Source organism: Pan troglodytes, chromosome 3 (assembly GCF_028858775.2).
Source record: "Pan troglodytes isolate AG18354 chromosome 3, NHGRI_mPanTro3-v2.0_pri, whole genome shotgun sequence".
Lineage (NCBI taxonomy): Eukaryota > Metazoa > Chordata > Mammalia > Primates > Hominidae > Pan > Pan troglodytes.
The window spans coordinates 104,932,739-105,221,096 of NC_072401.2; the positions used below are offsets into that span (position 1 = coordinate 104,932,739).

A 288,358-nucleotide genomic window follows, 5' to 3' on the forward strand; every position below is an offset into this window, starting at 1 on the left:
CAGATGCTGGATAGGATGTGAAGATATAGGAACGCTTTTACACTGTTGGTGGGAATGTAAATTAGTTCAACTATTGTGGAAGACAGTGTAGTAATTCCTCAAGGATCTAGAACCAGCAATACCATTTAACTCAGCAATCCCATTACTGAGTATATACCCAAATGGTTATACATCATTCTATTAAGACACATGCGCACATATGTTTACTGCAGCACTATTCACAATAGCAAAGAATTGGAACCAACCCAAATGCCCCTCAATGATAGACTGGATAAAGGAAATGTGGCACATATACACCATGGAATACTATGCAGCCATAACAAAGACGAGTTCATGTCCTTTGCAGGGACATGAATGAACCTGGAAACCATCATTCTCAGCAAACTAACACAGGAACAGAAAACCAAATATCACATGTTCTCACTCATAAGTGGGAGTTGAACAATGAGAACACATGGACACAGGGAGGGGAACATCACACACCAGGGCCTGTCTAGGGGTGTGGGGCTAGGGGAGGGATAGAATTAGGAGAAATACCTAATATAGATAATGTGTTGATGTTGATGGGTGCAGCAAACCACCATGGCACATGTATACCTATGTAACAAACCTGCACATTCTGCACATGTATCCCAAAACAAAGTATAATAATAATAATAATAATAATAATAAGCTCCTAGGGTGGGAGTTTCCATAGTTAATAAGAGGCTTCAATGTCAATAAATTCACAAATACATCAGACTTAATACATTTATCAACAGACTTTTATTTCCAGACGAGCTCCCTTACCTTTTCCAGGACTGAGTCTGGACTACAAAGACCTTTAGTTGTCCATTAGCTTCAATTAGGAGACCTGCAGAAAGTAACAACAATATTAAATGCAATATATAAAAGAGCTACAAAGCTACAGTTGTTAAAAACTATCATTATCAAAGATTCTGTAAAATAACATCACAAAAAGACAAATCACTGTTATGAAACAACTCTGGCAACAACTAGGAGGATACCCAGTCTTAGGAGAAGGATTGAAGCTGTGGTTACTCCTAGTGGCCAAATGGTATAGGTTACTTGGAAATGGTGTGACTTATAGAGTCAGTGTGATCATTTAAAATCAAGATATTAATAAAAGAAAAAATTCTTACAATAGAATGTTGAATAAAATGTAGCATATATTTAACACAGAGAGTATTAGGCAAACATTAAAAAGGAATCTTATCAGAATTGTCAGTCTCACCCTGCTACCACATGAAAGCCAGTGAAAACCTTTTGTTCTCTTCCTATTCTCAGTAAAATGTCAGTTTCCAGGAGCAGGGGACTGACTGTCCCATTCCAAAAGGAAGTCCCAGAGGCTGTCTGGAAGTGCGTGTTTAGGGCACACACATGACAGCTTGAAGTTCAAGAGTGTGCATATGTGCAACACACTCAAACACCCAAAGTCAACTGTGTAAGACCATTTACCTTGGGCAGTGGGACTGTGAGGCAGGTATGGAGTATATTAATTTGAGTATAAAAGTAAACAAACCAAATACATTCAAGTACACTCTTACATAGAAGAAACTGGGGTAACAAATTCTGACCTCATGATGTGACCCCAAATGGAAGTCAGGGGTCAGGAAGAGTGAGGGACATGATTACAAGTCATGTGGTCAAAACTCAAAGCCCAACGAGGCCACTGGGGAAATTTCATGGTCTTCCAAACTTCACTTTTCTACAGAAGATGAAGAAAGTGAGAGCTTCCCATGAGCTCCTGAACCATGAGAGAATCATATCCAGGTTGGCTTAGAAAGACCACCAGTGAGAGATCTAACATGTTCAAACCATTGCGGACAACCTTCGCCAAGCCTTGCTGTGCTGCAGGCCTTTTTCCAGCCTGACAAGAAGGGTGTGAAGGTGCCTTCATAATGACCATTTAGTCCACCTGTTACACAAAGCAAAGGCCAGCCAGCATGCCAGGCCATGGAGGAAAGCAAGGTGCTTGCATGAGGGCCCTGCAGTTTTCAGGTTTGGGCTTTGAGAGATCAGGTCTAGGTGCTTCCTGGGAAGTCTCTATCACACTGGCCTCAGCAGGATTATAGGAACACAGGCTCTGCAATGCCCAGGAGCCTGTCATTTCACACTTGGGCCACACTTGGAAGGCACTCTTAATGTCACCACACCTGACGTAGAACTAGCATGGAGAGCTGATAAAAGTATGCTTTGGGCCAGGCGCAGCGGCTCATGCCTGTAATCACAGCACTTTGGGAGGCCGAGGTGGGCAGATCACGAGGTCAGGAGTTGAGACCATCCTGGCTATCATGGTGAAACCTCGTCTCTACTAAAAATACAAAAAAATTAGCTGGGTGTGGTGGTGGGCACCTGTAGTCCCAGCTACTCTGGAGGGTGAGGCAGGAGAATGGTGTGAACCTGGGAGGCGGAGCTTGCAGTGAACTGAGATTGCACCACTGCACTCCAGCCTGGGCGATGGAGAAAGACTCCATCTCAAAATAAATAAATAAATAAAATAAAATAAAAAGAAAAGTATGCTTTGGTGCAAAGATAACCATGGTGGGAACCTATGTGACCAGTCACCAGCCATGGCCCAGAGGCCAAGAAGTAAAATTCTGTGCTGGGACCCATTAGTGTGTTCTAGATATGATGAGATCCAAGAGTTATTCATTACCAGAAGAGGATGCAAGATCCAAGCCAGTTGTGTAAGACCAGGAGGGTAAGGCCAGGGAGGTTAGGCCTGATGGGTAAGGCCAGGGAAGATGAGAAGGCCAGAAGGGTAAGGTGAGATAGATAAGGAAAAGTGAGTAGGACCAAGTGAGTAAGGTCAGTTGGGTAAGGCCAAGAGGTTAGGCCATGTGTTCAAAAGCAGGTGAACAAGGGCAGGTAGATAAGGCTAGGTGGGTAAGGCATGTATGTAAAGCCAGGTGGGTGTGGCCATAAGGGCAATGCTGGGTGGAGGATAATGCCATCAGAATAAGGACAAAAGGAGAAGGCAAATAAGTTAACTACAAGAAGCTAGGTTCAGTGAGGAAAGCCAGGAGGGAAAGGCCAGGAAGTTAGAGCTAGGTAGGTAAAGTGATTGAATAATGCCAGGAGGCCCAGTTGGTAAAGGCAAGTGGTTAACATTAGGTAGGTAAGACCAAGTGAATAAGCCAGGTATGTAAAGCCTCACAGATAGGACCAGGTTCCTGCATAAGGCCAGGAAGTTAATAAGGCCAGGAGATTACAGATAGGAGGTGAGGGGCAGATGGATAAGGTCAAGGGGAATTGCAAAGGGAGGTAAGGCCAGAAGGCTAAAAAAAGTGGTTAAGGGCAGCACCTAACAGCAATAAGTTAGCTTAAGCACACCCTGGGAATGACCCTGTGGTCTAAGAAGAATATGTGTCCAGAGTTTCGAGCTAAGGAATCTGGGAGTGGCCAACATGCAGATTCATTCCTTATCTATGAGGGATATCGAAATCCCTGGCCTATTCCATGGAATGCAGGCCTTACAGAGGACTGAGACCCTTTGTTCTAGGTTAAATGAAAGTTGCCAGAAAATGCTATATAAACCATGTGCTTTTTACAAATGGTAATGGTTCTCCTGTTCAGCCCACCGCCATTAGATTGTCCTGCATGTAAGTCCTTTCAATAAACCCTATGTCTCATTCACTGGCTCCAGGTCTTTTCTTTGGCCTTTGAAACATGATGCCATTCCTTTTGAAGTCAATATGGGTCCAGCATGATGAGTGGGTAAACTTGTCCAGTTTGGTAAACCAGGTAATGAAGTTCAGAATGTCAAGGCAAGGATTTAAAGTGAGGAGTTTAAGGCTACAACTTTAAGGCCAAGTGTGTATGACCATGTGGGTAAGACAGGTACAACTAAGCCCAAGAGTTTATGAGCAGTGGGTGAATGCTAGGTGGTCTAAGTCTACTGAAAACTTAATGGTTAACATCAGATGGGTCAGGGGAATAAAGCAGGTAGGTAAGTACAAGAGGTTAACACTGGGAGGTTATGGCCAGGAGGCTGAGGCCAGGTGAATGAAGCTAGGTGATTAACACCAGATAGGTAAGAGCATGGCATTAAAGCCAGGTAGTAAGGTAAAGACATTAATTGTAGATAGTATTAAAGCTAGTTTAGTAAGGTAAAGAAGTTAATTGTAGATATGTAAGACCAGGTAAGTAAGGTCAGATGGGTGAGGTCAAGATGTTAAAGCTAGGAGGTCAAAGTTAGATGAATCAGGCTAGGTTGTTAACACCAGATTGGTAACAGCAGAAGTTAAAGCCAGGCAGGTAAGGCCAATTGCCTGAGGCCAGGTGGGTAAGAGCAGGAAGTTAAGATTGGGTGTTTGAGGCCTGGTGGTTAATAAAACCATTAAGTAAGGCAGGAGGATAGGTCCAGCAGTTAAATGCCAGTTTGCTAAGATCAGCAGGGTAAGGATCAGTGTGTAAGGCCAGGTAGGTATTCCTAGTTGAATACAGTTAGGTGGTTAACATCAAGTTGCTAAGTCCAGGAGGTTAAGGCCAGGATGGTGATATGGCTTGGCTCAGTGTCCCCACCCAGATCTCACCTTGAATTGTAATAATCCCCACGTGCTGTGGGAGAGACACTGTGGAAGGTAATTGAATCATGGGGGGGGGTTTTTCCCATGCTGTTCTCGCGATAGTGAATAATTCTCATGAGATCTGCTGATTATATAAAGGGGAGTTCCCCTGCATACGCTCTCTTGCCTGCTGTCATGTAAGATGTGGCTTTGCTCTTCCTTCACCTTCTGCCATGATTGTGAGGCCTCCCAAGCCATGTGGAACTGTGAGTCTACTAAACCTCTTTCCTTTATAAATTACCCAGTCTCGGGTATGTCTTTATTAGCAGCATGAGAACAGACTAATACATATGGTAAGACCAAGTAGGTAACCTGGTGGGCAAACACAGGTTAAGGCTCGCATGGCAAGACCAGTAGGTAACCTGGCATTAATATCACAGTCATAACCTTGGAGGTTAAGGATAGAATGTTCAGACTGATGGTTATGACTGTGATATTAATGCCAGGTGCGTGACTTGGTATTTAAGGACAAGCGGGTAAGGCTAAGAGGTTGCAAAGAGAGATTATGGCCATAAGATTAAGACCAGGTGGGAAGGCCAGGTGGTGAGGTTTTGTGGGTAAGGCAAGGGGGCTGGGATGAGGCGTATAAGGTCAGGGGGGCACAGTCAGGAGTATAATCCTCATGTATAAACCAGGTTGGCAAGGCTAGAAGGTTAATGGCAGATGTGTAAGGCCAGGTGGGTATAGCCAGGGGTGAAGGCCTGGGGATTACAGCTAGGAGCATAATGTCAGCATGATATAGACAGGGGTATGTGGCATGGGAAGTATGATTAAAGGGGGACTTCCAGGGGGGTATGGCCAGGACAGAATGGCCAAGGGGGTGTCCTGGACAAGGGTGTCTAACCAGGTGGGTAGGTACAAGAGGTTAAGCCTAAGAGTTTAAAGCCTGGAAGTCCAGGCCAGCTGAATAATGCTAGGTGGTTTACACCTGGTGGGAGAGGCCGTGAGGTTAAGTTCAGAAGGCTAAAGCTTACAGGGTAAGGCCAAGTAGGTGAAGCCAGGAGCTTAAGACTGAGAGAGGCCACAAGGTTAATAAGATCATGTGGATAAATCTAGGTTCATACATCTAGATTAATGCCAGTTATGTAATGCTACTTGAGTTAGGACAGGTGGTTAAGGCCAAGTATGTGTGGCCAGGTGGTTAAGGCCAGGAAGTTAAGACTGAGTGATACGGCCAGGTGGTTAATGTGGCCAAGGGGTAAGGTAATGGTCTACCGAATAAAGCTATGTGATTCATACAAGGTGGCCAGGGCCTCACGGGTAGGTCCAGGAGATTGAGGCCAGGTGGGTAAAACCAGCTAAGTATGATTCCCAGGTCAAGGCTGGGTAGGGAGGACCCAGAGGCTATGGTTAGGAGGGTACTACCAGGAAGGTAAGGTCAGATGGATAGACATGGGGTTAAAGACCTTGGCCAGGTCCTGGCTGAGCCTAAGTCTCAGTTTTAGCAGTTACACCTGTGAGAATATAATGTTCCTCATACATCACTTTATTCATAGGAGATGATAATAATCTCTGGGTCGTTGGTCTTGGGAAGCACTATGTGAAATACAGGCAAAGCATGGCATACCACTACTTCAAGTTAGTTCCTCTCTTGTGTCATCACCATCACGATTTAATAGACTAAATGGGACAAACTCATCCTTGCACTGGACAAACACCTACTGGAGGATGGCCACCTTCTCACTTGCTCATTTGCCCCATGTCAAGTCTATGCCAGCTCCTAGGGCCCCTGCAGATCATCTATGCACCCCGTCCTTCCCTATGGCAAATCCTGTTTATTAACTTCGTAGAAGGGTCACTCACAGAAGTTATTTTGCTACTGGCTTCCCTATTTATTAATCCTTCTTCACTACTACAACTAAGAAATGTAGAGATGTGTAAAATGCACAGGGTCAAGGACTGAAGGCGGGAGGTGGTGGCATTTGCTGCCTTTGGTAGGGAAATGGATTGCTGTTGATGGGTGCAGCCAGCTGGGACTGTTTCACTCCTGGCAGCAGTAGAGCATATATAAGACACCACAAGAGGGAGCTCTGTTTACTGCCCACTGAGGACTCCTGCCTTGAGGGCAAGTCAGGCTCCATCATAAAGGGAAAACACCTGGGGATGCGGCACTCTCAAACACAGCCTACTGCAGCAATGGTGGTGATACCAACTGTTGTGCTTGTGTTTATAAATCGCATTATGCTTCTGCTCACAGAGATCAATTTCTAATCTACACCAACACAGGCACTGCAAGAGCAATGCAAATCCCCTCCTGCCTGGTCGGAATCTCTGGCAGCAGTGCAGAGGCTGCAGCCTTTCCTTATCCCTAAAACTCATGCTTGCTCTATCCAGCTACAGCCTCAACTGTGATGGCCACACCTGCTGCAGCCTTTTCTTATCCTCAATGCCTGTGCTAGCACTGTCCAGCTGTAGGGCCAGGTTGCCTCAGATGCAGCTCTGCCTCTACATCTCAGTAGTCTGCCCCAGCTATGACATGAACCCTGTATCCCACAGCAATCCACTCCTAGGAAAACCAAAGTCCCGGAGAACAACCCCCACAACCCCCTCCCCCACCACAAATCACTGTAGGAGGGGAGACATACAGATGTACTGACTCATGGCAGTAGTACATGACTCATGGCAGTAGTACATGACTCATTTTGGGATACCAGGCTTGTTCCCTGGTACAGCCCCTTCTTCTGAAAAGTGCTTCTTTCTTCTTATTTCAGCCATGTTGCTCTAGAGCAGCTGTTCTCTTGCAGCAGAGAGTTAGCTGGCCAAAAGTGGACCAGCAAGACCCTTACTAGAAGGGTAAAGTAAGACCATGACATTGAGGCCAGGTAGGTAAGTCAGTTTAGTAAGGCAAGGAAGTAATTAACAATTGTATTAAATAGATAAGGCCTATCTGAGATCGGATGAAGGGGCCAGGCTTTCTCCACAAGCCTCAAATTTATGACATAAAACTGGAGTAACTGGAAGGTACACAGACCAAGAAATAAAGGCAGCCAGTTCTGATAACAAGAGAAGAGAATGATGCAAACCTATAACGTGCCAGACTATTGACAGAAGTTTTAACATATATGGTTCCAGCTACATCTGCAAACAATCATTTTGTTACAGAAAAATGCTTAAAGTAAATTCCTTTACTTGTGCTCACTAAAATTGTTTGTCTCTTGTGCTCCAAAAAGAAGCTAAGAAGGAAAAGTTTCTGGCTTTTTTAAAACCTACTGCCTTGATCTGCCAATTCCATTGACCATATGTCCAGCAGTCAGGCTGGTTACCTGATAAGCACTTGTACCTCATGCGCCCTCATCCTTCCTTTAGCTTTCTCCAGAGAGAACTAGAGAGCGAATGGGTAACAGAAGAGAGGGTAAAATCAACATCCAGAGCAGGCTTTCTGAGCCACAGCACTACTGACATTTGGGCTTAGATAACTCTTTGTTGGGGATCTTTCCTTCACTGCAGAGTGCTTAGCAGCATCCTTGGCCTCCACCCACTAGAGGCCAGTAGCACTCTCCAGTCCTGACAACCAACACCAACATTACAAAATCACCCTCAGTTGAGAAACACTGACTTAAATGCATGATATCTGGGGCTATGCTGACTCTAAAACAGATCTCTTCAAAGATGATAGTTAAATAAATATACAGTTGGCTATATTTTCAACTCTAATTTTCAGTTAGGAGCATTACACCTAGAAGACAGAAAATCTGACATAAAAGGAGCCAAGCAGTGGGTTCCTGTGGCTGCTTGTAAACACCCACCATGGCAGTACTAGTTTACCCTGTAGTGAGTTTTACAAGCACAGAAAATAACTATTACATAACACATTGTGGGTCAAAATCTCAAAAAGAAACGCAAGTTCTTTACTATAAAGGAAATTGGAAAACAAAAATACCACTTATAATTTTGTTTATCAATAATGTGAAGAACAATAATACAAAATTTTCTATAAACCAATACTGGAGCTTGGTGACTTTCTTACTGAGATATAACCTTGAATGGTAGACTTCTGTTATACCTGAACTGACACACACACATACTTGACAGCTGAAGATGTGGCTGACAGGGTTGCCAGTCTCCAGGAGGGCAATTTGATGGTCTGAATGTTTTTGTGCCCCCCTCAAATTTACAGGTTGAAATCCTACTCCCCAATATGATGGTATCAGGAAGTGGGGCCTCAGGAGGTATTTAGGTCCTGAGGGTGGAGCTCTCATAAATGAGTTTAGTGCCAGATAAAAGGAACCCCAGATATCTTTTTGCCCCTTCTGCCACATAAGGACACAGTAAGAAGGTGCTGTCTATGATTCGGAAAGGAGGCCTTTACCAGATGCTGACTCTACCAGTGCTTTGATCTTGAACTTCCAGCCTCCAGAAATGGGAGAACTGAATTTCTGTTGTCTATGAGCCACAGAGTTTGTGATGTTTTTGTTATAGCAGCCCAAATGGGCTAAGGCAGGGTCCCACCTTTTGATATTCATGCCTATGTCATCTTCTTCTCACGGAATTTGCTTCTATAACCTATAGGAGATTGGAAATGACAGAATGTAATTCTGAAGCTAGACGATTCCCTGTTCTCTTGGATCACTTGCTCTGGTGAAAGCTGGTGGCCATCTTGTGAGGACACTCAAGCAGCCCTCTGGAGAGACCCTCTTGGTGATGAGCCAAAGCCTCCTACCCGCAGCTGTGTGGGTGAGACGTCTTGCAAGCAGTCTCTCTAGTCCCTGACAAGCCTTCCCATGGCTGTAGATAAGGACAACATCTCAACTTCAACAATGTGACAGACCTTGGAACAGAAGTGCCCAACAAAGCCACTTCCAAATTCCTGATCCACAGAAACTGTGAGGGATAATTTTTTATTTCCATTTGAAGTCACTAAATTTGGGGGTTATTTGACAGTAATAGATACCTAACACAGTGGTGAAAGAGTTTTCTCTAGAACATAAAAAAAAATGTGTTTCTTTTCGTCAACTGGGTAAGTCATTGAATATATTTTTGGAGGGATCTTGAACCCTCCATAAACTTAGTTCCATATGAAAAGGTTATTGGGATAGTCACCTAAAAGAACTAGATTCCACCCTCCATACCCCAAACAGTGCAGCTTAAACCTTCTCATCACTGTGTTTGATTTCCTGAAAGTCTGCTCCCTTTCTGGAAACTGATGCTGAAGAAAAATTGAATAACCTAATAAAGACCTTGTTTGTTGACAATGGTGAAGTACAGCAAGAACCAACTAAGCAGGGAATTACTTTAGTCTTCCCTGAAAAAGAAAATCACAATGTTGCTGGTTCAATTCTATTGTGGTCAACGACAACACCACAATGAAGTTGCAAAGTCGAAATGCAGGTGATATTCAAGTGCAGAAGAAAGAGAACATGAAGTTAAAGGGCCAAATAAAAGGAAGAAAGAGAAGAGATTTAAAAATGATAATGACACATAAACTTGAAAATGATGCCACAGAACAAGAATGCTACACAAATCTCACTTGTAGATGTTTACCAGGCACACTGAAAGAGTCCACAATGACCAACCGGAGACAAAGCCACAAATATAAATATAAGGAATCTGCATATATTATTGACCTCACTGCCTGATATGGTTTGGCTGTGTCCTCATTCAAATCTCAATTTGAATTGTATCTCCCAGAATGCCTACGTGTTGTGGGAGGGACCCAGGAGGAGGTAATCGAATCGTGGGGGCTGGTCTTTTCATGCTATTCTCGTGATAGTGAATAAGTCTCACAAGATCTGATGGGTTTATTAGCGATTTCCACTTTTGCTTCCTCCTCATTTTTCTCTTGCCACCACCATGTAAGAAGTGCCTTTTACCTCCCACCATGATTTGGAGGCCTCCCCAGCCATGTGGAACTGTAAGTCCAATTAAACCTCTTTTTCTTCCCAGTCTCAGGTATGTCTTTATCAGCAGCATGAAAAGAGTAAAGTGGGGTGTTGCTGAAAAGATACCTGAAAATGTGGAAGTGACTTTGGAACTGGGTAACAGGCAGAGGTTGGAACAGTTTGGAGGGCTCAGAAGAAGACAGGAAAATGTGGGAAAGTTTCGAACTTTCTAGAGATTTGTTGAATGGCCTTGCCCAAAATGCTGATAGCCATATGGACAATAAGATCCAGGCTGAGGTGGTCTCAGGTGGAGATGAGGAACTTGTTGGGAACTGGAGCAAAGGTGACTCCTGTTATGTTTTAGTAAAGAGACTGGTGGCATTTTACCCCTGCCCTAGAGATTTGTGGAACTTTGAACTTGAGAAAGATGACTTGGGGTATCTGGTGGAAGAAATTTCTAAGCAGCAAAGCATTTGAGAGGTGACTCGAGTACTGTTAAAAGCATTCAGTTTTAAAAGGGAAACAGAGCATAAGAGTTCAGAAAATTTGCAGCCTGACAATGCAATAGAAAGGAAAAACCAATTTTCTGGGGAGAAATTCAAGCTGGCTACAGAAATTTGCATAAGTAGCAAGGAGCCTAATGTTAATGCCCAAGACCATAAGGAAAATGTCTCCAGGGCATGTCAGAGGTCTTCACAGCAGCCCCTCCCATCACAGGCCCAGAGGCCCAGGAAAAAAAGTGGTTTCCTGGGCCAAGCCCCAGTCCCTGTGCTGTGTGCAGCCTAGGGACTTGTGCCCTGTGTCCCAGCTGCTCCAGCCATGGCTGAAAGGGGCCAATGTAGAGCTTGGGCTCTGGCTTCAGAGGGTGGAAGCCCGAAACCTTGGCAGCTTTAACCGGGTGTTGAGTCTGCGGGTGCACAGAAGTCAAGAATTGAGGTTTGGCAACCTCTGCCTAGATTTCAGAGTATGTATGGAAATGCCTGGATGCCCAGGCAAAAGTTTGCTGCAGGGGCAGGGCTCTCACGGAGAGCCTCCACTAGGGCAGTGAAGAAGGGAAATGTGGGGTCAGAGCCCCCATACAGAGTTCCTACTGGGGCACTGCCAATGGAGCTATGAGAAGAGGGCCACCGTCCTCCAGACCCCAGAATGGTAGATCCACCAACAGCTTGCACCGCGTGCCTGTAAAAGCCACAGACACTCAACACCAGCCTGTGAAAGCAGCTGGGAGGGAGGCTGTATCCTGCAAAGCTGCAGGGACGGAGCTGCCCAAGACCATAGGAGCTCACCTCTTGCATCAGCGTGACCTGGATGTGAGATCTGGAGTCAAAGGAGATCATTTTGGAGCTTTAAAATTTGACTGCCCCGCTGCATTTCGTACTTGCATGGTACCTGTAACCCCTTTGTTTTGGCCAGTTTCTCCCATTTGGAAGAGCTGTATTTACCCAATACCTGTACCACCATTGTATCTAGGAAGTAACTAGCTTGCTTTTGATTTCACAGGCTCATAAGCAGAAGGGACTTACCTTATCTCAAATAAAACTTTGGACTGTGGACTTTTGGGTTAATGCTGAAATGAGTTAAGACTTTGGGGGACTGTTGGGAAGGCATGATTAGTTTTGAAATATGAGGACATGATATTTGGAGGGGCCAGGGATGGAATTATATGGTTTGGCTATGTCCCCTTTCAAATCTCATATTGAATTACATCTCCCACAATTCTCACATGTTGTCGGAGGGACCCAGGGGGAGATAATTGAATCATATGGGCCGGTCTTTCCCGTGCTATTCTCCTGATAGTGAATAAGTCTCACGGTATCTGATGGGTTTATCAGGGCTTTCTACTTTTGCTTCCTCCTTATTTTTCTCTTGCTGCTGCCATCTGAGAAGTGCCTTTCGCCTCCTGCCATGATTCTGAGGCCTCCCCAGCCATGTGGAACTGTAAGTCCAATTAAGCCTCTTTTTCTTCCCAGTCTTGGGTATGTCTTTATCAGCAGTGTGAAAACAGACTAATGCACTGCCTTAGGAACACACATAATATGGTCAATGTCCATTTTGACTGAACAAGAGTTTACACACGGTACACTTCAACTCCACAGCCAGCATCATGATTACTAGCTAAAGATCAGAAGCACTCCTGTCTTATCCATGTTTCCTGATAGTGCCTGTACCAATTAGAAAAGGTAAAAAATTATCATTATTTGCCTTCATGAAAATCATTAGAAAAACTATTATAACAATAGCTTTCCTTTATATTAGCAATAAACTAGTAGAAAATATAAAAATTAAGCCTCTTTCACAATAGCCATAAAAACTTAGAATACCCAGGAGCAATCAATATAAAACATATTCAGAACCAAGAAGAAAGCTACCTAACTTCCCTGAGGAATACAGATAATGACTGGAATAAATATATAACATGTTATAGGGCCAAAATATTAATATTACAAATCAAACTGCATGATAAATGCAATTTAAATCAATATCGCAAGTTTTGAGCATGATCTTAAAGAGTTGCAAAACAGATTTTTGAAGAGGGCTGGAGAGGAGTCCAACTCTACAAACAGCCCCAATCAATGGGAACCTGGTCCAAATGGCTTGATTGTCTGGAACCCAATCCAGTCTGGAATCCATGGCCCTCCTGGAAACAGCCCTTAGATTCTCCTCCTGAGATTTCCCTGTCTACTTCACCAGGGCTTGTGGCTCCTGGGTACCCCTCTGTCAGACTCCAAAATGGACAAGGACCATAACTGAATGACACCTTTCTTTCACCTGGCCTTGAGATAAGTTCTGCACCCAGCCAGGTCCAGCAAGTCACATTTGGGGGATGAGCTTGTTCTGGATGCTGGGCTGTGGAACTGTAGCCTGGAGTTGCCAGTAGTCCTCTTGGCACTTTAAGGGAGAACATGCCTAGAAATGAATCCAATCCCTAGAGGTAAGGTAACCTCCAGGATGGCTTCAACCATCCTGATTTTCAGAGCTTATAGCCTTGTCTGATCCCCTCCTCTTATGTGACTGACCTGCTGACTTGCTTCTAACCTCCAGAATCAAAGGTGAGATTAAGTCTCAAGAGACTGTGACTTTCTCTTTCTCTTTTTCTCTTTCTCTTTCCCTCTCTCTCCCTTTCTTCTTTCTCCGCTGCTGCTGCTTCTGCTCCTTCTCCTCCTCCCCCCACCTCTCTAACTTGCTTTGAGGAAGCCAGCCATCATTATGTGAGCTGCCCCATGGAGTGGTCTATGTGACAAGAAACTGAGAGCCACCTGAACCAGGCAAGTGAGCTCAAAGTGGGTCCTGCCTAGTGGCACTCAGGGCAACCACAAACTGGCTGAGATCATTTCTGTAGCCCCTCAGGCTCTGGGCTCAGGACCTAAGCTCTTATCTGACAGAAACTGAGGTGATAAATGTTGTTTCAAGTCACTAAGTTGTGGGAGTAGAGAGATATTAGGTGACCCCCCAACCTCTGTCCTTCTCACAGCCCCCACTTTAGGGAAGACTTCACAGTGCTATTACAAAGAATAGGATATGGCTGGATTATAAAAAAATGAATTTATGCCAGGAGATTTGAGGTAGAGCTAAGGTTCATTGATAAATATATTCTAAGTGGATAAAGGAATGAAGTAGAAAAGATAAAGCTAACAGTGCTATATCTGAGAATGGTAGGGTAAGGAGCTTCAGGTCAAGCCTGCTGCTGAAAACAATGACAAAATATTAATAAATTAAGAAATGTGTATACATTTAAATCTGTTTAATAAAATCAGAGCACTCCTTAGGCAGGGAGAAGTAAAGGGCCAGGATCCACACCCAGGAGGGAATGGAAACCCAGGGAAATGAGTCAGGACCACTTTTCCAGCCCTGGAGCCACCCCTATTCCAGTCCAGCAAGAGAGGGACTGATGAACTGAAACTCATAGAGCTTGGAAACCAAACCTAGAGCTGCCCACCGGCCCCCCAAGAAGCAAGGCTTCAGGCAAATATCTAACTCTGGGGCTGGGGGCCCCAACAGCCACACCTTGAGAAGAGAAACCTAGACACTGGAAAGAAACTTGGCTTTCACTGAGAACAAAGCCCAGACTCAGATTCCATGACCTCAGGATTCAGGAGTAGACTCCATCCATCACCACCATTCACAGACTAGCCACTGAGAAAAGCAAAATATTCCCCTCTGAAGGAGGGCATCATTCATAGGCTCAGATTTTCTCTATAGCTTTTGAATAAAAAAAAGTCTAACAATGAAAAAATGCCAAAGCAGACAAGAAGACAAGTCATGACCAAAAGACCAGATCACAGAATTAGGATAATGAAATCACTGGAAGTAAACTTTAAAATAACTATGATTAATACATTGAAGAAATTAAAACTCAAGAGTTAGAATTTCAGCACAGAATGAAAGACTATAAAAATGGAATTCTAGAACCGAAAAATACAATAACTGTACATCAGACACAACTAGACACAGGTCAAACAATGCCCTATGATGCTGGAAAAAGCAGAGACACCACCATACATGAGCCAACAATGCTAAACAGCCTGGTATCATTTGACATGTCAAAGAAACGAACCTTTACATGAATGATTCCTTATCTATTTATTTCCATCCTCCAAACTAAGATTTGGGCTTGCAGCTCCCTTTCCATTTGTTAAAGAAGTTAAATCCATGTGATGAAATTGTCCCAAGTAGATCTTAATGCCAGTCTGAAAGAGCTCTGCTAATGCTGAAGTCTACAGACTAGGATTTCAAAGCTATTTGGAGTTGCAAAACCCCATGAGATTGTTTAATTTTGTGACTTCCCTCCTATTCAAGCCTCCTGTGTGTTGAGAGGGGGGGCACATCCGAGTTATCACAAAATGAGGATGAAACTACCCCTGGTAATCTACAGCCACATCAACTTTTGTGCTACTTATTTGGACAATATTAAACATTTTAATTTTATGTTGCATACTATTTCAAACAAGATATCTACATTAAAAAAGATTTTCAAAGGAAGCTCTACAATAATAACTTCTAAGAATGAATAACTGGATTAATAAGTATCTGGATTAATCTAAAAGTACACCAGACCAAAGATAGGTATGTCTTTATAACTGAGCCTCAAACTCAACCATGAAGACAAAGTTAGAGGTTGACTTCACCATAACTATCTCCCTTTCATCCTTCTCTGCAAAATACGATTTAGGTTCTATCGATAGAGATGTCATTAGAATCTCTGTCATTAGAACATTTTAATTCAAACCGTAATTTTTCTGAGAGGCAAAAGAAATAGTCTAAAAATAAGACCCACACAAAGTACTCTAGTCATTAATTAACAAGCGAAGTAAACTGTTATGCAATAGGTGAAAAGATCTGATGGGCTATTCCTTATGCTGTTATCATTTACCTGAGAAGTTCTAAGAATATACAAACTACGGTTTTGAACTTAGGCCTCAAAGAATCTTGGTAATCACAGTAAATAATGATGAACAAACACATACTAATGAACGAAATGAAGAAAAAAAATTTAACCTATCCAAAAATTCACTTTATTTAATGTTAAAATTCAAGATACGTTCTCTTAAGTTTATATTCAAATGAGCTTATATTTCCAACTCTTGCTGAATGACAGAAGCACACATAATGTTCACATTTTGCTGTAAATGATGGACAAAGCTTTAATGTCCTTCATTGATAAAGGGTGGGTACAAATCAACAGAAAAATAGAGAAACATCTGAAAAGAAAAATGAGCACAGGATATGTTCATCTATTCACAAATAAATATAATGTTTTAAAAGAAAAATACCAAATTAAAAATGCAAACTAAAAAATGCAATTAAAAATCTTACCCATCAAATTGAGCAAGTTTTGTGAGTTTTTAAATGTAAGAAGTGGGCTGCATTCCAGGCTATAACAAGCTGTAGGGGAGGCACTACTGTCACTGAGTAAGGGTAGACCAGGTATCTTGATGGACAGTCCCCTTGGCAAGAAAATTCTTGTCCAAGATGCCAATAGCAGGAGTTAATTGTATTAAATTTCTGGAAGTAACCCAAAAAGCTGTTGCTAGGGGTTACTTTGGGGTGTGATCAGACATGAGGTTTCTATTACTTGGCCTGTATGAGCTTCTGTGTTGATTGACACTTGTTCTCTGCTTTCTGTCCACACAGTATATGAATGGAAGTGTTCCATTTGAATTTTTTTTTACCTTGATTATTTACCAATTTAATTCAGATAAATGAATTTTAAAGGTAAAAACCAAGCTCTGATTGCAGGGGTCAGGGACTGAATCTCTCCCATCTGTGCTTTCCCAGCTAGGGCTGCACCAAAAGGGTTCTGTAGGCTGCTTCAAGTTCTTTCTCCTCCTCTGTCTCCTCTTCCGTCCATCTCCCCACTCAATCTGTGACAAGAAGCACATTCCTAGTATCCTGCTAGAGTTTTAAATGTACTCTGACATGACTACAGCTAAAGAGAGAGAAGCATTTTCGAAATGAAATGTTAGCTATTAATCACCAAGGAATTAAGATATTATCACACATTTCATACATGGCTGGAAAACATGTTGTTGTTGTTTAAATAAAAGAGTTACAATGTCATATGAAATCAACCTAGGTGCCCACCAATGTTGGGTTGGATACAAAAGTGTGGTACATATACACTGTGAAATACTACACAGCCATAAAAAAGAATAATGTCTTTTGCACCAACATGGATGCAGTTGGGAGGCTGTTATCCTAAGCAAGTGAACACAGGAACAGAAAAGCAAGTAACCCATGTTCTCACCTATAAGTAGCAGGTAAACTCATGGACATGAAGATGGCAACAATAGAAACTAGGGACTCTAGCAGGGAGGGAGAGGGGCAAGAATTGAAAAATTGACTATTAGGTACTGCACTCAGTGCTTGATTGACAGGATCAATCGTACCTTAAACCTCAGCATCACACTATATACCCAGGTAATAAACCAGCTCATGTACCCCCTGAATCTAAACTAAAAGTTGAAATAAAAAATAGTTACGTGTTTTGTCTAGATATCTTTTAAAAATACACAAATATCTAATTTATTTGTGTTTTAGAAACAAAAAAACCATCGGATTTATAGTTGATGCCAGGGCTCACACACACTCCAGCAGACATCAAGGCATCCTGAAAGTCACCCAATTGTCCCATAGCAATGATATTTATGGGTTTTTGAATAAACATGGAAATTGAAACTTCCAGTCTTAAAACTTGAAATTTACTTTTGTCTCATCTGAGTTCCACCTTCAGGAAACTCTCTGTCAGGCAAGGGACCGAAACTCACTAGATCATTGTATACAGACAATGAGATATCAGAGCCTTCATTCCTTCTGATTGCTTCTCAGATAGAAGATAAGAAGTCCCAGAATTTGTAGTTGGCAAGCTGGAGACCAAGGAGAACTGATGGTATAAGTTCTAGCTCAGGTCTGAAGGCTAGTGACCCAGGAGAGCTGGTGGTGTAATTTCCAGTCTGAGTGTAAGTCCTAAGGAAAAGAAGACTGATGTCCCAGCTTGAAGATAGTCAAGCACACAAAATGAATTCTCATTCCAGCATTTTTGTTCTATTCAGACCTTCAATGAAGTGGATGAGGCCCACTCATATTGGGGAGAACAATCTGCTTTGCTCAGTCTACTGATTCAAGCATTAATCTCATCCAGAAACACCCTCACAGGCATATCCAGAATAATGCTTAACCAAGTATCTGGGCACCATGGCCAAATCAAGTTAACGCACATCCACATTGCTGCTAAGGACATGGTTTTATTCCTTTTATGGCTGCTTAGTATTCCCTGGTGTATATGTGTCACATTTTCTTTATCTGGTCCACCATTTGTGGGTAGTTAGGTTGATTTTATGTCTTTGCTATTGTGAATAGTGCTGCAATGAACATGTATGGGCATTTGCCTTTATGGTGGAAGGATTTATATTCCTTTGGGTATATACCCAGTAATGTGATTGCTGGGCTGATTGGTAGACCTGTTTTAAGTTCTCTGAGAAATCTCCAAACTGCTTTCCACAGTGGCTGAACTAATTTACATTCCCACCAACAGTGTATAAACATAACCTTTCTCCATAACCTCACCAGCATCTTGTTATTTTTTGACTAAATAAGTAGACATTCTGACTAGTATGAGATAGTATCTCATCGTGGTTCTGATTTGTATTTCTCTAATGATTAGTGATGTTGAACATTTTTTTCATATGCTTGTTGGCTGTGTTTATGTCTTCTTTTAAGAAGTGTCTGTTCATGTCCTGTGCCCACTTTTTAACGGGGTTGCTTTTTGCTTGTTAATTTATTTAAATTTCTTATAGGTTCTGGATATTAGACATTTGTCAGATGCATAGTTTGCAATTTTTTTTTCTCATTCTGTAGGGTGTCTGTTTTGCCTGTTGATGGTTTCTTTTGCTGTGCATAAGCTCTTTAGTTTGATTCAGTCCCATGTGTGAATTTCTGGTTTTGTTGCGATTGCTTTTGGTGCTTTTGTCATGAAATCTTTGCCAGAGCCTGTGTCCAGAATGGTATTTCCTAAGTTATCTTCAGAATTTTTATACTTGTAGATTTTATATTTAAGTCTGTAATCCATCTGCAGTTGATTTATGTATATGGTGTAAGGAAGGGGTCTAGTTTGAATCTTTTGCATATGGCCAGCCAGTTATCTCAGCACCATTTGTTGACTAGGGAATTCTTTCCTTATTGCTTGTTTTCATCCACTTTGTTGAAGATCAGATGGTTGTAGGTGAGTGGGATTATTTCTAGGCTTTCTATTTTGTTCCGTTGTCTGCTTTTGTACCAGTACCATGATGTTATGGTTACTGTAGCCTTATAGTATAGTTCAAAGTTGGGTAGTAGGATGCCTCTGACTTTGCTATTTTTGCTTAGGATTGTTTTGACTATTCTTCCTCTTTTTTGGTTCCATATGAATTTTAGAATAGCTTTTTTAGTTCTGTAAAGAATGTCACTGGTATTTTGGTAGAAATAGCATTGAATCTGTAAATTGCTTTGGGCAGTATGGCCATTTTTACCATATTGATTCTTTCAATCCATGACTATGGAGTGTTTTGCCATTTATTGTGTCTCCGTTAATTTCTTTCAGAAGTATTTTGTTATTCTTATTGTAGGGATCTTTCACCTCTCTGAGTAGCTGTATTCCTAGGTATTTTATCCTTTTTGGTTATTGTGAGTGGGATTGCATTCTTGATTTGGCTCTCAGCTTGGATGTTATTGGAGCATAGAAATGCTACTGATTTGTGTAATTTGATTTTGTATCTTGAAAATTTACTGAAAGTATCAGTTATAGGAACCTTTGGGCAGAGACTATGAGGTTTTCTAGGTATATCATCTGCAAAGAGAGACAGTTTCACTTCTTCTCTTCCTATTTGGATGCCATTTCTTTCTTTGTCTTTCTTAATTGCTCTGGCTAGGATTTCCAGTAATATGTTTAAAAGGAGTGGTGAGAGTGGGCATCCTTGTCTTGTTCCAGTTTTCAAGGGGAATGTTTTTTGCCCATTCAGTATGTTGTTGACTGTGGTTTTGTAATAGATGGCTCTTAATATTTTGAGGTATGTTTCTTCAATGCCTAGTTCATTGAGGGTTTTTAACATGAAGGGATGTTGAATTTTATTGAAAGCCTTTTCTGCCTCTTTAAGATGATCATGTGGTTTTTGTTTCTACTTATGTTTATGTAATGGATCACATTTATTGATTTGTGTTTGTTGAGCCAACCTTGCATCCCAGGAATAAAGCCTACATGATCATCGTGGATTAGCTTTTCGATGTGATGCTGGATTCAATTTGCTAGTATTTTGTTGAGAATTTTTATGTCTATGTTCATCAGCGATATTGGTCTGAATTTTTTTTTGTTGTTGTGTCTCTGCCAGATTTTGGTATCAGGATGATGCTGACCTCTTAGAATGAGTTAGAGAGGAGTTCCTCCTCTGCATTTTTCTGGAATAATTTCAGTAGGATTGGTACCAGTTCTTTTTTACACATCTAGTAGAGTTTGTATGTCAATCACTCTGGTCCAGGGCTTAATCTGATTGGTAAGTATTTTTATTACTCTTTCAATTTTGGAACTTGTTATTGGTCTGTTCAGGCATGCAATTTCTTTCTGGTTTAATCTTGAGAGGTTGTAGGTTTCCAGAAATTTATGCATTTCTTTTAGATTTTCTAGTTTGTATGAATAGAGAGGTTCATAGTAGTATCTCAGGATTTTTTGTATTTGTTTGAGGTTAGAGGTAAAGTCACCTTTGTCATTCCTGATTGTGTTTATTTGGATCTTCTTTTTTTCTTCATTAGTCTAGCTAGTGCTCTATCAATCTTATTAATTGCTTCTAGAAACAATCTGGTTTCGTTGATGTTTTGTGTGGATTTTTACTTATCAAATTCATTCAGCTCAGTTCTGATTTTTGTTATTTCTTTTATCCCTGTAATCTTAAAGTTGTTTTCCTCTTCATTTTCTAGTTCCTTTAGGTGGGATGTTTGGTTGTTAATTTGACATCTTTGTGACGTTTTTAGCACTATGGTTTTCCTCTTAACACTGCTTTAACAGTGTCCCAGAAATTTTGGTATATTGTATTTTTGTTTTTATTTGTTTCAAATAATTTGTTGATTTCTTCCTTAATTTCTTCAGGAGCAGGTTGTTTAATTTCCATGTAATTGTGTGGTATTGAGAGATCTTGGTATTTATTTCTACTTTTATTGTACTGTGGTCTGGTTGGTATAATTTTTTTTAATTTGTTGAAAATTGCTTTATGGCCAAGGCTGTGGTTGATCACAGATTATGTGCTATATGCAGATAAAAAGATTGTATATCCTGTTGTTTTTGGGTAGAGTGTTCTGTAGATGTCTGTTACACATTTTGTTAGGTGTCAAATTTGAGTCCCAAATCTTTGTTAGTTTTGTGCCTCAGTGATCTAACACTGTCAGTGGGCTGTTGAAGTCTCCCGCTATTATTATGTGTCATTTAAGTCTCTTTGTAGGTTTCAAATAACTTATTTTATGAATCTGGTGCTCCTGTGTTGGGTGCATTTATATTTAGGGTAGTTAAGTCTTCTTGTTGAATTGGATACTTTATCATTATGTAATGCCCTTCTTTGTCCTTATTTATTATTGTTGATTTAAAGTCTGTTTGGTCTGAAATTAGGATAGAGACTTCTGCTGTCGTTTGTTTTCTGTTTGCTTTTTAGATTATTCTGCATGCCTTTACTTTGAGCCTATGGGTGCCATCACGTGTGAAATGGATCTCTTGAAGACAGCATACATCACTCCTGTTTCTTTATTCAGATTTTCACTCTCTGCCTTTTAAGTGGGGCATTTAGCCCCTTTACATTCAAGGTTAATATGGATATGTGCAAATTTCATACTGTCATCATATTGTTAATTGGTTTCTAGGTAGACTTGATGGTCTAGTTGCTTTATAGTGTCAGTAGGCTACGTACTTAAATAGGTTTTTTTCATGGCAGGTAACAGCCTTTTGTTTCCATGTTTAGTATTCCCTTAGAGACCTTTTATAAGGAAGATCTGGTAGTAATAAATTCCCTTAGTATTTGCTTGGATGAAAAGCATTTTATTTCTCCTCCACTTATGAAGCTTACTTTGGCTGGATATGAAATTCTTACTTGGAATTTCTTTTCTTTAAGGATGCTGAATATATTCCCCCAATCTCTCCTGGCTTGTAGGGTTTCTGCTGAAAGTTCTGCTGTTAGCCTGATGGAGTTCCTTTTTATGTGAGCTGCCCCTTCTCTTCAGCTGCCTTTAATATTTTTTCTTTCATGTTGACCTTGGAGAATCTGATGCTATGTGTTTTGGGCATATTCATCTCATATGGTATCTCACTAGTGATCTCTGAATTTCCTGAACTGGCATGTTCACCTCTCGTGAGCTTGAGGAAATTTTTATGGAAAATATCTACAAATATGTTTTCCAGTTGCTTGCTCTCTTTTCCTCTCTGGGATGCCAGTGAGTTGTAGGTTTGGTCTCTTTACATAATTTCATACTTTTCAGCTGTTTTGCTCACTTTAAAAAATTCTCTTTATTCTTTTTTTTTTTTTTTGAGATGGAGTCTCACTCTGTCACTCAGGCTGGAGTGCAGTGGCATGATCTTGGCTCACTGTAACCTTCACCTCCTGGGTTCAAGTGATTTTCCTGCCTCAGCCTCCCAAATAGCTAGGACTACAGGCATGCACCAATATGCCTGGCTATTTTTTTTTTTTCTGTATTTTATGTAGAGACGGGGTTTCATTATGTTTGCCAGGCTGGTCTCGAACTTCTGACCTCTGGTGATCTGCCCACCTCAGCCTCCCAAAGTGCTGGGATTACAAGCATGAGTCACCATGCCCAGTCTTCTTTATACTTTTCTGACTGAGTCGATTCAAAGAACTGGTCTTCAAGCACTGAAAATCTCTCAGCTTGGTCTATTCTGGTGTTAATACTTCTGATTATATTATGAAATTCTTGTAGTGAGTTTTTCATCTCTAGAAGGTCAGTTTGGTTCTCAAAATGGCTATTTCATCTTTCAGCTCTTGTATCATTTTGTTGGATTCTTTAGATTCCTTGTATTGGGTTTCAACTTTCTCCTGAATCTTGATAATCTTTGTTGCTACCTGGATTCTTAATTGTACATTTGTCATTTCAACCATTTCAGACCAACTTAAAGAACCATTGGTGGGGAGCTAATGCAGTCATTCGGAGGTAAGAAGACTTCCTGACGTTTAGAGTTGCTAGAGTGCTTGTGCTGGTTCTTTCTCATCTGTGTGGCCTGATGTTCCTTCCTTAAATCTTTAAAGTTGCTGTCCTTTGGATGGCACTTTTTGCTTTCATATTCTTTGATGACCTTGAAGGGTTTGTTCATGTTATGAGTTGGGTTTTATTGATTGGTTTCATTTCTGGATTATTTCAGGGTGCTGAGGTTCAGAAGGGCAGAGGTGTTCCTGGTTGGCTGGCAACAAAACTCTGATGACGAGTACTGGCAAAACTGTTTCACCAGGGAGGTGGTGGGCTGCAGTGGTTCCCATATGTGTGCTTGCACCAGTGGTGGTGGGCAGTGATGGGTCCTGCATGTGCACATGAGCCATGAAAGCAGTGGAAGGAGGCTATGGGTGAGTGCAGACTGGAAGGGGAAGGCTGTACGTGCGTGCATGCCCAAAGGGACCTATGTGCAGAAGCTCTCTGACTGTTAGGTGGGTTTTGCTGGCCAAAGGCCTGTGGCATTAGCTGCTGGTAAGCCCTGCAGATGGGCAGCTGAGGCTGCACTGTAAGAGGTGGCAGACAGGCTGGGACCCTGGGATAGGCCAGCAGGCATGGGGGACACCCAGATCATACTATCCCTGTCCCATGGGCAAGATAGCCCTATTCTGTCCCAGTCTGGCAGATAACAAAGGCTAAAGCCACCTAGATGAGTACAGAGAGCTTTGGGGGATGGGCACCCTTTACTGTGCCCCACTGCAGCCATTCACATACCAAAATCTTTTGGATTCATGAAGGCTGAAATTCTGTCATTGCCAACTCTCTGGGACATTCCCCCTGCCATGTCAAATGTTCATGATGGTCATGGGGTCTCCTGCAACTAGGATTCTGGGGATCTGTGGTGAGAGTGGGCCACTCTATGCCTATTTCACTCACCCCTCTCCCAAGATCCCCTTGGGGCCAGGAATGAGTCCTAGTGCTAGGCAACCATGTGCATGGGGTCCCAGCTTTCTCCCTTTTCAGGCCAGGATTGAATCCTCCCTTTGTCCAGTCTCAGTGCCTTGTTTTCAAAAATCTGTTTGGACTATCTGAGCCTACTTGATGATCTGGCCTCTCTTGGTGGGAGAAGTTCTTCCTGGCTGCATCTAGTTGGTCATCTTGGCTCCAATAAATGCTTAAGATTATTTTCTGTGGGCGAATACCTGAAAGTTTTGGGAAGATTGGGAAGATGTACTGAAGATCTCAATTTCAGGAAAAGTAACATCATGCTAATGGAATTTTGTCAAGTGGCCTTTGTTATCCAGATTAAAAAAAAATTGGATGATGGGATAGAAATATAATGCCAGGATATATAATAATATATTGTTTCTGAATACCTTATGGAAAAATGCCTAATTTTAGGATTTCTTTGTATTATTTAATTTTATTTTAATCATTTTTTAAATACAGGTTTCTCAAAAATAAGTAGTGCTGAGTAATTTCATTTGACTTAAAGTCTAAATGATCAAGGAATATTCACTATTGTTTATAAATTTTTCTATATGGATGCTATCATGAAGTCTGTAACAATGAAAGAATCCAATTTATGAAATAATCTTATTTCCAAATATTCTCTATACAAGATAAATTAATGTGTCTAAACAATGTGTTTGGTCATTTTGATAAAACTTGGTCAACTTGGCAACTTTTACTACATCAGTAACTGAAATGGTATCTCTGAGCATTAGTGTTTTCATTTTTTGAATCTCTTTATTGACTGGTACTTCCAGAAAGTGATGGATAAATATTTTTGCAGAAAAATCCTGCCATTTTCTTGAGAGATCACTTTGATTAAGCAAGATATTAAAAAATTCAAGAAATTTATAATCTCTTCTTAGCCTTTTGGCTAAGATTATGTGAATAAATTTGTATATTATTTTATTTTGTAAAAGAAAGAAATACTCTTTATTCAAATGTCAATGTGTTGTAAGCATCAATAGAATATAATAAAACCAATGTAAAGAAAGACTTTTAAATATTTTTCCCTTTAGAGGCCAGGTATGGTGGCTCAAGCCTGTAACCCTAGCACTTTGGAGAAAAAACTTTACAGTTAGCCTAGAACATTTATAAAGAACATGGACATTGTTGTCAAACAAACCTGGATTCTAATTTGGTGCTTTTATTTACCTCTTGCCTTTACTTGGGCAGGGTATTCTAAACTATCACATATTCAGACACGCCATTATTCAATAATGAAGGGCTACTGTTGTAGCACCTTCTTTCCCATTAATCTTCATGCCTTTTCCCTCCTCCCTCAATTTTTTTTTGATGAGGGATTTATTTCTACATGACATTTGGTGAATATATGTATGTATGTGTATATCTTTACACCCACACATATATATATGTACACTTACACATAAACATACATGCACACACAAACAATATGCCCAGAATATGTAACAATGCCTGACGCATAGTATGTAATCAGTAAATATTTGTTCAATCAATACATTGTAAATTTAATTTAATTCACTCATAAATTATACTGTTTCATGCCTTTGCACTACAATATATTTGATAAAGAATATTATAAATTATTGGCCACAATTCCAGTCTCAGAGGTTATGGGTAGCATCAACACCCACATATTGGGACCCTAAAGAAAAGATGGCCAAAGCAGCATCCTACCCACAAAAATTATCTAACAAGTCCACTCGCTAAGTATACCTTCACTATTCTTTTTTTCTCTATGCTCCTGCTTGATTATATGGTGTTTGTTTTTTAATAATTATTACAGAATGTTTATTTAGATCATTAGGAGAAGTATAAGAATAAAAGTAAAAACACACTGAAAACTCCATCACTATACACCTGCTTTTATAATTTAGTGTGGACTGTATTTCCTTCTATTTTTTTTTTTTTCTTTAAGACGGAGTCTCGCTCCATCACCCAGGCTGAAGAGCAGTGGCGTGATCTCGGCTCACTGCAACCTCTGCTTCCTGGGTTCAAGCAATTCTCCTGCCTCAGCCACCCGAGCAGCTGGGATTGCAGGCACGTGCCACCACACCAGCTCATTTTTGTATTTTTAGTAGATACGGGGTTTTACCATATTGGCCAGGCTAGTCTTGAACTCCTGACTTGAGGTGATCCACCCACTCGGCCTCCCAAAGTTCTGGGATTACAGGTGTGAGCCACCATGCCCAGCCTCTTTCTAATATTTTTAAATATACATTTCCTGCCTCCCTCCCTCTCCTCCCTTCTTTTCCCTTCCCCTGCCCCTCCCCGTTCCCTCCCTTCCCCTCCCCTCCCCTCCCCCCAACCTCCTTCCCTCCTCTCCTGCCTTCTCTGGTTTCTCTTTATTCCTTCCCATAATTGATATCATGTTATATACTTTTATATTGTGTATATGCACTTTTACCTTTAAAATAAATTTCCAGAAAAGTTTTCTCTTCTTTATTTCCATCATAAGATTCCCATTTATCCAATCTCTATCTTACAGCAATATCATTTAAAAATGGTTGTTAATTCTTGCTAATGTGATAGATGAAAATAGAATATTAATATTGTTACTCAAAAACATATTTAAGCATTTCAAAAATCTGTGAAATTATTTAGTTTTTATTTTTCTGTTTTTACCGCTTTTAAGTTTTTACAGCTTTCTGCTGTAGATTCCTTAGAGTATTCTTTCTATGCACACCCATGACTTCTACAAATAATTATATTCTTTTTAATCTTTATAACTATTTGTGTCCTATTTCACTGGCTAGGACCTTCAGAATAATGTCGAATTGAAGGTGACAGAGCAGATATTATTGTCTTACTCCTACAATAGATAGAAAGGGCTATCAACATCGAGCAGGATTCTAGCTATAGGTTTTTTTAGGTCACCTTATCATGTTGAAGAAGCTTCTTTGTATTTCTGCTTGCTGAGAGTTGTTATTTTGAATGATTGTTGAACTTTATAAAAACAATTAATGCTCCTGTTAAAATTATCATATAGCTCTTTTTCTGTATTCTAGTAATATAATAAAATCTATTATTTGATACATGGTTGCTAACAATCTTCATTCCCCAGTAAACTGCACTTAGTCATTATGTATTATCCCTTATATATATTGTTGGATTTGATTTGCTAAAATTCTTTTCAAGATTTTAGATCTATGTTTATGAGAGATACTTATCTGCAGTTCTCTGCTTTTATAATGTCTTTGTCTGATTTTGATAGCAAGGTCATGCTGACCACATAAAATAAAATGGAAACTTCCTCTTCTATTTACTGAAAGAGTTTTTTGTGTGAAATTAGTAGTATTTCTTCCTAAAATTTTTGATAGAATTTGAAGTGAAGCCATCTGGACCTGAAGTTTTCTTCGATGGAAGGTTTTAAGTGATAATATCAATATTTAAGATTGATATAAGAGTATTCATTGTTTTTTTCTTCTTGAATTAGTTTTGGTTCATCTATGTCTTCCAAGAAATATGTATATTTTATCTAGGTTGTAAAGTTTATTTGCATTAAGTTGGTAAAATTATTTCCTTATTATACTTTTTGTGTGTGAAGAGTCTGCAATTATGTCCCCTCTTTCATTTCTAATATTATTAATTTGTATCTTCTCTTTTTTATTCATGATTATTCTGGGTAGAGGTATATCAGTTTTATCAATATCTTAAATGAACCAATTTTAGCTTTATTGATGTTTCACTACTGTTCATTTGTATTTCATTGATTTTTATTGTTGTCACTGTTTCCTTTATTTTAGTGAATATGGATTTATTTTGCCCTTCTTGACAAATTTCTTGGTGCTCAGATTATTGGTTTCATTTCTTTGCTTTTTTTCAGTATTAGCATTTAGTGCTGTTAATTTCCCTCTAGGAACTGCTTTAGTTGCATTTTTAAAATTTTGGTATGTTAGATTTTATTACATTTAGTTAAAAATAATTTTTATTTCCCTTGTGATTTCTTCTTTGATTTGTGAATTGCTTAAATATGTCTTGTTTAATTTGCAGTATTTGGTGGTTTCCTATTCCAACGTAGTGAAATCTTTTTAATTTATTAATTCCTGTTTTATGTTCTATCCTAGTAATGTACCATGTACATTGGAAAGAAATGTGAACTCTACTATTTTTAGGCATAATTTTTTATAATTTTCATCAGGACAGTTGATAATACTGTTCAATTTTTCTACATATTTGCTAATTTGTATATCTAGTTGTTCTAATAATTGTTGAGAAAGAGGTGTCAGCATGTTCAACTATGACCATGGTGTTACCTCTCTCTCCCTATAATTATGTCAATTTTTGGTCTGTCTTTAGATGCATACACATTAGTGATTTTTATTCCTCATAAATTGACATTTTATTATAATTAAATATTCCTCTCTCTGCTTATACATTTGTCTTATATTTTATGTGATATAAATATAGCCACTTCAGCCCTTTTATGCTTATTGTTTGCATGTCATATTCTTTTCCATCCATTTACTTTTAGCATATCTGTGTCTTTAAAGAATACTTTTTTTTACACCATGTAATTGTGTTTTAAAAAAATTCATTCCAAAAATTTCACTCTTTTTTAGTTATTAGTTTTTGTTTGATTAGTCTATAGTATTTAATGTAATTATATATATGACTGGATTTTGTCTGTCTTCATAATTGTTTTTTCTACTTTCCTCTTCTGATTTTTTTTTTCTGTTGGTTCTACACTCTTGACTTTTTTGGATTATTTAAGTGTGTTAAATTTTTTAAAATTGTTTTGGTTATTTTAGGTTGTACTTCTTCATTTTAATTAATTATTTTTTTAAAAAGTTTGCTCTAGGGATTATAATAAACATTGTTAACATTTGTAGCCCAGTCAGTGTTAAACTTGTACAGATCCATGTAAAATACAGGAACCTTACAAATGTATAGATCATTTCCTAACTGATTATGTATATTATAGTTGTTATATGTACTACATGTCCAAAATTTATATGGTAATATGATTATTCAATAGTCATTTGGTCGTTATTTCTTTTTTTTTTTTCACTTGTCTTTGAAGTTTATTGAGAATTTTAAGCAGATAAATGTTTTTTTTTTGTTTCTTTCTTGACTTTTTATTTTTTTATTTTTATTTTTTATTATACTTTAAGTTTTAGGGTACATGTGCACATTGTGCAGGTTAGTTACATATGTATACATGTGCCATATTTTTTCTGTCTCATTCTTCCTCATCCTTCTTCTGACATTGCCATTACCTGTATGTTAGGCCATTTGATATCTAACAGATCCCCAAGGCTCTGTTTCCTTCTTTCAACATTCTTTAGTCTGTATTTTAGTTTTGGATAATTTCTATTGAGCTGTCTTCAAGTTTACCTACTTTTTTATTGTGCTCTCTATAGGCTGTTCAAACCACAGCCACAGAAATTTTTAATGTCAGATCTAGCATTTTTTAGAACTACCTTTTTCTGTTCTAGAGTTTACATTTGTTCTTTTTTATTGGCTCTAGTCTGCTGAAATTTCCCATTTTCCATTCATGAAACTATATTGCATTTCCTGAGGATAATTACAATAGCCATTTAAAAATCCTTGCCTGTTAGTTTTAGTACTGACTTCATCTTATGTTTGGATTTAGCTGATTTTCTTTCTCTTAAGAAGTTGCTTATTTTCTTGATTCTTTATATATTAGATCATATTGGATTAAATTCTAGACAATATAAATATTAAATTATGGAAATTCTGTATTCTTTTATTTTTTTACAGTGGGCAGTGTTTTGTTGGTTTTAGCAAGTAATTATCTTGACTGAGGTTGTATTACAAACTTCTTTTTTGGGATGGCATCTCCAGTCTAATGTTAGACACTTTGTCTTTGACTTAGTCGTTTTGAGTTTATTCAGGACACCCATGGCTCAGAAGTCAGCAAAGATGTAACTGATAGAATTTGTGTCACCCCATTCTAAATTTTCTTTTCTTAATTCTTCCATTCTCTTCTGAAACTATGGTTTCTCCATCTAAAGAGGCTAGATTTTTTTCTAGCATTGCTTTTGACACCAGTGTGCGCTTAAAAAAATAAAAAAGGATAAAAGTTATGAAAACGGGGAAAGTATATTGTACAGCTCTCCTCCTCCTCTCTTTAAGCCTAAATTGTCACCAGAATCTGTTTGCTTTTGTTCACTCTCTAGTTCTTTCAGGGACTTGCTTTTTGAATTCTTATTTTCTGTGATACAGTCATCTAATATGATCTTATTTTGTTGTAAACGAAATGGAAACAAATGGTATTATTTTAAAACTATATTGTCTATTTGTGTTTTCTTTTTTCCTGATATATACATGTAAAGAGAGAGAGACACAGAAAGTAGAATGGTGGTTGTTAGAGTGTGGGGCAGTTATATAGAAGCATTATAAACATGCATATATATATGCATTATAAACATGCATATATATGCATTATAAACATGCATATATATATGCATTATAAATATGCATATGCATATTGGTCTTTGTAAGTCCTCTTATTGATTTCTATATATATAATTTCATTATACATATAATTTTCATTTATATATATTTACTGAATATGTATATTGAAATTATACATATAAATGCATGTTGACCTTTGTAAATCCTCTTATTGATTTCAGAAGTTTTCTTGTAGTTTCTTTTGGAGTTTCCATTTTACACTATCTCTAATACAATGTTGACTAGAGTCAGTGATAGTGAACATTCTTGATTTATTCTCAGTGTTAGCACAAAAATATGCAATAACTGACCATTTAATATTTCTTTTGAAATACTTTTTATCAGATAAGGAGGTTTCTATTTATTGCTTGTAAAGTGTTTTATATAAATAGCTATTGAATTTTTATCATATTCCTTTCCACATTTATTGAGGTGACTGAAAAATCATATAATTTTTCTTTTTTCTGTAAATATAATGAATTACATTGATTTTTTTTAAAAAATCACATTTGCATTCTTAGATAAAGACTAATGATTGCAATATACTATCCTTTTTATAAATTGTTGCCTTCAAATTACTAACATTTTATTTAGGAGGTTTGTATGTATGTTCATGAGTTGGATAGGTATTTAATTTTTTTCTTTTCATATTATCATCCAGTGTTAGAATCAAATTTATTTTTGTTCTCATAAAAATAGGTGTTGAGAAATACTTTCATTTTGCTATTCTCTGGAAGTTTGTATAAGATTCATTTTATGTAGATCTTAATAATTTAGAGTAATTTATTGGTTAAATCTCCTAGGCCTCAACTTTTTCTTACAGAATAGTTTAAATAATCCAGTTAAAAATCGGTGGCTCACGCCTGTAATCCCAGCACTTTGGGAGGCCAAGGCGGGCGGATCATGAAGTCAGGAGATCGAGACCATCCTGGCTAACACGGTGAAACCCCGTCTCTACTAAAAAAATACACAAAATTAGCCGGGCGTGGTGGTGGGAGCCTGTAGTCCCAGCTACTCGGGAGGCTGAGGCAGGAGAATGGCGTGAACCAGGGAGGCGGAACTTGCAGCGAGCCTAGATCGCGCCGCTGCACTCCAGCCTGGGCAACAGAGTGAGACTCCGTCTCATAAAAAAACAACAAACAAACAAACAAACAAAAAACCATATAGGACTATAATATTTAAATACCTCTTTTTTAGGGGGAGGACAGTTTTTCCCCCATTTTAATCATTTGTAAACGTACAGTTCAGTGACATTAAGTACGTTCACATTGTCATGCAACCATCAACATCACACATCCACAGAACGCTTTTCATTTTGCAAAACTGAAAGTTTGTATCTCTTAAACAATAATTCTCCTTTTCTGCTGTCCCACACTCTAACAGCCACCATTCTACTTTCTGTCTCTGTCAATTCGACTACTGTAAGCGTACCTTATGTAAACTTACGTGGAATCAAACTGTATTTGTCCTTTAGGGACTGGCTTATTTCACTTAGCATTATGACTTCAGATTCATTCATGTTACATATCTGAATTTTCTTCCTTTTTAAAGGTGAATAATATTTTGTTGTGTGTGTGTGTATATATATATATATATATGTTTTGTTCCTCCTCTTACCTGTCAATGAACATATAGGTTGGAATTCTTTCAACTTTTGGCAACTACAAATAATGCTGCTTTGAATATAGGTGCACAAATATCTGTTCAAGTCCCTGCTTTCAATTCTTTTGGTATATACTCAGAAGTAGAATTACTTAATCACACGGTAATTCTAATTTTAGTTCTTTTTAGGAGTTGCCATACTTTTTTCCGTAGTGGCTGCACCATTTTACATTCCCATCAACAGTGTATAAGAGTCACAATTTCTCCACATCCTCAACAACACTTAATTTTCTTTCTTTCTTTTCTTCTTTCTTTCTCTTCCTTCTTTCTTTCTCTTTCTTTCTTTCTTTCTTTCTTTTCTTTCTTTCTTTCTCTCTCTCTCCTTCCTTCCTTCCCTCCTTCCTTCCCTCCTTCTTCTTTCTCTTTCTTTTTTCTCCTTCTTCCTTCCTTCCCTCCTTCCTTCCTTCCCTCCTTCCTCTTTCTGTCTTTCTCCTTCCTTCCTTCCTTCCTGTTCGTCTTGCTTTGCTTGTTTTTTTCTATCTCTCTTTTTCTTTCTTTTTAAATAGACATGATAATGGATGTGAGGCGGTGTCTTACTGTGGTTTTGACTGTGCATTTAAGTGGTACCTTATTTTACATTTCCTTAATGACTAGTGATGTGAAGCATCCTTTTATGTCCTCATTGGCATTTGCATATCTTCTCTGGAGAAATGTCTATTCAAGTTGTTTGCCCATTTTAAAGTCAGGGTTTGTTGTTGCTGAGCTGTAGGAATTCTTTAATATTTTGAATATTACTTCCTTATCAGATATGTGATTTGTAAATATTTTCTCTCATTTTGCGGGTTGCCTTCTTATTCTGTTGATAATGTCATTTGATGCACAAGTTTTTAATTTTGATGCAGTTCAATTTGTCTACTTTTTCTGTTGTTGCCTGTGTCTTCGGTGTTTTAGCCAATAAATCATTGCCAATTCCAATCTTATGAAGCTTTTCCTTTATGTTTTCTTCTAAGAGTTTTGTAGTTTTAGCCTTTATGTGTAGACCTCTGATTTGTTTTAATTTTTGTATATGGTATGAGGGCTCAATTTCATTCTTTTGCATGGATATCCAGTTTTCCTAACTTCATTTGTTGAAAAGATAGTTTCTTCCCTGTTAAGTAGTCTTTACACACTTGTGAAAAATCATTTGTCCCTTTAAGTCAGAATTTATTTATGGGCTATTCTATTCTATTGGTCTGTTTATCCTTATGCCAGTACTATATTTTGACAAGTTGTGGTTCTAAGAATTTTCTATATTATGTAAATTGTCAAAATTAATGGGATAATATCTGATTATTTTTTAATGTCTAATGGATCTGTGATTATTCCCCATTTTTACTTTTTATGATTGATAATTTGAGTTTTTGCTGTTTTTCAGCAATCTTTTTAGGAACTTATCAAATTCATTAACTTTTGAAAAATCATCTTTTGGTTTTATTAAAGTTCACTTTTGTATGTTTGCTTTCTATTTCTGTGATATCTATTTTTAATTGCTCTCATGTCTTCTCAATTCACTGTTACAAAATATTCTTCTATTTTCTATGGAAAGTTATTTTATGAGGTAACTACAATTTTCAAATTTCATTACTTGTAATTTTGGTCCTTGAATTTCTAAAATAACTATATAATTCTTATAGAAACAGGTATGTTCCTGAAAAAGAAGTGTATAATAATTGACTTGAGTTGTGCAAATTATAAAGCAGTAAAGTATGTATTAATGACTAACACTAATTACACCAGGTCTATTTTCTACATATTTTTCATGCTTCAAATTTCTTCGTCAGCACTCAGTGCAGAACCATCCTTTGTTTACTGATTGCACATTCAGAGCTGTGGCATGAAGGCTGACTGTGTTGAAAATATAAGAAAGAAAACACAAAAAAGACCTATTAACCATAATCGAAGGCACATTTATGCCATACAATAGATTAGGTACTAAATTAGGTTAAATGTTGAATTTCAAAGGTGAGAAATGTGTGCTGCTGCTTACTATCTTTTCCAAAAAGGTGGCTAGGCCATTACACAGAAGGAGTAATTTCTTCTGAGACAGTGGAATTCTATTTACACTCTATTAAAATATAAATTTTACATCAGTCCAACTCTTGTATCCAGAAATTAAATTACTAGCCATTGTGCTCTGGGAGGTAATTACTTGAAAATCTGATTAATTCTGAATTAATTTTTAATGCAGGTAGAATATTAAATGATCTATAAAGAGCAAAAAAATTATCAAGACAGCCGTAAACTGTCTTAGTTTAGACTCAAGACACTCTTTACTTTCTACAAAGTATTTCAGAGAGAAAAAATAGATAACCCTGGCATTTATTTCATTATTTGATTTTATCAGTGACTCCAGGCATTCAACTTAGCTAAGATAAAATTCTAATCTAAAGATGTGTTTAGATTCTTTTCTCCTTGAAAGTCTGCTTAATAGGAACTAAAGAAGACTTTAGGTAAGTGAATGTCCTATAATTTGTCACCTTCTTAAAAAATCCATCTATTATGGAAAATATAATGTATGATTTCAAACTCAGGATTACAAAAAAGGTAAAATCATTGATAGAAAATTCCAAAACTATTTAACTTTTTATGTATAATTTCAAGTTTAAGGAACTTCAGAAATGTTTATCATGTCAGGGTGTATCAGTCCATTTGCATTGTTAATAAGGAATACCTAAGACTGGGTAATTTATAAAGAAAAGAGGTTTATTTTGGCTCAAGTTTCTGCAGGCCATATTGGAAATGTGGTGCCAGCATTTGCTTCTGGTGAGGGCCTCAGGAAGCTTACAGTCATGGCAGCTGTTATGGGGGACAAGGCATATCACATGGCAAAAAAAAAGCAAGAGAAAGCGGGGAGGTGCCACACTTTTTAAACAACCAGCTCTTGTCAACTGCCAGAATGAGAACTTACCATGGAGATGACATCAAGCCATTCATGAAGGATCTGCACCCATGGTCCAAACATCTCTTATGAGGTCCCACCTTTGATATTGGGAATTACATTTCAACATGAGGTTCGGAGAGGACACACATACAAATTATATTATGTGCACCATTGCCTTTTATTATTTTTTAATTTAGCAAATTCAGATTCATACTTTTTTTTGATGCTCAAAATTTGATGGTCATAATTTTCCTTCAAAATGCTCAATCCTTATGTTTTGTTATGGCTTTTAGTTGTAAACTTTCTAAAATTAACCCTATTCTTTCAGGTGGGTTTACTCTGGTAACCAAATAATCCACACACTTTTTCATTGCATGAGCATGCAGATGCATTGATAGGCAGATCCATATACTACTGTTAATGACAATCTTTTGTCTTGGTTGTCCAAAGTTGCCAAATTACTATTTTAGCAATAGTTTTGCTCTTAGCAAAGAATGTTACTCTTGGGAAAAAAAGAGTGAGGTTAAAATTTTTCCTACTGTTTCATTTAATATAATTTTTATGTAACATTTATCTTTCCTTGCACCTTTATTGGCCATTGACCTTTTCTTTTGGCCGATCTCTTCCTGAGTTGTTCAAGCTCCTACCTTAGTTCTCCACATATACTTGTCTTTATCAAGGAAAACTGAGGTCCTGAATTTTTCTGCTTTTCTAACCATTAAAATATTAACTTAAACTGTGTTCCATCATTTTAGATTCCTTTTGAAGGTACTGATAATCTGTATTAACAGTTCTATGAAATTTATACTTCTCCAAAGGGGACAAATTTTTAGTCCAAGTCTTAGATGTTGTTTTTTAGTTCATTCTAGAATCATTATTTCACCTCTTACTGAGGTGACTAATAGCACTTGATTTGAATACTACAATATTTAGATTTATGTATTGGGTCAAAAAGTGAGAAATATGAGTCATCCATTTTAAATTAATATTGTGTGTTCGTGTATGTATAGACATAGATAATACATACATATGCATGTATATATGTACATATATGACAATATGCATTGTTTGAATTTATATTTTCCAGTTATATTCTAGTTAGAACAAACAGAAAATGTACTAATTTCAGCAATATTTTAATAAAATCATAGTAAATTCATACTTTTATGGGATTTTGTGTGTGTCATATAAAATTTTTTCACTTATTTGATGTAATGTGTTATGCAGCAATTCTGTAGAACCAGTCTGGTTGTGAGAGGGCTGGTGAGGAAACTTTAGTGGAAAAAAAAAGTTCTTTGGAGATCAAACATTTGTCTTGCATGGATTGCTGCACCATTTGGACAACATTATTCTAGTTTCTTGTTTATATATAACCTGAGATTTTGTTCACTACAGTTAAGAAACTGAGGTGCAGACGCAAAGAAATTGGCTGATTGGTTGGTAAGCTATTAATTATTGCCTCAATTTCAGAGCCTCTTATTGGTCTACTCAGAGATTCAACTTCTTCCTGGTTTAGTCTTGGGAGGGTGTATGTGTCGAGGAATTTATCCATTTCTTCGAGATTTTCTAGTTTATTTGCGTAGAGGTATTTATAGTATTCTCTGATGGTAGTTTGTATTTCTGTGGGATCAGTGGTGATAACCCCTTTATCATTTTTTATTGCATCTATTTGATTCTTCTCTCTTTTCTTCTTTATTAGTCTTGCTAGCGGTCTATCAATTTTGTTGATCTTTTCAAAAAACCAGCTCCTGGATTCATTGATTTTTTGAAGGGTTTTTTTGTGTGTCTCTATTTCCTTCAGTTCTGCTCTGATCTTAGTTATTTCTTGCCTTCTGCTAGCTTTTGAATGTGTTTGCTCTTGTTTCTCTAGTTCTTTTAATTGTGATGTTAAGGTGTCAATTTTAGACCTTTCCTGCTTTCTCTTGTGGGCATTTAGTGCCATAAATTTCCCTCTACACACTGCTTTGAATGTGTCCCAGAGATTCTGGTATGTTGTGTCTTTGTTCTCGTTGGTTTCAAAGAACATCTTGATTTCTGCCTTCATTTCGTTATGTACCCAGTAGTCATTCAGGAGGAGGTTATTCAGTTTCCATGTAGTTGAACGGTTTTGATTGAGTTTCTTAATCCTGAGTTCTAGTTTGATTGCACTGTGGTCTGAGAGACAGTTTCTTATAGTTTCTGTTCTTTTACATTTGCTGAGGAGTGCTTTACTTCCAACTATGTGGTCAATTTTGGAATAGGTGTGGTGTGGCGCTGAGAAGAATGTATATTCTGTTGATTTGGGGTGGAGAGTTCTGTAGATGGCTATTAGGTCCGTTTGGTGCAGAGCTGAGTTCAATTCCTGGATATCCTTGTTAATTTTCTGTCTCATTGATCTGTCTCATGTTGACAGTGGGGTGTTAAAGTCTCCCATTATTATTGTGTGGGAGCTTACCAACCAAAAAAAGTCCAGGACCAGATGGATTTACAGCCAAATTCTACCAGAGGTACAAGGAGGAGCTGGTACCATTCCTTCTGAAACTATTCCAATTAATAGAAAAAGAGGGAATCCTCCCTAACTCATTTTATGAGGCCAGCATCATCCTGATACCAAAGCCTGGCAGAGACAGAGCAAAAAAAGAGAATTTTAGACCAATATCCCTGATGAACATCGGTGCAAAAATCCTCAATAAAATACTGGCAAACCGAATCCAGCAGCATATCAAGAAGCTTATCCACCATGATCAAGTGGGCTTCATCCTTGGGATGCAAGGCTGGTTCAACATACACAAATCAATAAATGTAATCCAGCACATAAACAGAACCAACGACAAAAACCACCTGATTATCTCAATAGATGCAGAAAAGGCCTTTGACAAAATTCAACAACCCTTCATGCTAAAAACTCTCAATAAATTAGGTATTGATGGGACATAACTCAAAATAATAAGAGCTATCTATAACAAACCCACAGCCAGTATCATACTGCATGGGCAAAAACTGGAAGCATTCCCTTTGAAAACTGGCACAAGACAGGGATGCCCTCTCTCACCACTCCTATACAACACAGTGTTGGAAGTTCTGGCCAGGGCAATCAGGCAGGAGAAGGAAATAAAGGGTATTCAATTAGGAAAAGAGGAAGTCAAATTGTCTCTGTTTGCAGAAGACATGATTGTATATCTAGAAAACCCCATCGTCTCAGCCCAAAATCTCCTTAAGCTGATAGGCAACTTCGGCAAAGTCTCAGGATACAAAATCAATGAGCAAAAATCACAAGCATTCTTATACACCAATAACAGACAAACAGAGAGCCAAATCATGAGTGAACTCCCATTCACAATTGCTTCAAAGAGAATAAAATACCTAGGAATCCAACTTACAAGGGATGTGAAGGAACTCCAAGGAGAACTACAAACCACTGCTCAAGGAAATAAATGAGGATACAAACAAATGGAAGAACATTCCATGCTCATGGATAGGAAGAATCAATATTGTGAAAATGGCCATACTGCCCAAGGTAATTTACAGATTCAATGCCATCCCCATCAAGCTACCAAGGACTTTCTTCACAGAATTGGAAAAAACTACTTTCAAGTTCATATGGAACCAAAAAAGAGCCTGCATCACCAAGTCAGTCCCAAGCCAAAAGAACAAAGCTGAAGGCATCATGCTACCTGACTTCAAACTATACTACAAGGCTACAGTAACCAAAACAGCATGGTACTGGTACCAAAACAGAGATATAGACCAATGAAACAGAATAGAGCCCTCGGAAATAATGTCGCATATCTACAACTATCTGATCTTTGACAAACCTGACAAAAACAAGAAATGGGGAAAGGATTCCCTATTTAATCAATGGTGCTGGGAAAACTGGCTAGCCATATGTAGAAAGCTGAAACTGGATCCCTTCCTTACACTTTATACAAAAATTAATTCAAGACGGAGTAAAGACTTAAATGTTAGACCTAAAACCATCAAAACCCTAGAAGAAAACTAGGCATTACCATTCAGGACATAGGCATGGGCAAGGAGTTCATGTCTAAGACACCAAAAGCAATGGTAACAAAAGACAAAATTGACAAATGGGATCTAATTAAACTAAAGAGCTTCTGCACAGCAAAAGAAACTACCATCAGAGTGAACAGGCAACCTACAGAATGGGAGAAAATTTTTGCCATCTACTCATCTGACAAAGGGCTAATATTCAGAATCTACAATGAACTCAAACAAATTTACAAGAAAAAAATAAACAACCCCATCAAAAAGTGGGCGAAGGATATGAACAGACACTTCTTAAAAGAAGACATTTATGCAGCCAAAAGACACATGAAAAAATGCTCATCATCACTGGCCATCAGAGAAATGCAAACCAAAACCACAATGAGATACCATCTCACACCAGTTAGAATGGTGATCATTAAAAAGTCAGGAAACAACAGGTGCTGGAGAGGATGTGGAGAAATAGGAACACTTTTACACTGTTGGTGGGACTGTAAACTAGTTCAACCATTGTGGAAGTCAGTGTGGCGATTCCTCAGGGATCTAGAACTAGAAATACCATTTGACCCAGCTGTCCCATTACTGGGTATATACCCAAAGGATTATAAAACATGCTGCAATAAAGACACATGCACGCAAATGTTTATTGTGGCATTATTCACAATAGCAAAGACTTGGAACCAACCCAAATGTCCAACAACAATAGACTGGATTAAGAAAATGTGGCACATATACACCATGGAATACTATGCAGCCATAAAAAATGATGAGTTCATGTCCTTTGTAGGGACATGGATGAAGCTGGAAACCATTATTCTCAGCAAACTATTGCAAGGACAAAAAACCAAACACCGCATGTTCTCACTCAAGGTGGGAACTGAACAATGAGAACACATGGACACAGGAAGGGGAACATCACACACTGGGGACTCTTGTGGGGTGGGGCGATGGGGGAGGGATAGCATTAGGAGATATACCTAACGTTAAATGATGAGTTACTGGGTGCAGCACACCAACATGGCACATGTATACATATGTAACATACCTGCACGTTGTGCACATGTACCCTAAATCTTAAAGTAGAATAATAAAAAAAAAGAAATTGGCTGATTGGCCTTTGATTATTATAGTCATTTATTCATTCATTTAATTTTTTTTAACTGACAGTTACAATCTAATGGGAAAAAGAATCTAGCAGCATACCTAATTGAAAATCCTGCCATGAATTTGTACTCTAGCAAGAGCATGAAACCTGGTTTTTATTTTGAGGTACTTAAAATTAGAGTAAATGAAAACATTTTAGCAACTACTTATAATTCCTCAAAATATCAGCATTTGTAAACTTTTGCATCTAGCTTACTTAAATTCTTTATGCAAATTAGCATCCAGTTATAATTATCAATATTACAGTAATTGAATATAGTGATGGTGTGCATAGCAGAACTAACATTTTAATCCTTTATGTAGTTTCTTGAGTCTGTTGAACAGTACACATATAAAATGTCTTTAACCTACCTGGTGTCGAGCATACTGTGCTGCCCACAGCAGTTCACAGTAACCACAACCCCTGACTTAAAAATATGGAGAAAACGCTCTTGACAGACCTCTGTTGTTGTACTTTGTCAATGTAGTTTGTGATAGTCTTGGCTAATGTGTTACACCTTGATTTACTTCCTATCCTATTAAATTATTCATATCATGCCATATATGAACATGCCAATCTTTAATAAAATGAGCTGAAAATTAGCATTTAGAGAAAAACAAGTTCAAGAACAAATACTCCCTGGAAACATAGTCTTGAGAGAGTCAAAATGAAATCCATTATTTTCCTTTTCATTGAAGGTAAAAATGTGGGTTGTGGGTTGTCCATCTGATAATGCCCCTCACACACATATGAGATCCACGGTTTTCTATACCACTAGGTTTCCTGGGAGGTCTACATTAGCCCCAAGGCAGCTGGCCAGCGTGAGTTGTACCTGCATTGTGAGAAGATCATCTTTATTATGTGTTTACAGTTGCCTGACTCAGTATCTGTTCCTAAGCAGACAGTGGACTGCCCACTTGTAGGCTCACCTAACTAAAGTTGTCTCTTACATATCTGGCTATGGAAAATTTAAATGATGATGTCCCTTACATGGCCTAAAGCATGTAAGATACCTAAAGCGTATATGATGTGTAGAAGATGCCTAAAGCACATGCCTAACATGCTTGGGTGAAAATCCAAGCTGTTACAACTTACTTAGAAAAGAGATTTACTCATTTTTGTGATCAATTAAGTCAATCACAATAGGAATATTAAATACGTATTATATGCTGAACATGACAGTCATTGCTAGTATGAATTTAGCCATTATTGACTTCTCTGATAATCTCAAAACAAGATTAAAATATGTATAAACAATGATTTGTTCTCTTAGATGAAAAATATTTACAATAAGCAGAAAAAAGCACCATTCTTGAACTATGATTTGGTTAATTTGTAACCTATCATATGTAGTGTTTTTCTTTTTTAATAGAAGAACTTTGGCCCCGTTGCTTGCAAGTAGTGCATATTGTTGCTAATACTTTTGTTGTTAACTTACAATTTTGAAATTAATTAATTTAACCACAGGGTGATATGAGATAAGATGATCTATAAATGTTCTAATTTTGACAAATTATTGAAATTTTATTTGTGGTATTTTTATGATTGTTATGAATACTTATAACTGAGAAGATGATATGTTTTATATTCGAAGGGTATATATTTTTGCATATATATGAATTTATTTAAATCAGTCTCATTATTTAAAGTAATCTATGTCTTGTTAATTGGCCATTTCACAGGTCATAGATAGATAGAGATATGGGAACAATTTGTACTCTGATTGTTGCTATCAGTTTCTTTTTTTTTTCCTGAAAGACTTTGCTTATGTATGTGATGCCCTTTCATTTGATGCACAAAGTTAATACTAGTATCAACTTTTACACCTACATTATGGACTAGAATTTTGAATTAACCCAACAATTGACTGAGTCTACACTGATACTTTTTAAACATTAAAATTAAGTTAAAATTACGATGTTAACATTACAAGCTCATTTTTATCATTTCTTGCACAACTCACTCTGGAAGAAACTAACATTAACCTCACACTCACCCCTTATTCTATTCTCAGTGCCCTCCTTGGACCCTATGACTCCTTCCCAAGGTCAGAACTGATTAAACACTAGTGCTACTAAGAGTTTTAGCTGAGAGATAGACTGATTTGTTATTTGCTAGGTACTTTGAACAGAAAGGTATTGCAACGCTGGAGCTTAAGTGACTATGTTTGAATTTTGAGTGGGTGAAGCAAGAAAATATGGTGTTCAGAGAGAATGAAGTTTGGAGTAGACATGCAGAGAGAAGCAGGGACCAAAGACCATACAATCCAGAGAGCGTAGAGGGCAGTGTTTGCCTGGTGCTAAAAATGTTTTGGTTGTTGGTTCCAGTCTTTTTAGATACTTAGCTGTTCTTTCTCCTCAGTTTATTTCCTATCAATTCCCTTGAGCGTCTTAAGCAGCTTCTATTCTTTCAACTAAATAACTATTAGGATACTCATCCTCGCTTTATTTGGTTAGCATTTGCTAAATGTATCTACTCCTATTCTTTAACTTTTAACGCTTATCTCTCAAGATTTTTCTGGATTCTAAACAAACTTGTTTAGATAATTCATTAGGAATTTCTGAGTAGGATGTGAGTTTCAATAGTCGTACAAGATAATGAATAACAAATTTGGTTAAAGTAAAAGAAAGTAAAAGACAGAAATTGTAATAGATGTTGCCCATACCTGATACAGATTTAAAAAACTAGATGAAGGCATCATGAACCATTAACTAACAACTGTGAAGTATTGAGCAAATAACCTACCGTTTTTGAATCTCTCTCTCACTTTTTAATTTGTAATAGAGGAATTGTATTAGCTGTCTAAACTATTTCACAGGGAACTTGTGAGGATCAAATGAAATAATATATATGAATGTGCTTTCAAGAACCCTATTACTGTTTTGTAATGCAAAAGGGTGTAAACCTACAGATACTTCAGATTCAAAAAGAACTAAGTACTTATAGATCTTTAGTCTATACAGATTTCAGATTTGTTGGCTGTGTCACCACTTCAGTATATCTGGATAATTCTGAGTATGGTTCTTCCAGGCAGAAGTTAGGGTATGGGGTAAACTTTCTAAAACACTCAGCAACCTAAGCACTTGGTGTAATTTCATGCAGTAAATATGGAATGGGAAATTTTAAAGTGGAGCAGATTCTTTGAATCATGGATTGCTCTAGAATCTCTAAAGTCACTTTAAAATACTGAGGTTTGGCAATAGAAGCATTTGGCTGCTCTAAACATGGTTGCTAGGCAAATAGCTATCCTGTGGGGATCCCCTGGGAAGTGAATTGCCCTTAAACCATGAGATTGGTGTACTTTTTCAGTGGCTCTTGCATTGTCAATGTACAGAGGAGTTGTGAAAAGTTGCCATTCCTTATCTGTAGCATCACACTGAATATTTTACACATTGCATAAACTTTAGTGGTGAGCAAAGTACCTCTTTATTTTGACAGAGAAAATTTTATATTTGCGTATAATTACATATAAAAATTATATCCAAGAAGGCCAGGTGCAGTGGCTCATGCCTGTAATCCCAGCACTTTGGGAGGCCGAGGCGGGCAGATCACGAAGTCAGGAGATCGAGACCATCCTGGCTAACATGGTGAAACCCTGTGTCTGCTAAAAATACAAAAAAATTAGCCGGGCTTTGTGGTGGTGGGCACCTGTAGTCCCAGCTACTCGGGAGGCTGAAGCCAGAGAATGGCGTGAATCCAGAAGGCAGAGCTTGCAGTGAGCCGAGATTGCACCACTGCACTCCAGCCTCGGCGACAGAGTGAGACTCCGTCTCAGAAAAAAAAAAAAAAAAAATTATATCCATGAAGTTGTCAAAGGACATGAGATATATTTTTGTAAGGTAAAAAAGCATAATAATGAAAAATGTGAGTTTTATAGTTACTTTACTTAGGTTCAAATTCTGGCTTTTTGTTTAATTAACTGACTGCATGGTTTGCTTGCATTGTTTGGCCTTACTGAATCTCATTTCCCTCCTCTGTAAAATGATGTAGTAATAATACCATTATCATAGAATATTTGTAAAACTTAGAGAGAAAATGCAGATGAAGCAAATATTGCAGTATTTGGACCCAGGTGCTCAGTAAATATTAGCTAATGCTATAATTTAATAACAAATACTTTAAAATAAGACAAAATTTTTGTTTGAAATGAAAAGCAATGAAACTGCTGGTGTTGCTATAACATCATTCACTAACATCACTGTTTTGTAATGAAAGGTACAAAGAATTAATCCAGGCATCCAAATTTATTACAAATATAACCTTAAAGCTATGTGAAAAACTTCAATATAAACATTTTTCAACACTATCAATCTCTTCCAATTTTATGAAATGTTGACACTGGCACAAAGATTTTGATGGTTATGTGATTCTTTGCCATGACAAACAACGTTTTTGTCTGTTTATAATGCGCTTTAATTAGAAGTATAAAATCAGAGTTAAGAGGATTTTTGAAGAAATTAGTAGCTTCCTAAGCCCAACTGTATGAACAAGCTTCTAACGGAAACCAAGGACAGGATTATTTTCAGGCTTTTAGTCTTAATAAAAATGTGCAGAGAATTTCAATTCTAATTTATATAAGTAAGTCAGATAAATCAATTTATTTACCAAGATTTTGGCCTGTCACTTTCTATTTGAAAATGAAAAGAATTAATTTTCATATTCTATGCATATTTATTAATCAGTATTTTTTACATTTATTGTTACTACCTTGCCATTTATTATTACCAATTAAATAAGTCCAATCATTTTTTAAACTTTTTATTTTGAAATAATTTTATATGTGTAGAAGACTTAGAAAAATAGCATAGAGTGTTCTCATATACGCTTCAGCCAGTTTTTGTTAATGTTAACATTTTATGTTACCATGGTACATTTATCAAAATCAAGAAATTAATATAGATACAATACTATTAACTGAACTACAGACTTCATTTATAATTTCACTGGTTTTCATTCATGTCTTTTGTTTGTTCTAGGAGCCAATCCAAGATGGCGCCAGTTATATCTTCTTGGTTTCCTCCAGTCTGTGACAGTTTATCAGCTTTCCTTCTTTATTATGACCTTGACACTTTTGAAGAGTATTGACCAGGTATTTTGTATAATGTTCCTCAGTTTAGGTTGGTCTGATTTTTTTTTTTTTCATGACCAGACTGAGATTGATTATACATTTTGGGGAAGAATAACACAGCAGCGAAGTGCTCTCCTCATATCAAATCAGTAATACATTTGTTCAACAACTTCTTACTGATGATGTTGATCTTGATCACTTGGTTAAAAGTTAATATTTTTCCTGTCATATAATCTATTTCCTAGAATTAAGTAACTAGACTCAGCCCATATTCAAGGGGTTTGGGAATGATTAAGCTCCACCTTCTGGAAGGAGGAGTATAAAAAGTTTGCGAGTGTAGGCTAATATCACCATAATAATTAATAAATATTTCAGAGAAGTACCAATACAATAGTTAAACAGTACTTTTGGAGAGATATGTAAATATTCATTTTTCCTAAAAGTTTCTTCCACTAATCTTAGCATCTGTCAGAGGATTTTGCTTGCAGCAATTATTGTGTGTTCTAATGGTTCCTTCATTTCTCCACATTTATTATTTGAAATTGTTTTGTAAAGAATAGTTCTCCATTTCCCCAGTTGTTTGCTTATTTATTTATTTATGTAATTATTTATATATATCAGCATGGGCTCATGAATGATTATTTCAATCTTTGGAATATAATTTAATACTGTCATTATTTTGTTGCTCAAAGTGTTTCATCTTTGGCAATTGGGAACTCTTTTAGGTTGGCTCCTGTATCTTTTCTGGAATGACAGTTCCTCCAAGCTCATCTTGAATTTTCCCTGCCCTCATCCCTATCATTAACCATTTCTCCGAGGGTACCTGGTTCACTTCATTAAAGCATGGTATTTGGGAAAGACTATCTGGGCACAGAGCATGCTCACTGCTACGGGAGTGTCACTGGCTCTAAAGCCTCTAATCCTGTCTGATAGGCGATTTAGTCAGGAAATATTTGTATGTAAAAAATCCAAAAAACTTTGCCTGTGCCTATATAGATACATCTATATTTGTTTGTCTATTTATTAAAATGTTTGAATATATACTGGTATATCCAACTCAAATTCAGCACCACAGAGTTTATTCTAACCTTCTTTATTATTTATTGTAATTTTTTTTTTCTGAAAGTAGGAACTCTGACTCCCATTATCTACAATTCATGTAACTAATGAATCATTTATTTATTTATATGCATACCCCAGTATACATCTAAAATAGTTTCTGAATAACTAAACTATACTCTTGTGAGAATCAAATTTGCCATTGGGTACAGTGTTTGTGTCTAATTTTATTTTATTTTATTTTTTATCTTTATTACACTTTTATTCTCAAAGAATATTTCACCGGATATAGATTTCTGGCTTGATTGGTGTTGGTTGCGGTGGTTGTTTTTCTTTCTTTTTTTTTATTATACTTTAAGTTTTAGGGTACATGTGCACAATGTGCAGGTTTGTTATATATGCATACATGTGCCATGTTGGTGTGCAGCACCCATTAACTTGTCATTTAACATCAGGTATATCTCCTAATGCTATCCCTCCCCCCTCCCCCCACTCCACAACAGGCCCCGGTGTGTGATGTTCCCCTTCCGGTGTCCATGTGTTCTCATTGTTCAATATCCCACCTATGAGTGAGAACATGTGGTGTTTGGTTTTTTGTCCTTGCGATAGTTTGCCGAGAATGATGGTTTCCAGCTTCATCCATGTCCCTACAAAGGACATGAACTCATCATAATTTATGGCTACATAGTATTCCATGGTGTATATGTGCCACATTTACTTAATCCACTCTATCATTGTTGGACATTTGGGTTGGTTCCAAGTCTTTGCTATTGTGAATAGTGCCACAATAAACATATGTGTGCATGTGTCTTTATTGCAGCATGATTTGTAATCCTTTGGGTATATACCCAGTAATGGGACGGCTGGGTCAAATGGTATTTCTAGTTCTAGATCCCTGAGGAATCGCCACACTGACTTCCACAATGGTTGAACTAGTTTACAGTCCCACCAACAGTGTCAAAGTGTTCCTATTTCTCCACATCCTCTCCAGCACCTGTTGTTTCCTGACTTTTTAATGATCACCATTCTAACTGGTGTGAGATGGTATCTCATTGTGGTTTTGATTTGCATTTCTCTGATGGCCAGTGATGATGAGCATTTTTTCATGTGTCTTTTGGCTGCATAAATGTCTTCTTTTGAGAAGTGTCTGTTCATATCCTTCGCCCACTTTTTGATGGGGTTGTTGGTTTTTTTCTTGTAAATTTGTTTGAGTTCATTCTAGATTCTGAATATTAGCCCTTTGTCAGATGAGTAGATGGCAAAAATTTTCTCCCATTCTGTAGGTTGCCTGTTCACTCTGATGGTAGTTTCTTTTGCTGTGCAGAAGCTCTTTAGTTTAATTAGATCCCATTTGTCAATTTTGGCTTTTGTTGCCATTGCTTTTGGTGTTTTAGACGTGAAGTCCTCGCCCATGCCTATGTCCTGAATGGCATTGCCTAGGTTTTCTTCTAGGGTTTTTATGGTTTTAGGTCTAACATTTAAGTCTTCAATCCATCTTGAATTAATTTTTGTGTAAGGTGTAAGGAAGGGATCCAGTTTCATCTTTCTACATATGGCTAGCTAGTTTTCCCAGCACCATTGATTAAATAGGGAATCGTTTCCCCGTTTCTTGTTTTTATCAGGTTTGTCAAAGATCAGATAGTTGTAGACATGCAACATTATTTCTGAGGGCTCTGTTCTGTTCCATTGGTCTATATCTCTGTTTTGGTACCAGTACCATGCTGTTTTGGTTACTGTAGCCTTGTAGTATAGTTTGAAGTCAGGTAGTGTGATGCCTCCAGCTTTGTTCTTTTGGCTTAGGATTGACTTGGCAATGCGGGCTCTTTTTTGGTTCCATATGAACTTGAAAGTAGTTTTTTCTAATTCTGTGAAGAAAGTCCTTGGTAGCTTGATGGGGATGGCATTGAATCTGTAAATTACCTTGGGCAGTATGGCCATTTTCACAATATTTATTCTTCCTACCCATGAGCATGGAATGTTCTTCCATTTGTTTGTATCCTCTTTTATTTCGTTGAGCAGTGGTTTGTAGTTCTCCTTGAAGAGTTCCTTCACACCCCTTGTAAGTTGGATTCCTAGGTATTTTATTCTCTTTGAAGCAATTGTGAATGGGAGCTCACTCATGATTTGGCTCTCTGTTTGTCTGTTATTGGTGTATAAGAATGCTTGTGATTTTTGCACATTGGTTTTGTATCCTGAGACTTTGCTGAAGTTGCCTATCAGCTTAAGGAGATTTTGGGCTGACGTGATGGGGTTTTCTAGATATATAATCATGTCATCTGCAAACAGGGACAATTTGACTTCCTCTTTTCCTAATTGAATACCCTTTATTTCCTTCTCCTGCCTGATTGCCCTGGCCAGAACTTCCAACACTATGTTGAATAGGAGTGGTGAGAGAGGGCATCCCTGTCTTGTGCCAGTTTTCTAATTAAAAAAAAAACAAACTTTAGTCTTAAAATACCCAGTTAATACACTGTTTCCCAAAGTTACATAGATCAGATTATTTTCCCTCACCCTCTTCAGTGAGATTTTACACAATACATTTGTAATACAGTTAGATTCATTTTTTCATAGTCTGCTTTCAAAACTAGGAACAAATGGGTTTGGATCCCCAAAATCTAGTTAATTGTTAAATGTTGGCATATAGTGACGTTTACTCTATGTGGTAAACAGTTCTTTGGTTTTGACAGATGCATAAAGAAATGTATCCATCACCACAGTAACATGCAGAACAATTCTATCACCCTAAAACTTCCCTCATACAGTCTTTTTATAGTAGGAATCTTCCCGCAAGCCATGACAATCACTAATTTGTTTCGCGTTCCTATAGTTTTTGTGCCTTTTCCAAAATGTTACATAAATGGGATTGTATAATACATAAGGTTTGGTTATGGTTTCTTCTATTTGAAAGGTGTATTTAAAATTTATCCATGTTGGATAAATAAATTTATCCAATTTATTCATAGTTCATTCTGTTTTATTGCTGAGTAGTGAATTCCATTGCATGGATGTATCACAGGGTTTTTAGTTAGTCACCTATTAAAGGACATCTTGGTTATTTCCAGTTTGGGACAAGTATGAAAAAACTGCTACAAATATTTATGTAGAGCTTTTTGTGTCAATATAAATTTTCAATTCATTTGGGTAACTGTTTAGTAATGAAATTGTAAGTTGTATGATAACGGTTTGTTTACCTCTCTAAGAAACTGTCAAATGGTTTTCCAGTGTGGTCAAACCAGTTTGCATTCCTATCAGGAATGAATGAGAATTCTTGTTGCTCCGTATCTTTGTCAGCACTTAATATATTGGCCTTTAAATGGTTCTAAATTTCTTTTAAACTGTTAATAGTCTCAAAATGACACTGAAGCATAACTGGTATAATATTATTTGAAAATATTCTGTTGCATGATACTACATAATACATAGCAAGGTAAATTATTAGTATGTTTAAAGTTAAGGGAAAGGTAACTTTCATATTGTTGTGTATCATTTACAGTTTTGCCCAGTTTTTAAATTTTTTTGGAGTGCATTCCTCTCTTTTGAAGTCAATGAATGATTCATAAGAAAAAATGTAAGATCCTATTTGCAATTTTTTTGCTTTTGTTGCAATTGCTTTCAGTGTTTTTGTCATGAAATCTTTGCCTGTGCCTATGTCCTGAATGGTATTGTCTAGATTTTCTTCTAGGGTTTTTATAGTTTTGGGTTTTACATTTAAGTCTTTAATCCATCTTGAGTTAATTTTTGTATATGATGTAAGGAAGGGGTCCAGTTTCAATTTTCTGCATATGGGTAGCCAGTTCTCCCAGCACCATTTATTAAATAGGGAATTGATTCCTCATTACTTGTTTTTGTCAGGTTTGTGAAAGATCAGATGGTTCTAGGTGTGTGGTCTTACTTTTGAGTTCTCTATTCTGTTCCACTGATCTATGTGTCTGTTTTTGTACCAGTACCATGCTGTTTTGGTTACTGTAGACTTGTAGTATAGTTTGAAGGTGGGTAGTATGATGTCTCCAGCTTTGTTCCTTTTGCTTAGGATTGTCTTGGATATACTGGCCCTTTTTTTTGTTTCATATAAATTTTACAATAGTTTTTTCTAATTTTGTGAAGACTGTCAATGGTATTTTAATGGTAATAGCATTGAATTACTTTGGGCAGTGTGGCCATTTTCACAATATTTATTCTTCGTATCTATGAGCATGGAATATTTTTTCATTTGTTTGTGTCGTTTCTGATTTCCTTGAGCAGTAGTTTGTAGTTCTCCTTGAAGAGGTCCTTCACATCCCTTGTTAGCTGTATTCCTAGATATTTTATTCTTTTTGTAGCAATTGTGAGTGGGAGTTCATTCATGATTTGGCTCTCTGTGTGCCTGTTGGTGTACAGCAATGTTAGTGATTTTTGCACATTGATTTTTTTTTTATGCTGAGATTTTGCTGAAGTTGCTTATCAGCTTAAGAAGGTTTTGGGCTTAGATGATGGGATTTTCTAGATATAGGATCAGGTCACCTGCAAACAAAGATAATTTGTCTTCCTGTCTTCCTACTTGAATACATTTTTTTCTTTCTGTTGCCTGATTGCCCTGGCCAGAACTTCCAATACTATGTTGAATAGGAGTGGTGAGAGAGGACATCATGGTCTTGGGCTTGTATTCAAGAGGAATGCTTACAGCTTTTGCCCATTCAGTATGATATTGAATATGGGTTTGTCATAAATAGCTCCTATTATTTTGAGGTATGTTCCTTCAATACATGGTTTATTGAGAGTTTTTAACATGAAGGGATGTTTAATTTTATTGATGGTCTTTTCTGGATCTATTGAGATTATCATGCAATGTTCGTCTTTAGTTCTGTTTATGTGACGAATTACATGTATTGACTTGCATATGTCGAACCAACCTTGCATTGTGGGGATGAACTGAACTTGATTGTGGTGGATAAGCTTTTTGATGTGCTTCTGGATTTGGTTTGCCAGTATTTTTCACATTCATTTTCATCAGGGATATTGACCTGAAGGGTTTTTTTGCTGTTGTTGTATCAAAGTGAACAGAAAACCTACAGAAAGGGAGAAAATTTTTGCAATCTATCCATCTGACAAAGGTCTAATATCAGTGTCTACAAGGAACTTAAACAAATTTACAAGAAAAAAGCAAACAACCACATTAAAAAGTGGGCAAAGGACATGAACAGACACTTCTCAAAAGAAGACATTCATGCAGCCAACAAACACATGAAGTAAAGCTCAACATCACTGATCATTAGAGAAATGCCAATCAAAACCACAATGAGATACAATCTCATACCAATCAGAATAGCAATTATTAAAAAGTAAAGAAACAACAGATGCTGGTGAGGTTGTGGAGAAACAGGAACACTTATACACTGTTGCTGGGAATGTAAATTAGTTCAACCATTGTGGAAGAGTGTGGCAATTCCTCAAAGATCTAGAAATATGGTTATAAGATAGAAATACCTTAATATACAGGTGATACAAGATAAAATATGGTTGTAAGATAGAAATACCATTTGACCCAGCAATCCCATTACAGGGTATAAATCATTCTATTATAAAGATACAGTACATGCATATGTATGTTCAATGCAGCACTATTCACAATAGCAAAGAGATGGAATCAACCCATATTGCCCATCAATGATAGACTGGATAAAGAAAATGTGGTACATATTCACCATAGAATACTATACAGCCATAAAAAGAAATGAGATTATGTCCTTTGTGGGGACATGGATGAAGCTGGAAGCCGTCATCCTCAGCAAAGTAATGCAGGAACAGAAAACCAAACACTACATGTTTTCACTTATAAGTGGGAGCTGAATGATGAGAACATATGGGACACATGGCAGGGAACAACACATACTGGGACCTGTTGGGGGGTGGTGGTGGAGGGAGAGAGACCATCAGGAAGAATAGATAATGGATGCTGGGCTTAATACCTAGGTGATGGGTTGATCCTTGCAGCAAATCACTATGGCACATGTTTACCTGTGTAGTGTAACAAAACTGCACATCCTGCACATGTACCCCGGAGCTTAAAATAAAATTGATGGAAAAAAAATAAATATGCATTTTAAATTTTGGAATTACATATGATAAAATGCTAAGATAATAACAGCTCCACATAAAAATTAAAATATAGAAAACTTTCACCAAATTTACAAACATTTTTGAAAAACAAGATTACTATTTGTTTTTGTGTAGGCATAAAGAAATCATTGGGATTTTAAAATATTGATTTATTGTATGACAATAAGTTTATACAGATTATGGCAAATATAAGAAAAGGTACTTAGTAAAAACACAATAGAAGTACTGAGAAAAAATTGAGTTAATCTCTGAACATGCCCCCTTTTATAACCTAAACCTAAACCTCAGAAACTCCTGGAACATTACAGAATATACAATCATACTTTCCATTAGCTATCAGAGTGATGATATCATCACACATCATGTAACCTCTGGAAAACTGTACCAGACACTCATTAGAGAATAAGAGTGAAAAAGACAAACAGCATTTTAGTTTATTTTAAAAATAGTCGTGTACACACTGACAGAGTGTTGATGACCCCTAATACTGTGAGAACTGCTCTATTAGGCTGTGAACAGACACTGACAAACTGGATTGAAAAAGAAGTATAGGGAAGCATAATGAAAAGTTCAGATACTTGAGAGTTTTAGTAATGGAACTTTACCAAAGTGAGGTATTTACTTGAGAGAGCATCTTAGTCTTTTAGTAAATAATTGAGTGGCAAGGTCAAAACCACCTTATATACATTTAGTAATTTTTTGCTGATATAGTACATGAACATCTTGATAAATATTTAATATTAAAATATGGTTATAAGATAGAATCTTGTAATCAATGACCCAGAAAGCCATTTAATCCATCATCTAAAAAAGAGCATATCAATAGTGAAAGGGCACTACTAATTATAATGCTGAGTCAATCAGTGTAACACAGGTTTGTCCCAGGGGATAAAAGTTCACCTTATCTTGCAAATACATATTCTGAGAGCTTAGTAGATTTCTAAATTTGTGAATACTTCTGTGGCTTGTGCATTTCTCACATAAGTCAGTAAAGTTTAGATTCCTGAGAGTTACTAAAGGTTTGAATGATAAATAGCAACAGTTGATGAGATATGAATGCTGAAATTTTGGCTAGTTCATTCAGTAACTAAGTAACTCATTTCTGTACATCATCTTCAACATAATTAAATCTATTTTATACACAATGAAGTTGAAAAAGCATCATCTAGTCCTAAATTATGTATGGTTAGTATGAGTATGTTCTCCTGACTCTATATTGGTTTCACACCAATGATCACTGACATGAAAAACAGCCACACACCCTTTATAAAAACAAAAGGCTAATTGAGAATGAATCTTTAGCTCATCACTTGTTATTCATGTTAGTTTCTTGCTTGTATATACATGTGTTGTATTCAACACAAATATTATGGATAGCGTTGTACTATGAACAAATTTTAAGGCTATATCTGTGTAAGAATGTATTTGGTGACAGAGATGGCCAAGTTAAAAAAGAAAACTTGATAGTAAAAAAAAAACCTTGATACTTTTTATCTCTCTTTTTTTTTACTAGTGGCTAAGAGGGCAGGAATCCTCATCATACACACAAAAGGCTGGTAAATTAAGAAACACAAAGCAATAGTCTCAAACCTGCCACTGCCTTGTTATGGAACTTCTGAGCTATCTCATTCACCTTTCCTTCAGGTGACAAAGAATGGATTATGGGAATATTGAACTACTCCACAAAATGTATTGAAAGGAATAATCAATATAAATTATTACAAAGTAGTTTCTCTTTTATACCCTCCCTGGGTCTCCATTATCCAATTTCCAGGTTGTCTGGCATCTTCCCTTTGTCTACTTTGTCATGCTGCTTATCTTTTTAGGAATTTCTCACTGAAATCACATTTTAAATGGAGAAAGAGAGAATTGATTACTCTCTTATTGCTTTTATTCTTCAGTCCTCTTAATACCCAACATTTATTTAAAAATATTTAACTGTTTAAAAAAGACAATAGCCCTTTTTTCTTATCTTCCTGAAATACTGCATTTTCTAGCAATGCTTCTCCAAAGCTCCACTCACAAACCTGCAACAACCTTCCATAACACAAGTTTACCTACATAACAAATCCGCACATGTACCCCAAACTTAAAATAAAAATCATAAAAAAGGCAAAACAAAACAAAACGAAAACAAAAACGCACTTTGTTTAATTAAGCTTTATATCAGGGAGCGGTGAGCTCAAAAGGCACGTTAAATCATGACCTGTCATATCTGAATTATTTTGAGTGTCACATTTAAAGCCTTTAAAAAAAGGCTCTAGCTTTTTCTGTGCGTGATTGTAAAAAAGTAATCATCTGTGATAGATGACTATTTGCATCAATATGTGGCCCTTAAATCTTTCCTGTAAAGTTCCATTAAGTTAGCTTAATCTCTACAGCTTGATTGAATCTTTGGAGCTTCAGTCTTCTTATGTAGTGTTATTCCATTCATTTTTGTTATTGCTTTTCCTCTAACCTTCTAAAGGTGTGATCTTTGGGAGACATTATCTTTACAATGAGGAAAGGTACCTCGATGGTTAGCATGTGAACTCTGGATCCAGACTGCCTATATTCAAATTAAACCTTGTCAGGTTCTAACCTGAGCTGGTGTCTGAGAGGAATTGGGGGATGGGTGGCAGGTAGCCGAAAGAACTCTTGAGGGATTGTAGAAAGTTGGGACATGGCTTTATTCTCTCTCTCCTACAGAGTCAGCAGTGCAGTTATATTATTCACAGGCAATAGTAGCTCAAAGCCAGGTAAGAGCTCAAACAGGTTACATTAAATGGTTACATAATGCACAGGGTTGTGCACCTGTGCTCCAAACCTGCTGTGTCATATTGTACCAGATGTCTACCTCAGCCCACTCCTGACTGAAGCACAGCCATTTTCTTACACTCCACCCCCTACGCTGAGGGAGTTCTCGTAGTGGGGAAACATGCCCGCAGGGCAGAACCCTGGACCCAGAGGCCACAGCAGCAATACAGGAAGCAACACCCATGACTAATATTCCCGCTATGCTGCCCATTATTATTAGGATCCAGCATGGGCCAGAGCCCAGAGACCCACCATATCTGTAGGGATTCATGAGTAAGGCTCTCAACTGCTTTGATTTCCTTGAAAAGCTGCTGTTATGTTTTGTTGATTGTCAGGGATGAAGGTACAACATGTGGTCCCAAAAGAGCAAAGGTGCCACCTTGGGCAACAGTTAATATGTCTAGGGCCATACGGGTCTGCAGTACCACCTTCCTGGTTTGATCAACCTCATCTGTTAATAGAACGAAGGCAACTCAGGTGTTATTCAAGGCTTGAGCATTGTGCTCTGCAAGGGCCGTAACTTACATTTCTACAGTTATGACACCTGCTCCAGGGATGGTTAATGCTAACGGGTAGAGCCACCAGGGGGCTTGCTGGATTTGCAAAAACCAGGAACATTGTCCCTTCCAGTTATGTGAGTGTCTAGGCAATGTGGGGATAACAGTGGCAGGCACATAAGGGCACTAGGTAATGCATGGGGTTGTGTTCCTGGGCTCCAAACCTGCTGTGTCATACTGTACTGGATGTCTACCTTGGCCTACTCCTGACTGAAGAACAGCCATTTTCCTTATAGACCTCTTTCACAGGGAAATTATGAGTATTAAATAAGTTAATTCATGTAAAATGCTTAAAATTATGACTGATATGAAATAAAGATTTAATACTGTTAGTAGTGGCAGAGATCTAAGTTACCCCAAGTTACCAGTAGGAAATCTGTATACGTCTGCAAGCAACGTTAGCCCTTGTCTAATCAAAAGAAAGAATTTGACCGAGGGACATGAAGCAGAAAACAAGACTGAGGCAAGTTTCAGAGCATGAGTGGAAGTTTATTTAAAAAGGCCTTAGAACAGGAAAGAAAGGAAGGTGCAGTTGGAAGAGACCCAAGCGGGCACATGAAGGTTTAAGAGAGAAGGTCAAATGTCCCGTTCAACCATGATTCTTGGCCTTTTATAGGTTCACCTCTTTCCCAAGATTCTTCCCGTATGTGCAGAGCCCTCTCTACACTTGGGAAGTGAGCATGCGCAGTGTGTTTAGGAAGAGTACATATGCCCACCTGAAGCTTTCTTCCTTTTTTCCAGTTGTGGGTACGTGGAAGATAATATTTTGCCGTTTTTATCTCTTAATGTGCATGCCCAGTAAGTTTCTTCTTTCTGGGGTCTGCCTTTAATAACACTTTAATGTTAACAGGTGTGGACCATCAGAAGATTGCCTCTCCCCGGTTGCTGAATTATCATTTTCTGAGAGGCAGTGTGACAATTTTTAAAACATCACTTGACATTTCTAGTGGGTGGAGGGAGAGCCCTCTCCTGCCCTACTCATGCCTATCTATCTACCTATAACAATAAAATGTATTGAGGGCCTACCATAGTTTAGGGTCTGATAGACACTAGGTGTATAGCTATAAAGATACTATATGCTTAAGAACTGAGTTTAGAAGGAGAGGTACACATTGAAACAAATATAGCTGTCCCTTGGTATCCATGGGCAATTGGTTTCAGCACCCCTCATTGATACCAAAATCTGTGATGTTCAAGTGCTTTATATAAAATGGCACAGTACTTGCATATAACCTATATACATCTTTCCATATACTTAAATCATCTTTAATTACTTATAATGCCCAATGTAATGTAAATACTATGTAAATAGTTGTTATACTGTATTGTTTAGGGAACAGTGACAAGAAAAAGTCTACATGTTCAATACAGACTCAAACATTAATTTTTTCCCCAAATATTTTCATTTTACTGTGGGTTGAATCCATGTATGTGGAACCCACAGATAAGGAGGGCTGACTGTAAGTGAAATAGAACATAATATGCATTGTAATAATATTACACAGGTTATAGAGGTGGCATAAATCTGGAGGTTCTGCAAAGTCTTCCCAGAGGTGAAGTATTCAGGCTGATCTGGAACTCTGGCTGGATAATGGAGAAGAGCAATCTGGGCACTGTTACCACTGGGCAGGTGAGTTCTGTAATGCTGTTCCTGGAGTCATTTCTCCAGGCCTACCCAGGCACTAGTTCTCAAGGTGTTTCAATAATTTGGAAAACCCAATTTATTAGATTAGTTTTTGCTTAAATTATCTAGAGTAGTTTTATATCTTTGCAATGAAACCCTCTATTATCTTTCTTTCCCACAAGACTTACAAAAATCAGAACTCTTGCTTGACAACTGTTTGCTTCTAATCTTAGAAAACTGTCCACTCCTAATATACATGTAAGATAGATACCATGCTTATATTTCTTAAATGCCACCTATTTTTCTGGGTCATATTTTTAAAAATGTATTTTAAATATTCACTACTATCTATTTGTACATTTCAAGTAATTCAACCTTACGAACTCCAACTTGCTTAAATGCAAAATATACACATTAATATCTATGATATATAGTTACTGTAAATAAACAAAATACTTTTTATAAAAATGTTTTGAAAACTGTAATATACTATGTAAAGTTAGACATTAAAAGTTACTCTACGATCAAATCATAGGGATTTGTTTTACAATAAATGAAGCCCATAAGTGAGTGTTCTGAGGTCAGATAATTAGCATTTAGAAACAGATGCAAATGCAAGTAATTAACCTGTGGTAGGGCTAATAAATGTCTAGTGACCTAAATAGGGATTAAATTTACATCTCTATTATAGTTTCATTTTTCTCTGTATGCTAATTTGAGAGTGCATATTAAGAAAAGCATCATGGTGCAGTGTTTTTTTTAATGATGTGAACTTAGGTTAAATGCCATCTTAACTCTGCCAAGTGATGAGGAAATTATACAGCCATTTAAAGTCATTAAAATATTTTGCATTTGTTTTTTGGTCACTTTTAACATTTTATTTTGAGTTGCTAAAGTAATTGCCTTGAATTAGGATGACTTTTTTGCTTTTGTTTCTGATATGTCATTTGGCTATTTTGTGATGTGAATTTTAGAAACATTTTTATGGCCTGAGTGATATCTTAAACCTATTTGGGTAGTTCCTTTAAGGTCCTAATTGTTTTTGGCATTTTGTGATGGAGTAATCAGGACTGTATTTAAGTCCCTTGCTACTGAATATTGCAAATAATTTTAGGGCTGTAAGTACCTTAAAGAACTTTCTTAGTAAATCTAATAAGCAGTAAATACAACTAATAATTGAATTCAGTCTTAGATTCAGAAACATCAGTGAGATCAATATCTTTTTATCTCATTTCCAAAATTTTTATTTTTTCTCTTCCTTTCTCTAATCTAGGTAAAGACATATGCATCATTATTATCTGTGTTCATTGTAATAGAAAATTACATGCACCAAGAATCAACTTTTGATGAAACTACTATTGTTTCAGCTCCCTGTCAAAACTCTCGTGTTTAATCCCAAACTAACTCAAAATACTTAACTGGTTAAATGATGAGTTCTATTGAGGAAAAGAGTCAAACTACATAAAATATTTGAAGAGATTTGTTTTGAGCCAAATATGAAAGACCATGGCCTGTGACACAGCCTTCAGGAGACCCTCAGAACATGTACCCAAGGTAGTCAGAGCACAGTTTGGTTTTATACATTTTAGGGAGACATGAGACATCAATCAAGTACATTTAAGATATACCTTGGTTCTGTCAAAAAAGGTGAAACAATTTGAAGTATTGCAGGGTGGGAGTTGTGCCGCAAATTTAAGGAGACAACTTCAGGCTAAACCTGATTTAACGTGACAAAGACCAGATATTTCCTTTTAATAGAAACAATTTCCTTAAAACATCAATAAAACAGAGATAAATAATCACCATTTTATCTGCTAGTAAATGTTAGCTGCACAAAAATACACTTCCAAATAGCTCTAAAAGTAGCTTAAGGTAACAATTTATTTAGTTTTTATTGCTGCTGAGCAGTTCTATTCTAGGCTGGTCTTGGCTGGTCTCAGTTAGGCTTACTCATGCATCTGTGATCAGCTTGTGTGTTGTGTGTTGGCTAGGGCTGGCTGGTCATGGATGGCCTCAGTCCCGTGTCTGGTTATTGCCTGAGATGAAAGAGGAGCAATTGGGCACACATGTCTCCACGTGAGTTCTAAATGCAGAAATATGGCATACACCATTCTTCTTCTAAGCATTAGAAACAAACCAAGTTCTTGGCAAGCCTCTGCTTGTGTTGTGCTTATTAATGTTACATTGGGTGAAGCAAGTCACATGAATAATCAAGATTCAAAGGCTGGATAAATGGACTCTCTCCTTTGATGGGAAGGGAAGAATTGATAGTCATGTTACAATCTATCTTAACATTATTCAAAGCTCTTTTTGAAAAATATAATTGCTCTTCAAGTTTCTATCAAGTGGCATGCCCAAACTCCATGATCAAAGTATCAGTAATCAAGTAGATGCTGTTAGTGGTAGGAAGTGTTTTCCCATGAGGTTAAGTTAGGAGACTCGTAGAGAGGCTGCTGTTAAAATAAGCACATTAACACGCACATCCTGAGTCATAAAACTTCTTTGCAGAATTTTGGTCATAAGCTGAGTTTTTGAAAGTTAGTGTAAGCTAGCCCACCCAACCCACTGAAAAAGAAATCATGAATTTGCCTCTTGCATTGCATTTTCTTCTAGGAGAGAGGTATGCCTAAATCACATGTTATAGTGGAATATAGAGCTCTTTCTCTAATATATAATATAATTAAATTATAGAGCTCTTTCTCATATATATTTATTCAGTCTTTCTGTAACAATTCTTGAGATATTACATTACAGGTTTAAGTTGAAAATTAATACCATTCCAAATTGTTCTAGTGCATGTTTGAACAAAGTGGTGATAAAAGCTTCAACAGTTGGTCATTTTCTCTGCTTGCTTTCTTCCAACTGCCTCTGTTACTACCACAAAGGCAAGTTTTTTGTACATATGTTATCTGTGATCTGGTACTAGTCACAGTTGTAAAATGAATCATTTTTCCCTCTCAAACTTGGCAATATCTTTTTAAAAAATAAATAAAATGACTTTTTGGGCTGGGCATGGTGGCTTATGCCTGTAATCCCAGCACACTGGGAGGCCGAGGTAGGCGGATTGCCTGAGGTCAAGAGTTCGTGACCAGCCTGGCTAACATGGTGAAATCCCGTTTCTACTAAAAATACAAAAAATAGCTGGGCGTGGTGGTGCATGCCTGTAGTCCCAGCTACTCGGGAGGCTGAGGCAGGAGAATCACTTGAACCTAAGAGGTGGAGGTTGAAGTGAGCCGAGATCACACCACTGCCCTCCACTCCAGCCTGGGTTACAGAGCAAGACTCTGTCTCCAAAAAGAAAAAAAAAAAAAAAAAAAAAAAAAAAAAAGGACTTTTTGCTGTATGACGAAGTTGTTGCCCATGTCAATATTTCTCTGTAGTTAAAAACTTTTTTAGTTGCCCAGAATTAAAAAAATCCCATTTCTTGGGATGATAATCATCTGTTCACCATTCATCTATTAATTAATTAATCAATAATAAGCTCTGATTATTTCCTCTAAGCTAAGTGCATTGAAGGATAGCAAAATGAAATAGAACATTCACTGGACCCAAGCTGCTTATAATCCTGTTGTACATAAAAGGCGTAAATATAAAAGGTAAGTGAAAAACCAAAAATAGACAATATATAGCAGGCGACTGCGCTTTACCCATCACCTTCTTTGTTTTACTCTGTCTCTCTCCAGAATGACATGGCGGCCATGCCCTCTTCATAATCTCTTGTGATCTATCACTGGGACAGAAGGAAGGTAATCAATACTTTCTTTATAAATAACATATCATTGAATTCTCACAACACCTTTGTGAGGTAGATGTGTATTACAACATTTACCTCACAAGTAAGGAAAAATAAACCTGGAGTAATTAAGTAAACTTCTGTAGAATACATGAATTTAGATACAGATCTTTTAGGATCTCAAGCCTACAACTTATACAGATTATCAAGTCTTCCTAAAATTTTCCATCAAAATACTCCAGAGGACAATACCTTACTTTTTTTTGAGAGATTATGGAAGTATAGCCCAAAGCAGTCAACCATGAGCCCTTTTTTATTCTAAATTTACATCTGAGTTTTGTTGTCAGCATTACTGCTTCCCCTGTTCACAGGGAATTTCTGCACTTGTTAGTGAGAAATGTCCGTTCAGAAAGAAAACTAACTTAGCCGGAGACCCTTCCAATAGTGTATTGCATACTTAAAAATTGCTAAAAGAGTAGATTTTATATCTACTCACCACAAATAAATGATAAGAATGTGAGGCATTTCATATGTTAATTAGCTCACTATAGCTATTAAAGTATACATATTTCAAAATATCATGTACACCATTACGATATACCAACATTCCTTGACTTACGATGGCTTGACCTATATTTTTCCACTTTACGATGATGTGAAAGCAATAAACATTAAGTAGAAACCATATTTTGATTTTTGAATAAAAATCCTTTCTAATAACTTTATTAGAAAGTAGGCTATGTATTAGATGATTTTGCCTAACTGTAGACTAATGTAAGTGTCCCACGAATGTTTAACCTAGGCTAGGTTAAGCTATGATGTTTGGTAAGCTAGGTTTACTAAGTGCATTTTTGACTTACATTATTTTCAACTTACAGTAGGTTTCTTGGGATGTATCCCCATTATAAATCAGGAAGCATATGTGTATACAGTTTTTATTTGTCGATTAAAAAAACACAAATAATTTTTTAAAAAACACATAAAACACGAATGAAAAACCCCAAAAACTTTGTACTTCAAGTCAGGAAGGTCAGACTCTGATTCTGTTTTCATCATAAATACCTGTATGACAGTGAAAACAACAAGAAAAACAACAGCAAAAAAGAAATACCATGCATGACCACAATAGCACAAAAGCAGGAGTGGGGTAAATGTCCATTTGTGTGTGTGTGTGTGTGTGTGTGTATTTTCACTCGAGTCCATGTGAAGAGACCAGCAAACAGGATTTGTGTGAGCAACATGGCTGTCTATTTCACCTGGGTGCAGGTGGGCTGAGTCGGAAAAGAGAGTCAGCAAAGGGAGATAGGGGTGGGGCCGTTTTATAGGATTTGGGAAGGTAATGGAAAATTACAGTCAAAGGGGTTTTTTCTCTGGTGGGCAGGGCCAGGAGAAGGAAATTCGCAGGGTTAATCACTCAGCTAAGGTGGGGCAGGAACAAATCACAATGGTGGAATGTCATCTGTTAAGGCGGGGCAGGGTGTTTTCACTTCTTTTGTGATTCTTCAGTTACTTCAGGCCATCTGGGCGTATACGTGCAAGTCACAGGGGATGCGATGGCTTGGCTTGGGCTCAGAGGCCTGACATTCCTGCCTCCTTATATTAATAAGAAAAATAAAACAAAATAGTGTTGAAGTGTTGGGGCGGCGAAAATTTTTGGGGGTGGTATGGAGAGAGAATGGGCAATGTTTCTCAGGGCTGCTTCAAGCAGCATTAGGGGCGCTGTGGGAACCTAGAGTGGGAGAGATTAAGCTGAAGGAAGATTTTGTGGTAAGGGGTGATATTGTGGGGTTGTTAGAAGAAAGATTTGTCATATAGAATGATTAGTGATGGCCTGGATACGGTTTTGTATGAATTGAAAAACTAAATGGAATAAGAGAAGGAGAAAAACAGGTATAAAAGGTCTAAGAATTGGGAGGACCTAGGATATCTGATTAGAGAGTGCCTAAGGAGGTTCAGCATAGCCTTGCCAGCAAAGATTATTTATTTACTTCAAGAGTTTAGAGTGGCAGTTTGGGGATAGCACCAGAAGATATCAGCTGTGATGGCTTGGAGAAACAGTGTAAACCGGCAGTGTAAACAAGAGCAGGGCATGTATGAGTAGTTGAGAACGGTGAATAGGAGTATGACTAGACAGAAGATAGTAGGGATGACAAGTTTTTTTGGGGCACAGTCTAAGTTGGTCTGGTGTCGAATGAGACTGGGGCCTAATAAAAAGGAGCGTCTATACAGGAGCTTAAATGGGCTGTATCCTGTAACATTCTGAGGACAGGCCTGAATTCTGAGAAGCGAAAGTGGTAAAAGTATTGTCCAGTCCTTTCTAAGTTGGTGGCTGAGCTTGGTGAGGTGTGTTTTTAAAAGACCTTTAGTCCGTTCTGCTTTTCTTGAAGACGGAGGACCGTAAAGGATATAAAGGTCTCACTGAATACTAAGGGCCTGAAAAACTGCTTGGCTGATTTGACTAATAAAGGCTGGTCTGTTATCAGACTATATAGAGGTGGGAAGGCTAAACTGAGGAATTATGTCTGACAGAAGGGAAGAAATGACTGCGGTGGCCTTCTCAGACCCTGTAGGAAAAGCCTTTACTTATTCAGTGAAAGTGTCTATTTAGCCTGAGAGGTATTTTAGTTTCCTGACTCGGGCATGTTGAGTAAAGCTAATTTGCCAGTCCTGGGTGGGGGCAAATCCTCAAGCTTGATGTGTAGGGAAGGGAGGGGGCCTGAATATTCCCTGAGGAGTAGTAGAATAGCAGATGAAACACTGAGAAGTTATTTCCTTGAGGATAGATTTCCAGGATGGAAAGGAAATGAGAGGTTCTGAGAGGCGGGCTAGTGGCTTGTACTACAGCATAGCCTGCCTTTGCTTGTGTGTGGCGATTAGGCCTGGTGGAACTGCCATCAATAAATCAAGCATGATCAGGGTGAGGAACAGGAAAGAAGGAAATATGGGGAAATGGTGAATATCAGGTGGATCAGAGAGATACAGTCATGGGGGTCAGGTGTGGTATCAGGAATAATGTGAGAGGCCTTATTGAAGTCCGGGCCAGGAACAGTGGTAATTGTGGGACTTAAAGAGTGAGTACAGCTGAAGGAGCCAGGGAGCAGAAAGTATATGCGTCAGGTATGAGGAAGAAAATAGATTTTGGAATTTACGAGAAATGTAGAGAGTGAGTTGAGCATAGTTTGTGATTTTTAGGGCCTCTAACAGTATTAAAGCAGCGCAGCCGCTGCACGCAGACATGAGGGCTAGGCTAAAACAGTAAGGTCAAGTTGTTTGGACAGAAAGGCTACAGGGTGCGGTCCTGGCTCTTGTGTAAGAATTCTGACTGCACTAACTATGCCTAGGAAGGAAAGGAGTTGTTGTTTTGTAAAAGGTGCTGGGGTTTGAGAGATCAGTCGGACACGATTGGCAGGGAGAGCATGTGTGTTTTTATGAGAATTATGCCAAGATAGGTAACAGATGAGGAAGAAATTTGGGCTTGATTGAAGTAATGGGGGCTGTCTGTGAAGCTTTGCGGCAGTACAGCCTAGGTAATTTGCTGAGCTTGCTGGGTGTCAGGGTCAGTCCAAGTGAAAGCGAAGAGAGGCTGGGATTAAGGGTGCAAAGGAATAGTTAAGAAAGCATGTTTGAGATCTAGAACAGAATAATGGGTTGTAGAGGCAGGGATTGAGGATAGGAGAGTATATGGGTTTGGCACCATGGGGTGGATAGGCAAAACAATTTGGTTGATAAGGCATAGATCCTGAACTAACTTGTAAGGCTTGTCTGGTTTTAGGACAGGTAAAATGGGGGAATTGTAAGGAGAGTTTATAGGCTTTAAAAGGCCATGCTGTAGCAGGCCAGTGATAACAGGCTTTAATCTTTTTAAAGCGTGCTGCGGGATGGGATATTGGCATTGAGTGGGGTAAGGGTGATTAGGTTTTAATGAGATGGTAAGGGGTACATGATCGGTCACCAAGGAGGGAGTAGAGGTATCTTATACTTGTGGGTTAAGTTGGGGAGATACAAGAGGAGGACGCAGAGGAGGCTTTGGATTGGGAAGAAGGGAGGCAATGAGATATAGCTGTAGTCCAGGAATAGTCAGGGAAGCAGATAATTTAGTTAGTGTCTCAGCCTAATAAGGGAACTGGGCAGGTGGGGATAATTAAAAGGAATGCTTAAAAGAGTATTGTCTAAGTTGGCACCAGAGTTGGGGAGTTTTAAGAGGTTTAGAAGCCTGGCTGTCAATACCCACAACAGTTATGGAGGCAAGGCAAACAGGCCCTTGAAAAGAAGGTAATGTGGAGTGGGTAGCCTCCATATTGATTAAGAAGGGGACGGGCTTACCTTCCACTGTGAGAGTTACCTGAAGCTCGGCGTCCGTGATGGTCTAGGGGGCTTCCGAGGCGATCGGGCAGTGTCAGTCTTCAGCCGCTAAGCTGAGAAGATCTGGGAAGGAGTCAGTCAGCCTTGGGCCAGATTTCCAGGGGCTCTGGGAGTGGCTGCCAGGTGAGTTGAACAGTCCGATTTTCAGTGGGGTCCCACACAGATGGGACGTGGCTTAGGAGGAATCCTGGGCTGCCGGCAGTCCTTGGCCTGGTGGTCAGATTTCTGGCACTTGTAGCAAGCTCCTGGGGGAGGAGGTTCTGGAGGAATGCCTGACTGCTGCGGTTCAGGGGTTTGGAAGTTCTTGTGTGCTGGAGATGTGGCTGGGGTTTGTCTCACAGTGGAGGCAAGGAATTGCAACTTTTTTTTATTATTGTACACCTTGAAGGTGAGGTTAATTAAGTCCTGTTGTGGGGTTTGAGGGCCAGATTCCAATTTTTGGGGTTTTATTTAATGTCAAGAGCAGATTGGGTAATAAAATGTATATTGAGAATAAGATGGCCTTTTGACCTTTTAGGGTCTAGGGCTGTGAAGCGTCTCAGGGTTGCTGCCGAATGAGCCATGAACTGGTCTGGGTTTTTATATTTGATGAAAAAGAGCCTAAACGCTTCTGATTTGGCATAAAGAAAAAGGAGTATTAACCTTGACTATGCCTTTGGCTCCAGCCACTTTTTTAAGAGTAAATTGCTGGGCAGGTGGGGGAAGGCTAGTCACAGAATGAAACTGTAAGCCGGACCAGGTGTGAGGAGGGGAGACGATAAAAAGATTGCAGGGTGGAGGAGCGGAGGCTGAGGAAGAATTGGGATGTAGCTTGGCCTGGCAAGGAGGGGAGAGGTCAGATGGGTCTGTAGAAAAGGAAGATTAGAAAGACTCAGTGATGCTTGGGGTTGGGACTGAGGGGACAGGCGGGAGGGAAAGAAGGAAGATTTGGGACAAGTTGCACTGGGCACAGAGACTAAGAAGATACTGTTGTGTAAAAGAATGCCTGGACATCAGGCACCTCAGACCATTTGCCCATTTTACGATAAGAATTATTTAGATCTTGTAGGATGGAGAAATTGGAAGTGCCATTTTCTGGCTATTTGGAACTACTGTTGAGTTTGTATTGGGGTCAAGCGGCATTGCAGAAGAAAATAAGGCGCTTAGATTTTAGGTCAGGTGAGAGTTGAAGAGGTTTTAAATTCTTAAGAATATAGGCTAAGGGAGAAGAAGGAGGAATGGAAGGTGGAAGGTTGCCCATAGTGAAGGAGGCAAACCCAGAGAAAAGAGAGCATAGAGACATGGAGGGAAGGGGTTCGGGGGTTCTTACCCTCCAGAAAAGTGGGAAGAGGGGTCGGGGCACAGAAATAAGGGATTGGGGCACAGAGATAAGAGGTTGGGGTGTGGAAATAAGGGATTGGGGCACAGAGATAAGAGGTCAGGGTGTGGAAATAAGGGATTAGGGGTTCTTGCCTCCTAGAAAAGCAGGACTTGCCGCTAAGGGTGAAGGAGAAGGGGTTGAGGGGTACTTGCCCCTCCCCCAGAAAAGCAGAGAAGGGGTAGAGACATGGAGAGAAGGGGTTGGGGTACTTGCCCCTTCCCCAGAAAAGCGGGACTTGCCGCTAAGGGTGAAGGACCAAGGCAGGCGTCCCTGCGTGGTCTGACACCTTTGAAACGTGGGTGAATAATCAGAGAGGCGTCCCTGCAGTGATTAAACACCAAGGGAAGGCTGCCTTCCCAGTCCGTGACCGGCGCTGGAGTTTTGGGTCCATGGATAAAACATGTCTCCTTTGTCTCTACCAGAAAATGAAAGGAATTGAAATTAAGAGAAGGGAGAGATTGAAGTGTGGCACCAAGATTGAAAGGAGAAAGAGGTTGAGGGACAGTGAGGGAAGCTGGAGAAAAGAGTAAAAAGAGGCCGCTTACCGGATTTGAAATTGGTGAGATGTTTCTTGGGCTGGTTGGTCTGAGGACCTGAGGTTGTAGGTGGATCTTTCTCACGGAGCAAAGTGCAGGAGGACAGGGGATTGATCTCCCAAGGGAGGTCCCCCGATCCTAGTCATGGCACCAAATTTCACTCGAGTCTGTGTGAAGAGACCAGCAAACAGGATTTGTGTGAGCAACATGGCTGTCTATTTCACCTGGGTGCAGGTGGGCTGAGTCTGAAAAGAGAGTCAGCAAAGGGAGATAGGGGTGGGGCCATTTTATAGGATTTGGGAAGGTAATGGAAAATTACAGTCAAAGGGGGTTGTTCTCTGGTGGGCAGGGGCGGGGGTCACAAGGTGCTCAGTGGGGGAGCTTCTGAGCCAGGAGAAGGAAATTCACAGGGTTAATCACTCAGCTAAGGTGGGGCAGGAACAAATCACAATGGTGGAATGTCATCTGTTAAGGCGGGGCAGGGCGTTTTCACTTCTTTTGTGATTCTTCAGTTACTTCAGGCCATCTGGGCGTATACGTGCAAGTCACAGGGGATGCGATGGCTTGGCTTGGGTTCAGAGGCCTGACATGTATGTGTATGTGTGTGTATGTGTGCTTTAAAATATAAGGCTTTATTAAGGGTTTAAACTGTCAATTTGAGACAGGATTGAAATTTTACCATGAAGGTCTTAGGGTGGCTTGTGCAAGCCCACAGAGCAAATAAAAACCACATACATCATATAAAACACCTGAATGGGGCACCAGAAAAGTCACAGTTCGGAGTGTTAGTGATTTGTAACTCCTGGGTGCAGAGTAGTGTACCTAAGGGCCCCAATCCCTGTCCTTTGCAGGTGTTCAAGTCAGGGAGTTCAGGTTCCTTGCAATCAGATTTTTGCCTCAGTGGTTGTATCTGCTTCAGCAGTCATCTGTGATTGTCAAGTTGAAATTTTGCTCTTCCTCAGCCATCAGAAGTGCCTGGTTTCATCACCAAATTCAGCTTTGGGGTAAATGAAATTAAGATAAGATCTCTGTGTTCTCTAGAAATACTACATTAATAAGTCAAGGATGAATATTGTAATTTTTAGGCTAACTATTAAAAGAACTGATGATAACCATATATATTACAAGCTAATGGACAATTAACTTAGTGGGTGAAATGTAATTGCAAGGGTCCTGTACAGTATGTTCAATGATGATTATAACCCTCTCTTCTGGAATGGGAGCAAAACAATAATTCACTATCATTATAGTTGACTCTTGAACAATGTGGAGGTTGGGGTACCAACCCCTTGCACAGTTAAAAATTGATATATGACTTTTGGCTCCCCAAAAACATAATCGCTAATAGCCTACTGTTGACTAGAGCTTTATTGGTAACATAAACAAGCAATTAACACATATTTTGTATATTGTACGTACTGTAGATCTATTGAGCATTTGCTAGAATTCTTAGTAAAAAATAGTAAAAAAAATGTTTATTCTAAAAGGTTTTTTAGGTGGAGCTTTTAGGATTTTCTGTATATAAGATTATGTCATCTGCAAACAGGGCAATTTAAATTCTTCCTTTCCAATTTGGTCACCTTTTGTTTCTTTTTCTTGTCTAATTGCTCTAGGCAGGTCCTTCAGCATTGTGCTGAATAGAAATGGTGAGAGTGGGAACCCTTGTTTTGTTCTTGATCTTAGAGGAAAAGCTTTCAGCTTTTCTTCATTGAGTATGATATTAGCCGAGGGCTTGTCAAAAATGGCATTTATTATTTTGTGGCCCATTCCTTCTGTACCTAATTTATTGAGAGTTTTTTAAAATCATAAAATAATGTTGAAGTTTGTCAAATAATTTTTTTCTGCATTTATTGAGATGATCATATGTTTTTTGTCTTTCATTCTGTCAATTGGTTTACCACATTTATTTGTGATGCTGAACCATCCTTCCATACCACTTAATCATGGTGTATGATCATTTAAGTATGCTGTTGAATTTGCTTTGATAATATTTTGTTGAGAGTCTTTCGCATTTATGTTCATTAGGGATTTTGGCCTGTAATTTCTTTTATTGCAGCATCTTAATCTGGTTTTGATATTCAGGATACAAAATTAATATAAAAAATCAGTTGCATAGCTATACACTAACAAAGAACCGTTTGAAAAAGAAGTTAAGAAAATGATCTCATTTACAAACACATGAAAAAGATAAAATACTTAAAAGTAAATTTGGTGAAGGAGCTGAAAGGTCTGTACACTAAAAGCTATAAGATATTGATACAAGAAATTGAAGAAGACACAAATCAATGGAAATATATTTAATCTTCATGAATAAGAATAGTTAATATTATTAAAATGTCCACATTACCCAAGGTGATCTACAAATCAATACAATTCTTATCAATATTCCAATGGCATTTTTCATAGAAATAGAAATACAATCCTTAAATCCACATGGAACCACAAAAGATTCCAAATAGCCAAAGCAATCTTGTAAAAGAAGAGCAAAGCTGGAGGCATTACACTCCCAAATTTCAAACTATATTACTAAGCTATAGTAATCAAAACAGTATCGTTCTGGCTTAAAAGCAGATGCATAAACTAATGGAACAGAAAGGGCAGCTCAGAAATAACCCCATACATATATGGTCTACTAATCTTTAACAAGGGTGCCAAAAGTCCACAACAAAGAAAGGAAACTCTCTTAAATAAAGGACACAGAAAAAATCTGAATTATCAACATGCAAAATAATAAAATTGAGCCTTTATCTTATAGCATATATAAAAATAAACTCAAAATAGATAAAAGATCTAAATATAAGACCTGAAACCAAAAAACTTCTGAATATGGGAAAAAAGTCTTCTGATATTGGTCTTATTAATGATTCTTTTAATATAATACCCAAAATACAGTTATCAAAAGCAAAAGTAAACTAGTGAGACTACATCAAAATAACAAGCTTCTGCATGACAAAGAAAACAATAAAATAAAAAGGCAACTTATAGAATGGGAGAAAATATTTGCAAACCATGTATCTTATAAGGGATTAATCTCCAAAATGTATAAGGAACTCACACAACTCAAGAAAACAAACAACCTTATAAAAAATCAGCATAGGATAAATGAACAGACATTTTTCCAAAGCATACAAATGGCCAACAGGTATACAAAAAGATGCTCAACATAATTAATCATCAGAAAAATTAAAATGAGAAATACAATTAGATATCATCTTACACCTGTTGGATGGCTAATATAAAAATGTCAGGAGATAACAACTGTTGGCAAAGGTGTGGAGAAAAGGGAAGCTTCATATATTTGAGTGGGAGTGCAAATTAGTACAGCTATTATGGAAAGCAGTATGGAGGTTCCTTAAAAAATTAAAAATAGAACTACTATATGATTTAGAAATCCCGCTTCTGTGTTTATATTTAAAATAAATTAAATCAGTATCTGGAAGATATATCTACACCCTCATGTTTCTTACAGCCCTATCTACAATAGCTAATATATGGAAACAATCAAAGTGTTAATCATTGAATGTATGGATAAAGAAAATGTGGTATATACCATGGGATATTATTCAGCCATAAAAAGGAAGAAAATTCTGCTATTTGTGACAATATAGATGAACCTGCAAGACACTGTGTTAAGTGAAATTAGCCAGGCATAGAAAGGCAAATTTTGAATGATTTCACTTATACTTGGAATCTCTGAAAGTCTGACTTGTAGAAGGAGAGAGTGGCATGGTAGTTGTCTGGGCCTGGCAAGTGGGGAAAAAGGGGAGAAGTTTATTAAAGGTACAAGCTTTTCATTATAAGATAATTAAGTTTTAGGGATCTCTTGTACAACATGAGTACTGATGGATGCATTAATTTGATTGGGACAATCAGTGCATAATGTATATGTATATGAAATCATCATGTTGTACAACTTCAATATATACAATCTTTATTTGCCAATTAGATATTTTAAGATAAATAAATAAGACATGGAGAAAGAAAAAAAGCAAGAGAAAAATGAAATGTTAAAGAATTGGAAAGGAAGAAATGAAATTGTCACAATTTGCAGATGACTGATGCTGTTTGTAGAATACCCTAAAGAATCTATGGACATATTTTCAGAACATATGAGTGAAGAAGCAAGTCATCAAGATTCAAGATGAACATACACATATCAATTGTGTTTCTATATACCAGAGGAGATAGGATAAAATTAAAAATTCATATCATCAATATAGCATCTGAAATGGAGTATTATGAATAATTTAATTACTTCTACACAGAAAACATATCAGTCATTATTGGGGAGAATAGAAAACCTAAGTAAATGGACATATATATAGTGGTTGTGAATTAAAAACTCAATATTGTTCCGATGTCAACTTTGCTCAAATTTATTCTTAACATTCAATGCAATCTCATTCAAAGTTGATCAGATTTTCTTGTTGAGAATGCAAAGCTAATTCAAAACTTTGTAGAACTCAGAATAGCCAAGACAGTCTTTACAAGGTAAAAGAAGAGTTGGAAGAGTTTCACTAACACATTAGTACTTTACTATACAGTTACAGTAATCAAGACATTGTGATAATGAAACACAAACAAACAGACCAATGTAATAAAATAGCATCCAGAAAAACACCTGCACATCTTCATACTGCCACCTGATTTAAAACAAAATGCCACTTCAATTCAGTGGGAGAAAAGCTGGTCTTTTAAATAAATTATGTTTGAGCAATTAAATATGTGCGAAAAATGAATTTTGATACCTATCTCACATTATACACAGAGATTATTTTGTACAGAATGTAGATCTACATGTCAAAAGTAAAACAATGACTTCTAAAAGAAATCGAAGAAGAATATCCTCATGGGTTTTGGGTAGGCAATTGTTTATTTGGAGGACACTGTACTAACCATAAAGGAAAAGATTGGTAAATTGTAGTACATTAAAATTGAGAACTATTGTTCATCAAAAGATATCACTCAAATGTCAGAAAATTCAGGTGACATAGTGGAAGACTGTACTTAAATGTATATAACTGATAAAGCATTCATACTTAAATATATATATAAATATTCTACATATCAATTAGAAGAAACAAGTAATCCAATTTTAAAAAAATGAGCAAAAATGTTAAGTGCTCACAAAAGAATAGCTCCAAATGGCCAATAAATATTTAAAAGGTGCTCAACTTTGATCATCAAATGCCATTGGTGTAGTAAGTGTTTTAAAAAGTGAGTAACCTTGTACAATAAGTGTTTTAAAAGGTGATCCACCTTAAGCTGCAATACTTGTTTTAAAAGGTGAGCAACTTTAAAAGGTGCTTAGCTTTGGTCATCCGTAAAACACAAATTTAAACAACAATGTAATTTTTTACACATCTGATAAGATGACTAACATAGAAAATTACAGCAATACAAAGGTAATTGAAGATGTGGAGCCATTGGAATTTCATATGGTGTTAGTGGAAGTGTAAATTATTGCAACCACTTTTGAAAACTGGCAATACCTACTAAAGCTGAACATGCATATTTCCTACAACTCTATGACCTATGCATCTAAAACCTAGTATAAGACTATTTCATAGCATCACTGTTGGTAATAGTCCACATTAAAAACACCTCAATTCCCATCAACCATAGATAAAAGTATGGCATACACATACAGTGGAGTACTATATAGCATTAAACTAACGTAAAAATTTCAAATCTCACACAGAAAAGGAAGTTCAAAGCAGTTACTTTTAAATGTTAAAGTCTTGAGTCCAATGTTGAATTTTATTTTTGATGAAAAGTTGGACTTGACATACTCTTATAACCTAAAATCATCAAGCACTTTCTATTGTCATATATGTTATACACTGGGGATAGTGTAGAGGGGAATAATTTTGGAGAAAAATGCTCAATACCTATTTCTGATAAATGTTTTGTTTAAGTGTTATACACAAGTCCATGGAGAAAATCATGTTTCATAATAAAATTATCTTCTTCTTGTTAACAAAAGTTTATTAGACACATGTTATTGATGTAAATGGGCTAAATGCCACAATTAAAGGGCACAGAGTAGCAAGCTGGATAAAAAACCAATACCCAATTGTATGCTGTCTTCCAAAGACCCATATCACATGCAATGACACCCATAGGCTTAAAATAAAGAGATGAAGGAAAATCTCCAAACAAATGGAAAACAGAAAAAAGCAGGGGTCACAATCCTAATTTCAGAAAAAACAGGCTTTAAGCCAACGGAGATCAAAAAGGATACAAAAGGGCATTACATAATGGTAAAGGGTTCAATTCAACAGGAAGATCTAACTATCCTAAATATATGTGCACCCAACATAGGAACATCCAGATTCATAAAGCAATTTCTTAGAGACCTTCAAAGAGACTTAGACTCCCACGCAATACTAGTGGGAGACTTCAACACCCCACTGACTAGACAGATCATCAAGGCAGAAAATTAAGAAAGACATTCAGGACCTTAACTCAGCACTGGATCAAATGGACCTGATAGACACCTATAAAACTCTCCACTCCAAAACAACAGAATATACATTCTTCATTCATCAATATATATTCATCACCACATGGCACATACTCTAAAACTGACCACACAACCGGACATAGAACAATCCTCAGCAAATAAAAAAGAACTAATATACCAACCATTCTTTTGGACCACAGTGCAATAATATTAGAAATCAAGACTAAGAAAATTGCTCAAAACCATACAATTACATGGAAATTAAAAACCTGCTCCTGAATGACTTTTGGATAAATAATGAAATTAAGGCAGAAATTAAGAAGTTCCCTGAATCTAATGAGAACAAAGATAAAACATACCAGAATCTCTGGGACACAGCTAAGACAGTGGTAAGAGGGAAATTTGTAGCACTAAATGCCCACACCTGAAAGTTAGAAAGATCTCAATTTAACAACCTAACATCACAAATAAAAGAACTAGAGAACCAAGAGCAAACCAATCCCAAAGTTAGCAGGAGACAAGAAATAACCAAAATCAGAGCTGAACTGAAGGAGATTGAGATGCGAAAAACCATTCAAAAGATCAATAAATTCAGGAGTTGGTGTTTGAAAAAAATAATAAAATAGGCCACTAGCTAGACTAATAAAAAAGAAAAGAGTTAAAATCCAAATAAACACGATTAGAAATGACAAAGGGTATATTATCACTGACCACACAGAAATATAAGTAACTGTCAGAGACTACTATTTTCCAAAAATGTAAAATGTATAGCATTTGTATAACAGCTCAAAAGTGTAAGGCAAGTTAAATTCTGTTTCAGCTTTTTAAAATTGCATATTAAGTTGCTTTACTGTGATTCCAAGCACCTTGACATGAGAAATGGTACTATGACTTTCGTATATTTCTACACACTTGTAGTGAGCCTTAAGCCTAGTTTGAGAGATATGCTTTAAAATAGCCAATAAGATTACAACTTAGTCAAATAAATTGTGAAGACTTTATCTCTTAAATGCTTCTTATTTATAGATTTTTTTGCTATTATTTAACAAATAGATTTTGAACTAGATGCTGAAAAGGAAGTTATGCAATTTCTGTTCAATCTTTTTTTTTAAATGTCTAGCAATTAAGTGATCTGAGTGAATTGGAGTTTATGATTCTAATTTTACTTTTCTCTTCTGTGTTGTCTCCTGATTTTTTTGAGAAGCCAACTGAACGGTTTGATAGTAGTTTATATTATTATGTAGGTAGTATATTCTAGAAGATGTTTAGAAATTTAAAACTCATTATATCTAGTTTAATTCCTAATATCTCCACAAAATAGCTAATGGGATTTGAATAATGGCCTGTATAAATCATACATTTATGCTTTAATTATTGCATTACTTTGTTTAATTCATTCATTTGTTCTTTTAGCCATTATATATTATTTTCCCATTATGTGTCTATCATGGCTGTAGATACTGAGATTGCAGTGGTGAATAAGCCAATCAAGGCATTGACTCTCCCCAGTTTCCAGCCTGGTAGAGGGCAAAAATATCAAGTAAATGAGTAAGTAAGTAAACAGATAACAGATGGCAATAAATGTATGAAGAAGATTAAAAGGTGATATGATATAGATAAGGACATATAGCTAAGAGGAGCTCTTGTTTTAACTGAGATCTGAATGATAATAATTAACTAGCCATAACAAGATAAGAAGAAGCCCCTTTTCAGGCAGAAAACACAGCTAGTGTAAAAAGCCAAAGAGGAGAATCAGTTTATCCTGTTCCAGGGAAACAAGAAGTTGAATGTGCTTGAAATGAGTGGGTGATGTGAAGCATAAGGCAAGATAAGTTAAGGAGGCAGGCAGAATTAAATGATTTAAGACTTTATAAGCTAGGGAAAGAATTCATATCTTAAGCGTAATGGAAAACTACTAGGGTTTTTAAAAATGTCTTTTATGTAAACAGTGAATTGTTCACGGTAAAAGTAAAGGCTGAGAATTCAGCTATGGTGTCCCTGTAGCGATTCTGATGAGAGATAACATTAGGTAAACATAGAAGGTAATGCAGATGGAGAGAAGCAGATAGTTTGGGATTATGTTTTTGAGGCAGAGTTGAAAAGGCTTTCAGACTGATTAGATGTGGGTAAGAGAGAAAGATAAGAAAGAGAATTTATCTGCTTAAACAGCTTATTGAATGATAGCACCATGTATTAAGATGCAGATCAGAGGAAAAATTAGTTTTGGGGTGTTATGACCACTTCCTATTCATCCCATTGGTGAAGGAGGAGTCTCGTGCCCAAAATTGTAGGAGATGTTCAAGCACACAACCCCTGACACTGGACAGATGAGATCATCCAGCCACAACACACTGCATGCTGTAAAGGGCCACAGAGGTGTTGCACTCAGGAGCTGAGTGAACTGGGCTGTGGGAGGCAGGCTTTGTTAGTAATGGGAGGGTGAGATGTCCCCTGGTTCCTGCAGAAGGATTGGATTGCTTTGCTTGAGTAATTGTATGGGTTGGCCGGGAGATTAAACCTGTTAGGTTGAGGACAGGGTAGGATGCAACAGCTGACAGAAGAACTAGCTGGGCAGAGAACATTTCCTACTGAGTAGGGGCATATCTGGCGACAGCAAGAGAACTCACAGATAGGCCTTTCGGGCCCTGTAAAGCTAAAAAATGTCAAGGCAGCACTTGAAATTTTAGGTCTTACCCTACGTTGGGGAAATTAAGGTCCCTTTGGCCATGTTACATTTGAGATGACTGTGTAAAGACTGCATCGAAGTGGAGACATCATGTTGTATATGTAAGTCTGAAACTGTGAGACATCAGAATTGGAGGTAAAGATTTAGGCGATAAGGACATTTAACATCATGGGACTGAGTAGAAGAATGTGTAGATAGAGAAGAGAAAAGGTTGAGCTTTAGATGCATTTCAACATTGAGAGTTGGAGCAGAGGAAAGGGAGCATCAAGGAGACTTGGAAGAGTAGCTATTGAGGTAGGAAGAAAACCAGGATGGTGAAGTGTTATGAGTCGAGAGAAGCATTCCAAGAAGGAAGTGATTATTTCTGACAAATGCTGCTGAGTTGTCATAGAAGGTAAGTAATCATCAGACCTACAGCATGATAACCTTGACAAGATAGTCTCTGTAGAGTTGTGGGAAATTGGATGTTCTTGGTAGGTACTTATTTATAGTTAGTTGAAACTAGTGGCGTCTGCTGGTCTGTAGCCTCTAGTTACTGTTTCCTGTTAATTGCTCTATGTAAAAAATAATCTCCTATGGAATCAAAGGCAAATTGATAAGCTCAGAATTCCATAGAAAATTGGCCTCATCTCCCTTTCACAGGTCAATGTAAGATTTTGTGAGCTGTTTTCTATCCAATAGTGCAATTGCTTATGGTCATAGGCAGAAGTATAACAAGCACCCCATGGCCCTGCCTTTCTGTCATGGTATACTCCATGATTGGTTATACTGGGGCCCTGCTAACCTACTTTATTTTCACAAACAAGACAAGCTCCCATCTCAGAGCACTGGCACATACTTTTCTCTCTGTCTAGAAACATAATCTCTTTTCTTCTGGATAATCTCAACTTTAGGATCACCTTAGGTTTCTTCTTAAATGTCCCTTTCTTAGGAAAGTCTCCCTGGTCTCATAAATTGGCTTATGGTTCCCTGCAATGCACTCTTATCCTGATTTTTCCCTTTACAACTCTTGAACGCATCTGCATTCCGTGTTCATGTAATTATCTGAGTACTATCTCCTTTACTCGACTATAAATTCTGTGAAGTCATCTTCTCAGTATATTTTATTCTTCACGGTATTTCTGGTGCTTGGCACAAGCCCTGGTGTAAAGGGAGTGAACAATACATTATAAAAATAAAATAATAATAAATACCAGAGGGTTTTTTTTTAAGGGAGGTGGCAGACAGTTTATTAATTCTTTTTTTTTCTTCTTTTTTATTTTTATTTTTGTTACAGATGAAAACATTTACTTCGGACTGTTTACTACTGTTTGATTCTATTTTTCCTTTGATTTTCTCTTCTCAGTTATAAGCGAAAATGGAAGGGATTCATTCAAAGGTAGGGATAAGGACAAAATCCATTTCAATTAAAAAATTACCTTATGTATAGGATAAGATTATTGAAATGGAAATTATTCTGTTTAAAGTATTAGTATTGCTTAACTTATTTGCTTCTGTGCTCAACTTCACTGTTTAAAAAACCTCATCGAACATCAAACTGTAATATCTACATAAAAATAGTTTTATTTCAGGAAAGCTACACTAGTTTATATATAGTTTCATAGCAAAATTTTATCTACTTTTGTTGTTATTTTTGCACTGTGTATACTTTAAAATATTAATGACTAACAAACATGGGAAGATATTTTGTTAATGGAAAAATGCTTCAGAGTTCTTTTTGTCATTCCGTGGTCAGTAATTACTTACCAGCAGTAGACAGTGTTCTGAGACAGGGGATTGTCTACACTCCATACATAATCTTCATTTCAACTTTGCCCCTCACTCTGAACTTGGTGTCACTCAGTTCTTGATCTTTATATCTCCCCTCCCTGTACCTCAAGCCCTTTATCTCTCCACTCATACTTGACCCTTATTGTTTCCCACATTTCCCTCTCTGAACTGAAGTGGTAAGTCTCAGACATGAACTGAGCACATTGCTTTAAAAATTGTGGTAATAAAACAAAGCTGAATATTTCATCAAAAGCCTTCCTGAAATAAAAATGACTGCATTAGTATTGCTGGGCCAAAATATTATGTACTAGCTTGTGTATATAGTAGAAATTAAAAAAAAATTTTTTTCATTGCTAATAATGATTCAGGAAACACACTGCACACCAAGTTTGATCTGATGTGTTACAGTTAGGAAAGGCTTTGATCATTTGTAATCAGATTAGTGTCCAGTCAAATGACTTTGATGGCTGGCTGAGAGAACCTGAGAAGAATGCGAGGAAGACATGAGAATGTCTTTATTTGTGTGTATCTAAATTGATATTATAAAAGGTAACTGGCTCTGCCTTGCAGAAGAAATTTTTCAGTTGGCATTGTCAAATCTCAAGATAATTTTATTGGTGCCTAATGATATACCATTAGCTTTCTTAACTTCGAAAGTTATTTAGCAGTTAGTGGAAAAAAAAATTATGTATTACTTAGGCTTCCTTGTTCCTGCATACTCTGTTCTCGGTGCTTGCCTTTTTTCTTCTCTTCAGATAATTTGTATTTATTCTTTAGGATTTAGCTCAAGCATCTCTTTGTGAAAATTATTCCCTGTTTATCTCTTCCTTCCTACCAATTCTTTGAGATAAGCAGAGGTCCTCTCCCCAACCTGCTCTCATGGCACTCCCTCTCTATATATATATTCTTTGATAATTTATTATACTGTAGTGAAATTATTTGTTCACAAATGTAACTGGAGGTTAACTTGCATTTTGATGGTTCAACAAGATAGATTCATCAAGGATAGATGCAATATTAATCAAGTCTGTCAGGCATAGATTAGAATTTTTATCCAAGGAACAATATATAAAAAATAAATAAATGAAAATGACTATATAATAATACTTATTCTTTCATAAGTTCTCAAATTTGTCTTTCCATGTAGGAAGACAATATACTAGTTAGTCAGTATTCTGATATTTTCTCCAGTTTCTTGGGAACTTTGTTAATATTGCTTAACTATCTTAATTTGGAATCAATACTGGGACACCCTAAGGCTTAGAATAAGAACCAGAACTGGGGTTAATTGATCATGGTAACCAGGCTTCGTATAATGTCTAAGCATTCATCTGATCAGCCTCTTCTCTGAAAACACTATGTGCTTTAAAACACATAGAGGTGGGCCAGGTAGTGGCTCACGCTTGTAATCCCAGCACTTTGGGAGGCCGAGGCAGGTGGATCACGAGGTCAGGAGATCGAGACTATCCTGGCTAACATGGTGAAACCCCGTCTCTACTAAAAATACAAAAAATTAGCTGGACATGGTGGTGGGTGCCTTGTAGTCCCAGCTACTCAGGACGCTGAGGAAGGAGAATGGCATGAACCTGGAAGGCAGAGCTTGCAGTGAGCCAAGATCACGCCACTGCACTTCAGCCTGGGTAACAGAGCAAGACTCCATCTCAAAAACAAAACAAAACAAAACAAAACAACAACAACAAAAAAACACTTATAGGTGGTAGTTCATCTACTTCAAAACTACTACACGAAATGCATAATATCTATGCTTTAAAGATTAAAACATCAGAACGCAAAACACTTGTTTGTTTCCTAGGGTTATTATTGATAGTCATAGGTGGATAAACATAGCATTTACTTCAAGTTCATGTGGCTGCATCTCAGAAACTACTAGTTAAAGCCATGGGTAGGTTCTAGAGTCAAACTACCTGGATGCAAAGCTTAGTTTCATGAGTAGCAAACTGTAGTTTGGGCAAGATGCTTAAAATTTCTGTTCCAATTTCTTCATTTATAAGATTGGGATAATACTCTAATTCATTAAGTTGTGTTTAATAAGCCATGTATGACTTTCAAAATACTGACTAAATGCTTAAGTTGGTAATATGAGGTGTGAGGCTGATTAAAGATAATAAATTATATTTGACAAAATAAATGTTAACTTTTAACAACTCTTACTAAACTGAACATAGTTGTTTTGCCTTCTTACTCATATTTTCTGTTAAAGACAGATAAAATAGAGCTACAGTTCTTTCATGAGAGGGCCTTCACGGTGAAACAAACATATTAGCTCAGCAGTGGAAGACTCCTGGGTACTCTTCAGGGATGAGTCATGTGGTGATTGAAAATGTGCTTGGGTTGGACCAGCAGTTTGCTGGCCTAGACCTGGCCTATTCAGATAATCAGAGTGGGGGAAGTACAGCCAGCAAAGGGCACTATATCCCTTTTCGTTGAGGAACAGAGCAGCTACTAAGGATTCTACCATAAAGACAGTTTAGGGTGGCGTTCTAGCAAAGATAAGGATGCCTACAGCAGTTTTGAATCTCCTAATGATTCAAGCACTAAGTCTAGCTTCTTCAGAGATCATGGAAGTGGATCAAGGGGAGGGTTTGATAATCGTGGATGGAGTGATTATGATGGCACTGGCAGCCATGGTGACAGAAGTGCCTTTGGCAAATCAGCATGTGGTGAAAACAGTCACTGGTGTGACAAATAAGATGAAGATGATTGGTCAAAACCACTCCCACCAAGTGAATGCTTGGAACAGGAACTCTTTTCTGGAGGCAACACTGGGATTAATTTTGAGAAATACGATGACATTCTAGTTGAGGCAACAGACAGCAATTGTCCTCCACATATTGAAAGTTTCAGTGATGTTGAGATGGGAGAAACTATCATGGGAAACATGGAGGTTATTATACTAGCCTGACTCCAGTGCAAAAGCATGCTGTTACTATTAGAAAAGAGAAAAGAGACTTGATGGCTTGTGCCCAAACAGGGTCTGGAAAACTGCAGCATTTCTCTTGCCCATGTTGAGTCAGATGTATTCAGATGGTCCAAAGGAGGCTTTGAGGGCCATGAAGGAAAATTAAAGGTGAGGGCGCAGCAAACAATACCCAATCTTCTTGGTATTAGCCCCAAGAAGAGAATTGGCAATACAGATCAATGAGAAAGCAAGAAAATTTTCGTACTGATCTAGAGTTCCTCCTTGCGTGATTTATGGTGGTGCTGTTATTGTTCAGCAGATTTGAGTCTTAGAAGGTGGATGGCACTTGCTACTAGCCACTCCAGGATATCTAGTGGATATGATGGAAAGAGGAAAGATTGGATTAAACTTTTATGAATACTTGGTGTTAGAAGAAGCTGATCAGATGTTGGATATGGGGTTTGAGCCTCAGATACATAGAAAAGTTGAACAAGATACCATGCCTCCAAAGGGTGTCCACCAAACTATGATGTTTAGTGCTACTTGGCCTAAGGACATACAGATGCTCGCTCATGATTTCTTCAATGAATATATTAATATCTTATTGGCTGTATGGAGGATTTGGCTCTACCTCTGAGAACATCACAAAGAAAGTTGTTTGGGTGGAAGAATCAGACAAAGTTGTTTCTGCTTGACCTCCTAAGACATCCACTTGATCCCAGGCAAGTATGCACTAACCTTAGGTTTATGGAGACCAAAAAGGGTTTTTATTCTCTAGAGGATATCTTATACCATGAAGGATAGTCATGTACCAGTATCTATGGACATCATTCTCAGAGGGATAGGGAAGAAGCCCTTCACCAGTTACCCTCAGGAAAAAGCCCAATGCTAGTGGCTACAGCAGTAGCAGCAAGAGGACTGGACATTTCAAATGTGGAACATGTTATCAATTTTGATTTGCCAAGTGATATTGAAGAATATGTATATGGCATTGGCCATACAAGATGTGTAGAAAACCTTGGCCTGGCCACCTCGTTCTTTAATGAGAGGAACATAAATATCACTAAGGATTTGTTGCATCTTCTTGTTGAAGCTAAACAAGAAGTGCCATCTTGGTTAGAAAATATGGCTTATGAACACCACTACCAGGGTAGTAATTGTGGACGTTCTAAGAGTGGCAGATTTAGTGGAGGATTTGGTGCCAGAGGCTACTGACAAAATAGTGGTGCCAGCCATTCCAGTTTCAGCAGCAGCCATGCAAGCAGCAGACACAGTGGTGGAGGTGGCCACGGCAGCAGCAGAAGATTTGGCGGAGGTGGCTATGGAGGCTTTTGCAACACTAATAGATATGGAGGAAATTATAACTCCCAGAGAGTTGACTGGTGGGTAACTGAGGCTGCTTTGCAGTAGGTCACCCTGCCAAACAAGCTAATATGGAAACCATATGTAACTTAGCTGGATGATACCTTGTGTAGCTTGAAGAACTCGCAGTATATTACCAGCTGTGATTCTCCACTAATTTTTTCTTTTTTAAGGGAGCTCAAGGTTCCACAAGAAGAAATGAAAAGAACAATTAACAACTTTGTTCGGAAGGTGGTTTGAAGACTTCATTGCCATTGTTTGGATTAATTCCCCTCCTGCCTACCTCCAACCCAAACTGCATTTATAATTTTGTGACTGAGGATCGTTTGTTTGTTAATGTTAACTTTAGATAACTTTTTATTTTGATGTCCTGTTGGCTCAATACATCAATTGTTTTGACAAAATTACTGAACTTGGGCTGAAGTCAAACCTTGGGACACAGGTGTGATACAACTTAAAAGGAACCATCGATTCATCCATAAATATTTTAAGGATAAACCTATTTGGTAGCCTCCATTAGGGCTTTTTGATACTTGAAAATTGGGGGAAAACAAACAACAAATCTTGTAAAGTATATTAATGGAATTAGTTTCTACTGCTGCAAACTGTATTAAGTTAAAGTTCTGATTTTCTCACTCTGTCCTGGATAGGTATTTGTAACCTCACAGCCTTTAAACAAGCCATTCCAGTCACGATGAGGTGATGTATGAATACATGCATACATTCAAACACTGTCTTCAAAGTTAACTCAAGTAAATACAGCAACTCCTCTTTCAGTGTTTAGGCAGATTATTAACTATGAGCTAGCCAAATGTGGGCATACTATTACAGGGAATGCTTAAAGGTCTGGTAACTTGAAATAGGTTTTTAGGAGAACTCATCTGCTTAGACTTTTTAAATGCCTGCCATAAATGAAATTGAAATGGTAGATGGGGACCACAGCAATGACCAACCCTCGTTAGGGCCCTGGATGATTTTTGGTCTAATAACACATGCTAGTGTTGATGTTTTCTGGTCAAGAGGGTATGAACAGGAAGAATTATGCAGCCGGCTTTGCTTTAAATGCTGATTCACATGATTGTTCAAGCTGAGTTGAGATGCTAAACTGGCTTACTATAGACTTTGTAAAAATGGCTCCAGAAGAGTAACTAACTGAAATCTTTAAGCTCACACAGGTTGGAAATATGTACATAATTGCACAAGGTGTCAATTTACTCTACAGCGCAGTTTTAGTTGCATAGGTTTCCATTGTATTTATAGTCAAGTTAAATCTGGCCAAAGATGAGCATTGTTCACCACTAAAATGCCTCTGCCACTTTGAATTCTGTTCTAATTTTGTGGCCAGAATGTGGTGATTAAAGCGCTCAGTCTTTTTACAGTGGCATAGGAAAATGGCAAAAATTTCCTAAAGTGCAGTAGATTTTCAAGTGTATTGTGCCTTGTTCTAGAACTTTTATTAAGTAGGTACACTTGACAGTATTGAGGTCATTTGTCATGGTGCTATTTCAATTAGTCTAGGTTTAGGCCCTTATACTTATTGTCCATAATTTGTACAAAGTACTTCTTTTATTGCACATTCAGATATATATGTATATAGGTCTTCTCTTGTCTTGTGTGCATGTCCTTAAACTTCCAATCTTATTTTGTCTCTTGGAGATTGTTGAACACAGCTTGTCTGGGAAGGGGATGGGACTAGATTTCTAAAATTTATTTGGGACCATTGGGAAGAAAACTATTTGCACATGACAGATTTCTAGATACTTTTTGCTGATAGTTTTATGTAATATTTATTGAACATTTTGACAAATATTTATTTGTAAGCCTAAAAGTGATTCTTTGAAAGTTTAAAGAAACTTGACTAAAAGACAGTACAAACACAATGGCACTTGAATGTTGAATGTCACCATATTCATGAAATTATATATTTCAGGGTACTATGAGCTTTTAATGTTAAGTCATATTAAACTCAAGTCAAATTAAGCAGACCTGGCATTGGCAGTATAGCTATAATTTTCTGATATTAGTAAAAACAAAATTGATGACTTGAAATTAAATCATGCCAAGGTATTGATACACTTGTCTTAAGATATTAATGAAACACTTCACCACACTGATACGAAGTGTCCAGATTTTCAGATGTTTGTTGTGTGAGTTTTGTTGAATTTTATGTATTTTTTTCAGTGAATGTCTGGCACATTGCAATCCTCAAATGTGATTGATTATCTTTAGTTGGCAATTTAGTTGGCATAATCAGTGACTTGTACATTCAGTAATAGCGTTTGAGCAAGTTTTATCAGCAGGCAGTATTTTCAGTTAATAAATAAGATTTCAAAATCATGTAAGGTTTTAAACTTGCTGAATGTAAAGATTGCACCTCAAGTCACTGTACCTTTAGTAATTGCTTATTATATTAGTTCAGATGCTAGCAATGCATGTGCTGTGAATATTCTGATTTTATTAAAATAAAGTTGAACTACAAAAAATAGATAAGATGCATAAATTGAACAATCTCTAAGACTACATGGAAAGGAAACTCTTTTGTTCTTGGTATAATATTATGGACCACTGTGAATGTTCTATGGACTTTGTATTCTATATATACTCATATTCTCTGAGGACGATCATAATGGTAGATTGAAATATCACAATGATCTCAACCCCATTCTTAGCAATGCAATTTCATGTGATCATTTAAGAGTATTAGCAATGCACTTATATAGTGCTTAGATATTTTTAGTTGCTTTCACTCTTATCTATAAGGGGTTGTCCTTAATAATCATAGTTTACAAGGTTATCATGTGAGGTAGGTTGCTATCATACAAGGTAGATGAACTACATTGTGTATTGAACCATGAATTCCATGGATTTTGACAGGCATAAAAGATAAATGGCTGATTTGTGTTTGTGGAAGTTCATTCAATTCCTGAGAAAAATCAGAAGGTGAAATCTAAGAAATATTAAGCCATCGAGAGGAGGCAGCTATCTTTTTGAAATTAAGATGGGATGACAGGTCTTTCAGCCTGAGAACAGCTAGCATGTGTACTTTAGTTGTCATGCTCAAGGTCAAAAGAACTTTCAAAGTAGTTAAAGTAGTTGCTTGATTGCCGGCCCGCTGTTCATTCGTTCTTTCTCTTTCTTTCTTTTTCTTCCTTCCTTCCTTCCTTCCTTCCTTCCTTCCTTCCTTCTTTCCTTCCTTCCTTCCTTTCTTTCTTCTTTCTTTCTTTCCTTCCTTTCTTTCTCCTTCCTTCCTTTCTTTCCTTCTTTCTTTCTTTCCTTCCTTCCCCCTCCCTCCCTCCCTCCCTCCCTCCCTCCCTCCCTCTCTCTCTCTCTCTCTCTTTCTTTCTTTCTTTCTTTCTTTCTTTCTTTCTTCTTTTTGGAGTTTCACTCTTGTTGCCCAGGCTGGAGTGCAGTGGTGTCATCTCGGCTCACCACAACCTCTGCCTCCTGGGTTCAAGTGATTCTCCTGCTTCAGCCTCCCAGGTAGCTGGGATTACAGGTATGCGCCACCACACCTGGCTAATTTTGTACTTTTACTAGAGATGGGATTTCTTCATGTTGGTCAGGCTGGTCTCGAACTCCCAGCCTCAGGTGATCCACCCGCCTCGGCCTCCAAAAGTGCTGGGATTACAGGGGTGAGCCACTGCGCCCGGTCTGATTTTATTTCACTCTAAATAAATTTGGAGCTCTAAGCCTAAAAGAAGATTTCTCATAATTCATGGAAAAAGGAGGAAACTTTCTCTAAAATATTTCTTGTGGGCATATTTATAAAACCTAAACATAGATTTTTTTTTCGGAAATATTTAAATATGCTATTTTAAAGAGTTTCATTTTTTCCATGTTTATATAAGGCATGTTAAAATAGTTGTACACCTAAGATAATAGAGCAGCTTTCAGCATTTAAGTATAAGTGATTGAATGTTGATTTATGAACATTACAGACCAGAAGATTAACAAAAATTTTTGCATAGTGAAAAATAATTAGGATTTGACCTCATTTTTATGCTTATATCCATATAAGGAATATTTTCACTTATTTTATGTTTAAATATCCATTATCAGTAAGGGAAGCTAATGATATACATTTTTGCATCTACATATATCTTTGTGATGCACAGCCATTTAAATTCAGATATTGAAATACACCACTGCCAGGAGAGGAAATGCACACAATACTTAACCTCTAGAACTTTGTCATTGCTATAGACCAGTGCCTGCTGTGTGCTTTCCATTGTTCCCTTTTCTGAATTTGAGTTTGTAATTATGTTTATGTTATTTATGTCACCCTTTCTCCACCACTGTATATTAGATGTAGAGCAGGACAGATGCCTTGGCATTTTAGATCGTAGATTATAGAACTACGAGTAGCCCCATTAAGGTCAGATGGAGAAGACCACACGCCAGCTGGATATCTGAACTTTGAATAGGATGAAGTAACTGGAAGCTATTTGAGAATGTCAAAAATGGGATGTGACAGGGTATGTTCTGTGTTGGGCACTAATGGTGCTCATAGATATTTGGTAGCCAGGTAGGTAATCTGTAGCATAAGGCTAGATTTTCACCGGTTATGCTGCCTCCCCCACAGTGCTAAGTTGTTGCTGGGAAGTAGCTGCCTAGTCAGGGTCTGTATTTCTCTGGATCCCTTGCAATTAGGTGGTATCATATATCCAGTATTGCCAGTGGAAGGCAGTTAGGAATTAGATGTATCTTTTCTAAGACTTTTCTTTTCTCATGCCTTGATGCAAGAAAACACATTGAGTGTTGGATTTTGGCAGTACCAAAACCACAAGAGGGAAAGAGTTCAATTCATTGACTCATATCTTGGAGAAGAACCACATCCTCCAAAAGCAAAAATCTTATTTTGGAGCTTAGTGTGAAAAATAAACCACTTAAGGTGTTATACATTTTTAGTATCATACATTTAAATGATTATTACTATAACTATTGAAAAATATATGTTTGGCATTTAAAAGTCAATTTCTTAAAAGTAACTTTCATTTTTTGGTGGCTTTGAATTGGCAGTGTAGTTTTTGTCTTTAAATGAATGGTGCATTTGATTTTAAAATTATTTTTCATTTTTTATTGAGGTACTTAAACTGTCAACTTTAGCATTTTCCTCACAGATCTGTGTTTTCTGTACTATCACCTTGATCTTTAAATTGCAGAGGACTAAGAAATTATTTGTCCCTCATGTTCTTTTTAAAGCTTTTAATGAGCTTGCAGACAACTATCTCTTTGCTGTTCCTACTATTAATATTGCAGATGCAACCCTGGGATAGTGTAAAGGTAGGGTAAAGGCAGAGCACTCACTTGACAAGGGGTAGTATGGGATGGATAGGATGGGATGGATTAGATGCAACACAAAGCAATGAGGTAAGGTGAGATGGAATAACTGTGTAGTAGTAACTCAAAAGTATCAAATTTTTGGACCACGTTAGCCTGGATGACTATTCTTAAGTAAAGAAACAATGTTGGGAGGCTGAGGCAGGCGAATCACGAGATCAGGAGATCGAGACCATCCTGGCTAACACAGTGAGACCCTGTCTCTACTGAAAATACAAAAAAATTAGCCAGGCACGGTGGCGGGCACCTGTAGTCCCAGCTATTCGGGAGTCTGAGGCAGAAGAATGGCATGAACCTGGGAGGCGGAGCTTGCAGTGAGTGCAGATTGCGCCACTGCACTCCAGCCTGGGCGACAGAGAAAACTCCATCTCATTAAAAACAAAAACAAAAAAACAATGTTATTCTGGCTTGGCTTTGGATTAAAAGGCTTTGGCTAGGGAATTTACACTCTTTGTTTTCTCTCTTGTCTTTATTGTGTAGGCAGAGAGAGTTTAATTTTAGCCAAATTCTTTTATTCTTTAATAATGAGCCATATTAGTCAAGATTTGCATTCTAGCACCCATTCTTTCAATATGTAAACAACTTTTAAGTATGCAAAATTTTCTTTGAGACGCCTGGGTTCTGCCACTAGGACCTAACATTTTGAGTTAATTTTTCTTGCCTAAAGCCCACATACTTGCCTAAAGTCCAGCATCCTCACTGAACCACCATTGGGCTGTTCCACCTTGTTTCTCCTTCCCTATTTCAGGTTCTCAGTTACTTCTTGGGTGCTCAGAATTTGCTGTTACCATGATTGCATATGCTGAAATCAATGAATTCAGTCATGCATCCTGCCAACTCTCTCCGCTCATTACACTTGCATATATGAGAATTCATGGTGCTCTGCTAAATAAAGGGTTATGTTTGGGGGTCACTGCCTTTTAAGAGCACAATACTGAAGCTTTAAATGTTTTAGTGCTTTCCACAGCTTAGTGTTTAAACACGTGCTCAGAGATGAATTCATTAAAATGCACTCATCCTCTCAGGCCACTTAGGATTGCCCACATGCATCCATTCTCAGGCTATTTGAAAAAAGGAGGAAGAGGAAACTCAACAATTGATATTTCTAGTACAGAAAGGATTTATGATTCAGAATGTATAACAATATTCTGGTGACTTTGCATTCATGCACTACTATCCTTTTCTATAATCTTTCCAGTACATTTTAGAATAAACTGTGGGCTTCTTGCTACAAACTGAGAAGAACAAGATCAATGAAAATAAAAGATATAGGTAATCAAAAGAGGTCTTCAATTTTCCTCCTGAAAACTCAGACAAGGTGGAGGCTCAATTCAGTTAGGGGAAGATTGGGCTGTTCATAATTGCCTATGTGACTTGTCAGTTCCTTTTTAATTCGTACAAAACCTTTGTGAGTGTGACATTATATCTAGACAATAGTTATGTTAATTTCCCTAATTGTGATATTATCTGCCTATCAATAGCCACCTATTCTAAACTTTAAAACATGTAGCAATTATTTTTCATGCTCGAAACTCAAAGTGACAATAACGTTGGAAAAAAATAAAGACATTTCCTGTGAATTCAGTTAAAATAGAATGCTCACTTTTTCCACAGAATAATGCTTTTTAAAATTTTTATTGCTTATGCAGTACATGCTTATTAAGGAAAATATGGTTAACACAGGAAAATAAAAGGAAAATTGTAAACTGTAATTTTACTAAAGACGTCTACATAACATTTAGGTACAGTTTCTTTTCTCAAGGCATCTATAAAAGATATTTGCCATTCTTGTTGAATTCTCAGCATGTGTGTTTGAGGAATTTCCAGCTTATGAAGCAGATCTTGCCTCCCATTTTAGAAGCAGAAAACCCAAGGCTTATTTTCAGTTGGTCCCATAGCTAAGTGCAAGCACATTAACTTCGGCTATCCCAATTTGATATGCACACTCTGGGCTTTGGATTGAGAATTCTTGAGGCAAAGCAGCAGACACACAGGAGAATGTATTCCCATTGGGGTGGAGAGGCAGTAGCATCAATATCCAATTTCCAGAGGGAGAAGAAGCAACAATTTCAGTGTTAGCATCATTTACATGGTTTTGGTGATAAAACATTTTTGAGTGACAGTGACTATGCCCTGCAGTTCTGGTGGCAGTGTAGCTACTTTAATGGTTCTGAGGTGTGATTTATGTATTGACAGTGACTACCAGGCCCCACACTTGTTCTTCTAGCTCTCAAAGTTTACAAGTTTCCTAACATAGTATCATGCCTATAATCTTAGAACTCTGGGAGGCTGAGGCAGGAGGATCACTTGAGGCTAGGAGTTTGAGACTAGCCTGGGAAACATAACAAGACCCTGTCTCTACAAAAAAATTAAAAAAATGTATCCAGGTGTGGTGGCGTATGCTTGTAGTCCCAGCTATTTGGGAGGCTGAGGTGGGAGGATCACTCAAGCCCAGGAATTTGAGGCTGCAGTGAGCTATGATCACATCACTACACTCAAGCCTAGGCAAGAGAGTAAACCCTCTTGTAAACAAACACACAAACACAAATAAATAAATTAAAATTTATTTTTACTAAGATTATCTGAGTTAGTTTATACTGCTCACAACTAAAAACACTGAATCAGTGGATTATTTTTTATTATGTGGTTGGAATCCTATTTATCATGTTTCTTAGTCTGGGGTGAATTCTACCTAGGGACCGGAATTTTCTGAAGGAAATTTTTATGTATGGTTTCAGAGTTATGTTCATAATTAAAGGAAATATTAATAAAAAATTCCAGTTCCATTTGCAAAGACAGAAACTGATTCATTATTTTGTAAGTTACTTTTTAAGGTTTCTTCAACTATTTTGCTTGCTGATTTGATAATTTTCTTCCTTAGAGTTCCTTTAAAAGACGTAGGTCATTGACTTTTGCTTAATAAAACTCCTATTTTTTTTAAAAAAATAGGTTTATTGATATATAATGTACACGTTTAAATGTTCAATCCAGTAGTTTTTAGTATATTTACAGAGTTGTGCAGCCAACCCAATAATCTAATTTTAAAATATTCTCATCATTCCAAAAAGAAATTGTGTGCCTCTTCACAGTCATTATCCTTTTACACTCCTTCCTCTCTCCTTTAGCACTAGGCAACCAGGCAACTACAAAGCTAATTTCTTTCTCTTTAGATTTACCTACTCTTTTTATTTCATAGAATTGGAAGTACACAGTATATCGTCTTTTGTGGCTGGCTTCTTTCACTTAGCATAATGGTTTTGAGATTAGTCTATGTCATAATACATATCAGTATTTAATTTCTTATTATGGATTGCCAAATAAAATTTCATTTTATTGCAATTCCATGTTTTATTTATCCATTCATGAGTTGATAGGTAGTTAGGTTGCTTTCACTTTTTTGCTATTATAAATAATGTTGCTATGAACGTCTGTGTATAAGTTGTGTGTGAATTTATGCTTTCATTTCTCTTGGGTAGATACCTAGGAGTAGAACATCTGGGGTCCTATGGTAACTCTGTGTTTAACATATTGAGAAACTGATGAAGTGTTTGCCATGGTGGCTGCACCATTTTACACTCAATTCAATTTAATGTATCCACATTCAATGCATTCAGTTTCTCCACATTCTTGCCTCAGTATGTTATTGCCTGTCTTTTTGATTATAGCTATCCTAGTAGGCATGAAGTGGTATTTCATTGTGGTTTTGATTTCGAATTCCCTAATTGCGCAAATAATTATGGAGGCTGAAAAGTCTCATAATCTGCTATCCACAAGCTGGGGAACCAGATAAGACAGTGGTGTACAGTAGTCCCCTCTTATTTGTGATTTCACTTTCCATGGTTTCTATATGTGTATGTTATGACTAGTTGGTTCATAGTATTGCGTATGTTCTCTATTTTCTTATTAACTATCTCTGTAGATATTCTGTCCATCATTGAAAGGGGAGGGTATTGGAGTCTTCAAGTATTATATTACTATAGAGCTATTGTTCTCTTTATTTCTGTCAATATATGTTTTATACATTTTGGAGCTCTGTTGTTAGGTGCTTTTACATTTACAATCATTATATCTTCTTGATGGGTTGAGCCTTTTAGAGTTGTATAATATCCTTCTTTGTCCCTTGAAATAGTTTTTCACTTGAGGTCTAATTTGTCTGTTGGTATAGCTAACTCAGTTCTTGTTTAGTTACTGTATTACATGAAATATATTTTATCCTATTTGTAGCTCTAGATCTAAAGGGAGTTTCTTGTAGAAAGTGTTAGTTGGATCACTGTTTTTTTTCATTATGCCAGTTTTTGCCTTTTTAATCTGCTTACATTTAAAGCAGTTACTGAGAAGAAAGGGTTATTTCAATCATTTTGCAATTGTTTTCTGTAAGCATTAGGCCATTTTTGTTTCTAATTTCCTCTTTTATTGACTCCTTTTGTATTCAATATATTTTTTGTAGTTAAACCATTTTGTGTCCCCTTTCATTTCCTTTTTTGTATTATTTTTTAAAGATATTTTATTTGCAGTTGCATGGAAATACTTTAACATCTTAAGTTTATGACAATCTAGTTTTAATTGATATCAATTTAACTTCAATAGCATAGAAAATTCTCTGCTCCAGGACAGTTCTGTCCCCACTTGTATGTTGTTATCATCAATTATATATTTATACATCATGTTCTTAACAACAGATCATAATTATTTTTATGCATTTGTCTTTTAAATTGTGTTGTAAATTAAAAGTGAAATTATGAATCAAAAATGCAACTACAATACAATAACACTGGATTTTACATTTGCACAGGTAGTCACCAGAGAGCTTTATTTCTTCAATGACACTGAGTTACTGCCTAGTGTGCTTCAATATCAACCTTAAAAACATCCTTTAGCATTTTGTATAGGGCAGGCCTACTGATATAGGACTCTGTTGGTTTTTGTTTATTTGAGAACATCTTAATTTCTTCCTCATTTTTTGAAGGATAGTTATGATGGATTAGAATATTTTTTTCCAGCACCTTAAATAATATCATCCCATTGCCTTCTGGCCTTCATAATTTCTGATAAGAAATCAATTCTTTTTTTATTTTATTTTATTTTATTATTATTATACTTTAAGTTTTAGGGTACGTGTGCACAATGTGCAGGTTTGTTACATATGTATACATGTGCCATGTTGGTGTACTGCACCCATTAACTCGTCATTTAGCATTAGGTATATCTCCTAATGCTATCCCTCCCCCCTCCCCCGACCCCACAACAGTCCCCGGAGTGTGATGTTCCCCTTCCTGTGTCCAAGTGTTCTCATTGTTCAATTCCCACCTATGAGTGAGAACATGCAGTGTTTGGTTTTTTGTCCTTGCGATAGTTTGCTGAGAAGTGTAAGCTCTATTAGGGTCTGGACTCATTAATAGTTATTGAATGAATGAATGAGTTTTTAAAAATAATAAAATAAGCTGAAAATAAATTTTTTATTTTCATATTCTCATAAAATCATCATTCTCAGAAATCAATTCTTTTAAAATTTATTTTCAGATTATTATTTTTAAAAACTCATTCATTCATTCAATAACTATTAATGAGTCCAGACCCTAATAGAGCTTACACTTTAATTGGGGAAATATATAATAAATATAATGAATTATTAAATTATGTAGTATTCTGGAAGGTGATAAATGCTATGAAACAATAAACATCAAGATGGAGGATAGGGAAAAATTGTGCATGTTGCTGAGGGGGAGAAGATATGCAATTTTAAATTAGGTAATCAGGATTGGCCTTATTGGGGAAAGATTTGGTGAAATGAAGAAGTTTGTCATGCCACTATCTTGGTGGCCAGCATTCTATAGAGAAGGAATAGTCAGTGTGGGTCCTGAGGTTGTAGCATGCTTGGCAAAGATACAGAACAATAAGGAAGCTAATGTAGATGGATCCGTGAATGCTGATGAGCACAGGAAAGAATAGGTGAAAGGAGGAAAGTTAGAAAAGGCTACATCATAAAAGTGCTTCTAGGCCATTGTAAAAATTTTGGCTTTTCCTTTGAGTTAAATGGGAAGGCAGTAGAGGGTTTTGAGTAGAGGGGCAAGATGGTGTGATGCAGTTTTAAAATAATCATTCTGGTTACTTTATTGAGAATCAACTGTATAAAGGAAACTGTGGACACTATTGTAATAATGGTTTTGAACATTTATTTTTTTTGTTTGGCTCTGCCCTACTTATGCTTTAGCTCATTTAATTCTCATATCAGCACTTTGAAGAAATTGTTATTTTTCCCTTCTTCACTGATGAGTTAAGTGAAGCTCAGAGCAGAGAATCCCTTGCTTGAAGTCCTCTGGTAAACTGTTGGTGAAGATTGGATGTAACCCAAGTCTGTTGGTTGGACGATCCCGGTTGTCACAACTCAAAAATTCTATGCTTCATTACTCAGCTACATGCACTTTTGGCCCTCCCTTCCAATTCACCAGCTCTCTAAGCATAATTTTTTTTATATTTTGAGAATTTTGTCCCCATAAATTTTTTTTCTGAATCAATAACAGGAAAATTAGACATTTCTATGAGGAAAAAATCAACAAGGAAGCACAATGTAGTTTTTGAGGAATGGCTGGGTGAGTGTGTTTAGAAAAGAGAGAACCCTCCATGACATATATTTTACTAGCCAATAGGAAAGTAGTAAGACTTCTTTTACTTTTAATATTAGTTTTAATGTTTTTAAAGAAAAAATAGAAATTAAATCTGTCACATTATCACATATGCAAAGGGTGTAAATACATTAAACATATTCAATATAATTACCACAACTTGAAAATACTTTATTCACTACAAACTTTATATACATTTACTTCTTATATAAACAGATTTTTCATATATATATATATATATATATATATATATATATATATATATGTATGAAAACACAAAACTAATGACCTTGTACAGCCCTACTGAACTTTATTCTCTATTCCTGCTTGGCCCTAAGGGAAATTATGCCAACCTTATTGTTCTACATGGTCCATGTCATTCTGGATTTCCTTAGCTTTTGACATATTATCAATGATAAGTAGGAAATTGTTACTGTTAGAAGTGTGAGAAATGTAAGTCTCCTGCTTTTCTATTTGATGAAATCGTTTACCAGGTACTAATCATAAATTTTTAGAGGAAATTTTGCATTTGCAAAAACTAAATTCAAATGTTGAGCTGGCCAGCATTTATTTTTCACATTTATTTTGTATTTCATAGGCTTGATACCAAGCTTCTTCGTATTCTTTATGTGCTTTGTAAGGGCGGGGTTCACTCTGAAATTGCTCACTGTTTCTAAGACATTGGCAGGATTTGGAAAAGGACATGAATTCAGCTGCTGGGTCAGAAATGTCACCATCATGAAGTTAGAAGATGGAATAATGCAACAGTGTGCTGTACTTGGTAAAAAATAAAAAAGTGTGAGAGTGGATTCTGTAACAATTATGTCCGCTTTAATATTTTCCCATACAGGTAATTTCAATATCTTGTACTTTGTCCAGATGCAAAATAGTAAGCAATGTTTATTTTTGATTTAATGTATTTTGTTTAAAAGAGAATACTTACAATGATGTAAGCCTTTTTGATTCTTTCATATTTGTTTAAAAATATTTTGAATTTTTCTGATACTGATCTAAGTAAAAAAACCTGGGCTGTTTTAACCATCTGCCTAGTAGTCTGAGCCAGTGTTTGCCTTCAAACAATGGAAAGATTCATACTGAACTTTAGGAACAGAGGGTAGAGTAAATTTTGAAGGCAGATTATTTCCAAGCTTAGCAAATATGAAAACACTGGGATGACTTTATTTAAAAATGAATCTCACTGAATTTGATTTTGTGCATTATTCTGTAATTCTTATTGTCAAAATGCAGACAAAAGAGTGAAAAATCTTCTCTTTTATATTTCACTCTTGTTTTATTATTGTCGTTTAAATTTTTGAACTTAAAAAATTCTGCCTATAGGTCTCAGTTTAAGGGCCATGAGTAGTGAGTGAATGATGCCAGTTTTTTTCTGGAAAGCATTGAAAAAATACTGTCTGGGTATTTCTGTCACACTAGAAGGGAGGTGCTCGGTAAGCAACACAACAATATGTATGTTCACAGAAGCCAAAGCAAACCAACAATCCAACTGACGAGGCCAGTATTTTTCCTTAGACATAAATGTCTTAGAAAATTCTACTGAATTTCTCTAATATGTGAGGGCCAGGAGTTATATTTTTCAAATGTATGACACTTTGGTAGTGGCTGATGACATTAAATTTGAGGGCTAAACTTCATATTCATATTTTACAGCTGAATATGGTTCCATATGTCTAAAACATTAATTAATGCTAGTACCATATCATTCATAAATTTAAGATAATAATAACTGTTTTTACATATTAGGCTTTTTCTTGACACTTTAACATTGTATGATAAATATTCATATGTTTTAAGAATGAACATTCAAAAACATTATATTCAAACAATTAGATACTATATATTAAATTTGCTTATTTAAAACATGCACACAAGCTTCACAGACTTTATTGAGCATATGGCAATGCTGTAATGACCACTTATCATTTCAGTATTTGATTTTAATTCTTTGAAGTTGTTGCATTCATTAAATGATTGAATGTGTAGGCACATTTGTATGTGTGTGTGTGTGTCTCTTTGTTTATTGGTATCATCAGAAGAAATTCAGCTGGAACACATATGTTTAGCTTGTTTAGACTCCGAACATTTTGTAACAATTGGATATTTCTGGTTTTGGCTTCAAAATAGGGAAGAGATTTGAGAAATAGATCATGATTTGCCATTGAATATTTGCTTTTATTCTGTTCTTCAAAAATATTTTGTTTTAATATTGGTGGAGGCACAACAATAAAGTGTTAGAGAGTATTATTTTAGACAAATATCTTTAAAAATCAAACTGAAGAGTTTAAAGGAGAAGTTCATACTACACATTCACATTCTCAAAAAGTTTCTGCTTTCTTGAGCAGGATTAACAGTATCCCTAATTCAAGGAAAGATGATCTGTAAGCACTGAGGCCTGGATGTTACTTTTTACACTTAAAAGTATTTCTTGTTATGTTATGAGTCTCAGAAATGTGCTAGTATATATCTTCTTGTAGTAAATGTGATGCTTTCTTAGGACTATTATCTCATTTCTTTCTGGTAAGACTTCTGAATAATCTAAGCAAATGAAAGAAAAGGTCTTTCTGTGGAAGGATGTGTGTTAAACTCACCCTCTTGCTCAGCTGGTATTAGTTTACATGTATCCAAACTATTGTGCAGATTTGTTTTCTAAGAGGTAATTCACTTGTCTACACCTTGCCTAGTTTACTCATATGTAACATATATTGGTATTTTTCAACCATATATTCTTTTGTCACACTTGTGACTTTTTTTCCCTAAGGAGTTGCCTTTGAAGATATTTTCTCCTAGTCCTTATTCTATTTTCAGTGAGGGGAGAGGAAGAGAACATAAATAGTATTCTTCCTCTATTTATTGGAATGTACCTTTACTGTTTTATAATCTAGCTATTTAAAAAAATCTGTGAAAAATAAAAAATGATAGGAATTTTCTATATATTTTTGGGGTCTTAACTGACTACATTTTAGCTTGGTATTCAAAAATAAGTAATGGTCAAAAAGTATATAATTTTTTAAAATTTCACTTTCTCAGAAAAAAAATCAAGAGAATGAAATATACATTTGCCTAATGATTTAACTAGATTTCCTTTTCAGTTAAATGCCATGGAAGAAATCTTTAAATCTTTAAATCTTTACATTCTACAAAATGAGTTTTCTTGAGCAAAGATTTTCAGTTCCTACTTCTTGAGGTTAATTTTCCATTACTCTAGTGGGAAAATGAATCATTTAACTTTTTTTCCCATTTTATATCTCTAGGCAAAAAAGCCTATTTTATACAGATTTTATACAGATTTTGTTTCCCTTCACTTACAATATTATATTTTAAAGATTCTTTAATCTCTTGGAAAAACTATATATCATTTTAATGTCACAAATGTATATTGCAATTTGTAAATGAGATAGACTGGCGAGTTTACAAGTATTTTTCTGACATATTTTTGTTCATTGCATATAATAATTTAGAGTTTTCAAAGAATAAATTTAAAGCCCATTTTATTTTGGGTGGAGGCTAACATGTTACTAGTGTCTTTGTCACATTTATACGCTACCTTTCTCAATTTGACCATAGCTGCCTAAAAATTGCTTTCTGTTTCTAGAGGGTATATAGGACAGGACCGATAAATAGGAGAATGGGGTCCTAGACTGGCACCATGATGGCCTCACACTAATCTTTTACCTCAGGAAATGGAATTAAGAATATTCATCCACAGAGGTATAGGGTGAGCTTATGAAACTTGAAGTGGCGGAGGCAGATTTGGAATTCCTGCGAGAGCAGCCATTGAAACTTGGGTCTCTTGGCGTTGCTCTTTTCTTCCGACTGGACCTGGTGGTGTCTGCATCGTTGGGGTCAAACACGACTGTCATGGACTCCATTCTGGTCACGGTGTACATACTGCTTTGCCGGGTTGGATGAAACCTGGTGGTCTTGAGCTCTAGCTCATCATAGCTGGAAACTTTGATGAAAGGACACCAGCGAAATGCTCTCTTGAAGCCAGCTCGAAATCTGAGGAAAAGCAGGCCGCAGAAAGAAAAAGTTATTTTTTTCAAGCAGATATGTCTTTCAGCTGCCACAGAAAATTCTACGTAAGGCAGTTATAACAACTCAGTTTTTGAGTTTGGTTTTTAGCCAGACTCTTAGAATTTATGTCACAGTACTGTTGTTAGTCGTTTAGTTCTTGTTTGAATTGAATCTTAATTTCCCATTAATGAGAAGCATTGATTCCCAGCAATGAAAAGCATCTCATTCCCATCAGTGAGAAGTCATCAATAACAAACGCATAGCATCAGGTAATCAATATGTTAAAGAAACAGTACATTTTTCTAAAATAATTGTATACATTTACATAAATATAATTGAATTAGGCTGGCCAGTTAAGGCACTTAAAAATGATATATTTCAAAATAGTTTCTTTCAGAAATGATTACACATTTATAAATTAAAGTCTCATTTAATGTTAGAATTGCTAATCTTGATGATTTTTATCTAATTATATATGAAAGTGCAAAATCCTTATCTTTGTAAACCATTAAATGAAGTTGATTAAAAGTGGATGTAATGCTTGTGGGGTGGCGGGAATTGAGATATGGCTTATGCAATTAGTGAAAAAAAAAAGCAAGAGTTAATTATTTAACAAACTTAAGGCACAGTGTGGTAGAACCCCAACTGGGAAGAGAGCTTAGGATTTAATTCATGCAGTTATTTACATAAAGTCCCAATTCTACTTGTGAAAAAAACACATTGGTTTATTACAGGACTTACCAGCCCTATGAAATTTAACCCTATCCCTTCATGTGCTGACCAATACAACCAAGGTGTTTTTATCTGGAAAGCAGATTTTATCTTTTTTTTTCTAGTCTTACATTTGACTACAAATATTCTCACTTTTCATTTTTTAACTTTATAAACATCTTTCCCTTGACCACTGTGATTTCTTCACAAGCCATCTCCATAGAGGCTGCATGCTCTGTTACTCACCCCACCTCACAATGAAGGAAGGAGGATTGGAGTTCCCATTGTTTTTACAAAACCTTCTACTTCAAAGTTTATTTATTTACAACATATCCTTTTTAATAAAGTCCGCTCACATATGCCATCATCTCTCCATCTTATAGAAATTATTCAAGAATTTCTAGGAAGTATCTTCATTTCTTTGAGGATTTGAGCATATTTTCAATTCTCCTTCAATCATGAGGGCACTTCTTTTTCTTTGGCAGGTAAAATTCTGAGGTTTTGGAGGAAGAAGTTGGCCCATAGAAGAATCATCCAGTTAGAACCCCAAGATCATTATTTGGGGCATCTAATTATTAATGTGGGATGCTTTATAAAGTGTGTATGGGGGTCTTGAAAGATAAAGCCTGTGCCTCTCTCAGTGAATTCTTAAATTTTCCCTTCCTTCTGCATTTTGAATTTGCACCAAGAAAATGGAACAACATTGTATGTTTCTAGCGAAGGTGGGTGTGACAAGCAACTTGCATTTCGTAGTTTTGTCTTTACCTTTTATTCAGACAGCAGTAGATGATGGGATTGTACATGGTTGAGCTCATTGCCAGCCAAAAGCTAGCCAGGTAGACCTGCTGGATGTATTTCCATCTATTTAGTTGTTGATAGATTGCAGTGAGAATGAAGTAAATATGATAGGGCAGCCAGCAGATAGCAAATGTCATGACAACAATAATCATCATTTTGACAACCTATAAAGAAAAAAAGTCATTTTTGACAAATATAATACTCATTAAATATAATAGTTCCAATAGCTTATTGCAAATCATGCTTTTCTGCCAATACAGTTAAATACACATCATGCCTAGGGAATAATCAATATATTAAGAAATGGTGAAGCAATATATGGACAGTTGCCTAAGGTAAGTCTCAAGAAATTATGCTATGTCACTATTCATTTCTACCTATCTAAGTGAATGGGTAGTGCTAACTCAAACACGGACAAATATATTTTGATTGGCCTGAAGAAAATCGGTGTTTACAAAAACCCAGAGAGCCTGGAACAGAGAGAGATAGGAACTAGGATGTGGCTGTGTAGCCTGCATTGTACGATAGTGGAGATGTTATCTCCAGGAAATCAACTGTTAAGTCACTATGGAGGTTTACTAGGCTGCTAGGGCTGGGTTTGTTCAAGTCAGTACTCTTCTATAGCCTGACTATAGCTTAAGACTATTTAGATTTCTTTAATAGCCTGCTCACTACGTAACCTTATGAATATTAATTTGGTTTCTCTTATAATCTGATATTGGGAAAGATTTCCCCAAATAGTGATTATGTGTAAATATTCACATTAGTGTGAGGAAAATAGTAACTTTAGATTTGCAAATAGATTATTGGTTTATGCAAGTGTTTTATGCATTAGCTTTTATGACTTTGGTAAGCATAGGCCATTTCCTTTGATTGTATACTTGTGAATGATAATATCCTGGACAGCTCTAATCAAAGTAGAATGTCTGTCAGCTATTATTTCTCTTCCACTAGGCCTAAAATTCCTGAAGACAGAATGTCTTAATTATCTTTTTACTCCCAGCATCTATCACAGTCCTTGATATATAGCTGGAGATAAATAGATATAGAATGAATGAATAATAAATAGCAATGTACAATGAACAATGTTCATATCTCTTTTGGGAATTTGGAAATAGTAAAAAGTTTAAAATAAGATACTTTAAGCTAAACAATTTTGAAGCTTACCTGCAGTCAGATTAAAACAAATCAGGGAAAGCTCTGATGTAAAGGGCCTATGAGGCACCTCAGAACTAGGAAGATACAGTATTTATGAAATGGACTTGTCATTTGACTGCAAATTAGGGATTCAGATGAAGGTTGGCAAGGTTTAGTCAGGAGAGACATGATTTTAGAAATAGGCAAAACATGGAATGGATCAATGTGGAAGGTAACTCTTCCCTAAGGGCCAAATCACCGTACCATCCAGGTGACCAGCATTGAGCAGATGGAATTTGGCCATCAGAGTTGAAAATCCAGGTCAACAGCTCACAAAATGTCATCACTGGCCACATCACATAACATCTTTTGATTTTCCCAGTGTTCTTTAAATTACATTGCTTTCTTCTGAAGAACTGCTTTTGTATTTCTGCATTTTATTTTTCAGATTTCCTATTCATAATTCATATATTTGTGAAAAACAAATGATTTAATTTACATATATGCAATATTTTATGTATTTAACAATTAATTGTCTTTCAATTGCACATTAGGAAATTGAGGCAAAAATCCAAAGATCTGACCACTGTGATTCATGTAACTAAGGTCTTTCTTGTCTTTTTACCCTCTATTTACAGATAAAAACATCTGTTGAATATCTTGAGTCTAGAAAATAACATTGAGAATACATTGGTTGAGGACCAATTCCTCATCCTGAAGTTTACAATATAATGAAAAAAAGGAAATGTATAATTTTAATAAAAATGCATGCATTGAAATGTGAGTATGAACATGTGCAGATAAAATTTAAAATAATATTTATGAGAATGTACTAGTTTATTGTAATAAAGAATGACTCAATACATGCCTACTAACTGTAGGCTCAGAGGATATTAGATGAAATGAAATGAGTCTACTGATGTTTTCATTGTTGAATTTGTGAGCATTCTACTATTCCTTGAACAGGGTAGTTAAGCTCTGGCCATAGATTATTTTCCCTGGCTCCTCCCTCTACCTAGAACAGTCTTCTAACCACGATTCCCAGGGTTTAAGTACCTCATCTCCTTCAAGCACAATTGTCATTTTTTCTTTGAGTGCTATTCTGACCAACTAATTTAAAATCACAATCTGCCCTTCCAGCCTTCCCAGAACCTCTTAGCTTGCTCTTTCTCTTCAGTTTGTTATGTTTTTTCTTTATTTTGTGTCTCCTGATGCTGGACTACAAAAGAACAAGGATTTTCTGTTTGTTTTGTTCATTTGTATATTTCAGGCACCTAGACTGGACTTCATACATAAAGGGTACTCAGAAATTTTTTAAATGAACAAGTGAAAGTGACTATAAAACAAAAGAAACTGAAAGACACAGACAGTTAAGTAATGTCTAAGATTTTACTCAGTTATCAATTACTAGTATCATTTGGTTTTCATTTAAGATGGACATGTGTATGTAAAATAAGCATGGAATTTACTGCTATTTCTGCTTTCAAGGCAAACAAATTTAAAAAGAGAATGAGTCCAAAAATAATATAACTTTTTTTTTTTTGAGACAGAGTCTCACTCTTGTCACCCAGGCTGGAGTGCAGTGGTGCGATCTTGGCTCACTGCAACCTCTGCCTCCCGGGTTCAAGTAATTCTTCTGCCTCAGCCTCCCAAGTAGCTGGGATTACAGGAGCGTGCCACCACACCTGGCTAATTTTTGTATTTTTAGTAGAGACAAGGTGTTACCATAGTGGCCAGGCTGGTCTCAAACTCCTGACCTTGTGATCCACCCACCTCGGCCTCCCAAAATTCTGGGATTACAGATGTGAGACACTGCACCTGGCCTAATATAATTATTTTCATGGGGCACATGAAAGCATTAGATTTCATTCTAAGCAAATGTTAAGAGCAAGTAAAATATCTTTGAGAATGTTAACATAAATTGTATTTGAATCCTTTTATACAGACTGACTACAAACTCCCTATGCACAAAACTGTTTTCCGACAATTGCTGAAAACCTACTAAGGCTATCAGTCCTTTTAGATAAATTTCAATTTTCATAGTGCAAAAAGTTCAGAAAAGCATGCAAAAATTAAAATGCATGTGGAAAATGGAACAGAGACTTCAGATAGCTTTTAACTCACATACAGAGGGCCTTTAGGACTTCTTGCGAAAGATTTATAAACATATTTTAAAAATTTTAAGAAAAGCTTAAAATACTCTACAGAAATGTTAATAAGTGAAACAGCTGCTATAATATATTTTCTGTACTTATTTCTATATAATACTGTTACCTTGGCACTCTGCTTACAAAATCTCGTAGTGTTATTTCAGATGATGAACTCTCTGGACTCTAGTTTTGATGTGAATGCAAACGTAGGCCCTCGGGTGGGAGAAATTGTCTTGCTTTGTGAAATGCTGAAATCACAAGACTGAAATCACCCTCCTGATAAAATGCCAAAGAAAAGAGCTCTTTGAAGCATGAAGCTTGAGCAATGATAGATGTGCAGGTGCTATGAGCAGTTACCACTGTATTGCATGGCTGACAATGGTACTAGTGCAGACAGGCTATAAACTGTTAAGGAGAAAAAAGAATCAGGTGGTAAACTTTCAGAAATTCTTGATATTTTTAGGCAAGATGACAATCTGGGACAGAGAAGGTACAAATCTCTCATCATGTCTTAATAATATTATTAAGTGGGTAGCCACCCATTACCCTTGGAAACTTACAAGCAGGATAAAGGAGTAAAGTGGGGACATGTAATGTAGCCCTTACAAAGTTATAGTGCCTTTTTTTTAGCAGTTAAGAATCTAACTACGTAGACAGGATGGAACTGCATGTCCTCATATATTAGTGAGAATAAACTTTGGATACCATTCCTTCATGTATCGAAGGGGAAAGATCTTAGATTTTTATATACCGTACAGATTAGAACTGAAATGCCTACAGTTGTTCTTATTCATCACATTAAATTAGTGTAGGATGGATGATTTTGAGGTTTGGGTTGTAAAAGCAAAAATTAGTTTAGGAAATTAACTAAAATGCTGACAAATATTTAGAAAACTCTAGGGGTCATATTCTTTTTTTTTTTTTTAAATTTTGGCAATATTCTAATTATTTTATTTTATTTTATTTTATTTTTATTATTATACTTTAAGTTTTAGGGTACGTGTGCACAATGTGCAGGTTAGTTACATATGTATACATGTGCCATGCTGGTGCGCTGCACCCACTAACTCATCATCTAGCATTAGGTATATCTCCCAATGCTATCCCTCCCCCGTCCCCCCACCTCACAACAGTCCCCAGAGTGTGATGTTCCCCTTCCTATGTCCATATGTTCTCATTGTTCAATTCCCACCTATGAATGAGAATATGCGGTGTTTGGTTTACTGAGTGTTAGTTTACTGAGAATGATGATTTCCAATTTCATCCATGTCCCTACAAAGGACATGAACTCATCATTTTTTCTGGCTGCATAGTATCCCATGGTGTATATGTGCCACATTTTCTTAATCCAGTCTATCACTGTTGGACATTTGGGTTGGTTCCAAGTCTTTGCTATTGTGAATAGTGCCGCAATAAACATATGTGTGCATGTGTCTTTATAGCAGCATGATTTATAATCCTTTGGGTATATACCCAGTAATGGGATGGCTGGGTCAAATGGTATTTCTAGTTCTAGATCCCTGAGGAATTGCCACACTGACTTCCACAATGGTTGAACTAGTTTACAGTCCCACCAACAGTGTAAAAGTGTTCCTATTTCTCCACATCCTCTCCAGCACCTGTTGTTTCCTGACTTTTTAAAGATTGCCATTCTAACTGGTGTGAGATGATATCTCATTGTGGTTTTGGTTTGCATTTCTCTGTTGGTACAGGATTGATTCTTTCTAAATGCTTGGAATAAAAATGGTCAGCTTGGTGTGACAAAAAAACAAAACAAAGCAAAACTTGTTTTGATTAGAATCCCTTTTTTAAAAATTTTATTATTATTATACTTTAAGTATTAGGGTACATGTGCACAACGTGCAGGTTTGTTACATATGTATACATGTGCCACGTTGGTGTGCTGCACCCATTAACTCATCATTTACATTAGGTATATCTCCTAATTCTATCCCTCCCCCCTCCCCCCACCCCACAAGAGTCCCCGGTGTGTGATGTTCCCCTTCCTGTGTCCATGTGTTCTCATTGTTCAGTTCCCACCTGTGAGTGAGAACATGCAGTGTTTGGTTTTTTGTCCTTGTGATAGTTTGCTGAGAATGATGGTTTCCAGTTTCATCCATGTCCCTACAAAGGACATGAACTCATCATAATTTATGGCTGCATAGTATTCCATGGTGTATATGTGCCACATTTTCTTAATCCAGTCTATCGTTTTTGGACATTTAAGTTGGTTCCAAGTCTTTGCTATTGTGAATAGTGCCACCATAAACATACGTGTGCATGTGTCTTTATAGCAGCATGATTTATAATCCTTTGGGTATACACCCAGTAATGGGATGGCTGGGTCAAATGGTATTTCTAGTTCTAGATCCCTGAGGAATTGCCACACTGACTTCCACAGTGGTTGAACTAGTTTACAGTCCCACCAACAGTGTAAAAGTGTTCCTATTTCTCCACATCCTCTCCAGCACCTGTTGTTTCCTGACTTTTTAATGATCACCATTCTAACTGGTGTGAGATGGTATCTCATTGTGGTTTTGATTTGCATTTCTCTGATGGCCAGTGATGGTGAGCATTTTTTCATGTGTTTTTTGGCTGCATAAATGTCTTCTTTTGAGAAGTGTCGGTTCATATCCTTCACCCACTTTTTGATGGGGTTGTTTGTTTTTTTCTTGTAAATTTGTTTGAGTTCATTCTAGATTCTGGATATTAGCCCTTTGTCAGATAAGTAGGTTGCAAAAACTTTCTCCCATTCTGTAGGTTGCCTGTTCACTCTGATGGTAGTTTCTTTTGCTGTACAGAAGCTCTTTAGTTTAATTAGATCCCATTTGTCAATTTTGGGTTTTGTTGCCATTGCTTTTGGTGTTTTAGACATGAAGTCCTTGCCCATGCCTATGTCCTGAATGGTATTGCCTAGGTTTTCTTCTAGGGTTTCTATGGTTTTAAGTCTAACATTTAAGTCTTTAATCCATCTTGAATTAATTTTTATATAAGGTGTAAGGAAGGGATCCAGTTTCAGCTTTCTACATATGGCTAGCCAGTTTTCCCAGCACCATTGATTAAATAGGGAATCCTTTTCCCATTTCTTGTTTTTGTCAGGTTTGTCAAAGATCAGATATTTGTAGATAAGCGGCATTATTTCTGAGGGCTCTGTTCTGTTCCATTGGTCTATATATCTGTTTTGGCACCAGTACCATGCTGTTTTGGTTACTGTAGCCTTGTAGTATAGTTTGAAGTCAGGTAGCATGATGCCTCCAGCTTTGTTCTTTTGGCTTAGGACTGACTTGGTGATGTGGGCTCTTTTTTGGTTCCATATGAACTTTAAAGTAGTTTTTTCCAATTCTGTGAAGAAAGTCATTGGTAGCTTGATGGGGATGGCAGTGAATCTATAAATTACCTTGGGCAGTGTGGCCATTTTCACAATATTGATTCTTCCTACCCATGAGCATGGAATGTTCGTCCATTTGTTTGTATCCTCTTTTATTTCATTGAGCAGTGGTTTGTAGTTCTCCTTGAAGAGCTCCTTCATATCCCTTGTAAGTTGGGTTCCTAGGTATTTTATTCTCTTTGAAGCAATTGTGAATGGGAGTTCACTCATGATTTGGCTCTCTGTTTGTCTGTTATTGGTGTATAAGAATGCTTGTGGTTTTTGTACATTGATTTTGTATGCTGAGACTTTGCTGAAGTTGCTTATCAGCTTAAGGAGATTTTGGGCTGAGACAATGGGGTTTTCTAGATACACAATCATGTCATCTGCAAACAGGGACAATTTGACTTCCTCTTTTCCTAATTGAATACACTTTATTTCCTTCTCCTTCCTGATTGCCCTGGCCAGAACTTCCAACACTATGTTGAATAGGAGTGGTGAGAGAGGGCATCCCTGTCTTGTGCCAGTTTTCAAAGGGAATGCTTCCAGTTTTTGCCCATTCAGTATGATATTGGCTGTGGGTTTGTCATAGATAGCTCTTATTATTTTGAGATACGTCCCATCAATACCTAATTTATTGAGAGTTTTTAGCATGAAGGGCTGTTGAATTTTGTCAAAGGCCTTTTCTGCATCTATTGAGATAATCATGTGGTTTTTGTCATTGGTTCTGTTTATATGCTGGATTACATTTATTGATTTGCATATGTTGAACCAGCCTTGCATCCCAGGGATGAAGCCCACTTGATCATGGTGGATAAGCTTTTTGATGTGCTGCTGGATTCGGTTTGCCAGTATTTTATTGAGGGTTTTTGCATCAATATTCATCAAGGATATTGGTCTAAAATTCTCTTTTTTGGCTGTGTCTCTGCCAGGCTTTGGTATCAGGATGATGCTGGCCTCATAAAATGAGTTAGGGAGGATTCCCTCTTTTTCTATTGATTGGAATAGTTTCAGAAGGAATGGTACCAGCTCCTCTTTGTAACTCTGGTAGAATTCAACTGTGAATCCATCTGGTCCTGGACTTTTTTTGGTTGGTAAGCTATTGATTATTGCCTCAATTTCACAGCCTGTTATTGGTGTATGCAGAGATTCAACTTCTTCCTGGTTTAGTCTTGGGAGGGTGTATGTGTCCAGGAATTTATCCATTTCTTCTAGATTTTCTAGTTTATTTGCGTAGAGGTATTTATAGTATTCTCTGATGGTAGTTTGTATTTCTGTGGGATCAGTGGTGATATCCCCTTTATCATTTTTTATTGCATCTATTTGATTCTTCTCTTTTCTTCTTTATTAGTCTTGCTAGCAGTCTATCAATTTTGTTGATCTTTTCAAAAAACCAGCTCCTGGATTCATTAATCTTTTGAAGGGTTTTTTGTGTCTCTATTTCCTTCAGTTCTGCTCTGATCTTCGTTATTGCTTGCCTTCTGCTAGCTTTTGAATGTGTTTGATCTTGCTTTTCTAGTTCTTTTAATTGTGATGTTAGGGTGTCAATTTTAGATCTTTCCTGTTTTCTCTTGTGGGCATTTAGTGCTATAAATTTCCCTCTACACACTGCTTTGAATGTGTCCCAGAGATTCTGGTATATTGTGTCTTTGTTCTCATTGGTTTCAAAGAACATCTTTATTTCTGCCTTCATTTCATTATTTACCCAGTAGTCATTCAGGAGCAGGTTGTTCATTTTCCATGTAGTTGAGCGGTTTTGAGTGAGTTTCTTAATCCTGAGTTCTAGTTTGATTGCACTGTGGTCTGAGAGACAGTTTGTTATAATTTCTTTTCTTTTACATTTGCTGAGGAGTGCTTTACTTCCAACTATGTGGTCAATTTTGGAGTAGGTGTGGTGTGGTGCTGAAAAGAATGCATATTTTGTTGATTTGGGCTGGAGAGTTCTGTAGGTGTCTATTAGGTCAGCTTTGTGCAGAGCTGAGTTCAATTCCTGGGTATCCTTGTTAACTTTCTGTCTCGTTAATCTGTCTAATGTTGACAGTGGGATGTTAAAGTCTCCCATTATTATTGTGTGGGAGTCTAAGTCTCTTTGTTGGTCACTAAGGACTTGCTTTTGGAATCTGGGTGCTCCTGTATTGGGTGTATATATATTTAGGATAGTTAGCTCTTCTTGTTGAATTGATCCCTTTACCATTATGTAATGGCCTTTTTTGTCTCTTTTGATCTTTGTTGGTTTAAAGTCTGTTTTATCAGAGACTAGCATTGCAACCCCTGCCTTTTTTTGTTTTCCATTTGCTTGGTAGATCTTCCTCCATCCCTTTGTTTTGAGCCTATGCGTGTCTCTGCATGTGAGATGGTTTTCCTGAATACAGCACACTGATGGGTCTTGACTCTATCCAATTTGCCAGTCTGTGTCTTTTAATTGGAGAATTTAGCCCATTTACATTTAAAGTTAATATTATTTTGTGTGAATTTGATCCTGTCATTATGATGTTAGCTGGTTATTTTGCTCGTTAGTTGATGCAGTTTCTTCCTAGCCTTGATGGTCTCTGCAATTTGGCATGTTTTTGCAGTGGCTGGTACCAGTTGTTCCTTTCCATGTTTAGTGCTTCCTTCAGGAGCTCTTTTAGGGCAGGCCTGGTGGTGACAAAATGTCTCAGCATTAGCTTGTCTGTAAAGGATATTATTTCTCCTTCACTTATGAAGCTTAGTTTGGCTGGATATGAGATTCTTGGATGAAAATTCTTTTCTTTAAAAATGTTGAATATTGGTCTCCACTCTCTTCTGGCTTGTAGAGTTTCTGCTGAGGGATCAGGTGTTAGTCTGATGGGCTTCCCTTTGTGGGTAACCTGACCTTTCTCTCTAGCTGCCCTTAACATTTTTTCCTTCATTTCCACTTTGGTGAATCTGACAATTATGTGTCTTGTAGTTGCTGTTCTCGAGGAGTATCTTTGTGGTGTTCACTGTATTTCCTGAGTTTGAATGTTGGCCTGCTTTGCTAGATTGGGGAAGTTCTCCTGGATAGTATCCTGCAGAGTGTTTTCCAACTTGGTTCCAATCTCCCCGTCACTTTCAGGTACACCAATCAGACGTAGATTTTGTCCTTTCACATAGTCCCATATTTCTTGGAGGCTTTGTTCATTTCTTTTTATTCTTTTTTCTCTAAACTTCTCTTCTCCCTTCATTTTGTCTTCCATCACTGATACCCTTTCTTCCAGTTGATCGCATCGGCTACTGAGGCTTCTGCATTTGTCACGTAGCTCTCGTGCCTTGGTTTTCAGCTCCATCATGTCCTTTAAGGCTTTCTCTGCATTGGTTATTCTAGTTATCCATTTGTCTAATTTTTTTTTCAAAGCTTTGAACTTCTTTGCCATTGGTTTGAATTTCCTCCTGTAGCTCGGAGTAGTTTGATTGTCCGAAGCCTTCTTCTCTCAACTCCTCTAAGTCATTCTCCATCCAGCTGTGTTCCGTTGCTGGTGAGGAGCTGTGTTCTTTGGAGGAGGAGAGGTACTCTGCTTTTTAGAGTTTCCAGTTTTTCTGCTCTTTTTTTCCCCCATCTTTGTGGTTTTATCTACCTTTGGCCTTTGATGATGGTGACGTACAGATGGGTTTTTGATGTGGATGTCCTTTCTGTTTGTTAGTTTTCCTTCTAACAGACAGGACCCTCAGCTGCAGGTCTGTTGGAGTTTGCTAGAGGTCCACTCCAGACCCTGTTGGCCTGGGTATCAACAGCAGTGGCTGCAGAACAGCGGATATTGGTGAACCGCAGATGCTGCTGCCTGATCGTTCCTGTGGAAGTTTTGTCTCAGAGGAGTACCAGGCCATGCGAGGTGTTAGTCCGGCCCTACTGGGGGGTGCCTCCCATTTAGGCTACTCGGGGTCAGGGACCCACTTAAGGAGGCAGTCTGCCCATTCTCAGATCTCAATCTGCGTGCTGGGAGCACCACTACTCTCTTCAAAGCTGTCAGAGAGGGACATTTAAGTCTGCAGAGGTTACTGCTGGCTTTTTGTTTGTCTGTGCCCTGCCCCCAGAGGTGGAGGCTACAGAAGCAGGCAGGCCTCCTTGAGCTGTGGTGGGCTCTGCCCAGTTCGAGCTTCCTGGCCACTTTGTTTTACCTAATCATACAACTAACTCAGCAATGGCAGGTGCCCCTCCCCCAGCCTCGCTGCCACCTTGCAGTTTGATCTCGGACTGCTGTGCTAGCAATGAGCGAGACTCCATGGGTGTAGGACCCTCCCAGCCATGTGCAGGATATAATCTCCTGGTGTGCCGTTTTTTAAGCCCATTGGAAAAGCGCAATATTAGGGTGGGAGTGACCGGATTTTCCAGGTGCTGTCTGTCACTGCTTTCTTTGACTAGGAAAGGGAATTCCCTTACCCCTTGCACTTCCCGGGTGAGGTTATGCCTCTCCCTGCTTCGGCTCACGCACGGTGCACTGCACCCACTGTCTTGCACCTACTGTCTGGCACTCCCCAGTGAGATGAACGCGGTACCTCAGTTGGAAATGTAGAAATCACCCGTCTTCTGCGTTGCTCATGATGGGCGAACTTATCCTTTTTTCTAGCGGCATAGTATTCCATGGTGTATATGTGCCATATTTTCTTTATCCAGTCTATCATTGATGGGCATTTGGGTTGGTTCCAAGACTTTGCTATTGTGAACAGTGCTGCAATAAACATAAGTGTGCATGTGTCTTTATAGTAGAATGATTTATAATCCTTTGGGTATATACCCAGTAATGGGATTGCTGGGTCAAATGGAATTTCTGGTTCTAGATCTTTGAGGAATTGCCACACTGTCTTCTTCAAAGGTTGAACTAATTTATACTCCCACCAACAGTGTGAAAGCATGCCTATTTCTCCACATCCTCTCCGGCAACTGTTGTTTCCTGACTTTTTAATGATCACCGAACTACAAACCACTGCTCAAGGAAATAAGAGAAGACACAAACGGAAAAACATTCCATGCTGATGGATAGGAAGAATCAATATCTTGAAAATGGCCATACTGCCCAAAGTAATTTATAGATTCAATGCTATCCCCATCAACTACCATTGAATTTCTTCACAGGATTAGAAAAAACTACTTTAAATTTCATATGGAACCAAAAAGGAGCCCATATCTCCAAGACAATCCTGGGCTAAAAGAACAGAGCTGGAGGCATCAGGCTACTTGACTTCAAATTATACTACAAGGCTATAGTAAACAAAACACCATGGTACTGGTACCAAAACAGATATACAAACCAATGCAACAGAACAGAGGCCTCAGAAATAACACCACACATCTACAACCATCGGATCTTTGACAAACCTGACAAAAACAATCAATGGGGAAAGGATTCCTTATTTAATAAATGGTGTTGGGAAAACTGGCTAGCCATATGCAGAAAACTGAAACTGGATCCCTTCCTTACACAAAAATTAATTCAAGATGGATTAAAGAATTAAACATAAGACTGAAAACCATAAAAACCCTAGAAGAAAACCTAGGCAACACCATTCAGGATGTAGACATGAGAAAAGACTTCATGATTAAAACACCAAAAGCAATGGCAACAAAAGCCAAAATTGACAAATGGGATCTAATTAAACTAAAGAGCTTCTGCACAGCAAAAGAAACTACCATGAGTGAACAGGCAACTTACAGAATGGGAGAAATTTTTTGCAATGTATCCATCTGACAAAGGGCTAATATCCAGAATCTACAAAGAATTTAAACAAATTTACAAGAAAAAAAAACACCATCAATAACTGGGCAAAGGATATGAAGAGACACTTCTCAAAAGAAGACAGTTATGTGGCCAACAAACATATGAAAGAAAGCTCATCATCACTGCTCATTAGAGAGATAATAATTCTTTTTTTTCTTTTTTTTTATTATTATACTTTAAGTTTTAGGGTACATGTGCACATTGTGCAGGTTAGTTACATATGTATACATGTGCCATGCTGGTGCGCTGCCCCCACTAATTCGTCATCTAGAATTAGGTATATCTCCCGATGCTATCCCTCCCCCCTCCCCCAACCCCACAACAGTCCCCAGAGTGTGATGTTCCCCTTCCTGTGTCCATGTTAACTCATTGTTCAATTCCCACCTATAAGTGAGAATATGCGGTGTTTGGTTTTTTATTCTTGTGATAGTTTACTGAGAATGATGATTTCCAATTTCATCCAAAGGACATGAACTCATCATTTTTTCTGGCTGCATAGTATTCCATGGTGTATATGTGCCACATTTTCTTAATCCAGTCTATCATTGTTGGACATTTGGGTTGGTTCCAAGTCTTTGCTATTGTGAATAATGCTGCAATAAACATACGTGTGCATGTGTCTTTATAGCAGCATGATTTATAGTCCTTTGGGTATATACCCAGTAATGGGATGGCTGGGTCAAATGGTATTTCTAGTTCTAGATCCCTGAGGAATCGCCACACTGACTTCCACAATGGTTGAACTAGTTTACAGTCCCACCAACAGTGTAAAAGTGTTCCTCTTTCTCCACATCCTCTCCAGCACCTGTTGTTTCTTGACTTTTTAATGATTGCCACTCTAACTGGTGTGAGATGGTATCTCATTGTGGTTTTGATTTGCATTTCTCTAATGGCCAGTGATGATGAACATTTTTTCATGTGTTTTTCGGCTGCATAAATGTCTTCTTTTGAGAAGTGTCTGTTCATGTCCTTCACCCACTTTTCGATGGGGTTGTTTTTTTCTTGTAAATTTGTTTGAGTTCATCGTAGATTCTGGATATTAGCCCTTTGTCAGATGAGTAGGTTGCGAAAATTTTCTCCCATTTTGTGGGTTGCCTGTTCACTCTGATGGTAGTTTCTTTTGCTGTGCAGAAGCTCTTTAGTTTAATTAGATCCCATTTGTCAATTTTGGCTTTGGTTGCCATTGCTTTTGGTGTTTTAGACATGAAGTCCTTGCCCATGCCTATGTCCTGAATGGTAATGCCTAGGTTCTCTTCTAGGGTTTTTATGGTTTTAGGTCATACGTTTAAGTCTTTAATCCATCTTGAATTGATTTTTGTATAAGGTGTAAGGAAGGGATCCAGTTTCAGCTTTCTACATATGGCTAGCCAGTTTTCCCAGCACCATTTATTAAATAGGGAATCCTTTCCCCAATTCTTGTTTTTGTCAGGTTTGTCAAAGATCAGATAGTTGTAGATATGCGGCATTATTTCTGAGGGCTCTGTTCTGTTCCATTGATGTATATCTCTGTTTTGGTACCAGTACCATGCTGTTTTGGTTACTGTAGCCTTGTAGTATAGTTTGAAGTCAGGTAGTGTGATGCCTCCAGCTTTGTTCTTTTGGCTTAGAATTGACTTGGTGATGCGGGCTCTTTTTTGGTTCCATATGAACTTTAAAGTAGTTTTTTCCAATTCTGTGAAGAAAGTCATTGGTAGCTTGATGGGGATGGCATTGAATCTATAAATTACCTTGGGCAGTGTGGCCATTTTCACAATATTGATTCTTCCTACCCATGAGCATGGAATGTTCTTCCATTTGTTTGTATCCTCTTTTATTTCATTGAGCAGTGGTTTGTAGTTCTCCTTGAAGAGGTCCTTCACATCCCTTGTAAGTTGGATTCCTAGGTATTTTATTTTCTTTGAAGCAATTGTGAATGGGAGTTCACTCATGATTTGGCTGTCTGTTTGTCTGTTGTTGGTGTATAAGAATGCTTGTGATTTTTGTACATTGATTTTGTATCCTGAGACTTTGCTGAAGTTGCTTATCAGCTTAAGGAGATTTTGGGCTGAGACAATGGGGTTTTCTAGATATACAATCATGTCATCTGCAAACAGGGACAATTTGACTTCCTCTTTTGCTAATTGAATACCCTTTATTTCCTTCTCCTGCCTAATTGCCGTGGCTAGAACTTCCAACACTATGTTGAATAGGAGTGGTGAGAGAGGGCATCCCTGTCTTGTGCCAGTTTTCAAAGGGAATGCTTCCAGTTTTTGCCCATTCAGTATGATATAGGCTGTGGGTTTGTCATAGATAGCTCTTATTATTTTGAAATACATCCCATCAATACCTAATTTATTGAGAGTTTTTAGCATGAAGGGTTGTCGAATTTTGGCTTCATCCCTGGGATGCAAGGCTGGTTCAATATGCACAAATCAAATAAATGTAATCCAGCATGTAAACAGAGCCAAAGACAAAAACCACATGATTATCTCAAGAGATAATAATTCTTAATTAGACTTAGCAAATCATACTTATCTTTTGTAACACAGATATGCGGTATTGTTAAGCATGTTTTTGTTTCTTTTAGTCCATATCATGTCCTATGCATTATTCATCTTTGTGCCCCTAGAAATTAGCATAGTTCTTGAGTTTTGAATTTTGAAGGTTTCTTTTGACTTTTGAAGGTATCTGATTTTCAGACTCAGTTTATGAACATTTGAATTGCAGGAGGTGTTATGTATTTATTTTTATCTTACCAGTGTTTAGTGTTATTATGCTCATAATAAGAATTCAAAAATATTATTTAAAACAAATAAAACAAAAATACTTTTAAATATTTTACATTTAAATTAAAGTAATCTTTATTGCTCTTAGTTTTTGTCTCTAGCAGGCTGGATGTTTGGAAAGAATAGCTATTTGAGCCATGTGATAATATAGGCTTAAGAAAGAAATACAGTTGTTTTTGTGTACTTAATCTATTGTATACTTAGATTGAACATATAGATAATATACATTTTAGATGATATTTAATGCCATGGGAATGAATGAAATTACTCAGAGAATAGAGAGTGAGAAGTGGTCTAGATTAAGCCCCAAATAAGTCAGACATTTTGAAGTCAGTCAGATAGAGACAAAGGGCTGGAAAGGATATGAGGAACAAGCAGTGTTTGGCAAGAAAACTGCTATAACATGGTCAGAAACATCACTACAGGGTTTTCCTCTCCTTTGGGAGGGAGGATTGCCAGTCCTGTAGAATGTTGCTCAAAGTTTTAGTAAGATAAGAAATGATGGTTTCCATGGAGACTAGTGGTTGAACTGAACCAGAGCACCTGTGGTGGAATTGTGCAGTCAAAATCTAAATGGAAAGGTTTAAAGTGTGAATGAAATATTATTGGATACATACCTAAAAGAAAATAAATCATTCTATCAAAATGACACATGCAATCATATGTTCATTACCACGCTATTCACAATAGCAAAGGCATGGGATTAACCTAGGTGCTCATCGATAATAGATTGGATAAAGAAAATGTGGTTCATATACACCATGGGAAACTACATAGCCATGAAAGTATAAAATCATGTCCTTTGCAGCAACATGGATGCAGCTCGAGGCCATAATCCTAAATAAATTAAAAGCGAAATAGAAAACGAGATACCACTTGTTCTCACTTATAAGTGGAAGCTAAACATTAAGCACGCATGGACATAAAAGTAGGAACAATAGATACTGTAGACTACTAGAGGCAGGAGAAAGGGGAGCATAGGTGGAAAAACTACCTATTGGGTCCTGTGCTCACTACCTGGGTGATAGAATCCAGACCCCAAATCTCAGCATCACACTATATACCCATGAAACAAATTTGCACATGTACCCCATGAATCTAAAATAAAAGTTGAAATAAAAAAAGAAATATGGATGTTTTCATTGGTTATAATGGAGGGACATAGATTGGAAGCTGGGTGGAGGATCAAAAGATAATTTTCTAAAATTAAACATACTGAAAGGTGTTTGAATGCTATTGGAATAAGCCTATAGGTCGTCAAGTACAACCGAAGGCTTATGCTTTCTAACAGAGTATGAGCAAATGGATTCTGCAAACTTTGGGGAGGTGGACATTTCCTCATTGTAATAAAAAGGTATGATTGTAGAGAGTATATCAAATGGATTTGTAAGTAAGTTACATGGTCAGAAATCTAATGTCATCTATTGTCTCCTAGTTTCTTAATAACTAGTGCTCAGTGTGCCTACAAACAAGATAGCACATACAACATTCTGAATAAATATTTGTAAAATCAATAAATTAATAGAGCCTGAGGCAATGTCATTAGCTAAATAGATGAGGAATTAATTTGATTAGAAAACAATGTATTCTTCCCTAAATCATACATATTTCATATAAAATTGAAAGTGCTCAGAAATTGGGCTGCCTCTAGGGTGGCCAAAAATATGAAGTGTATAATAGGGAACTACACAGTGTAATGAATATCATAGCACAGGCTTCATTATGCTGTGGAATTATTAGTGATAAGCTACTAATAGTAAAAGATAGATATTTGTTGGCCTTATTCACTGCATTCTATTTCAACAGTGGCCACAAAATTATTTCCATACACAAATGTTTTTGTAGGATGTAATATTGTGTTAGTGTAGATTTATTTACACCCTAAAGCAAATATAATTCAAAATATGTTATAGAAGCTCATGCTGTCTTCCCTCAATATCAGCAATGCAAAAAGAAAGAAACTGCTTTTTATTGTAAGAAATAACTCAAAAAGGAGCAACATAAAAGTACATTTGGTCTTTTATTTTTATGTTTTATTTTGTTTATAATTAACAGATAATGGTTGTACATATTTGTGGGGTAGTGTGTTTCAATACATATATAATGAAATGATCAAATCAGGGTAATTAGAATACTTGTCTCAAACATTTGTCATTTCTTTGTAGTGAGAACATTCAAAATCCTTTCTTTTAGCTATTTTGAAGTGCACAATACATTATTGTTGACTATAGACAACCTACTGTGTAATAGAACATGATAACTTATTCTTCCTATCGAACTGTAAATTTGTACCTGGTGACCAACCTCTCCCCATCCCCTCTCCTGCCACTCTCCTCAGCCTCTGGTAACCACTATTCTACTAGTGATTAGTGAGAAGTAACCACTCACTTCTTCTATAAGGTAAACTTTGTTAGATTCTACATATGACTGAAATCTTGTGGTGTTTGTTCCTCTGTGGTTGGCTTAACATAATGTCCTCTAGGTTCATGGAAACTGTTACAAATCATAAAAAATAATTTTTTATGACTAATTAGCATTGTATTGCGTATATAACCATATTTTCTTTAACCATGCATCTCTTGGTGGACACTTAGGTTGATTCCACTTCTTGGCTATTGTGATTAGTGCTGCAATAAATATAGGAGTGCAGGTATCTCTTCAACATGCTAATTTCATTGCTTTTGAGTATGTACCTTGTAATGGAATTGCTGGACCATGTGGTAGTTCTGTTTTTAATTTTTTGAGGAACTTCCATGTTATTATCCATAAAGGCTGTACTAGTTTACAGTTTGTCCCTCCAATAGTGTATAAGAGTTCTTTTTCCTGTGCACCTTTGCCAACATTTGTTATTTTTTGTCTTTTTCATAATAGCCATTCTAACTGGGATGATATTATATTTCATTGTGATTCTAATTTGTGTTACTCCAATAATTAGTGATGTTGAGCATTGTTTTTCATATACCTGTTAGTCCTTTGTATGTCTTCTTTTGGGAAATGTCTACTCAGATCCTTTATCCATTTTTAAATTTTATTATTACTATTATTTTTGCTATTGAGTTGTTTGAGTTCCTTATATAGTCTGGATATTAACTACTTGTCAGATGCATAGTTTGCAAATATTTTCTCCAATTCTGTAGATTGTCCCTTCACTCTGTTGATTATTTCCTTTGCTGTACAAAAGCTTTTTAGTTTGACATCATCTTATTTGCCTATTTTTGCTTTTATTTCTCTTGCTTTTGAGGTCTTATTCAAAATATCCTTGCCCAGATCAATGTCATAAAGCATTTCCCCATAAATTTTTCTAGTAGTTTCATAGTTTTGGGTCTTACATTTATATCTTTAATCCATTTTGAGTTGATTTTTGTAAGTGTTGAAAAACAGAGGTCTAGTTCCATCCATCTGCATATGCATAACCAGTTTTCCTAGCCCCATTTAGGGGCTTGTCCTTTCCCCAATGTGTGTTCTTGGTGCATTTGTTAAAAATCAGTCGGGTGTAAAGTGTGGATTTATTTCTGGGTTCTCTAATCTGTTCCATCGGTATATGTGTCTGTTTTTATGCTAGTATCATGCTGCTTTCACTACTTTTGTTTTTAGTATATTTTAATGTCGGGTAGTGTAATGCCTCCAGCTTTGTCCTTTTTGTTCAAGCTTGCTTTAGCTATTCAGGGTCTTTTATAGTTTCATGAAAATTTTAGGATTGTTTTTCCTATTTCTGTGAACACTTTCATTGGTATTCTGATAGGGATTGAATTGAATTTGTAAATTGTTTTGGGTAGTATGGATATTTTAGCAATATTAATTCTTCCAATCCAAGAACATGGGATATTTTTCCACTTATTAGTGTCCTCTTTAGTTGCTTTTGTTAATGTTTCATAGTTTTTATTGTAGAGATCTTCCATCTCCTCAGTTAAGTTTAGTCCTAGTTACTTTATTTTTTTGTAGCTATTGTAAGTGGGATTGATTTCTTAATTTCTTTTTTAGAGAGTTTGCTGTTGGTGATAATTAATAACTAATTAACACCCTAAAGAGCAAAAGTAAGGTACACACAGTTGCCTCCTAAGGCAGAGGGGGAGTAAAATTTGTTGGAGACCTTTTATGTGCAAGGCTCTGTGCCACATGCATTACCTCTTTTGAACTAATGCAATCTGTACATATTGGAGAAGCAGCTAATTATGTTTCAATTATAGTTAAACTGTCTAGTGGACAAGCATTTCCTTTTTTTAACACAGACGTGTCATCAAGAAGTAGAGGAGAATGATTCTGGAGCAAAAGGCCAATAAAAAAGTTTACTTTTTTGCCCCTCTAAAAGCTACATTCTTCTTGTGAACATCCACACCTCAGTAAGTGGCATCATCATCTATCTGACTGCCAGAGACAGACACTTATAAGTCATGGTTGTTTCTTTGGTTTTCCTCACTTTCACTGCCCCATTCAATCACTTGGCAAATCCTATTGACCAAGACATCAAAATAAGTCTTATATCTTTTAATATCTTGTCATCTCTACTACTATAACCTCTGAGAAAGCATTGTTGTCTCTCTCCTAAACAAATGCGATAACCATCTAATTGGCCTCTGCTTCCAAATAGCAGATACAGTAACTTTTAAAAAAAATGTAAAATAGATTACCCTCTACTTAATTTTCTTATTGTATCTGAAATAAAACTGAACATTCAAAGCTTCTGTTATATTTTGCTGCCGTGTTCTCCAGTCTCACCCATTACATACTCCCATTGGTTCTTTATGACCCAACATCCTGACTTCTTTCTGATCCTTAAAAACATCAATCATTTTCCTACTTCAGGCATTGCTTATGTTGTCTTTCTTGCCTGGAGTGCTCTTCTCCTAATTCTTTGTGTGCTTTATTTGTTCTTATTGATAAGAACTCAGCTAGAATATCACTCCAACAGTCATTTCCTACCACCCTAGTTGAAGACAACTCCGATTGCAATTATTCTCTTTCATGGCTTATTTCCTTCAGCTTTTCCAGTGTAATTTGTTACTCTCTTGTTTATTTAGGGGTTATCTTTGCCCTGCTTAAATGCAAATCCCATGAAGTTCTTTTTTTTTTTCTTGTGGTTATTTTTTGAGACAGTCTCGCTCTGTCACCCAGGCTGGAGTGCAGTGGCTTGCTCTTGGCTCACTGCAACCTCCGCCTGGTTCAACTGATTCTTGTGCCTTTGCCTTCTGAGTACCTGGGACTACAGGTGTGCACCACCACACCAGCTAATTTTTGTGTTTTTTAGTAGAGATTGGGATCTCACCATGTTGGCCAGGTTGGTCTCAAACTCCTGACCTCAGGTGATCTGCCCACTTTGGCCTCCCAAAGTGCTGGGATTACAGGCGTGAGCCACAGAGCCCGGCCTGGGAAGTTGTGTTTTGCATTTCTCTCTCTCTCTCCAGTGCTTAGAAGAATACCCAGAGCACATGATAACCCTCTTGTAAATAAATGAATAAATGAATATATAAATAGATGAATGGTACAAAGTGAAAGAATGGTATTCTCATACATGGTTTGGAGTTGTGATGCCCTAGATAAAAAACAGCTTAAACATCATATGGGCTTCTGAGAGAGTGTTATAAAGTTTCCCTTTAGAGTCTCTTTCTATATTGCAAATATAATTAATAATATACGGATAGTTTTGTAATGTGCAAAAATGGTCAATATATTATATTTTAGCAGTCGTATATAGTGCTGGTGAAAATAAGTCTTTGTATAGGCAAAGTGCTTACTTTTTAGTATAATAACATAGGCGTTGTGATTAAAAAGAAGGACTAAGAGCCAGGTGATAAGAATTCTAGTCCCAACCTTGCTAGTAAATATCTGTGATAAAGCCTCAGCTTTCTCACATACCTATAAAATGAGGCTAACCTTATAAGGTTGTGTGAAAATTATTTAAAATAATGCTTTTAAGCATTACTTAGGGAAAACTGCCATCTTGCTCACTGCAACCTCTGCCTTCCAGGTTCAAGCGATTCTCCTGCCTCAACTTCCCGAGTAGCTGGGATTACAGGTGTGCGCTACCACGCCCTGCTAATTTTTTTTTTTTTTTGGTACTATTGGTAAAGACGGGGTTTCACTATATTGGCCAGGCTGGTCTTGAACTCCTGACCTTGTGATCTGCCCACCTTGGCTTCCCCAAGTGCTGGGATTATAGGCGTGAGCCACCGTGCAAGACTAATATTGTATTTTAATAGCTGGTAATAAAATGAAAATTGTCTTAGCTTAGACTGTCATAACAAAATATAGATTGGGTGGCTTAAACAACAGACATTTATTTTCTCACAGTTCTTTAGGCTGAGAGTCTAAGATCAGGGTGCCAGCATGGTCACATTTTGGTGAAGGCTTTCTTCCTGGCTTGTAGGTGGCTACCACCTCACTATGTGCTCACATTACCTCTTTTTTTTTGGTATAGGAGGAGAGGGAGTGGAGAAGGGGAGAAAGAGAGAGAAAGAGTGAGGCAGAGAGAGAGAGAATGAATGAGTGAGAACTCTGGCATCTCCTCTTATAGGGATACTCATTGTATTGTATAAGGATCCCATTTTTATGTCCTTATTTAACTTTACCTCCTTATAGACCTCATTTACACACACAGTTATAATGGGTGTTATGGCTTTAACATATGAATTTTGGTGATGTACAATTTAGTCCTTAGCAAAAATAAATTTAAGATATATTCTCAAATGTTCATTTATGAATGTTTAGTTCTATTACTTTCTAGACTTTCCCTTTGAGTTCTAATTTTCCAGTACAACTAAAACAAATATCAAGAACAAGACATTTAGTCTTTTTCTTTCTCTGGTAATCATCATAATAGTTTTTTAATAGGAAAGCTATTCAAGGAATATCTATCATCTTGTTATTTTGTGGAAATATGCTATGTTGGAGAAGTAGTAAAGCCAAAAAATTGACAGATTTTTTTTTCCTTGATATTCTAAGGTCTAGGTTTTATTAACTTGGTTCCATTTAGTGTTGAGGCAAAGGCTTTAAATGAATCATTAAATGGTTGACCAGTGGTATATGTTTAAGCTCATGCTCTTCATGGAATGGTTAGAGTCAAACCTTGCAGTCTTCATTGCACAGTAGTGTACTGCAGTGCTAAGAGCATTAAAGTTACAAAATTTGATTTAAATCTAGACTACGTTAGTATATTGGATATAGTAAGAATATTGATGTTCAGAAAGATTAAGTAATTTGCCCAAGGACACAATAGTCTTATTAGTGAAGAAGGGATGAGAACACTCATCACGCAGGGGATTATGAAGATTAAATGAAAATGTGAATGCCAAACTCATAACATACTCAGGGCTTGATATTCATTCAATATTCAGTAAGATATTCATTTTTACTTCATTTTCATGATCTTGCTAATTTATAATCATATTTTAAATCATTAGCACTATAACCTAAGTTGATTATGAATGTGTGTGTTTTTTTTTTTTTTTGAGACGGAGTCTTGCTCTGTCACCCAGTCTGGAGTGCAGTGGCGCGATCTCCGCTCACTGCAAGCTCTGCCTCCCAGGTTCACGCCATTCTCCTGCCTCAGCCTCCTGAGTAACTGGGACTACAGGCGCCCGCCATCACGCCCGGCTAATTTTTTTGTATTTTTTAGTAGAGACAGGGTTTCACTGTGTTAGCCAGGATGGTTTCGATCTCCTGACCTCGTGATCCGCCCACCTCGGCCTCCCAAAGTGCTGGGATTACAGGTGTGAGCCACCGCGCCCGTCCTATGAATGTATTTGTAAAGGCAAGAGAAGACCATGGTCGTGAGCTGAGGGACCATGGGTAACATGAAGACCGAGTACTGGAGGGCCAAATACTTCTGTCAAATTTCATAATAGCAAGTATGCAGCTAGTAGGAGTTAAAGCAGTTAAAACAGCTCTTCCTTTTACCATATTTCCTGCTATCGTGTGTGTGTGTGAGAGAGAGAGAGAGAGAGATAAAGAAAAAGAGAAAGGGAAAAAAGGTAGAGAGAGAGGGAAATGGGTTTGTTTTGGCAAGTGGCATCAAATTCATGTTTGTCATTGCAACTTAAAAAATAGCAAGCCTAATTGTTGGATAGTTATAATGGCTTTACTACTTCTCCAACATAGCATATTTCCACAAAATAACAAGATGATAGATATTCCTTGAATAGCTTTCCTATTAAAAAACTATTGTGATGATTACCAGAGAAAGAAAAAGACTAAATGTCTTGTTCTTGATATTTGTTTTAGTTGTACTGGAAAATTAGAAAAATAAAACTTAATAAAATATGTTTCACAATGAAAAGACAATATATGTTCTTAAACAGTAAAAAAGTACACAGACTCTAATGGCAATTTAATTCCTAACTGTAATATGTAGAGTATAAAATTAACCAAGGCATGAAATCTCGGTATATTTTTTTGTTTGTATTTAAGATTTCAATTTGTACTGGCTCATAAATTTCATCTGAGATAAAGGAAAACAGCTTGTCTATATATCTACTCCTTTAGATCATAAATATTTTCTGAGAAAGAGTAATATCCTCTGCTTTGACAATTCCGGAAATACATTTTATAACAGTGCATTCAAATGTTTCCCATAATATGTCAGAAAAACTGCAGATGTTGTGGAAAATTCAATGTTATGGATTCATACAGGTCAGTAATGTCAGAAATTCATGACCTGTGCTAGAGGAAACTCCTAGACAGGATAGTGAAGAATGCAAAGTTTTAAGTGAAACATTAATACAAGTTTGTGGGTTACTACACAGCACAGAACAGACAACCAAAGAAAAAAAGACAGGACATATTATTATAAAGATGTTTCCAATATAAGAATTTTAGGGATTCTGGCTCCCAATAATGGCAGAGTACATACGTGTATGTGTGTGTGTGTATCACAAATGTACAGAGCATATACATAAATAACATATGGAGTATATAGTATATATAGTATTGTACAATGTAAAGAGTAGCTTGTATATTTATCTCTCTATAGACACACTCTATAGACACACACATATACATTATACTTGTGCATATATATGTATGCATGTATTTGTATGTATACATTTGAGTCCCACCAAACTAGAGAAAAATCCTCAGTAAAAACTGTTTTCAGTAGAAACTCTGATTTTCCCAGGTGTATGCTTAAATGCTATGCCTAAAATTAAAAGATTAATCCTAAAACCAAGGGCAAAACTAAGATAGATTTCCCTAACAAAATATAAAACCAAATCTCAGCCAGGCGCAGTGGCTCACGCCTGTAATTCCAGACCTTCGGGAGGTCAAGGCAGATAGGTCTCTTGAGCCTAGGAGTTTGAGACCAGCCTGAGCAACATAGTACAACCCTGTCTCTACCAAAAAATACAAAAATTAGCAGGGCATGGTGGCATATGCTTGTAGTCCCAGCTACTCAGGAGGCTGAGGTGGGCATGTCGATTAAGCCCAGGAGGTCCAGGTTTCAGTGAGCCATGATCAGGCCACTGTACTATCACCTGGTAAACAGAGCAAGACCTTATTTCAAAATAATATTAAATTAAAAAGAATTAAAAAACCCAGACCTCCACAAATCTGAGATGACCCACCAGTAATTTTAACTGACTTACAGGAGAAAGCATAGAATTTTTCAGATGAAGATATGATCCAGACTCTTAATATGCTACTTCACAATGTTCACTAAGCAACAAAAAATTATGAGACATGTGAATAAATAGAAAAATGTAATCCATAGTCAAGAAACAAAATGAGCAAATATATTTCACAATTAGCAGGGAAGACCTTTAAATAAGTACGATAAACATATTAAGGTATCTACAGAAAAAGTTAGTTATAATGAGTTAAAAAATCGAGAATTTTAGGAGAGATATAAAAAGTATTTAAAGAAAGAGAGAAGCAAATGCAAATCTTAGAATAATATCTTAAATCAATACAAAACATTTCATTTTAATCATGATTATGTAAATACTTGATAAAAAGTACTTGATAATACTTGATTCATTTTGTTACTATCTCAAATCTTTTTCCAAGAATATAGCTCTAGAATAAAACATTTCTTTTGTTTTCATCATTACTAGAAGAAAAAAATTAATTTTGGGGGACTTCTAAGCAAAATCTATTGTTAAGTTCCCATTAATTGCTGCTGTTTCTGGTCAGAGTCTATTCTTTTTAGCAACTCATAAACATAAGAACTGGTGTATGCTGCCTCATCAAAAGTGGAAACCAGACTTGGAATATCAAAATGATTCATTATCGTTTAATGTTTATTTGAGTCATAAATATTAGAAGATCATAATTCATTTGAGTCATGGTTTAAGAAAAACAAGCAAGAAAATGTATAGCAAACTGATTTATTTTGAAATATTCTACCCTCCATATTAAATGTAAACTTTCATATATAATGATTATTTTTTTAAGTAATGACTTAAATAGAGGAATGAACGTAACTAGTATCATTTTGAAAGAATATGTGTTTATCAGGCACCCAGGGGAAGGTAATTAGGAGAGAAAAAAATATCACCAGACGTCATGATGCTTGTAGTTAGAGAAAATAAAATTGATGGGAGAAAAATCATAAAATATCCTAAAAATTCAGTGTCTATGAATTTAGGAAAAATATTTTTTCACTGGCTTTTAGTCGTCCTTTGAGGGCATTTGCCATCAGAAAAAATAATTCTATTTTTGTTTTTGTTGCAATTGCTTTTGGGAACTTAGCCATAAATTCTTTGCCAAGGTCGATGTTGAGAAGAGTACTTCCTAGATTGTCTTCCACGATGTTTATAATTTGAGGTCCTACATTGAAAGCTTTAATCCATTTTAAGTTAATTTTTGTATATGGTGAAAGGTAGGAGTCCAGCTTCAATCTTCTGCATATGGCTAGCTAGTTATCCTAGCACCATTTGTTGAATAGGGAATCCTTTCTCTGTGGCTTGTTTTTGTCAGTCTTGACAAAGTTCAGATGGTTGGTTGTAGGTGTGTGGCTTTATTTCTGAGTTTTCTATTCTGTTCCATTGGTCTAGGTGTCTGCTTTTGTACCAGTGCCAAACTGTTTTGGTTACTGTGGCTTTATAGAATAGTTTGAAGTCGGGTGGTATGATGCCTCTGGATTTGTTCTTTTTGCTTAGGATTGCTTTGGTGACTTCGGCTTTTTTTGTTGTTGTTGTTCCATATGAATTTTAGAGTAGTTTTTCTAGTTCTGTGAGGAATGACATGGGTAGTTTGATAGGAATAGCACTGAATCTGTAAATTGCTTTGGGAAGTGTGACCATTTTTACGATATTGATTCCTCCAATCCATGAGCATGAGATGCTTTTTATTTATTTGTGTCCTCTCTGATTTCTTTCAGCAGTGTTTTGTAGTTCTTCTTGTAAAGATCTTCCACCTCCTTGGTCAGTTGTATTTGTAGGCATTTTATTTTTTTGTGGCTATTGTAAGTGAGATGGTGCTTTTGATTTATCTCTCAGCCTGGAATGCTGGTATATAGAAATGCTATTGATTTTTGTACGTTGATTTTGTATCCTGAAATTTTACTAAAGTTGTTTATCAATTCTAGGAGCCTTTTGGCAGAGTCTTTAGGATATTTCACGTATAGAATAATGCCATCTTCAAAGAGAGATAGTTTGACTTCTTTTCCTATTTGGATGCTTTTCATTTCTTTCTCTGAAAGTTGCTGAAAGTGTTTATCAATTTTAGGAGCCTTTGAGCAGAGACTATAGGGTTTTCTAGGTATGCAATCATATCATCTGTGAAGAGAGATAGCGTGACTTCCTATTTTTTTTTTGACGGAGTCTCACTCTGTCACCCAGGCTGGAGTTCAGTGGCACGATCTCAACTCACTGCAAGCTCCGCCTCCAGGGTTCAAGCAATTCTCCTGCCCCAGCCTCCTGAGTAGTTGGGATTGCAGGCACCTGCCACTACGCCTGGCTAATTTTTGTATTTTTAGTAGAGACAGGGTTTCACCATGTTGGCCAGGCTGGTCTTGAACTCCTGATTTCAAATGATCTGCCCACCTCAGCCTCCCAAATTGCTGAGATTACAGGCATGAGCCACTGCACCTGGCCACTATTTAGATGGCTTTTATTTCCTTCTTTTGCCTGACTGCTCTGGCTGAGACTTCCAGTACTATGTTGAATAGGAGTGGTGAGAGTCGGCATCCTTGTCTTGTTTCAGGTCTCAAGGAGAATGGTTTGAGCTTTTGCCCATTCAATATGATGTTGGTTGTGGGTCCGTTACAGATGGCTCTTATTATTTTGAGGTGTATTCCTTTGAAGTCTAGTATGTTGAGGGTTTTTATCATGAAGAAATTTTGGATTTTTATCAAAAGCTTTTTCTGCATTTATTGACATGACAATATGATCTGTGCTATTGATTCTGATTGTGTGGTGAATCACAATTATCAACTTGCAGATATTGAAACAGCCTTGTATTCCAGGAATGTCTCCAAAGTAACAAAAACTTGCTAAGTTGATAAGTGGGACCTAATTAAAATAAAGAGTTTCTGCACAGCAAACAAAAACTATCAACAGAGCAAACAGACAACCTACAGAATGGAGGATATTCACAAACTATGTACCTGACAAATGCCTTATATCTAGAATCTATAGGGAACTTAACAAGCAAAAATAAAAACCTTATTTTAAAAATGGGCAAAGGACATGAAAAGACATTTTTCAAAACAAGACATACAAGTGGCCAACAAACATATAAAAAATGCTCAGCATCACTAGTTGTCAGAGAAATGCAAATTAAAGCCACAATGAGATATCATCTTACACCACTCAGAATGGCTTTTATTAAACAGTCAAAAAACAACAGATGCTGGTGAGATTGTGGAGAAAAGGGAACACTGTTGGTGGGCTTAAACACTATTGGCGGGAACATAAATTAGCATGACCGCTATGGAAATCAGTCCAGAAGTTTCTCAAAGAACTTAAAATAGAGCTGCCATTCAACCCAGCATTCCCATTACTGGGTACACCAAAGAAAACAAATCATTCTACCTAAAAGACACATACATTCATCACTGCATATTCACAATAGAAAAGACATATGATCAACCCTGGTACCCATTAATGATAGAGTACAGTTTAAAAAATGCCCATATACACCTTGAAATACTATGCAGCCATAAAAAAGAGGGAAATCATGTCCTTTGCAGGGACATGGATGATCCCGGAGGTCATTATCCTAAACAAACTAATGCAGGAATAGAAAACCAAATACCACATGTTCTTGCATATAAGTAGGAGCTAAACATTGAGCACACATGGACATAAATACGGGAACAATACACATCGTGGACTACTGGAGGGTGGGGGTGGATTTAAAAAACTACCCATTGAGCACTATGCTCACACCTGGAGGATGTGGATTCATACTCCAGACATCAACATCACACAATATTCCCATACAACAAATCTACACATGTACTTGTCTCTAAAATAAAAGTTAAACTTTAAAAAATAAAAAAGATTCCAAGGAAACAGATTCATTCATTAATCTTATAAGCATTTATACCATTCCTGAATTATGTTATGTACCTTGTGAGTTGTTGACTATCTAATGCTAAGGCATAGACCCTGCTCTTCAGTTTGGTAAAATTTCTTGGAACAGATAGCTAAACAAAAGAACATTACTTATATAATGTTGTATGCCACATGCTAGAGTTTTCCATGTGGTATTGTGGAAGCTCAATGTGAAACACTGAGGAAGTGGAGATATTGAAGAGTCCTTCTAGAAGAATAGCTGTCTGTGATGAGAGCAATTGAAAAGCGGTGGGGGAAAGCAGGGACGAGTCTTCTGATCACAGAAAATAAGGTAACCAAAACTCATGCCTCCTTCTAGTATTACGAATAGTTTCGCTGAGCGGGATGTACCATGTACTACAAGGTATGCTGATGAAGAAGCTGGAAGATAAGGATGGAGGTGAGAATAGAGGGCCAATATGTGTTTACAGGTCAGATAAACCATTAAAGAATTTTAATAAGGGTATTCATAAATTCAGATTTTAGAGAGATACTTTGAAGACAGTTTAGAATAGACTTCATTTGAGTGGAATATAAGATAGGCAGGAGGCTTTTTATAAATCCAGACAAAGAATTAGGTAGTTCTAAACAAGAATGGAGGAAAGGCTTAGGAAAGAAGAAAATAACTATATGAGTACATTTAGAGTTAATTTGAAGGTCCTTGTCATTCATTGAACATTGATTAAGGAAAGGGAGAAGTTATAGATTATTTCCAGATTTTTTGTCTGGACCACTGTATGGATATTAAGAATATTCTATAAAATGGAAACAAGCATTTCAGAGCAAAAATTATTATTTAGTTTTTACCAGCTTACTTTGAAGTGTCTACTACACATGGGTTTGGGGTGAGAGGTGGTTAATAAAATTTTAATCTCAAGCTCAGGGCCTAAACCTAGAGAAATCTAGATATGGGCATAATACCAATGTAGATTTGAAAGTAATTTTTAAGGGTGTTGATATCCTGGGAGATGAGATTATCCAAATAAGATCCTAAATGAAAGTATAAAAATATAAAGAACGGGACTTTGGGTAAAGAGTAGCATTTAAGTGGTTGTTAGAAGAAGAGAAGCCAAAAAAGTCTACTGAAGAGGAATGGTCTGCAGAGAGAAACGACACCAATGCCATGGACAGGGAGACTTCTCAAAGGGGGAGTGATCAAAGGGTGTCTGTTCCTTCAATCTAGCCAAGGACTGAATACATCCAGTGAATTTAGGAACAAAGAAGTCAAAGGTAACTTTGGCAAGGGTAGTTTCAGTGGAATGGTGTGTTGGAAGCCACAGCGAATTAATCAAAGGTGTAAAAGATTGATAAGAGAAGCAGGCAAAGAGATGTGAGCATACTTACATTTTGAGAGAGAACATAGTGAAGTAAAATAGGTCATGGTTCAGAAGACAGATGGTTTCATTGACGGAGGACTACTCTTGAGAAGGAAGTGCCGAGGATACAGAATATTGGTAATGAGTGGATGAAGGACATGAAAAGATAGAAATCAGTGAAAGGCCAGGCACGGTGGCTCATGCCTGCAATCCCAGCAGTTTGGGAGGCTGAGGCGGGCGGATCACAAGGTCAGGAGATCGAGACCATCCTGGCTAACACAGTGAAACCCCGTCTCTACTAAAAACACAAAATTAGCCGGTCGTGGCAGCGTCTGCCTGTAGTCCCAGCTGCTGGGGAGGCTGAGGCAGGAGAGTGGTGTGAACCCGGGAAGCGGAGCTTGCAGTGAGCCGAGAGGCTTGATGAGGTGTTCAGAGTGAGTCTAGCCAAAAATATGTGGCCAATTGAATCTCCAACCCCCACATAAAAAAGAATCCAAAATTCAATACTAGGAATTATTCAGGTACCAGAGAAGAACTGCATTGCTGTGGAGTTATGGAGCTCAGTAGCAAGCAGCTATCAGACCCAGAGGAGACTAATGTCAAGGTGGTTGGATAAGGGCATTCACCCAATTTTAAGAAACTACACTTCCAAAAATAAAATAAAATGCATGTTAAAGTTCTACTCAAAATGAATCAGAGGGCAAAATTTAAAAGATGAAAATGCCACGAGGTCATTTCCTGGATCTACCTGTCCTCCAACTGGAGTATACCTACCTAATGTATTTAAAATAATGTACAAATTTAAATAACAAAATCTTTAAAATATGTATTTATCTTAAATCCTCCTCTTCACAGGAGGATTTAAGATACATTATTTTAAATATTGTATTATTTAAATCCTCCTGTGAAGAAGATTTAAAATAAATACATTAATGCTTTATACATATATTTAAAATTTATACAAATAAAACTATAAACTTTTTTTCCACTCAACTATTGTAATCTGGTACTTTAGTTGGATCAAAATATATTTGCAAAGCTATATATTTCAGAGAGAAGAAAATCTGATTTATGCTGCTAAACCATGCAAAGATAGACACCCTGGGATTTTTCTCTATTTTTTTTTTAAATTAACAACGTCATATGCTGGTAAATAGTTTTCTGCTTATTTTATGGCAAAATTTATTTTGGCTTGTAATCATAGACTATAACAGCCATGTTTGTGCTGTATAAAAATTTGATAACATGACTATAGCAAAACGTATCTGAACTATATGTCCCATTTTAGGTTATGAGACTTAAGAAGGGTGTGGGTTAAATCCTTTATTTTTGAATCACTTGCCCAAGACTGCCTAAATCCTAGGCAGTCTTATAGGAAGACCAGAGAGCAATAGAAACTGAATTTTAAGGCATAGGGTCTCCCATTCAATGTATTACAAGTGATCCCTAAATAAATGTAAGTTGTTTTATTTATTGCCTCACAGTACTGGATTCAGAGGTCTCTATGCATAGTCCTTCTTGCAAAAATTTCTTGCTTGGTAATGAAATTTTCTAGGAGATGCTCCAGGAAATCTCACAGCTAGAAGGTAGACTCGTTTTCGGATGATGGAGACCTGGCTTATATTCTGAATAATGTAAATAAAACAGTGACTTCTAGTTCTCCAGGATATTTTGTTTTAAAGTAAAACACACTACCTTGTTCAATCTAGGTTAACTGTGGCATATCAACCTTTGACTATCACTCATCAGTCTTTAATTTCTAATGAGAAACTTTATATGAAGAGAATTATTTCATACTTGATCGTCTGCCTTTTAATCCACACGGGTAACATTTGAAGGACCCGTTGCTTATTCTAATTAATATTTGAGTTCCTATTCCCTTTAGGTATGCAATTACTGTTTTCTGTGTTGTTCTCATGTCTTTTATGATGCTGTTTTCTTTGCAGATTTAGTATACAAAGCATGTATGTTCCTTTAGGGTGTTAGCAAAAATAATTTTCCTTGTCTGGGCTTAGATGGTACAGCAAGAGGCTTTAGAAATTCCTGTTTCAGAGATTTATATAAGGCTGCCACAACTTTCTGGAGAATGATGAAATAATGAAGCAGAAATAATCTGAAGATAATACCTGAGAATCAAAAGGGATAAAGTAATCACAGTGCATTATTCCACTAGTTCTAAATGTTTTCAAATAAAAAAAAGATTAAAGACAGGCTTGAGAGGCATACAAATGATTTCGACAAAGCCATAAATTTGAAAATATGCTGAGTAAAGTATATAGGTGTATAGAAAATCATAGCACTTTGGAATTTACAACTTAAGCAAAGTAGTAGAAGAAAGTCTCCCCAAAATCTTTGTTGAAATGAAATAAAAATGAAAATAGTATTAGAAAGAAATCTGAAGAGATTTACAGCATGTAATTGGAATTACAGAAATAAAGCATTTGTGTAACATGGTTTGTAAGACAAAACATTATTTTTCTATTTGTAATTCCCTTTTGACTTGAAGGAGAGTGAAATGTGGGTACGTGGAAAATATTTTGTTTTCTGAGTAGGGTAACAGATGTGGGTAGGTATTTGGAAGTTTGGAATCATTTGAATTATAGGAACAGGGCTACAGTTTGAATTGTCAGAACAATTCTAAATTTGTCTTTAAAAAGTGTGGGTGAATGGTCTTTCTGGATCAGAGAAATGGATCAAGGGGGAGCAGCAAGACAGCGAAAGGTAGAGAGGGAGAAGAAAAGAGAGAAGGAGATTAAAAAAGAGAGAAACACGCAATTGCCTCAGAACTGACTTCAGAAGAAATGTTGAAAGGAATTTTATGCCGTGAGAGACAAATTATCCTTTTGGACTAATCTACAAAATCCTCAGTAAATTTACATTTTTCATTAAGGACATATGAAAAAATTAAAAAAGTTATATACATGGAGGCTGCTAAAATCTGGTTTACATAGGTAATGATAAATGAAAACAATATTACTGGGAATTGAATGGTATAAAACGTGTAAGGACTATGAGACATTTACAGAGTGCTCTCTTGGTGGGAAGTAGGTGTCGTGCTAGGCACATTAAAAACTTGGTCCCTTGTTACAAAGATTATGTACAAATGAAAAGGTGAAATAATTTTGAAATGAACTGTTTCCTGTAAGGCAAGGATAGACAAAAGAGAAGTAGAAATGCACGGGAAAGTGGAAAAAAAACTGCCAAGTAGGGATGAACAAAAGGAGTAAAATATTCAAGTCAGGCCAGCAGAAAAATACTTTCCTCAATTTTCTTTCAGCTAAAGAATAAACCAGTTAGAATGATATGGGAGTAGGGGGTGGGGGGGTTGTAATTCTACCTTTATTTAGTAGCACTCTCACTTGCCATGAAACCTGTATCTTCATATTAGAGCAGAATTCATCCTTGGTGCCAGGAAGCTCCCAGAATCTATGAGGTGACTTGGATCAAAGAGATCAATATCTAAAGACTTTAAATAACCTCTGTGTTATCTGCTGAACTATATCCTCCTAAAATTTTTTTGTTGAAGTCCTAACCCCCAGTACCTTACACTGTGACAGAATTTGAAGATAGGGCCTTTAAAGAGGCAATTCAGGTAAAATGACATCATACACCTGGTCTGTAATCCAAAAATAACTGTGCTTTTATCAGAAGAGATTAGGACACAGACCTGAAGGGAAGGCCACATGAAGATCCCAGAGGATGGAGCCTTTTACAAGCCAAGGAGAGAGGCCTCGGGAAAAATCAACCCAGCCTACATTTTGATCTTGGACTTCTAGCCTCCAAGACAGTGGAAAAATAAATGTCTATAGTTTAAGCCACCCAGTCTGTGATACTTTGTTATGGCAGCTCTAACAAACTATCTTTTTTACCTTTCCCTCCCTATCACCCTCTAAATCATATGGGACAGATGTGAACTGACGTTTGTATTGTTATTCAACCTAGGTAGATCCATGTTGAGTCATATACTTGTGTAATTTACATAGGTGCTTCTGTGGCTGAAATTACTAATCTAATCTGGTATCTTTTACCAATTACATCCATCAGAGAGAGCCTGGTCATATGTCACCCCTGGATCTTAGCTGTCAACCAAAAGGACACTAAGACAAAAAAGCCTGTCCTTTATGTGGGATTTTATTATTATTGTTATTTTTTTTTTTTAACGAATTTTTGTGTTTAGGAAAAAGACGTATAGCTGGTGTAACCAGCTAAGGGCCTGGGGCAGAATGGGAGGCTTGCGGGAATGTGTGTCGGTTAGCAAATATGCCATGGAGATTTGCAACACTTAAGCCTGCGTGTACTCCTTGCTATTCATCATTCTGTTAACTGCACCTCTCTAGTAATTATTTTACATGGCCAGGTAGTTTATATTTGATGTTGATAAATATAGTCCTACAAAACATTGAAGTAGTTTTCTCCAGTATGAAAGAAAGCAGGCATTGTGTTTGTTGTTGTTTTCAGTATAGTTTAAGGTTAAGGGAATTTGTAACTTTATAATGAGTAATAAATGCATGGTATAATTTCTTTTTACTGATTAGAATTTTTAGTTTACTGCATACTGTATCAGTAATCTATATAATAAAAAGGTTCCAAAGGTCCCTATGTATTATTTTAATTGTGGTGGGGCCGAGCACGGTAGCTCACACCTGTTATCCCAGCACTTTGGGAGACTGAGGTGGGCGGATCACGAGGCCAGGAGTTCGAGACCAGCCTGGCCAACATAGCAAAACCCCATCTCAACGAAAAATAAATTAAAAAAAATTAGCTGGGCGTGGTGGCAGGCACCTGTAGTCCCAGCTCCTTGGGAGGCTGAGGCAGGAGAACCACTTGAACTCAGGAGGCGGAGGTTGCTGTGAGCCGAGATCACGCCATTGCATTCCAGCCCGAGTGACGGTGCGAGACTCCGTCTCAAAAAAAAAAAAAAAAAGTCTAGGTATTAAAGTTGTGCTAATTCCTCCTTGGTGGTTCACACCTGTAATCGCAGCACTTTGAGAAGCCAGGGTGATGGCTCACCTGAGGTCAGGAGTTTGAGACCAGTCTGGCCAACATGACGAAACTGTGTTTCCATTTAAAAATACAAAAAAAAAAAAAAGCTGGGCGTGGTGGTGTGCACCTATAATCCTAGCTACTCAGAAGGCTGAGGCATGAGAATCACTTGAACCTGGGCGGCAGAGGTAGCAGTGAGCCGAGATTGCTCCACGGCACTCCAGCCTGGGCAATAGAGCAAGACTCGGTCTAAAAAATAAATAAATTAAATAAATAAATAATAAATAAATAAATATTTAAAAAAAGTTTTGGTAAAGGGATCAATTCATCAAGAAGAGCTAACTATCCTAAATATATATGCACCCAATACAGGAGCACCCAGATTCATAAAGCAAGTCCTTAGAGACCTACAAAGAGACTTAGACTGCCACACAATAATAATGGGAAACTTTAACACCCCACTGTCAATATTAGACAGACAGATCAACAAGACAGAAGGTTAACAAGGATATCCAGGAATTGAACTCAGCTCTCCACCAAGTGGACCTAATAGACATCTACATAACTCTCCACCCCCATATCAACAGAATATACATTCTTCTTAGAACCACATCACATTTATTCTAAAACTGACCACGATTGGAAGTAAAGCACTCCTCAGCAAATGTAAAAGAACAGAAATCACAACAAACTGTCTCTCAGACCACAGTGCAATCAAATTAGAACTCATGATCAAGAAACTCACTCAAAACCGCACAACTTCATGGAAACTGAACAACTTGCTCCCGAATGACTACTGGGTAAACAACAAAATGAAGGCAGAAATAAAAATGTTCTTTGAAACTAATGAGAAAAAAGACACAAGGTACCAGAATCTCTGGGACACAGGTGAAGCAGTGTGTAGAGGGAAATTTATAGCACTAAATGCCCACAAGAGAAAGCAGGAAAGACCTAAAATCAACACCCTAACATTACAATGAAAAGAACTAGAGAAGCAAGAGCAAACGCATTCAAAAGCTAGCAGAAGGCAAGAAATCACTAAGATCAGAGCAGACCTAAAGGAGACAGAGACACAAAAAACCCTTCAAAAAAATCAATGAATCCAGGAGCTGGTTTTTTGAAAAGATCAACAAAATTGATAGACTGCTAGCAAGACTAATAAAGAAGAAAAGGGAGAGGAATCAAATATACGCAATAAAAAATGATAAAGGGGATATCACCACCGATCCCACAGAAATACAAACTACCATCACAGAATACTATAAACAACTCTACACAAATAAACTAGAAAATCTAGAAGAAATGGATAAATTCCTGGACACATACACCCTCTCAACACTAAACCAGGAAGAAGTCAAATCTCTGAATAGACTAATAACAGGCTCTGAAATTGAGGCAATAATTAATAGCCCACCAACCAAAAAAATCCAGGACCAGATACATTCACAGCTGAATTCTACCAGAGGTACAAGGAGGAGCTGGTACCATTCCTTGTGAAACTATTCCAATCAATAGAAAAAGAGGGAATCCTCCCTAACTCATTTTATGAGGCAAGCATCATCCTGATACCAAAGCCTGGCAGAGACAAAACAAAAAAAGAGAATTTTAGATCAATATCCCTGATGAACATCGATGCAAAAATCCTCAATAAAATACTGACAAACTGAATCCAGCAGCACATCAAAAAGCTTAACCACCACAATCAAGTCAGCTTCATCCCTGGGATGCAAGGCTGGTTCAACATACACAAATCAATAAATGTAATCCATCATATACACAGAACCAATGACAAAAACCACATGATTATCTCAATAGATGCACAAAAGGCCTTTGACAAAATTCAACAGCCCTTCATGCTAAAAACTCTCAATAAACTAGGTATTGATGGAATGTATCTCAAAATAATCAGAGCTATTTATGACAAACCCACAGCCAATATCATACTGAATGGGCAAAAACTGGAAGCATTCCCTTTGAAAACTGGCACAAGACAAGGATGCCCTCTCTCACCACTCCTATTCAACATAGTGTTGGAAGTTCTGGCCAGGGCAATCAGGCAGGAGAAAGAAATAAAGTGTATTCAATTAGGAAAAGAGGAAGTCAAATTGTCCCTGTTTGCAGATGACATGATTGTATATCTAGAAAACCCCATTGTCTCAGCCCAAAATCTCCTTAAGCTGATAAGCAACTTCAGCAAAGTCTCAGGATACAAAATCAATGTGCAAAAATCACAAGCATTCTTATACACCAATAGCAGACAAACAGAGAGCCAAATCATGAGTGAACTCCCATTCACAATTGCTACAAAGACAATAAAATACCTAGGAATCCAACTTACAAGGGATGTGAAGGACCTCTTCAAGGAGAACTACAAACCACTGCTCAATGAAATAAAAGGGTACACAAACAAATGGAAGAACATTCCATGCTCATGGATAGGAAGAATCAATATTGTGAAAATGGCCATACTGCCCAAGGTAATTCATAGAATCAATGCCATCCCCATCAAGCTACCAATGACTTTCTTCACAGAATTGGAATAAACTACTTTATAGTTCATATGGAACCAAAAAAGAGCCCACATTGCTAAGACAATCCTAAGCAAAAAAAAAACAAAGCTGGAGGCATCACGCTCCTTGACTTCAAACTACACTACAAGGCTACCATAGCCAAAACAGCATGGTACTGGTACCAAAACAGAGATATAGACCAATGTTACAGAATAGAGCCCTCAGAAATAACACCGCACATCTACAACCATCTGATCTTTGACAAACCTGACAAAAACAAGAAATGGAGAAAGGATTCCCTATTTAATAAATGGTGCTGGGAAAACTGGCTGCCATATGCAGAAAGCTGAAACTGGATCCCTTCCTTACACCTTATACAAAAACTAATTCAAGATGGATTAAAGACTTAAATGTTAGACCTAAAACCATAAAAACCCTAGAAGAAAACCTAGGCAATACCATTCAGGACATAGGCATGGGCAAGGACTTCATGAATAAAACACCAAAAGCAATGGCAACAGAAGCCAAAATTGACAAATGGGATCTAATTAAACTAAAGAGATTCTGTACAGCAAAAGAAACTACCATCAGAGTGAATAGGCAACTTACAGAGTGTGAGAAAATCTTTGCAATCTACCTATCTAACAAACGGCTAATATCCAGAATCTACAAAGAACTCAAATTTACAAGAATAAAACAACCCCATCAAAAAGTGGGCAAGGGATATGAACAGACACTTCTCAAAAGAAGACATTTATGCAGCCAACAGACACATGAAAAAATGCTCATCATCACTGGTCATCAGAGAAATGCAAATCACAACCACAATGAGATACCATCTCACGCCAGTTAGAATGGTGATCATTAAAAAGTCAGGAAACAACAGATGCTGGAGGAGATGTGGAGAAATGGGAATGCTTTTACACTGTTGGTGGGAGTGTAAATTAGTTCAACCATTGTGGAAGACAGTGTGGTGATTCCTCAAGTATCTAGAACTAGAAAAACCATTGACCCAGCCTTCCCATTACTGGGTATATACCCAAAGGATTGTAAATCATGCTACTATAAAGACACACACACACGTATGTTTATTGTGGCACTATTCACAATAGCAAAGACTTGGGACCAACCCAAATGTCCATCAATGATAGACTGGATAAAGAAAATGTGGCACATATACACATGGAATACAATGCAGCCATAAAAAGATGAGTTCATGTCCTTTGCAGGGACATGGATGAAGCTGGAAACCATCGTTCTCAGCAAACTATCACAAGGACCAAAAACCAAACACGGCATATTCTCACCCATAGGTGGGAATTGAACGATGAGAACACCAGGACACAGGGCAGGGAACATCACACATGGGGGCCTGTTGGGGTGTGGGTGGCTGGAGGAGGGATAGCACTTGGAGAAATACCTAATGTAAATGACGAGTTGATGAGTGCAGCAAACCAACATGATACATGTATACCTGTGTATCAGCACTGCACATTGCGCACATGTACGCTAGAACTTAAAAGTATAATAAAAAAATGAATAATAAATGCATGGTATAGTTCCTTTTTACTGATTAGAATTTTTAGTTTACTGCATACTATATCAATAATGCATATAATAAAAAGCTTCCTATGTATTATTTTACTTGTGGTAGAACACATAGATATTTACTAAAATATTTAGTGAACTATGGAAACTTTCCAGAAAAGTTTAATTCATTTAGCAGTAAGATAAATAGGCCTTACTTTCAGTCCTAAGGGAATTAATATAGTCCTGAAAACATTAACTTTGTCTGGAAGATTCAGATTATAATCTTTCTTTTGTGTGTTGGGACTGAGCTGAGTACCATGTTGGAAATTAGGAAGCCTAAAGTCCAGAACTGGCTCTCCCTGTTTATAACAATTCTGACCTTAAGCAAGTCACATCACATGACTGTAGATTCTCTCATCTATAACATGAGAAGGTAGTTGATTCACAAAACTCCATCCATCCGGCATTATGCTAGGCACTGAGAAGACAATGGTGAGTAAAGCACTGCTCTTGATCAGTGTTCTTTAATAGAGCCTAGAATTTGCTTGTGATAAAATACTTTCCTTTTTCTAACCAAGTATCATTTCAATTCAACCTATTTTTGATTTATCTTGTTCTTTCCTCTATTTTTTAAGTCTAATAGCTGTGCGAACTTATTTTTACATGGGGTCTAATTGTAAACTAAAGAATCATAAATGGTTATTAGATAATATGTTATTATTTACTAAAGTGAATACTCCAAATATTCACAAATAGCCTAGTTAAAACTATTTAACTGTATATTAAAAACCACTCAATCAAGATAAAATAGGGAAACATGGACAACATTTAGAAATGCGCATTCGTCTTAGGAGAGGGAAAAGACAATAATGTTTGTGTGAATTTAGCTTACCAGATGAGACAGAAAACATTGAAACAAATTCTGATAGAAATCTTGTCATTATACATGGAACCAACCCAAATGCCCATCAATGATAGGCTGAATAAAGAAAATGTGGTACCTATACATCCTGGAATACTATGCAGACACAAAGAGAAATGAGATCATGTCCTTTGCAGGGACATGGATGAAGCTGGAAGCCATCATGCTCAGCAAACTAACACAGGAACAGAAAATCAAACATCACATGTTCTCTTTCACTTATAAGAGACAGTTGAACATTGAGAACACATGGACACAGGAAGGAGAATAACACACAGCAGGGTCTGTTGGTGGGTGGGGGGTGAGGGGAGGGAACTTAGGGGATGGGTCAATAGGTACAGCAAACCACCATGGCACACGTATACCTAGGTAACAAACCTGCACGTTCTGCACATGTATCCTGTTTTTTTTTTGAAGAAATAAAGAAAAAGAAATATTGTCATTTTATAAAGTGCACTGAAAGCTGGATGAAAGCGTATGAAGAAAGAATAAATCAATACATTGAAGAGCAAGGACCAATCTATTTCCAGAAAAGTGAATCTGTACAGAAAGGCAGAAGATCATTTTAGCATTAAATATAAAATCTAACGGTGCCTTGTAAATGTAACCACAATATTCATAATCAAAGGGGGCAAGATAACTCTAAGTGACATGGGCAACAGAACTAGAGGGATATAATTTATAGAAGGAAGAATAAATTTGTTCTCTTAAAACTTACGTATTGAGTACATATTGTAAAAAAAGATTAAAAAGTGTTAGTATGATGATATTATTATATTATTAATTATTTTCCTGACATCTTTTTGTCCCTCTTTTACTGACATTAACTACAATGCAGTTCCTAGACCTTAGTGTTAGACTGGGTTCCAAACTAGATTCCTCTGCTTTCTGGACACACCCTCTAAGCCTTAGTTATATCATCAGATAGCTAACTATAATAATACCTTTTAGTGTTGATGACACTACTAAATGAGATAATGTATGTGACTAACAATGCTTAAATATGTGGTCTTATTATAATTAAAAGTAATTTACTAAATAAAGAAATATTGAGCATCTGAAAGAAATGCATGTAGATTTTGTAATCCTAAGGGCTAAATGAATAAAGTAACAGAGCCCCATGAGGTAGCTTATTTGCTGCAAATTAATTTATTTTATTATTATTTTAAATTTTATTTTTCCATAAGTTATTGGGGTACAGGTGGTATTTGGTTACATGAGTAAATTCTTTAGTGGAGATTTGTGAGACCCTGGTGCACCCATCACCCAAGCAGTATACACTGCACCCTATTTGTTGTCCTGATCCCTCAACCCTCCCACTCTTCCCCACAAGTCCCCAAAGTCCACTGTACCATTCTTATGACTGTGTCCTCGTAGCTTAGCTCCCACAATCAGTGAGAACATAAAATGTTTGGTTTTCCATTCCTGAATTATTTCACTTAGAATAATAGTCTCTAACCTTATCCAGGTCATTGCAATTTAAATGAGCTAATTTCTATTTTCAGTTGAATAGTTTAAAAAATAGCCAGGTGTTTTCCTGATCCCATTGTCTTGGGGTTTAATTCCTCCATAGGTTTGTTGCATTTGTTCTGTTTTATGACCACAGATATTCCTAACTTTAGTTGGTTCTTTTTTTAAAAAAAGCAAGTCTTTCAAAATAGAAGCTGAAGAAAGTACATAAATATGAGTCAGAACCAATCGATCTATCACCATGTGAAATAAGCACCTAGAAATTCATCATCTGCTCACAAAAGGTCAGAAGCTAAAAGATTACACATGGTTATAAATACAAGCTGGTTATACTTCTAATGCAAAACTAAATAGGACTAGAAGGCAGATGGCATTAACCCTTTTACTTTTGGGAGCACAAAAACCACTGCATGAACTGTTAGTCATTCACTTTTTTCCCAAAGGATATTTTATTAATCTGTTATTAACAGTAACCTCTAATGAAGAGGAACAATGATATCAATGGAATTTTCTGCATTGCTTAAAAATCTTTCTTTTACTGAATTAGAAATAAAAACTTCAAATGAGATAAATGTAAACAGAAGCCAATAGTTCTGGCAAAATGATTTTTCTCTTCTCCTCTGACTTGGCCTCCAGGAGGTTGGGGGAATGAGATTGGGAGGAAGAAACATAAACAGTGAGAAGAGAAATGTGTGCTCATGATACCCAGTAGGTGGTGCAGCTATACTAGCTATAATTTTGCTATTTAAAGGGCATGATAGAATGCTGTTCTCTTCATGAACATTTATAATCAGAGTACAGAATGCATTGATATGAATCTCTGTTCATAAATGACCATCAGTTGTCATCTTCATCAGCATAAACTGTAAAGTACCTCTTGCTGCATATGAACTATTTCACCTTGCTGGATTTTCCTAAAGTGAATTCAACTTCTTCAACAATTGCTGGATTTTCGCACAGAAATTGGTTTCTATTTTTGTCAATAGCGTCCTCATTTTCTTAGCAATTAATCTTAAAACAGAACTTTTTCACTTCCAGTCTCTCAGTACCCATAGCTAATAGAGTTACCCAACTCTGGTGATTATTTTAAAAGGTTTTCACATTTATCCCTTTCCATTTCACCTTTAGTTTCTCTAGCTTCAACTTCCTTATTTGCTTATGCATCTCTCAAGTAAGATAACACCTTTTCTATCTAATCCAGAGCATTGTTGGGAGTGTAAGATAAAATAATGTGTAGGCTGTGCTACAAAAGGTTTTAGAGTTGGGAATTTTTTTAATCAAAGATTCTGAGCTAGTTTCAGTCTCCATATAGCTTGCTTGCTTCACCATTTGATGTGCTGGGTCTGCGCATACAAGTATATTACCTACATTATATATGCACACATATATGCATATTTATATGGGTAATAGAGACAAAACTACTACATATAAACATGACATTGTACTATAAGTATGATTTAATACTCTCAGTATCAATGATTTATCTCCCACTAAAACATTTGCCTAAATGTAGATAAAAGTGCATATATTTTTTCTTTCTGACAACTAGATAGGGCTAAGGGTTGAAGAGGAAGGAATGAGGTGGAGCAATGACTGAGATTGAAGAGAAAGAAGTATAGGGACTGGAGTCTTATCAACTGAAAGAAGAACTTTCATTTTTGAGGGGAGAGGTCTCCATGCTAAACTGAACTTAGGTGTGCATCTTCCCACCCCTACCCCTGTGCGAAACATAACTTGCAAACTCAGAGCCTAATCATGAAGGATTCTTCTAAGCCTTCCCGTGCTTAATATAAAGTGGGTTGCTTTGGTGACTTGCTTAACGTCAATGGTGTGATGGAAAACTTTGGCTCTAACCAAAATCAAGTGCACAGAACCCACTAAGAATTTTTTGTGAGCTTAGCCAACTAATATTTATGCTTGAAATATAAACCCTTTTGTAAGATTTAAATAAAATCACTTGTGCACAATGCCTGGTACACATTAGATGTTGAGTAAATATTTGATGAATCTCAATCATTGATGTCTATAATTGGAAGAGAATTTAGAGGTAGCTCTGTCTTATTATTTTATGAATAAGTTAATGAGCCTAGAAAAAAATGATCCTACCAACATATTACTGAATCAGTACCAGTCTAGTAACCAGCAGTCCTGAATTTCAATTCTCTTTCCATTATATTATAAACTTTTCCTTTCTTTTGCTTTGTATCATCACTCTCCTTTCTAACACAGTCTCTCTCTCTTTCTCCCCCTCCCTTGTCCTTCTTCCTCTCTCATAGGCACACACAAAACTTTGTGTTCATTTGGTTTAAGAATCCAGAATTTCTCAAAAATAAACAGCTAAATGTATGTAGGTTTACTAAGATTTAACAATGTATTTATTGTAGAGTTGCTTTCATTGCATTAAAACCATTAATTACTCTCAGTATGCTTTTGGTTAATTAACTAAGGAGAATTTGTTAAGGGAGTTTATGTATTGTTTTAATTTAGTATGTAGCAAAAGGAGTTGTTGAATGCTAGAAAACAAACCCATCGGAACTAAAAAACACAAAATACTATGTATTGAGCAGATTTACAATTTTTAATCAATCAAAACACAGATTTTACCTTAGTGCATCTCACTTTGGTAAGTATGTGCAGTACCAGCTTACTCATGAGTTTTTTCTGAAAATTAATTTTTAAGTTGACTCTGGTACTTACATGAATTTTGATTGCTGATATTGGAAAATATTTTCTTTTCAGAAATGATGTTATACATTTTGGTTGGCTTACCACACAAAAGCCTTTTATCTCAGAATATGTAAATAATACAATAATATAATTCAATGGTACTGGTAACACATTCAAAATCTAGCAGAAGGCAAGAAATAACTAAGATCAGAGCAGAACTGAAGGAAATAGAGACACAAAAATCCCTTCAAAAAATTAATGAATCCAGGAGCTGGTTTTTTGAAAAGATCAACAAAATTGATAGACTGCTAGCAAGACTAATAAAGAAGAAAAGAGAGAAGAATCAAATAGATGCAATAAAAAATGATAAAGGGGATATCATCACCAATCCCACAGAAATACAAACTACCATCAGAGAATACTATAAACACCTGTATGCAAATAAACTGGAAAATCTAGAAGAAATGGATAAATTCCTCAACACATACATTCTCCCAACACTAAACCAGGAAGAAGTTGAATCTCTGAATAGACCAATTACAGGCTCTGAAATTGTGACAATAATCAATAGCTTACCAACCAAAAAAAGTCCAGGACCGGATAGATTCACAGCCGAATTCTACCAGAGGTACAAAGAGGAGTTGGTACCATTCCTTCTGAAACTATTCCGATCAATAGAAAAAGAGGGAATCCTCCCTAACTCATTTTATGAGGTCAGCATTATCCTGATACCAAAGCCAGGCAGAGACACAACCAAAAAACAGAATTTTAGACCAATATCCTTGATGAACATCGATGCAAAAATCCTCAATAAAATACTGGCAAACCGAATCCAGCAGCACATCAAAAATCTTATCCACCGTGATCAAGTGGGCTTCATCTCTGGGATGCAAGGCTGGTTCAGCATATGCAAATCAATAAATGTAATCCAGCATATAAACAGAACCAATGACAAAAACCAAATAATTATCTCAATAGATGCAGAAAAGGCCTTTGACAAAATTCAACAACCCTTCATGCTAAAAACTCTCAATAAATTAGGTATTGATGGGACGTATCTCAAAATAATAAGAGCTGTCTATGACAAACCCACAGCCAATATCATACTGAATGGGCAAAAACTGGAAGCATTCCCTTTGAAAACTGGCACAAGACAAGGATGCCCTCTCTCACCACTCCTATTCAACATACTGTTGGAAGTTCTGGCCAGGGCAATCAGGCAGGAGAAGGAAATAAAGTGTATTCAATTGGGAAAAGAGGAAGTTAAATTGTCCCTGTTTGCAGATGACATGATTGTGTATCCAGAAAACCCCATTGTCTCAGCCCAAAATCTCCTTAAGCTGATAAGCAACTTCAGCAGAGTCTCAGTATATGAAATCAATGTGCAAAAATCACAAGCATTGTTATACACCAATAACAGACAAACAGAGAGCCAAATCATGAGTGAACTCCCATTCACAATTGCTTCAAAGAGAATAAAAAACCTAGGGATCCAACTTACAAGGGATGTGAAGGACCTCTTCAAGGAGAACTACAAACCACTGCTCAATGAAATAAAAGAGGATACAAACAAATGGAAGAACATTCCATGCTCATGGGTAGGAAGAATCAATACCATAAAAAAGGCCATGCTGCCAAAGGTAATTTACAGATTCAATGCCATCCCCATCAAGCTACCAATGACTTTCTTCACAGAATTGGAAAAAACTACTTCAAAGTTCATATGGAACCAAAAGAGAGCCCGCATCGCAAAGTCAATCCTAAGCCAAAAGAACAAAGCTGGAGGCATCACGCTACCTGACTTCAAACTATACTACAAGGCTACAGTAACCAAAACAGCATGGTACTGGTACCAAAACAGAGATATAGACCAATGGAACAGAACAGAGCCCTCAGAAATAACGCCACATATCTACAACTATCTGATCTTTGATAAACCTGACAAAAATAAGAAATGGGGAAAGGATTCCCTATTTAATAAATGGTGCTGGGAAAACTGGCTAGCCATATGTAGAAAGCTGAAACTGGATCCCTTCCTTACACCTTATACAAAAATTAAGTCAAGATGGATTAAAGACTTAAATGTTAGACCTAAAACCATAAAAACCCTAGAATAAAACCTAGGCAATACCATTTAGCACAGAGGCATGGGCAAAGACTTCATGTCTAAAACACCAAAAGCAATGGCAACAAAAGCCAAAATTGACAAATGGGATCTAATTAAACCAGAGAGCTTATACACAGCAAAAGAAACTACCATCAGAGTGAACAGGCAGCCTAAAGAATGGGAGAAAATTTTTGCAACCTACTCATCTGACAAAGGGCTAATATCCAGAATCTACAATGAACTCAAACAAATTTACAAGAAAAAACAACCCCTTCAAAAAGTGGGCGATGGATATGAACAGACACTTCTCAAAAGAAGACATTTATGCAGCCAAAAAACACATGAAGAAATGCTCATCATCACTGGCCATCAGAGAAATGCAAATCAAAACCACAATGAGATACCATCTCACACCAGTTAGAATGGCAATCATTAAAAAGTCAGGAAACAACAGGTGCTGGAGAGGATGTGGAGAAATAGGGACACTTTTACACTGTTGGTGGGACTGTAAACTAGTTCAACCATTGTGGAAGTCAGTGTGGCAATTCCTCAGGGATCTAGAACTAGAAATACCATTTGACCAATCCATCCCATTACTGGGTATATCCCCAAAGGATTATAAATCATGCTGCTATAAAGACACGTGCACACGTATATTTATTGTGGCACTATTCACAATAGCAAAGACTTGGAACCAACCCAAATGTCCAACAACGATAGACTGGATTAAGAAAATGTGGCACATATACACCATGGAATACTATGCAGCCATAAATTATGATGAGTTCCTGTCCTTTGTAGGGACATGGATGAAACTGGAAACCATCATTCTCAGCAAACTATCGCAAGGACAAAAAACCAAACACCGCATGTTCTCACTCATAGGTGGGAATTGAACAATGAGAACACATGGACACCGGAAGGGGAACATCACACACTGGGGACTGTTGTGGGGTGGGGAGAGGGGGAGGGATAGCATTAGAAGATATACCTAGTGCTAAATGACGAGTTAATGGGTGCAGCACACCAACATGGCACATGTATACATATGTAACAAACCTTCACGTTGTGCACATGTACCCTAAAACTTAAAGTATAATAATAATAAAATAAAATAAAAAAAAAGAAATATCAGTTGACCACAAAAAAAAGTAAAGAAATACTTTATCTTATTTATTGTTTCCTTCTTGAGTAAAGTACAGAAATAATCAGTATAATACAGAGAGAAAGAACACATTCTCTAGAATCAGACTTTCTGGGTTCAAATCCTGACTCTATTGTTAAATAAAATAGGCAAGTTACTCAACCCTTCTAATTACTTTATCTGTAAAATGAAAATAACAGTGATGTCTTCCTTAAGCAGTTATAAGGATTCAATGTCTAATGTATCTAAACAACCTAAGTAAGGTGTATGGCACATAATAAGCACCAATCAATGCTAGCTGTGTTTCTAGACCTATCATAAGCATTATCTTTTAATTAATAATCATAATTAGGTTTATATTTGTTTCATGAATAGGGCAAAGTAAGTGAAGATTGGATTTGCATATTTATGAGCATTAGGAACTAGAGACTTTGACATATATATTACCTAGGTTAACCCTCATCAAAACATTACAAGAAAAATATTATTTTAGTATTCTATAAATAAGAAAATGGAGGGTGAGATATCAAGATGTAGTAAACCAGTAACTGGCAATGCAAGAATCAAACCAAACCATGCTGTTTGACTCTGTAGTTTATGTTTGTCCCCATTATAAAATATTGCAAAGATATGTATGTATATGTGCCGTGTTACACACAATGTCAGAAATGCAAGAAATTTAAAAAGGCTTTTTTTGGCAAAGGAAATCTTACTTGTGGCAAAATTCAGTTGAAATAATCCTAACCTTGTAATAAGAATCAAGAATAGAGAAAAAATGCACTTCCCTAATGATTAGCGATGTAGAGGGTTTTTTTTTCACATATTTATTGGCCATTTGTATACTTTCTTTTGAGAAATGTCTGTTTAGTTCTTTTGCCCATTTAAAAATCAAGTTACTTGTTTTCTTGCTCTTGGTTTGTTTGAATTCCTTATGTATTTTGGATACTAACCTCTTATAAGATGTATGGTTTACAAATTTTTTCTCCTAATCCTTCATTTTATCTTTACTCTATTGCAAGCTTGTCCAACCCATGGCCCACAGGCTGCATGTGGCCCAGGATGGCTTTGAATGTGGCCCAACACAAATTCATACATTTTTGTAAAATGTCATGAGATTTTTTTTTTTATGATTTTTTTCTTTTAGCTCATCAGCTATCACTAGTGTTAGTATATTTTATGTGTGGCCCAAGACAATTCTTTTTCTTCCAGTGTGGCACAGGGAAGCCAAAAGATTGGACACCCCTGCTCTATAGATTGTTTTCTTTGCCATGCAGAAGATTTTAGTTTAATGCAATCTTGTTTGTCTATTTTGCTTTTGTTGCCAGTGCTTTGAGGCTAAACCCCCAAAAATAATTATTCAGACAAATGTCATAAAGCTTTCCCCCTATTTTTTCTTCTAGTAGTTTTATAGTTTCAAGGCTTACATTTAAGTATTTAATCCATTTTGAGTTGATTTTTATATACTATGATTTAAGGGTCCAATTTTATTCTTCTGCATGTGTATACCCAAGGTCCCTCAACACCATTTATTGCAGATACTGTTCTTTTTCAATTATGTGTTCTTGGTACCTTTGTTAATATCAATTTATTGTAAATGTGTGGGCTCATTTCTGGGCTCACTGTTCTGTTTCATTGGTCTAGGTGTTTTTTAAAAAAATTCCAGTACCATGCCATTTTGATTACTATAGTTTTGTAATATATTTTAAAATAAGATAGTGTGATGCCTCTAGATTGTTCTTTTGATATATGAAAAAATGTTCAACATTACTAATCATGAGGGAAATTCAAATTAAAACTGCAATGATATATTACCTCATACATGTTAGAATGGCTATTTAAAAAATGGAAGATAAGTGTTGGCAAGAATGTGGAGACAAGGGAACCCTTCCTTGTACACTGTTGTTGGGAATGTAAATTAGTACAGCCATTGTGTAAAACAGTATGAAGGTTACTCAGAAAGCTAAAAATTAAACAAGTATTATATGATTCAGCAATCTCACTTCTGTATACATACCCAAAGGAATTGAAATGAGTATATCAAGAGATATCTGCAATTCCCAGTTTATTGCAACATTATTCACAATAGCCAAGATATGTAATCAACCTATGTATACATCAGTGGATGAATGGATAAAAAACGTGGCATATATACACAATGAAATACTAGTCAGCCTTTAAAAAGAAGGAGATTCTGCCATTTGCAATAACATGGATGAACCTGAAGGACATTATGCTAAGTTATATAAGCCAGGCACAGAAAGGCAAATACTTCCTAATCTCACTTACATGCGTAATCTAAAAATGTTAAACTAATAGAAGTAGAGAGTAGAATGGTGGTTACCAGAGGTGATGTTGGGAGGGAATGGGAGATGTTGATCAAAGGGTACATTTCAGTTAGACAGGTGATATAATAAGTTTTCAAGGTCTACTGAACAGCATGATGACTATAGTTAATAACAATGTATTGTGTATTTTGAAATTGCTAAGAGAATAAATTTCAAATGTTCTCACAAAAAAAAAAGATAAATATGTGAGGTGATGGACATGTTAATTAGCTTGATTCAATCATCCTAAAATATGGATATACATATTTGTATATATATAATCACATTGTATATATATAATGACATCATATATAATCACATTGTACCTCACAAATGTATAAAATTATTATTTGTCAATTTTAAAAAGGAATAGAGAATACAATTATTATTTGTCAATTAAAAAATGAGTAAAAATAGAAAAAATGTTGCTTTTTAAATTGACAAATTATTATTATTTGTCGATTAGAAAAAGAAAACATGAAATACTAAAGAAAACGTGGTATATCCACAAGAGAATATTGTTTCAGCCATTAAAAAAGAATGAAATCCTGTCATTTGCAGCAACATAGATGGAACTGGAGGACATTATGCTAAGTGAAATAAGCCAGGCCCAGAGAGACAAATAATGCATGTACTCACTCATATGTGGGAACTATACGAAAATTGATCTCATGGAAGTACAGAGTAGAACGGTGATTACCAGAGGCTGGGAAGGGTAGGGTGGAGGGGAGTTAAGGAGAGGTTGGTTAATGGATACGTACATACAGGTAGATATAAGGAATAAATTCCAGTGTTTAATAACATTAGGGTGACTAGGATAAAATATGCAACAGTAATTTATTGCATATTTTAAAATAGCTGTAAGAAAGATTTGGAATGCTCCCAACATAAAGGTATAATAATTTTTGAGCTGATGGATATACTAATTACCCTAATTAGATTACTATGTATTGTGTTCGTGTATCAAAATATCACATGTACCCCCAAAATATGTACAATAATTATGTATCAATATGAAATTTCAAAAAGGCAAGTGAATTTCTATGTTTGTTAGAATTAATGGCACTTTCTGATTGTATTCATGTCTTACTACATTATCACAATAAATGAGAGTAAACACAGGTTTTGTAATAACTACTGGATTTGCTTTATTGTTTTTATGCCTTTTTAGAGCAGTGCTGACCAATATGATAGCCACTTCTGCATGTGGCTATTTAAATTTAAACTTACATAACTGGAATAAAATAAAATAAACTTAGTCATTTGTTTGTATTAGCCATACTTCAAGTGTTAAATAGCTACCTGTGGTTAGTGGCTACTGTGTTGGATAGTTCAGATATGGAACATTTCTATCATTGAAAAACTTTTTATTGGACAGCACTGTTCTAGAGTAAATCAGGATGTAGAATGGAATGATAAGCAGGAAATTTCAGTAGTGGGGAGACTGCCAGTCTGGCGACAGAGTGAGACATTGTCTAAAAAAAAAAAAAGAGAGAGAGAGAGATAGAGATACAGATTGCCTAAGGGTAGCTACCAATTCTTTGCAGTTCAAAGTAGTAGAAATAACAGTTGTTTTGCCTTCTGTAGGAATGAACTCTACTTGCACTACCTGTCAGTTTGGGCAACATTCACCTTCCCAGAGCTTCAGTTTCTTGATTTGTTAAATGAGGGATAACAATTTCTACCAGGCCTCACTCCCAGGATTTTTGTGAGGATGAGTACAACGATATATGTCAAAGCTCTATATAATGATTGTATAAAATCTATAACAATTGATATAATTCTCAGTTGTATGTGTGCCTGTGTGTATGTTTCATGAAGTACTGATAATGATGGCAATTGTTATAGATTTCATATGCTGAGCTTCATTTTCCTGCTAGAAATTCATGATGCCTGAACATGATTCCATCTCTCCTGAATTTGTACTTGCAGAATGAGTAGTATTAACAGATAATCCATAGAGAAACTTTTTCAAATGATTGCCAAACACTGAAAGGCTTTAGATATTTCCTCCTAATGTTTATCTTTTCTTACCTTTTAAAAAAGAATAATCATTTCCACTTCTTCAGTACTACTGGAAACCACAAAAAAATAAAATAAAAACTTTTCTAGGCATTTCAAACTGTTTCACATTTACTGCCACACATAGAGAGCAGGAGGAATATTTAATCAAAGGGTTTAAAGCATGTGGTATTGGCAATCAATGTACAACTCAGATATAGAAGGCTCTCCTGATTGCAAGTCGTACCATGAGGTGGGGTAGATAAAGTTACTAGAATTAGCAAAGAGTTATTAGTTTTCTTTAAGCTTCACTGTTTGAATTAGAAACAGTAGTTGAATTGTATATATGGTAATATTATACAAGCCCATCAGAAGTTTCAGATGTTTTCTGACTTTGTTTTGTTTTTAGCTATTTTTCTTTTAAGCAAAAGCTTTTAAAGAATAAATTGCATACATTTTCAGCATACACTGCTGGGTTAAAATATTTATATAATTTCAGAATGATATGAGATAGATATAGTCTACTGATATTCATTGATTCATCAGTCAAAATAAAAAATTTCTCAAAATATCTGAATGAAAAATAATTGGTAAATAATCATGAATTTCTATATAAAATTCTTACAATATTTTTTCTTTTTTGGGAAGATATTTCATAATACATAACAGAAATTTAAAAATTTTTTTCTAGTTCCTGACTTTCATTTCCCTAGAAAACTTACTATTAAAATGTTAGTTTTATACCAAGATGATAACATGCCTTTTTAAAAGAAAGTAGAATACATTAGTTTTTAAAAGGAGATATTATGGTTTTATGATTAATAATAATATGAATAACAATATTATTATGACAAATTATTAAGGAAAGATGCATGGAAATAAGTGGACATGTGTCCTGAAAATGTAGAAATGAGAGAGGGACACAAAAATAGGTAAACCACAATTGCATTATATATGAGCTTGAACATCTCCATGATATATTAACATTGGAAGTCTAAGTCATATGGGTAATTTCAAGGTTTTTTTTAATTACAACAAAGTACATAAAGATAAATAAATTGGTATGGAAAAAGAGTCAGACAAAAGTTCCAGTCTTTTCACAAAGCCAGCATTTTAGCAGTTTCTCAATTACCCTGAACATTTACTACTGCTGATACTGCACAATGAGCTGTCTCTTAGAAAAATGTGAAAATGTGTACATATTGTGTTATATTGATCACTAAGCAGGGTAGTAAAGGAAGACAATTGTTAAGCAGAAGTTCAGATTAATAGTATAAAATATGATGTAAATATTAAAACACAGGGAAGGAAATGTGCTATCAAATTCTTGATTCAGCTTGCTATAATGGATATTCTCCAAGAGTAAGAGATTTAGTTTATAGGCTAAATCTAAGAATGGAAAAATGGAAAATTATTCCATTTCCTCTGTGGCTGTTGCTGCTGTTGTCACTTTGGTGAAATGTATAGCCACAGGAAATTTGACATTTATATTTCTTGTTACAATTAATGCACAAAAAACCATAGAAAACCTTAGGACACTTAGAAACTGATTTTATCTTTAATGTAATTATCTTGACTATAAATCTTGACAAAATCTACAGCCATCTGAACAAATTCTTAATTAAAAGAAAAAAAGAAGAATCAGACATTAATGTCAGGAAATGAGTTCTGCATCCAATTTGAGATTCTTTATTTTGGAAAAGATACACAATGGTAGGAGAAAAGGCAAATATCCATATGAACTAAATGCCTCTTGTGTAAAAGATACAGTGCTAGGCTCTAGAACCACAATTTTAATTCCAAAAGGTCCCTACATACAATCTTATTTAAACCTCCACAATTTTCAGCAAACAGGGCATAATAAAGTTAAATATATGTGACCAAGATTACTCCTAGATAGGGAAGGAACTGGAATACAAGGATCTTTCACATCCAAGACCCTGTTCTTTCTAGTTAGCTGTGGGGCCAAGGCACAGCATGCAAAACCTGTCATGTACATGGCACGGAGCTCTTGGCTTTCCTAGTTCCTAATTCAGTCATTTAATAGTCTGTCTGTATCTATAGAATTACTTTCGTGACCAAGAATTGATATTTTTGTTATTGGTCAAATTTGAACATACTAGTACTGAGGGCAAAGCTTTGCAGCATGTCCTTAGAACCCTTCCTCCAGGTGGAGATAATTCTCTTTATCAACACAAGTGGAGGTTTGACATTGAACCAATATTAACGCAACTTGAAAGCAGTTCATTTTTCTTTACCTGATTCACAAGGCTAACAGAAGACTAGAAAACATCTTTCCTGAATTTAGACAAACTTTCTCTATTCCACTTCCACAGTAGGAATTTTTAATAAATAATCTTTGGCGAATGAAGGTGGATCTGATATAGTATAACATTCACATTGTTTCCATTCTCTATATAGACACCACTTCTTTTTTCTTATTGATGCATTTTATAATTATAATCATTTAAATATTATGTTTTATGTCCAATCATACAGCTGTTGATTAGTATAATTTATTCTCTTTCCATCTTGCTAATTAATCATTGGTCTTGTAGCATTTATGTTGTACAAGGCCAGTGTTGTAGATAGTTACTCCAAGATGCCAGTAGAGATTCATTTGTGTCCCTCACGCATATATTTTGGGATGTATTTTGTCATTGCCAAGGATTTTAAAATTATTTATAGGAGAATATGACTACATTTTCTTCCAACCTGAGATGGAAAGAAGTAGTCCTTATTTATGGAAATACTATGTAGAAGAGATGGATAGCAAATCTTTTCTGTTTCCAAAGTGAATGAGTTCAAATTGTAGTCATATGGATTTAGTGAGCTGTAAATAAGATGCTAACTCTAAGAAGCATTACAAATGACTTTGAGAAGATATCTATAGTTTTCTTACTTAGGGAACAGTATGATATAGGCAAGACTAAGAAAATAAAATAGCATATTTAATTTCTTTTACCAAATATCCTAAATATGAAATCTGTTAGCCCCTCTACTCATTTCCTCCTTACAGTCTTCGATTTTAGTACAGAATAGGAGCAAGGCAAGGGATTCATGAAATTTTAGATTCTTATCAGATCTATCATTCTAGAATAGTTTTTTAAAACTGCAAGTGTATTTTAAGTCAGTTTGTGAGTTGAACACTAAATATTTAAAATTCAACTTTTCATATGCCAACCTATGGTGTATTGAATAAAGACATAAAGTTTCAAATTTTGTTGTATAATTGTTATAATTTTAAACAGATAGTTTCAATAATGATTTTCATACATGGCATTTTAGCCAACGTTTTAATAGGTAGCCAAAATCTTTGACTACTAATAAGTAGACTAAAGTTGACAAGGATCAGTTTCCTTTTCTAGATACTAAATTATTCTCAAATTGGAATGTAAGCATTAATATAACTTGGTCAGCAAACAGGATAATGTTAAGAAAGCATTCTCTCTTAAAATTTAAAGAAGTGTCATAATTTCAATTTCCAACTTGAATATCATAGTAATGAATTGAATAGTACACATTTCTTGAAGGAGAGCTTTGGCAAGATTAGTAACCAATTATCATTGAAAAAATTGAACTAAACTTAGCCTAGGCTTTGAGGATTGTGTGACAATTGTTATTCCATATTTTGAAATTAGTTGAATATACTTTTCTTTAAAGTATAAGGATTTTTAAGTTAAATACTCGGCTACATTTAAGAGGTTCAACACTCTAATTTTAATGGTGAGGAAACATTTTTAAAGCTATCAGCTTATTTCTCAAGGGTAATATTCAGTCTTTTTACCTAGTGCTAGTTAATACCAGTGTTGTTATTTTTAAACTATTGCTACTTAGGCAGGACAAAATAAAAATCTAGTGGGATTAGTTAATCCAAAATTATCTAAAAGTTTCATATTAATTCAAAGTTTAAATATGCTAGGTTCTATATAACATAAAAATGTGAGATATTTCTACTGGCTATACTTCAAAGAATATAATTCACAAGGCTTGAAATTGACCACAGTTTCTAAAAGTAGTGGGAGAAAGAGAAATGGAAGCAATGCTCTTCAATATTTACAAAGGTCTTCTGCTCGTGACTAGCCTAAAATTTTTTCAGCTCTTATATATTCTTGTAGATGAGTAATTGGGAGTTCAATCAGCATCTGCTAGCCTTTCATTATTTATTATTTATTTCTGTGGGTACATAGTAGAGGTATACATTTATGAGTTACATGAGATATTTTGATACAGGATAATGGGGTATCCATCACTTCAAGCATTTATCTTTTGCATTACAAACAATCTAATTATACTTTTTTAGTAATTTTAAATGTACAATTAAATTATTGTTGACGGTAGTCATTCTGTTATGCTATATAATATGGGAACTTATTCATTCTTCGAACTATATTTTTGTACCCAATAACACTCCTCACTTCACCCCTACTTTCCCACTACCCTTCCAACCTCTGGGACCTTCCTTCTACTCTCTATCTCCATGAGCTCAATTATTTTCATTTCTAGCTCCCACACATAAGTGGGACCATACAAACTTCATCTTTCTGTGCCTGGCTTATTTCACTTAACATAATGACCTCTAGTTCCATCCATGTTGTTGCAAGTGAAAGAATCTCATTCTTTTATGTCTGAAAAGTACTCCATTGTGTATATGTACCACATTTTCTTTATCCATTCATCTGTTGATGGACATTTAGGTTGCTTCCAAGTCTTGGCTATTGTGAATAATGTTGCAATAAACATGGGAATGGATATGTCTGTTTGACATGCTGATTTCCTTCCTTTTGGTTATGTACCTAGGAGTGGGATTGCTGGATTATATGGTAGTGCTATTTTTATTTTTATTTGAGAAACTTCCAAACTGTTCTCCATAGTGTTTGTGTTAATTTACATTCCCATCAACTGTATGAGAGTTTCCTTTTCTCCACATCCTTGCCAGGATTTGTGATTGCCTGACTTTTGGATAAAGCCATTTTAGTTGGGGTAAAATGATACCTCATTGTAGTTTGGAATTGCACTTCTTTGATGATCAATAGTGTCGAGCATCTTTTTTATGCTTGTTGGCCATTTGTATGTCTTCTTTTGAGAAATGTCTATTTAGATCCTTTGCCCATTTTTAATTGGATTATTAGATTTTTTTCCTAGAGAGTTGTTTGAGTTACTGATATATTCTGGTTATTAACTCCTTGTCAGATGGGGAGATTGCAAATATTTTCTCCCATTCTGTGGGTTATCTCTTCACTTTACTGATTGCTTCCTTTGCTGCACAGAAGCTTTTTAACTTGATGTGATCTCCTTTTGTCCATTTTGGTTTTGGTTGCCTGTGCTTGTTGGATATTACTCAAGAACTCTTTGCCTAGTTCAATGGCCTGGATCATTGACCCAATGTTTTTGTGTAGTAGTTTCATAGTTTCAGGTCTTAGACTTAAGTTTTTAATCCATTTAGATTTGATTTTTGTATATATTACATAGCCCCTTTGAGGCTGTTTTCTAGATGCTGTAGGTATGCTTCATTGTTTTTATTTGTTTTTCTTTTGTTTCCTCTTACTGTACATTTTCAAATAGTCTGCCTTCAAGCTCACTAATTCTTTCTTCTGTTTGATCAATTCTGCTGTTAAAAGACTAATGCATTCCTCAGTATATAAATTTTATTTTTCAACTCCAGCAATTTTTCTTGATTCTTTTTAATTATTTCAATGTCTTTGCTAAATTTATTTGATAGAATTCTGAATTCCTTGTGTTCTCTTGAATTTCTTTGAGTTTCCTCAAAACTGCAGTTTGGAATTCTCCATCTGAAAGGTCACATATCTTTGTTTCTCCAGAATTGGTCCTTGGTGCCTTATTTAGTTCATTGCATGAGGTCATGTTTTCCTGGGTGATCTTGATGGTCATGGATGTTTGTCTGTGTCTGGGCATTGAAGAGTTTGTCATTTATTGTAGTCTTCACAGTCTAGGCCCATTTGGACTCATCCTTCTTGGGAAGGATTTCTAGATATTCAAAAGGACTTGGGTATTGTGATCTAGGCCACATCTGCATTAGGGGGTACCACATACCTAGTAAGGCTCTGGTTCTTGCAGACTCACAGAGATACTGCCTTGTTGGTCTTGGATAAGATCCAGAGGAATTCTCTGGATTTCCAGACAGAGGCTCTTGTTCTCTTCCTTCACTTTCTTCCAAATATAGTCCCTTTTCCTGTTCTGAGCCACCTGGAGCTGGGTGGGGTGGATGGGGTGACACAAGCAGCCTGTGGCCACCACCACTGGAACTGCATTGAGTCACACATAAAGCAAACACAGCACTGGGGTTCACCCAAAGCCTGTTTTAATCACCACCTGGAGATATACCTGATGTAAATGATGAGTTAATGGGTGCAGCACACCAACATGGCACATGTATACATATGTAACAAACCTGCACGTTGTGCACATGTACCCTAGAACTTAAAGTATAATAATATATTTATATATATATTTATATATAAATATATATAAATAATACATATTTATATATAAATATATATAAATAATACATATTTATATATAAATATATATAAATAATACATATTTATATATAAATATATATAAATAATACATATTTATATATAAATATATATAAATGATACATATTTATATATAAATATATATAAATGATACATATTTATATATAAATATATATAAATGATACATATTTATATATAAATATATATAAATGATACATATTTATATATAAATATATATAAATGATACATATTTATATATAAATATATATAAATGATACATATTTATATATAAATATATATAAATGATACATATTTATATATAAATATATATAAATGATACATATTTATATATAAATATATATAAATGATACATATTTATATATAAATATATATAAATGATACATATTTATATATAAATATATATAAATGATACATATTTATATATAAATATATATAAATGATACATATTTATATATAAATATATATAAATGATACATATTTATATATAAATATATATAAATGATACATATTTATATATAAATATATATAAATGATACATATTTATATATAAATATATATAAATAATACATATTTATATATAAATATATATAAAATAAATTTAATAAAATAAGTATATAAAATAAATTTAATAAAATAAAATTTATATAAAATATATAAATATATTATATATAAATACATAATATATATTTAATACATATATAAATATATATAAATAAATATAAATATAATTATATATATTATATATATATATATAAAAAATAATCACCACTTGGCTACCATCTATGCTTGCAGGCTGGCATACTACAATGAGCAGGTGGCGAAGCCAGCCAGGCTTGTGTCCTTCCCTTCAGGGTGGTAAGTTCTCCCAGGTAGATCCAGAGGTGTTCTGGTGGGTCCAGAGTTCCTCCTAGGTGGGTCCAGAGGTGCTGTCTCGGAGTCAGGGACAAGAGTCAAAAACCTTAGAAGTCTACTTTGTGTTCTATTGTACTGTGGCTGAGCTGCATTCAAACCACAAGAATCAGTTGTTTCCCCTCTTCTGTCTTCATTTCAAAGGCAGAGGACACTTCCTGTGGCCACCACTGCCACAGGCCTACAGGGAGTACTGCCAGACTACCACCTATGTTCACTTAAGGCCCAGAGTGTTTTAAGTCAGCTTGTGGTAAATGCTGCCTGGCCTGGGATTCACCCTTCAGGGCAGTGGGCTCCCGTCTGGTCCAGGTAGGTCCAAAAATGTTGTCCAAGTGTCAAGGTCTGTAATCAGAGACCCTAAGAGCCCACTTTGTGCTCTACCTCCTTGTGGCTGAGCTGGTACTTAACATGGAAGACAAAGTCCCCTTTACTTTTCCCTTAGCTTTTCTCAAGCAGAAGTGTTTTTCCCTGTAGCCCCCACAGCTGGGAATGTGCTGAGTCTCACTTGAAGCTAGCATGTCTCAGGCTCACCCAAGGCCCATGGTGTACTACCTGGGTATTGCCACTGGTTATTCAGGCTCTCAAAGGCTTTTTCGTCAGTCGGTGATGGGTCTTGCTGTGACTGGGTCCTTCCCTTCAAGGCAGTGGGTTCCCTTCTAGTCCAGGTTGTGTCTAGAAATGTCATCCTGCACCTAGAACCTGGAAAGGGAGCCTCATAACTCTGACTGGTGCCCTGTCTTATTGTGGCTGAGCTAGTATCCAAGATGCAAAACAAAGTCTTCTTACTCTTTCCTCTCCTTTCCCAAGTGGAAGGAGCCAGTTCCTTTTGAACCCATGAGCCCTGCTGCCTGGGATTGTGGGGAGGTGATACATGCACCCCCTTAGTCAGCCCCACTGATGTCTCAGTAGGTTGTACACCACCCAAGTCCACTGGTTGTGAGCCCCGCACAGCACTATGACTCACATAGGAGTTGCGGTCTTTGTGGCCTATACTGCATTTAAAGTTTATTTAGAGCCCCAGAGGACTTTAGCCCACTGTGGTGAGGCATGGGGGAACTCAACTTCTGACCCGTGGGATGGGTGACTCCTATCTGGCTAGGGCTGGATTAAATATTCCCTCTATGCACAGGCATCAGCTAGATTTGGATCAGTTTTGCTTTCTCCTGTGACAGGGCAGCACTGAGTTCCATGCAATGTCTAACAATTGCTGTGCTCTCTCTCCCAAGGGCAAAGATTCTCTCTCCATGCCACATGGCTGCTGCTGGGGATGGGATGGGGTGTCACAGGCAATTCAAGACTGTCTTTACTACACTCTTCAGTGCCTCTTTCAGCTATATGAAGTTAAAGTCAGATACCGTGAGAGCTCTCGTGATTTTTGGTTCTTAGGAAATGATTATTTTTGTGTGTAGATAGATGTTACATTGGTGTCCTTCTGAGGTGATGATCAGTGGAGGCTTCTATTTGACCATCCTGCTCCACCCCGTGTAGTCTTTTATTATTAAGAGTCTGGCTCAGAGTAGTGTATAGAATTGTTTTTCCCAATAGTCATGATTAGTTTGCACTCATGTAGCCAATACTTTTTTTTAATGTCTCATGTCCAATCTGTAATATCAAAGATGTATTCTCTAGGAGACAACATATGAATAAATGGTCCATCCAGGGTAGAACTTCTGTGTTTTAAGTAATGATATGAAAAAATCCAAAATAACATGATTATTAGTAATAGCTGTATTCTAAACAACTCCAGAACAATATTTTGACTTTAGATAAAAAGAAAAAAATTAAGAGAAGAGCCAGCTATATTTTAAAATTGTATTATTTTGAACAATATGCATATTAGTGCCTAGATATCAATGCTTATACCAATAACTGACTGTAAAAGAAATCTAAGGACAAACAGATTTATTATGAGAAGTCCATGACATAAAGGGCCATTTCGTATTATTTCAGCCTAGAATAAAAACCAAGAGGAAGACATATAAACTGGAACTTTAAAATGTCTTACTTTTTTGAAATATTCTAGAAGGGTCACACTCCCAGTCTGAATTAGTATTTCTATTTTGAAATTGTGGAGTAATGAAATCAAAAGGTAATGTTTTGCCTTACTCTCACCATTTATTTAGAGACAAAATTAAAAAAAAAATCCCTCTTCCTTTTTGTTCCCTCTGGGACTCTGAATTCAAAAACAAAAGAAACACTCAGATTAAATTTTTATTTCTTTCTAGAAAAACATTACATGCATATGAAGAAAAACTATAATCTACAATTACTGGGTTTATTTTAATTTGTTTAGGCGTACACAGTGAAATGTTTAAAAAAAAGCTGAAACTGGATCCCTTCCTTACACCTTATACAAAAATTAATTCAAGATGGGTTAAAGACTTACATGTTCGACCTAAAACCATAAAAACCCTAGAAGAAAACCTAGGCAATACCATTCAGGACATAGGCATGGGCAAGGACTTCATTTCTAAAACACCAAAAGCAATGGCAACTAAAGCCAAAATTGACAAATGGGATCTAATTAAACTAAAGAGCTTCTGCACAGCAAAAGAAACTACCATAAGAGTGAACAGGCAACCCACAAAATGGGAGAAAATTTTCACAACCTACTCATCTGACAAAGGGCTAATATCCAGAATCGACAATGAACTCAAACAAATTTACAAGAAAAAAACAAACAACCCCATCAAAAAGTGGGCAAAGGATATGAACACACACTTCTCAAAAGAACACATTTATGCAGCCAAAAAACACATGAAAAAATGTTCATCATCACTGGCCATCAGAGAAATGCAAATCAAAACCACAATGAGATACCATCTCACACCAGTTAGAATGGCAATCATTAAAAAGTCAGGAAACAACAGGTGCTGGAGAAGATGTGGGGAAATAGGAACACTTTTACACTGTTGGTGGGACTGTAAACTAGTTCAACCATTGTGGAAGTCAGTGTGGCAATTCCTCAGGGATCTAGAACTAGAAATACCATTTGACCCAGCCTTCCCATTACTGGGTATATACCCAAAGGACTATAAATCATGCTACTATAAAGACACATGCAGACGTATGTTTATTGCGGCATTATTCACAATAGCAAAGACTTGGAACCAACCCAAATGTCCAACAACGATAGACTGGATTAAGAAACTGTGGCACATATACACCATGGAATACTATGCAGCCATAAAAAATGATGAGTTCATGTCCTTTGTAGTGACATGGATGAAACTGGAAACCATCATTCTCAGCAAACTATTGCAAGGACAAAAATCCAAACACCACATGTTCTCACTCATAGGTGGGAATTGAACAATGAGAACACATGGACACAGGAAGGGGAACATCACACTCCAGGGACTGTTGTGGGGTGGGGAGAGGGGGAGGGATAGCATTAGGAGATATACCTAATGCTAAATGACGAGTTAATGGGTGCAGCACACCAACGTGGCACATGTATACATATGTAACAAACCTGCACATTGTGCACATGTAGCCTAAAACTTAAAGTATAATAATAATAAAATTAAAAAAAAGAAATAAATGACAGAAACTAACCAGGTACTATAGAGAAATTATTCTGAAATACACAGAACATAACATCAGTCATTGACTCTGATGATACCTAAGATATAGCTATAAGAAATTATCCCAAGAAAAGAGTATCTTTCAACATGAGCAAGATGTTATATAAGGCGGGTTGAAATTACAAAGGGGAGAGAGATACTGTTCATGTAAGAGGGCCATGTTTTTGAAGCTCTCCTCGCTTTAGGATTCGTTTGTAGGTGCCAGAGGCCATTTGGTTGTTTGTGCACATTATTTTTAAGTAAAGCTTTTTGAAAGAAAAATAAAATTGAATTACATACACAGTAGATATATTTTTGTACATCCTGAAATGAGTAAATTGATCTGGAAAAGCTCATTCTTACTTTTTGTTTTCAAATGCTAGAAATCATGGTAAATGTTAACCAGACATAAATGTGGTCTAGTATTATTTGTCAATATCAGAGAAAAAGCACTATTAAAATGGAATCCATTTTGTACATTGCATTTTTAAAACCTGATTGATCACTGTTAAGTGAGTTTTTGTAGCTAAGTGTTTTTAAAGACTGTTGACTGAATTTTAAAGGAAATGTCCATGTGTTGCTAGTAGTACTGTGTAAATAAGTCATAAATGGAACAAACAATAATGATTGGCATCATCAGTAGGATTCATTCATCTTTGATAAAACCTCTCCAAGATGCATTAGGTACACACCAACTGTGGAGAAAAGGATGGAATGTGTTTCCTTTTAACTCCACAAATTTATGAAAAACATCTCACTTATTTAGTCGCATAATGGTAGTAGAAAAAATCTCAATAAAATAATCCTAGTAAAATATAATATTTTAGAGGTGTTTTTGTTTCATGTAAATTAGAAACAGCCTTTTTCATGTCACTCAATAAATTATAGAATAGTATTAATACAATCCTCATCCTTTAATCATACATACATATAAAATGTCTTATCAGGGGAAAGAACACACAGAGAAAGTGAGAGAGAAATAAAAAGAGACAAGAGGGGATGCAGGAAAGATACATTTATATTAGAAAATTATTGCACTTTCTAGAAGAGATGTCATTCCTGGGATAAAAGAAGCCTTGAGCAGATTATAGAATACATCAGAGGCATTCTTTTCAATAAATGACAAAGAAAGATAGAGTTGCAAAAATACAATCAACTGGAATAGTGAAATTATAGCAATTTCAGCAGAGTAATTAAGAATACTTTACAAAAGGCAATTTTTAAGAAGTCCTTATGTAATGAATTAACTATTATATAACAGACTGATTGTAGTATGTGGACAGCAGCTTATACAAAACCAAAAGAAAAAAGAAAAGAAAAAAATTAAAACAAAGACATTAAAAACAGGAGTAGAGCATCAGATCATATTGTATTAACACGCCATGACTAGATTGCTTTTCTTTCTGATATACCATAACCTATACAAATGCTAGGTAAACAACATGGACCAGTACCTTTCTTTTGGCCTTTAGCTGCTCATGATACTTGTCACAGGTATCTCCTGGGATTTCTCCTCCCCAGAGAGTAATTCCAACAATGGTGTATGTAATACCCATGATGAGCAATGGGAAACAGTACACCAGTATAATGACGATAATATGATAACTACGAAAAATAAGAAAAACACATGCTGAAGATCTTATTGGAATGAAATATTGGGGACTGAATTTGCTCAGCTTTAAATCATAATTAAAACTACCAAGAGTTATTTCTACATTATCTCTATACATTCATCTCAAAATTCCATCAAAATATCATGCTATTGTCACTTATATTTATGTTTCAAATGCTGCCAGTTGATGTTGTCAATCTTTACTTGGTATATGAAAACTATAGCTGGGTTGAAGGGCTCAGTTAAACATAAGTTCTCCTTGCCTAGAGGTTGAGGATGAACGACTTTCCACTGCTATGTACTCTGCTTGGTAATTGTTGAGCTAAACCAATTAAATGTATCATTGGAGGAAAAGGGAAGGGATAGAATAAATGAATCAACCGGCATATGTTTTCTCCTATATAGGACTGTCTTCTCTATTGCTGCAACATCAGACATATATAAACTGTTTTTCATTCAAATGGTGGGAAAAAAGTAAGTAGATACTCTGAGCCATAATTAATCCACAAGTTACTACAATTTTTAAAAATCAGATAAAGACATTTACATGCAATTTTCCAGAGTCTGGGTCCATTTGATTGCATTGTTAACTTGGTAAAAACAAAACAAAACAAAACAAAAAAACATGTCGACATAGTAGTCAAACCAGAAGTATGCTGCTGTGAATTATCAAATTAAATTCTGGTATTTAGTAGCTTTCAATCAAAATTATAAGAATTCAATTAGCGAGGAAAAGGAGAGTAAGCCATACTACAATAGCCCAAATATAATTTATAATTTTACAAACTTTTGTATGGATTTCACTGTCTTGGAAAGCTTTAAAGTAATTAAAAAGTTTGTTAGAACGGTCTTCTCCATACCAGTGATTTTTTTTTTGTTTTTTGTTTTTTGTAAAGTGAATCTTAAATATCCTTGCCTTTCCATTTCTCGGTAGATTACTAAGTATTGATTTAAAGTCAATGAGGAAATAATTCAGTCAACAAATAATTTGAAGATGATAACATTATCATACAATTAAGATGTATTAATAATAATGAATACGGTACTCAGTTTAATATGAGCTGTCTGATTTTCCTTAAATAAGTGCCTCCTAATATTTTTGTTCAAAAATCTGAACTTTGGGTAGAGCAAAGGTAGATAAAATGACTGCTTTAAATGGCAACCATTATTTGCACCATTTGTTATTTTTAAAGGGAAAAATTGGTGAGTAAAATAGAAAAATAAGTACGTTATTAAAATAAAATTTAAGATTATAATTTAAAAATCAAATGCAATAAATTACACAATTACATTATTATTCCTTTTTGCTCTATTTAAGGTGGGTATAAAATATGAACCAAATTTTACCATATATTATAGCATTTGTATTTCCTTTTCAATCTAGTGTTCAGGTTTTTTAATGCTTTTTGCTTGTCTAGAGACAAGCAAAAGAACACAAACCAAATCAAACCAAAATAAAATTAGATAACCTACTAGGGTGCTCCTTCCCTTCAGCTACGCTTCCTAAAAGAGCAATCAGCACATTTGGGCTTTGATTTCTTCCTTCTCACTCATTTCTCAATCAATAACACAATGCTTTTCTTTGCACATTGCTTTTATCTTTTATCACTTCCTTCAGGAAACTCTCCAGTGCCATCCCACATAGACATCCTCATATTTCCAATTAAAAACCTTAGTAACTTACACAACTTATTGACCACACACAAATCATACCATATTACAGTATTTTTATATATTTCCTTTTCCAAATAATGTATGAACCCTGGGGGAAATGTCAGTCTTATTTAATTGTTGCTCCTAATCTGTAGTTTCCTAAATGTTTGATAAACTGAATTGAAAACCATAATAGAGAATTAACTTACGTGAAATGTTGTTTGGGACCTTCTGGCCATTGCACAAAGCAGAGAGTACGGCCTGGCATGACTTTGGTTTTGGAATAAAGACACTGAGGGAAGGCAAGTAGAAATGCTAGAATCCAAATACTTCCAATGACAATCTTGGTTGCTGTAGCAGACAGTCTGGGTTTCAAGGGATCAATAATAGCCATATACCTATATAAAAACAAAAAAAACCATTTCATTGGTTTTCTTTATAACAGAGTTTGAAATGGAGTTTCAAAGGTATTTCAAAGGCATTTCAATAGTTACAGTCATTGCTCTTTTGGGAAACCAGTTGATAAGGACTGCTTGAGTAGAGGCAGCGTAGAATGGTAATCATGGCATAGTCTAGGAATTAGGAAGATCTAGGTTCAAATTCTATTCTGACACTTGTTTAAACTTTTTGAACCTCAGCTGTATTATTTTTAAAATTGAAATAAGAACACCCATCTCTTGGGGTAAGGTGAGGATCAACAGATGTAAGTCAGCGGTGCCCAGCCTTTTGGCACCAAGGATCGGTTTTATGGAAGATAATTTTTTTCCATGGACTGGCAGTGGGTGAGGGAGCGATGGTTTGGGGATGATTCAAGGGCATTACATTTATTGCACACTTTATTTCTGTTGTGATTCCATTGTAATATATAATAAAATAATTATACAACTTGCCATAATGTAGAATCAGTGGAAGCCTTGAGCTTGTTTTCCTGCAACTAGACGGTCCCATCTGGGGTTGATGGGAGACAGCGACAGATCATCAGACATTAAGTTCTCATAAGGAGCACTCAACCTACATTCTTTGCACCTACAGTTCACAATAAGGTTGGCTTTCTATGAGAATCTAATGCTGCTGACCTGACAGGAGGCGGAGCTCAGGCAGTAATGCAGCACTGGGGAATGGCAGTAAAAACAGATGAAGCTTCTTAGCTCACCAGCCACCACTCACCTCCTGCTGTGCAGCCTCGTTCCTAACAGGCCAGGAACTGGTACTGGTCCCTAACACTTAATAAGTGCTTACAAATACTGGTTTCACAGCTCAAAACCTTCATGTCTCCTCTGTATGTTTAACTTTTAAACATATAATTTCTAGAGAAATAATATGGATTATACCACATACTTGACAAAGATGAGAAACTCCTATAAAAGATATGGTCCATAAACCCATTTAAGAGCAGCAGGAGATAAGTTCAGAATTTCCGTGATTAATAAATCAAGTTTGATTGAGGCTATGCCTTCCTGTTATACCTCATATTGAATTCATACTGCCTCATGAACATCTTCATGGTGCCTATCTGTGTAACTATCTGTTGTAATGAAAAAATATATTTGAGTCTCTAAAAAGTATACTTAAAGCATACTTTTAAGTATAGATGTGTGCCTATCTGTTGTAACGGAACTTTTAAGATAGATGTGTGCCTATCTGTTGTAACGGAAAAATATATTTGAGTCTCTAAAAAGTATACTTAAAGCATACTTAAATATGACTTTTGGAGGGCAACTTCTTGGGGAAGTTAGGAATTCTGTAAATATGGTAAATAGAGTCATGCTTTATTAACTTAGTACCAGAGTAACAATATAGCTGAAAGAAGCAACTTCCAATTTTGAACTGGAGATAGCATGGCTAATTGCCAAATTCTAGCTAATGTTCAGAGACAAAAATAATATGTACCAAACAAATTAGCTTCTTGTATTTTAATAAAACATGATCTTTATGTTGTTTCAATTCTACTTTTGGTCATTTTATGTTTATAGAATATCTTTTGATTTATGAAAAATTTTCAGACGTAATACTTTCATCAAAGAATGAATATCGCATAGGCCAAAAAATGTTAACCTTAAGAATAAATATTTCAAAATAAGGATATTTTATCAATATGTTTATAACTCTTTGCTGTTGTAACTACTGGGCAGAATTAAATTTTCAGAAGATATTGTGAAAATTATCTATATAATATTCTTAATATTAACTATAGTCATGATTTACCTAAAGAAAACAGTCTTAATTCATTATGTATAACAGCCATTAGATAAACATGAAACTTAGATTTGAAAAATAATCATATTTGTCCTTTTGTGACTGGCTTAATTCACTACATGATTCCAAATATATGTAGTATCTAAAAGAGTGAAACTTATGAAAGCATAGAACAGATGATGATTGCTCAGGGCTCAATGTATATAAGGTTTTAATAATGCAAGATAAAGAAGTTCTAGACTTCTGCTGTATAACATAGTACCTATAGTTAGCAATAAATTATCATGAATTTTATCACGTTAAAAGGATAGATCCCATGTTAAGTGTTCTTAACACACACACACACACACACAACAAATACACACACATAAGAACACAAGGAAATTTTTTGAGGTGATGGATATGTTTAGTGCCTTGATTGTGGCAATATCACGTTTTTCCAAGCTCATCAAAATGTATACATTAAATATGTGCATTTTTTGTATATCAAGTATACCTCAATAAAGCTTACAGAAAGAGAAAAGAAAAAGTAGTGACAAAAAAATACCTAAGTTTAGGAAAACAGTGTGAACTCTACAAAGAAAAATAATGCGTACGTTTCAAATAGGAGACTTTAAAATTCAACTCTCATGGTTATTTTGGTGAAGATAATAACAAAAAATTATTGATTGTTAATCATAACTAGGGTACATAATGTATGTAATAGGGTTACATACATCATATATACTTAATAGCTATAATAATCCAACCACAGAATAATACTACTATTTTACAGAAAGGAAAACTGAGGCTTAAAAGATTATGGGAATTGTTCATAATGATCCAGATAATAAGAGAAGAGCTAGAATTTTAAGCCAGTTTTGCCAGTCTTCAAAGACAATATAGATACAGATTATATATTTTGAATATAACCATTTATTTTAGGAGAGAAATATATATATTTCCCTTCCACGATATATATGTTAGATACTTATCTATTATATGTGTGTGTGTGTTAGAGATACCCACCAAAGAATCAGAAGTAGAATTTTGCCATTTTGCATTTTTGAATCTAAAAGCCTTTATGTGTAACATTAAAACAAAGGTAAAATATATAAAAGAATTATATGTGGGCATTTCTGTTCCTGCTCCTGTTGATTATAACTCACATAGCATTTATCTCAATATAGAAATTATTTCTGTATTGGTGTTTCAAAGCTAAGCACCTGTCAATAAATTTGTTGTACTGAACTGAATATCCCTCAAATCTCATTATAATCTTTTGCTTTGTTGCTTGCTCTGGCATCTAATGAATGTGATTTAGGTATTTAGACAGTTGATTTTCTGAGAGTAAGGGGAGAAGTGGAATAACACAAGCAAGCTTAAAGCCCTGTACAACTCCTGTAGCACAGATAATTCAAAGTAAATTGCAAATCGCATTGATTCTTCTGGCCAGTCTAATTAGTCTAATGCTAGAGAAAGTATTTTCTGAAATAATTTCTACCTGTTAGAAATTAATTTCTAACAGGTAAAATATCATTTTATTTGAATTACATGGAAATAATCAGTTTATGTTCTCATGAACATGTTAGTGATAGTAGAGATACTGAAACTTCTAGCATACCTTTTTGTCATAGCTGGTCTGATCCATGATTCATTTATTCAATAAAACATTTATTGAATGCCTACTATGGTATTCCAAACACTAGTGATCCAACACTGGGCAAAAATGGTTTTCTGTGAAGTAGAAAAATACTTCCCAAATTGTGAAGTCCATACCATTTGTGAAGCAGACGAATACTAATCAAATAATCTCACCAATAAATGTAAATTACAGATGTGACGGCTGTTACGAAGGTAAGGCCAAGTGTATACATGAACTGAGAAAAATGTATTTAGATTGTACTTCAATTGTCCCTAAGAAAAGTCATTCTAGGTTGAAACTTGGAAGGATAACCAGGCAAGGTGGCAGAAGAGTGAGGGTTGCAAAGATTTCTGGGAGAATGAACAGCATGTGAAAAACTCCTATGTTGATGGTGGTTTTTTTTTCTTTTTTTTGAGACTGAGTCTTGCTCTGTCGCCCAGGCTGTAAGTGCAGTGGCACGATCTTGGCTCACTGCAACCTCCACCTCCCAGGTTAAAGCAATTCTCTTGTCTCAGCCTCCTGAGTAGCTGGGACTACAGATGCCCGCCACCACACCCGACTAATTTTTGCATTTTTAGTAGAGAGGGGGTTTCCCATATTGGTTAGGCTGGTCTCGAATTCCTGACCTCAGGTGATCTGCCTGCCTCAGCCTCCCAAAGTTCTGGGATTACAGGCATGAGCCACCGCCCCAGCCTGATGGTGGGTTTTTACGGTTTGAATTGTGACCCTCCAAAAAAGATATATTGAGGACCCAACACCCAGTATCACAGACCTTATTTGGAAATAGATTCTTTACATAGGTAATTGGGCTTAAATCAGGTCATTAGGGTGGTCTCTAACCCAATATGACTAGTGTCCTTGTTTAAAGGGAAAATTTGGAAACAGATATGTAGGGAGAATGTTATGCGAAGACAGAAGATTGAAATGTGGCATCAACAAGCCAAGAAACAGCAAAGATTGCCAGCAAATCACCAGAAGCTAGGTTAAGACAAGGAAAGAGTCCCCTACAGGTTCTTGAGGGAGCATGTATCATGGAGCATCGATTTCAAACTTCCAGCCACCAGAACAATAAGACTATAAATTACTGTTATTTAAAGGCACTCAAATATGTGGTACATTGTTACAGCAGCCCTAACAAACTAAGACAGTGGGTACAGGTGGAAGAAGCATCATATTCTTTAGTAATTACAGGATACTGCAATTGATACACAGAAAGTAAAGAGGGAAGGTGGTTTAAGATGAAGTTATAGTACAGGTTGTGGATTTTTTTTGCCAGTGGAAAGTAATTGAGGCAATTTTATCAGAGAAGTAGAATAATCAGATTTCCTCCAGAAAAGAGCTTCGAGCTTCAGTCTGGAGACTGGAAGAGGAAAAGAATGGAAGCAAATGTTGGGCACAGTGGCTCACACCTGTAACCCCAGCACTTTGGGAGCCCAAGGTGGGCGGATCACTTGAGGCCAGGAGTTTGAGACCAGCCTGGCCAACATGGAGAAACCTCATCTCTACTAGAAATACAAAAATTAACCTGGTGTGGTGGCACAGGCCTGTAATCCCAGCTACTCAAGAGGTTGAGGTATGAGCATCTCTTGAGCCTGGCAGGTGGAGGTTGCAGTGAGCAGAGATCACATCACTGCCCTCCAGCCTGAGTGACAGAGCAAGACTCTGTCTCATAAAAAATAAAAAACATATATATAAAGAATGGAAGCAGGGAAGTAAGTTATCTAACTTATGTTCTGATTTGGTTCAGAGATAATTGCTGCTTAGATTAGGGCATTACCACTGGAGGTTGAATTAAGTGAATCATTTGAGGAAAGTAAAGAAATACCAAAATACTGTTGTAGAAAGGGACACTTAGTTGGCCAAAGAAATAGGGAGAATTGCCAGGCTCTGATGAAAACTTATTTGAAATTGTTGATTTGGAATTCGTTTGGGCACCAATATCTTCTATTTTGTAACTTTCTTCAGCAACAATAATTTGCATGGAGAGGATGGGTATTTAGGCTCACCTGAACAAACATTCTCTGGACCTTGAGAATAAATAGTCAGATGTGAGATATAATTTCACCCAAATAATTGTCAGTGCTTTATTGCTTTAAAAAATATTTTATGTGATCACATCAGCTTTTCCAAGGATTTTTGCCGAGCTTCTCATCACCATTCTTCCTTCACCAGATTCTTAAAGACATTAGAATCTCCTTAGTAGGATTATTTCATAAGTAACAGCTAAGAGCTGATTCTTTACTCTTCATATTAGCATACCACCTAAACATGTTTTAAAGTCACTTTTTATTATCCTTTATAGAAGCTGAAATTCTCAGAAGCATCTATTGAAAACTAATAGTTTTAAAGCCACCTCTTAAAAGTTTTCCTTTCCACTCTAATACTAGACCGCTTTGCTTTACCACTTACTATTTTTCTGATATAATTGAGGTGGTCTTTTATGTTTACTTATTGTCTTTTGAAAGGCAGATTAGTTTGGATGTAACTTTTGTCTGATGTCAATAAGAAAGCCTTTCCAATTTTGTAATTGTTATTTGTATCTATTATAATTCTTCCTTTTGTTGGCATTTTTATTAAGTTGTTTCTGGATTTTTATGTGCTTTTACATATCTTCAAGTTTTGCAATGAAGACAGAATCCAGCCTTCAGATGTTTATTTGATTGTAGAAACTATGCAAAAAATAATTTGCCTAAAATGATATGAATTTTACTCTCTTCCAATCAATTTGCTCCTGGTCATAGTAGAATATGTTCTAATCTGTTAAGTCCCAAACACAAAATACGGTCTGGCTACTCTCTGTGCAAAATAAAGATTAGTTGCAACAGCTGCTCATGACCCATAAAGTTTCAACTTCTGGCCTTCAGTGCTAGGGTATTTTCTGCTTCTCTGCTTTGACAAATCATTTGAGAGATACATGACCTTTGTCAAAATGCATTTTCTAGATATATTTTATTTTGTGATTTTTTTCATAACTGCCTTTTCTATTCTTTGTTTGTTTGTTTGGTTGATGGGCCTCTTGCTCTGTTGCCAAGGCTGGAGTGCAGAGGTGTGATCACAGCTCACTGAACCTCCAACTCTTGGCTCAAGTGATCTTTCTGCCTCAGCTCTCTGAGTAGCTGAGACTACAGGTGCATGCCTGGCTAGTTTTTTTTTTTTTCCTGTATTTCTTGTAGAGATGAGGATTCACCATGTTGCCCAGGCTGGTCTTGAATTCTTGGGTTCAAGCTTTCTGTCCACCTTGGCCTCCCAAAGTGCTGGGATTACAGGCATGAACCACCAAACCCGGCCCATAACTGTCTTAGACAAACTTAAGAATAAATGAATCATTTAGCTGATTATAAATGTTGTCTTAATAAATTTCAAAGTGAATAAGCTTTTATTAAAATAATCTATATTTGCTGACTCATGTATGACTCATATATGACTATGACTATTCATATATGTATATATGACTGACTATTCATATATGTATATATGACTATGACTATTCATACATTTATATATGAATATATACATATAATAGGATATTATCTGTCAAGAAACAAATCACTTGTTCATCTCAAATTCTTTGATTTTTATAAGTAAAATGTATATACTGATATTTGAGGGAAATTATATTTAAAACAGCTTCAGAATAGTGAAAGTATTTGTTTCTATGTTATAGGCATTCAATTTAGATTTAGAATTAGGTTTATCTACTCATTTATGTATTTATTTTAAACAACTTCTTGAATACCAGCTATCTTCTGGGATTTTGTTATCTTTTTTGGCAATATTGATGAACAAAATAGAAGTAGCTCCTGCCCTTGTGGAGTTCAGAGTCTAATGCAGAAGAAATATATTACTCAAGTAGTCACAAAATAGGTTAGAAATTATCACACAAATGTCCCTTGAAGTAACGTTGCCTCCCGGATATTTGGTTAAATGTTCCTTGGGGCTTTAGTGTGATGGCCTGTGTGCTCAGTACCATACCCCATGATTTTTAAAGTTACCAATCTGACTTTTAAAGTTCCCTCTGTCACTATTCTTGAATCAGTACAAAATATACGTATGATTTCCAAAAGAAATTTAATTATATAAAGCATTTCAGATTTCAAAATTATATTGAACTTAGAGATCTATGAGAGAGGAGAATACACTGCCATTCTTTGTCCTGATGTTTGTCCTTGAGTTTGTTCTTTTTGTAATGTTCACCTAATTTTCTAAAACCCTACATACATCATGGGTGACTCTTCATTTACAACCACTTGTGAAGTTTAACCCAGTCCCTCACTCCCTCATTAAACTGATAGGTCTAGCTCAACCTTTTGGAAATTCTGGTGAATAAAAACTTCCTCATTGTTTACAGTGTGATATTATAAAGATATGCACAAGTAATTATGAAGCATAAAATAGGGAATTTGACCTCGTCTTGGTTATAAGTGGACACAGTGGTAAAGACATCAGGTATAACTTCCACAAGAAAGCAACATTAAGATTAGAAAAATAAGTGGGGGCTTATTTAGGGTGAAGGTGGGAATGAGAGAAGGAAGTTGAACAGCAAAGTCCTGAGGTAGGAGAAAGCAGAGTGCATTTGGGGAACTATGGAAGGCCAGCTCTACAGCATACAGGACAGGGAAAAAACAGGTGGTACTGAATGAAGCTAGAGATTTAGGTATTAAACATGACCTCATTAATATATTGATTATAAATATAAATTTTCTATTTTAACAATAAAAGTAATAATTGCTAATGCATGAATGCTTAGGTACCATACACTCTAAGAACTTTATATATAACTCATTTAATACTAAAATTTTAATTTTTTACCTAAATAGTAATTACAAAATGATTTGTATCAAAATGCTGCATCAGTAAAGAATATTACATGAAACAATGTCTACTCAAAATTTCAGATAACAGATTTAGAAGTAGTAATCTATAGTGGCAATATAAAACTTGCTAAATTTTTTGCTACTTATACTATCTCTGTAATAAGTAGTTTTAAAATCAGGACATATTTGATTATTTCGCCCATGAGATATAAAATTCTAAATCACTCTTTTGAAGTCCAGTTTACTGACATTTTGTGTCACCTCTATATTGTCTCAAAAACCACTTCCATAAGTAACTTCAAAAGAGCTGCTTCATAAAGTCACTTCAGTGTCATCAATTACATATTAAAAACTTTGAGTTCAGGCCAGGCATGGTGACTCATGCCTGTAATCCCAGCACTTCAGGAAGCCAAGGTGGGTGGATCACCTGAGGTCAGAAGTTCAAGACCAGCCTGGCCAACATGTTGAAACCCCTTCTCTACTAAAAATACAAAAATTAGCCAGGCTTGATGGTGCATGCCTGTAATCCCAGCTACTTGGGAGGCTGAGGCAGGAGAATCACTTGAACCCAGGAGGCGGAGGTTGCAGTGAGTCAAGATCGCGCCATTGCATTCCAGCTTGGGCACAGAGTGAGACTTTGTCTCAAAAACAAAACAAAACAAAACAAAAACAAAAAAACTTTGAGCTCAAATATTTTTAGCTCCCACATACAGGTACTGAAGAGGATAGGGTAAAGAAAGTACAGTTAATAAATACAAAAATACAATTAGATAGAAGAAATAAGATCTAGTGTTTAGTATCACAACAGGGCAGCTTATTTAGCTAATACTAATTTATTATATATTTCTAAATAACTAAATAACTAAGAGACTAGAATTAGAATGTTTCTAACACAAAAGTGCTAACTGCTTGAGGTGATGGATACTCCAATAACTCTGATTTGATCATTACACATTATATGCTTTTATCAAACTATTACATGTGCCCCATAAATATGTACACCTATTATGTATTTATAATAATGTAAAAATACTGGTACACTAAAAGACCACACTTTACCACTTATCTTACATGAATGTAAGAAATCTGCACTTATAACCCCCTCAAAGTTGTAAAACATTTAAACAAATGTTTTTTAAACAAATTAAACATTAGATTAAACAAATTTTATTAAAACAACTTTATTGAGAGTTTAATTCCCTATGAAAACACTTTTGAACTCTTAGCAGATTGTTATTATTATTATTTCCTTCTGAGATGGGGTCTCTGTCACCCAGACTGGAGTGCAGTGGTGTGATCTTGGCTCACTGCAACCTCTGCCTCCTGGGCTCAAGTGATCCTCCCACCTCAGTCTCCTGAGTAGCTGGGACCACAGGTGTGCACCAACACTCCCAGCTATTTTTTATATTTTTAGTAGAGACAGTGGGATCTCACCATGTTGTCCAGGCTGGTCTTGAAATCCTGAGTTCAAGTGATGAGCCCACCTCAGTCTCCCAAATTGGTGAATCACCACACCCGGCCAGAAGATTATTTTTTTGAAAACAATTCCTTTACTGACATACAGGAGAACCTTGGATATGTTGTAGGTCTGGTTCCAGACCACCACAATAAAGTAAATATTGCAGTAAAGCAAGTCACAGAAATTATAGGTTTCCCAGCACATTTAAAGCTTATGTTTCCACTGTACTGTAGTCTATCAAGTGTGCAATAGCATTATGTCTAAAAAATGTACACAGCTTAATTAAAAATTACTTACTGATAAAATGCTAATGATCATCTGATCCTTCAGCAAGTCATAATCATTTGCTGGTGGAGATTCTTGCCTCAATATCGGTAGCTGCTGACTGACCAGGGTGGTGGTTGCTGAAAGTTGAGGTGGCTGTTGCAATTTTTGTTGGTATGTAAGAATGCTTACTTTTTAAATTTTATTTCAATCTTTAATTTTTTTTGAGTACATAACAGTTGTTTCGGCCAGGTGTGGTGGCCCACACCTGTAATCCCAGCATTTTGGGAGGCCGAGGCAAGCAGATCACCTGAGGCCAGGAGTTCAAGACCAGCCTGGCCAACATGGTGAAATCCCATCTCTACTAAAAATACAAAAAATTAGCCAGTCATGGTGACGTGCACCTGTAATCCCAGCTACTCAGGAGGCTGAGGCAGGAGAATTGCTTGAACTCGGGAAGTGGAGGGTACAGAGAGCTGAGATTGTACCACTGCACTCCGACCTAGGTGACAGAGTGAGACTCTGTCTCAAAAAAAAAAAAAATAGTCGTATGTATTTATGAAGTATATGTGATATTTTGATAAAATCGTATGATGTGTAATGATCTGATCAAAATAATTAAGATATCCATCAGCTCAAGGATTTATCATTTCTTTGTGTTTGGAACATTCCAAATCCACTCCTCTAGTTATTTTGGAATACACAATATTTTTTTTTAGTTCCAAGTATGAATGAGAATATACAATATCTGTCTTTCTGTGCTTGGCTTATTTCACTTAACATAATGTCCTTCAGTTTTATTCATATCGTTGCAAATGACAAGATTTCATTTTTTCATGGCTGAATAGTATTCTATTATGTATCTATTATTAAAAGTAATGGCAAAAACAGCAATTACTTTTGCACCAATCTAATATACCACATTTTCTCTTTCCATTCATTGATGAAAAGTTGATTCCATATCATGGCTATTGTGAATAGTGCTACAATAAACATGGGATTGCAGATATTCCTTCAGTATACTAGTTTCCTTTTTTAAAAATATATATCTAGCACTGGGCTTGCTGGAATTCCTATTTTAGTTTTTTAAGGAACCTCCATACTGTTTTCTAGCAGCTGTACTAATTTACATTCCAGCAGTTCATGAGTGTTTCCTTTGGTCTGCATCCTCATCAGCATCTATTACTTTTTGTCTTTTTGATAAAAGCTATTTTAACTGAGGTGACATGATATCTCATTGTGGCTTTAATTTACATTGCTTTGATGATTAGTGATTCTGAGCTTTTTTTTTTTAACATACTTGTTGATGATTTGTATGTTTGCCATTGAGAAATGTCTGTTCAGGTCTTTTGCACATTTAAAAATGGTATTATTTGTTTTTCTATTGAGGTATTTGAGTTTCTTATATATTCTGGTTCCTAATTTCTTCTCAGTTGAATATTCTAAAAATATTTCCTCCTATTTTTACCTTTGCTGTGCAGAAGATTTTTTTCATTGGTGTGATCCCATTTATGGATTTTTTTTTCTTTGATTGCCTGTGCTTTTGTGGTCTTATTCCAGAAATCTTTGATAAGACAAAAGTCCTTAAGTTTTTCCACAATGTTTTCTAATGGTAGTTTCATAATTTAGGTCTTACATATAAGTCTTTAATTAATTTTTATTTGATTTTTTATATGGTGAGAGATAGAGGTCTAGTTTCATTCTTCTCCATAATGGATATCCAGTTTCCCTAGAACCATTTGTTATATGGTCATTTCTTGTCAAACTTGTCATTTCCCCAATGTATGTTCCTGGCACCTTTGTTGAAAATGAACTGGTTGCAAACATGTGGATTTATTTCATGGTTCTCTATTCTGTTCCATTCGTCTATGTGTCTGTTTTTATGATAGCACAATACTGTTTTGGTAACTATAAATTTGCAGTATAACTTGAAGTCAGGTAATGTAATTCCTCAAGCTTTGTTCTTTTTGCTCAGAATTACTTTGGCTATTTGGGATCTTCTGTGATTCCGTACAACTTTTAGGACTTAAACAAATTTTCTACGAAGAATATCATTGGTATTTTGATGGGAATTACATTGAATCTGTAGATTGCTTGGGGTAGAATAGACATTTTAACAATATTAATTCTTCCAGGCCATGAACATGAAATATCTTCCCATTTTTGGTGTCCTCTTCAATTTCTTTCACCAATATAGAGATCTTTTGCTTCTTTGGTTAAGTTTATTCCTGGGTATTTTATTTTATTTGTTGCTATTATAAATGGGATTGCTCTCTTGATTTCCTTTTCAGATGTTTACTGTTGGCATATAGGAATGCTATTGATTTTTGTATGTTGATTTTGTATTGTCCAACTTTATTGAACTCATTTATCAGTTTTAACAGTTTTTCATTTTTAGTGGAGTCTTTAGGTTTTCTAAATATAAGATCATATCGTTTGCAAACAAGAATAATTTGACTTCTTTCTTTCTAATTTGGATATGCTTTATTTCTTTCTCTCGTCTAACTACTCTGGCTATGACTTCCAGTACTATATTGAATACAAATGGTGAAAATGGGCATCCTTGTATTGTTCCAGATCTTACAGAAAAGGCTGTCAGTTTTTCCCATTCAGTATGATACTGTAGGTTTGTTACATATTGCCTTTATTGGAGTGAGGTATATTTCTTTTATATCCAGTTTGATAACAGTTTTTAATCATGACATGGCATTGAATTTTACCAAATGCTTTTTTAGCATCTTTTGAAATAGTCATCTATTTTTTGTCTTTCATTCTGTTGATGTAATGTTTCATCTTTATGGATTTGATGCGAATCTCCCCTGATCATGATGAGTGATCTTTTTAATGTGTTGTTGAATTTGGCATGCTAGTATTGAGGATTATTTTCATCTATATTAATCAATATTGGTCTGCAATTTTTAATTTTTTTTCTTGTGGTAGTGTCTCTGCCTGGTTTTGGTATCAGGGTAATGCTGGCCCTAGAGAATGAGTTTGAAAGTATTCCCTCTTCCTAATATTTTCAGAATAGTATGAGTAGGATTGGTGTTAGCTTTTCTTTAAATGTTTGGTAGAATTAAGCATTGAAACCATCAAGTCCTGGGCTCTTCTTTGATGGGAGAGTTTTATTACTGGCTCTATACATTACATAATATTGGGCTATTTAGGTTTTCTATTTCTTTATGGTTCAATATTAGGAGGTTGTATGTATTCAAGAATTTATCCTTTTCTTCTAGGTTTTCCAATTTATTGGCTTATAGTTGCACAATAGTAGTCTCTAATGATCCTTTAAATTTTTGAGCTATCAATTGTAATATCTAATTTTTCAACTCTGATTTTATTTATTTATATTTTCTCTCCTTTCTTCTTTGGCTAAAGGTTTGTCAATTTTGGTTGTCTTTTCAAAAAAGCAACTTTTTATTGTGTTGCTCTTTTGATGTAGGTCTTTATTGTTATAAACTTCCCTCTTAGTCCTGCTTTTGCTGTATCCCACAAAGGTTTTTAAAAATAAGATAATAATGAAGTTTACCACATCAATTAACTCTTCTTTTCACAAAAGATTTCACTGTAGCATGCAATGCTGTTTGATAGCATTTTACCCACAGTAGAATGTCTTTCAAAGTTGAAGTCAATACTCTCAAACCCTGCTGCTGCTTTATCAGCTAAGTTTATATAATATTCTATATTGTTTATTATTATTTCAACAATGTTCACAGTATCTTGCCCAGGAGTAGATTCAATTTAAATAAACCACTTTCTTTGTTCATGCATAAGAAGCAGCTCCTCAACATTAAAGTTTGATTATGAGATTGCAGCAATTCAGTCACATCTTCAGGCTCTACATTCTTGTTCTTTTGCTATTTCCACTACAACTGCAGTTACTTCCTTCACTGAAGTTTTGAACCCCTCAAAGTCATCTATGATGTTCTTAATGCTATCTAAAATGGTGAATCTTTTCCAGAAGATTCTCAATTTACTTTTCCCAGATCCATCAGAGGAATCACTATGGCAGCTATTGCCTTACAAAATAAATTTCTGAAATAATAAGACTTGAAAGTCTAAATTACTCTTTGATCCCTGGGCTGCAGAATGAATGTTGTGTCTTGTATCGGCAGACATGAAAACAACATTAATCTCATATATCTCATATCAGAGCTCTTGGGTTACTAGGTGCATTGCCAATGAGCAGTGATATTTTGAAAGGAATCTTATTTTCTGAACAGTGAGTCTTAACAATGGATTTAAAATATTCATTAAACCATGCCATGAACAAATGTGTCATCATCCATGCTGTGTTGTTCATTTTATAGGGCACTGGCAGAATACACAGCATAATTTTTAAGGGCCCTAAGATTTTTGGAATAACAAATGAGCACTGGCTTAACTTCAAGTCACCAGCTGCACTAACCCTTAGTAACAGAGTCTGCCTGTCATTTGAAGATTTGAAGTCAGGCATTGACTTCTCATTTCTAGCTATGAAAGTCCTAGATGGAATCTTGTTACAATGTAAGACTGTTTTGTCTACATTGAAAATCTGTTCTTTAATATAGCCACCTCATCAATGATCTTAACTAGGTCCTTTAGATAACTTGCTGCAGCTTTTCAACACTTGCTGCTTTGCCTTGCACTTTTATGTTATGGAGATGGCTTCTTTCCTTATACCTCAGGAACCAAACTTTCCTTATACCTCAGGAACCAAAGTTTTCTTCTGCAGCTTCTTCAACTCTTTGAGCTTTTATAGCATTGAAAATAGTTAGATCCTTGATACGTATTAGGCTTTGGCTTAAAGAAATGTTGTGGCTTGTTTGATCTTGTATCCAGACCACTTAAACTCTATATCAGCCATAAGGCTGCTTTGTTTGCTTACCATTTGGTGTTCACTGGAGTAGCACTTTTAATTTCCATTAATAACTCTTACTTTCCATTCAGAACTTGGCTGTTTGGTGCAAGAGGCCTAGCTTTCATCCTGTGTTGGGTTTTGATATGTCTTCCTCACTGAGCTTAATCATTTCTAGCTTAACTCACTCAAATAGCGAGTGACATTGTGACTCTTTCATTTCAACACTTAGGGGACATTGCATGGTTATTAATTGGCTTAATTTCAACATTGTTATATGTTAGGAAATAGGGAGTCTCAAGGAGAGGAAGAGAGTCAGGAGCACATGGAGCAGTCAGAACATATACATTTGCTGATGAACTTCACTTTCTTACATGGGCATGGTTCGTGAAGCTCCAAAACAATTACCAGAGTAACATCAATGATCTCTGATCATAGGTCACCAGAACAGATATAATAATAAATAAAAAGTTAAAAATATTGTGAATATTGCCAAAATGTGACATGAAAACATGAAGCGACACATGCTATCAGCAAAATGGCACCAATAGTTTTGCTCGATGCAGGATTGTCACAAACCTTTAATTTGTAAAAAGCACAATATCTGCAAGGTGTAATAAAGCATAGCGAGATAAAATGATGTATGCCTGTATGTGTTAGGTTGAAATTCACCTATAAATAATATTTCTAGTAGTCAATGCTTTATAGAGATAACACAAAACACTACACATAATTAGCTATACATGATACTCTATTTAGACTGTAAGCTAGATATACTTTTCCAAATGTGTACAACACCATTCAATTTCATTTTATTTCATTTTTTATAAGAGAATGAGGTTTTAGATGAAAAGGGAGTGGCAAATGGTGGCTTAAACGTGGAGGAGTTAGAAAGAATAAGAGTGAAAGAAACTCCCAGGTAGGAGCAATAGACTTATCGCAGAGTAGTTAATAGGTAAAGGAAGTGAAACATTTTAGTCTTGAAAAGAGGCAGAACACTCGGTAGCTTTAGTTAAATATATGAAAGGCTGTAGTGAGCAACAGATTTCAAAAACAGTGTTAGAACACTTTATGAGTAAAAGCTCAGATTACACAGTTTCTATGAGAAAAATGACTCACACCTATCCAGAGCACAATGAATTGTCTCCAGTGCTATTACGTTTTTCTGGGTTTTTTTTCTCTGTTGTTGGAGGTCCTCAGGAAGAGTGAGTAACCATTTATTTCATGAATTAAATAACTATAAGCTACCAGATAAACCGTGGAAATAGATGGAATTAGGCTCCCTCACAACTCTGAGATTCTAGTTTTCATCAGAAGGAGCTTGTCTTAAAGCTGATTAATCATTGTTCCAGGACCTTATGTTCATAATTCAACTGATGAGGACAAGTAAACAAAGCTACATTTTTCTTTTGTTTTGTTTTGAGATGGAGTCTCGCTCTGTCACCAGGCTGGAGTGCAGTGGCACAATCTCAGCTCACTGCAACCTCTGCCTCCCGAGTTCATGCCATTCTCCTGCCTCAGCCTCCCAAGTAGCTGGGACTACAGGAGCGCACCACCATGCCTGGCTAATTTTTGTACTTTTAGTAGAGATGGGGTTTCACCATGTTGGCCAGAATGGTCTTGATCTCTTGACCTCGTGATCTGCCTGCCTCGGCCTTCCAAAGTGCTGGGATTACAGGCGTGAGCCACCGCGCCTTGCCTACATGTTTTAATTGGTACTACAAGGCATTAGTTTTGGCAGGCATTTTTCTTAACCAATTATTGACATTAAAATTCTGTGAAAATAGATGTAAATTATTTTATATCTATCCTCCTAAAGAATGAATGGCTTCAGAAGAAATCTTACTATACTTATATAAAAATATAGGTGTTTTTCACTCATGAAAAATGAACACTTCTTTGAGTATCCTCATTCTAAATATTATTCATATGGACATAAGAGTTATTCTAAAATCCTCCCTTTTTCTTACTTCCTTTGCACTGTTGAAGTCTTATGCATCCAATTTCTGACATCACCAAATCTGTTCTTTCCCTCTTTTCTATCAATGCTTGGATCATTGAAATGTCCTCATAATGAGTTTCCCTGCTGTGGCTCTTTCCTTGCTTTCTTCACAATGTCTCCAAAGTTGTCTTTAAAAATATTTTCCTGCGTCTTCACTTTCTAGAAGATTAACTGCAATTTTGCTCACGTTTTATAACAGTGACTCTAGACATCTTATCTTTCCCCACAAACCTACTATATTGTAGGAAATATATTAGGAAATAAGGAGTCTCAGTCAGAGCTCCAGGGAAAATAGATGACATGCAAGAATGTGCAAACTGAAGAGAGTTTAATGAAGAGGCCATTTACAAAGTTATCGGTAGACTTCAAGGAAATCGATGTGAAATGAATATTATCCAGGACTAGCAATGCCAGGGAGTGGGTACCCCACTTCTCCAGGTGTGAAGGGTGAAAGGATCCTAGAATCTGAAATGAAGATATGAAGCCTTAGGAGATGAACATCCAATAAGAGATATGCTTACAGGTTGGAGGCTTAGCCAATTTGCAGCACTCCTGAAAGGAAGGAGCGGTAGACACGTCCGAAAGCCACTCTCATCATTTCCTCCCATTTCCTCCATGTGTCTCCCATTAGGCAACACCAAGAAAAGGCCAAAGAGCAAGGGACCCTATTGGTGCAATCCACACAGGTAGTTAGCCTGGGTGGAGGGGAGGGGGCAGAGAAAAGAAAGAAATGATAGGGAGTAGATCTGAACTGAAAAATTTAAATTATCCCTCTTGCTCATACCTCTTATTTATATAATTGGCAAATTTCTACCCATGCTTTAATTTCCACTCAGATACAGAATAATCACTCTGAATTATTTCCTTTCTATTCTTCCATAGCTAGTTTTTGCACACTCAGTGCTTCAAAGATATTGTGCTTAGACTTTGATTTCACCTCATTGTTCTAAATGAGCTACTAGAGGAAAAAGATACTGATTTATTCTTCTCTGTGTTCTGTAGCACCCACCTTGCAGCGTCTGGCTCACGAGAGTCAACATAATTGTTAAGCAGTGAATGCAAATGATTGTTTAACATTTGTACAGATAGATGAATAATTGTTCACAAATGAGGACTTCAGCATGTATATAGATTTTAAATTAAGTAGTTTTCTTAACTTTGCTAAATAGAAATAACAAACATAGCACTATCATAACATTAAAATTACACCAAATAACACAATATATTCAAAGAGCTAGATAATGTCAGATGCAGTAGACAGTCAACCTAAGTTATCCTAACCTATATTAAATATAATAGTGAAATTAACACAGGAAGAAAAACAGCTATACAGATAAGATGCAGACAAAGACAAACAAATACAGTGTGTTAAAAGTGGTTCTTCAGAATAAAGAATCCAGAAACAAGACTACACATCTAAGACTATCTGATCTTAGACAAACCTGATAAAAACAAGCAGTGGGGAAAGGATTCTCTATTTCATAAGTGGTGCTGGGATAACTGGTTAGCCATATGCAGAAAATTGAAATTGGACCCCTTCCTTACACCATATACAAAAATTAATCAAGATGGATTAAAGACCTAAATGCAAAACCCCATAAAAACCCTGGAAGACAATCTAGGCAATACCATTCAAGACATAGGCACGGGCAAAGATTTCATGACAAAGTTTCAAAAAGCAATTGCAACGAAAGCAAAAATAGACAAAAGGGATCATATTAAACTAAAGAGATTCTTCACAGCAAAAGAAACTATCAAGAGTAAACAGCCAACCTACAGAATGGGAGAAAATTTTTGCAATCTATGCATCTGACAAATGTCCAGTATCCAGCATCTATAAAGAACTTAACAAATTTACAAGAAAAAAATAAGCAACCCCATTAAAAAGTGGACAAAGGACGAGAACAGACACTTCTCAAAAGAAGACATACATGTGGCCAACAAACATATGAGAAAAACTCAACATCACTGATCATTAGAGAAATGCATATCAAAACCACAATGAGATACCATCTCACACCAGTCAGAATGTCTATTATTAAAAAGTCAAAAAGCAACAGATGCTGGTGAGGTTGTGGAGAAAAAGGAACACTTTAACACTGTTGGTAGGAGTATAAATTATTTCAATCGTTGTGGAAGACAGTGTGGTGATTCCTCAAAGATGTAGAAGTGGAAATACTATTCGACCCAGCAATCCCATTACTGATATATACCCAAAGGAATATAAATCATTCTATTATAAGGACACATGCATGTGTATGTTTATTGCAGCACTATTCACAAAAACAAAGACATATAATCAACCTAATGCCCATCAGCAATAGACTAGATAAAGAAAATGTGGTACATATACCACGGAATACTATGCAGCCCTAAAAGGAATGAGATTATGTCCTTTGCAGGGACATAAATTGAGTTGGAGGCCATTATCCTTAGCAAACTAATGCAGGAACAGAAAACCAAATACTGCATGCTCTTATTTAGAAGTGGGAGCTAAATGATGAGAACACTTGGACACATAAGGGAGAACAACACACACTGGGGCCTTTTGGAGTGTGGAGGGTGGGAGGAAGAAGAGCATCATGAAGGATAACTAATGGATGCTGGGCTTAATACCTAGGTGATGAAACAATCTGTTTGGCAAACCACCATGGTACAAGTTTACCTATGTAACAAACCTGTACATCCTGCACATGTACCCTTGATCATAAAATAAAAGCTGGAAATAAGAAAAAAGAAAAAAGGTGGTTCTTAGGTAGTTGTGAGTGGCATAGAAAGAAAAAAAAAAGCATATGCCAAATTCTGATATGAGGATTAAATAAAACTTTGGATATTGTCCCTAGCTTTTCAACAGAAACCTGTTTCATCAAGGTAATGTAGTATAGGTTATCTTTCTTCTAAATCTCTCCGTTTAAAACAGTTTTGTTGAATGGAGAGTAATGAGATCTTCTGTGCAACTTGAATAATGGCAACTAGTGCTCAGTGATTCAAGGATTAAATGGAAATATACAGTGTGACTCTTGGAGACTTTGTAAATTCGTTGGATGTACTAGGAATTCATTCCTTTCAGTTATGTCTGATGTTGATCTACACTGTATCAATTTTTTTTATCAGTTAAATAGTAGCTTGTGGCAGTGCCAGTGTATTCTCTTTAAATTTGCAAAGATGATGGTGGCCAACAAGCATGAGGATTTCCAAATCTTAAGGGTATGTAAGTTGTGAAGATGGAAATATCTATTTAGTTGTGCAAGTGGAATAAAGCAAGTATTAGATAACTTCAAAATTCAGATAACAAAGATGAGAATCAGAAACTTTTCCATAGTTGGCTTTTCTTTTTAATTGTATTTTCATCTTATTAAAATTGATTTAAGCACAAACTATTAACTTACTTTTTAAAACTTTAAAAATCACCTCCATTCATTTATTCATTCATTTATCCATACAACAAATATGCATTGAGTGCCAAATAAATGAAAGCATTATTCTAGAATGTGTGACTATAAAGGTACACAAAATAGATAGCAGTGGGTACTACGCAGAAAGATAAAACAGATTAAGTGGATAGAAAATGATGTGAGTCTGCTGTTTTAGAGTGGTCAGTTCATGCATGAGATACACTTAGAAAATAAAAGGTGGTTGCTTTTTTTTTTTTAACAGCTGCTTCTCTGTCCTCACACCACATCTATAAGATTATTTTATTTTAATAATCTTTTCTCTTTGAGGGCCATAAGTCTTCTCAGTCTTTCTGAGCTCATGGGAGGCAAATGACTTATTAGTAATATAATCTGACTTCAAAAAGGAAGTATTTTCCAGTTCTGTCATTTTCATGTCTCACCACTGAAGAAAATCAGGGATGCCAGAAAGTTCACACCAAATTATTAATTTTCTGTATGGTGGATTTCAGTTCCATTAATTTAAGAACATTATTATGCTTACTCTATAAATTTCATAAAGTGCTAACTGACATCCTCTATGTTGCATTACTGTGTAAATACAGGAAATTAAAGTTTTTAGTTCTGGAGGCCCTAACTATGCCCATTTGCATTGCTTTCTTATAGGTAAAAGCCAATCATAATCCTGAATTTGTATTCTCTTCCAAAACAGTAAAATGGAAGTCATATTTTTTGAGTAGAACTGTGTGTATTTCTTTGAGATGACAGTGTGGCGTATAAATAATGGCTGTTATGGTTACCTTAATAGCAGCATATTTCAAACCTCAGGACTGGAATTGTTAGGTGGTGAAAGTATTCTGAGGGGGTCATCATATCTGATTCCTATAAACCATAACTCCAAATAAATGTTTGAAGTAGTAGTAGTACTTTTGGTTTTCCTGAAACGGGTGCAAAGAGCTCCCACATCAGATGTCCTTTCATTCTCAGGTTTTATATGCATTGAAAAGACATCTCAATAACAACCCTTTGTGGAGTAATTGCTGACTTTGAAGAAGCTGGGGGAGAGGAGATGGTATGAATCCTTTTAATTGAGCTCTACTTGTTTTATGAGACACCCCCTTTAAAATAACTCCCTTTAAAGTTTTAGTTTGAGGATACAAATTTAAATTTATGTAATAACATTCCATAATATAATGGTGACTATAGATAACTGCAGGGAAAGGTAAGTAGAATGATGGTTTGTAATGAAAGCTCTCCATTGGCAGATAAATAAAAGATTGGATATCAATTATCTCTAACAAAAGGTACACCGGAACTACATAGAATGCAGAAGCTGGGGCAGACTAACAATACAAGCTCTATTATATATATATATTTAAATATGGAGTAGTTTGGTGTGATAAACCCTTAAATCCCATTCAATGAGAAGCTGCATTATTATATTGCTAAGTAATTATGTTTCTTTATAGTACTCTTAAATCCTTTAATTGAAAGCACTTGTTATGCCTCAAATTATACTGTTAGACTGTGCTCAAGCTATGTGCAGTACTTGAAAACAGATAAAAGTAGAGTGCTTTTGAGGGTTTCATCACCCATTTGATGAAACATATGGGATGTTTCATCATATGGGTGATGTTTACATAAACAATAAAAAAAGCCCATATGAGCTTGGGTACTTTTTATTGTTAGCAAGTAGAACTAACCAATTGAAGCAGCAGTCACACCTACAGAACAGAAAGAAAATGGTGCTTAGTCTGTAGAAATTTTTATTCTATTAAGGAGGAATGTTTAAGCTTGTTTGGAGAAAAAAAATCTGAGCAGACCTAGTAAAAATCAAAGAACATGTATTATAATAGAAACCAGTATGGAAATTTGCTCTGGTAACAATCCATTAGAAAGTTTCCAGATTAAGTGATATATATATATATATATATATACACATACACACACACACACACACACATATATACACATATATATATCACTTAATATATATATTTCTCATTATTGTCAAGTGAAAATGCAATAAGAACTATATACAGAATATTTTCTCATTTGTACCCTAACAGATAGCTAAGAATAGAAATCTGTACAGAAGGCTACTTTTTCAGGTCTCATCATCATTTACCTAAGTCATCTATCACCTGAAATTATTGTTGACAACTATAGATTTTCTGGTTTTGTTTTCTCACCATGAGGATCTTTTAAACTCTCTATAATAAGCCATTTCATCTATGTTCTCACTTAATAGGGTAATAGGGCTATTAGGAAATTGAACATTATTCTGATAGCTATGTTTCTACATCTACCTCTTTGATAACAGCATTCACATTTTTTCAAAAGAAAACTCTAATTATAGGAGTAGTTTTATTTCTGTTAAATTATTTTTTCTCTAAGCTTTCTCTTTCTTCCTTATATTTTTTTCTATTTTAATAGGTTTGCTTTCTCTTGCTAAGATAAACTATTTTATTGAAAATAGAGCATAATATTCTTCCTTTTAAAATATTACGCTCAACAGATTTGCTTGTTTTCTTTAAACTGGTAAAATAGGATATTTAAAAAAATATTTACCAAATTCAAGATAAAATGTCACTTTAGTTATTCAGAGGCAGTCAAATCACATACAGTATTCCACACACCCCAACAAATACAAAGTCACATTCCTACACGTTATGAAGGATCTCTCAATTCCACTCACTTTTTGATGCTAAAAATTGTATCTCAAAATATAGTGTCTCGCTCTCACGGCCTAAATATAACATCAGAAATTTATTAGATATATCCTTCTTGTTTTGTCATAACATCTCTCATTTATAATTCATTTGAAATCATAGATCATAAAATTTGTAGCTTAATGGACCTTATATAACGGCATAGGTATATTAAAAGTAAAATGGTAGAAAAAGATCTACCATGTACATCAAGGCAAAGAAAATTACCAGAGATTCTTTATCTTGTTTAATGCTTAAAGGATCAATTTACCAAGAAGACGAAATATCCTAAATGCACATAATAACGGTGCTTCAAAATACATGAATCAAAAATTGACTGAACTAAATGGTCAAATCCACAAATTCACAATTATAATTTTGCATTTCATAATCTTTTTAGAACTTATAAAATTAGTAGATAGAAAATCAGTGAGAACATAGAAAAACTAAATAACTCCACCAATGAACTGCATCTAACTGACAGTTATGGAGCACTGAGTCAAACAAGAGCAGAATATATACTTTTCAAGTACAAATAGGCATTTACCAAGATGACCCATATTCTAGAATAGAAAACAAAATTTTAAAAGTGCAAAAAATTAAAACAAATATATATTCTTAGATAATAATGGAATTAAACTGGAAATCAATAACAGGAAAGAGAAAAATTTCCAAACTTGGAAATTACACAAAACACTCTTAAATAATTCATGTTTATTAGTTTTATTTGGTGTGTAATAACTTGTCATCAACTTAGTAGCTTAATACTTTAAAAATTAATTATTATTATTCACCCACTCTTATTCTGGTCTGTAAAACAACACCTTTTAAATTCTTGTCACTATTATTTTTAGAGATGGAATCTTTCTCTCTTGGCCAGGCTGTAGTGCATTGTGCAGTCATGGCTTATGGCCACCTCAAACTCCTAGGCTCAAGTGATCCTTCCACCTCAGCCTCCCATGTAGCTGGGTGTATTAGTCTGTTCTCACACTGCTATAAAGATACTACCCAAGGGTGGATAATTTAAAAACAAAGTAGGTTTAATTGACTCACAGTTCCACATGGTTGGGGAGGACTCAGGAAACTTACAATTATGGTAGAAGAGAAGCAGGCACATCTTACATGGCAGCAGGCAAGAGAGACTGAGCAAGAGTGGGGAAAACTGCCTTATAAAACCATCAGATCTTGGGAGAACTCACTCACTATCACGAGAACAGCATGGGGGAAACCACCCCCATGATTCAATCACCTCCTACCTGGTCCCTCCCTCGACACATAGGGATTATGGGGATTACAATTTGAGGTGAGATTTGGGTGGGGACACAGAGCCAAACCGTATCACTGGAGCTACAGGTGTGAGCCGTCACATCCTGCAAAAACAGTTAATATCTGACAGTTTCTGAGTCAGTAATGAGGACAACTTAGCTGGGTCCTCTCTTAGGATCTCATAAGGTGCTGTCAAGATGTTGGCTGGGCTGTTTTCTCATCTGGAGGCTGGACTGGAGAAGGATCCATTTCCATCTCTCTAAGGTTATGGGAGATTGTTGTGTGTGTGGCTGTAGAATTCATGTTAACTTGATTTTTTAAAGCCAGCAATGAAGAAAGAGAAAATCTAGAGCTAACTGATAGTGAGATGGAACTTTAGATAACATAATTCAATCACCGAAGTGACATCTCATCACATATGCCACGTTTTATTGGTTAGATGCAAATCATAGGTCCAGTCTTTACTCAATGGGAGGCTAATATAAAGGTAATGAAGATGAGGAGGCAGAAATCCTAAGAATCATCATAAAATTTGTCTACCACACAATGGATCAAGGAAAAAGTCTACGGAAATCTAGAAAATATTTTGAACAGAATGAAAATGTAAATACAAAATTAAAAAACCTGTGGGATTCAACTAAAACAGTACTTGTATGTAAATTTACAGAATTAAATGCTGACATAAAATATTTAAAAGTTCTCAAATAAGTAATCTAAGTTTCCATCTGTGAAAACTAGAAAAAATAAGGACAAAATGCACCCAAAGCAAGAAAAAGAAAGGAAATTAAATAAGAGAGGAAATCAATACAAGTCAAAGTGAAGTGCCAATAGAAAGAAAATCAGTGAATCCAAAAAATAACCTTTTGGAAAGCTTGCTAAAATTGATAACGCACTAGAAAGACTGACCAAAAAAAAAAAAGGAGAGAGAGAAGACAAAAATAAGCAAAATCTTAAAAAATAAGTGATACTATTACAGAGAAACAGGCATTCAAAAAGAGTGTAATACTACACACATATATAAATAGATAAAATAGACCAGTTTCTTAATATGTGCAAACTACAAAACTCTACCCAAAATGAGTTCTATATTTACTAAATTTCCAAAATATGAATCTCTAGTAACTGATGGTTTCACAGGTGAATTATGTCAGATATTTAAAGAAAAATAACACCAGTGCTACAAAATCCTACATAATTGAAAAGTAGAGAACACTTTATAATTCATGACAGGAAGTTGGGGAGGAGAGATGGGAGAAGAGAGAGAAGGAGAGAAAGAGAGAGAGAGAGAAATGAGGAGAGAGAGAGAGGAGAGCCAGACAGAAATACATCATCCAAAAATGGTATTTGTTTACATAATTTGAGACCGGTTTTAATATTAAAAATTCAATCAATTTAACCCAAAAACCAATTTAAATATATTAATTGATAACAGAAAAAAAATTTGATGAAGTTCAACGTCAATTTATTATAAACTCTCAGCACATTCAAATGGAAGACAATGTCCTAAATCTGATACAGAGAAATCTACAAATAACCTAAAACTAACATTCTGTTGAAAGACAAAAAACTGTATATTTTTGCTGTGATCAAAACAATCAAGGATGTCCACTCTTACCACTTCTATTTAACATTGTGCTAAAAGTGCAGTAAGTCATAAAAAAGAATGGATAGGCATACAGATTCAAAAGAAATTTAATAATGTCTCTATTCATACAATAGAAGATTGTCTATGTAGATGATCCCAATAAATCTCCCAAAATCCCCACATAGACCTAATAAATGAGTTTGACAAGGATGCAGAATACAAGTTCAAGTGACAAAATCAATGGTATTTTTATTTATCAGCAATGAACAATTTGAAACTAAATTTTAAAAAGCTACCACTAATACTAGGTCAAAAATAAAATAGGCATGTAGCTATCAAAACATGCAGAATCTACATGATGAAAACTGCAAAATACTGATGAAAAAATAAAGACCGAAATAGGTGATAAAAAGGCATCCTATGTTCACAGTTTGAAGGATTCAGCATAGTAAAGATGTTGATAATATCCTAACTGATCTACATATTTAATGCAATTACATTAAAAACTCCAGTAAGATTTTTTTATAGATACATAAAAGCTCATTCTAAAATATCTATTAAGGCTGGATGTGGTGGCTCATGCATCTGTAATCCCAGCACTTTGGGGGGCTGAGGTGGGAGGATCACTTGAGGCCAGGAGCTCAAGACCAGCCTGGCCAACATAGCAAAAAACCTGTCTCTATGAAAAATATAAAAAAATAGCCTAGTGTGTTGGTGAACACCTGCAGTCCTAGGAGAATTGCTTGAACCTGGGAGATGGAGGTTGCAGTGAACCGAGATTGCACCACTGTACTCCAGCCTGGTGACAGAGCAAGGCTCCGTCTCAAAATTAAATAAATAAATAAATAAATAAATGTATATTAACTAGTTTAAAAGCGGAATAGGAAAAATAACTTTACAAAAGAAGACTGAAGTTGGGGGAATCACTCTATCACATTTAAGAACTTCTGTGCAGCAGTAATCAATACAGTATGGATTTGGTAAAGACATAGATCAATGAAACAGGATTTGGAGTCTAGAAACAGATGTACATAAACGTGGCCCACTGACATTTGTCAATGGTATAAAGGCAGTTAAGTGAATAGTTAATAGTATTTTCAACAAATATTTTAAAACAATTGGATATTTGTATGCCAAAAATATTTTACATTGAGTTCAAGCTAAGACTTAAAAAAATTAACTCAAAATGTATCATACATCTAAAAGTAAAACATTAAAACAACAAAATATTTAGAAGAAAACCTAGGAGGAAATCTTTGTAACCTGGACATAGGCAAATATTTCTGGGACATGACAATAAAAAGTTCATATGAGCAAAAATGTTGATAAATTAATCTTTATCAAAATTTAAAATTTTTGCTCTGCACAATGCCTTGGGAAAAGAGTAGAAAAATAAGCCACAGTCTGGGAGATATTTGCAAATCACATACCTGACAAAGTACTCATATGCAGAATATATAAAGAACTTTAAACACTTCACAATAGAGTATACTCTCAGAAAGATGGTGGGAGGAACTCCAAATATCTTCTCCCCCAAAACCAAAAAAGAAAAAATGATCACAATTAACTATTGAAAGTCTCTGAAAATTAAACAAAGGCCATATAAGTTAACAAGTATTCATTAAGGGTAGTTAATCTCTGTAAGAGCAAGAAGATTCCATGTCTACCTCTCCTTTCCCCAGGTCCACAGTGTGAAAGTTCTGCCCTGTGTGGGTGGGGACATCTATGAGAACTACTAGCTCTGCTGCCGTGTTGGAGGGGGCTGACTTTGTTTAGTGAAAAGAATGGAAAAACTCTTACCTAGGGTATTTGTTGAAAATAATAGAGATCTCATCTCAGTTGTTAAAACAATCAGTGGTTAAAACATAGCAGTGTTAGTTGGAGAAAGCAACAAATCTGCAGTCTAGTTATAAATTTAACAGGATGATTCAGGGGAAGAGACAGTCAAGTAAGGCTCTGTTTGAATCCCTGCTGATCTGCAAGGCTGATGCACGCACAGGGCTGTGCCACTTAGAAAAGACAGGAAAAAGTCTTAAGAGATACTAGACCCTGGATGAATGTGAGGCAGACTTGTAAACCTTCTGAATTTTATAAGCATTCCCATGACACAGATCCAATGGCAAATAGTAGAGTCTTACTAGTTCAAGTTATTTAATCACAACTGCTGACCAGTTACTGGCTGATTGAACAACCACTAACTAAGCTGACTCAGAGGTAAACCTTTAGAAACCAGTTTTTAAAATAAACACAAGAAAAAAACTGAGCAATGGTACCATAGACCACAAACTGTCAAACAAACACTCCATAAAATTAGTACACATAAGTCACTAAATAAATAAACAACAAACAAGAAATGATAACAGTAAACCCCAAGGTGGAGTGGGAAAACTAGAATTCATAGTTGTTACATTCAATTATATAAAATGTCTGATTTTTGATAGAAAATTGTAACACATGAAAAAGAAAAACATGACCCATATGCAGAGATAAATGCAGTCATTAGAAATTATTTTTGAGAGGGCCTAGAAGTTGGACTTAGCAGACAGAGATTTCAATGCAGCCATCATTAATATGTTTAGAGAACTAAAGAAAAGCTTTTTAGAACCAGATGGATTCACAGCCAAATTCTACCAGAGGTACAAGGAGGAACTGGTACCATTCCTTCTGAAACTATTCCAATCAATAGAAAAAGAGGGAATCCTCCCTAACTCATTTTATGAGGCCAGCATCATCCTGATACCAAAGCTGGGCAGAGACACAACCAAAAAAGAGAATTTTAGACCAATAACCTTGATGAACATTGATGCAAAAATCCTCAATAAAATACTGGCAAACCAAATCCAGCAGCACATCAAAAAGCTTATCCATCATGATCAAGTGGGCTTTATCCCTGGGATGCAAGGCTGGTTCAATATATGCAAATCAATAAATGTAATCCAGCATATAAACAGAACCAAAGACAAAAACCACATGATTATCTCAATAGATGCAGAAAAGGCCTTTGACAAAATTCAACAACCCTTCATGCTAAAAACCCTCAATAAATTAGGTATTGATGGGACGTATCTCAAAATAATAAGAGCTATCTATGACAAACCCACAGCCAATATCATACTGAATGGGCAAAAACTCGAAGCATTCCCTTTGAAAACTGGCACAAGACAGGGATGCCCTCTCTCAACACTCCTATTCAACACAGTGTTGGAAGTTCTGGCCAGGGCAATTAGGCAGGAGAAGGAAATAAAGGGTATTCAATTAGGAAAAGAGGAAGTCAAATTGTCCCTGTTTGCAGATGACATGATTGTATATCTAGAAAACCCCATTGTCTCAGCCCAAAATCTCCTTAAGCTAGTAAGCAACTTCAGCAAAGTCTCAGGATACAAAATCAATGTACAAAAATCACAAGCATTCTTATACACCAATAACAGACAGAGAGCCAAATCATGAGTGAACTCCCATTCACAATTGCTTCAAAGAGAATGAAATACCTAGGAATCCAACTTTCAAGGGATGTGAAGGACCTCTTCAAGGAGAACTACAAACTACTGCTCAATGAAATAAAAGAGGATACAAACAAATGGAAGAACATTCCATGCTCATGGGTAGGAAGAATCAATATTGTGAAAATGGCCATACTGCCCAAGGTAATTTATAGATTCAATGCCATCCCCATCAAGCTCCCAATGACTTTCTTCACAGAATTGGAAAAAACTACTTTAAAGTTCATATGGAACCAAAAAAGAGCCTGCATTGCCAAGTCAGTCTGAAGCCAAAAGAACAAAGCTGGAGGCATCACACTACCTGACTTCAAACTATACTAGAAGGCTACAGTAACCAAAACAGCATGGTACTGGTAGCAAAACAGAGATATAGATCAATGGAACAGAACAGAGCCCTCAGAAATAATGCCACATATCTACAACTATCTGATCTTTGACAAACTTGAGAAAAACAAGCAATGGGGAAAGCATTCCCTATTTAATAAATGGTGCTGGGAAAACTGGCTAGCCATATGTAGAAAGCTGAAACTGGATCCCTTCCTTACACCTTATACAAAAATCAATTCAAGATGGATTAAAGACTTAAAGGCTAGATCTAAAACCATAAAAACCCTAGAAGAAAACCTAGGCATTGCCATTCAGGACATAGGCATGGGCAAAGACTTCATGTCTAAAACACCAAAAGCAATGGCAACAAAAGCCAAAATTGACAAATGGGATCTAATTACACTCAAGAGCTTCTGCACAGCAAAAGAAACTACCATCAGAGTGAACAGGCAACCCACAAAATGGGAGAAAATTTTCACAACCTACTCATCTGACAAAGGGCTAATATCCAGAATCTACAATGAACTCCAACAAATTTACAAGAAAAAAACAAACAACCCCATCAAAAAGTGGGCGAAGGACATGAACAGACACTTCTCAAAAGAAGACATTTATGCAGCCAAAAAACACATGAAAAAATGCTCACCATCACTGGCCATCAGAGAAATGCAAATCAAAACCACAATGAGATATCATCTCACACCAGTTAGAATGGCAATCATTAAAAAGTCAGGAAACAACAGGTGCTGGAGAGGATGTGGAGAAATAGGAACACTTTTACACTGTTGGTGGAACTGTAAACTAGTTCAACCATTGTGGAAGGCACTGTGGCGATTCCTCAGGGATCTAGAACTAGAAATACCATTTGACCCAGCCATCCCATTACTGGGTATACACCCAAAGGACTATAAATCATGCTACTATAAAGACACATGCACACATATGTTTATTGCGGCATTATTCACAATAGCAAAGACTTGGAAGCAACCCAAATGTCCAACAATGATAGACTGGATTAAGAAAATGTGGCACATATACACCATGGAATACTATGCAGCCATAAAAAATGATGAGTTCATGTCCTTTGTAGGGACATGGATGAAATTGGAAATCATCATTTTCAGTAAACTATCGCAAGAACAAACAAACCAAACACTGCATATTCTCACTCATAGGTGGGAATTGAATAATGAGAACACATGGACACAGGAAGGGGAACATCACACTCTGGGGACTGTTGTGGGGTGGGGGGACGGGGGAGGGATAGCATCGGGAGATATACCTAATGCTAGATGACGAGTTAGTGGGTGCAGTGCACCAGCATGTCACATGTATACATATGTAACTAACCTGCACATTGTGCACATGTACCCTAAAACTTAAAGTATAATAATTAAAAAAAGAAAAGCTTTTAAAAAATTAATAGTAAACCAATAATGCAATGATTCATCAAATACAGACTATCAAAGATATAGAAATTACAAAAAGAATTACATGGAAATTCTGCAACTGAAAAGTATAACAACAACAACAACAACAACAATAAAACCTCTAAATATATTTAAGTTAGCAGAAGAAAGCATCAAGGAATTTAAAGGTAGAACAATAGAGATTTTTCAATCTGAAAACAGGAAAAAAATTTAACAAGGAAAAATTAAAGTCAAATGAACAAAGCCTAAGAGATTTGTGAGACTCTATTAAATATACAAGCATATGCATGATGGGAGTCCCAGAAGAAGAGGAAAAAGAAGGGAACAAAAATATTTTTAGAAAATAATGAGTGAAAACTCCCTAAATTTATGAAGCACATTAATCCACAAATATCAAAAGCTCAACAAACTCAAATTATGATAAATGCAAAGATCTGCACCTAGGCACATCATAATTGCAGTGCTGAAAGTGAAAGAAAAAGTAAAGAACACAAAACAAAATATCCTTGCAGTTGACAAGAGAAAAGTAATTAATTGCACACAAGGGAGCCATAATGAAATTAAGAGATGGCTTTTCATTGAAAATAATGAAATCCAAAAGAAAAAGGCAACGGGATGGAATATTAAAAGTGTAAAAGAGAAAATTGTCAACATGTCTTTCAAAAACAAGTTGAAATAAATTCCAAGACAAACGAGACAATGCGTTATGATTAAACCTGCCTTAAGTATATACTAAAGGATGTTCTTCAGGCAGAAAGAAAGCAACATCAAATGGTTTCTCAAATCCACATGAAGATATAAATTAAACTCCAAATACACAAGTATGTGGAATGTAAAACAACAGAAAAGCACTGAATGTAAAACATACCATGCAAACATTAAATGAGAGTAAATGAGTAAAAATACAAGAAATGAAGTGGCAACATTAATATCAGACAAAATAGACTTTAAGACAAAAAGTTACTAGAGACAAACTAGGAACTTATTAGAAAGAGATATAGACACAAACATATGTGCATCTAACAAGAGACCTTCAATATCCATCAATATGCATGAAGCAAAAACAGAACAAAAGGGAAATAGATAATTCAATAAGAATAGTTATAGACGTCAATAAACCACTTTTACTAATAGATAGAAGAATTAGAAAATCAGCAAGAGTGTAAGAGGTGTGAACACCATTCACCTATTAGCCCTGTAATTTATAGAACACTCAACCTAATAGCACCAAAATACATATTCTTGTCAAGGGAATATGGAATATTCTCCAGGATAGGCTTGTCTAGGCTATAAAATAAGTCTCAACATTTTTAATAGACAAAGATGTATTTATTCTGAAGAGAAACTACAAAAATAACAACTGTGTGAGGTAATGCATTTGTTGATTAACTATATTTAACCATTCTACAGGGTATATAGAATTATGTTGCACACGATAGGTACATACAATTTTATAATGTCAACTAAAAAATTATGTCACACACAATAGGTAGATACAATTTTATAATGTCAACTAAAAAATAAATTTGAAAATTTGACAGTATCAATTGCTGGTTAGAATTTGGAACAAGTGCAACTCTCACACATTGCTGTTATGAATACAAAATGGTAGTGCAGTTTCTTATAAAGTTAAATATATGTTTTCTATACAACCCAACAATCTCACTCCTATTTTCTTGCCCTAGAGAAATGAAAACTTCTGTTCACACAAAAAACCCATACATGAACACTCATAGCAGTTCTATTCATTGCACAAAACTAGAAACAACCCAAATGTCCTTTGTAAACAAACTGTGGAGCAGCCATACAATGGAATACCCTCAGGGATAGAAAGAAACAAACTCTTGATACACGGATTAACTTGGGTAATCTCAGAGATGTTGTGGTCAGTGAAAGTAGTAGCCAGTCTTAAAGGTTACATGTTGAATAATTATATTAACATGACATTTTCCCAAAAAGATCAGCCTGCAGTGGTAGCAGGTAGATCAGTTATTCCCAGGTTTTAGGTCAGGAAGAGGCTGTGAATACAAATAAGAGCATAAAGGCTTTCCTTTGTGATGATGAAATTGTTCTGTGTCCTGGCTGTGGTGGTTGTTAAATGAACTATCCATGCATTAAAAGTCTTAAATCTGTATGTTGGCAGCAGGCCCCCCAAAATCTGGCCATAAACTGGCCCCCAAACTGGCCATAAACAAAATCTCTGCAGCACTGTAACATATTCATAATGGCTCTAACGCCCAAGCTGGAAGGTTGTGGGTTTACGGGAATGAGGGCAAGGAACACCCGGCCTGCCCAGGGCGGAAAACCGCTTAAAGGCATTCTTAAGCCACAAACAATAGCATGAGCCATCTGTGCCTTAAGGACATGCTCCTGCTACAGTTAACTAGCCCAACCTATTCCTTTAATTTGGTCCATCCCTTCATTTCCCATAAGGGACAGTTTTAATTAATTGAAAATCTATAGAAACAATGCTAATGACAGGCTTGCTGTTAATAAATATGTGCGTAAATCTCTGTTTGGGGCTCTCAGCTCTGAAGGCTGTGAGACCCCTGATTTCCCACTTCACACCTCTGTATTTCTGTGTGTGTGTCTTTAATTCCTCTAGCACCCTGGGTTAGGGTCTCCTGGACCGAGCTGGTCCCAGCATCTGTACATCAATCAAAATAAATTTTACTGTGTGTGAATGTAAAAATGAAATTATGTGATTGGAATACATGATTCATTACTATGAAATCAAATTTGTGATTTCTTATATTAGACATTCTTGATTTTAAAATGTTTATGTAAAAAGGTTTACCATGTAAACACTAATCAGAAGAAAAGATTTGCTATATAAATATCATAAAAATTAGACTTAAAGGCATGTATTATTAAATATAAAGAAGGACGTTTGATAATGATAAAAGGGATCAGTTCACAGGAAGACATAACAATCCTAGATTTTAGTTAACATTGCTTCAAGTAGTACAGTGCAAACTTGACAGAATTAAGATGAGAAATAATCCACAGTCATATTTGCACTATAACATACCACTCTCAGTAGCCAATAAAACAGGAAGGCAAAACAACAATAATAATGAAACTTAGTAAAGATAAAGAAGACTTGAACAACATGATTAACCAACTTGCTGTAATTAAGAGGAGCGTTTCATCACCATCACGTCATATAATGGCAAAAATTCTATTTATTTTGAAATGTTATGTGTACATGTGTTGCTAAAGTGTTTTTCCTTAAACATTAACAAATCCAATTAGTGGAACCACATCCAGATAGCAAATAAATAGAAAATACTGTGTCATTAGATATTGTCTATTATATAACTCCAGTGACTCACAGGAATGAATACATATAGTAAACCTCAGTGTGAGTTCTGAGGGGCCAGGTTACTGCTAAGGGAGAGTCATTGCCCAGGCTTCTATGAGTAAATCACCAATGGAATAACATATTAATGAGAAAGCATGTGAACATTCAGGTCATTGTACAAAATGCAACAGTGGATTACTCTCATCCTGCTTTACAAACAAGTTACATTTCCCTTCTCATTATTAAATGTATACTTTTGAAATACAGAAGAATATACATAAGAAAATACAAATTCTCCTCAATACTGCCACTAAAGGACAGAATTGCTAAACATCCTGGTTCATTTTTCATTTCCTTTCACAATTTTATTATGCATATGCAAATATATATGCATACATTATACCATTATGTTTTTTATCTGTAATCTCTACAACTTGTTAATATTTTACTCTATGTCCTTTTGCATATCAATATCCTGAAAACATTATTTTATATCACTGATTAATGTATATTCTAAAACATAGAAGACTATTTTGAAACTGTATTGTTAAAAATTTGCAAACAATAAAATATTTCATTGCATCTTTATTTTTTATGGGCAGACACACAGATGTGAAGCTGCTGTGTCAAAAGGAATTAGTAATTTCAGTGTACTAATTGCCAAAATAATTTCTCAAATGGTTGTTCTGATTTCTATTTCCTCCAGCAGAAAATTAGAATGCTCCCTTCTCTGACTTTCATCATCATTGCATTACCATAAAATATGGTTGCCTATTTTTAGGTAAATGTGCATTTCTTTAATTATTGTAAAAATGTTTTGTCTATGTAACCATTTTTTTTTTCTAAAATTGTCATCTTTTGCATATTTGTATTGATATTTTCATATTGATTCATAAGAACTAATTTTAAGGTAAAATATTAATTCTGTGTCTTTCATTTAATCATAAACACTTAAAGGTTTGCTTTATCATCTAATTATGCTTAATATAATGCTTTAGTTATATAGTCTTATATAGTCAGATTAATAAATGTTTTTCCCTGTATTCTGATGCTGTTGTGTTTAGAGATTTTTTTTCCTAGGTAAAATGAAGAACTTAATGATAATATTTTTGTTTTTTATGATTTTATTGCTACAGTTTATTCAATGAGATATTTATGTTAGTGCTCAGTGCAAAGTAGGATTCTAACTTTATTTCCAAATAATTAGCTAAATTCCAAATTTCGTATTTTGGGAAATTATACTTTTCTTATTGGTTTGTAGTACTTTCTTTGTAATTATCTCATATTGTAACCAAGTAGTTTAGGTTCAAAACACATTAAAAATTTTTTTCTTTCTTTTTTCTCCTTTCCTCTTAGTCTCAAGACTTGAAGCAAATTTCAGAAACCTTTTTTTCCCTCCTTAGTCTTAAAATATAGCTTGAAGTGTGCTTTTTAAAACTCTACATCCCTCCCTTTCCCACCATACACTTCCTTACACTATGCACATTTATCTAACTGTATGCTCGTGAAGTTTACACCATGCACACTTATCTATGTGCTTACTTGGGAGTTCCAGGGACTAATCTTGAGACACACCAAGCATGGAGACCCAGTTGCAAAATTCTGAAGATTACTTCATGGTAGTTAGTCAACAACCCAGCCATTGTTGAGACAATGCCAGCCTGAGTTCCAGGTGGACTGCAACTCAAGATAGCCACCGGAATAAGACACACAGACTTTGTACCCGGCACAATTCCCACATGTTTCCCGTACCAAGTTCCGTTTTTTAGCCCCTCTCCCCAACCTAAAGTTTGAAATGGTTTCTTTAAGGCACTAACCTTGGCCATTTCCCTATGGCTGACTCTAGATTAAAGTCACTTTCCTTCTGCTGCGCTTCTTCCTTGTTTACCAGCTTTATACATAGCAAGCAGCCAACCTTGCTTTTGATTATAATATATGAAAGAAGTTCATGTGTAATGAACTTGGTATTAAAATGTTTATGTAAAAAGGTGTTTACCTTGTAAACACTAACCAGAAGAAAAGATTTGCTATATAAATATCATAAAAATTAGTCTTTAAGGTATGTATTATTAAATATAGAGAGAGACATTTGATAATGATGAAAGGGATCAATTCACAGGAAGACATAAACCTAGATTTGAACTTCTTACATATTTACATATAATTATTGATATCAACAATCAATTTGACTGCAGATTCTTGCTCAAATTCCAAATGTTTTCATTTATTGTAATGTTATAGTATTTTCCTATCTCATTGGACAATTTTCTTCATTATTACTTTTTATTAGTAGTAAACATTTCTTGGTTAATCTCAGTAGCTTATAATCAGAAAACTTTTAGACAATTAATAATTTAAGTTCCATCAAACTTCTACTATGGTTTTATTGGAATTACAGTGAAACTAAAAATAACTGGTATACTTTTACCGTTTAATCTTTTCAGTATGTGTTTTCTATTTTCTAGTACGTTTGACTTTGAACAACATGAGTTTGAACTACACAGGTCCACTTATACGCGGATTGTTTTCAGTAAAATTACACCAAGTGTGTCGTCTCTCCTGCCTCTCCTTCCCCTCCTCCACTTCACCCTTTGCTACCCGTTAGACAGCAAGATCAACCCCTTTCTTCCTCCTTCTTCTCAGCCCACTCAACAAGATGATGAGTATAATTTCTCTTCCTCCTTCTTCTCAGCCCACTCAACAAGATGATGAGTATATTTTCTCTTCCTTATGATTTTCTTAATAATATGTTCTTTTCTCTAGCTTACTTTATCATAAGAATACAGTATATAATACATATAACATACAAAATATGTGTTGACTGTTTATATTATTGGTAAGGCTTCCAGTGAAGTAAATAGTAAAGTTTCGTGGGGTTCAAAATTATACACAATTATTTTTACTGTGCAGGGCTCAGTGCCTCTAAGTCCTGCATTGCTCAAGGGTCAACAGAATATAGATATGTCTCTAGACATTCTAGATATGTCTCTCTCTCTCTCTCTCTCTCTGTGTGTGTGTGTGTGTAAAGTTTACTTCATATAGTTCTCACTTATTATATTTGCAGATAAATATTGTTTATTATGTTAAGAAATACCGTATATTGTAGTTCGCCAAGAATTCTATCAGGAATGGGAATTGAGTTATCACAAATTATTTCAGAATCCACTTAGATGATCATATGCTTATTTTTGAAATTATGTGTTAGTAGTTTTCAGTATTTAGCCATCCACACTCTTTAGGTTACCTTTTCTGTAGCTGTTTTCTTTCTCCCTTTTTTTCTTTTCTATTCTATTTAGAAACCTATATAATAATATCTCTGACAAAGGTATTTTCAATAAGTTACAATGTTTGGTAAATAGAATGATCTATATCAACGAGCTAAATAGTGTGGAAGTCTGAGAAAAGAGTATCTATTGATTACCAAACTTAGGCAATTAGGATGTGATTTTTTTTTTACATACAGGTAGTCTTTGCTTTGCAAAATGGTACTTGGAAATCAAAATGATCATATAAACTGAGACCATGCAAAGTGATCTAAATAATCACTGGGAAAAATACAATTTTCCTGTAATCTTTAACATTTTTGTTAAAAGATCAGAAACTCCCTTACTCTCAGTTATAAATACATAGAGAAATGAAAAACAGAAAAACATTTTTGTAGAATATAATTTTAAAGCATTAGAAACAATGAGAAATAAAATGTTTTATTTCTTTGTAAAAAAAAGTATCACAAATAGTTTGAACAGAATTTGCCTTCTTCTTGCCATATAAAATTATGCAGAGCAAGCAAGCATCGTTTCTATGCTTTGACAAAGCATTCTCCTTTTTTCTAAATTTGAATTATCTTCCAACATTTTATCCTTTGCACTTTCAAAGTGGTGAACTATCTTGAAGAGTTTCTTTTTTATTTTTTTATGTGAAGATTTTTGCTGATGCCACTTCCTCTATGATGGCTTCACCCTTTTGTCACTACCAGTTTCTTCCTTTAGGTTGATAAGTTCACCTTTCATAATTCCCTCAGGCTGCAAATCTAGAATCTGAAGAGTAAAAGTATCAACATTCCCTCCATCAGTTATTCTTCCATAACTGCATTTACATTGGATTCAAATTTTACTTCCAGCATTATCACTTCTCAATTCTTTTTTAATTTCTTCACTCTACTTTCATCTTTGCTGACCAGCCCCTCTTTCTTTAGCTGTGATTATTATTATTATTGAGACAGGTTCTTGCTCTGTCACCCAGGCTGGCATGCAGTGGTGCAGCCATAGCTCACTGTAACCTTAAACTCCTAGTCTCAGTTGATCCTCCAATTTCTGCCTCCCAAAGCGCTGGGATTACAGGTGTGAGCCACTGCTCCAGGTCTTGATTAGCCATTTTTAAAAATGGCATGTGAGTTTAACACTGGAAAGCACTTGGGCAATACAACTATGTGCTTTTCTGTTTGTGCATGAACTGAATGAACAGATCAGTAACCAATCAGTGGCAGATTTTGAAAGAAGGAATGTGATTGCTCATTGATTATAATGTTAATCTGTTATTTGTAGAGTGGTTCATAGACTGAAAAGCTAGCAGCCAAGTTTGTCCTTTATGCAAACACTCACAGTTAATGTGTGAGTTAATATGACGTGGTAACTGAAATGTGAGCCATGTTGTTGGGGGCACTTGTGTGTGTGTGTTTGTTTGTTTGTTTGTTTGTTTATTTATTTATTTATTTTGAGATGGAGTCTTGTTCTGTTGCCCAGGCTGGAGTGCAGTGGTGCCATCTCGGTTCACTGCAAGCTCCGCCTCCCGGGTTCACGCCATTCTCCTGCCTCAGCCTCTGGAGTAGCTGGGACTACAGGCGCCCGCCACCACGCCCGGCTAATTTTTTGTATTTTTAGTAGAAATGGGGTTTCACCGTGTTAGCCAGGATAGTCTTGATCTCCTGACCTCGTGATCTGCCCACCTCGGCCTCCCAAAGTGCTGGGATTGCAGGCATGAGCCACTGCACCCAGCCGGCACTTGTGTTATTTAACTAAACATTGGTAACTCAAATTTGTGTGCAGTGAGAAGTACATGTTTAGACTTGATAACTTTTAATGCAAATATGTATTTATTCTATCTTTAGTATAAGTATTCTATTTGTGAACTAAAACTTTAAAGCTAGTATCTTTTTGTTTCCAGTGAGTCCTGTTTCACTCCTCCTCTTTAAAGGTTTCATCAGCAATTGCTCTATGAATGGTGAACGGGGATTGCCAGTAACTTCTTATGTAGGAAAGATATTGCATTCTGTTACTTTAAAAGATAATATTGAATTATACTACTATTGTTTGATTCTGAAATACTACTGTCTTCAATATGAAACTAGATTATGTAAACCTTTGTGGAAGATATATTTAACTTATAATTTTAACAAGTAAAACATTTTAAGCTAATGGAATCATAATTAGTAGTTAAAGAAATTTGAATGTATTTTACATCATGTAGTTAGCTATGGGAAAAAAAACTTTTACATATTCATTTATTTTGAAGGTATAAAAGTCAATACACATGGTACTATGACTTTTAAAAATTTACTTCATTTATACACCTGGGATTTGGATTAATAGTACTTATACAATATAAATACTCAATTTCATAAGTGCCTAGCATCTTTTGTTTGATTTCTTCAAAACTGTTATTTATGCTCATTTGAAAAGTCTCAAATCTTTTTCTCCATTGATGGTTCACCTTAATTTGAAGGTGATCATTATCCATGAGATTATATAGAGTATTTATATGATTTTTAAAATTTAATATTAGCAACACAATTTATCAGAGGATATTTTCTTTTCTTTTTTTTCTTTTTTTTTTTTTTTGGTAAAATAAAGAACATTAAAAACACTTCTGGAACTGATGGACTTTATGTTAAGTGAAATAAGCCAGGCACAGAAAAGACAAATTTCACATGTTCTTACTCATAAGTGAGAACTAAAAATCTTTAATAATGAACTCATACAGTCAAATGATAGTTACTAGAAGCTGAAAAACATAACAGTGTGACTATAGTTAGCAATAATCTATTGCATATTTTAAAATAAAATAAAAGAGAGGAATTGAGATGTTCCTAACACAAAGAAATGACAAAGAAATTGAGGTAATGAATACCCCAATTACCCTGATTTGATCATTGCACATTGTATGACTGTATAAAAACATCACATGTACCCCCCATAAATATGTATAATTATTAGGTTCCCATAAAATTAAAAATTAAAAATAAACAAAAACACTTTTGCAACTTCTGTTTTTCTGTTCTAACACAATAAATACACTCTCCCTTGTTATGTGTTCTCATAGTTACCATGCACTCTACTTATTACTCATTCATTTAGTTGATACACAAGTCAAGCCTTGTTTTCATGGAAATTCTAACACTATAGGGGAGAGAGGCAAAAGTTAAGTATTACAGATGGTCCAATTACATAGTATTTTAGGAGGTGATACATGTAATAAAAATAAAGCAATTTTATATAATAGTCAGGGTCCAGAAGCAGTATAGGGAATGAACAACATGGCTGTTTGGAGGAAGAATATTTCCTACAGAGTGCAAGGTCCTGAGGTGGAAACTTGCCTAGTATGCTGATAAAATGAAGGAGAACAGTGATGGCGGAGCACAGTGGGGAAGTGGTAGTAATAGAAAAGATTACAGAGTAACAAAGGACCAGCTAGTCTAAATTCTTGTAAGTCAGTGTAAGGACTTGTTTCTACCCTGAGAGAGCTAAGGAGCCGTTGAATGATTTGTAGAGGAGATATATTGTGATTCCATTGCTAATAGGTTCACTCTGGCTGTTGCATTCAGAACAAACTAAAGGGGAACAGGAGTAAGGGTAAGAAAACCAGTTAGGTGAGTATTGTAGTAATTTAGGTGAAAAATGATATTGGCTCGGACTAAGGTGGCAGCAGTAGGAGTCTTAAGTGATTAGATTCAACATATAATTTGAAAGTAGACATGACTAGATTTGCTGATGGATTGGATATGTATGAAAGATGAGATGAGCCAAGGATGCTTCCTGGTGTTTTGACCTGAGGCTCATATTTTGACCTCAGAAGATGGCAGTAGGAGTACGTTTTAGAGGAACGTCAGGACCCCTGTTTTGGATGTGTAAATCTGAGATGACCCTCAGACACTCAGATGGAGATGTTGAGGAGGTTGTCGTATTTAAAACTCTGGATTACTGACAAGGGTTTTAAACTAGAGGTATTAATTATTATATATAATTTCATGGAATTACGAGCCATATCTACTTTGTTTATTTCAGTGTGCCCCATACCTATACAACATCTAGTACTTACAAGGTACTTGAGAAATATCTGTTGAGTGAATACACAAACAGTGAGTCATGTGCTGGTAAATGATTTTAACCACAGGTACTCCTGGATAAACAATAAAAAACACAACTCCTGATGTGTAGTGTTTCCAGATTTCTGTGGTGTAAATACGTCTCCCATGACTTCAAGCTATCAAAGTAGTATCACCGAATACTACTTTGTATTCCAGTTGGGAAGAAAAGTGCACAACTGGTTCCTTCTAGCTGGTATAAACAGGCTCTAGAACACAACCAGGCCCACTGTTGATTAGTAATATAATCATAGACATACTTTCCCTTACTTACAGGAGTGCATAACAGATAATTTTAAATAGTCTTGATACTTGGGCAGGTGTGAAGGAGAAACATCTTATAGATGATAATACAAGCTCAAAATAATGAACTTAAGCAAATATTAAAATCCTGTGTGACATAGCACACGAAACACTACAAACACTGTGCTAATTTATCCCTGTAGCCTTCAGGCAGGCTTCTATTACTCCAAACAGGTGATGTCTCCTTATACAATTCTGGGGGAAATTATTTTACTGCTTACAACATATTATGATGTTACCAGGACTCCCTTGCCAGAACTGTCTTTACAATTTATGTCAGACATCAAATGTGTATTTAAAATGTTGCTGTACCAAGATCAAGTGGGCTTCATCTCTGGGATGCAAGGCTGGTTCAACATACGCAAATCAATAAACATAATCCAGCGTATAAACAGAACCAATGACAAAAAACATATGATTATCTCAATAGATGCAGAAAAGGCCTTTGACAAAATTCAACAATGCTTCATGCTAAAAACTCAATAAATTAGGTATTGATGGGACGTATCTCAAAATAATAAGAGCTATCTATGACAAACCCACAGCCAATATCATACTGAATGGGCAAAAACTGGAAGCATTCCCTTTGAAAACTGGCACAAGACAGGGATGCCCTCTCTCAACACTCCTATTCAACATAGTGTTGGAAGTTCTGGCCAGGGCAATTAGGCAGGAGAAGGAAATAAAGGATATTCAATTAGGAAAAGAGGAAGTCAAATTGTCCCTGTTTGCAGATGACATGATTGTACATTTAGAAAACCCCATCGTCTCAGCCCAAAATCTCCTTAAGCTGATAAGCAACTTCAGCAAAGTCTCAGGATACAAAATCAATATGCAAAAATCACAAGCATTCTTATACACCAATAACAGACAAACAGAGAGCCAAATCATGAGTGAACTCCCATTCACAATTGCTTCAAAGAGAATGAAATACCTAGGAATCCAACTTTCAAGGGATGTGAAGGACCTCTTCAAGGAGAACTACAAACCACTGCTCAATGAAATAAAAGAGGATACAAACAAATGGAAGAACATTCCATGCTCATGGATAGGAAGAATCAATATTGTGAAAATGGCCATACTGCCCAAGGTAATTTATAGATTCAATGCCATCCCCATCAAGCTCCCAATGACTTTCTTCACAGAATTGGAAAAAAACTGCTTTAAAGTTCGCATGGAACCAAAAAAGAGCCCGCATTGCCAAGACAATCCCAAGCCAAAAGAACAAAGCTGGAGGCATCACGCTACCTGACTTCAAACTATACTACAGGGCTACAGTAGCCAAAACAGCATGGTACTTGTACCAAAACAGAGATATAGATCAATGGAACAGAACAGAGCCCTCAGAAATAATGCCACATATCTACAACCATCTGATCTTTGACAAACCTGACAAAAACAAGAAATGGGGAAAGGATTCCCTATTTAATCAATGGTGCTGGGAAAACTGGCTAGCCATATGTAGAAAGCTGAAACTGGATCCCTTCCTTATACCTTATACAAAAATTAATTCAAGATGGATTAAAGACTTAAATGTTAGACCTAAAACCATAAAAACCCTAGAAGAAAACCTAGGCAATACCATTCAGGACATAGGCATGGGCAAGGACTTCATGTCTAAAACACCAAAAGCAATGGCAACAAAAGCCAAAATTGACAAATGGGATCTAATTAAACTAAAGAGCTTCTGCACAGCAAAAGAAACTACCATCAGAGTGAACAGGCAACCTACAGAATGGGAGAAAATTTTCACCACCTACTCATCTGACAAAGGGCTAATATCCAGAATCTACAATGAACTCAAACAAATTTACAAGAAAAAAACAACCCCATCAAAAAGTGGGCAAAGGATATGAAGAGACACTTCTCAAAAGAAGACATTTATGCAGCCAAAAGACACATGAAAAAATGCTCATCATCATTGACCATCATAGAAATGCAAATCAAAACCACAATGAGATACCATCTCACACCAGTTAGAATGGCGATCATTAAAAAGTCAGGAAACAACAGGTGCTGGAGAGAATATAGAGAAATAGGAACACTTTTACACTGTTGGTGGGACTGTAAACTAGTTCAACCATTGTGGAAGTCAGTGTGGTGATTCCTCAGGGATCTAGAACTAGAAATACCATTTGACCCAGCCATCCCATTACTGGGTATATACCCAAAGGATTATAAATCATGCTGCTATAAACACACATGCACATGTATGTTTATTGCGGCACTATTCACAATAGCAAAGACTTGGAACCAACCCAAATGTCCAACAATGATAGACTGGATTAAGAAAATGTGGCACATATACACCATGGAATACTATGCAGCCATAAATTATGATGAGTTCATGTGTCTTGTAGGGACATGGATGAAGCTGGAAACCATCATTCTCAGCAAAGTATCATAAGGACAAAAAACCAAACATCACATGTTCTCACTCATAGGTGGGAATTGAACAATGAGAACACATGGACACAGGAAGGGGAACATCACACACTGGGATCTGTTGTGGGGTGGGGGGAGGGGAGAGGGATAGCATTAGGAGATATACCTAATGTTAAATGACAAGTTAATGGGTGCAGCACACCAACATGGCACATGTATACATATATAACAAACCTGCACGTTGTGCATATGTACCCTAAAACTTAAAGTATAATGAAAAATAATAAAATAAAATAAAATGTTGCTGTAAAAAATATACCTCATAAGTATTTAAACAAAGTTTAATCAATTTGTCCTATTTTGGAGTCCAAATTGTTTCGCATGTATCTCAGAGTAATCATATTTTAAAAGTGTTCATGTTAATTAATTAATATTGTCTTTAAAATTTATTGTGGTAAAATATATATAACATAAAGTTTGCCATTTTAACCATTTTAAGTGTACAGTTCAATGGCAATAAGTACATTTACACTATTGTACAACCACACCACCACTCATCTCAGAACTTTAATTAATAATTATTTGACATTATTTTGTTTTGTGTGAAAGATTAGCATTTTGTTGTAGATAATTAAAAAAAGAAAACTATAAAAGAAAATAAAATTATCCAAAGTCTCAACATTCAGAGAAAATTCAATCCATATGCACCTCATGGCACACATAAAATTATATCGGACTGTTAAATCCGCGGTCTAAAAATTTCTCATGTGTTAAAAATCCTGCTGAGTCTAGAATTAGATTAAGAATCTGACTGTGTCTAATGAAGTGGTGGAGCTGCAAACCCCAGTTGTCTATTCTGCAGCATTTATTTAATATACCAATGAGGAAACCTCACTAAAAATGATTTATGCTCAGAGTGATGAGGCATAGGAAAGAAAGGGTATGCACAATTTCTCATGCTGGACATTTGATTTAGAACTGAACCCTATGAAGAGAGAACTGCAAGTAGAAGATGAAGGAACTTTGGGTATTAAGAAATTGGTAATACATGGCCGGCCGTGGTGGCTCACGCCTGTAATCCCAGCACTTTGGGAGGCCGAGGTGGGCGGATCACGAGGTCAGGAGATCGGGACCATCCTGGCTAACACAGTGAAACCCCATCTCTACTACAAAATACAAAAAAAATTTAGCAGGGCGTGGTAGCAGGTGCCTGTAGTCCCAGCTACGCGGGAGGCTGAGGCAGGAGAACGGAGTGAACCCGAGAGGCGGAGCTTGCAGTGAGCCGAGATTGCACCCCTGCACTCCAGTCTGGGCAACAGAGTGAAACTATGTCACAAAAAAAAAAAAAAAGAAAAGAAAGAAAGGAAATTGGTAATACATTTAGCAAAATGTAGGGATGAGATATTCTTCCATATTCTGTTTAGAATAAAATAGGCTTCACAAAAATGTCATGCTGAGGGCAAAGTTTGTAACTTGTGAATCTTGCAGATTTGGATGCAATGTGTTAAAAATAGCAATATGGAAAAGGAGATGGCATCCAACACTGCAGTGAAATGGTCATACTCTTTATGGAAGTGTTGACATTGCTGTAGAAGTACTGTGTTAGTTTGTTTTCACAAGGCTATAAAGATACTACCCAAGACTAGGTAATTTATAAACAAAGGTTTAATTGACTCACAGTTCTGCATGGCCAGGGAGACCTCAGGAAACTTACAGTCATGGCATAAGAGGAAACAGGCACATCTTACATGGTGGCAGGTGAGACAGAGCAAGCAAGAGCAGGGAAAACTGTTTTATAAAATCATCAGATCCCATGAGAACTCACTCACTATCGTAAGAACAGCATGGGAGAAACCAGCCCCATAATCCAATCACCTCATACCTGGTTCCTCCCTTGACACATGGGGATTATGGGGGTTACAATTCAAAATGAGATTTGGGTGGGGAAACAGAGCCAAACCATACCAAGTGCTAAAGAAGACTACTGATAAACTCTTAACCACTATCCTCTCCCTGACTATCCTCACTAGGGACTCTGAAATAATTAGGACACTATAGCAAGAAATGGTTTATAAGTAAAAGTTATGAATCAAAGAAATTTAAATATTCATGTTAACGTTAACATATTTATACACAAGGGCATGGAGACTTGGAAGAATTGTGGTTATATTCAAATATGTAATTTTTTATTTCTACATAAAATTTCGTTTTTGGATGCTCTATAATTTGTTAGATCATTTTCTTTTCTTGAGAATTTTAGTTGTTTTCAGTTCTTTGCATTTTGGTTTGAAAACTATCTTTAAATATGAGTTTTTATTAAAAATCTATTATTATTTCTTAAAAATTAAATCCTGAGTAGAATAAATGACTCAAAGGATGTATGAATTGACAATCACCCTCCTAAGAGATTTTTACCAATTTATATCCAAATGTTAGGATAAACTATATAAAATACTAATTGATAATTTTAAACTGTAAAAATTGCAATTTCATAAAAAATATGTGTAAAAATGCCTGTTTCATTGCATGCTTACCAATCTCTTATCATTTTTCTTACATAAAAAGTGGTATTTCATGGCCTTTTCATTCATTTATTTACTTTTATAATTCATTTATTCATCAGTCCAGAGTGCATCCTTACTATGTTCAAACCAGTATGACAGGCATAAGAATGCAAAGGGGACTAAGAACATTCAGCCTGCCTTTATGGTACTTACAAGTCTCTTAGAGCAAATTATCAATCAAATAGTCTTAAACAGAAACATAAAATTTATATTTCATAAATAAATATAAATATGAAAATGTTATGATTGTCATGTGCTATGGGAATCTATAAGGAAACAGCTAATTTATATTGGGAGGATCATGGAAAGTGTCTCTGTAAAAGTGACATTTGAACTGTTATCTAAAAGAGGAGTACATTTAGCTAACGAGGAATTGGAAGAAGAGAATTTGAGGGAGAAGGAAAACTGTGTATTCAAAGATTTTATGGCAAAAAGATAGGATCATACATTTATGAACCTGAAAGAGGATCTGAGTGGTTGAAACAGAGATTAGGCCAGTTGAATTATCTAATGAAATTGTACTGGATTAAGAATATTATTCTTCTCATAAATGCAATGGAAACATTGTAGGATTCTAAATAGGGGTATGGAAAATATTTTCTCATGTATGTTTTGAAAACATAATTCTGTGTTGCAATATGAACACATTAGGGTAGGTTAAGCCTGGATGTGGGGAGACCAATTAGGCTATTTTCGTAGACCAGAAAAGATATGAGGGTGGCTTGGAGTAGGGAAGTGGGAGTAAAGGCAGAAAAAATGTAATAGATTTGTGAGTTATTTGAACAGCTGGATGAATGCTTGTACTTTTTATTGAAACACTGAAAGAGGAAAATATATGGAGGTAAGATGATGGGTTTTGTGGAATTTAAAGGGCCTTTCAGACATCCAAGTAGAAATGTCAAGGAGGTAATTGAGTATGCATGACCATACATCAAAGGAGGGTTACCAATGGAATTTTATATTTGTGAATTATTTGCTTCTTTGAGTTTTAAGCCAAATACATGAATTATCTATTAAAAAATTGAACTAAATTTTATAGAATAAAACAAATCTCTATATCCTGATGCTAAAGTATATCTAAGATCTATAATTCGTCAAATAAATGTTTAATAACAGCATGTTAATTTATATGACATAATGTTATATTGTTTTAATAAAGAAAATATATCTGTGTATATATACACACATATATACACAGATATATATGTATGTATATAATGTACTATACATGAGCGCATAGAGAGAGAAAGAAAGTATATATAATAAAAAACTGGGGGGAGCATTGCAATGTGGATGTGACGGTCATAGGTTGGTGATATTTAGGGGGTAGGATAACAATGGGTAAAAGTTGAATTTAACTTTCTAATACCTATATATTTTTGTTTTTTCACTGTGAATGTGTGGCTCTTACAACGAATAAGAAAAAATATGTTTAAGTATAAGACTGGGAAGGATGATGAATCAGGATCAGCAACTGGGGACTGGGATAAAATCGATTCCAAGAGCTTTTGCCATATATTACAACTTTGAGTTATCTGCTTCCCAAGCTATATCCAAAGTTCAAATGAGAAAAAAAGATACTTCAGTAGAAAATATGCTTTATCCTTTCTTGCAGTTTTATCTTTGTATCAAACCAGACCATCTGGAAACTTTGCTCAGATACATGTTTAGTACTTGAAAATGTCGTTCACCGAGTTCTGCTCTGGTACCATGCCTTTGGCCCACTTGGTGGAATGCTAAATAAAAATCCATAGGAAACCTGCTTTTGCATTTATGACACTGTGCTTGAGGATATTTTCTTCTTTTTACTCATACAAATAATTCCTTGAAACTCAAGTATCAGAAATTCTTTAGCACTTAAGGAATGTGTATGTACTATCTTTACAGAGAGTGTAAACAATATTACTAATTTTATTTCCTTTTTTTGTATAATTATCAAGAGACTCAGAGACATATTTGAAGTTTAACTTTTATAAGAAATTAAGACTGTTTGACCCCAATGTCTACTTTACAAATTTACTTTGGCATGACTTCATATATATAACAACCTGGTCTTGTTTTATATTGATGTATTTTTTTCTCAAATCTTAATTTTTTTATTCATTTATATTTGTCTGTTCATTGTATAGATTCTTAAGTGTCTATAATCCAGAAGAAAATCAATAAGACACGGTTCCAAGATAGCCAAATAGGAACAGCTCCAGTCTACAGCTCCCAGTGTAAGCGACGCAGAAGATGGGTGATTTCTGCATTTCCAACTGAGGTACTGGGTTCATCTCACTGGGGTTTGTCAGACAGTGGGTGCAGGACAGTGGGTGCAGCCCACCGAGCAAGAGCCAAAGCAGGGTGAGGCATCGCCTCACCTGCGAAGCACAAGGGGTCAGGGAATTCCCTTTCCTAGCCAAGGGAAGCTGTGACAGACAGCACATGGAAAATCCAGTCACTCCCACCCTAATACTGCACTTTTCCAATAGTCTTAGCAAACGGCACACCAGGAGATTATATCCCACGCATGGCTCAGAGGGTGCCACGCCCAAGGAGCCTCACTCATTGCTGGCACAGCAGTCAGAGATCGAGCTGCAAGGAGGCAGTGAGGCTGCTGGAGGGTCACCCGCCATTGCTGAGGCTTGAGTAGGTAAACAAAGTGGCCAGGAAGCTTGAACTGGGTGGAGCCCACCGCAGCTCAAGGAGGCCTGCCTGCCTCTGTAGACTCCACCTCTGGGGGCGGGGCATAGCTGAAAGGCAGCAGAATCCTCTGCAGACTTAAATGTCCCTGTCTGACAGCTTTGAAGAGAGTAGTGGTTCTCCCAGCAGGGAGTTTGAGATCTGAGCACGGACAGACTGCCTCCTTAAGTGGGTCCTTGACTCCTGAGTAGCCTAAATGGGAGGTACCCCCCCAGTAGGGGCAAACTGACACCTCAAACAGCCAGGTACCACCCTGAGACGAAGCTTCCAGAGGAATGATCAGGCAGCAACATTTGCTGTTCAACAATATTTTCTGTTCTGCAGCCTCCACTGCTGATACCCTGGCAAACAGGGTCTGGAGTGGACCTCCAGCAAACACCAACAGACCTGCAGCTGAGAGTCCTGACTGTTAGAAGGAAAACTAACAAATAGAAAGGACATCTGCACCAAAACCCCATCTGTATGTCACCATCATCAAAGAGCAAAGGTAGATAAAACCACAAAGATGGGGAAAAAACAGAGCAGAAAAACTGAAAATTCCAAAAATCAGAGCACCTCTCCCCCTCCAAAAGAAAGCAGCTCCTCGCCAGCAATGGAACAAAGCTGGACGGAGAATGACTTTGACAAGTTGAGAGAAGAAGCCTTCAGACGATCAAACTTCTCTGAGCTAAAGGAGGAAGCTTGAACCCATTGCAAAGAAGCTGAAAACCTTGAAAAAAGATTAGACAAATGGCTAACTAGAATAACCAGTGTAGAGAAGTCCTTAAATGACCTGATGGAGCTGAAAACCACGGCACGAGAACTATGTGACAAATGCACAAGCTTCAGTAGCCGATTTGATTAACTGGAAGAAAGGGTATCAGTGATTGAAGATCAAATTAATGAAATGAAGCAAGAAGAGAAGTTTAGAGAAAAAAGAATAAAAAGAAATGAACAAAGCCTCCAAGAAATATGGGACTATGTGAAAAGACCAAATCTACCTCTGATTGGTGTACCTGCAAGTGACGGGGAGAATGGAACCAAGCTGGAAAACACTCTGCAGGCTATTATCCAGTAGAATTTCCCCAACCTACCAACGCAGGCCAACATTCAAATTCAGGAAATACAGAGGATGCCACAAAGATACTCCTCAAGAAGAGCAACTCCAAGACACATAATTGTCAGATTCACCAAAGTTGAAATGAAGGAAAAAATGTTAAGGGCAGCCAGAGAGAAAGGTCAGGTTACCCACAAAGGAAAGCCCATCAGACTAACAGCAGATCTCTTGGCAGAAACTCTACAAGCTAGAAGACAGTGGGGGCCAATATTCAACATTCTTAAAGAAAAGAATTTTCAACCTAGAATTTCATATCCAGCCAAACTAAGCTTCATAAGTGAAGAAGAAATAAAATCCTTTACAGACAAGCAAATGCTGAGAGATTTTGTCACCACTAGGCCTGCCCTAAAAGAGCTCCTGAAGGAAGCACTAAAAATAGAAAGGAGCAACTGGTACCAGCCACTGCAAAAACATGCCAAATTGTAAAGACCATCAATGCCAGGAAGAAACTGCATCAACTATCGAGCAAAATAACCAGCTAACATCATAATGACAGGATCAAATTTGCACATAACAATATTAACATTAAATGTAAATGGGCTAAATACTCCAATTAAAAGACACAGACTGGCAAATTGGATAAGAGTCAAGAACCATCAGTGTGCTGAATTCAGGAGACCCATCTCACATGCAGAGACACACATAGGCTCAAAATAAAGGGATGGAGGAAGATCTACCAAGCAAATGGAAAACAAACAAAAAAAAATGGCAGGGGTTGCAATCCTAGTCTCTGATAAAACAGACTTTAAACCAACAAAGATCAAAAGAGACAAAGAAGGCCATTACATAATGGTAAAGGGATCAATTCAACAAGAAGAGCTAACTATCCTAAATGTATATGCACCCAATATAGGAGGACCCAAATTCATAAAGCAAGTCCTTAGAGAACTACAGAGACTTCGACTCCCACACCATAATAATGCAAGACTTTAACACCCCCCTGTCAACATTAGACAGATCAACAAGACAGAAAGTTAACAAGGATGTCCAGGAATTGAACTCAGCTCTGCACCAAGTGGACCTAATAGACATCTACAGAACTCTCCACCCCAAATCAACAGAATATACATTCTTCTCAGCACCACGTTGCACTTACTCCAAAATTGACCACACTGTTGGAAGTAAAGCACTCCTCAGAGAATATAAAAGAACAGAAATCATAGCAAACTGTCTCTCAGACCAAGTGTAATCAAACTAGAACTCAGGATTAAGAAACTCACTCAAAACTGCTCAAGTAACATGGAAACTGAACAAGCTGCTTCTGAATGACTACTGGGTAAATAACGAAATGAAGGCAGAAATAAAGATGAGAACAAAGACACAACATACCAGAATCTCTGAGACACATTTAAAGCAGTGTGTAGAGAGAAATTTATACCACTAAATGCCCACAAGAGAAAGCAGGAAAGATCCAAAATTGACACCCTAACATCACAATTAAAAGAACTAGAGAAGGAAGAGCAAACACATTTAAAAGCTAGCAGAAGGCAAGAAAAAACTAAGATCAGAGCAGAACTGAAGGATATAGAGACACAAAAAACCCTTCAAAAAAATCAATGAATCCAGGAGCTGGTTTTTTGAAAAGATCAACAGAATTGATAGACTGCTAGCAAGAATAATAAAGAAGAAAAGAGAGAGGAATCAAATAGATGCAATAAAAAATGATAAAGGGAATATCACCACTGATCCCACGGAAATACGAACTACCATCAGAGAACACTATAAACACTTCTACACAAATAAACTAGAAAATCTAGAAGAAATGGATAAATTCCTGGACACATACACCCTTCCAAGACTAAACCAGGAAGAAGTTGAATCCCTGAATATACCAATAACAGGCTCTGAAATTGAGGCAATAATTAATAGACTACCAACCAAAAAAAGTCCAGGGCCAGATGGATTCACAGCCAAATTCTACCAGAGGTACAAGGAGGAGCTGGTACCACTCCTTCTGAAACTATTCCAACCAGTAGAAAAAGAGGGAATGCTCTTTAACTCATTTTATGAGGCCAGCATCATCCTGACACCAAACCCTGGCAGAGACACAACAAAAAAAGAGAATTTTAGACTAATATCCCTGATGAACATCGATGCAAAAATCCTCAATAAAATACTGGCAAACAGAATCCAGCAGCACATCAAAAAGCTTATCCACCATGATCAAGTGGGCTTCATCCCAGGGATGCAAGGCTGGTTCAACATACGCAAATCAATGAACATAATCCAGCATATAAACGGAACCAATGACAAAAAGCACATGGGTTATCTCAATAGATGCAGAAAAGGCCTTTGACAAAATTCAACAGCCCTTCATGCTAAAAACTCTCAATAACTTAGGTATTAATGGGATGTATCTCAAAATAATAAGAGCTATTTATGACAAACCCTCAGCACATATCATACTGAATGGGCAAAAACTGGAAGCATTCCCTTTGAAAACTGGCACAAGACAGGGATGCCCTCTCTCAACACTCCTATTCAACATAGTGTTGGAAGTTCTGGCCAGGGCAATCAGGCAGGAGAAGGAAATAAAGGGTATTCAATTAGGAAAAGAGGAAGTCAAATTGTCTCTGATTGCAGATGACATGATTGTATATTTAGAAAACCCCATCGTCTCAGCCCAAAATCTCCTTAAGCTGATAAGCAACTTCAGCAAAGTCTCAGGATACAAAATCAATGTGCAAAAATCACAAGCATTCTTATACACCAATAAGAGACAAACAGAGAGCCAAATCATGAGTGAACTCCCATTCACAATTGCTTCAAAGCGAATAAAATACCTAGGAATCCAACTTACAAGGGATGTGATGGACCTCTTCAAGGAGAACTACAAACCACTGCTCAATGAAATAAAAGAGGACAGAAAGAAATGGAAGAACATTCCATGCTCATGGGTAGGAAGAATCAATACTGTGAAAATGGCCATACTGCCCAAGGTAATTTATAGATTCAATGCCATCCCCATCAAGCTACCAATGACTTTCTTCACAGAATTGGAAAAAAACTACTGTCAAGTTCATATGGAACCAAAAAAGAGCCCACATTGCCAAGTCAATCCTTAGCCAAAAGAACAAAGCTGGAGGCATCACACTACCTGATTTCAAACTATACTACAAGGCTACAGTAACCAAAACAGAGATATATACCAATGGAACAGAACAGAGCCCTCAGAAATAATATCACACATCTACAACCATCTGATCTTTGACAAACCTGACAAAAACAAGAAATGGGGAAAGGATTCCCTATTTAATAAATGGTTCTGGGAAAATAGGCTAGCCATATGTAGAAAGCCGAAACTGGATCCCTTCCTTACACCTCATACAAAAATTAATTCAAGATGGATTAAAGACTTAAATGTTAGACCTAAAACCACAAAAACTCTAGAAGAAAACCTAGGCAATACCATTCAGGACACAGGCAAGGGCAAGGACTTCATGAGTAAAACACCAAAAGCAATGGCAACTAAAGCCTAAATTGACAAATGGGATCTAATTAAACTAAAGAGCTTCTGCACAGCAAAAGAAACTACCATCAGAGTGAACAGGCAACCCACAGAATGGGAGAAAATTTTTGCAATCTACTCATCTGACAAAGGGCTAATATCCAGAATCTACAATGAACTCAAACAAATTTACAAGAAAAAAACAAACAGCCCTATCAAAAAGTTGGCGAAGTATATGAACAGACACTTCTCAAAAGAAGACATTTATGCAGCAAAAAGACACATGAAAAAATGCTCATCATCACTGGCCATCAGAGAAATGCAAATCAAAACCACAATGAGATACCATCTCACACCAGTTAGAATGGTGATCATTAAAAAGTCAGGAAACAACCAGTGCTGGAGAGAATGTAGAGAAATAGGAACACTTTTACACTGTTGGTGGGACTTTAAACTAGTTCAACCATTGTGGAAGGCAGTGTGGCAATTCCTCAAGGATCTAGAACTAGAAATACCATTTGACCCAGCCATCCCATTACTGGGTGTATACTGAAAGGATTATAAATCATGCTGCTATAAACACACATGCACACGTATGTTTACCACAGCATTACTCACAATAGCAAAGACTCGGAACCAACCCAAATGTCCATCAATGATAGACTGGATTAAGAAAATGTGGCACATATACACCATGGAATACTATGCAGCCATAAAAAATGATGTGTTCATGTCCTTTGTAGGGACATGGATGAAGCTGGAAACCATCATTCTCAGCAAACTATCGCAAGGACAAAAAAACCAAACACCGCATCTTCTCACTCATAGGTGGGAATTGAACAATGAGAACACTTGGACACAGGAAGGGGAACATCACACACTGGGGCCTCTCATGGGGTGGGGGGAAGGGGCAGAGATAGCATTAGGAGATATACCTAATGTAAATGACGAGTTAATGGGTGCAGCACACCAACATGGCACATGTATACATACGTGACAAACCTGCACATTGTGCACATGTACCCTGGAACTTAAAGTATAATAATAATAATAATAATAAAGAAAAAAAGACAGAAAATCAATTAGACAGAAAAAGATAGGAGCTCTTCAATCACAGTGGAAAATAAAGTCATGGTTCTGGATGAGATTGGTTGGGGACAGGAAATAAAGAAGAAGAGAACAGGCCCAGAACTTAGCATAAAGCAACTTCTGCATTTATTCATTATGTACAGGCAGAGATTCAGAAATACAGCCAAAGAAGAGAGGCTAAGGAGGAAGGATATCAGAAAAGTTGGAAGCCGAGAGGTGAGACTTCCAGGCAGTAGCCACCTGTGAGGAATATTGCTCATGGGTCAAAGAAGTCAAGGACTGAAATGTCCACTGGATTTCTCAGTGTGGCTCTTTGGACAGTGTTGGGAAAATAATGAGATTTGAGTGGCTTTAAGAGCAAATAGCACATAAGGAAATGAAAATATGGGATATAAGCAAATGATAGTTTCATGCTTGTTAGACATTTTTCTTTTTTTTGGATTTTGTTTATGTCTTTTGTTCTTTTTACACTGGGGATATACTTTTTCTTTAATAAATAAGAATATGTTATATATTAAGGATTTTTATGCCTGTTAAATATGCCATAAATTCTTGTTTGACATACACTTTTCTGTTGTGGTTAATGTAACCTTGATATCAGCCGGAGTTCAGCTAGTTATAAAAGAGCAACCTCTGATTACATATGATTCTGTGATAATCTTATTACCCATTCAATTAATATATATTTATTGCTTTCACTATATGCTCACAATTTTATAAGAATTGGCACTATAATTTTAACTGAACTTTGACAACTCACTAGAGCAGTAATTTTAGTGGATGCAAATGGGATATTCTAAAATTATTGAATGAGAATTACAAATTTTAGAAAGAGCCAAACAGTTATGATAAGTTTCCTGAAAGTTAATTTTACCATAGTTTTAGTTACTATTTTGTAAATAATTAAAAAATATGTAACAGTTGATCTTAGGCTAAAAAGTTCATCATTTGAGGTAACTAGTGATAGTGAGTCAAGTATAACTATAACACTAATAAAGAGTATTAACTGCATGGAAAGTGACTTTTCCTAGAGTGCAGAGGAAGGATATTGCACTTGGTACTCAAATTAAAGACCGAAAAAGGATTTTTAAAAAATTTAGCAGAGTTTATATCTATAATGTTGGTAATGATGCAAAATTTACCACAATACATTTAGATAATCTGTTACTAGATTAAGGCCTCAGTATTTCTCATGACTCTATATTTTTATTTGTTCAGAATAATTTTCAAAAGCTCTTCCTAGAGGACCTTTGAGTACTTTGCATAAATTAGGTTTATGAAAAAGTGAAATAGAAGATTACCAAATTAATTAAAAACAACAAAGGGTAGCATAGAAGACCAATTTTTATCTACTTGGCCATTACTATTCTTACACAGTTTTGTTGAATGCTCCTTTTAATAATTATTCATGTAAGGTATGCCACTGGATTTACAGAACAACTTTTTTGCTATCTTTCTTAAAGCTTTTGAACAATAGATAAAACAGTAATTACTCTTTGATATGGTTTGGATCTGTGTCTCCACCCAAATCTCATGTTGAATTGTAATCCCCAATGTTGGAAGTGGGGCCTGGAGAGAGGTGATTGGATCATGGGGTGGATCTTTCATGAATGGTGAAGCACCATGCTCTTGGTGCTGTCTCCTGATAGAGTTCTTGTGAGATCTGGTTGTTCAGATGTGTGTGGCACATTCCCTCTCTCACTCTTGGTCCTGTTCCTGCCTGCCATTTAAGACTACTGCTCCTGCTTTGTCTTCTGTCATGATTGTAAGTTTCCTGAGGCCTCCCCAGAAGCAGAAGCCATTATGCTTCCTGTATAGCCTGGGGAACCATGGGCCAATTAAACCTCTTTTCTTTATCAATTACCCAGTCTCAGGTATATCTTTATAGCAATGTGAGAACAGACTAACACACTCCCTTAAGGTTTACAAGAAACAGTGTATGTGGTTTAAAAAAATATTTAATTAAATACTCAGATCAATACTGGATCATATGCCCTGAAATTTTCATTTACTATATGTTATAATAAAACTTCCTATAATTTCTAACCTAATCTCAAAGCATGTGCTTAGAAAATGAAAGAAAATATATAACTATTTTCTAATATGACCATACATCAAGTACTATATGCCGTAAATGAATGGAAATCAAAATATTTGTATTGTAATAACTGTTCTATTAATAATTTTCTACCTTCTACTTTCTCAAGTAAAACATAGAATATATATATATGTAAGATATGTTATATATACATGTAAGATAAACAGTTTAAACAAGTACTAAATTCTAATTTGATTAAAGGTAATGACTTTGTCTAATCAAACCCTGCAGTCATCACAACTTGTTAGGTGTCATAATAGTGTAGAGGTGAAGAGAATCACTGGCCCTGGAGCTAACTGCAGTGATTTGAATCTTGACTGTACTGCATAATCTTGGAAAAGCTTATCATCTTTGAGGCAAGTGTTACATTTATATGTTATTTTTCAAAATGGCAAATTGGGGAAGGATGGTGGAGAGAAAAGCAACTCTTCACTGACAAATAATTTTATCTTTGTGTGTGTGTGTGTGTGTGTGTGTGTGTGTGTGTGTGTGTGTGTGTGTGTTGGAGGTATAGGGGTGAGGAGACAGGTACTGGTAGTGCTAAAGTAGACTTCTAGGCAAGAAGGAAATGTGTAGAACTAGAAGATGGATTTCTGGCAAATTAGAAAATAGTTTCGCAGGACTTTGTAGCAAATCAGAAGTTAATGTGCTTCAGAATAAGACCAGAACTGGTGATCTCACAGTCATATCTAGTAAACTTACTAATATTATTTAAATCGTGAAAACAGAAAGTAAGTATTTTTTCCAGTACAAAATGAGTGCTGAACACTTCAAGGAAAACTCAATGCCTTTTATTATAACAATTGTGTGACCATTAGCTTAAGGTTCTCCATTTGTAAGATACAGGCGTTCATTGAGGGAATATCTGTCATTTCTCAGAGTCATAAGAGGCTGCAACAATTTTGCTACTGCTGAACAAAAGCCATATGTGCCCAAGTCAAAGTTGCAATTATTTTCAAGATCACGGGTCTTTCGATTTTAGGCACAGGAACAAAGCGAATTGAATATATTTTCCATTTAGGCTAGGTTGATATAATTCAGTTTATATTAAGTGGGGATAGAAAACACTCAAAATTAAATAATTGAAGTTTTCACACTTCAATTGTAGTCTAAATTGGGAAATATATACTGTTTACTATATTCTTAGCTAAATGAGTCAGTAAGTCCATGCAGAAGGCACCATGATTCAGTGTCAACCTCAGAAAGGTTTTCTTTAACTTATAAAATATGTCCTATAAAATGATGGAAAATACCACATCATTCAGGTGTCAACCTTAGAAGTGTTTTCTTTAACCTATAAAATGACTGAAAACAGCACAGGGTCAGTTTTTACAGTTCATGTTTGATTAAGACACCAATGCAGAAAGATTGGTAAACTATTGGACTGGTAATCTATTGAGAGTTTTAATAATTGTTGTATTTTGTATACTTTTTGATTCTAAAAACTATTTTAAACAAGCTTTTCTGTATTTCTGTATTTTTTAAATCAACTGTCTGCTCAAATAAGAACATTCTTTTAAATAATAGTTTTAAAAGAGATTTTCAGTACTCGAACTGAGTATGCTTCAGATTTTATAGCATATTGTATACTCTAAATTTGTTAATAGTTTTAATGATTAATGCTTTACACAAAGAAATAGTAAAGATTAATAGTAAAGTATTCATTAATTCAAACCAATGACTGTAATAAGATAGCACTAAATGATTATTTAAAATAACTCCAAGACAATCCCATAAATGTTGGCAGGAAGAAATTGGAAAGAGAAAAATACAACCTTTTTTTCCCCTTCAAATTGAAATACAGATTTCACATGCACTAAAATTTTCTTCAAAGTTCATATTGCATGATTAATCTTTCAAGAAGATTGTAAGAATTTTATAACATTATATGCTAATACCTCTCCCCCTAATCAAAACATCAAAAAACATACACTATAAGAAATAAAAAGAAAAACAAACAAAGCAAAACAAGCAAGGAAGCTGCTCAAACAAAAGGAACACTTAACTTCTATCTTGGTGTAGTAAGATTAGAGGCAATTTCACTTATTTCCCAACTGGAGTCTGATTTTTTTTCATTCTTTGCACTCCTATACATAGTAGAAATGAAGGGGTGCATATGTGTGGATAATCAGAGATAAAGCAGAAAGGGAAGATTGACGATTTTAGAGGCCTTTTAAAAAGTGTGATTTTGTGTTTATTTATTCTAGTTAGTGGCTACTAACCTCTGCTCCTTTAATTTAATCCTTTGAGCCTGGCACATGAAAATATTTTCTAGAGATATATGTTACTAATACCTCAGTGCTCAGTATTTCAAAATAGTAAACACAGAGGATGAACTTACAGAAATAACCTGTTTTTTTCTTATTTTTTTATTATAATGGCAACTGAAATGTCATAAGAATTAATATTTATCTCCATTTTATTTTGATATGTTTGTTAATGTTTAAAAATAATCTTTGCATGAATAAGAACATTGAGACTTCAAGTTAAAGTGAAATCACCCTCATGTATCCCCCATGCAACTGCCTTTCACAAAGCTGAGACTGAAATCAACTGCTATTGATTTTCACCACAAAGTTGAATTAAAGTAAAGCCAGCCTTCAATAACAGGTAGGGATTCACCATTGTATTTCCACGAATACCTATACTTCATAATGTTCAATATGAGAAGGCAAAGGCACATAGAGTTTTTAAAAATTTGGTTACACACTTGCAGACACAGGGTTTACTCAGTTCATAGCCTCTGCAGATTACTGGAAATTAAATCTAATCTGAGATGTGGTGGAAACTGCTAGTTTACAGTAGTTTTTTGGAGAGTGTGTGTGGTCTTTGCTAGTTCTTGGTGACTGGGAGACCAAACCAGTGTTGGCCTTGGGGCAAGACTAGGGAATAGGGAAGGCTGAGGATGAGGAACAGACAGAAGAGGGAAGGGTGGAGGGGCGACTCACTTACCATTACTCTGCCAGAATAGTGACTGACAGAGAGAAGGAAGGCCAAAAAGTGCACTTTACAGATGACATAAATTTTGTTCAAAAGTCATTTGAGAAAGTTTGCTAGTACTTAAACGTTTCTAGCTAAGTTTGCCCTACTTGGAAAGGCATTTTCACCTGTCCCTCATTCACCTTCTTCAGTCCCTCTAGATATCCTTAATAAGGCTCAATGATTTAGGGCTTGAGTGTTGGAGGCCACGGAAGCAGAAACTTGTTCAGCCACTAGAGGGCTACAAATGGGTTAGTGTCCTCCTTTCAGCAAAAATTCTTAGTCTCTTTACTTTTATAGACCCCGTTACGTTACTATTTCCTTTGTAATCTTATCCCACCGCCCAGCTCTTTTCTTTCCCTTCTCCCTCTTTCCTGTCTGTCCTCTCCTCACCTGTCCACCGCAATGGCCGTCATGGAGTAGATGCTGGCGAACACAGCTGTGATAGGAAAGAAGTTCTGGAAGCGGCAGTAGTTGGCGCCAAAGTACCACTCGCTATGAAGCGCGTAGATGAAATTGACCAACGTGTTGAAGGCGGCCATGGAGGCGTCGGAGAAAGCTAGGTTCACAAGGAAGTAGTTGGTGACAGTCCTCATGCGCTTGTGGGCCAGGATGATCCAGATGACGATGAGATTTCCCAAAACTGCCACTGCCACCACCACACCATACGCCAGGGACCAGAGCGCGATGCGCCAGGACGGCTGCACGAACTGGTTGGTGAGGTTGGCCCAGGGCTGGGAGGGCGCGGGGGAAGCCACAGGCAGTCCCAGCGCGGAGGGGGAGGAGGAGAGGTTGCCAGCTTGGTCCAGCAGTTGCAGCCACCCAGTCTCAACTGCCCCCGTGGCCGCCCCGGCAGCTAGCGAGGCGGTCAGGTTCACGGCGTCTGCACCCACGCCTCCACCCCCGTCTATCCAGGTTTCTGCTGCTGGGAGAGTGGCCATCGCCACCGGTCTGCAGTCCCGGACCCTCCCACTCACCCACGGGCAGCCCAAGACGAGACTCCTCTGAAGTTCTTCTCTGCCTCCTGGTCACTTTGGTGCCGGGGTCTTCAGATAAGACTGGAAGCTGAAAGTTACTGCAATTCCTGCTGGTTAGGGGATGCAGCTGGGGCTAAGGGGCAACAGCTGCACTTTCTCAGAGGCGCTTGCGGCTCTGGCAGGCAGAAAGAATGAGATCCGCCCGAGATTAAGGGTTATCGCGTCACATCACACCTAGGGAGGGTGCCAGCTGCCCGGCACAGGCTGGAGAACTGAGCGTCCTGCGCTACAGGCTCTCTTTATACTCATGGGGTCCCACGCTTCGGTGACGTTGCAGGGGCCGCGGAGCTGACTATCCCCTTCGCTGGCTGTGATTGCACTCGCTCCCTCCATCCCGCCCTTCGCATTTCATTCATTCGCTGCAAGCAGCTGGAGCTTGGCAAGCTGACCCGCGCAAGGGAGGGCTGCACTCTCTCAGCTGTAATTAAAATCTTTCCAAGATTGTTTGCCTTCTTTTAACTTCAGGATATCTTGCTGAGGTCCCTGTTCTCAAACATGTATTGGGGACCATTCCTTCCTGCACAAATTAACCATTCACCCATGAGGCAAGGGCAAGATCCTGCTGATTTTTCGGAGAGTGCATGAGTGTAGACTGCTGCAGGCTGTGGGCACAGTCAGCCGCAAACGTTTTTAGGTGTCCCTGGGTTTTGAATTTCATTCAACTTTCTGCTCTGGTGTTTATATTCTCTCATCTCAGATTCCTTTTCCTCTCGCTCCCACTTTCCATATCCACCCATTTTCCCTCTTCCTGTACCTCTATCACTAGAAATCCGTCCCTCTGACCCCATTCCCAGCAGGCAGCTGGAGACTCTGGATTTTCCTGGAGGATTCTGCTCAGGTTGGAATGTCATAGCACACTAAGGGTAAATCGCAAATCCCAAGGAGTACATTTTCTTGAAACACGACAACGAGACAGATCTCTACATTTCCCTGGGTTGAACATAGCCAGTAAGCACTGTGAATACACGCTCTTGGTTACAGGGTTCTGGACATATGGTGCGTTAGTTTTCAGGGCTTGACCATGAGGACACACTAATGAGAATACCGTAACTGAACAAATACTTGGGTTTTCCGGGAAGACAGGCAGGACCTGATTTCTGAGCTTTGCTTGAGAATAAGTGAGCTAAAGTGCTCGGTGGATTGCAAGCTGGAAGGACATAGTCTGTACTTAGACCAATCTCAGGAAATTTATCAAGAGGTTCCAGAGCCGAAACTCCTTTGTTAGCACCCTGGGGGCATGTGTATAAATTTAGGGTTAAATATATATTTAGCAACCTACTGGATATACATGAACTGTTTGAACCTCTCTTGTCATTTAAAAATGAGTTTTTAAAGAAATCTCATTTACAGTATAATTATATGATAGTTTCTACAGACTTCCCTCAACAACAGCAGGCCAGAGGAAACACTCTTCCCTCTAGTTATCATTGTGTATTACATCTAAACATGTTTAGGTGAAAGGGATTTGATCAACAAGTTTAACAAGAGAAGGTAACTTGTGATTTGTACATATTCTGCTTTTTTTTCTTTTTTCTTTTTTTTTTCCTAGTTCTGTCACCCAGGCTGGAATGCAGTGGTGCAATCATAGCTCACTGCAGCCTTCAACTCCTGGCGCAAGCGATCCTTCCCCACCTCAGCTTCCTGAGTAGCTAGTACTACAGGCATGTGCCACCAGTGCCACCACACCCAGCTAATTTAAATTTTTTGTTGTTGTTGTTGCGACATGGTCTGGCGATGTTGTTCAGCCTGGTCTCCAACTCCTGGCCTTAAGCAATCTTCCCAGCTCGGCCTCCCAAAAGGCTGGACCTCCAACAATGCTGGGATTACAGGCATGAGCCACTGTGCCTGGCCCTTCTGCATTCTTTAGTTTTCCAGTTTAAAATATACTCTTCAAAGAACCTGCTGTGATGATTGGACAAGTGGACTTAAGGTGCGTAGTGATAAATAGTGTTTTCCTTCTTACAGTTATTATGACTAAATGGCTAGTGTATAAAAATGATTTTAAGCAACCTGATAGTTATTATCACAGCCTTGACACAATCCTGCTTCAAAGTAAATGCATGCAGACCATGATGATTATCAAATGTTATTTCCCTTTTCTTCTGAGAGGCCTGTGAAAATATGTGATAAATCATAGGCAAAGTCAATAAGATTAGCACTTTCTGCTTACTAATTCCAATGGTTTAATTTAACTATTTTCTTTTGAAAGATTACTTCTTTGTTCTAATTCATCATCTAGAAATTACTTGAGTTACAAATGAAAGCCTCTTCCTTTCCCAATGCAATTTAAAAGACATTAAAAATATATCTCCATATGACACACCTGCTTACTCAAGATTACAAAATAGGTTATGTGGTGGTTTGGTAATTAAGCATGTTTTGATCAGATTTTTGAAGTTGAAAAATTACTTAGTTGTGTAGAAATACACTCATTTTACTGTTGCTTTCTTTGTAATACTTACAACAAACATTTTAATTTTTCAGTTTTGCCTTCATTGGGCTTATACAAAGTAGAGGGGATATGACAAGGAAAAAAAGGATAATGATGGAATTAGAAATAGATATAATGAAAGACGTTTAAAAATTTATTTCTTTCAGAGGAAGGGAGGCATTCAGGGCATGGCTTTCCTTCTCAATCTGCCTTACCTACTGAGAATCTCCCTTGACCCCAAGAGGGATCAGTGATAATTCATTGTCTATCATTTCTTAGCTATGTATTAGCATACTTCTTTCCAGGTGCTATGCCAGATACTGGGAGTATAGCAATGAAGCAGTTATATATGAATTCTATTCTTGAAGCCTAGAGTCTAGCAGTATTTTTTCACATTAAGAAATAGGAAGGAAAAAAAGGATCTGAGAAGTCCTGTAATAAAAGTACTTTAGCCCTCTCCCTCTCCCTCTCCCCACGGTCTCCCTCTCCCTCTCTCTCCACGGTCTCCCTCTGATGCCGAGCCAAAGCTGGACTGTACTGCCACCATCTCGGCTCACTGCAACCTCCCTACCTGATTCTCCTGCCTCAGCCTGCCGAGTGCCTGGGATTGCAGGCGCGCGCCACCACGCCTGACTGGTTTTCGTATTTTTTTGGTGGAGACGGGGTTTCGCTGTGTTGGCCGGGCTGGTCTCCAACTCCTAACTGCGACTGATCTGCCAGCCTCGGCCTTCCGAGGTGCCGGGATTGCAGACGGAGTCTCACTCACTCAGTGCTCAATGTTGCCCAGGCTGGAGTGCAGTGGCGTGATCTCGGCCAGCTACAACCTCCACCTCCCAGCCGCCTGCCTTGGCCTCCCAAAGTGCCGAGAATGTAGCCTCTGCCCGGCCGCCACCCCATCTGGGAAGTGAGGAGCGTCTCTGCCTGGCCGCCCATCGTCTGGGATGTGAGGAGCCCCTCTGCCCGGCAGCCCAGTCTGGGAAGTGAGGAGCGCCTCTTCCCAGCTGCCATCCCGTCTAGGAAGTGAGGAGCGTCTCTGCCCAGCCGCCCATCATCTGAGATGTGGGGAGCGCCTCTGCCCTGCCGCCCCCTCTGGGATGTGAGGAGCGTCTCTGCCTGGCCGCCCCGTCTGAGAAGTGAAGAGTCCCTCCGCCCGGCAGCCACCCCGTCCGGGAGGTGGGGGGCGCCTCCGCCCGACCACCCTGTCTGGGAAGTGAGGAGCCCCTCTGCCCGGCAGCCACCCCGTCTGGGAGGTGTACCCAACAGCTCATTGAGAACGGGCCATGATGACGATGGTGGTTTTGTCGAATAGAAAAGGGGGAAATGTGGGGAAAAGATAGAGAAATCAGATTGTTGCTGTGTCTGTGTAGAGGGAAGTAGACGTAGGAGACTCCATTTTGTTCTGTACTAAGAAAAATTCTTCTGCCTTGGGATGCTGTTAATCTATAACCTTACCCCCAACCCCGTGCTCTCTGAAACATGTGCTGTGTCCACTCAGGGTTAAATGGATTAAGGGCGGTGCAAGATGTGCTTTGTTAAACAGATGCTTGAAGGCAGCATGCCCTATAAGAGTCATCACCACTCCCTAATCTCAAGTACCCAGGGACGCAAACACTGCCGAAGGCCACAGGGTCCTCTGCCTAGGAAAACCAGAGACCCTTGTTCACATGTTTGTCTGCTGACCTTCCCTCCACTATTGTCCTATGACCCTGCCAAATCCCCCTCTCCGAGAAACACCCAAGAATGATCAATAAATACTAAAAAAAAAAAAAAAAAGAAAGAAATGGTAACAATGGACACCTTTACCTTGTTTCCAATCTTAGTGGGAAAGTATTCAGTTTTTCACCATTATGAATGATGTTATCTATAGGTTCTTTGTAGATGGCCCTCATCAATTTGAGGAAGTTCCCTTCTATTCCTAGTTTGCTGACTATATTTATCATGCCCCGAAGGTGAACTTTTTCAAATGCCTTTTCTGTATCTATTGGGACAACCATATGGTTTGTTTTTTAATACACTTATGTGGTGAATTGCATTTATTGATTTTTGAATGTTAGAGTATACTTACATTCCTGGTATAAATTCTACTTTTTCATGATGTATTATCTTTTAAAAATATGATTAAAATATGATTGAATGTAGTTTACTAATAAAAATAAATAAATAAATAAATGTAAAAAAAAAAGAAATAGGAAGGTATGGAGAAAAATGAGAGTGTTTAACTGTGTAAGAGAATGTGGTGCCCACTGATTCTGGATTGTTCCAACTTCTCTTGTAAATGTTTGAGATGGACATGCTAATTACCCTTAACTGATCACTATACATCGTACATATCAAAATATGTACCCCATGAATATGTAAAGTTATTATTTGTTAATAAAAAATAAAATTTTGAAAATATTTTAAATAAATACAAAGTAAAAGTACAGTCATCTCCAGTATCCAATTTTAAAAAAATTGTGTGTGAAAATTAAATGAAATTTCAAAAAGAAAGACTTAGCAAAAGTGTATGCCTTAGAGAATGAGAAGGTTGAGGAGATCATACCTGAAGATGAGATTTTCTGACTAAAACAATTTGGTGGAATATCTGCTTGTTGTAGCCCAGGTTCTGAATCCTGCTCTTATCTGAACCTATTTATTTGATTTCCTAATTCTTCCTCATGCTTTTTCTCTTACTATAAGATATCCAAAAGTCTTAGCCTTAGAGTACTGAGGGAAGGAGCAGAGAGGGCAAAAGAAATGGTAGAACATCAGAAAATGACTGTTAGAGTAGGATCCTACATTCTGGCATTTAAAACTTGGAAGTGGGTATAAGCATGCACTTATGCAAATGTATGAGAACATATGAGTCAAGCACGATAGACAACTTGATAGAAGATGTTAACAGGTTTTAGATAACAGCAAACTAAATTGGTTTGACTACATAAGTATAATACAAATTATGATCATTTTTATGCTTACTATTACTATTTATTCCTAATGCTAACTATTGCTGACTATTTATTCCTAATGACCAATAAGTTTGTCTATTTTATTATGAATTATTATATTTAGAAAATTATATTTCTTCTAAACCTTATTTCCTCCCCATATTTTGCTTAGAATACCTACTGGCAATATGCCCCAGTTATTTGCTAACTATTATAAAGAGAATGGATACTTGTCATGTGTTGATTATTTTTTTCTCTCCTACAACTCCAGGGCACTTAGTGTGGTATATTTCATACTTGAATTTTTATTATAACAGGCCTCCCAAATATAAGCATAATAGGGTAAAATTTCAGGTTGTGTTGATGGCTAGTGGAGGAGTTATTTTGGGGAAGAAGAGCTTGTCAAAATTCCAGATTTCTGACTCTGACACCAATCTTCTACTTGACAGTTCTCTCACATTTTTAGTGTTAGTATGTTGATTGTTTCCTACCACGTTGAGATATTTTTTCTTCCTTGCCAATTTCAGATCATCATAGTCTAGCCCTTTTACCCTTGTATTATACTTCTTTCCTTTGTTATTTCATCACTTTAGTTTTGCAGTTTTATTCAGTCAGTTCACCCTTTGAGTTTTGAGGTCTTACAATCAAGCTACTGAGCATTGCTGACAATCAATCAATCAATGTACCTCCACTTAATTATGCTGACAGGTCCTCCTTAAAAATTCTTGGACTTTACCAGACACTCTTTCCATGTGGAATTGAAATCACTTCCTATTTCCAAAATTCTCATCATGTCTTCAAATCTCTTTCTTCTACACCTTCCTTCTCATACTCAGCAAGTGATGTTGTCTCCAATGTATCTGCAAAATTAAAAACCATCAGCCAAGAATTTTGACATTTCTGTGCATTTTACTCATCTTTTCATGTTTGTTATTGTCTCAATTACAATGGTTTTTCCCATCCTAAAACCCATTCTTTGATCTGTGCTACTTGTTCTTTCAATCATTCCTCTTTTTCCCTGTCTTCAACATCTCATTTTTTCCCCTTTTTCTTTAGTAATGAAACATATCTAAGAATCTACATTAAAGAGCTTTTCTTGGCCACATTATAATTATAATTACTACTTTTATCTCCTATTTCATTCCTAGATGAGCTGCTTTAATGACATATGTAAATTCAATATTTTCTTTCCTTTACTCAAAATGAATTTTTTAGGTATTAAATGTTATACTCTTCAGTTAATGTACTCTCCTATCAATTACCTGCATGCTAAACCAAATAGTCACTTCCCTTCCTTAACTTTCTTGATCTTTCTGTAGCAGTATAATTTGACATTTGCATTACTTTCCCAGATCTATCATAACAAAATACTACAAACCAAGTATTTTGAAACAACAGAAATTTATTTTTCACCATTTGTGAGGCTAGAAGTCTGAAATCAAGTCATGGGCAAGGTTAGTCCTTGTGGAGTCTCTGAGGGACAATATGTTCTATTCCTTTCTCCTAGCTTCTGTTGGTTGCTGGCAATCTTTGGGGTTCCCTGGTTTATAGATGCATCACTCCAATCTCTACCTCCGTTATTACATGGTGTTTTCCCTATGTCCTTCACATTATCATTCCTGTATGTTTCTCTGTGTGTACATTTCTTCTTCTTTTAAGGATGGTAGTCATTTGATTAGGGACAACTCCAAATCTAATTTAAACTTGATTTCTTGTTCAAAATCCTATTTCCAAATACGGTCACATTCACAGGTACTGAGTGCTAGTATTAGAAAATAGTTTTGGGGGTAGAAGGAACACAATTCTTCCCACAACTGTCCACCCTCTTGCTCCTCAAAATTCATGTCTTTCCTATATGCAAAGTATATTCACACCATCCAACATCCCCCAAAATCTTAACCCATTCTCCACTACAAACTCTAGGTCCAAAATTTTATTTAAATATCCACTCAAAAATTCCCCAGTCTCATCACCTAAATGAGATATACATGAGACTCTGGGTATAGTCCATCCTTGGGCAAAATTGTTCTTTATGCACAGGCCTCTGAAACTGGGAAACAAGTTATCTTTTTCCAAAATACAGTGATGGAACAGGCACAAGATAGACATTCCTATTCCAAAAGGGAGATAATGAGAGGAATTAAGGGATCACTGGTCTGAAGCAAGTTTGCAACCCATCAGGAAAAAATTATTAAATATCAGGGCCTGAGAATTATCATTTGTGGCTTGATGCTCTGTCCTCTGGGTCTGTGGAGGTTTCACCCTGGCCTCAATTGCATAATAAATAAATTACTCTTGTGTTTACAGACAGAAAACATAATTTAAAGATATTTAAATTGATATAACATTGATATATATCAGTGTTACCATTGTGTTCATGACTTTGATTTTTTTATCTGTACACATTTCTGTATTTCTACATTTATATTGTTTATAAATCTTTTAAAATGAATTACTAAAAAATGTAAATTGTAAAAAGAAAAATGACCTGGCTTAGGAACTCCTTGATGGTGAGAAAGAAGGGGACAAATTGAAAATGTTTTCTGAGTCTGAACAGCTAGTTGAAAGAAATACCCTTTTTACTATGGTTGAAAAGATGTGCCCTACTAAACAAAAATCACACATGAAGATTTACTTTCATTAATGCTTTGGTATTGTTTCCTAATGGACTGAGTAGCTAATTGAATCTGATGACATGTTAATAATATTACTGTAATAGCTCCAAAAATATAAAAAGACATTTTAACAAAATCAGACATTGCATACTAATTATCAAATTAGTGTTCTACAGTTTGGTAAGTTGTGGCTTTGAGGAAGTGAATCAACCAATAAACATCTCATCTTTTATTATTTATTTTTGACTGTTCCTGGGAAACAGTGAAGAGCACAAGCTTTGGAAACTGATAGATTAAGGTTTGACTGGAAACTCTTGCTCTTTTTAGTTTACTGACCCTACCTTCTCTTAGGCTCCATTTCATCCTCAGTAAAATTGTGATATTTATATTTAAACATATATCTTTTGTATAAAATGTTTACTAAATGGGAACTGAATTTATAATTTCTATATTAGTTTAATTTAGTCCCTAAGTATAGAAAATGATTTTATAAAAATAATAGTTAACATTCATAAAGCACCTTGTGTGTTCTAGACTTCCAAGCGTGTTCTTTACACTAATTAAGCTATTTATATGTCCTAAGTGTCCTGTGCAATGATATTATTCTCATTTTTGGATTAGGAAATGAAGCATAAAGAGATTAAATAAGTTATCTGAAGTTACACGTAATATCTAGAAAATAGTGGAAGGCATGGTTGTACCCAGAATCTGGTACCAGAGTCTAGGATCTTAGTCATACTATCATACCATCTTTCTAAGAAAACAAGCAAACAAACCATGTAAAGGTTGGCAAAAAAAATCACATAAAAAGTTAGAACTACAACTAAATACAATTTAATACATTGTTCTTTTCTCAAATAGCTCTACCAATAATCAGCTCATCTTCAAGAGAAAAACAAAACAAAACAAAAGGAGCAAACAAAAACCATCAAATAATAAAGCATGAACATTGTCTAGTTAAAACTGATGGTTCAAAGATTTCATCACTCTGCTTTTCTGTCTGAAACAAACAAATAAACACAGAACAATAAAAATATGTACAAATACAAAAGAAAACTTCAGTGGAACCTGTGGATAATTTCAACTCCAGATTACAATAAACAGAGCAGCACTGGCTTATCCAATCAAATATTGTATTAATGCCAACGGGGATAACTACCAAGTGGGAATAAATTGGTGGAGTTCATAGTTTTCCTAATAAGTGGGATACTCAAAGGAGTTGGATCAATCATTGTCTGCTAAGTGTCTTAGTCTATTTTATGTTGCCCTAACAGAATGTCCTAGACTAATTTATAAAGAAAAGAGATTTATTTAGCTCACAATTCTACAGGCTAAAAACTTCAAGGGCATAGCCCTGGTTTATAGCAAGTTTGTGCTGTGTCATAACATGGCAGAGAAGGTCAAAGGGGAAGTGGAAACATGCGAAGAAAGAAAATCATAGGGGCTAAATTCCTGGCTTTAGAATAACCACTCTTTGCAGGAATACTCTTATGAGAACTAATCCAGTTTCAGACAGCAAGAACCAACCCACTACCAAGCCATTCATAAGATACACACCCCTTTCACCCAAACACCTCCCACTAGGTCCCATCTCCCAATGTCACTGCATTTGGGATCAAATTTCAATCTGAGTTTTGGTGTGGACAAACTCAAACCATAGCACTTAGACTCCAATTATATGATTGCTCCAAAGGACTGTGTGAACATTCATGAGTCCTATGTAACAACAAAAGGTGGCAAGAGAAGAAAAATTAAACGAAGACATTGGAATTGAAGCCATTTCACCAGAATAGATTCTGTAATGATTTAGAGTAAAGGTTAAATTTAGTTGTCAGTTTTGCAGTTGCTGATTTAGAGAGCCAAATAAATTTGAGACAAATTATTACATAAAAATTAAAATGTGGGAGCTTCATTATAAGGCATGAAAAGTTCATACGCCAGGGTAGACATTCATCAGAAAGTGTTCAGTGGTAACAGAACAACAGAACTCTACCCAAACTCCTATCACCAAGACCAAAACTTAGGCTTTTGTTTTGGGAAATAGCTGGCCAGAAAGAACAACTTCTACCCACACACATTCAAAGATAAACAAAAATCAATTTAAAAATCACTAAAACCTATGTAAAGGTTTTATACAAAAGAAAAAAGAAAAGAGACATGACAAAGAAATGTCAGATAAATAAGTACTTTAAAATGCCAATAAAATTAGTGAGTGAAAACTAAAGAAATTTAAAGAAATAGTCAATTAAATGAAACCCAAAGAATAAAAAATATTATAAAAATAAAATCATATTAGATGCAGAAGTAAAAAGGTTTCTATTACATGAAACAGAGCATGAAGGGTAGGTTTGAAAGGAATCAAACAAAACATGAAATAATTTAACAAGATTATAAAGGAAATTATAGCCATAGAATAAGTGATCCAACACATTCATAGAGTTTCTGAAAAGAATCAAATACATGGGATGAGAAAAATTACACAAAAATACAATATAAGAGAGTCATCAAAAATGGAGTAGGGAATTCCAAAAGTCTGTCCCTTCACAAAAGCAATAAACTGACAAAAATGACCAGAATTAGCTTTCAGAATTCTGGAAACTAACAAAAAGCTTACAGCAACCAGAGCAATACTTAATTTAAAAAAATAGCTGAATCTCAAAAAGAGAGCTTTAATGGCATTTTAATATATTAAAATACCATGGCCCTATCCCCAACTCCCCAGCTCAATGGTGATATATGAATAAAAAGAAACTGTTCCTATAAAAGAAAAACTACATCTAGATTCAGAAAGATTAATCATGTCACAATCAAAATTTACTCAAAAGAATAAAGTTAATATATATTCAAATGAGGTTAGTCGGTCTTTGGATAAGGAAATAATTTTATAAGTAACAGGTTAAAAAATATCAAATTACTCATAAGTTTAATAAATCAATATGGCCTTGAAATTTTGTAAAACAACAATACCCATTGGAAGACAGTTGAGAAATTCTTCAAACTTCTTAGGGAAATAACGTGTTCCAAGAAATTTTTATCCATTGATTAAACTCATGTTCAAATATAAAGATCATAGAAAGACATCTTCAAATATGCAAGGACTCAGGTCTTATAGCAGTGATGAATGTTAACTAGAAGACTATAAAAAAATACTCCAACAAGCAAACAAACAAACAAACGTCAGATAATTTCTTTGGAATTAAAACTCAGCCAACAAAAGGAGGACTAGAGAAGCTATGATTTAAAGATGGAGACCATGAGCCAGAGCTAGGTATGAGCCACTGTGCTGACTCCAAGGTGATTGATTGACATCCTGACCACATTGTTCTAAACAGCAACACACAACATAGTCACAGATTATATGGGGAGTATTTTGTATAGCCTCTGTGCAAGAGCATGTCATATCACAAACGTTCCCCTTGAAAGTCCTTTATATCCACTGTAAAATGTAGTTTGTGCACATGGCATATTTTCTAAAGAATGAAATAGCTGGTCTTAAAACTTTGGAATGTATTGCTGCTTCTGCAGCTCAACTCAAGATAAAGATTACGTTGTATTTTGAGTTCAGCTTGTATAAAAATTCACATTTAAAACACTAGAATCATGCTTATTTATGAAAAATCTTTACACTAGAGAGTTGAGAATGACCAATTGAGAGTCTTGTCTCCAATCTCCTCCTCCTCTCTATGACATATGCTAATTCAAGGTAATGAGAAGGGAAATGAGAAGGGTATTATCTGTACAATGTAAATTATTTATCTCCCTCCTGTCTTCCTTTTCTTTCCATCTCTCAGCTCTTTTCTTTCCTTCTTTGTTTCTCAGGCATATTCACTGAAATTTAAGAAAATTAAATATGTATGTGATGTAGAATCGTAGAATGAGGTTGATGATCATTTTGCCATCTGCATTTTTACCCTCAAAATAATTTGGAGATAATATTGCAAAGAAATAAAAACATGTTTATATGAATTTGCTAAAAATGAAGATAATTCCAGTAACAAGGATTTTTTTTTTTGCTTTCTTCATAAGACATAGTTCTGTTCAAGTAACTATAAGGTGGTAGGAAAGGTGTCTGTTGATTATATGCAAACAATAAGATTTTCCATATTGATTCAATAGGTACAGGTGATGTAACTGAGAGAAAAATTAATTTTTCAAACTCATTAAAGTATATAAACACCAAATGTAAGAACTGCTGGTTTATGTAGGGGGAGATTGGGGAATGGTGGAATTATTCAGTTTGTTTTTATTCCTTGAAATAAGAGCTCCTCAGATGCTAATTGAATCAAGTTAATCCCTAAAATTGTAGAATTCTATGATTGGTATATACTTTCTGTGTTACATATTAATTTGCTATCATTTGAAAGAGGAATTAGAAATTAGTGGGCACTGAAGGTGCTGATATCTTTACTTACATATGACTCATTTATTGTTGGTATATTTTTTCATTCAAATATTATAATCATTGCATAAGCTCTAGAAGAGTAAAGTTATGTTAAATAGAAAATAGATAAAATTTAGGCTGGGCGCAATGGCTCATGCCTGTAATCCCAACACTTTGGGAGGCTGAGGCAGGTGAGTTCAAGACCAACGTGGCCAACATGGTGAAACCCCGTCTCTACTAAAAATACAAATATATATATATAATATATATACGTATATATGCAATATATATACATATATATGCACGTATATATATACATATATACGTCTATATAGTATATATGCACGTATGTATATACGTATATATACGTATATATGCACGTATGTATATACGTATATATGCACGTATATATATACGTATATATGCACGTATATATATACGTATATATGCACGTATATATATACGTATATATGCACGTATATATATATAAATTAGCTGGGCGTGGTGGTGTGTGCCTATAATCCCAGTTACTCAGGAGGCTGAGGTGGGAGAATTGCTTGAGCCCAGGAGGCAGAGGTTGCGGTGAGTTGCACCACTGCAATCTAGCCAGGGCAACAGCACGAGACTCCCTCTCAAAAAAAAAAAAAAAAAAAAGAAAAAGAAGAAAGAAAGGAAAGAAAAAGAAAACAAAATAGATAAAATTTGTTAATAATGATACACAAAATTTTCTGGGTACACATTTATTCCAAAATGTTTTTAGTATTGAAGGGTATTTCTAAAACCATAATCTATAATCAACCTCCATTTTGATTATAGATTATCAGCATGGTTTGGATTAGAAATTCAAACATAGCTAACTCTCCAAAGTATTAACTGCATTTTAATCTTTGTACTATTTTACACTGCCTAGCGTAGTATTCTACAAAGTTATTGACTGACAACTAAAAAAGCATACACTGTCAATATGTACCTTTATATAAAAGTTATATACATGTATGATTGCAGTAATATGTGTATTTAAAATATTCAAACATAGAAGGTAAAGATAAGACCATAGAAAATATTTTTTAAAGCACGTGTAGGATTTTAGCATGTAATCTTCATTTATATAAAATAGCTTTGAAAATGAATATGAAAATTTTTCTTACTTCCATAATTTAAAATTTAATTTAAAATTATATTAATGATATTGCATAAACATTTCTGTCACATAATCTCTATAAGCAAGTTATTAACAACTTCGATACTTCCATGGCTGCTTACACAGCTGAGAGTCATAGGTGTGTTGAAATAGCTGCACTAGTATTTACGGTATTGATACATTTCTCAATTGATTGAAATGTTTCTGTTTTTTCTTTTGAAGTCCCATCATCTTCCCTGGGAACCTCTGGAGCTTCTCAGGGTCACAACAACTAAAAAGATAACATCTGATACTGAATCACCTATAGGTGCTAGTGTACCTGTCATTGGCAAATTAAGGAATGATGACCTTTTTACGGGGAAGTTGGTGCATTTTTATTATCTGCTGAGGCTGTCTCCAATCATGCTAAACATCTCCCCAAGTACTAATCATAATTATTGTTAGTGCTGTTATCACTAAGTTGCATACATTTTGAGAGGTGTCCTTAATCCTACTTTCCCCATATGCCCCATTTTTTAAAATGTAATTTCTTTTTTTTTTTTTCCCAGTCTTGGGTATGTCTTTATCAGCAGCATGAAAACAGACTAATACATATATTCTCATCCAGATATTACCATCATTTTCCAGTTGCATCAACAGTTCCTAAAGTCCTACTCCATCTCCCACCCAGCTGCCACAGATTCTCTCAAAGTTCACACAGACACACACCCTCAGGTCATCTGGCTGAGTGTGGGCAACATCTGCATGTTCCCGTCTGCTATACTGAAACCAGCCCAATTGTCCCCTAGAATTGACATTTATGGTTTATTTGAATAAACATAGGAATTGATCCTCCCACTCTTAAAACTTTAGAAAGTTACATTTATCTTATCTGAGTTCCTTTCTCAGGAAACCAACCATCAGGCCTCCCAGGTAGCATCAAGGAACTGAAACTTAACAGATCACTGCATCTGGACAATATGTTACCAGACCCCATACCCATCATAACTGCCTAATCATGCTGGGTGCAGTGGCTCACACCTGTAAAAATGTAATTTCTTTTCTAGGGTAGAAGTCTTTCAGGAACATTTATAATGACATATTAGAAATGCCTGTGCATAATTATTACTAATATCTTTTTTATGAATGAGAAAACTGAATAACAGAGAAGTAATTTGAAACTTAATTGGCAGAGCCAGGATTAAAATTTAGGTATTTCAACATCAAGGGTCATAGTCTTAATCACCATGCTCACTGGCCTCAATTTAATTGGGAATTCACTGGAAGAGGCTAATGTGGTTTTTCTATGTTGAATTATCACACAGGGTAAAACAGGATGAAACAAACAAACAAAAAAAAACACCAATAATTTCTAAAATGTCAACAAAATGGAAAATAAAAGATAATACTTTTTAAAATTATTTCTATTTCAATGTATATTTAATTTATATTACCATACTAATTAGGTATTTTGAATATCACCACTAATTGTGAGGAAATGAATTCTTATGTCCCACATTATAAACAAAACACCTATGAGGGTATTTATTTTGATGGCTTCGTTGGTAAACTGAAAATCAGATTTCTAATAGGATCAAATTGCTTAAGAGAAAAAGATGAAAGATTCCTGTAAACTATAGCCAAATACCTAATGGTGATATAGTCTAGGGTTTACATAGTTATATGATCAAGGGCAAGAAGTCTCTTTCTCTTCTTTCTCCCCTCTCCTCCATCTCCCTCTCAACAGAAATTTCAACCTTAATTTTATAGGTTTATTTTAAGAAAAATCTGTTTTCCAATCTATAGAGTAAATTGGTTTTCATTTAGTAATAAGATATGAGAGAATTGTATTAATTTTGAAACAGCCCTCATGACCTCATTATTTTTGATGTTTTCTGTGGAAAAACAAAATTGCCAGGGTAGCTGAACCTTTAAATTTAAAATTATTTTAGGGCTTTGAAAATGGTTTATGTAAAATAAAAACATATGAAAAATTGAAAATGCTGAAAAAATAAAATGTTAAAAGTCTACATGGATAGTTACATTTATAAAGCTTTTAAAAGCTGGGAATTATTTCATCTAATTGAATATAAGTGAGTCTAACCTTAGCCTCTCCTCCTTATAACGCTGGTCTCCAATGAGATACAGATGCTCCATGTAGTGCTGGAGAGGAGTCACTAGGATGTGGAAGAACATATTGGAACTCTTATTATTTTTATTATCTTCTACATGTTCTATGTTACTGGTGCATATCTTAAAAATTTATATATTACTAAAGTAGAACAAATGTATAATTTAAACAGTAATAACTATATATGCATGCATGTGTGTGCATATGCTGATATTTGCACTGGTGGAGAACTGTTATAAAAGATCTTTATGCTATGCTTCGCTGCCCTGTTTCCTTTCTGCTACTGCTACCACCATTCCCCAACCACAGAGAAGGTGGGTATGTTGCTTTCTGTCCCTAGCAGATTTTCCCCTGTTGGCATCAATTACCAGGACTACAAGGATGCTGGGGTGACACAAAACTGCATTTACTCTCATTTGTACCATCTTTCTGAGTTCCAGTGGTGATGAGATAAGTGGGGTTTCATTTTATATATATTAACTATATATTACCTTGGACAATCATGCCTACAATTTCCACTCTACATGGCAGACTCTTAATCCAAGCTCAGTGTCTTGCATTCTATCTAGCAGGTATTAGTTCTTTATTCAGAGGCTTAAAATTATTCCACTGGAAGTACTAAACTAATAGACCTATTGATTTTTTTATAGGTATGTTAGGGGAGGGCAAGTAAAATAATTTTGGGGAAAAAAATCTCAAATAAATCATTACGGAAATCAAAAAATTCTGATCCTAGTCTTTGCAATGTTCACCACTGCTCTTTCTTGGTTGCTACATTTTGTTACCTGACCATTAAAAAATGTCATCTGCTGTCCTGTAAACAAGACTGTCTTTCTGAAATCTTAGAGAGAAAACTGATTAAAAAAGATGCAGTTTATTTATAGAGCTAACTCTTCAGACAATGTTTTATAGACTCTATTGGTCTCCTTGAGCTTAGAAGAAACTAATTGCTTCATCTGCATGAATCATTTCTTTGGATGGCTGAAAAATAAAATTAATGGAGAGAGAAAATTAGCTCAAAGTATGCAGAAGTCCCTTTTTTGAGGAAACTGTAAAGATCGCTTAATCCGTATTTCTCAGAGACACAGCAATTGAGTCATTAAGAACTGACATGAAGTCATTTGCATTTGTATAGGTAAAATGGCCTGGGAGTAGTGAAGAAACTTTAATAACATTGCTGGACACAGGTGCTCAATGTACTGTCATACCTAAAATCAATAAGAAAAAGTTAAAAAGTTATGTAATAGAATCAGCAGGATGTGGCAATTTGATTGTATTACAACTTTCAGGTAAAAGTATGGCTCAAAGTAGAAATTTATGAATGAACGTTATGGTCATTGCCTCATGCTTACTAGAATATATTATTGAAATGAATATGATATCCAAATGGAAAAAAAGCTTCCCTTGCCCAAACTTTTGGAAAAAGAATGTGCACATCTTCTCTTCATCCTGTTTTAATTGGGCATGCTAGATTGGAATCTTTACAATTGCCTAAGCCCACACAGTGGTTCATTTAAAACAATATAGAATACATGGAGGGCATAAGGAAATTTCACTTTAATTGAAGGTCTATTTGATGCAGATATTAGTACTCACCAGTTCCTTGTTCAGTATGATTGGTAAGAAAAGCTAATGAATTCTGGAATTTAACTATAGTTTATAGAAAACTAAATGCAGTGATGTTTCATGTAGCATTAGCTGTGCACAATATGATATCAACAATTCATGCTTGTGCAGCAAGGTACAGGAAATTGGCATTTGATTATTGATTTAGGTAGTGCCTTCCTTTCCATCTATATTTTAAAAAGAAGGCAAATTCAATTTTTATTCATGTGGAATGGCCTCTAGTGCACATGTATTATGTTCCACAAGAATATATAAATTCTTCTACTTATACAAAAATCTGTAAAGAAGAGACTTAGATTTGATTTAGTTGAAATTAAAAAAAAAAGCTGTTATCCATTATATTGATGCCATAATGTTGCTGTCTCAATTTGAGACCAAGCTAGGAAAGAATTACAAATGCTTGATAATCATATGACCACCAGAGGATGATCAACCTGACTAAAGTACAATGCTTACAGCAAATAGAAAGTATCCTAGGCCCCACTTGCACAGGAGCAACTGGAGATATTCTTCAGACAACAAAAAATAAGTTATTGTCTCTGACAGATGCCAAAATAAAAGGCAGAGAGAGTGATTTTGTTTTTTAGTTTCTGGAGAAAACACATCACATCTGGGAATGTTACTAGCCTATATTCATAAAGTTACCAGGAAAATCAATAATTTTGAATGGAGCTTTGAGCAGAACAGCCTTCCTTTGTGCTTCAAAAAGCCAGAATGCAATCAAGCTCGTTATGGCCTCACAACCAGCACAGTTAAATGATTTTGGAAGTGCCTGCATTGTGTAGCCACATTGACTGGAGTCTGGAAAAAGTTTGTTACTGACACCCAGCAGCAGCTGCTGGGATTTTGGACTAGGAAATAACCTGATACATCTTCAAGGTACACATCATTTGAAAAGTTAGCTGATTATTGGGCTTTAATTGAAAGTGTTTCTATTGCTGAATGGCATACAGTTATTTTGAGGCCTGAGATGCTCATCATGGCCTGGGTTATATTATACCATCATTGCAACTGGGAGAGAAGTACTATACACCGGCTTTCCTCATTAAATGGAAATGGTATATTCAAGAATGTGCAACAATTTCTACCAACAAAGGTAGCAATAACAAATGAACATGTAGTTGCTATGTCTTTGGGTCTTTCTTTGAATCTTCCTGAGGATTTACCTAACCATCTGGCTAAACAGGATCCTTCCAATAATTAATTATTTGAGGACACTAAAAATACAACAACATTCACAGATGTTGTCTCAAGAGTGTAGCGTTGCTACTCAATCTCAAAAATATCAGTTCTGTGACTAGTTGATGGTTATATGTAAAAAAAAAAAAAAAAGAGGGAAATGATCAATTCACTTAATGGACAAAATTAAGAGGCATTTCTTATGCCATCAGATAAAACATAATTATAGAAATAATGATATGGTGTGAGTTTTTACTATTTAAAGGCAATAACCAATAAACTAATAATATATTTAGGAAATGAGCCGGAGATAACTGGAAGATAAAAGGAATCTCAGTGTCAGGTGCTAGATTATGGACAAATTTAAGGATTTAAGAAATCAATATGAGGCATATTGATGACCATCAAGAGAATCAAAAGAACCCCATCCAAATGCCAAAGGGGGACTGAAACCAAGAAGTGAATGCTCATGTTTGATACATGAGATGAATGGCCACAGAGGCATGAAGCAATAAACTAACTGACAGAAAAAAAAAAAAAACTATTTCATACTGTCTCTCTCAGAAGCTCATGGTATTACTAACAATTGCCTTGTTTGTCAACAGCACCATCAGAGATTGAGAAGCCTGGAGCAGATCGAGGCTGACCCACAGCTTGTAGGGGGATTACACTGACCCATTATGGTGGACACCAAAGGGCCTTGATCAGGTTCAACACTCAATCTAGATTTGGATTTATGCACCCATGAACTGAAAAAGAAATGCCTCTAAAAAGCCGTTAAATGCCTAGAGCAGAAAATAGTTCAAAATGAACCTTCTGCTTACATAGCATTTGATCAAGGAACTCATTTTATTGCAGATGCAATGGCAATGGACTGAGAAACATCACACTTTATTACCCACAAAATAGAGGGAAAATAAAAAATTGGAATGAACAATTGAAGCAGCTGCTTCCTATATTGAGAGGTGATAAAGGACTAAAGGAATGGCTTGTGCAACTCAATAATGTGTTAAAACTTAATATATGTGAATATAAAGGGAGTTCATAATTGGACAGATTGTTGAGATGCAGTGGGGAAAATAGAAAACAGAGAGTGAGGGATGCTGTAGAAACATACATAATTTTTTCCCCTATTTCTAACATTTCTTTTTCCTTTTTGTCCCTGATTCTTTATTATGGGAACTGGATCACATTTATGAGTTCCAAAGGGAGGAATTATTGTGAAATATTACCCATGACAATATCTCTGAATGAAAATGAAGTTAAAAGGGAAAAAAGAAAGAAATCTTCAAGAGAAAATTAGAAAAAGTAGACAGGTGAAGATGATCCAATACAATATGATTGGCATCCCTGAAGTAAAAAACAATTAGATGAAATAGAACAAAGATTAACAATTATAATTTAAAGAAAACATTTCTGAAACAAAATGTTACTTAAGCCTATGTATTGAAAGAGTACAATATTATATGGGAATTTCAGCTGAGATTAGCAATGCTAAGGTATAAACCATTGAAACTACTCTAGTCAAAGATTTTTAAAAAGATATTTGGAATCCAGGGGAAAAAATTAAGTTACTTATACAGGGAAAAAGCAAATAGGTACAAGATTTCTTGAAAATAACATTTTAAAATGGAATACAGTGGAGCAATTTATTTAAGATATTCAAGGAAGCAAAGATTTTGTATCCCGCCAAAATATAAAGGCCACAGACAATTATGAACATAGACGATATTAAATAATATTGTTCCTGTCACCTATTTATGCATAATCTTCTTAATAATGACTTTGGACATTTGAGCAATTATAAAAAAACTGTTATTAGGTGTGGTTATAAGCAAAAAGTATATTGAATTATGCAAACAAGCTAAATGTTTAAGATGACAATGAGAAAATTGTTTGTTCCTGATTCTTTATTGTGGAACCTGGATTGCAAGTATGAGGTCCAAAGGAAGCAATTGTTAAACATGATCCAAAAGAACTCCGAATATGATAAAGAAAAATGCATTTTTAATGCTAAAGTTCCAGAATGTGGATCTTAATACACACCAAATTACTTGAGTTCTCAAACAAAGGAGTGCAATAAAAAGAGATGATTGAGGGAGAGGGATGAGGAGACTAATAGAGAATAATAGAAATTTTAGAATCATAACAACCATGTGCAATGTATGGGCTTTTCTAAATCTTTATTTAGATAAATTAAGTTATATCTAAGACAATTGACTTGAATATGGGCTGGATAGTAGATAATATTAAAGAGTTGTCCATTTTACTATGTATGATAGTGGCATGGTTGTGATATACAAAAAAGATTTATATCAGAAATATACACTGAAGAATCTACTAGTTAAATGACATAGTTTGTGATTTTATGAATATTCCAGAGAAATTAGAGGGTTAGTAAATATTAAAACTGATCCATGGGAATTTGTGATACAATTATCTCTACTATTGTAGATATGAAACCATTTCCACAATAAAATGTTAATGAATAATTCTCATGTGTGTATTTATAAACCAGATCTAAAAACTTAACATGTTTATTTGAGCCAGTTAATTATAACACGTTTATTTTAGCCAGTTAATTAGAATATCAAATTTTGGCAGCAATAATGCTTAAAAATGAAACTGCTATCTATACTTAGCAAAATTAATAATAAATTGTTTTAAATGATTACATAAAACAGTTACAAAAATATTTAAATATCTATGAAAGTTATTGAATAATATTAGAAAAATGAACAGACTTGTTTTGGCAGGGCTTTTCTTTACACATTCTACAATTATATCTCTCTTTCTCTCTCTTTTTGATTTTAGAGATGGGTCTTGCTCTGTGACCCAGGCTGGAGTGCAGTGGCATGATCATGCAGTGGCATGATCATAGCTCACTGTAGCCTTGAACTCCGACCTCAAGTGATCTTCCCACCTCAGCCTCTCAAGTAGCTAGGACTGCAGGCAGGCACCATCACACCTGGCTAATTAAAACAAAACAAAACAAACCTTTTTAAAAAAATATATACACAAACCTTTTGTTTTTTTTAAGACAGTGTTTCACTGTGTTGCTCAGGCTTGTCTGGAACCCCTGGCTTCAAATGATTCATCTCCCTCAGGTTCCCTAGTTGATGGGATTATAGGTATGATCCAATATGCCCTGCAGTAGCTCTCTTTTTAAAAAGAGTTACAATTCCCCCTGGTTTTCATATCTACAGCTTCTTTCTGCTTAAATATTCTCCAGAAAAAATATTTTGGAAGATTACTGAGCACAAATAGGCAATAACAAATGTTTTCTGCTATGTTCGTGAAAGTAATAGAAATGTTTGTATTGTAGAGTATAACATTTATGATTTTATTGTACCTGTTCTTGTTAAATATAAAACTAGTCTTTCCACATCACTTCACTAAACCGTGGCTAAAATAGATCAACAGTAGCTAACAGAAAAAGAAATAGTCATTTAAAGGAACTTCCTCTTAAGTCATGATAGTTTTTTAAAGCTATGTATTTGAGATAATCTCACATTGCCTATATTGTTGCCAAAGCTAATTCTTTACTTCTCTACATTATTGATTATATTAATACTTTCCTTGACTTTCTGATTTGCCAAATAATTTTTTAAAAATTTATCATCATTTCAAATGTTCAGTTAGCTTAAATAGACTTGCATTTAGGAATATACATAAAACTACCTCAATAAACTGTATCCTACTGAAGAAGGATAATAGGAAAAATAAAACATTTTATTAAACTTGGTGCCAACTATATTATTACTTTTATATATTCTATTATTTTCTCTATTGTTTAATAGTTCCTTTAAATTTGTCAGAGGAAATCATATCCATAGTATTCCTGTCCCCCCGTCTTGCCAATCTCACCATCTGTGAGATAATTTCACAACTTTCTATATGTTCCTGCAATCAATTACAAACATATATTCACTTATATAGTCTTCCCCATACATTTTAATTTTCCTGAAAAATTGGATCTATGCTGTATATTTCACTCTGTGATTTGCTGTTTTTCAATTAGCCATTTTTTTAGTTTCTCACAAAAATTTAATATTCTTCTATTTATTGTGTGTAGAAATTTCCACAGTGCTATAGCTATATCATATGTATTTATTCTCCCATTGGTGGATGATATAATTATCTACTCAAATTTATACTGGCTATTTCTGCTGCTTATATAATTTTAAATAAAAACTTCATCTTTCAGGAAAAGATTCTTAGAATTGAGCTAAAATAAATCCACTTATTTAAATGAAAATGTAAGTTGCTTGCCAAGAAGTTGTCTCCTTCTTCCCAAAAAGTTGAGTAAATATTTGTAAATATTGCTTCGCTTATGCTGTGACAGAAACAATAGAGAGAAACAATATTAATACTTTCTTTCTAAGAGTTACTTCCTTTGTCATCACTGTTTAGCTTGCAGATGCTCATACAAGGATAAACAGTGAGTAAGTGCTTGGTTATAAAACCTTAAATATAATCATTTGGGTATATACCCAGTAATGGGATTGCTGAGTCAAATGCTATTTCTGGTTCTAGATCCTTGAGGAATTGCCACACTATCTTCCATAATGGTTGAACTAATTTACACTCCCACCAACAGTGTAAAAGTGTTCCTATTTCTTCACATCCTCTCCAGCATCTGTTGTTTCCTGACTTTTTAATGAGTGCCATTCTAACTGGCATGAGATGGTATCTCATTGTGTTTTTGATTTGCATTTCTCTAATGACCAGTGATAAGCATTTTTTCATGTTTGTTGGCTGCATAAATGTCTTCTTTTGAGAAGTGTCTGTTCACAAACTGAATAAAGAAAATGTGACACATATATACCATGGAATATTATGTAGCTGTAAAAAGGCTAAGTTCATGTCCTTTGCAGGACATAGATGAAGCTGGAAACCATCATTCTCAGCAAACTAACATAGGAACAGAAAACAAAACACCGCATGTTCTCACTCATAAGTGGGAGTTGAACAATGAGAACACAAGGACACAGGGAAGGGAACATCACACACTGGGTCCTGTCACGGCCTGGAGGGCTAAGGGTGGGATAGCATTAGGAGAAATACCTAATGTAGATGACGGGTTGATGGGTGCAGCAAACCACCATGGCACGCGTATACCTATGTGACAAACCTACACGTTCTGCACATGTATCCCAGAACTTAAAGTATAATTAAAAAATAAACCTTAAATATTAAATTAAGTTGGTCTCACAAAGGAAAATTTTGTTATCATCATTCGTTCTTTTGTAACACTGGGCATTAGGTAAGAAAATAATATTTTTAAAAAAAATTTTATAATTGTGTAGAACAAAAGTAATAGATAAGGGCAGTGACCATCACTCTGAATTTGATACCAAAGCTAGCAAACACTTAGAGAATGAGATTCTTATTGCAGCTTGAATATTATAATAACTAAAAATGTTTGGTTTATAATAGCTATTTGGAAGCAGTTTTTAATATAAGAGGTTATTTCACAGTTCACAGTTCAACAGACCTCATCTCCTTACATATGAGAAATTTTTATCTATTTTGCAATTTTCAATGACTGCATTTATGGAATGGCAATAGACATAACATGGCTTAAATGCTAGGCTTTTATAAACACTATGTCCATCCAGACACAGATATTCATTACTATTATTATTTTGCATACTTAAGCATGATTGAATAAAACTGTTTTTCTCTTCCATAAAGTAACTCCTCACATATATGTGTGTACACAAAACTATATGTATGCATATTTTAAATAGATATACATGTTATATAGTTATGTGATGCACGGCAAATTATATATAATACATATTTTTGTATTTAATGTGTATGTATTATTTATTATATGTTTCATTCCATATATTATAATATTGCTGATTGAGTTGAAACTGGCCCAATCATTTTTGGCCAGAGGTGTGTTTCTGTCTCTCTTTGGCCCTGCCGCTGAGGACCCCAGCAATGTTCCTGATTGCCTTGGAAGAACATCTACATCTAGATAGGTGAGTGTCTTTTGTGGGCCCAGACAGCGGTCTCTGCTGTTCCCAAAAACTTGGGAAATTTTAAAGGATTTTCTGTTTGCAAGTTGAACAAGCCTAACCAACAGAGAGAGGAAGCACCCCGATTGTTTCATTGTGGACACTCTCAGGGCTTGTGTGTTGCTGCAGCAGTTGGATTGCATTTTGTTGATTGTTTTGTGTGTGTGTCAACATAGTCGTAGGGGGGTTGGAGTTCTATTTGAGAGTGCAGGCTGGGCTAGAAATCCAACCTATCTTCAGGGTTGATCTGAACGTAGTTTTTTTGCCATGGCTAGGCCATACCACCCTGAACACACCCGGTGTCATCTAATCTTGGAAGGTCTTTGAATTGTAATGCTGTCTTCATTTTGCTGTTGAATGGAAAAGCAAGTGGGAATTCCATGTATCCAGATTATACGCTATTGTTCTGAGCAGGGCCAGACCTGGTTACTACATGATGTTCTTCTATGGTGCTGTTTGGCTCCAGTGTTCTTTGGAGTCTGGGGAGGTTTGGCTTTGAAGAGTCAAACTTCCATGGAAACCACTTTACCTAAAATTCTGGTTCACAGCCTTTATTAGATTATCTATCAAGGCAAACAAAGTTTAGCCAGGTGAACACTTTCATAAACCAATGAGTTTGTATTAGTATCTCATGGCTAGAGTTCCGAGGTAAAAGCTATTTGATCTTCGTATGTGTGCCTATATGTTTGGGTGTTATGTGTTGTTTTTACAAGGTACCAAATTGGCTTATAAATAAAAGAGTGCACATAGATTAAATATGTGCAAGTACTTTTCAAGTTCATATGAGTTAAGTATACCTTTAAACAAGCTGGCTTTAAGATAATTGGTAAAATAAAAATAGAATTGTCTTCAGAATTATCTGCATACATTTTTGTCTGGACTTTATATCTCTCTCTGTTGGGTATTTTAAGGTGTAGGATTTGGCCCCGAAGGTTATAAGACTGTAAACTCAGCCAAGAATAAAATGATCTTTGTGTTATCTTTAGACAAATAAGACTAATGTTGTTGATTTAATAGAAATGGCTGAATCTTCTGAGTTATTGGTGAAAATACCTTTAACTTTAAGGTTGTTACCTGATATTCACAGACTATAAAAATGGTTAACAAGGAAACAACTTGAAATGATGACTAGCTTTGTCTAACATCTGTTCTCAGAAGTAATCTAGATAAACTGTTAAAAAGTGAAAAATTGAGTACATGCAGATGGGCAAATGTTTGTAAGTGAACTTTTATAATTTAAAATCATAGTTATTTTTGGATGCTTAGTGAATGTTTAGGTCATTTCCAATTAAGAAAGGATTGTGACATGGGGAAACTTGTTTTTTAAAATTGTGCAATATTCTCATCTATAAAATGCTAATACCAGATTGACAGTTCAGGATTTCTCACTTCCCAGGTCTTCACTGAAATTTAAGGTTATTGAGACAAAGAATTCTAGTTTACACATAATCCTGTAAATAAAATGTGCCAAAAAAATGTGTCCTTATTGAAAGAATAACTTTGTCTCATTGAGAAGTTACTAAAGGTTAATTTAAACAATGGACTTTGAAAGGTTATTTGTGAAACAAGCTAGGAACCAGTAAGTAGGGGAGAGAGATGAAGAAAGTTATCGATATATGAAAATGTATTTTTGGTAACGAAGGTTATAAAGAAAGGAGGATAATTTTGTAGGAGAAAGGATCTTGGTAAATTCTTATCCTAAAGTAAAATGAAGAGAAAATTCAGGACAAAACTGAAGGCCCAAACATGTTATAGATGGTCTGTGTAAGTCATAAGTAGTTTTTGTTTGTTTGTTTGTTTTTCTGTATGTCTGTCTTCATGCACATACAGGGAAAATAAAACATTTAAAAAGTTAAAAAAATATTAATAGAAAACTGGAGATATTTGGCTAATTAATATTGCTCATAGTGAAAAATGAAGGTGAAGTAGATATTGTGAAGAAATACATTGGCAGTTTGGTAATTCTTTAAAATAGTTGGGCATGAAGCCAGATTTAGCATGGAGCCAAATTTCACAAATGCTTACATTTCTTTGTTTCACACGATATTTGCTATTCTGCATACAGTATTAACACTAAGGTGCTTACTGGTTATGTGCCTGAAGTGATTATCTTAATTGCACAAAGTGTATGATGGTATTGGTACATTTAAAGATACTAATCTTTTGTGTGTGTGTGTGTGTGTGTGTGTGTGTGTGTGTAAAGCTCTAGGTAACACTGTAGCTTCGAAGGTAAATTAAGGATGCTGTTATAAAGACACAGGCACACGTATGTTTATTGCGGCACTATTCACAATAGCAAAGACTTGGAACCAAAATGTCCAACAATGATAGACTGGATTAAGAAAATGTGGCACATATACACCATGGAATACTATGCAGCCATAAAAAATGATGAGTTCATGTCCTTTGTAGGGACATTGATGAAATTGGAAACCATCATTCTCAGTAAACTATCACAAGGACAAAAAACCAAACACAGCATGTTCTCACTCATAGAGGGGAATTGAACAATGAGAACACATGGACACAGGAAGGGGAACATCACACTCTGGGGACTATTGTGGGGTGGGGGGAGGGGGGAGGGTTAGCACGAGATATACATAATGCTAAATGACGAGTTAATGGGTGCAGCACACCAGCATGGCACATGTATAATATGTAACTAACCTGCACATTGTGCACATGTACCCTGAAACTTAAAGTATAATAATAATAAAAAAAAATAAAAAAAATAAAAAAAATAAAAAAATAAAAAAAAGAAATATGCAAACAAAGGTAAATTAAGGAGAAGAAAATTTAAGGTTGACTTTGTTTTTTGCTTTTAATTCACATTTATTTGCTCTTCTTTCGGTTTTACTTGGATATACATACATAAAGTAACTGTTTAGTTTATAGTGGAAGGCTTTTATTTGGTTCTCTGAATAGTCATTTTGTTTCCTAATAATTTCCAACAATTCATTATCTTCTGTTCATTTAAAACATAAGCTACTTTTGTCAATAAATGATAGAGCGTACCAGCCACTTAAAAATGGATTGGTTTGGTTTACATCTGATAATATAGAGAGCCGTAAGAGCTTTAAGTTTCCTGGCCAAAAATTAAAGAAGAGTTCTGTTACTAGAATGCTAGCAATTGGACATAAGCAAAGAGTAATCTAACCACTTTAATACAATGGTTTGATGTGCTGCAGGCAATAACTACTAGATGTGAAACTAGTGTTCAATTTGTGATGTGTTAGAATAATAGGGCTTTCTGTAGTATTAGTAAACTGAACCACTAATTTCTAAATGTTATGTCTAAATATTCATTGAACATTGGCTTCTGTTCTTAGCATAAGTGCCTATATTATACTTGATCATTTATATTGTAGATAGACTACTTTGCTGTAAGATAAGTTTCTGCTCACACATTATCAATAGAGTGCTCTTTTACTATAATTTTATTTCTATATTGCTCTTAAAGTCTTTTGATTATCACTTTGGTTAAATGAATATTATTTTGTAATGACCTGTGATTCCGTTTTGAGCAAATGTTTTGAGGCTTTCAACATATTTGATAAACATCTTATCAACTAATCCTTGTGTTGTAATAGGATTTGACTCCTGGGTCTGAAAAATGGCACCAACTCCTGCTAAATCTTGAACATTGACACCAGCCAAAGCCTCTTCTTCAAACCCAGGAGAAGATGACAATCAAACTACTTTAATGAGACACAGGGCCAGAAACTAAAACTTTTCAATCCCTCTAGTCCCATCGGAAGAGGTTATTATGGAAGATCTTAAGGGCTGATTTTGAGGGATAAAATTAGTTCAGGCCCTCCAAATCAATTGTGTTCAGGCACACAAATGCCTAAACAGCTGACAAATTAAGGAAGTTTGCCTCTCTACATTCCTTAACTCAAATGAGTCTAACAAAATGCTTATGTTTTGTATAAATAATTGCTACAAGTCAGTATCTAAGACTAGAAATCAATTCTGTAAACTTACTTTTTGAATTCTGTGTTTTGGCTTTTATGTTGCTTAAAAGGTTTTAAGGGTTAATGAGTACCTGCCCATCTCCATTCTTGTCTGACCTAGGACATTTAATTGGGATAAGTCTTTTGGCCATAGGGGTTCTACTAAGGGACAGGATAGACCTGGGGGGAGGTAGCCACACCACCTGGCAATGATATGGGACAAAATAAAAGCTTAGCCATTGATGCTGCCTCTGGCAAATCTTGGCCAAGAGGGGGAAATACAAAGTAAAAATGAAATCCTAAGTCCCTCTGCCACTGACTAAGTGGACCTACTTGTGGCCAACAGAACCCCAGAAAAACCTTACAACTGAGTTCCCAGCCACGATGGGATAAGAAGTCAAACATGCCTCATTATACCCCCTTCCTTTGGCGTTAGATACAACAACTGACTCGACCTCTACAGGCCTGATTGAGGCTTACCCTATCAGGACTGAGAAAGCTACCAAAGCCATCAAAGTAAAGCCTTTAATGAAGGAGATAATTCCTGTCTCCAAGGTGACAATGGAGCCACTTTTATAGTTCAAGTAGCTCCAGAATTATCACAGCTATTGAGTATTAATTAAAAACTATGTTCATCTTGGAGAGTGCAATCTTCTGGAAAGACTGAAAGAATGAGTAAGACATTAAAGAAATCTTTCGAGAATATGCCAAAAGACAAATCTTACACATAAAAATCTTGCCTCTTGCCCTGCTGAGAATGAGTATCACCCAGAAGTGGGTTGGCTCTTAACCCCTTTGAAATGTTGTATGAGAGATCATTTCTCTGTCTCGTGGAATACCTGTCACTTAAGAATTTTTCTTCCTCTGAAACAAGCTAGATTATATATAAAAAAAACTATGAAACACATTAATTAGTCTCTCTGAGTTTGCTTCCAAAAGACTCCAGTTCCCTATGGATGTGCCTCTTCACTCTGAAACCCGGGGAACAAGTCCTGCTGAAGACCTGGAAATCCACCAGGCTGAAGGTCGTCTGCAACAATGGGGTCAGCCCCTTCTCGGTGCTGCTGACCACTCACTCATCTGTCAAGTTAGGCAGTGTTAAGCCATGGATTCACTGCTTGGGTAAAACCTGCTCCTCTGGGACTCCTCCAGGGGATAGCCATGGTCTTGTGAATCCTTGAATGGCCTTAAATTAATATTTAGAACTCAGACAAGGACTCTAGCTAAGTCAATTATCCCATGATACCCATCCCTAGCATGAACCAGGCAAAAAAGTTGATGACCTTATTCGCCATGATGGAGAAATTGATAAGTAAAAGGGGAGACTGAAACCAGCCCAATTTTAACCTTACATCTTTTTTCAGGAAACTGACCATCAGGCCTTCTGTATGATATCAAGGAGCTGAGGCTTTTAGATCACTACACTCAATGAGATGTGCCTGCAGTCTGTTTGGCCAATTTCTCTTCCTTTCACCCTATTAATTCCTGTCTTAACACACATAGTTGCAATGAGGTGTTTGACCCTACATTTGATCGTCTGCTTCCTGTTGATCAACTCTTCACCCTGCTCCTCCTGTTTTCCTTCCCTGCTATAAAAACACTTAACTTAGTTGAAGAGTGGGGATGGATTTGAGGTTTGACTCCTGTCTCTTTGGCTGATGTCACTGGTAATATAATAAAACTTTATTTCTTAGCAATACACATCGTCTCAGTGATTGGCTTTCTCTGTGGTGAGCAAGGAGACTTACTCCTTGCTCTGGTGTTTGGTGACACATATATCTGATCATCTTTCTGTCATCTAGGAAGCTATGTGGGGGCTGGCACTGTCACTGGGCAATAGGTGTGACTCAGTCTTTGTCTCCTTATTCTCTCCTTTCCACCCTCAGTATTAGATCTTTTATAATTTACTCTCCCCTCCTCGGCATCACTCCAACTTCTTTTTTGAGATAGTTTAGTAATTTTTATTTTTATTTAATCTAAATATTCCCTGAAGAATATCTGTTTTTTAAAAAATTCTTTTATTTTTAATTTTTGTGGGTATGTAGTAAGTGTGTGTATATATATTTATGGGGTACATGAGATGTTTTGATATAGGCATACAATGTGAAATAAGCATATCATGGAGAATTGGGGTATCCATCCCCTCAAACATTTATCCTTTGAGTTAGAAGCTCAAGGTTATTTTAAAATGTACAATGAAGTTATTATTGACTCTAGTAACCTTGTTGTGCTATAAAATAGTATGTCTTATTCATTCTAACTTTTTTGTACCCATTAACCATCTTCACCTCCCCCAGCCTCCACTCACCACTATGCTTCCCTCTAGAAACCATCCTTCTATTCTCTATGTCCATGAGCTCAATAGTTCTGATTTTTAGATCCCACAAATAAGTGAGAATGTGTGATATTTGTCTTTCTTATTTCACTGAACATAGTCTCTAGTTCCATCTATGTTGTTGTAAATGACTGGGTCTCATTCCTTTTTATGGCTGAATAGTACTCCATTGTATATTTGTACCACATTTCTTTATCCAATCATCTGTTGCTGGACTCAGGTATTCCTGTGTGTGTTGCAGCACCGTTTACAATAGCTCTGTTTAAAGAAATGTAATTTAGCAATTTTAGTGCACACTATTTATATTTGAATATTTTGATCTAGCTTTATAAATATTGCAAAATTCTTTCACCACAATTTTATTTTCTCTCAATCTCCTCCATCTTATCTCATGTTTGCATTCTACGTTTGTAATCATCTGTAGATGGCAGTCAATTCTATTTTAGCTGCCACTTTGATAAGTAAAGAATCTAAATGTCAATTTGATTTTTTCTTTTAGTTAATTTTTTTAGATAAGATTTTTATTTCTGTTAACTTTTTTTTAGAATCAAACAATTTTTATAGCTAGAAATGACATAACTGGATATGATTTTTCTCATGAATTCGGTCCAAGTATTTTCAATCTGCAATTCTATTTTCTCTATCTCCAGGAAATTTTCTTTTATTCTTAATTTAATTTTCACCTGTTTGTGTACCTCTTTTTATTAATATTTATCTACTATTTGTACTTTACATGTCATTGATGTATTATCCAAACTCTCATTTTTCTCGTATCTATTTCTTTATACTTTTGTTTTATGATACTGATATTTCTTCAACTTGATTTCCCAAGCTGATAACTCAACTTTTAACTTTTTCCATCTTCTTCTAAATTAACTTGTGCACTGAATTAACAGTTAAATTATGTCTTTTGGGTTTTTTATTTTGGATGGATTGACTTTCTTCAATCCATATATTTTTCTTAAATCTTATTAAGTACACATCTTTGCCTCCTACATCAGATCTATTTTGTTGAATATTCTTGTTTTTACTTACCTTTTTCTCTCTGTGGCAACTGGATCTCTCTGAGGCATGAGGAAAAGGATTATTTCCTATTTTTGCATCCTAAGGAGTGGGAACATCACAGTAACTCCTTCCAACTGTTAACTGGCTTCTTAGGGCTAGACTAGGCAGAGTTGAGCTTCCTGGTATGATTCTATCCCCAAGGATACCTGCAGATCTCAGACCATATCCATGTTCAGATAGTGAATTGTGGCTTTGCCACGTATCTCTCTCCCAAAGTGGTCTCCAAATACAACCACCCCTTCCCATAGATTAATATTGCACTTATTCTCAGTAGAAACTCTGAGAGACCCTAGCCCACCTGAACGAAGCACTCTGAAGGTCTCAGAAAGTGTATGGTTCAGGAGAGAAAGATGACATGGAGAGAGTACAGAGAAGGGAGACCTACTTGTTATGTTAGTTTTGCTCTCAGAATACCTTAACATCTACCTCAATAGTACATTTATAAATGAAACATAAAATATAAGTTTAAGAATATGCTTATAATCTTTCTGAGGGTAGAGAGTGAGCTCTATAACTTAATCTCTTCAGCATTAGGAATATAGGAGCTACAGTATACAACATAAAAGCTAAATTAGACAGCACTTCAAAACAAAATCCATGAATATTATTCTATGTTTTATTTTTTTAACTGCTTATTAAGCCCCTGCTATCAGAACTTGAATTTCTTCCTCATATCATGTATATCCCTTTTAATATTGCCTTTCTTCTCCATGAGAGGTTGAACAAGTTCAAAGGAACCTATACATATAAATATTTATATGTTTATACATAGTTTATATTCTTATATTTTCCTTCAAAGCACAACAGAAAATATGTGGAAAAAATGTGATTTAAATATATTTTGTGTGTTTAAATTGATATCATAATGTGAATAAAAAGAAAGTCTTCAATATATTATTCAATGAACTGAATATATAAAAATTTTATTAATTTGAATAATTTTTAAACCCTAATTTAAAAATATTATTTGATACATAAAATTGGAACTAAATAGTATATTAAACAAAATCGTATACATACTAACTTGCTAGAATAGCTGTACTGAAGGGACCCATCTGTCAAATTGTGAAAAAAAGAAATAACAATAAGTGTTCTTGAAATTAGAGTCTATGATCTCAGAATGCACATTAATCTTAGCATTAGTTATTGCCAACTTTATCTCTCTAATTTGCACCATATTTTAAAAGATATTTTTGTGTTATAGCTCTTATTGTAGTTAGCACCTAGCAAAGAATCTGAATATAGCTTGCTAAAAATAGAGTATGAAAAACGTGTAGTAATGCCTTGTGAACTTCCTCTATTTCTATAAAGACAAGATTTTTGTTATGAATTTCTGAATAAACATAAGATGAAACATAAATAACTCATGCTTTTACTTATATTTAATTATATACTTTATGCTTATATCAAATTATACTGAATTGACTGGGATATGATTTTTGAATCTCATGTACCTGCAACTGCTATTGGAGGATTTTGAGTAACAGGGAGATTCTCTTTGTGTGCAGGAGTTTCTGAGGTTAATTCAGGATTTGGGTATGGTGATATTTTTAATTGCTCTAAGCTGTTGATTTTCTCACTGTACTCACCACCATAGAGATCCCATATAGAATATCTCTGAAACCTCAGAGGAAAAAATAATGAGAAAGTAAATTGCAACCCTGTTTTCCCCCCTTAAATAAAATCAGATTTTATCTTTAAAAACTGTGTTTGGAAAAAAAAAAACATCATTCAAAAGTTTAGAAACAACTTCCTGAAGCCCTGATAGCCTAAAGTAAGTTGTCCTGATGACCAGTTCCAGAAGGAGACTGGATTGGACATAATCCAGTGTTACATATGTAACAGAAACCACTGGTTAGAAATATACATTATTTTTTTCTAAATATATTAGAAAAACAAGTTATTAATTTTCATTTTTGAGAGTTGAAGGAACTCAAATTGGATAAAATTTATTATTCCTGGGAATTGATTGGAAGATAATGTCAACTAATTCTTCCAGGAGAATACTTAGTAGTATTATTTAGAAGTGCTTTCTAGGATTATTACAAAATTGGGCCAGTATTTTTTTGCACTAAATATTGAAATTATTTATTTCCGAAACCTGTAAATAAAATAACAATTAGAGACCCCAACATCCACTGAAGAAGGGCGCAGAGGTAAGATGGAACCTTCAGCTATAGAAAGAACTTCAGCAAAATAAAACTGATTTCATTAACTGCAAAACAGCTATCTTGAATCAGAGATAAAACTTTAGTAGATATTAATAGGCAGAACATACAGGAAACAGTACTTAAAGGCTTTATTTTGAGCAAGAACATGAGTAAATATTAAGATACTAGTATGCACTGTCCAGCACGGTACCACCAGTCACATGTGGCCTGCGGCCACTTTGAAATGTGGTCAATTCAAACTGAGATGTGCATTAAATGTAAAATACACACTCGACTTTAAACATTTAACATGGAAAAAGTATCTCAATTTTATATTGATTACATGTAGAAATGATAGTTTTGGACATTTGGTAAAGGGTATTCTTTGTGTGTGAGACTAGAAAATTAAGACCCCACTGATAAATTTATATTCTCAAACAAACTGTATATAACTCAAACACTAGAATTTGGTTCAGACATTTTCAGATATTATGGTAATTTTAATCACCTTCATAAAATAAGTCTTTCAGATATTGAACTGGATGAAACTTATTTGAGTATTAGAGTCAACATTTTTAAGCCTAGAATAGACTAAATAACATGAACAATTTACTCCCAGTTTTTGGCCCAAATGAGGCCCTTTTCTGTTTGCAAGTTGTCAAAGTTTTAGCATCTAAAGCCAAGGTAATATGTAGGCATTTTTGCCCCTCAGTTGTTAATTACATTTAACAGCTTTTATTAAAAACAATTATACATATTGCACAGAATCTGTTCTTAAGGGAAATAAAATTAAATACTCTCAATGAATGCACAACTAATTCATCTTTACAATACAGTGTAGATGCTCCAAAATATGTGGGTGGCACTGCATTAGGATTTAGAATATATATTAAAAGGGAAAATGTATTATATGCCAAGTAAGGTCACAATAGAAATCAGGAAGGGAAGATCACATGCATTTTGGTTGATTACAATACTCTTTGTGACATTCATTAAGTAACTCTATGTGTCAGGGACTATTATAAGGCTTTACATTTATTAACTTATTACAACAAGACTTTGAGTTAGGTACTTTTATCATTTTAAAGATAAGAAAATTCAGACTAAAAGAGGTTTAGTGTTATAACTGTTATTTCAGTGGGTTAAGAAGGATCCAAACACAGCAGTTTGACAATAGCAAAGTCGTGGAATCAATCTAAGTATCCATCAATGAATGATTGGATAAAGAAAATGTATACATATATATGTAGACACATAATATACATGTGTATGCACACACATCCATGGAATACTATGCAGCCATAAAAAAGGAAATCATGTCTTTTGCAGAAACATGAATGAAACAGGAGGCCATAATCATAAGTGAAATAATTCAAAGTCAGATACCACATTCTCGCTTATAAATGGGAGCTAAGCAATAGGAACACTTGGACATACAGAGGGAAATAAGTCAATGGAGACTCCAAAAGATGAGAGGTAATGGGAGGTGAGGGTTGAAAAATTACCTATTGGGTACAATGTCCACTGTTCAGGTGATGGATGCACTAAAAGCCCAGACTTCACCACTACGCAATATATGTAACAGAATTGCACTGCCAGCCTCTAAATCCATAAAAATAATCTTAAAAACACACTTATATTTGCCTTTTATAGCTAGATAGGTAAGCCCATGTAATATGATTCAATGGGGAAGGAAACATATTATATTAATGTATTCTCAATATTGCTCACAAAGGTGTTTCTCAAACTCTTGCATTCACTGAAATAAAACAGTTTATGATGCATCTTAAAGAATTCTTTCAAAAAATTTTAATACAGGTATTTTCATTGCATTTATAAATTATATTTTAAGAGGCCTATGATGAGTAGGGAAGGGTGCAACAAGATGAAGCAATTTTTCACAATAGTTTAGAGGTTCAATGCAAAGTCTATGATATAAGATTCCTTAGTTACATATTGATTTTCTTTACTACTACTTGTTTACTTGTGGGTAAATCACTTAATCTTTTGCTTCAATTTCTTAATCCGTATAAGGGAGACATTACTATTACTTGCAGTTTAGAATTGCTGGTTAAAGGAGACATGTCATACCCCATACCCATTCTTGATTTAATAGAGCTAATAAATATGGGTTTCTGTTCTGCATCCTTGCTAGCAATTGGTATTCTAATATGTATGTGGTTGTTTATTTCAGAGAGTGAGGTCTGGAATCTGTGTAGCTGGGATAAGTCTCTTGGGTGCTGTATACCTGCTCGATTGACTTCCAATAAAAACCTGAAAAGACAACAGGGCTCAAGTGAGATTCCTTGATGGGTCATACTTGTGTGTTCTCATATATCTTTGCTAGGATCATTAAAAACATCCCTATGTGACTCTGCTGGGGGAGATCACCTGGAAGCATGTGTCTGTTTTCCTCTGGACTTTACCCCATGTGCCTTTTCATTTGCTAATTTCAATCTGTATTCAGTCACTGTAATAAACCTTACCGTTGAGTATTAACAGCTTTTGCTGAGTCCTATGAGTCCTTGTAGGGAATCACTGAGCCTGAGGGTAATCTTGGGAACTCTATCACAAGTCCTTAATATATTAATCATAATTATTTCATATTCTTGTCCTGATAATTCCAACATGTTTGTCATATCTGAGCCTAATTCAGATAATTGTGTTATCTTTTTAGTTTTTTCTTGCCTTTTTGCACAACTTGTAAATTTTTATTGAGAGCTGCACATGTTGTATTGAGTAGTAGGAAATAAAGTAATAGCAAATAAAGTAAATACACTTTAGTGTGAAGATTTATTTAAATCTGTCTTAGTTGGGCTAGATTTAATGTTTGTTGCAGCCATAGATACCAGAGACTTTAAATTCCACCAGTGTCCTTATTTTTCTCTTTTCTCTTGTTTTGAGTGGTTTCTCTATGTATTACTCCTCAGAGATATTCTGTGCTTTGCATCTCTGTAAGTTGTAATCACTGTTATTACATTGAAGATCTTTTGCTCTGATGGTAAGATATAGGGGAGAGAGACCTTCTGTAATCTTTTGATTAATCTCAGTTTTTTAGAAGGGCTATGACTCAGGCTGTAGCCTTTACAAATATTTCTTACCCTTTTCCAGTCTTCTAGCTATTTTTTAACCTTATTTCCTACTCCTTTTCCTGGATGCAGCATTTCCAATTTATTAAAGTTCTGTCTTCTATTAACAGCATTTTTCCCCTCAGGTGAGACTGGAAGGTAGGAGATTGCAGTAGATAGGAATCCCTTTCTCCCAGTTGAGATAGGGTTTCAGAATTGTGATCTGGCATACTTTTTTTCTCGTAAAAAGTAGGATTTTGTCTAGAGGAGACTTTGGAAGTATTTCATGAGAAGGTTACTCTTTTCCCTCATTCTGCCAGAACAGCAAGGAGATCTTTTTGGCTCCTCATAATGAAAATCTGGAAGGGTTCTTGGAAGGAGAGTCCATCAAAATATAGGTTATTCTAAGACTACAGCCCCATTCCCGTTGTAGTCCATACTCAGCCTCCATCAATTATCAAAATTACTATGTTTCTTCAAGTTTTTGTTTCCACAGGTTTCTGCTCCAGGTAAGCAACTTTCAGTTGCTTTATCTCTTTGGATGCCCCTCTCTCTCCAGATTTTGGAGTGGCATTTGGCCTATGACATTAGTTCTTTAATGGGCCTTCGCAAAGTCATAGCTTTTTTATTGTAAGGATGGAAGTAAAGAATTCTAAAATCTTTACATGTTGGAGCTGAAACTAGAACAGCTCTAATGAATTTTTAGAATATGCTTCATGTATTTCTGCCATGCTTTTTTGTACTGTCAAAGTAATGCTGCTTATTATGTATTGATTTTCAAGGAATGCATATATACATGTACACATGTGCCTTAATATTGAATAACAAAACATTGTAATATGCTAAAATGATTAAGTGAAATATGTAATACATTTCAGGTAAGATCATTAAAATCAAAACAATTTCTAAGAAAGTTTATATATAACTGTGTATGCTTGAAATGGAAATAGAAAAGCCATGGTGTATTTAAAACACTTTGTTATACCTGCCAGGCAAGGAAGGGAATAAGACAGAGTTGCTAAGTGAGAAATACACGGACAGTCTGCAGATGTGGGTACTCCAGAGGAAGCAAATGGAATTATATTATTTGGATAACATTTTGACAAAAGACTGTGCTGTGTGGAAGAGTGTAAGGCATAATTGCATAAAGGAACAAAGAGGGTTAAGAGCAAAGCAAGACCACATAAACAAAGATTGTAAGGGTCAGGAAAAAATAATATTAAGTAGTGGTGGATGAACCCCAGCCCACTGATGAGACAATGTTTTCAAAATTGTCCATTGTCTAAGCTCGTTTATCTGTGGATCAGTGTGCTTCATATCCTTTGATGAGTGCAGCAAGCAGACATACCTATTCAACACTAAAATGATCAATTTATGATGCAAGGCATTTTACATCTTAAATTTCATGTAATATCAGGTATTTTATAAGTGAAACATATTACTACTGATTTACTAATTAATATCCTCTAGCCATTAGATTTACTATATTCATTTTTGTTCAGATAATAGTTTCAACTATTTTCTTTATTGTAAATAGTTTTTTTTGACAGTAAATTAATCGTTTCTAGTTTTTCAGGGAAAGAACAAAGGAGACAATAAGACAATATCTAAAACAATATTAAAAATAACCAATGTATTGAGACCTGTATTCCTAATGCAAGATAAGGCCATGGGGCCTGAGGCACCACTAGACCCTGAGCCTTCACTGTTTAAGGAAGGGAATCCCCACATTCCCAATGGGGCATGGTACACAGATGGCTCTACCTCAGTGCTACTGCTGCCTGGACCACTGTTGCAGTCCAGTCTACTACTGACACCATATGGTTTGAAACTGGGTGTGGACAAAGTAGCCAATGGGCTGAACTTAGAGTAGTATGGATGGTGATCACCAAGGAGGTGACACCTTTGGTAATCTGTACTGATAATTGGGCAGTCTATCAAAGCTTAACCTTGTGGTTAAGTACCTGGAAACTACAGAAGTAGCTAGTTGGCCACCGACTCATTTGGGGCCACGCCATGTGGCAAGACCTCTGGAAAATGGGCCATCAGAAAGAGGTAATTATTTATCATGTGCCAGGCCATATGCTTTTTTGCAACCCCAACAATGATAACACAAATGCCTTGGCCAAGGTCCAATGGCTAGAGTCAGCACCAACACGAGATGTGGCCTTGTGGCTACACCAGAAATTGGGACATATGGGAATTAAACTTATGCAACAGGTCAATTAGTGTTGGGGTCTGTCCCTGACCAAGCAAGACCTTTGGGAGGCTTGTCAGAAATGCCAAGCATGTGCTCAGGCATACCCTAAATGGAGGCAGCAGCCCAGTGTTACACAATGAGTAACAATACGGTGAGTGCCCTTGACCAGGTGGCAAGTAGACTACATCGGGCCACTGCTGAAGTCACAAGGGTATATGCATGTGTTAACAGCTGTAGACGTGGCCACAGGCTTGTTCGCCTACCCCTGCAGGGCGGCCGACCAACATCATACCATTCGAGTCCTACAACACTTACGTGCCCTGTATGGTTGCCCTCTGTCCATTGAGAGTGATAGTGAAACACATTTCACTGGATAACTGGTACAACAATGGGCACAACAAGTGGACATAAAATGCCATACAACCCACAAGCTGCAGGTATGAATGAGTGATATTACAGGCTGTTGAAGAATGGGTTACACTTGCCTGCCACTCCCCGTCTTGGTGGGGCTGGAGTTCCAGGCTGGACCTACTGCTCCAAACCTTGAATGAACAGCCACAGAAAGATGGGCCAGCCCCAGTGGAGGCTTTGTTACACTAGGCCACCACCCCCATTCAGTTGCAGATACATACCAAGGATGACCACCTCCCACCAGGTATGGGGACAAATGGTAACCTGTTGTTGCCTGTCACAACACCCCTGAAGGCAGGGTTACAGAAAACCTGGCTGTGGCCATGGACACTCCAGGCACCCCACTGCCGGTGCTTGGCTATTGTAGCTCACTGGGGGGAGGGCCTACAGTATGACTCGCATGTCACTCCTTGGGTGTTCAATACATGGCCCCCACGGTTGACTGTTCATAGGGAAATGGGCCAGGGAAGAAACCCTCCTCTGAGGAACAAACGTACTGCCTGTGTGGCCTATTATGAGCTCCCCTGTGACTTTGGCACACATACAGGACTCAAAGGAACCATGGGGAGCTGAAAAGGTGTGGTACCATTGCCCAGGGCAAAAGCCTTTGGTGGCTGCATTGTTATCCACAGATAAGAGGTGATATGGCTGTGTCCCTACCCAAATCACAACTTGGATTGTATCTCCCAGAATTCCCACGTGTTGTGTGAGGGATGCAGGGGGAGGTAATTAAATCATGGGGTCCAGTCTTTCTTGTGCTATTCTTATGATAGTGAAAAAGTCTCATGAGATCTGATCGGTTTATCACGGGTTTCCACTTTTGCTTCTTCCTCATTTTCTCTTGCCACTGCCATGTAAGAATTGCCTTTCACCTCCCGCCATGATTCTGAGACCTCCCCAGCCATGTGGAACTGTAAATCCAATTAAAACTCTTTTTCTTTCCAGTCTCAGGTATGTCTTTATCAGAAGCTTGAAAATGGACTAATATAAAAGGTTAGCCTTTATTTTGCCTGAAGGATGTGATTTACCTCTGTTAGTACCTGTGCTTCCTCTGTCATTTTGACCATAGGTTAACATGCTCCATCTGCATTTGGACTGGGCCCACAACTATGCTGAGGTGACCAATGTTTCCATCTGTTAGATCTGCCCTGCCTTTCCAGTACCAGCTGCAGAAGGCTTGCCTTGGCACATACATTCAGCATCTTCAGAGGACTGGACATGGCTGGAGACTGGGGTCCCATGGCTGATGCCTGGACAAGTTCTGGACAAAGGATGCTGCAAGACCCACAGTGTGCCTTCCCCATGGCTGGCCCATAGCGTTTATGATGGGTGGGACTGGCTAGTGGGGGAACATGTAATACCCCAAGCCCATGCACTGCAGTGCATAGAGCGACACTGGGGCAACACCCCTGTGGGATAGGTACCTGTCACAGCCTGTGTAAACATAACACATGTCATCACACTGAAGGTATGGTGGAACAAGCAGCCCCACCAAGGCCAGGCCCTGATGGATTTTGTGCCCCCTGGGAATTTATGGGTCTCTGAGGACACAGGGTGGCCTTACCTACCAGTGGACTGGACTGGATGTTGTCCCTGGGGATGGCCTTATTTATCTGCCACTGTTCTCCCTACATTGCCAGACACCTGTATAACTGGGAGGAGCTGTGCTCTTGGTTTTATTGAATGCAATGAGCCCCCTGGTGGTTCTACCCCTTGGTAATGTTTCATAACTATAGAAGCACAAGTTACTACTCTTGCAGAGCACATTGCTTGGGCTCTGAATTACACTCGAGTGGACCTTGTCCTGTTAACAGGTGAGGTTGATCAGATCAGAAATGTTGTGTTGCAAAATCGAATGGCCTTAGACATAATAACTGCTGCCCAAGGAGGCACCTGTGCCCTTGTAGGAACACAGTGTTATACCTTTATCCCTGACAATGGGCAGAACATAACAGCAGCCCTACAAGGGGTCTCACGGGAGATTAAGGTAGTTGAGAGCCTTACTCACAACTCCCTGCAGAGATGGTGGGCATCCCTAGGTTCTGGCCTATGCTGGGCCCTAATAATAGCATAGCTGGGACCCTAGCAGTGACCTGTTGTTCTCTGTATTATTGTTGTGGGTTATGGATTCAGGGCTTCACCCTATGGGCATGTGTCCCAGCCTGGAGAATGCCCTTGGCCTAGGGAGTGGAGTGCAAGGGAAATGACTGCAGTTTAGCCAGGAGTAGGCCAAGGTGGCCTTCTGGCATAGCATGACTCAGCGGGTTTGGAGCACAGGCGCACAACTCTGCACATTATGTAACCATGTGAGGCACATTAGGTGATCATACACGTGAGCTCATGATTGGCTTGGAGCCACTATTGTCTGTAAGAGGTATAATTACCCTGCTAACACTATATATACAGCTTGCGCCCAGGCTTACTCACACCCAGAGAGAGAGTAATGCCATGTCAAAACTGTCTACAATTCCTCAAGTGTTTTTCCAGCTACCTGTCACCCCACAAAAATAGTTATACTTTAAAATTGTTCTTAAAATGTACTAAAATATAATTAGAATGCTCCAGATTCTTGTACAAACAGTTCTAGCAATTACAACAATTGTGTAATGAGAATTCACATCCATATTACTCATTCTAGCAATGCAAAAACCATTTTAATGTGTATTATGTATCTAGTATTTGCTGGACATTGTGGTTATTAGTGATTCAGAAAATGTTATGGCTTTGATTACTAACTAATGCTTACAGATATTGCACTGTGGCTACAGAGAATGAATTCAGTTTGTATTTTGTTTTCTTTAGGGAATCCTTTACATTATGTTTCCTTTTCATCACCCCCAGAAGTCATTTAGTTGAAACAAAGGCAATATCTTCATGACTAATTTACTACACTCATTTTTTATTTCTGGTAGAAACAAAGTTTGGTAGTAGCAAATAACTAGAAAAGAACAAACCTGGAGGAATAAAAAATTTTCTTAAACCTTTCTTATGAACACAAAACTATACTTTTATTAATCTTGATGGTATGTTGCAAGTTAAATAATACCAATTTACATGGAAGAAAGAAATACAACATAGGCAACACTTGACTCTTGTGTGCCTCATAAAAAATTCCGGAGTAAATAACTCTCAATGATTAACATTTGAGGAAATAATTCTTAATAAAATTAGGCTAGCAAAAATTAGAAAGCAACAAAAATAGCAATTTATAATCATAGAAAACTAAAGACAACACTGATATACACAAATACTATAAAATATCTTTCCATAAGGTTAAAACTATTTAAAACATTCTATGTCTATAACATTTTCTGGTAGAAACCTGAGAAAGAGATCTCAGGAAACCCTCTTAGTAGATTGATTTTATTATAAAAATACCAAAGTCTATTTCATTTAGTATATTACTGTTAAATGGTTCTTAGTTTTATGTAACAGAGTAAAGATTTTAGAATTATCTTTATGACACAAATCTGCTTTTCTGTTTTGAATCATTTTTTAGCTCATTAAGATCACAGTCCTTGTCAAACACTTGTATATTTGTTTCGTGGACTATTCTAAATTTAACACTTGAACAGATTTGTTGTCAAATTTAAGGGATGGAGAAACCCAAATTATTTTAATTCTAACAAAATCCATTAACACAGTTCTAGACTTGATAAAAAATTAAATGTTTTATTTATTGCAGTTAGTCATTTAGTCATTTAAATATATATCCATTCAATGCCCATCTGTGTGTGGCATTTCTCTAGGGGCTAGAGATGTAAACATTATGAAGACCAGTGAGATTTCTGCTCACTTGGAGCTTACAATAGTAAGAAATTACACACTGTAATATGTGTAACATAGGAAACAGACAATAGATCTATGTGGCAGAATAATGGAGGTGCTGGGAATGGTGGTGGTAAGGCAGAGCTGACCTTTTACCAGATAGGGTCATCAGAGAATGGTTCTTTGAAAGACTGGCATTTGCATTAGTGCCCTGTTTCTTCTGTAACAACCACAAATTTAGTGGCTTAAAACAATACATATTTTCTCACACATGTGAAGTTCAGAAATCCAAAAATGTCTCAGTGAACATCAAAGTGTCACCAGGGCTGTTTTTCTCTTTGCTATAGGCAAGAATCCATTTCCTCATATTTTCCAGCTCCTAGACACTGCCCACATTCCTTGGTTTATGGCTGCCTTCTTCCACTTTCAGCACCATTGAATATAGGTTGAGTTTTCACATTGAATCATTCTGACCTCTTATAATCAAATTCATCTCTATCTCCCTTTTCATCTATAAACATCCTTGTGGTTATATCAGGCTCATATAATAATCCAGGATAATCCCCTTTCTCAAAATCTTTAACTTAATTAGATCTCCTAAGTCCTTTTGCCATATAAGATAACATATTTACAGCTTCTTAAGGTTATGATGTGAACATTTGGTAGACCATTACTTTGTCTATCACAACATTTAAGTTAAATCTCATGAAAATCAAGCTTGTAAAAAATGGGAGAAAATTCATTGTGTATACTGGCTCTGAGTCTAGAAAGCACTTGAAATATTGCAGGAATTGAAATTATATTACTGTGAATGTCTCATAGTGAACAACAGGGTGTCATGTGATGAAATTTTGTACCACAAAAATTTAGTTTACAAGCTGTGTTAGGCCATTCTTACACTGGTATAAAGAAATACCTGAGATGATAATTTACAAGAAAAGAGATTTAATTGGCTCACAGTTCTTCAGGCTATACAGGAAGCATAGTACCGGCATCAGCCTCTGGTGGGGCCTTAGAAAGCTTCCAATCATGTCAGAAGGCAAAGTGGGAGGAGGAGCGAGAGAGAGAGTTGGGGGTTAGCAAACACACACTTAAACAACCAGATCTTGTGAGAATGCACTATCTCTAGGACAGCACCAAGCCATGAGGGATCTGTCCCCACGACTGAAACACCACCCACCAGGTCCCGTCTCCAACATTGGGATTACAATTCAACATGAGATTTGGCAGGAACCTATATTCAAACTACATCACAAACCATCAAATATAGAATGTGGTGAAACCTGATATGGAAATGATGTTAGATCTGTGTACTATCCATCTCTGTTCTACTTTCTATTTCACTTTTTCTTATGTTCTGAAGATTTTTCTTGTGTCCTCACCTAGAAAGTAAAGCCTGTCTTAGTTTGGATTGTCATAAAAACAGACCCTGAGATAAGGTTTTGAGTGTAAGTAGTTTATTGGAAAGTATGAGGATCCCTGATGGGAGCTGAGAAGGTAATATAAGGAGAGGAAGGCCATATGCTATCCAGTAGATGATAGAAGCTTACTGTTATGGGGGAAATCTGGGAAAATGTCCAAATGTCCTAAGGGCCAAGAAAATTGCTCTATAATGCACCAATTCTCAAGAGCCGTGTTTAAGGGATGCCCTTGGAGAATGTTTTCTCAGTATTTCATGCTTTTTGTATAGGAAGAACAGCAAAAGAATACCAGTTTCTAAAATCCCAGGAGAAACAGTCATCAGGCAGAGGCATTCAAAGGTCTGGAAAGTGTACTAGGAGTCATTCAGATATGGTGATGTCCACTATAAGGCCCTTAAAAACATGATTGTCCTATTCTTCTAAATCACAATTGTCTAAGGTAATGTAGAAAAGATGCAAAAAGCTGCCAGCTGTGGTTATTGACATTCTCAGTACTGCCAATTTGGTTCCAAAGAGTGCAGAGCACACTGTATATGGCAGAATTTGCTTTAGCATACCAGCACTTGTGATTCATTGTCCTTGGCTTGGGATAGACTAGATAATAAAGAATGCTGTCACCCTGAAAAAGATGAAATTCCTTCCTTATAATATTCTCAGGACCAACCCTATTAACTTGTCAACATGACAAGGCATTATATAATAAAATGCAGACAGTCTGTATTTACTTTGAATTCTGAATGGAATGTACAAATCCCTGATATACAAGAGATGTGGGGAAAAATAAATGGGATGTGCAACACTTTCCAATGATTTAATGCTGATTTTTTCTGTTTCAGAAAAAAATCCTTTCACTGTCTTGTTTTCCCTCTGATGTGGGTATTTTATCTTAATAGAATTTTGTAAAATACTGACACCTTTTAAAAAGGCAGACATTTACTGCTCTACTATGGTTTTTCATGGAGAACTGTCAAAATATGTTTTAAGGTTCTTTATTTTTCTTTTCACACTTCTTTCTCAGTAAGGTTCTCTTAGAAACCTGGCCCAAATTGAATTTTACCTTCCTCTGTACTTAGTGAAGCACAGCCCAAAACAGTTCTGATATGTCTCTTTCTATTTCTGGCAACCATAACTTTATGGCACAGTTATGTAATAAAGCTTTTCTCAAGGGAAAATGTGTGAAGTATTTTTATTAGGAACTAATATAGACTATCACATGGGAGCATCAAGGGAATATGAGGTTTAAACCTCCCATCTCTGCTACTGTTAAATGTAGTAATGAATGATCAATTTAACAGACTAAAATGTTTCTAGTCAATGCTATTTCCCATAATTAGTATGATATCTGTACATCGTTCAACAAAGTAATCATTCTTTGTCAAAAAGTCCTATTTGAATATCAGGTTCTATACTGTACAGTAGCCCTTTTGCTCTAAGACAGCATTTTTGTATAAGAAAAAAATAGTAGTTTCTATTTTTAAGGATGTTATTCTTGACTTAGTTTCATTAACTCTGAAATAATCTATCAAGTCATTTGGATCACGTCATGAAACTTAAAGAAATGAACAGATAATAAAATATATCCCACACTGTAATGTACAGAACAATGGTCCCAAATGTATGTTTATGTCTCAATCTATAGAATCTGTAAATATGACTTTACATGGTATAAAAATGAATATTACTCTATATGGCAAAATATGATTGTGTTTAAGATCATTGTGTATCCTTAAACAGACAAAGTGACAGACACACAAGATGATGTGAAGACTAAGACAGACATTGGAATAATGTGGCCACAAACTTCCAAGGAATGGTAACAGTCACCAGAAGCTAGACAAAGCAAGACACAGTGTCCCCCAGAGGCTGCAGAGGAAATGGGATCTTGCCGGCACCTTAACTTTGGACTTCTGGTCTCCAGAGCTGTGAGAATAAATTTTTGTTGTTTTAAGTGACCAACTTTGTGGTAATTTGTTACAGTAGCCACAGGAAACCAACACACCCTCTTTCCATTGGTAGAAGATAATAATGGAAATCATGTTGTAGACTTCACAAGTTTGAGGCCAATTAAAAGAAAATATGTATATGCTATACCTTTTGTTTGTTTTGGAACTTTCTATTTAATGTTGAGTAGATACAAAATAATTCTTATAAAATACATATGAGGAAAAAGAATCACAATACAACAAACAACTATGTACTCATCAGTCAGTTAGGAAATGAACATCATCATTTACTTGGTACCCCTCACCAATCCCATCCATAGCTCTTCCTTTTCGGATTAATCATTTATCTAATTTTTCTGTTTATCACTATTTTTAAAATAATTTTATTTGTATTTTTAAACAAGATATTGATTATTGTTGGATATTTTTGAATTTTATATTGATGAAATCATTGTATACTTCTGAAAGTTGTATATTTCTACTCAACATAAAATTCTGGAAATTCACTTATGTTGCTCCACATAATTTATTCATTTTTTCTACTGTATGATATTGCAGTATCTAATTATTAGACTAATGATATGGTTTGGCTGTGTGCCCACCCAAATCTCATCTTGAATTGTAGTTCCCATAATCTCCACATGTCATGGGAGGGATGTGGTGGGAGGTAATAGAATCATGAAAATGCTTCATGATTCTCTCTTGCCACCATGTGAAGAAGGACATGAGCTTCCCCTTCCACCATGATTGTAAGTTTCCTGAGGCTTCCCTAGCCATGCTGAGCTGTGATCAATTAAACCTCTTTCGTTTATAAATTACCCAGTCTGGAGTATGTCTTTGTTAGCAGCATTAGAATGGACTAATACAACCCTAATTTATTTCTGCATTATATTGTTGATGGATTTGTGGTTTCTTTTATTTTGATATTAAAAAATCTTTGCTTCCCTATCTTGGTGAATTTGTACAAGATTTTGCTGCCATATATATCTACGAGTAGAATTACTTGTGTCATTGAGTTTAAATATTTCCAGGTAATTAGAATTTTTTTAAAAGCTTGAATCAAACTTCCGTAGAAGTAAACGATAGTTACAATTTCCCCAAATCTTTCTCAATAGTTTATATTATCAGACTTTTTAATGTGTGCCAAATGCTTGGTTGTGAAATGATAACACAATTTAGCTTGTTAATGCTTACATGCTATTATACATTTATTGGTCATTTGGGCATTATCCATCTTTGATAATTTTATTAAAATCTCTTTATTAGTTTTTGTATTTGTGTTTGTTTATATTGATTTACAAGTATGCTTTATATTTTCTTAATTCTAATCCTTATTAGTTGCCTGTATTACAGATAACATCTCTCACCTGCTGTGTTCAGTTTTTACTTAGTTTTATAGTGTCTTTGTTTTTAAAAGTCTTATTTTAATGTGTAGAACAGTCTAACTTTTCATTTGTAATTGTTCTTGGGTCTTCTTTATGAAATTCTTTTAAAAAATGAGGTCTTGATTTCATCTTACAAATTTAGGTCTTTATTATATCAGGAATTTATTTTTTACATGTTGTATATGGTAAGAAACCTAGTTTCATTTTTATTCCATATACGTTGACAATGATCCTGGGGGCATTTATTAATAGCTAAATAAGTAATTACTTTTATTTGTGATCTAATATAACAGCTCTACAATAAATAAAAATGCAACAAATATTGCATGGCTTAGTTATTAAACATCAAGAAACTATACAGGCCATTAATTCAGCCCATATATAGTTAGTGCTTAGGTTTCTTTGGTTCAAGCTAATATTTGAAGGCAGTATTTTAAATTCATCTTTTTCCCCCTGGGATTTCAGAAAAATAACAAATTAATCTATTCTGTATGTGTGCTTCAAGAAAATAGTCATTTGTTTCTAGTAACTTGTGGTTTACTCTTTCATTCAAATTCAAGCATTTATTTACCACCATCTATATCAAACACTATATTATAGAGTTCAAATATTACAGTAAATAATATTCCTGATCCTGGATATCATTAACCTGTGATTTAACAGGAAAAATGGCCACTAAATGAGTTAATATAATGGCAACAAAAATAGTGAAAAAGAGATGTACACAGTGCTACCAAAGTGTATGTCAAAGTGGCATCAGTAATTTATATAGTCATAAGTGTGGGAAATTTGGGAAAACCTATCTTGGCCCTTTTAGAAAACCTTCCTAGTTGCCTGAGTAACATGGCAATGTTGTACTAGACTGTGATTTCTCCTACAAGAAAAATATTACTGCTATAAATATACATGCTTATTTTCCCCCTTACCATTAAAGCCATATTGTGAGGGAGTTGAGGCCTCATGCAGACATCACATGTGAAAAATCTCAGCCAGCCATGTGAAACCCCACAACAGCCAGCATAAATTGCCAGACATGTGAGTGAGTAAACCTCCGGCTGATTCCAGTCCCAGGTTGTCAAGTCAGTGTAGGCTTTTTAATCTTTCCAGCCATATCTGCTAGGTCTTGTCCAAATTCTTGATTCTCAAAATCCATGACAATAAAATAATTGTTTTAAACTAAATTTTGAAGTTTTTTGTTATACAGCAATTGTAATTTGAGTGATTCTAAATTATATGATGAGCTTTGGAGAGAAGGAGATATGTATTGTAATTCTTTTATTCTTACATAGTCCACTATAGCAAGTAAGGGAGAAAAATTGCACTAAAATCTCATTAGTCCCTCTCTCAACCAAAGAGGAGCTCCATATCTTTGTTCATGGCTTTCTAATTCAGGGGCTCCAATGATTTACAACCATTGCCCAAGTGGAGTCTTTAAATATGACCAATCTGTAGTAACTCCTGCCTGATGGGAATAAAAGAATTATAAACATGCCATCTCACTTTATCATCTACCCTCTTCAAAGTTATTAGCCAAATTAATTTTCAAGATTCAAGTCGAGACCTAGAAGGTGGAGAAGTTCCTTAAATCCTCTAACGTAAGCCATATTCTAACCCATTTCCACATTATTCCTAAAATTAGAGTTTGATGCTCAAATCCAATTATATTGGAGTGTGCTTCGGTTTTATTTGGCACTCATTACCTGTGATTTCAACTCTCTTGAGGCCTCCTTTGAGGGAAGGAGGGTGAGTATTAGTTAAATGGGCCTTCATGGGTCCATTAGTCAAATACGCCTTAACCATTTCTAACTTCACCACTATTTCAGAGTAAGCAGAGAGGATCTATTAACTTCTAATTGTAGACTTAACATAATACAAGTTAGTTGCTCATCAACTACCAACGTTTATTATTTGGAAAAAACTGGTAACTGTAATTATGGTGAAGACAATAGCATCTAGAATTTGAGAACTTCCCATGTACCAGCCTTTTTCAAAACCACCTTGCATATGTTCTGTCTTCTGATAGCTCCATCACAACTATGAGGTAAGCATTAGATAATACTTTAAAGAGCATATTTTTATTTTGGGGCATGAGAAAACTAAGAAACAATAATTTGTTTTAGGATGCACAGCTCGTGAGCAGCAGCACCAGAATAAATCTAAGCTATCTGATTAGAAGTAATTACTTCCTCACCTACATTTTCCTGAGACTGGAAGTAGATTGTTTGGGAATTATTGATTTTGTTGTTTGGGAATTATTGATTTTGTTGTTGTTCAAAGATTATTTCCACCATCAAGCACATTCATGGTGACCAGTTTCTTACCCTGTTGGAGGACTAAATCTGGGTGTAAAAACTATTTTCATTTAGCAAGCACTTTCATTGTTGAAAGCTCAGCTTTAAGGTTTTCAGTACAAAGCATACATAGGGTTTGCTGAGGTCACATAAAGGATTTTGCCTGGCCAAACATAAAACCAATTTGTTTATCGTAAATTCAATTTTTAAATTATTTGGTTGATTATCTCTTGTAATGGATCAGCTGATGTGTCACTTCACAGGTGTTTGGACTTCAGATTGATCCAGAAAAAAGATTTAACCGCAGAATGAACATAATATTTATTCATAGAATAGAGTTGATGGAATTTAGTCACAGAACACAAAATGAAGTGAATTCCATGAGGCAGGAGATAACTGTATCAAATACATTGCCATTTCCAACAATAATACTGTTAGTTCTGATAAAATTTCTGATAAACTATACTGACAAAAAATACACTGGGTGATCATATATGGTTGTTTTTTTTCAACTGTAAATATTGCTGCATGCTGTTGACCACTGGTTAGACAGACTGCTTTATGACATGTTATTTTTTCTGTCTCACAGTTAAAGTTGTCTTTGGGAATTAAATAATGTTGCATCAGAGACCTTGAGTAAGTTTAGTATTTTTCCCTGCTACATAGAAATGTTTATGTTTTTCTGTCTTTTTTGATTATTTGTATTCATAGTAAACTTACTTGTTAATGCATAATATGGTTTCCAGAAAAATTTGAGAAATGATTATTCCATACACCATTAAATGAAAAGCAACTATTAGTGGAATGTTTTGATTCCAAATCACATCAATTCAAGGGCTTTATGGACACTTCAGGAAACAAAATTTTAAAATTATATAAAAATGTTCAAATACAAAGTTTCAGAATAATATTGATATCTATTCTGGTAACAAAAAGACATTGCACAATTATATATCTCTTAGAGAGTGAGGAATTGGCTTGTATTATCTGCATTTTGAAGGCTACAACTAAGTAAAAAGTTAAAATTCATAAACAGAATGATTTATTAATTTAAATACTACCAGAGATGCAATAAATGAAGATACTGAATGTTAATAATTGTGAAGTTTCAGCAAAAACATTTGATTAAATAACTAATTTTGAATTGGCTCCTCTGCTCCTATCTTCTCTTGAACTGACAATAAGGCTAGTATATGATGTTGAGTTCAAGATAGGAAATAAGAGACAGAAATGACTGTATTCTTTGGCATATATGTAAAATTTGTCGTAGTTTTTAAGTGGAAAGTTTTATTTGACTTCTATTTGGAAAATTAAAACAGACAAGTGTCTTCCACCAGTCTTTTCCATTTTCATCCGACTCCAATGCAACTATTTTAAAAATTTTCTCTGGCCTATCTTTTCTTTTCCACTTGCATTATTTCATGCCTTTCTTCTCTGCCTACTCTTTCCACTTGTCTTCAGAATGCACAACTTTACTTACTTACTTTTGAAAGTAGTGCATTGTAATAATGTATTTCAAGTATTTTTTATATATGCTACTATAAAAAGGGGAGAAAATAATTATTTTTAGTACTGAATGTGGACCAATAGACTGAACACAAAAAATAAATTTCAATCATTATAGATAACTGGTGGGGAAAAAAAGATTTCAGGGCAGTGAAATGATTCTGAATTGTAGACTGAGTAATATGTTTCTGGCCCTCTGGTATAAAAATATTGCTTTATAGTGAATGAGAAAAATAATATATTGTTATAATGACTCATAAGTTAAAGACCTTAAAATTTTAATGATGGTCTGGTTAATTCTTCATTATAAACCACTAAATTAGAAACTTTTATCATTATTTCCAACTAATATGAAGTTATTGGCAAAATTACTCCCCTTTTACAGATAGTGAAAACAATTTAAATAACTACAATGCTCTGACAGTGGTAGTTCTTCAAATTATAGATTTTTTTGATTGTCAAAACAAACAGCAAGATTTTATTTTTTTCGGAAGAGTCAAAATTGCAAATGACAATAATGGAGAAATTAGCTTTGTGCAATTGTATTGGTCCAATTTGAGTCTCACATGCATTCATTCATTGAAGAATTGCATTCATTCAGCTGATATTCATTAAATATCTCCTGTGTCATATAGTGAAGATACAATGATGGACAAAACATAGCAATGTCTACACTTCTGAAATAATGAAGACCAGCATCAAGCAGGTTATTACAACTGGGAGGATTATCACAATTGTGCATGCAAAATTGAATGAGAGGGTAGTCTGACATCCACAGCACTTTAAAAAGAAGTTACATAGTATCACAACTCTTGGCAAAGATTCTAGGGAATTATTCTAAAGCTTTTTTTAAAAAAGTACGGAACATTTTAAATTTTATGTTATTAAAGTGTTACAAGGAGTGTCAGAAATATACTTAAAACATGAATTGACATTATCATAAACCTGTAATAAATACAGGCAAAAATTATTTCTAAAAGATACTTCATAACATTTATTAGCAATTTTCAGTTGATTTCCAAATCATTCTGTTCATCCTAAAGAGGCTCTTGGATGCTAGAAAAGTTTCCATTTGTATTTTATTGCAAGGGTTTTACTTTGCTTCTATGCAATAGAGTTTATAAATTATGCCTTATAATATTTCACACTTGATAATTTGAGAAAGAGTTTATGTGGGAGATGGTAGTACACAGAGTTAGTCACTGATTTGTTTTTAAAAGCACCATTATCCTAAGAGTTGAAAACTCTAATAGATTAGGACTGTTCAAATTATGATGCATGATGTATTAATATCCTTGACATTTGTTAGAAATTTTTTTTTTTGATAAAGGAAGTCACTAATAGCTGCCCACCCAACGTCAAATAAACCAACCTTTTTTACTAACAGAAGAACATATCTCATTGCAGCAATAATATGATTAGCCAAAACTCATTTTCCAGCCTCCCATAAGCTAGAATAAGTTGTCAGTTCTGTTCCGGTCAATAAAACCTTAGAGGAAGACTAACGACTTCAGAAAAAGGCATTTCCTTATTCTTTCTGCTTGGAATTCAGATAGGACGGGCTGACTAGCCAGTTTTTAAAATTATTTGTATACATTTAAGACGTACAAATGCACCTTTTGTTACATGGACTGTAGTGGTGAAGTCTGGGCTTTTAATGTAACCATCATCCAAATAATGTACATTGTACCCATTATAAGTAATGATGATCATTAGAGCAGTGGAGCAGAATTTAGAATGAATCTAGGAAATTTATAATTTGTGAACCTATGTAATTCACTACAGATGGGACCTATTTTTTCCAAACAATATTTATTAAGCCACTGTAGTTGGGTATCTCTTGAATACAGCGGAACTCAAGCAATGACCAAATGAAGAGTTTTGTTACTATAGTAACCTATAATATGTTAAATTTTAGTGGTTCTCAAAGAGACTTTTGGCCAAATAATCATTTTTTTCAAAGAATAATTGTTAACATATTAATAGATGACAGTAAAACCAATTTGTAAAAAAGTATGACATTATCATGATTTTGTTTGATTCCAATGTTTATGTTCTTCCTTTTTCAAAGGCTTTGTTAAAGTCTAATTCATATTTTAAAAATATAATTCATATTTTTAAAAGTATAATTCATATTTTAAAAATTACACATATTTAACGTGTACACTTTGATGACCATCACCACAACCAAGGTAATAGACATGTGCAACATCTCTCAAAGTTTCCTTGTGTCCATTTATTTATTTAGTTAGTTTGTCTTGAGTGTATTTGTGTGGGTGTATGTATGTAGTAAGAATACCTAAGATCTACCCTCTTAAATTTTGAAGTGCCCGATACCATATTGTTAACTATAGGCGGAATGTTATACAGGTCTTCAGAAATTACTCGTCTAGCACAACTGAACTGTATGCCTATTGAACAACCCCTTATTTCCTCCACTCTTCAGCTCTAGTTGACCACTGTTGTATTTTTTGCTTCTGTAAGTTTGACTACTATAGATATCACATATAAGTGGAATCATGCAATATCTGTCCTTTTGTGACTGGTTTGTTTCACTTATTATAATGTCCCTCAGGTCTATTCATGTTGTCACAGACGGTAGAATTTTCTACTTTTATGAAGCTGAATATTATTTCATTGTGTGTGTATACCACATTATCCATTCACCTGTTGATTGACACTTGGATTGCTTTTATGTCTTGACCATTGTGAATAATGTTGCAATGAACAAGGGAGAGCGAACTCTCTTGGAGATTTTTATTTCAATTATTTTGGATATATACCAAGAAACAGGACTGCTGGATATTGTGGTAGTTCTATTTTTACTTTTATAAGGAGCCTCCATACTCTTTTCTAAAGCTGCTGGAAGAGTGTTTATTCCCATCAATAGGGTACAAGAGTTCCAATTTCTCCACATCCTCACTGACACCGATTTTTTTTGGTTTGTTAGTAGCCATCTTGACAGGTGTGAGGTGATACCTCATTGTGGTTTTGATTTGTATTTCCTTGATAATTAATGATGTTGGGCATCTTTTCATATATATCTGTTGGCCATTTGTATGTCTTCTTTGAAGGAAAGGCTGCTCAAGTCCTTTGTCCATTGTTTTATGTTGCTTTTCTGTTACGTTATAGGTGTTCCTTATATATTTTGGGAGTTAACTCCTTATAAGTGGTTTGCTATAAGTTGATTTTCCATATGCTAAGAGATAAAGGACAAGTTTCATTCTTTACATGGCAGTTCAATTCTCCCAGCATCATTTATTGAATAGTGGTTCCTTACTCCAGTGTATATTTTTGACAACTTTATCAAAGATTATTTGGCTGTAGATATGTTGCTTTATTTCTGGGTTCTCTATTCTGTTCTGTTAATCTCTATGTCTACTTTAATACCAATACTATGCTGTTTTGATTACTATACCATTGTAGTATAGTTTGGATTCAGGTAATGTTATGCTTCCAGCTTTGTTATTTTTGCTTGAGATTGATTTGTTTATGTCTGGCCTTTTTTGGTTCCATATGAATTTTAGGGTTGTTTCTTCTAGTCTTTGAAAAATTATGTATTTTTTATGAATTGCATTAAATCTTTAGATATGATGATCAGTTTGGTGACTTTAACAATATTGATTCTTCCAATCCATGAGCATGGGATATTTTTCCATTGGCTTGTGTCATCTGCAATTTCTTCAGTGTTTTGTAGTTTTCCTTGTGGAGATCTTTCACCTCCTTGATTCAATGTATTCCTAGTATTTTATTTTTTGTAGCAATTTTAAATGGAATTGAATTCTTGATTTGGTTCTCAGCTTGATTGTTATTGGTGTATAGAAATGTTAAATTTTGTAAATCAAGTAAACCTGAAAGTTTATTGAATTCATTTATCAAATATAGGAGTCTTTTGGAGGATTTGTTATGGTTTTCTAGGTATAAGATTATATCATCCTTGAACAGAGATAATTTTACTCTTTCTTTTCCAATATAGATATCTTTTATTTATTTCTCTTGCCTGATTGCTCTGGCTGGGGCTTTCAGTACTATGTTGAGTAGGAATGGTGAAGCTGAGCATTCTTGTCTTGTTCCAATTCTTAGAGGCAATTCTTTTGATTATTCCCTATTCCCTACTGGCTGTGAGTTTGCTGTATATGACTTTTGTTATTTTGAGGTGATTTCCTTCAATGCCTAGTTTGTTGAGGAATTTTATCATGAGAAGATACTAAATTTTGTCAATGACTTCTTCCATATCAATACAATCAATATGGTTTTTGTTTTTAATTCTGTTTATGTTATGAATCACATTTATTAATTTCCATATGTTAAGCTATCTTTACATGCCTGGAATAAAACCCACTGGTTTGTGGTGTATTATCTTTTTGATGTGATATTGGGTTTGGTTTGCTAGTATTTCTTTGAGTATTTTTGCCTCTGTGTTAATGGGGAATATTGGTCTACAGTTCATAAATTTGTTTTGTCCTTGTCTAGCTTTAGTATCAGGGTGATACTGACTTGTAGATTAAGTTAGAGAGGGTTCTTTCCTCCTCAATTTTTTGGAAGAGTTTTAGAAAGATTGGTACCGGTTCTTCCTTGTACACTGGTAGAATTTAACTGTGACTCCATCTAACCCTGTTTCATCGTTGTTGTTGTTGGGAGGTTTTGTAAAATTATTGAGTCAATCACGCTACTCATTACTGGTCTGTTCAGGATTTCTATTTCTTCCTGGTTCAACCCTGGGCAGTTCTATGTTTCCATGAATTTATTCATATCCTCTAGGTTTTCTGGTTTGTGAGTCTGTAGTTGTTTTAGTAGTCTTTGATCTTTTTGTATTTTTGTGGTATCATTTGTAATGTCTCTTTTGTCATTTCTAATTACATTTTTTTTTGTGTATCTTCCCTCTTTTCTTGGTTAGTCTAATTAGCAGTTCATCAATTTTGCTTTTATTTTTAAAGAACCAACTTTTTATTTCATTGATACTTTGTATTATTCACTTTGTATTATTCTTTTGTTCTCAATTTCATTTAGTTCTGCTCCGATCATTGTTATTATCATTATTTTTTACAGATTTGAGTTTGGCCTATTCATGTTTTTCTAGTTGAGGTGTCACGTTAGGTTGCTAATTTGTGATCTTTCTATTCTTTTGATGTAGGCATTTAACATTATAAACTTACTTCTTAGTACTGCTTTTGCTGTATCCCAGAAATTTGGGTATGCTGTGTTTCCATTCTCATTCATTTCAAAAAATATTTTAATTTCTATCTTTATTTCTTAATTGATCATTCAATGATCACTCAGGAGCATGTTGTTAATTTCCATGTATTTGTATAGTTTTTGAAGTCCCCTTGGAATTGATTTCTAGTTTTATTCTACTGGATTTGATTTTTTAAAATTTGTTGAGACTTGGTTTGTGGCCTAACATATGGTCTATCTTGGAGAATATTTCGTGTGCTGATGGGAAAAAACGTAAAATCTGTGGTTCCTGGGTGTAGTAGGTGCTTATATTAGGAATATGCATAGAGAAACATTAAATAAGACAATTTAAATTAGGCTTGGAAGAGGAAATTCTTCCTAAAGAAGGTGACATTGGAAGGACGAATAGTATTAATTAAGGGATGAGTTAGTGGAAAAGCTATTCCAGGGAAAGGAAACACTACATATGAAGTCATGAACTTCTTAGAAGGCTGCATGTGAAAGGTAAAAGCCAGAAAATGTAGGAATGAATCAGATCATCATATGTATTGTGTGCTGAACTAAGGAGTTCAGAGCAGTAGAGAATCACTGAAGACTCTAAAGAAAAAGAAGGTAAATACAAATGTTTAGTGGCTGAGTGGAGGATAACTGGAAAAGAATGAGCTTGAAGGAAGTTCCTGCTTAGCAGGCTAGTGCAATGACTCACGTGAGAAGCTTTAAAGAACTGGTCCCAAGTCCGTAGTGCTTAATATTCCTGGGCCATGAACTCCTTTAAGAATCTAATAAATGATGTGTACTCAGGCATTGCATATCAGCATATAGTTGTAATAAGATGAAAAATAATATTCCCCAGATTTCAGGGGTTACTCTTATGAGAAAAAATAAAATGCCAGTAAAGAAAAGCACATGCATATCTTTGGAGATTGCAGGCTAGTGAGGTATGTGTATAATGCAGTGTGTAGGAAGCTTGTGGGTGCTAAGCAGTATGAAAACGACATGACAAAAGGGACTATGTAGAGAATAAAATTCCTCCTACTGAAATAAACCTAAGGATTGAATTTAATACAGAAAATGTCACAGGATTTAAAATGACTTACCTTAACCCAGAAAATGAAAGAATAAACATATCAATTACCAATTACTTAAAACATTTTAAAATGTAAAAAAAATAGTATTGAATATATATCCACCCTTCCCTACTTCTCTTAAAATAAGAATTCCCAGAAAGCTTCACAGGGAAGTTTTATAAAACTATTAAAAACTGATAAGTAAAATGTAAATAAAATCCTTATAAAGCATAGCAAAAGAAAAAGAAAACTTTCATGTTATTTTCAATAGGAAGCATTATATCAATATCAGAAGACTGACAAAGTTAAAAAGTGAATACAGATTAGTCTTAACATGAATGTTAATACAAAAATCCTAATGATGTCTTAGCAACATAATTCAATGTAATATAACTTGAACAAGAGTTTTATTCTAGAAATGGTGATTTCATAAGTCATAATAAAATATATCTAAAGAGAAAAATTATACAATCATGTTCACATATGCCAAAAATTCATTTGATTGAATATCCATTTTAAAATAAACTTTTCTATTAAAATACTTGCTTTAATATATAAAAGATATATATTTCAACCTAAATTCCAAAATTATGCTTAATCTGAAAAACATACATCATATTAAAGTCAGAAAAGGCAAAGATATTCGTGCTTGCCACCATTTTTTCTTAATTTTAATAATCATTTTAATTTTCAACATGTCTCATATTTTTAACAGCACTGAACATTATTGGTTTATAAAGAAAATTAAACATAGAGGAATTAATATGCCCTGATGTAGAATACTCATTCATTTATTTTATTTATTTTGGAGATATAATTTCCCTAGCAATGCAGCTTGCAATAATTAAAACAGCAAGCATTCCTATAGTGCTTACTATGTGTCAAACACTTCAAGTACTTTACATATATTAATTCAGTTAATATTCACAACAATCTTGAGTTAGGTAAAATTTAGATACAGGGGAGTGCAGTAATTTGTCCAAGATCAGATAAGTAGCAAGTTGGAAGCCAGGATTCTGCATGGTCTCTTCAACTATACATTTGGCTTCCTTGTAGTAGCAGATTCATGTTTACTTCTGGGAAGATTACTCACTTGGTCTTATATTAAACTATTGCTAGTATTACTTTTTTCTCAGCGAATGCAATTATTTCTCAAAATCCTTTTGAAACTGTATGTTCATTTTGTACTAATATGCAACTATTTTCTTTTAAAAACACTTTCAAAATGAGGTCATTTTTGATGATGCAAAAATGTGAACTTATTTTTCTTCTGAGTTGGAAATAAACTACTTTCTTAACTGGTTGAATTCTTAGATCCCCCTAATTTTCCCAGTTAAAAACAAACTTTTGAATAGAAATTCAACAAAGATATAAACATATTATGACTCAATATATATATATACCATGAGATTTTTGAACTGAAATATTGCCAATATATTGAACCCCATTTTATGGGCCTTCTACATGGTTGGAATTTGTGTCCCTGCCCAAATCTCATGTTGAATTTTAATCCCCAGTGTTGGAGGAGGGGCCTAGTGGGAGATGACTGGATCATAGGGACAGATTACCCCTTTGCTGTTCTCATGATAGTGAGTTCTCATGAGATCCGGTTATTTAAAAGTGTGTAGCATCTCCCCCTTCTCTCTTCTCCTTCTCTGGACATGTAACACACGCCTGCTACCCCTTTGCCTTCTGCCCTGATTGTAAGTTTCCTGAGTCCTCCAAGCCATTCTTCCTGTACAGACTGTGGAACCATGAGTCAATTAAATCTATTTTCTTTATAAATTACCCAGTCTTAGATATGTCATTATAGCAATTAGAGTTTATTACAGCAATGAGAGTTCACATTGCTCTAATGAACTACCTAAGATTGGGTAATTTAATGTGCTCATTCTCTCAAAATGAGTACATTTTTTTTATTTACTCCACCTCCTCACCAAATACTTGATAATGAGACTTAAAATATGGTTCAAAATGTATTTTAACTGGTATTAAATTTCTAGATTGACAGATACTTTTTCTTTAAAGGCGATTTTTCCCTTATTTAACCTTCATCGTTTCTGAGAAGATAGCCATCATGTTTACTGCTACTGTTGTTTCATAAAATGATATCTATCTATCTTATTTTTTCTGACCATTTTGGGATATTCTCTTTATTTTTGACTTTTAGTACTGCAATCATGATGTGAATGTATATTTCCTGTTTTGGGTTTGCGGATCTTGAATCTGTGGGTTGCAGTGTCTCATCAATTTTGGAAAATTCTAATTGATTACTTCTTTATTATTTATTCTCTCCCATTCCTTTATGGGCATGTTAAGGCCTTTATCTGTTAATTTCAGTATATGGGCTAGCTATAAGTTGGCTTCTATTTCTTTTTCCTAAACTATGAATTGTATTTTTCTATTTCTTTATGTGTGTCATAATTATTGATTTGATGCTAAACATTTTATTTTAAAGAATAGTAGAAAGTGAAGTAGGTAATACTACTCTCAGTAAAGGGCACCCCTCCTACTCCTTCATCTATCTGATGACAGCATAGTGGGCTGAGTCAACAT

The 288,358-nt window shown here is 36.0% G+C and overlaps 1 protein-coding gene, 1 long non-coding RNA gene and 1 pseudogene across 2 annotated transcripts; 2 read left to right on the top strand and 1 right to left on the bottom strand.

The window, feature by feature from the left end:
• Positions 1 to 80,548: 80,548 nt before the first annotated feature.
• Positions 80,549 to 82,559, top strand: LOC744928 (ATP-dependent RNA helicase DDX3X-like; annotated as a pseudogene).
• Positions 82,560 to 94,576: 12,017 nt separating this feature from the next.
• TACR3 (tachykinin receptor 3) lies at positions 94,577 to 228,182 on the bottom strand. Its single transcript, XM_003950386.5, has 5 exons — positions 226,982 to 228,182; positions 166,083 to 166,271; positions 164,063 to 164,213; positions 99,983 to 100,179; positions 94,577 to 98,491 (listed from the first exon to the last, which is right to left on the bottom strand). The coding sequence occupies exons 1-5, from the start codon at positions 227,527 to 227,529 to the stop codon at positions 98,179 to 98,181; spliced, it is 1,398 nt and encodes a 465-aa protein (XP_003950435.2). The 5' UTR covers positions 227,530 to 228,182; the 3' UTR covers positions 94,577 to 98,178.
• LOC129143755 (uncharacterized) lies at positions 227,071 to 232,485 on the top strand. Its single transcript, XR_008547577.1, has 2 exons — positions 227,071 to 227,301; positions 229,175 to 232,485. It is a non-coding gene; the product is annotated as an uncharacterized LOC129143755 (long non-coding RNA).
• The last annotated feature ends 55,873 nt before the right edge of the window (positions 232,486 to 288,358 follow it).

Excerpts from the sequence above, each read along its gene's own strand:
- TACR3 (XM_003950386.5), bottom strand. The coding sequence starts at position 227,529 with ATGGCCACTCTCCCAGCAGCAGAAACCTGGATAGACGGGGGTGGAGGC. Across the intron at positions 166,272-226,981 it reads ACGGCCATTGCGGTGGACAG|GTATATGGCTATTATTGATC; the intron begins GTGAGGAGAGGA and ends GTTTTTATATAG. Across the intron at positions 164,214-166,082 it reads GGTCCCAAACAACATTTCAC|TTATCATATTATCGTCATTA; the intron begins GTAAGTTAATTC and ends TATTTTTCGTAG.